A 288,358-nucleotide genomic window follows, 5' to 3' on the forward strand; every position below is an offset into this window, starting at 1 on the left:
GCTTCCTACTAATTATTCTCTGATCAACATCTTTATGTATAACTCTTTTTCTATATCTCAGGTGAATTTTTTTAGAATAAATTACTGGAGATGGAGCTACTGGTCCAAAAGGAATAGATGTTTTAAGGTGCTGTTTGCAAAAGTGCTTCCCAAAATGACTGTACCAATCTACATTCTCAAGATATCCCTTTGACCACACTGTCACCAGCATGGAGTAAGCATTTTAAGAAACATTTGCTTATTTATAGGTAAAAGTCATATTTTATTATTATATTAATGTGCATAGCTTTATCTCTGAGTTTGAACACCTTTCCAGAAATGTATTAACCAGCTATAATTTGGTTTTTTGTAAAGGATGTGGTCCTAGAGCAGAAACAAACCTCATTTTACTGCCGAGGAAACAAAACCTGGAGGAATTTAAGCCATTTCCCCAAGGTTACACAATTACTAAACTGGCTAAGTGAGGAATCCAACTCAGGCTTTTTGAAGCTGACCTAAGTAATTTACCCTCCCCACCACCATCATACGGATTTTTTTATTCTTCAAGCCTATCTGCAAGATTTAACAAAATAAGTACTTTTTAAAGTACACACTTCCAAGTCACAGCTTCTCTGCCAGTTTAGAACTCAGTAAACAAAGACCCAAGAACGCACATGGGCATCTGCTACAGACCTAGAGTCAGTGTCTAATTACAAAGATGACCTCTTTCTTTTTCCTTTTTTTTGGGGGGGTGGGGGGGTGCGGAGTTTCGCCCTTGTTGCCCATGCTGGAATGCAATGGTGCGATCTCAGCTCACTGCAACCTCCGCCTCCCAAGCTCAAATGATTCTCCTGCCTCAGCCTCCTGAGTCGCTGGAAGTACAGGCGCCCGCCACCACACCTGGCTAATTTTTGTATTTTTAGTAGAGACAGGGTTTTGCCATGTTGGTCAGGCTGGTCTCTATGTCCTAACCTCAGGTGATCCGCCCGCCTCGGCCTCCCAAAGTGCTGGGATTACAGGCATGAGCCACCGTGCCTGGCAAAAGATGACCTCTTTCTAATCACGTGCTGCCTGACTGCTCTTAGGCTTAAGACTTTAGATGCTTGCACAGTGGAGATTCATACCATGTTGAAATACAATGGGCAAGCTAGGAGCAAAATGGAAAAGAATTAGTTTCTAAACAGAACCGTTGGGAGTCAAGGGTTTCAAAGTCAGGCAGAATTACGATTTGCAATCAGCAAAAATAGATCAATCTTATCCATTACATATAGATCAAGGGGAAAGAAATTAGTGAATTATCTGTGAAAGTAAATACATTTAAGAAAGACCCAGATAGAGAAATAACCTACACTTCTAACGTTTAAAAGATGGATTACTTAAAAATGGAATACTGGGTCCGGGCGTGGGGGCTCACGCCTGTAATCCCAACATCTTGGGAGGTTGAGACAGGAGGATTGCTTGAGCCCAGGATTTCAAGACCAGCCTGGGCAACATAGTGAGATCCTGTATCTACAAAAAACTTTAGGCCAGGTGTGGTGGCACACACCTCTTATCCCAGCACTTTGGGAGGCTGAGGCAGGTGGGTCACCTGAGGTCAGGAGTTTGTGACCAGGCTGACTAACATGGAGAAATCCCGTCTCTACTAAATAAAAAAAAAAAAAATTAGCTGGGTGTGGTGGCACATGCCTGTAATCCGAGCTACTTGGGAGGCTGAGACAGGAGAATGGCTTGTACCTGGGAGGCGGAGGTTGCAGTGAGCCAAGATTGTGCCATTGCATTCCAGCCTGGGCAACAAGAGTGAAACTCCATCTCAAAAAAAAAAAAATTTAAAAACTAGCCAGGTGTGGTGGTGCACCCCTGTAGTCCCAGCTGCTCAGTACACAGTCTGAGGTGGGAGGATCACTCGAGCCCAGGAGATGAGGGTCGAAGCAGCTATGATCGTGCCATTGCACTCCAGCCTGGGCAATACAGCAAGATTCTATCTCTAAAAAAAGAGAGAGAGAGAGAGAGGAAGAGAATACTGAATAAATGGTGCTGTTAACCATTTAAAAAAGAATAAATTACATTCTCCCATTTCACGTAGTATGCCAAAATCAGTTCTGGAGAGATTTACGTTAAATATAAAAATGAACTATAAAAAAACAAATTTAAGAAAAGTGGAAATCGATAAGCTGAGAAAGCTTAAAAACTGAAAAGGACTCCATAAAGGAAAGGGTTGCAGAGAGAAGTTTAAGACTTCTGAAGAGTGTCAGAAGGAGAGAGAGAAAAAAATCTGGCAAAACAAATAAAATTTTCCAGCTCATCGTCCAAGTTAAGAGGCAAGTATCAAGCTAAGGAGACAATGGCAATTAATAGGGCAGGAAGAGGATGAATATCTTTACTATGGAACTGTTCCTAATGAGAGGACCTAGCACCTGCAGGAAAACAGGATGCTCACACTCTCGTTGTGGGAGGGCATGACATATCCCATTACACTCTCGGAGAAGCACATTTGGGACAGTGCATACTAAAACAGACTTAAAAATAAGAGCTCATGCCCTTTGATCCAGTAATTCTACTTTTAAGAACAAATCAGAGGTCTACAAAAAGATTTTCACATAAAGGTATTTATCACAGACTATGGTAGTGAAAATGTCTGAAAATTTTAAATGTCCCCAAATAAGAAAGTGGTTCAATAAAAATTAATCCATCCAGACTCATACCTTAAGGGAATATTTTATAAAAGGAAAAAGGTTTCTGGTATTTGAAGTGATAAAAGCAAGCGACAAAGCAATATAGGAAGCATGGCTAAAATTCTATAAAATGAAAAGTACATAAGTAAACAGTGGTTATAACTGAATAGAATTCCATAGGATTTTTAAAATTTTCTTTTTTGTACTTTTTTCCTAACTTTCTAAAAATATATATGGATATCTATACATGTCCTCATGCCCATGCACACTTTTCTCTGTGTGTGTGTGTGTGTGTGTGTAGGAGGAGGAGAGTTGTGCAATAGTAGCCCCATGGACAGTGTTCTAGGCATCTCCCATGCCCCTGCTTTCCTACACACACATGTTAAAAACATCTTGTTGGAAACCTACAAAGGACTATAAAAATAGAGACTACACAGGTGGGTTACCAGCTAAGCTTTCTTAATGAGAAACTGGGAAGAAGTGAATAGCAAGTTTGATTAAATCATATCTTCAGAAAGCTATAAATATTACAGAAGACAGATAAGAACATAAACAACGGCAAGATCAAAGACTCTGTGGAACAAATTCACTAGGAGAGAAGGGAAAATTTATATAACGAATTCTTTTTTTTTAAGCCAGTTCCCTGTGAGTGTCCAGTTTAATGACTGTTTAAATTATATCTGCAATTTTCTGAGTGGTTCCCTTACTTTTCAAGTTTATAAACCAACACATCAACAATTCTCAGTCAATGGAAGAGCGTTTCTCTGGGGAGCTATGAAAATATACCTTGCATTTTAAATGCAATAAAAAGCATGGCTAAACATGCCTCTGTTCTTTATAACACAGAAGTACCACATCTGGTCATTAAAAAAATGCATTATACAGAGTTGTACGGATGCCAGATACTTATTACAGAGAACTGTTTTATCCATTTAGCCCAATTTTCCAGATGTTTTATTACTTGGAGACAGGAGAATTGTTGAAACTGATGATTGAAGCCCATTTATTTCAAGGGGCTCGACTGCAAACCATAGAAAGCATTTGAGGAACAAGTAATTTATGACAGGCCACAAGGCAATGCTTGAGGAAGGCTGTCATCTTCAATGGGTCACAAATAATACCAACAAAGGACAAAACACCCTATTTTAGTAACCCCAGGCTTCATTTACAAAAATTGCCTCTTAGGCAAGCACTTAGTTGTCATTTCACATGCAAATGTGTATGCACGTAATTGGAGCAATTTTCATAATAGTAGGTCAAGTTGGCAGTGACATTGAAAATGGCCCAGGTTGGCTCTGATTGGAGGCCTGGTTGTCATTGTCTGCAAGCTGGCAAAATTCTCACCTGGATCAGTTGGAAGTCTTGTCCTCATAAAGCAACAGGATCAGGTTCAGCAGGGGCAGGTGCCGCTTCCCCACCCCTTCCCAAACTCCCGCACTCCCTGCTACCCCCAAAGTCACAGCCCTAAGGGGCCCTGCCTGCACTGCAGAGCAGCAGCCTTGGGGCATTAGCAGAGCTGGCCTTGGCAGCCACAGTCATTGCTGCTAATTAGAAGGCACCTCACCATGGTCAATTCTCTCCCTCTGTCAGTCAACCTGCTCAGAGCAGAAATAGGGACTAGAAAGGGGAGCAGAATCTTTTTTAGCTTCACTCGTCTGAAGTTAGCATCTCTGTGTTTGCTTCATACACACACACACACACACATATATATATAGGGAAAAGCTCTCAGGACATAATGGAGACGTGTTCTTAGGCCACACTGAAAACTCATCTAAGTCAATGTGTCTAGCAGCAAGTGTTGGGGAATTTAGTTTTTCTATGTTGTTATTTTTGTAAATGCTGGTAGCCCCTGGCATTAGAGACAGTAGGGTCTATAGATCCTCTCCCTGACAACCTTGCTACCAGGTTGCGTATATTACAGTGAAAGGGAATCTGACACCACATTCTGCCAATATTTATTAACAAGCAGGTATTAATTTAAAAATTATCGGCCGGGCACGGTGGCTCACGTCTGTAATCCCAGCACTTTGGGAGGCTGAGGCAGGCAGATCACCTGAGGTCGGGAGTTCGAGACCAGCCTGACCAACATGGAGAAACCCTGCTCTACTGAAATTACAAAAAAAAATTATCCAGGCATGGTGGTACATGCCTGTAACCCCAGCTATTCAGGAGGCTGAGGCAGGAGAATCACTTGAACCCGGGAGGCAGAGGTTGTGGTAAGCCGAAATCACGCCATTGCACTCCAGCCTGGATGAGAAGAGCAAAACTCTCCCCCCAAAAAAAAAAAAAAAAAAAAAAAAAAAAAAAAAAATACCATGCAGTCCATTCTTGTGAGTTTGGGAAAGGTCTCATCTCTCTTCAGGCATTACAACAATTCTTTGCCTGAGAGCTTCACTCCAAGGAGGAACAAAATACTCTAATCACAGTATTAGTCAGTTTTCAAGTTCAGTCAGGAGACAGAGTCCGCAGGGAAGTGGGAGAAGACAGGGTCAAGTGAGTGTCCAGAAGTCAAGTGCTGCTGCAAAGGTTCGGGCTGGGCTTGCTGGGTTTGCTTGTGTGAGGGCAGCAGGGCTGGTACAGTCTTTGTAGTCAGCCACAGATTTCAACTTGCATTTCACTAACTGATCCAATCATTCCCTAACCCCGTGTCGTTAGATTTCAACAACAGTATTCAAATCTGTACTTCTGGAGTGCGTCTTCTTGATTAGGGCACTTCAGAGTCACTAATCATCCCTAAGTGTGGATTCCTGATTAAGGGGTCCTCAAATACTAGCCGCCATCGCCCCATCACACTGTCTATAATAGATTAGTATTAACATAAATTACCACACAGGTTATATAACATCCACTGTCCACAAGGGGTAAGACTGGGAAGAGATAAATCGTTCTCAGGGGAGAGACAACCTGTCCTATTGCTCCATAAAGTGGTAGAGCCTGGCTCTTCAATATCCAGCCATAAAATGCCTTAATTGTGATCCATTTGGAGACTGGATTATCTGATGGGGACAAGAAGCATTTACCTGGGAGAGGGCTTCAGGAGAGTTGCAGCCATACGCCTCTTCCAGCAGCTAGGTTTTTTATTTTGTTTTGTTTTTTTGTTTTTGTTTTGTTTTTTTTTGTGTGTGTGTGTGCATGTGTGTGTGTTTCTCAGCACCTTTGTTCTTTGATTTTGAATTCTGCTTTTCTCTTTTCAGTTCTGTTTTTTTATAACTTGTTCATATATCTTCAGGACTGACAGTGGAGGGGGAAAGAGCAGTGCAGATTCAGGCTGCAACAGCAGAAGCTAACTTTTTCTTTGCTATGTAAGAGAATTTCAGAGAGGTAGCCTGGCCCCCATGGCAAGAGAATAGGATGTGTAGTTAGGCCAAGTGGAGTTCAAATCCTGACTCTCAGACTTCTAGTAGTGCCTCTCTGAGCCTCATGTTCCTCATGTGTGAAACAAGACCAGTGCTATGTACCCTGCAGGGTTGTTATAAGGGTTTGAGATACTGTGTGTAAAGAATCTGCTATATAGCAAGGCTGTAAAAATAGTGGCTTTTATTAGCCCCCAGGGACCTCCTGCTATAAGCAGTGGACACATCAAGATACAAAGAAACACAAGTCATGATCAAGAATAGGTAACTATAGTGTAATTCATTAAATGTTCTGATGGTCTCCAATCTTGAGTGATTTAGTCTATGAAGGATTGTGTCTCCTTTTTTAAACTGTACGCATATTCAAGTGCAGAAACTGAGACTAAACATTCATCTCTATGTTCATTAAACAATTGCATTTCCTTATTTGGATGCAAGTCCTCTGTCCATTTTTCTACAGAATGTTTATTGGTTTGTGCGGGCATTTTTTTTTTCTTTTCCTTTTTCTGAGACAGAGTTTCGCTCTTGTTGCCCAGGCTGGAGTGCAATGGCGCAATCTCAGCTCACCACAATCTCTGCCTCCCGGGTTCAAGCAAGTCTCCTCCCTAGTAGCTGGGATTACAGGAGTGCACCACCACGCCCTATTAATTTTTTGTATTTTTAGTAGAAATGGGATTTCACCATGTTAGCCAGGCTGGTTCCAAAGTGTGAGCACTTTATATGGTAAATATACTGTGCCATTACTAGCTGTGTTTGCCATGGTATTTTTTAAAGTTCAAAGAGTACCTTTAAATTTGGGTTACTTTTTTGACATACAAAATTTAATTTAACTATTGATTTTTTTTCAGTTATAAGCATTATTCAAATCTAAGCTAAAAGGGAGAGAGTCCTCCTTCTACCACAGATTTGATAAATATGCACTTTCAATTTCTTCTAGGTTTTAAGTAACTTACCTCATCAATAAATCTGGAATTAATTTTTGGAGGACTGAGATAATTATCTAAATTGATTTTTCCCTAAGGAACTCATCAATTCTTCCTTTGCTATTTATTGAAAATCCTTCTCTTTCTCCCTGATCTGTCATGTCTCCTCCAGCATAAATTAAATTTTTACACGGAATAGGATCTATATCAGGATATCAATCCTACATCATCGATCTGTTTGCCTCTACAGTCAGCACCATGCTGACTATAGAATGTTGATAAGCAGAGCTGGGGATACAGGGTGCCAAGTGGCTGGCAGAGGAGAGAGGGAGGATTTCCAGGGAAGACAGTGTGGTCTTGGCATAAAGACAGCAAAGGGGAAGTTCAGGGCCTCATAAGACAGTGAAAAGTCATATCTCAATTTGGCTGAACACTGGGGGAAATAAGTAAGAGACTGGGGAGAAAAAGAACTGGAAGGTAGTGGGTGATGCCAGTGGACAGGCCAGGAGCCCCAGGTTAACAAGAACTTCCGGAGGAGCCAAGATGGCTGAATAGGAACAGCTCCGGTCTACAGCTCCCAGCGCGAGCGACGCAGAAGACGGGTGATTTCTGCATTTCCATCTGAGGTACCGTGTTCATCTCACTAGGGAGTGCCAGACAGTGGGCGCAGGTCAGTGGGTGAGTGCACCGTGCGCCAGCCGAAGCAGGGGCGAGGCATTGCCTCACTCGGGAAGTGCAAGGGGTCAGGGAGTTCCCTTTCCAGGGGTGACAGACGGCACCTGGAAAATCGGGCTACTCCCACCCGAATACTGTGCTTTTCCGACGGGCTTAGGAAACGGTGCCCCAGGAGAGTATAGCCCGCACCTGGCTCAGAGGGTCCTACGCCCACGGAGTCTCGCTGATTGCTAGCACAGCAGTCTGAGATCAAACAGCAAGTCGGCAGCGAGGCTGGGGGAGGGGCGCCCGCCATTGCCCAGGCTCGCTTAGGTAAACAAAGCAGCCTGGAAGCTTGAACTGGGTGGAGCCCACCAGAGCTCAAGGAGGCCTGCCTGCCTCTGTAGGCTCCACCTCTGGGGGCAGGGCACAGACAAACAAAAAGACAGCAGTAACCTCTGCAGACTTAAATGTCCCTGTCTGACAGCTTTGAGGAGAGCAGTGGTTCTTCCAGCACACAGCTGGAGATCTGAGAACGGGCTGACTGCCTCCTCAAGTGGGTCCCTGACCCCTGACCCCTGACCCCCAAGCAGCCTAACTGGGAGGCACCCCCCAGCAGGGGCAGACTGACACCTCACACGGCCGGCCAGGTACTCCAACAGACCTGTAGCTGAGGGTCCTGTCTGTTAGAAGGAAAACTAACAGAAAGGACATCCACACCAAAAACCCATCTGTACATCACCATCATCAAAGACCAAAAGTAGATAAAACCACAAAGATGGGGAAAAAACAGAGCAGAAAAACTGGAAACTCTAAAAAGCAGAGTGCCTCTCCTCCTCCAAAGGAATGCAGTTCCTCACCAGCAACGGAACAAAGCTGGACGGAGAATGACTTTGACGAGATAAGAGAAGAAGGCTTCAGACGATCAAATTACTCCGAGCTACGGGAGGATATTCAAACCAAAGGCAAAGAAGTTGAAAACTTTGAAAAAAATTTAGAAGAATGTATAACTAGAATAACCAATACAGAGAAGTGCTTAAAGGAGCTGATGGAGCTGAAAACCAAGGCTCGAGAATTACGTGAAGAATGCAGAAGCCTCAGGAGCCGATGCGATCAAATGGAAGAAAGGGTATCAGCCCTGGAAGATGAAATGAATGAAATGAAGCGAGAAGGGAAGTTTAGAGAAAAAAGAACAAAAAGAAACGAGCAAAGCCTCCAAGAAATGTGGGACTATGTGAAAAGACCAAATCTACGTCTGATTGGTGTACCTGAAAGTGACGGGGAGAATGGAAACAAGTTGGAAAACACTCTGCAGGATATTATCCAGGAGAACTTCCCCAATCTAGCAAGGCAGGCCAACATTCAGATTCAGGAAATACAGAGAACGCCACAAAGATACTCCTCGAGAAGAGCAACTCCAAGACACATAATTGTCAGATTCACCAAAGTTGAAATGAAGGAAAAAATGTTAAGGGCAGCCAGAGAGAAAGGTCGGGTTACCATCAAAGGGAAGCCCATCAGACTAACAGCGGATCTCTCAGCAGAAACCCTACAAGCCAGAAGAGAGTGGGGGCCAATATTCAACATTCTTAAAGAAAAGAATTTTCAACCCAGAATTTCATATCCTGCCAAACTAAGCTTCATAAGTGAAGGAGAAATAAAATACTTTACAGACAAGCAAATGCTGAGAGATTTTGTCACCACCAGGCCTGCCCTAAAAGAGCTCCTGAAGGAAGCGCTAAACATGGAAAGGCACAACCAGTACCAGCCACTGCAAAATCACACCGAAATGTAAAGACCATCGAGACTAGGAAGAGACTGCATCAACTAACGAGCAAAATAACCAGCTAACATCATAATGACAGGATCAGATTCACACATAACAATATTAACTTTAAATGTAAATGGACTAAATGCTCCAATTAAAAGACACAGACTGGCAAATTGGATAAAGACTCAAGACCCATCAGTGTGCTGTATTCAGGAAACCCATCTCATGTGCAGAGACACACATAGGCTCAGAATAAAAGGATGGAGGAAGATCTACCAAGCAAATGGAAAACAAAAAAAGGCAGGGGTTGCAATCCTAGTCTCTGATAAAACAGACTTTAAACCAACAAAGATCAAAAGAGACAAAGAAGGCCATTACATAATGGTAAAGGGATTAATTCAACAAGAAGAGCTAACTATCCTAAATATATATGCACCCAATACAGGAGCACCCAGATTCATAAAGCAAGTCCTGAGTGACCTACAAAGAGACTTAGACTCCCACACATTAATAATGGGAGACTTTAACACCCCACTGTCAACATTAGACAGATCAACGAGACAGAAAGTCAACAAGGATATCCAGGAATTGAACTCAGCTCTGCACCAAGCAGACCTAATAGACATCTACAGAACTCTCCACCCCAAATCAACAGAATATACATTTTTTTCAGCACCACACCACACCTATTCCAAAATTGACCATATACTTGGAAGTAAAGCTCTCCTCAATAAATGTAAAAGAACAGAAATTATAACAAACTATCTCTCAGATCACAGTGCAATCAAGTTAGAACTCAGGATTAAGAATCTCACTCAAAACCGCTCAACTACGTGGAAACTGAACAACCTGCTCCTGAATGACTACTGGGTACATAACGAAATGAAGGCAGAAATAAAGATGTTCTTTGAAACCAACGAGAACCAAGACACAACATACCAGAATCTCTGGGATGCATTCAAAGCAGTGTGTAGAGGGAAATTTATAGCACTAAATGCCCACAAGAGAAAGCAGGAAAGATCCAAAATTGACACCCTAACATCACAATTAAAAGAACTAGAAAAGTAAGAGCAAACACATTCAAAAGCTAGCAGAAGGCAAGAAATAACTAAAATCAGAGCAGAACTGAAGGAAATAGAGACATAAAAAACCCTTCAAAAAATAAATGAATCCAGGAGCTGGTTTTTTGAAAGGATCAACAAAATTGATAGACCGCTAGCAAGATTAATAAAGAAAAAAAGAGAGAAGAATCAAATAGATGCAATAAAAAATGATAAAGGGGATATCACCACTGATCCCACAGAAATACAAACTACCATCAGAGAATATTACAAACACCTCTACGCAAATAAACTAGAAAATCTAGAAGAAATGGATAAATTCCTTGACACATACACCCTCCCAAGACTAAACCAGGAAGAAGTTGAATCTCTGAATAGACCAATAACAGGAGCTGAAATTGTGGCAATAATCAATAGCTTACCAACCAAAAAAAGTCCAGGACCAGATGGGTTCACAGCCGAATTCTACCAGAGGTACAAGGAGGAGCTGGTACCATTCCTTCTGAAACTATTCCAATCAATAGAAAAAGAGGGAATCCTCCCTAACTCATTTTATGAGGCCAGCATCATCCTGATACCAAAGCCTGGCAGAGACACAACAAAAAAAGAGAATTTTAGACCAATATCCTTGATGAACATTGATGCAAAAATGCTCAATAAAATACTGGCAAACAGAATCCAGCAGCACATCAAAAAGCTTATCCACCATGATCAAGTGGGCTTCATCCCTGGGATGCAAGGCTGGTTCAATATACGCAAATCAATCAATGTAATCCAGCATATAAACAGAACCAAAGACAAAAACCACATGATTATCTCAATAGATGCAGAAAAGGCCTTTGACAAAATTCAACAACCTTCATGCTAAAAACTCTCAATAAATTAGGTATTGATGGGACATATCTCAAAATAATAAGAGCTATTTATGACAAACCCACAGCCAATATCATACTGAATGGGCAAAAACTGGAAGCATTCCCTTTGAAAACTGGCACAAGACAGGGATGCCCTCTCTCACCACTTCTATTCAACATAGTGTTGGAAGTTCTGGCCAGGGCAATTAGGCAGGAGAAGGAAATCAAGGGTATTCAAGTAGGAAAAGAGGAAGTCAAATTGTCCCTGTTTGCAGATGACATGATAGTATATCTAGAAAACCCCATTGTCTCAGCCCAAAATCTCCTTAAGCTGATAAGCAACTTCAGCAAAGTCTCAGGATACAAAATCAATGTACAAAAATCACAAGCATTCTTATACATCAATAACAGACAAACAGAGAGCCAAATCATGAGTGAACTCCCATTCACAATTGCTTCAAAGAGAATAAAATACCTAGGAATCCAACTTACTAGGGATGTGAAGGACCTCTTCAAGGAGAACTACAAACCACTGCTCAAGGAAATAAAAGAGGATACAAACAAGTGGAAGAACATTCCATGCTCATGGGTAGGAAGAATCAATATCATGAAAATGGCCATCCTTCCCAAGGTAATTTACAGATTCAATGCCATCCCCATCAAGTTACCAATGACTTTCTTCACAGAATTGGAAAAAACTACTTTAAAGTTCATATGGAACCAAAAAAGAGCCCGCATCGCCAAGTCAATCCTAAGCCAAAAGAACAAAGCTGGAGGCATCACACTACCTGACTTCAAACTATACTACAAGGCTACAGTAACCAAAACAGCATGGTACTGGTACCAAAACAGAGATATAGATCAATGGAACAGAACAGAGCCGTCAGAAATAATGCCACATATCTACAACTATCTGATCTTTGACAAACCTGACAAAAACAAGAAATGGGGAAAGGATTCCCTATTTAATAAATGGTGCTAGGAAAACTGGCTAGCCATATGCAGAAAGCTGAAACTGGATCCCTTCCTTACACCTTATACAAAAATCAATTCAAGATGGATTAAGGACTTAAATGTTAGACCTAAAACCATAAAAACCCTAGAAGAAAACCTAGGCATTACCATTCAGGACATAGGCATGGGCAAGGACTTCATGTCTAAAACACCAAAAGCAATGGCAACAAAAGCCAAAATTGACAAATGGGATCTAATTAAACTAAAGAGCTTCTGCACAGCAAAGGAAACTACCATCAGAGTGAACAGGCAACCTACAAAATGGGAGAAAATTTTTGCAACCTACTCATCTGACAAAGGGCTAATATCCAGAATCTACAATGAAATCCAACAAATCTACAAGAAAAAAACAAACAACCCCATCAAAAAGTGGGCGAAGGACATGAACAGACACTTCTCAAAAGAAGACATTTATGCAGCCAAAAGACACATGAAAAAATGCTCACCATCACTGGCCATCAGAGAAATGCAAATCAAAACCACAATGAGATACCATCTCACACCAGTTAGAATGGCGATCATTAAAAAGTCAGGAAACAACAGGTGCTGGAGAGGATGTGGAGAAATAGGAACACTTTTACACTGTTGGTGGGACTGTAAACTAGTTCAACCCTTGTGGAAGTCAGTGTGGCGATTCCTCAGGGATCTAGAACTAGAAATTCCATTTGACCCAGCCATCCCATTACTGGGTATATACCCAAAGGACTATAAATCATGCTGCTATAAAGACACATGCACACGTATGTTTATTGCAGCATTATTCACAATAGCACAGACTTGGAACCAACCCAAATGTCAAACAATGATAGACTGGATTAAGAAAATGTGGCACATATACACCATGGAATACTATGCAGCCATAAAAAATGATGAGTTCATGTCCTTTGTAGGGACATGGATGAAATCGGAAATCATCATTCTCAGTAAACTATCGCAAGAACAAAAAACCAAACACCGCATATTCTCACTCATAGGTGGGAATTGAACAATGAGAACACATGGACACAGGAAGGGGAACATCACACTTTGGGGACTGTTGTGGGGTGGGGGGAGGGGGGAGGGATAGCATTGGGAGATATACCTAATGCTAGATGACAAGTTGGTGGGTGCAGCGCACCAGCATGGCAAATGTATACATATGTAACTTACCTGCACGTTGTGCACATGTACCATAGAGCCTAAAGTATAATAATAATAATAATAATAATAATAATAATAATGAAAAAAAAAAAAAAAAAGAACTTCCCATGTGCAATATCATAAGTGATATAAAACTGTGGAAGACATGTTGATAGCAGCAGGAGGCAGACCAATCCTAGGCAGACAGGGGCGGGTCCCCAATGAAACCCGACCTTCAAACCAAAGAGAGTTTGAAGCCTGAAAGCCAAGCTACTAGTCTTGGATAAATCCACAGACTGATTGAGAACCTCTCTTCCTGTTTGGTGCACTTTCCTTTGATTGATCCCCACCCTTCACCTATTTTACATATACCTACCCTTCCCTAATTGGTTTTTTTTTTACACTCTCATGCCCACCTGTGAGTGGTGCCTTTGTTTTAGCCTCTATTTTTTTTTTCTTTTGCCTACTCACAAACCAGTCAGTACACACTCCTTATTCTGAGCCCATAAAAGCCCTGGACTCAGCCATGCTGAGAGAAACCATCAACTTCAGGTGGGGGACCACCTTCACGTCCCCTCTCTGCTGAGAGCTGTTTTATTGCTCAATAAAATTATTCTCCACCCTCCTCACCCTTCAATTGTCAGCCCAATTTCATTCTTCTCAGAGGCAGAACAAGAACTCAAGACCCACCAAATGCGAATACACAGAAGGCTGCACTACCGTGGCCCTCTGCCCTCTGCTAGTGAAGGGCAGCTGCCTCATGCAACAGGAAGCAGCAGCAGGGCCAAGCCAGCCCCTAGAGCTGCCAGCCAGGGTGGGGCAAGATGCTAGCAGAACTGTTAACATGCTGTCAGTCAGGCTGTGGATGGCAAGACTAAAAGAGCTAATTAGCACTCTGTAACACCCCCTCTGGGACTTTGGGGTCATGGGTGCACCTGCCTGGTCGCCACTGCGTTCCTCTTGTTTAGATGCTGGAGTCCACTGTGGGAGTGGCTTGCAACACGCCTGGTCCAGCCACAAGACCCACACAGAGCCTGCTCCTGTGCTGCTTGGAACAACTGGCTGGACCCCGCACTTGCTCGCTCACACACCCCCTCCCACCAGGGGCCAAGCACACAGTCATGGTGGCTGCAGGATCTGAACTGGAGTGCAGGTCAGGTGCAGCACAGGAGGCCAAGTGGACAGAGCATCTCTGTAGCAATCCCAGGTCCCAGCAAGGCTGGCAGGAAGTCTCCTGACAGGAAGTCTCCAGCCAGCAAAGTGACCGAGAAAATCCTATATCAATATTATTGTTATCCTCAAGGGATAGGGTGGTACACAGAAAGACTGACGGTAAAAAAAAACAACTACAGTAAGGGACAACAATGCCACAAGAGTACTAGCAACAAAATGTTCCAAGACCCATAAAAATAATAATCGTCTCCTCATTAATCTTATATATTCATCAGACCTTACGTCCACTGAACCCTGGAGTACTGGAAACAACCCAAACGTCCATCAGCTAGTAAATGGATAAACAAATTCCACACGCTGAGTACTACTCAGCAATAATAGGAATAAACTGTGGATACACACTACAACCTGGATGAATCTCAAAATAATTATGCTGAGTAAAAGAAACCAGACAAAAAAAAAAGCCATATGATACATTTGTATACAATTCTACAAAACGCAAACTAACCTGTAGTGACAGAAAGCAGATCAGTACTTGTCTGGATAGAGGCTAGGGCTGGGGGCAGGAAGGGGAGAGAAGGGTGAAGCAGAGAGATTGCAAAAGGGCCTGAAGAAACAATGGGAGTGATGGGTATGTCCAACATCTGACTGTGGCAATGGTTCCACTGCCATGTATCTAAAACTTACCAAATTGTATACTTTAAATATATGCAATTTATTGTATGTCAATCACACTCAATAAAACTGTAAAAATAAATTTTATCTTGTACTTGCTGACTCTTTTCTAATAGATCTGGGCCAGAACTCAAGCACTGATATTTTTTCATAGCTCTCAAGATGAGCCTGATGCACAGTGAGGTTAAAAATCCCAGGTCCCATGATACCTGAGATGCTTCCTGGGTGTCCGATTCTGTCTGACTGCAATGGGAGGACTCCTTGGTGAGTGCTAGGAAGGTATTCTCCTCAAATGGAGACTGGCGCCTTGGTGAGAATAGGCGGTGGCCACTCCTTTGCTGTTGGTTATTCCTGCTTCTGTGCCTCACACTGGAATTTGGGCTGATGAGGTTTGTGTGGTTTGTTCCTGCAAAGCTTGCAGTCTGATCCAGGCTTCTGCTATCCCAATATATGTGATGCTTGTTCTCAGGCAATATCCCCCACCCTGACCCCTCTCTAGCATCATGACATTGTGAACTGTCCAAGTGGTCACCACATGCCCCTCATCCATCTCCCTGCCTGTGGTACACATGGTGAGCCCTTCAGGGAATGTACTCCTTGCTCCGACAGGGCAGCCCTCCAGGGAAGCCCACTGTCCCCTCAGCTAACCAGCATATCTTCAACAAAAAAGCAGTTATTTTTCCACTTGCTTCTGGAGGCTTCCAGCTGAGCTTTCTGGTCCTTTGCACACTGCACAGCTCTTCATGCCAATGTTGCCCAGAGCACTTCCACCAGTGCCAGCTGCCTGCCTGTAAGTCCTGGTGAGAAGTGAGCCCTCACTCCATGCCCCAGAGTCAGGTCCACAGCCTCTGAAGCTATAGACCACACTGAATGCCTCTAACAGAGAGCAGAACCAAATTCCAATCCCTAGCCCCCAAGAACATTCTCTCTCACAAAGACAAACTCCCCACGTCTCTCTAGACTTCTTTAAAAGGGAGGAGAGGGCAGGCTGACATGCCAACTGATAGCAATGCTCTCTTAGCAAACCCTGCACTGGGTAGCTAGTGCCATTTCTGCTTCCCTGAGAGATGTCCTGTCACACCTGCTCGTTCATATCCACACGTCAAATTAAGTCCCTTGTTTATTACATTTCCCAGTCCCCTCCTGGTTCAGCTTCCTCCATCATCTCATACACAAGACAAATTGTGGAGGGTGAAAGGAAGGTTAAGAAGGAATATTTTTAAGAGGGGTAGGAGACATGCAGTTGCCAACATGAACTTTGCCCCCAGTCTGGAGACTTTGGATTTAGAAACCTTAGAAGGTTCGCTTCTTGTGGCATCAGAGCAGCCTTTGGTCACCAAAATGTTTCCAGATGGATTCAGATTTTTTTTCTTAGCATCTTGGTACTTGGTCTGCATTAACAGATCAAATGAATACCCAAATTATATAAATAGTATTCATTAATAGAAAAGATAGAGAATTAGGGAACAAGATAGAGTGTGGATTCCCACCAGATGGCACTGTTTAATAGATAAGGAAGAGAAAGTTGTTTTTGTGGCTAATTTTAGCAAAGCAGGAAGAAATGCTTGCCAGTTGCCAGAGCAGATTTAACTGCAAGCCCTCTTCTTGCCCTTCTGGACAGGCCAGTTTAGCTCCCCCTTGCCAAATGGCACTCAACCTCAGTTTTCATAATTGCAGTGACAGAATTCACAAATATTTCGGGTTGCTTATGGATATGTCATGAGAGTAGAAAAATGTGATCATCCCCCTCCCCCTCCCCCTCCCCCTCCCCCTCCCCCTCCCCCTCCCCCTCCCCCTCCCCCTCCCCCTCCCCCTCCCTCTCCCCTTTCTTCGGTCTCCCTCTCCTTCTTTTTTCGGTCTCCCGCTGTTATCGAAGCTGGACTGTACTGCCATGATCTCGGCTCGCTGCAACCTCCCTGCCTCGGGCTCCTGTGACTCTCCTGCCTCGGCCTGCCGAGTGCCTGGGATTGCAGCCGCGCGCCGCCACGCCTGAATGGTTTTTGTATTTTTGGTGGAGACGGGGTTTCGCCGTGTTGACCGGGCTGGTCTCCAGCTCCTGGCCTCGAGTGATCTGCTTGCCTCGGCCTCCCGAGGTGCTGGGATTGCAGACGGAGTCTCGCTAACTCAATGCTCAGTGGTGCTCAGGCTGGAGTGCAGTGGTGTGATCTCGGCTCGCTGCAACCTCCACCTACCAGCCTCCTGCCTTGGCCTCTTAAAGTGCTAAGATTACAGCCTCTGCCCCGCCGCCACCCCGTCTAGGAAGTGAGGAGCATCTCTGCCTGGCCGCCCATCGTCTGGGATGTGAGGAGCCCCTCTGCCCAGCCGCCCCGTCTGGGAAGTAAGGAGCGCCTCTGCCCGGCCGCCCATCGTCTGGGAGGTGAGGAGCGCCTCTGCCCGGCTGCCACCCCGTCTGGGAGGAAGTGAGGAGCGCCTCTGCCCGGCTGCCCCGTCTGGGAGATGAGGAGCACCTCTGCCCGGCCGCCCCGTCTGGGAGGTGAGGAGCGCCTCTGCCTGGCCGCCACCCCGTCTGGGAGGAAGTGAGGAGCGCCTCTGCCCGGTTGCCCCATCTGGGAAGTGAGGAGCGCCTCTGCCTGGCCGCCACCCCGTCTGGGAAGTGAGGAGCGCCTCTGCCCGGCTGCCACCCCATATGGGAAGTGAGGAGCGCCTCTGCCCAGCCGCCCCGTCTGGGAGATGAGGAGTGCCTCTGCCCGGTCGCCCCGTCTGGGAGGTGAGGAGCGCCTCTGCCTGGCCGCCACCCCGTCTGGGAGGAAGTGAGGAGCGCCTCTGCCCAGCTGCCCCATCTGGGAAGTGAGGAGCGCCTCTGCCCAGCTGCCACCCCCTATGGGAAGTGAGGAGCGCCTCTGCCCGGCCGCCCACTCTGGGAAGTGAGGAGCGCCTCTACCCGGCCGCCCACTCTGGGAGGTGAGGAGTGCCTCTGCCTGGCCACTCCGTCTGGGAAGTGAGGAGCGCCTCTGCCTGGCCGCCACCCCGTCTGGGAGGAAGTGAGGAGCACCTCTGCCCGGCCGCGCCGTCTGGGAAGTGAGGAGCGCCTCTGCCTGGCCGCCACCCCGTCTGGGAGGAAGTGAGGAGCGCCTCTGCCCGGCTGCCCCATCTGGGAAGTGAGGAGCACCTCTGCCCGGCTGCCACCCTGTATGGGAAGTGAGGAGCCCCTCTGCCCGGCCGCCCCGTCTGGGAGGTGAGGAGTGCCTCTGCCTGGCCACCCCGTCTGGGAATTGAGGAGCGCCTCTGCCCGGCCACCCCGTCTGGGAAGTGAGGAGCACCTCTGTCTGGCCGCCACCCCGTCTGGGAGGAAGTGAGGAGCGCCTCTGCCCGGCCGCCACCCCGTATGGGAAGTGAGGAGCGCCTCTGCCCAGCCGCCCCGTCTGGGAGGTGAGGAGTGCCTCTGCCCGGCTGCCACCCCATCTGGGAGGAAGTGAGGAGCACCTATGCCCGGCTGCCCCGTCTGGGAGATGAGGAGCACCTCTGCCCGGCCGCCCCGTCTGGGAGGTGAGGAGCGCCTCTGCCTGACCGCCACCCCGTCTGGGAGGAAGTGAGGAGCGTCTCTGCCCGGCCGCCCCGTCTGGGAAGTGAGGAGCGCCTCTGCCCGGCCGCCCGGTCTGGGAAGTGAGGAGCGCCTCTGCCCGGCCGCCCCGTCTGGGAGGTGAGGAGCGCCTCTGCCCGGCTGCCCTGTCTGGGAGGTGTACCCAACAGCTCCGAAGAGACAGCGACCATCGGGAGCGGGCCATGAGGACGATGGCGGTTTTGTTGAAGAGAAGAGGAGGAAGTGTGGGGAAAGGAAGGAGAGATCAGATTGTTGCTGTGTCTGTGTAGAAAGAGGTGGGCATAGGAGACTCCATTTTGTTCTGACTAGGAGAAATTCTTCTGCCTTGGGATGCTGTTGATCTATGGCCTTTCCCCCAGCCCCCTGCTCTCTGAAACATATGCTGTGTCAACTCAGGGTTAAATGGATTAAGGGCGGTGCAAGATGTGCTTTGTTAAACAGATGCTTGAAGGCAGCATGCTCTTTAAGAGTCATCACCACTCCCTAATCTCAAGTACTCAGGGGCACAAACACTGCAGAAGGCCGCAGGGACCTCTGCCTAGGAAAACCAGAGACCTTTGTTCATGTGTTTATCTCCTGACCTTCTCTCCACTATTATCCTATGACCCTGCCATATCCCCCTCTCCCAGAAACACCCAAGAATCATCAATAAATTCTTCATAAATTAAAAAAAAAAAAAAAAAAAAAATAGAATTCAGAAGGCCATGGTTCTGTTATACTGTATTGTGACCACAGCTTATACCCAGGCATATCAGCTCTTTCAGTGACTTGTTCAGCCTATACTTGGTTTCCGTGACTCTACCCTCCAGTGGTTCTCAGATTCGATAAATCCCCAACTCTTAGGCAGTAGAGCATTAATGCAAATCCACCACTTGACATTTTTATAGTTTGAATTTGTTCATTTATGCATGCAACAAGAACTTAATTACCTATAGGATGCTAGGTACTGCTCTAGCAGTGAACAAAATAGATACTCTCCCTGTCTTCATCACCCTTCCAGCCTAACATAGGTGCTGGATTCATTCATAGAATGAATTGAGGTTATAAAAAGATATTTTCCTTCATCTGAGTGGTTCCATCACACTGGTTTCCTCGGATTCCTGGAACACACCAAGCATCGCCTCACCTCCAGGATTTATATACACTGGGTCCTCCTCTAGAACGCTTCCCTGCACTCTGCCTGGTCACCTACAACTTAAACCTGTGGGTCTTAGCTTCAATGACCTTTTCATGAAAATGCCTTTAACTGACTCCTCAACTTAAAGCAATTCCTGGCCAGATGCAGTGGCCCGCCCCTGTAATTCCAGCACTTTGGGAGCTTAAGGTGGGCAGATTGCTTGAGCCCAGGAGTTCAAGACCAGGTTGGGCAACAAGGCGAAACCCTGTCTTTACAGGAAATACAAAAATTACCTGGGCATGGTGGCACTTGCCTGTACTCCCAGCTACTCGGAGGCTGAGGTGGGAGGATCACCTGAGCCCCAGGAGGTCAAGGCTGCAGTGAGCCATGATCAAGCCAGTGCACTACAGCTTGGGCAACAGAGGGAAACCATATCTCAAAAAATGAATAATAATAAAATAAAGCAGTTCCTCCTGTTACCCTCTCAGATACCTTAAACTTTTCCACCATGGCATTTATCACAGTTTTTAATGGTATATTTGTGTGATGATTATTAAATTTCACTTAAAAAAAGTAATTCATAAAATACCCACACATAAAATACAGACAGTAATAATAGCATACTAGGAAAAGAAAATTAGCTTCTGCTCCTGGCCCTCTGATTCTCAGTTCTCCTTCCCAGAGGCAAATACTCTTATCACTCTTGCATCGCTGCAAAGATCTTCTAGGTATTGTTGAGGGTCTGTGTGATTATTTATTAAGTAGCTTCTCCTCTATTAGACTGAGGGTGGATACCGTATCTACTCATTTATTGCTTTATCCCTAATACTTGACACGCAATCAGCCATTTATAGGTGTTGGTGGAATACAGGAAAGGGTGTCAAAAGAACAGAGATTGGGTTAATATCTAAACTGCCAGCTCTTGTACATCTCCCATGCTCCCACTCAGCACTGAGCACGTAGTAAACTTTATAGATGTTCCTGGACTCCCCTAGCATCGGTTCATGAATTGTTTTCTTCAGTGAGAACTTCTTACAGTGTATTGAAACTACCGTGTCTTGTCTGTGTGTCTCCCCCGTGGACTGTTAGCTCCTTGAGGATGGAGACAGGGCTTTGCTCTTCTGGAATGCTGGGCTGGGCATCCGGGAAGTCCTTGATGAGCACTTTCTGATGCTCGACTAACCTGACTCACCTGACTGTTGGCTCCCTTGCAATTCCGTTCTCAAACTCTACCAGTCTGAAGCCTGCCAGTGCCATTTCAAGTTGTTACTCTTCCAATAAAGACTAGCATTTTATTCAAAAAAAAAAAAAAAGAAAAAAAAGAAAAATGTGATCATCTAATTTCAGGAGCTCCGTCCCTGCCACAGAATGTTCCCACTTCTTCAGGAGTTAGGCAGCTTTGCTTGCTTGGCTGCCCAGGTCCTAGGCTGTCCACCCACCTCAACAAATTGTATCACTGTCCATGGGGATGCTGAAGTGGCTCACTAGGCATCCATCCATCTCCCCTCCTCCCAGTGTGTCCTCCTGAAGAACAGAGGCTGGCAACTACACTTCCCAGACTCCCTTGCTGCTGGGGTTCCACGTTCTTTAGTTTCTGCTCATTAGATGTGATTGCATGAGCTTGAACTCAGAAGTGAGTTAGGTGCAGACTGAGACAGGGCATGAGGTATCCCTTTGCTGTGTAGACTGGAGCTGAAATGGTGTAATTCTAGAGTTAGCACCTATAGCAGAGGCTTCTCCATCCGGCATGCAGCTTCCTGGTCATGACAAGAGCAGTTACTTGAGGAATTTCAGCCAAGAGCCAAGTTCTTCAGCTCTCACAGGGATTCTGTGAGCCACTTGATACTCTGTAGTTAGTTAATTCCTCCGAAAGCTAGCTGGAGTGGATTCTGTTCTGTCAATCTAAAATAATCAAAAGGGTCAGAATTTAGTTACACTCAAAGTGTGAGGATGAACCACCCAGAAACACCAACTCCAAAGGAATGGAGTTGGCATTCAGAAGTAGGGAAGTAAATATTTCATTTGTGTAGGTGGGAACAGAGGAATTTTTAGCAGAATTACAACATTATTATTCATATGAGTCTGGCACATTCTTATAGCAATTTAATTGGCTACAGGCCATGTTTCTTTTTGAGAAGGGTACATTTGACATTTTTTAACAGAGGGTGTAATCATCATTGGTTGTTTGTCATTTGGTCTAAACAAACTAGAACAAAGGGGAAGTTAAATCTATAACAAGAGTCCAAGGTCATCAATTAAGAAGAAAGGAGGTTTTCATCCAGGCGTGGTGGCTCAAGCCTGTAATCCCAGCACTTTGGGAGGCCGAGGCAGGCAGATCACGAGGTCAGGAGATCGAGACCATCCTGGCTAACATGGGGAAACCCCGTCTCTACTAAAAATACGAAAAAAATTAGCCAGGTGTGGTGGTGGGCGCCTGTAGTCCCAGCTGCTCAGGAGGCTGAGGCAGGAGAATGGCGTGAACCAGGGAGTCAGAGCTTGCAGTGAGCCGAGATCATGCCACTGCACTCCAGTCTGGGAGACAGAGCAAGACTCCATCTCAGAAAAAAAAAAAAAAAAAGAAGAAGAAGAAAGGAGGTTTTTATCTCAGATGCCATTTATTTATCTCTAGTCATTATACAGAATGAGAAAAATAAGAAAGCAAGCTAATCTATAATCTGAGAAAAGAAGTTGTAAGCATATGTGATGCAGATCACAGTCACATCTCTGTCAAGGCTTAAGGCATTTTTGGAGGTTCCAAAAACGTCTAAATTTTATTTATTTTCTCAGTTCTCTGTAACTGAGCATTGAATGACTGATAGATTATCTACCTATAAGTCTGAACTAGAAATCTGATAAATTTCCTAAATTCCTCTTTTCCTCATTTCCCATAGCTAGCTGATCCACAGATATTGTGAGGCTATTATCTAAATAAGTTGTGTTAAAGAAAAAATCATTTGGACACTTGTTAAAATGATAAGGAAGCCTTTATTCAGGACTATTCCAATAGGTGTCAAGACTATTGCAACATGGGAGTCAGATCAGGCTGAACTCTGAATATTGCAAAGACAGCTGGAGATTTATAAGCAACCAGCAGAGTGAGGGGGTCAGTGGATGGAAATTTGTTAAAAGGAACCATCAAAGGTAAGAGGATTCTTGCTGAAGGCAGGCCGGGGTGATCAGACATCAAGGATGGGGATGAGAAATTTAATCAGGTTTTGAGAGCAATTAAATATCAAGGGTGGGGGATTCTTACTAAACTAATTATCTGGATTCTTGCTATAACTGGACTATGGAGGCCCAGGGAGAATGGGGGCCAAAGTCGAAGTCTAGTCCAGAAGAGGCTTAGTCAGGTCTCAGAGCCTGACTAAAGTTTGGTCAAGAGAGGGTCTTTGTCAGTTGATATATAAAAAAGTGCTCAGCACAGAGCAACAACAGGCTCCGCTAGTTCTCTTTCTCCTCCTCATTTTGCTATTATGTGAGGCCATTCTGTGAGGGAGGAGAAAGCTCAGTGGATTTAAGTAAATGAAGGTCACTGCCCCTGGAGCACACAATTAAGGGTGCAAGTGATGTGGTCAGAGAGGTGGCAGATGCCAAATTCTGCCACACTGTGCAGGCCATATTAAGGATCCCGTATTTTATTCTAAAGACAATGGGGAACGAGCCATTGAAATGTTTTAAGCAAGGAAGTGATATGACTGACTTTACATTTTACAAAGATGATTTTGTTAGCTGTGTTTCCACAGCTGACTGGGGTCAGGGAGTGAGGTGGTGGTATAAGCAGAAAGATCTCTCCAGGCCAACACCTAAAGTTCTACTTCATTCTTGTATAATCTCTCGGAGGAAATTGAGTGGGGAGGGAATCTTATGAATAGCAGCAACAAAAAGAATGAAGCATGCCTAACAGGAAATGTGAAAGACCTATGTAGAATATAAGACTTTGGTGACAAGCATAAAATAACTTTATAAATTAACAGAAAGTATTTCTAAATGGAAAGCCCCAATATGGCAAAGATGTCAGTTTTCTCTGAATTGATCTATAATGTGAATGCAATTCCTACCAATAGCAGTTTTTGTTTTTTGTTTTGGATCTTGTCAATCAAGTCTTTAATTTCATATGTAAGGAAAAAATTATTATTGTTATTATTATTATTAATACAAGTAGAGGAGTTTATTTGGGCCCAGCTTGAGGAGTGCAACCCAGGAGCATAGATTCAAATTGCCCTGAATATACACTCTGATTACCAACAGTTACAAGTGCACTTATTTTTTGTAAAGACAGTGTCTCACTATGTTGCCCAGGCTGGTCTCAAACTCCTGGCCTCAAGCAATTGATCTTCCCACCTCAGCCTCTGGACTGAAGTCTCAGTCCAAAGTGCTGGGACTTTAGGCATGAGCCACCATGCCCACGTGCGAATTTTTAAAGGGCAAGAAGGGGCTGGGTGCAGTGGCTCACTCCTGTAATCCCAGCACTTTGGGAGCTAAGGTGGGCGGATCACTTCAGCCAGGAGTTCAAGACCAGCCTGGCCAACATTGTGAAACCCTGACTGTAGTAAAAATACAAAAATTAGCTGGGTGTGGTGGCACACGCCTGTGATTCCAGCTACTCGGGAGGCTGAGGCAGGGGTAGTGCCTGAACCTGGGAGGCGGAGGTTGCAGTGAGCTGAGATTGCATCACTGCACTCCAGCCTTCATGACAGATGAGATTCTCTCAAAAAAAAAGGGGAGCAGTGCAGGAAGGTGGAAGAAGGGGCAGTTCCTAGTTGTTTATCCAGAATTTACATTAAAATAACATAAGCTATTGATTGGCTATACATTGTTCTCTGGTTTTTTGTGTTTTGTTTTGTTTGAGACAGAGTCTCACTCTCCTGCCCAGGCTGGAGTGCAGTGGCGGGATCTTGGCTCACTGCAAGCTCCACCTCCTGGGTTCATGCCATTCTCCTGCCTCAGCCTCCCGAGTAACTGGGATTACAGGTGCCTGCCACCACACTCGGTTAATTTTTGTATTTTTAGTAGAGACGGGGTTTCACCATGTTGGCCAGGATGGTCTTGATCTCCTGACCTCGTGATGTACCCGCCTCAGCCTCCCAAAGTGCTGGGATTACGTGAGCCACTGCGCCCAGCATACGTTGTTCTTTGCATCACAAATTCCAGAAACATGAAGACAATGAAAGAAGCAGCTAGAAAAAACAAAATAACTTTAAACAATTGCCCCCAAGCGTAAAGGGAGGCCAGTTACACATTTGCATGACTAAGTTGCAAACTCTTGCCTCTCTGGGCCTGCAGATTTCACATAGGTCAGACTGCTCTGAGATATTTTCATTTTCTTTGGTGGTAAAGGAGAGATATGGTAAATATCAATTTTACTTTCAGATTCTATTGGGGCAGGACAGCTGTATTGCATTCTATTAAACTGTTTGCATTTATTTTTTTCTTTTTTTTTTTTTTTTTTGGTACTACTCTCAGAGGTCCCTGCCAAATTCAGCTCTCTTTGCCAACACCAGCAATTCAACAGTGCACCTTCATAACAGGTCTTTATTTAATCTTCTTCCTTTCCTGTCTCGCTCTCCCCACTGTCACTGCTTCTTTTTGGAATTATTTTCCAAAGAAACTACCTCAAATTAAGTCTTTTTTAATTATTATTTTTTATGCTTTATTCCAGTAGCTTTTGGGGTACAAGTGGTTTTTTTGTTAAAAGGACTAATTATATAGCAGTGAATTCTGAGATTTTAGTGCACTGGTCACCTGAGTAGTGCACAATGTACCTAATGTGTAGTTTTTTTAGTTCCTTTCCCACCCTCCCCTTTCTGAGTCTCCACAGTCCATTATATTGCTCTGTATGTGGAAGGAAAAATTATTTAAAATAGGAAGAAATTTTAGAAATAAAACAATGTTTGTGCATGCTCTTCAAGATATCAAAGCATAACTCAAAATTATAATGATTTAAATAGTGCAGCCAGGAACATGGCTCACGCCTGTAATCCCAGCACTTTGGGAGGCGAAGGCGGGTGGATCACCTGAGGTCAGGAGTTTGAGACCAGCCTGGCCAACACGGTGAAACCCCGTCTCTACTAAAAATACAAAAAATTAGCTGGGCATGGTGGCAGACACCTGTAATCCCAGCTCCTTGGGAGGCTGAGGGCAGGAGAATCACTTGAACCTGGAAGGCGGACGTTGCAGGGAGCTGAGATCGTGCCATTGCACTCCAGCCTGGGCAACAAGAGTGAAACTCCATCTCATAAATAAATAAGTAAATAAATAAATAAATACCATGCAATATTGACTGCATAGCAAGTGGCCCAGAAAGAAATATGCAGACCAACAGAACAGAATAAAGAGCCTCATCAGAACTATACAGCTTTATGAAAATTTAGAAGAAACTATACAACATGTTTTAAATCAGTGAGGAATAGCCTATTCAATATATGACATTTTCATGATTGGCTAGCCATTGGGAAAAAAAAAGTTAGAGCCTTACCTTAACTATGTACAAAAATAAACATCAGCTAGAGTAAAGCATACAATTAAAAAAAAAAAAAACAAAAAAAACTATAAAAGCCTTGGGGGAAAAGAGGGAATTTTTATCATCGTTGAATGATCATGAATCCTAATCAGGACAAATCCCAAAACCATAAAAGGAAGATTGACAAATTTGATCTAAAAAAAGTTAAAAGCTACCATAAGACAACATACCACATAAATAAAGGTAAAAGAAAATTAACAGAAAGGGAGAAAATAGTTGTAATATACAGCACAGATTGATACTCAATTTAAAAATCACCCATACAAATCACTAGAGAAAAGAAAACAACACAAAGGACATAAAAAGGTTCTTAGTAGAAGTTATAAAATGGTTATTTTATGCAATTTCATAAGTAATCAAAGAAGTGCAAATTAAAACAACTTACAAAATTGAAAAAGATTAACAATGTGGAATGAGGTTGTAGAGAAATGGATACTCATACACTGTTACCGGTTTTGGAGGAAAATTTGGCACTATCTATTAACATCGAATTGTACATATCTTAAGCTTTGGTAATTTGCTACACAGCAATAGATAAATAATCCTTGGGATATATAAACTGATACTTGGAAGTAGGATGATGCAGCCATAACAAGCACCTAAAATATGGGAGTGATTTTGGAATCAGGCAGCGGACAGAAACTGGAATGATATTGAAGATAGGGTTAGTGAAAGCATGAGGTACCTTGAAAAGACTTTTAGTAGAGGTATAGGCTTGAAGAGACTCACTTTAAAGGAGTGAGGACAATATTATTGGAAACTGGAGAAATAGATCCTTGTTATGCCATGGCAGAAAGATTAGCAACACAGTAGCCAGCAGTAATGTGGAAAGTAGATGTGTCCACCTAATCGAATTTGTTATCTAATTAAGGAGATTGCCAGCTAGTGTTCAGAGTGACTTCTAGCATGTGAGCGGTGCAAAATAAGCTAAAGGGAGGACTGTTGGACAGGCGCAGTGGCTCATGCCTATAATTCCAGCACTTCGGGAGGCCGAGGTGGTGGATCACTTGGTGTCAGGAGTTTGAGACCAGCCTGGCCAACATGGTGAAGCCCTGTCTCTACTAAAAGTACAAAAATTAGCCGGGAGTGGTGTCCCACACCTGTAATCCTAGCTATCTGGGAGGCTGAGGCAGAAGAATCACTTACTTGAACCTGGGAGGCGGAGGTTGCAGTGAGCTGAGATTGCACTACTGCACTCCAGCCTGGCAACAGCGCGAGACTCCGTCTCAAAAAAAAAAAAAAAAAAAAAGTATGGCTTTCAGGCAGAAATCAAGTCCAGGCAACCCCAGGAAAACAAGGTCTAAATAGAAAACCCAAGTTGCAATTATAAAATCCCTTAAGACCTCAGAAAGATCTATTGTGGTGTCTTAGAGTACCTTTCAATCAGGCAAAAGGTCCTCTAAATATTTTAACAGCATGACTGACAAATCCTCTCAAACAATAGAGCGTATCTTGAAGAGATGTGTGGATGTGGCTTTTGTCTAATGGCATGAACTTCAGTAAGATTCACAGGGAACCGACGTAGTCTTTAACAGCAGAAACACTGCCAGCATGAACTGAAAGGGATACTATCTTTCATGAAAAAGGAAGGATGACTCGCAAATCAGAACTGCTCACAAGGTGACATCAAGAGCCATAGGGAATTATTTTCAGTCTTTGAATCCGGCCGGATCAAGGAACTTCAACATTTGCCTGGCTGGATTTTGGAATTGCTACAGACTCGTTGTTGCCTCTCATTTTTCCCTTTTTGAACAGGCATGTTTACAGTGGTTATTTTATGTCTGTCCACCACTGTAATTTTGTGTCGGGGAGGAGTGGGACGCAGATAACTTGCCTTTAGTTCACAGGTCTTCACACTGAGAGGAACTGTACTTGAAGAACTTTAAGGAACTGCATCCAAGTAATCTCATCCACACCTGGATGTAATTTATATGTTAACATTCTGGATTTCAAGCTGCTTTTCTAAAGGGATGAGACTTTTGGGGTTCTTGGGAGAAAGGGAATGTGTTTTGCATAGAAGAAATAGAAATAATTTGTGTTCAGAAAGTATACTCCTCCCTTCAAAAGGTGGAAGCTAATTCCCCTCCCCTTGAATGTGGGAAAAATAAAAGCAAGGGAAAAATAACAGCAGGTACACATGTTAGGATTCCATTTTGGGGATATTTAGCACACAGTGCACCCAGGTGGAGAAACTTGATTCAGATTCTGATTAGACTAGTAGGTTGATGGTCTTTAATTAAAGGTTTGATTTTACCCTATAGAAAGTAAAAATCCAGTGATGCATTTTAAGCAATGGTGTTACATGTTTAGAAAGGTCCTCAGGGAAACCAGATACCATACAGATGAATTCAGTGGTAACACATTTGCCGTAAATCCATAGTGGTCCACTTTTTCATATTTCAGTCATCTGGGGAAACTTCGTTTCGGCTCCATGTTGTTTCAATTCCATGCGTTAGCTTTAATTAGCTGTGGTATCGTGAGCAAATCGTTTAGTTCTTCGGGGCCCTGGAGCCTCAACATAGTCCTCTAAAATGGGGACAATAAAACCTATCTCTTAAGTTGTTTGGGGATAAAATAAGAGGATGATAATAATATGTCTGGCACCTTGTTGATGAATAAGTTGTAGTGATTATTGCTTAGACTAATGGTGCTCAACAAGGTGATATTTGGCAGTATCTGGAGACATTTATGTTTTTTACCACTGAGGCTCGGGGGTTGGGGGTGGTGCTACTGATGACTACTGAGTAGAGCCCAGATGCTACTAAACATCATATAATGCACAGGACAGCTCCCCAGAACAAAAAACTATCTAGCCAAAAATGTCACTAGTGCTGAGGTTGAGAAACCCTGATTTAAAATACAACCCAAGCTGGGTGTAGTGGTATAGGCCTGTAGTCCTAACTATTTGGGAGGCCGAGACATGATTGCTTGAGCCCAAGCCCAAGTCCACCCTGAGTAACATAGTGAGACCCCATTTCTAAAAAATAAAATATAACCCAACCATGAGTATGTTAATATTGTTCCCGTGTTATAGCACCCTTTTAAATAATGAGTCAGAGTTAATAATGGGGTGCAATAAAAAAGAGATCTGATACTTTCACAAGATCTCAGGGCTTGGTGAATATAACTCCAAATCTTCCTGAAACCACCCTCCATCACCCTAATTCCTAAATGCCCACAGTCATTCCCACCGATAATTTATCTCTTCCTAGTCTTCTAGCCTTCAATTTCCTTGCATCTGAGATCCACTCTTACACTCTTCGGTGACTTACTTCTAAGGAATATAATGTGGTGGCAGTGATGCATGTCACTTACAAGATTACACTATATAAAGGCATTGTGGCTTCCTCTTCGCTGTCTTTCTCAGATCATTTGGTCGGGAGAAGCCAGCTGCTATACTGTGGGTATGGCAAGTAACTCAGGCTTTCAGCCAGTAGCCAGCAAGAAACTGAGATCTGTTGCCAACAGCCATGTAAGTTAACTTAGTAGATCCTCCGGGGCCGGGTGTGGTGGCTCACGCCTGTAATCCTAGCACTTTGGGAGGCCGAGACGGGCAGATCACGAGGTCAGGAGATCGAGACCATCCTGGCTAACACGGTGAAACCCCGTCTCTACTAAAAATACAAAAAAATTAGCCAGGCGTGGTGGCGGGCGCCTGTAGTCCGAGCTACTCCGGAGGCTGAGGCAGGAGAATGGCGTGAACCCGGGAGGTGGAGCTTGCAGTGAGCTGAGATGGCGCCACTGCACTCCAGCCTGGGTGATAGAGCGAGACTCTGTCTCAAAAAAAACAAAACAAAACAAAAAAAAGAAGTAGATCCTCCGGCACTAGCCAAGCCTAAAGAAAAAAACCTTCAGACAACTGCAACTTCATGAGATAATCTAACCCAGAATCACCCAGCTAAGACTCCTAAATTCCTGAACCACAAGAACTGTGAGATATTTATCTTATTAGTTATCTGTTGTTGTTTTAAGCTCCTAAATCTTGGAGTAATTTGTGACACAGCAATAGATAGCTGGTATGCAATGTGAAGTTGTAATTAAGTATATAGTAATTGCAACAACATAAATTGAAGATTGAATCTTGGAAACATTATGCCGTGCTTCCATTGACAGTAAAAAGTGGCAGTAAAGATGGATACGGCAAATTATATTTGTCTTAATTATAAAAATAGGGGAGAATAGTGTGCCACTGAAGTTTTCTTTTATGGAAGAATTTTAAACATGCACCATGTAGGGGTGGAAAGGTGTGATACCTTTCCTCATCCATCATGAGTTATGGCTGACACTCTTATAACAAAAGAGCAGATTAACACAAGGAAAGCATAACAGATTTATTTAATCAGTTTTACATGACATGGGAGCCTTCAGAATGAAGGCTCAAAGACCCAGGAAAAGCTGCCTATTTTGATGTTTAGGTTTGATGCAGAGCAGACAGCCAGGCAGAAATGCGATTGGGCAAAAAGGATATCACCACCCTAATGGTAATAGAGAGGAGAAACCTGGCAAGACGTGTCTGTTCAAATTCTTCTTGGCCTCTCTGCGTGGTATTCCTTCCTCCAGGATATGGTGCAGGGCCACTCCGGAACAAAAGTCTTGAGAGCCACTATCCGACAACGTAGGTCAGAGAACTTCTTTATGGCCGGCTCCTACAGAAAGGCACTGCAAGATTAGAGTAATATTTCTAGATTTTATGACTGGCTTTGGGGGGAAAAGGGGCTCTGGTTTCTTTTTTCTTTCTTTTTTTTTTCCTGTCTGAGACAGAGTCTTGCTCTGTGGCTCAGGCTGGAGTGCAGTGGTGTGATCTCAGCTCACTGCAACCTCTGCCTCCCAGGTTCAAGTGATTCTTGTGCCTCAGCCACCCAAGTAGCTGGGATTGCGGGCATGTGCCACCACATCCAGCTAATTTTTGTATTTTTAGTAGAGATGAGGTTTCGCCATGTTGGCCAGGCTGGTCTCGAACTCCTGGCCTTAAGTGATCCACCTGTCTTGGCCTCCCAAAGTGCTGGGATTACAGGCGTGAGACACAGTGCCCAGCAGTGGCTCTAGTTTCTCTGACCCATTTTGAAAAAGAGGAATTCTAGTTTCTATGGCTTGCTTTGGGGAAGAAAGGGGAACAGGAGAAAGAAAGGCAGGAGAAGGTCAGAAAGATCTTCTGACCCTCTTTTCTTCAGTTCCAAGTATTCAACATGCCAAAGTGCCACACTTTGGGGTCTCATTTTCTGGGGCCCAATAATCATTACTTTTTTTTTTTTTTTTTTAGATGGAGTCTTCCTCTTGTCGCCCAGGCTGGAGTGCAGTGGCTTCATCTCGGCTCACTGAAACCTCCAGCTTCCGGTTTCAAGCGATTCTCCTGCCTCAGGCTCCTGAATAGCTGGGATTACAGGCGCCCGCCACCACGCCCGGCTAATTTTTGTATTTTTAATAGAGACGGGGTTTCACCATGTTGGCCAGGCTGGTCTCGAACTCCTGAACTTGTGATCCACCCGCCTTCGCCTCCCAAAGTGCTGGGATTTCAGGCGTGAGCCGCCGCGCCCCGCCTAATCATTACATTTCTTTGAAGTCTTTCCTTGAAGCTCTTCCACCCTCATTTTCAGAATACTCACTATAGCAGATCTGTGGTTTTGGTCTGCCTTGCTGTTTTTCCTTCTGGTAAGAGAACACCTCTTCTCCATTTGGCATCTCCAGTCCGTGTTGGTCCACTCGTGTTGGCCTCCCAGGTTCAAGAGATTATCCTGCCTCAGCCTCCAGAGTAGCTGGGACTATAGGCACCCGCCATCATGCTCGGCTAATTTTTGTATTTTTGTAGAGTCAGGGTTTCACCATGTTGGCCAGGCTGGTCTTGAACTCCTGACCTCAGGTGATCCGCCCGCCTCGGCCTCCCAAAGTGCTGGGGCTACAGGCGTGAGCTACCACGTATGGCCAGCACCGGGCATTTTCACTGGCTCTTCCTTAGGGATGGGTTATGAAATCAAACTTGTCAGTTGGGATCCTTTATCGGAACCGACACAGATGAGCCAAGACGTTCTCGCTCAGGATTTCTTGGGCAGGCTCTGCCCCAGGGAGTTCTGATAGGAAGGCTTTATTGACTGCAGCTGAAGTGCCGTTACAGAAAAGCCTGGACTTAGGAGCAAATAAACTCAGCTCTCGTCTCGCTTATCTGGTGGGTGGGCTGAGAGGAGAAAGGTGCTCCCCAAGCTTGGCTTCTCCAGCTTCCCCGAAGCCAGGGACCCAAAGGAGAGCGCCAGCGTTGCCAGCGTGAGCGGCGACCCGGTGCCGGCCTGGCGTCCCAAGCCTGTGCACTGGGCTCTTTTCTTTTTTTTTTTTTTTGAGACGGAGTCTTGCTGTCACCCAGGCTGGAGTGCAGTGGCGCGATCTCGGCTCACTGCAACCTCCGCCTCCCGGGTTCAAGAGATTATCCTGCCTCAGCCTCCAGAGTAGCTGGGACTACAGGCACCCGCCATCATGCTCGGCTAATTTTTGTATTTTTGTAGAGTCGGGGTTTCACCATGTTGGCCAGGCTCGTCTTGAACTCCTGACCTCAGGTGATCCGCCCGCCTCGGCCTCCCAAAGTGCTGGGGCTACAGGCGTGAGCCACCACGTACGGCCAGCACCGGGCATTTTTCTTACTTTAGCCATCCCGTGATTGAGGTTGCTGTCTGGGCTCTGCTCCTACCCTAGGGCACCCCTGGAGGAAATTCTCGAGGTGGCCTGGACAGGGCGGGCTGGGCGAGGGCGCGCCCGGGGCCTGGAGGCGGAGTCGGGGGCGGGGCGCGCAGTCATCTGACTCGGTGACTCACTCGCTGCCGCTCTTCCTCCGACCCGGGCCGGGCGGGAAGTCGGGTCCCGAGGCTCCGGCTCGGCAGACCGGGCGGAAAGCAGCCGAGCGGCCATGGAGCTGTGCGGGCTGGGGCTGCCCCGGCCGCCCATGCTGCTGGCGCTGCTGTTGGCGACACTGCTGGCGGCGATGTTGGCGCTGCTGACTCAGGTGGCTCTGGTGGTGCAGGTGGCGGAGGCGGCTCGGGCCCCGGGCGTCTGGGCCAAGCCGAGGCCGGCGCTGTGGCCCCTGCCGCTCTCGGTGAAGATGACCCCGAACCTGCTGCATCTCTCCCCGGAGAACTTCTACATCAGCCACAGCCCCAATTCCACGGCGGGCCCCTCCTGCACCCTGCTGGAGGAAGCGTTTCGGAGGTGAGCGCTCCGGGCTCGGCCGGGAGGTGTCCTGGGGGAGGGGAGAGGCGGACCACCCCGGGGAGCTGTGCAGACGAGGAAACCGCCCCGGAGCGGGCAGGCGATCTGCCCAGCGCCACATGGACTGAACCCAGGTTCTTGCCCCCACCCTCCTACTGCTTCTTAAGGGACACCTTGGGTGCTCAGGAGCCCTGATTTGAGAGCCGGATACTAAGTGGAAGAGGGAGTTTGCTCTGAGGCCTTGTTGGGCAAATGACATGGATGGAGGGAACACCGGTTCCCCAGCTCCAGAGCTGGGGAGGAAAGTGACAGCTCCTTATTTGAAGGACGTTCAAATGGGATAAGTTACCCGAAGGGCTTAGACAAGCTCTCTTGAGGGACCAGGAATTCCCCAAAGCTGACTGTCATTTATAGGCCAGTTTCGCCCCCTTACCTCTCCTCACATCTCCTGGTAACAGCTCAAATGGCAGAAGTCCTCAGTTTCGAGCACTGCCTAAAACTCCCCTCTCTCCTAAAATCTCTTCCATATAAAATGTGACATGTTTGCATCTAACTACGTTTCTGCGGTCAGTGGTTAGGCAGTATCCAACTTTGTTTCTCAACACCAATCATGTGCCTGCTCTCCCTGCTTCCTCTTTTACAGACCCCTAGATAGCGCCTCTGTCTCTGTCACCCTTTGGCTGCAGACAGGGTGAGTTTTGTCATGGGAGTCAGCCAATCACACCATAGACAAGGCAGGTTCCCCTGGGGAGATGTTTGAAGAAGCCACACACTGTCCCCTCAGTATGAGACCTGTGTAGGTGGGACTGTCCTGAAGGCATATCGTGCCCTGCAGAATTGTAATTTGGTGCTGACTGTACTGCCTCCGGGCATTCCCCAAGCCTGTCGCTGTACCCAGCGGGTACTATAGAGCTTAAGTGTGTTTACAGGACACTGAACAGGTGGGGAGGGAATGCAAAACTAACTGAATAATGTGTTCTGACCCCAGATAGGACAGGTGCCTAGGCTCAAGCTGCAGAGGCCCAAGATGCTGATGGCAGAAATGGTTCATTCTCTACAATCAGAAGGCTCATGGTTTCCTTCTGTTTTGTACAACTAAATGGGTATTGTCAGTCTCTATTTTAGACACACACACTAAAGAGACTTTGGTATCCAGTCTGCTAAGGCCAGAGTGGGGTTAAGATGTAGAACCAAAGTGTTTGGTTGCATTGGGATATTCAGAAAGATTGCATGGAAAATACATGAAGATTGTCTCAGAAGATCATGACTAGGGTTGGAAATCTTTTAAAAACAAACACCCTTATTATGTTTGCCTTGGAGTTCAGCTTGTAGAATTGGATTTTCCTTCTGTGTCATACTGCTAAGTAAAACAAGGACTTGGTAATATGCTGAACTGACTGTGACAAGAAAGCATGGGTGATGTAAGTTAACAATAGGTAGATAACCAGGACTTGAATCAGCTGAGATGGTTTGAAGGCAGGGCTTGGTATTTCAAGGCAGGTGCAGGTGATTACCTGAAGAGTTTGTCTAATTCATGGCCTCTGAGTGAAGCAGCCATTAATTATGCCTGGCATTATTGGGAAGCAGGTCATAAAATGTGTTGGCCCTTATGGCTAAGACTTGAAGGCATGCATGCGAGCATTCTAGGAACTCAGGAGGGGCAGCAGGTATCTCAGAGTAAAAGCACAGTGGAGTTGGAAAGATTTGGAAATATCGGAGTGTTCAGAAAGTGCGACGTGGTCAGGAACACACAGTCTAGGCCCCAGATTGTTCAGAATCACATAGCCCCTGTCTCTGAAGAGCCCAGGTTGTATCACAAACCGTGCTTTGAAACAGTATGCTTTTTGCAGGCAGAGTTTGGCTGTTAGATGCATAGCTGCTTCTTTAGCTTCTAGAACAGCGTTCATCACATGCTAGTCACTCATTTTTAAAAATAAACAAATAGCTTCACTCCTTCATTTCCTGGAAGGCTAAACTAACCCACATACCTTTGACATACTGCCTCACAGCCCTTTGAGTTTTCTGTTAGAATTTTACTACCTAGGGTCAAGGTTCTAAGCCAGCTTCCAACTCTGATCTCAAAGCTGCCGGCAGCTTTAATTTCTTTTTTAAAAAAATTTTAATTATGGAAAAAATACACATAACATAAAATTTACCATCTTAACCTTTTGTAAGTATGTATTTCGGTGGTCTTCATTTCCTTTCTAATCTGTCAAGGTTTTCCTATGAGAAGGGCCCTCAACACCTACATCCATTCCATTCTCTCATTGGTTAACTTCCATACACTTCCAAACATGTCAGAATTTTCCGACCTCTTCTGCGAAAAAGCATAAAACGTTCTTACACATAAGTAGCATGTATAACCTTCTGGCTTACCAAAATCTGTAAAATATTATTTAAACAATTGCCCTGAAGCCTATCTGATCTTTTTTATTAAGTGCCTTTACATTTTTATTTAATATTCTGATTTTTGGATACCAAAAACAGTTGCTCTGAAGCCTATCTGATCTTTTTTATTTAATGCCTTTACATTTTTATTTAATATTCTCTGATTTTTGGATACCAACAAAAGGTACTTTTTTTTTTTTTTTTTTGAGATGGAGTCTCATTCTGTCACCCAGGCTGGAGTGCAGTGGTGTGATCTTGGCTCACTGCTGCAACCTCCGCCTCCTGGGTTCAAGCGATTCTCCTGCCTCAGCCTCCTGAGTAGCTGGGATTACAGGTGCCTGCCACCATACCCAGCTGATTGTTTGTATTTGTAGTAGAGACTGTGTATTTTTAGTTTCACTATGTTGGCTGGGCTGGTCTTGAACTACTGACCTCATGATCCTCCCGCCTCGGCCTCCCAAAGTGCTGGGATTACAGGCATGAGCCACTGCGCCTGGCCAACAAAAAGTAAATTTTAAAGGCTCTGGTGAGAATTCTGGACCTTCTTTTGGGGCTTTATATGTAAGCTAGGATACTTTTGTAGGAAGGTAACAGGAACCCTCACTCGATCTGGCTCAAACAATAGGAAAACTTATTTCACATATTAGGATGTCCAAAAGTAGGGATGAATTTAGGGCAAGTTGACTAAGTGGCTCAACAGTGTTACCAGGGATCCATATTCTTTCCGTCTCTGCTCTGTCCACTTTAGTGTAGTGGCAACTAGTCCAGCTCTCACATACAGAGAAACAAAGTTTTCTTGTGATTTGCTCAGAACTCCCCCTAACCCCCACATCCTATCACTGGTCAGAATTGGTTTTTCATTCCCAAGAGTGATGGATTACCATGATGGTTTCATTATTGGTTCTTAACAGGGGCTTCATATGTCACGTCAGAGTGTGGGGAAGCCTTTAAAATTCCCGTGCCTGAATCCCATTCTCATAGATTCTGATTCTGAAGGCATGGACGTTGGGATTTTCAAAAAAACTTCCCAAGTGATTCTAATGTACAGCTTGGGGTGAGAATCTCTAGTTGGACTTACAATGGGGAGCATGGATTTGAGGAGTTAACTACAATGTTACTAGCACATCTGTTTTAAAAATTTGGCTAAAATACTTTTAAAATGTGTTTATATTTATTTGTCAAACAGATATCATGGCTATATTTTTGGTTTCTACAAGTGGCATCATGAACCTGCTGAATTCCAGGCTAGAACCCAGCTTCAGCAACTTCTTGTCTCAATCACCCTTCAGTCAGAGTGTGATGCTTTCCCCAACATATCTTCAGATGAGTCTTGTAAGTACCTATGCAATGTGAGTGTATTATATCCCAGGTGCTCGCTGACGGACTTAAGTGCCAAAAACTGGCTCCATGCTAGGAACCACTGTGAGTTCTCAACCAGTGAGTTTATGATTCCTATTTTTAAAATAACCTTTAAAGTCTGATTATAAAAGTAGTACATAGTCTTTGTGGAAAATTTGTAAGTACAGTAAGTGCAGAAGAAGAAATAAATCACTCACAATCCCAGCAGACAGAATTAATCACTGTCATTTTAGGTGTATTTTTTTGCAGAGTAAAACATGTAAACATTTTACATAGACATAAATACAAACATGATAAGTATTGACATGAAAATGGCAGTAATTCTGTACATGTGCTTCTTGTATTTCTGTTGTGTTTTTATATCATGCTTTTTTGCAAAATACATTATAAATTAAACATGAATTTCACTAGTTTTCTGTGATATCATTTTCAATGGCTGAATAATGTTCTGTCACTATATGGATGAGCTGACTTGGCTAATCTCTTTTGGACATCTAGGTAATTTCTTAACTTTTGTGTTTGAAAACATCTGGATCCATGATCTCTATTTATAATCTAATTTTACACAAAGATAATGCAGAGCTGGGGGAGAGGGTGGGTACAGCAGTTTCATTTGATTGACAATATAATCAACATTTAACTGTATGATTTTGTCCTCGTTGTTGCCTAAAATGTTATTTTCTAGGGCTTTTCCCAAATTATTTTAGAACAAATAAGTGGACATGCCTTTTCTATAGGGTATACTGCCTGAGAATAATGTGGAATTGCACCAAGGAATCAAAGAAGGGCAGTATAAGGACATGTGTAATATAAGATTCGTGCAAGAAAGAGCAGACAGGGGAACTGAGTGTAAAGATAGAGGCTGGATGCTGTAGCTCACACCTGTAATCCCAGCACTTTGGGAGGCCGAGGTGGGTGGATCACTTGAGGCCAGGAGTTCAAGACCAGCCTGGCCAATATGGTGAAACGGCATCTCTATGAAAAAATACAAAAAGTTAGCCAAGAGTGTTGGTGCGTACCTGTAATCCCAGCTACTTGGGAGGCTGAGGCAGGAGAATCAGTTGAACCCAGGAGGCAGAGGTTGCAGTGAGCTGGGATCATGCCGCTGCACTCCAGCCTGGGGGACAGAGTGAGACTGTCTCAAAAAAAAAAAAAAAAAAGATGCCACAAATTTAGAGAAAAGAGCAACTCCATTACCCCCAGACTGCCTCACAGTTAAGTACATGTCTTCATCCTGCTGGTTTAGATGAGATTTCTCAATAATACATCTCTTTGAAAGAAAGCTTGCTTTCTCTTCAATTCTGTAGCTGTTCTTAGAAGAGAAATAGGAAAATTCACCAACATCAGGTATCATTTCAATTGATACTCAGCACTCAGACACCATGTGAAGCAGGTTTTGCAACCTGAATTGAGTTGGAAATGGTCATTACGTTGCCAAGGAATCTTTGCTGTCCATTGGCAATACAGATAACAGATTGTAAATTTTGCAAAATGAAATGTATCGAGACTAGAGAGTCATAGCTTATCTTTCAGTCAGTTCTACAAACCCTTTTTATTCTGAAAGGGAAGTTTCTTGAGACAAGGTGATTGTGAAATTTTCAGCTGAAGAATAAACTAGTTTTTAGTCTTTAAACTAGATGATGATGATGATAAAAATGACACATATGAATGGAAATAACAAGATATCAAATGTCCAGAGTGGGAGGACATGTTGAAAGAGGTGACACATGTTAAAGCATTACTCTTTATTAAAAATAAAAATACGCATGCCCTGAGAAGTGGACTAGTTTTTACTGCAGATAAATGGACACATAAATCAAGGATGTTTGATGCAGTTTGCCTGTAATGTGAAGAATTGTCAATAAAACTCAATGTCCATCAATAGAGGAATGGCTAAATACATCTTGTCAATCTATACTAAACAGTATGATCACAACAGTTAAGAATAAAGAAGCAGTATTACTGAGAACACACATGGAGAACTGACAAGATAAACTGCTGAGTTGAACAAAGGAAGCTGTATAATTATGTGTAGAGGTGGACCCTGTTTATATGTCAACACACATGCAGGAACACACGCGTAAAGCAATACTATATTTTCTCCTTCCATGTACATCTATGTTAAGCCTAAGAAAATGCCCGATAAGTGTTTCCTCTGAGGAAGGTAGAGGGAGTTGGGTGAGTATCTCAAAGGAGATTTTAGCCTTATCTATATTGTACTGCTTTTAAACAGAATATATAGATATGTCATTTGTATATTCACCCTCCAAAAGTATTTATGGTGCAAAAAGATACAGAATGGGCTAACTGAAAAGTCAATGATATAATTCCTTTCACACTTCAGGGAAGTGATCATTGTTAACACTAATAACTTGGTTGTGAAGTAAAAATGGAAATTCTGTAGCTATGTGTCCATATATTTAGAAAACCAAATTTCTAATTGTTATATGTATTTTCCACTGAGTTGAATTACAGTCCTTTTTAATATCAGCCAGTTGTCAGCTATTAGAAAATAATTGGTATCAAGTAGATGCAATATATTAATGTTTTTTAGGTGACTCTGTGCTATTTCTGGAAGATCTCAAAACTAGAATGTGGCAAAAAAAATGTTTTTAAACAGTGACCAATGGAGCAGTGAGCTCTAGGTAGCTGATTAAGAATTTGATACAGGCTGGGTACAGTAGCTGACACCTGTAATCCCAACACTTTGGGAGGCTGAGGCTGGTAGATGGCTTGAGCCCAGGAGTTCAAGACCAGCCTGGGCAACATGGCAACACCCTGTCTCTACAAAAAAAAAAAAAAAGAAAGAAAAATTAGCCAGGCGTGGTGGCACATGCCTACAGTCCCAGCTACTTGGGAGCTCGAGGCTGCAGTGAACCATGATCATGCCACTCCACTCCAGCCTGGGCAGCACAGTGAGACTCTGTCTCAACAACAACACAAGAATTTGCTATAGATGTAGAGGAAACATAATTAGACTATGCTCATAAATAGCAATATGGTTCTTAGCCTGGCATTGGCTAACTCATCTAATGGAATGTGGTTATCTAATGGAAAAGGCTATCTTGTCAGAAGACTATCACCTGAGATGCTCACACTACTGATAGAGCACTTTTGCCTACCTGCAGCTAACTATTCTGTGAGCACCTGAATTGTGGTGGTGGTAGAAGGTGATAAATCACCCAGAGGACACAGTATTAAACCATTAACCTCCAGCCCGTCAGTGTCTTTGCTGTGGCAAAGTCCAAAGCTGTTACACCCTTTAGCTTTCAATCTCTTTACCATCTGTGGGTTTACTATGTGGTTGATTCCACTCCAGACCTCTCTAAAAGACTAAATGACTATTGGGCCAACCTTAGAGTATGCTTCAAAGATTCAAAGATTAGTCTCTCACCAGAAGCAGCTAACTGGAGTCTCATTCTGGATAATGTGAACTTTTAATTGAGTGGGACAAAGCTGAATTATTTTTATTGAGTGGGACAAAGCTGAACTAAGCTAAAGGGATTTGGAGAGTAAGTCTTAAGGCAGATTTGGATGATACTGAAGAAAGGTGGGTACAGGGCAAGTAGAAAATTCTGAAGGCAAAAGAGTGTAGATACTCGCTGGCCTTAAGGGGAATAGATTTGACTGACACCTAGGGCGTTACCAAGGATTAGTAGGAACTGAGGAATGTTTGCACTTTCAACTAAACTCTTAGCTTAACTAGGACCCTACTTTGTTGAGGAGAAGTTGGAGAGACTAACTCTTGGGCAAATGAGGAAACATGGAGATGACACCCAAATTCCCGTTCTGAGTGACTCAAGTGACTGGATGGTGGTGCTGTGACTCACTGAAATGAGGAACACAGAAGACCAGCAGGTTGAAGTGTGCAGAGGAGGGAGGGAAGAGTTCTGTTGGGGCATGTGGAGTCGAAGGAATCTGCAGGACATCCAAATGGAGATGTAGAGGAGGCAGTTAGAGAAATAGGTCATGTGCTTAGGAGAAAATAATAGTCCAGAAATATCAATGACATGTTTAGGAAACTTATTGTGTGTCATTGAGGGATTAACAAAAGTATGTGTGTGATTTTAAATCCTCAATACAGATACTTTACTTGTGAAAGAACCAGTGGCTGTCCTTAAGGCCAACAGAGTTTGGGGAGCATTACGAGGTAAGTTCCATGCAGTTTCATTGTTACTTTCCAGTAAAGGAAAATTTTCAGTTGGTGCTTTGTGACATCAAGCACAGCAAAACTTTGCCGCCTTGGATCCTTTACAGAATGCTTTGTTATGTAGTTCCAAAATTATTTCCATTGAACATGTACTACATAAAGCATGGGAGAGGTCAGCACAGTGGCTCATGCCTGTAATCCCAGCACTTCGAGAGGCTGAGGTAGGTGATGATTGCCTGAGCTCAGAAGTCTGAGACCAGCCTGGGCAACATGATGCAACTCCATCTCTACAAAAAGTACACAGATTAGCCAGGCATAGTGGCATGGACCTATAGTCCCAGCTACTCTGAAGGCTGAGGTGGGAGGATTGCTTGAGTCCAGGACGTTGAGGCTGCAGGGAGCCTAGATCACACCACTGCATTCCAGGCTGGGCAACAGAGCAAGACCCCTGTCTCAAAAAAATACAAATAAATAAATACAGCATGGGAGAAAACTCATTTGACCTCTCAAAAAATGTTTGAAGGTTATTACATTCCTACAGTGCTGTAATTCATTGATGCTCTTGGGTCTGTAATGTTTATAGCACGACACATGGCCACAACCTGTCCTGATTAGGGAATTTTGTTTCAGCTATCGCTTCTGTTCACTTCAGAAGCAAACATCTCTCTTCCCTAATTTTAAATTCCTGTGGATTTAGAAACATAACTAAGTTTGTATAAGGAACAGTATCAAAAGGCAAATATGCTATAGAGTTGGTTAGAGGCAGTGGGCAGGGAGTAACTTGAAAAGCTTTTCCTGAGAATTTCAGGGTTTGAACTTCAACGTTTGACATCAGGACATTTGCTGTTCAAAAGTTTCTTTTACCTTTTTTTCTAGGCAGATAAGATGCTGTACTGACTTCCAAACAGCAGAGTTTTTAGAAAGGGAATTTAAAAAAATACGAACTAACCAAATTTAGTCATTAAAATAAAGGCTTGGGGTTGGTCATAGTCACTCACACCTGTAATCCCACCACTTTGGGAGGTCGAGGCAGGCAGATCACTTGAGGTCAGGAGTTAGAGACCAGACTGGCCAACATGGTGAAACCCCATCTCTACTAAAAATACAAAAAAAAAAAAAAAAAAAAAAAAATTAGCCAGGCATGGTGGTGCATGCCTGTAATCCCAACTACTTGGGAGGGTGAGGCAGGAGAATTGCTTGAACCTTGGAGAGGGAGGTTGCAGTGAGCTGAGCTGGCACCACTGCATTCCAGCCTGGGCGACAGAGCAAGACACCATCCCAAAAAACAAAATAAATAAAGATTTGGAATTTGTCTCAGATAGAGTGTTACCTAAAATAATTATTGTTATGCTATATATTTTTATACCATAAGATTATAATGTTATTCAAAATAGAATATGAAAATATCTAGATATTGACTACAAATGTAATTTTATTTATGTATAATATTAGTGATTTTAAGCTTTTATTAGTCCAATCTGCCTGTCTCGTCTGCGTCTGCTAAGGAGAAGAGACGCTATTTTATTTTTATTTTTTTTTTGAGACAGAGTCTTGCTGTGTTGCCCAGGCTGGAGTGCAGTGGTGAAATCTCAGCTCACTGCAAGCTCCGCCTCCCGGGTTCATGCCATTTTCCTGCCTCAGCCTCCCGAGTAGCTGGTACTACAGGCGCCTGCCACCACGCTTGGCTGATTTTTTGTACTTTTAGTAGAGACAGGGTTTCACCGTGTTAGCCAGGATGGTCTCAATCTCATGACCTCGTGATCCGCCTGCCTCAGCCTCCCAAAGTGCTGGGATTACAGGCGTGAGCCACCGCACCCAGCCAAGAGATGCTTATTGATGTTTGTTCTGATCCATACCAAAATAAAGAACTCTAGCAAGGCTGGGCACGGTGGCTCACGCCTCTAATCCCAGCACTTTGGGAGGCTGAGGCGGGTGGATCACTTGAGGTCAGGAGTTGGAGACCAGCCTGGTCAACACAGTGAAACCCCATCTCTACTAAAAATACAAAAATTAGCCAGGCATGGTGGTGCATGCTTGTAGTCCCAGCTACTTGGGAGGCTGAGGCAGGAGAAGTACTTGAACCCGGGAGGCGGAGGTTACAATGAGCCGAGATCACGCCACTGCACTCCATCCTGGGTGACAGAGCAAGACTCAGTCTCAAAAAAAAAAAAAGAAAGAAAAAAGAAAAAAGCCACTCTTGCAAGTATGCGGTGACTAGATTTCTAGTCCAAGAAGTCCGTATTTTCTGTTTACCATCAGACTTTCAGAGTAATGTACTCTAAACTGATCATTATTGAATGTAATGTCACTTAACAGAAACTTTCAGTTATTCTTCCCAGCATGAACCTGTACTTGACGAGGTTGGGGAGAGAGGAAGGTGTAGCAAAGATGACTGAACTGTTCTTAGGTTAAAAATTCCCTGGCTATATAGCTGTCAGCTAGAATGAGGAATCTGAATAAAGTCAAGGCCGATTGGAAGAATTAGCCTGTCAACTAGTATATTAAGGGAATAATCCACTTGAGTAAAAAAGTCAGAAGGTAGTCTTTGCAGCTATAAGTAAAATGCTGTATATTGTAAATTGGTCTTTATTTATAGTTTCATGGTTTTTCCAGCCATTTTTCTCTGTTACGTTTAGGTACCTTCTAAAAGTGACTGTATTTGATTATGAAAATTCTTTCTCATGATGCTATAAATTTATTAAGGAACTGGTATTTTATTAAATTACTATTCTTCTTTTGTGTATATTGAAACAACCCCCAGGGTATGGGCACAATGAAGTAAAGCACTTTTATTAGATGAGTAGAGATGTGCAATGGATTTTTTTTTTTATTTGGCTTTGATTTTAGAAATTATGGTAGAGGGTGTAGGTATAACAATATATTTTAGAGGATAGAGGTATAACACTATATTCAATTATATTTGCCTTACCTGGTTATGAGTCCGTTTGAATAATATAACTTTTATCATCTCAATTTGTTGATTTATAAATTAATGCAATAAATTTTACTTTCCTCAGGTTTAGAGACCTTTAGCCAGTTAGTTTATCAAGATTCTTATGGAACTGTAAGTATGATTATTATATGTTACTAACAATTGTTAGACAAATTACTAATAGAAAAAAATGTAACCTGTTTAGCTATTGCTTCCTGAAGGTTTCATTTCCCCAGATATTTATCTTAGCCGGTAAATGTAAATTTCATACATTTTTGTTGTTCTAAATTAATATTTTATGAAATGCTTGTATAAATAGATGTAGTCTTCATTGAGTTCAAGACAACAGAAAATTCTAAAACTAAATCAAAATTTTATTTTGTCATAGTTCACCATCAATGAATCCACCATTATTGATTCTCCAAGGTTTCCTCACAGAGGAATTTTGATTGATACATCCAGACATTATCTGCCAGTTAAGATTATTCTTAAAACTCTGGTAAGTAATTACTTCATTCTAATCCATTGTCTATTCTGAAGATGTCTCCTTTATGTTGTAACTTTATGTTGGTTACTATTGTGTAGGTTGGAACAGGGGAATCTGTATAAGCACTGGGCATTCTTTCCTCAGTCCCTAGAGAAGTGTATTTCCTCAGCTGTGACGTGGAGGTCCCCTTGAGAATCACCCTCCTGTTTTCAGTGTGAGAGCCACGTATAACATGTATATAGCCAAGACTGTTAAGAGAAAGACAGTTTAAACACTGCCCATTGGCCCTTTACATACACTCCCATTTGTCAAATCATGTGTCTAGACTTTTGGTTAGGAATAATACATGGCCACCCGGGTGCGGTGGCTTACACTTGTAATCCCAACACTTTGGGAGGCCGAGGCAGGTGGATCACCTGAGGTCAGGAGTTCGAGACCAGCCTGGCCAACATGGCCAAACCCCGTCTCTACTAAAAATACAAAAATTAGCCAGGCGTGGTAGCGTGCGCCTGTAATCCCAGCTACTAGAGAGGCTGAGACAGGAGAATTGCTTGAAACCTCTCCGGGTGGAGGTTGCAGTGAGCTGAGTTCGCACCGCTGCACTCCAGCCTGGGCGACAGAGCAAGACTCCGTCTCAAAAATAAAACAAAACAAGACAAAACAAAACGAATACATGGCCACCACACCATACTTCTAGTTAGTGCCCTTTAAATTTTGTGACCTCCTCTTACTTTTTTTATAAGTGGCATTAGAAAGGAGTCCGGGAGCTCCTTTATACCCAGGGAACTATTCCAAAGGAATATGGAACCTCAGGGGTGGTATGGGTTAGGAAGAAGGTTGACAATAACTGTTTTCTCCTATGAGCTTTTTTTAAATTGGTTAATCCCCACCATCACCTGCCAATTTGTAGGGGTGGGGAGGTTTCCTCCCATGTTTTTTTGCACCTTCACTTGATCATTATGATGACACTATGCTATTTAAAAATTATTATTATTATTATTATTATTATTATTTTTTTTTTGAAACGGAGTTTCGCTCTTGTTGCCCAGGCTGGAGTGCAATGGCGCAATCTCGGCTCACCGCAACCTCCGCCTCCCAGGTTCAAGCAATTCTCCTGCCTCAGCCCCCCGAGTAGCTGGGATTACAGGCATGCACCACCACGCCCGGCTAATTTTGCATTTTTAGTAGAGATGGGGTTTCTCCATGTTGAGGCTGGTCTTGAACTCCTGACCTCAGGTGATCTGCCTTCCTCGGCCTCCCAAAGTGCTGGGATTACAGGTGTGAGCCACCACGCCCAGCCAAAAATTATTATTATTATTATTATTATTATTATTTTTAGTTGAAGTCTTGCTCTGTCACCAGGCTGGAGGGCAGTGGGGCAATCTTGGCTGACTGCAACCTCTGCCTCCCAGATTCAAGCAATTCTCCTGCCTTGGCCTCCCGAGTAGCTGGGATTACAGGTGCACACCACCACATCCAGCTAATTTTTGTATTTTTAGTAGAGACAGGGTTTCACCATGTTGGTCAGGATGTTCTCGATCTCTTGACCTTGTGATCCGCCTGCCTCAGCCTCCCAAAGTGCTGGGATTACAGGCGTGAGCCACCACGCCTGGCCTAAAAATTATTTTTACATTTACATTAATACTCTGAATTTTTTCTCCAAAAGACACTCTTGTCACTTTTAAGAAATAGATGCTTAGTGTAAAAAGTTTAAACAATATAAATATGCATAAAATAGGCAGTCATCCCATAATTTCATTTGCCAAAGATTGACATACACTTTTATGTCCTACTTGTCTCATTTTAGACTTAAAAAATGAATATACTAGGCGGGTTACGGTGGCTCACGCCTGTAATCTCAGCACTTTGAGAGGTGGAGGCAGGTGGATCATTCAAGGTCAGGAGTTCAAGACCAGCCTGACCACCATGGTGAAACCTGTCTCTACTGAAAATACAAAAAATTAGCCAGGCGTGGTGGTGCACGCCTGTAATTCCAGCTACTTGGGAGGCTGAGGCACAAAATCGCTTGAACCTGGGAGAGGGAGGTTGGAGTGAGCCAAGATTATGCCACTGCGCTCCAGCCTGGGCAACAGAGCGAGACTCCATCTCAAAACAAACAAACAAAATGAATATATTAACATATACAATGTGACTTTTTAAAAAACTTAAATGAGACCGTACTTTTGCTACCCCCCACCCCTCCTTTTTTTTTGTGAGACGGAGTCTCGCTGTGTTACCCAGGCTGAAGTGCAGTTGGCACAATCTCAGCTCACTGCTACCTCCGCCTCCTGAGTTCAAGCAATTCTCTTGCCTCTGTCTCTTGAGTAGCTGGGATTACAGTTGCCCACCACCACACCCAGCTAATTTTTGTATTTTTAGTAGAGATGGAGTTTCACCATGTTGGTCAGGCTCATCTTGAACTCCTGACCTCAAGTGATTTGCCTGCCTTGGCCTCCCAAAATGATGGGATTACAGATGTGAGCCACCACACATGGCCTTTGCTACCCTTTTAACAGTTGAATATTTCATTTTATTTAGTCTCATGCTGATGGACATCTAAGTTAATTAACTATTATCATAAATACTACTGCAGTGTTCTTTGATACATATATATTTGTACACTTGATAAGATTATTTCTGGAGGATAAATTCTTAGAAGTGAATTTCTGGGCTTAAGATGTATATATTTTATTTTTTGATACATTTTAACTTTTGGTATATACTATCAGGCTGCCTTCTAGACAGGTTGGTCATAGCCACCTATGCTTGGCCAACAGTGTGGTACATCTTTGCCATGTTTGTTGCTGATCTAATGATAAAATATATCTCCTTGTTTTAATGTGCACTTCCTTGCTTTTTAGTGAATATAAGCCTTTTTTTTTTTTTTTTACATATTGGTTATTTGTATATTTTATATTATAAACTGTAAGTTTTTTTTTTTTTTTGAGACAGTTTTGCTCTGTCGCCCAGACTGGAGTGCAGTGGCATGATCTTGGCTCACTGTAATCTCTGCCTCCTGGGTTCAAGCGATTCTTGAACCTCAGCCTCTTGAGTAGCTGGGATTACAGGCATGCACCACCACACCCAGCTAATTTTTTGTATTTTTAGTACAGACAGGGTTTTGCCATGTTGCCCAGGCTGGTCTCAAACTCCTGAGCTCAAGCAATCTGCCCACCTCGGCCTCTCAAAGTGCTAGGATTACAGGCATGAGCCACTGCGCCCAGCTGTAAGTTTATTTTCTATGTTTATTTTGTCGTCTAGAATGTGAATACCTTCTTTATTGGTTTAATGTTTTAATGTTATATTTGTCTATAGATTGTGCCACTGATACTTTTATATTTGCTTATATGTATCTTATTTTTAAAATTTAATTAATTTAAATTTTTTATATTTTAAAAAAATTTGTGTAGAGATAGAGTCTCACCATAATGCCCAGGCTAGCCTCAAACTCCTGGTGTCAAGTGATCCTTCCAGCTTGGCCTCCCAAAGCGTTGGGATTATAGGCATGAGCCACCACACTCCACCTTATATTTATATTATATACTTACCCATCATATGTTGTTGTGAATTTTTTCTAAATTTCTAAATTTGTTTTAATAACTATAATGCCTGTAGACATTTACATTTTATTTATTTATTTATTTATTGAGACAGAGTTTTGCTCTTGTTGCACAGGTTGGAGTGCAATGGTGCGGTCTCAGCTCACTGCAACCTCTGCCTCTCGGATTCAAGTGATTCTCCTGCCTCAGCCTCCTAAGTAGCTGGGATTACAGGTGCCCGCCATCACGCCTGGCTAATTTTTATATTTTTAGTAGAGGCAGGGTTTTACCATGTTGGCCAGGCTGATCTTAAACTCCTGACCTCAGGTGATCTAACTTCCTCAGCTTCCCGAAGTGCTGAGATTACAGGCATGAGCCCCATGCCTGGCAAAATTTTTTTATTTTTATTTTTTAGCAAAGAACCCTGCTAACATTTTTTTTTTTTTTTTTTTTTAAAGAGATGGGGTTTTGCCACATTTCCCAGGTTGGTCTTAAACTCCTGAGCTCAGGCGATCCACCTGCCTTGGCCTCTCAAAGTGCTGGGATTACAGGCATGAGCCACCCATGCCCAGCCACAAGTTTTTTAAAGGAGTAGTATATTTCAATGTTATCCTTTCTATCATTTTTGGCTTTGGGAAGTATGCTGAGAATCCTTCTCTACAATAAGGATATAAATATAAAAATAACCTCTTAAATTTTATTTTAGTATTATACTTTTTCTTATTAAATTCTTGATTCTATTAGAATTTACTTTAGTGTATCAAACCTATTAGGCATTTTAATTTTACTTTCCAAATGGTTAGCCAGTAATCCCCTCATTTCTGAGCAATCTACAGTTCCCTATTGCTTTCCGTGACAATTACTAAATACTAAATTCAGTTATAATTATTAAATACCAAATTCCAGTAAATACGGAAGTTACTTTCTGAAGTCATAATCTTTACTAGTTTATCTTCTTGGGCCAGTACATGTGGTTTTAATTTCTATAGCTTTAGCAGTTTTTATTTTTGTTTTTGTTTGTATTTTGAAGTCTTAAACTTAGGGAAAAGTTGTAAATAGTGTGCAAAGAACTCCTATATACTCTTTACCCAGATACTCCAATTTAAAATTTTTATTGTATTTATTAAATATTAAATTTATTTAAGCTCTATATTTGCTTTATTCTCCCTCTCTAAAAATATGTTTTCTAAACCACATGGGCACATATGATGCATCAATACCCCCTTAATATTTCAGGATGAATTTCTTAAACAAAAGGACGTTTAGTAACTTCAGTACAACCATCAAAATCAGGAAATTGACACAATACTGCATCTAATACGCAGACCCCATTCAAATTTCTATTGTTCCAACAATGTTTTTTTATAGGTTCCATGTCCCATCCAAAATCAGGTGTTCCATTTACTTGTATGTCTCTTTGGCCACCATTAATCTGCAACTGACTATCTTTCCTTGTCTTTTAAGACCATGACATTTTTGAAGAGTATAGGCCAGTTGCTTTGTAGAGCATGCCTTAGCTTATCCATTTTCCAGAAGATAAGATTCAGTTATGCCTTTTTGGCAGGAATAAAGCAGAAATGATGCTGTGTTCTTCTCAGTGCTTATCAGGTGACACAATGTCTTATTTATTTCATTTCTGGTATTGTTCACTTATAACTTGCCTAAGATGTCATCTGCCAGGTTTCTCCACTGTGATGCTAATTAAAAAGCATTTTGTACTTAGCAAGTAATTAAGTATCTTGTGGGAAGAAATCTTGAGACCGTGTAAAATCCCATTCTTCACCCAGCGTTCACTCACTAGTTTTAGCATCCACAGATGGTTCTTGCCTAAATCAGTTATTACTAAGGTGGCTACCAAATGGTGATGCTTCTAATTCCATCATTCCTTCTATCGTTTATTACTAGGCATTTCAGTGTAAGGTAGAGCAATCCCTTCTCTTTTATTTAAGTATTCGTTATTTTTATCAGTGTGGACTCATGGGTTACTATGTTATTCAGGATTGTAATCTGTTACTTTCCCTGTTTGTTTGTTTGTTTGAGACGGAGTTTCGCTCTTGTTGCCCAGGCTGGGGTGCAATGGTGCGGTCTCAGCTCACTGCAACCTCTGCCTCCCAGGTTCAAGCGATTCTCCTGCCTCAGCCTCCTGAGTAGCTGTGATTACAGGCTTGTGCCACCACGCCCAGCTAATTTTTGTATTTTTAGTAGAGACGGGGTTTCGCCATGTTGGCAAGGCTGGTCCCAAGCTCCTAGCCTCAGGTGGTCCACCCGCCTTGGCCTCCCAAAGTGCTGGGATTACAGGCGTGAGCCACTGTGCCCAGCCACTTTTCTTGTTTAATAGTCAAATTATCCCAGCTTTGGTCACTGGAAGTCCTTAAGTTGCCTCTTACATCCCTTGCAGGTTCCCTTTAATTTTGGAGCACTTTCTTACTTTTTGGCACATGATGTTCCAGGCCCGTCTTCCCTGTCCCAGTCTTTTCTGTGTCCTCAGACTTTTCTTCAAGGAACCCTTTTAGTGGTGAACAACATTTTGAAACCAATATCTAGGCTCTAGGTGTGCTCATTGCTACTAGGATGTCATTGCTTATAGACCCTCTGAGCAGAGAGAGCTAGAAAACATGTGTGTACCTATGTATGTATACGTTTGTATGAATACACACACATCTCTCCCTATTTCTGTATCTGTTTATATCAGGAGTTGGCAAACTATACCCCAAAGGCCAAATCCAGTTCACCATCTGTTTTCACAAACATGGGGTTTTGGTCTCGCTGTCACCCCCAGGCTGGAGTGCAGAGGTATGAGCTCAGCTTACTGCAGTCTCAACCTCCCAGGCTCAAGCATTCCTCCCACCTCAGCCTCCAGAATGGGTGGGACTATAGGCATATGTCACGATGCCCAGCTAATTTCTTAAAAATTTTTTAGTAGAGATAGGGTCTCACTATGTCATGCAGGCTGGTCGCAAACTCCTGGGCCCAAGCGATCTTCCTGCCTCAGCCTCCCAAAGTACTGGGGTTACAGGTGTGAGCCATCATGTCTGGCCTCACAAATAAAGTTTACAGGAATATAGCCACATACGTTTGTTTACATATTGTCTCACTCTACAATTGCAGAGTGGAGTAGGTGTAACAGACTCTATGGCTTGCAAAGCCAAAATATCTACTGTCTAGCCCTTTATGTAAAACGTTTGCCAACTCCTGGTCTATGTTAAAAACCATGAGTTTGTATTAATAAGCTCAATTCCAATTAACACCTATATTTATGGCTCCCTTTTCTGAGAGTGAAAACCCTCCTTTTATCCTCAATATATTTATCTGCACAATCTTCTTGTATGTAAAAGATTTCCTAACTCCATCAGCCAAATCCCTTCAGCCTTGATGAAGAGGGAGTCTTTAAGTTTTGATGATCTTGTTGGACAAATCTTCTCCCTTATTGTTTTTCATCTTTTAAAAATAGTGTTCATATTTTACATAAATATTGGTTATTCCTCTAGAGTATATATAAAATTAATAACTCAGTTTGCCCAAAAATTTCTCAGGGAGAATTGTATTGAGTTTGCAATGTAATTCTTGGTTGGGACTCAAATTTTAGAACTGTGGGAATTATAAGTCCTGGTACTTAAATGAATGCTCCATTTTTTCTTTGCTCTATTCCCAAACACAGTGGCAGCCAAGAACGATTTTGCATTCTTGGCAGACCACTACATATTGGGAATCTTGCTCTCCTCCCATAGAGCAAAGTTACAACTCACCGTCTAGAATAAATACAACATCTCCAGAGGCTTTTTGTATACTGACGTGTCATGTGAAGTATATATGATGAAGAATTTCTATTTCTTCTCATTCTTTCTTTGCTGAAAAATAAATTTTAGCCAGGTGTGGTGGCTCATGCCTGTAATCCCAGCACTTTGGGAGGCCGAGGCGGGTGGTTGGCTTGAGCCCAGGAGTTCCAGACCAGCCGGGGCAACATGGCAAAACCCTGTTTCGACAAAAAATACAAAAATTACCTGGGCATGGTGGTGGGCGCCTGTAGTCCCAGCTACTCATGAGGCTGAAGTGGAAGGATCACTTGAGACTGGGAGGTCAAGGCTGCAGTGAGCCAAGATCATGCCACTGTACTCCAGCCTGGGCAATGGAGTGAGACCCTGTCTCAAAAGAAAAAAATTAGTTTTAAAGGAAGCAGACATATTGGAAGCAATTCCAAATGTAGATAAGTAATATGGATTGTATATGATATTTGCAGTATATAATTTTTAAATATGTTTGCTTGCAGGATGCCATGGCTTTTAATAAGTTTAATGTTCTTCACTGGCACATAGTTGATGACCAGTCTTTCCCGTATCAGAGCATCGCTTTTCCTGAGTTAAGCAATAAAGTGAGTAAATTGTATTGTACTCTGTCTACAAAAACGTTGGGTATAGTTTCATTACAAGTTTGTAGCTTAAATGTTTGTTCTTATGGATAGAATCAAAGTGTAAAGATCAGATGTTTATGGTTTTTAATTTTTTTTGGCTGTGACTTAGCATTTTACATCCATAAAACTGTTTTTTGTTATTGTTATAACGGTTACTGTAATTGTTATTGTGAATATAAACAATCTCTGGGGAAGCATAAATCGAAATTTAACAAGGTAGAAGCCCTGAATAATTCTCAAATTACATATGGTTAAGATAATATATTTATCAAGTTGTCCAACAGTGTATTTGTTTTAAACATAATTGTTTGGAAATCCATAAATGACTGTTTTTCTCTCTGAGAAACTATATGAAGTAGGGAATTTTAGAGGTGAGAGTGTTTTCTTAGGAAATAATGGTAGTCTCAGTTAACAGTGTTCAAATTGACTGTATCATGGACCAGTGGAGCTGGGAGGGACCCTCAGTGTCCCCTAGTTTAATACCCCTGTAATAATACAAAGAAGGTACCTGACATCCAGAGAAATGATGCACCTTGTGTAAAGTTGTGGTTAGGAAGGGACAGAGCCAGGACTCTAAATTCTGTCCTCCGGCCGTAATTCCAAAACTTTCTCCAATGTTAGGTATGTAGGCTAAAATGTGCTGATAGCACTTGTGTTTTTGTTTCCTTTTGTTTTACTTTTTATTATGGCAAATTTCAAATATATACAGATACAGAATAGTTTAATGAACTCCCATGTTCTCATCATGCAGGTTCAAACATGAATACATGGTCAACCTTGTATCACTTAAACTCCTGCAGACAAGCCCTGCCCCATCCTGTTGCTTTGAATAAAATCCATCATTGTATCTCACTGTAAAAAGGCCTGTTCTTTGAGAAAAAGTAACCATAATACATGATTGCAGCTAAAAAATTAACAGTAATCTGGACAGCCAATCCATATTCACATTTCTCCAAGAGTCTTTTCCTCTTATTTAAAAAAATTATTTTTAAAAATTTGCAGTGGGATACAAATAAGCCCCATAATTGTGGTGAGTTAATATGTCTAGTAATTCTCTTTTGATCTACAGGTCCCCTCTTCCCACCTTTTTCTCCTGTAATTGTTGTTGAAGAAACTGAGTCATGTGTCCTACAGTTTCCCACAGGCTGGGTTTTGCTGATTGCACCCCATAGTGTCAATTAACATGTCCCTGTATTTACTATAAACTGGTAGTTAAATCTAGTGTTGATAGAAATTTGATTTGCAGTGCTGGGAGACAAGACTGCTTTTCCGCAATTGAGCACTTTTATAGGCCATAGTTTGAGAAATGTGCTAAGGAACAGCTCACAACTTTAGTTACAAACAGTATTGAGTTCTAATTTTTCAAGTGACCTATAAAGGGACTGAGGTAATCATTAAAAAAAGCCAAGTCACTATTCTATAGTCTGTATGGGAATTTTTCAAGCTGATAGTAATTCAAGCTGATAGTCCTTTGAAGGACAACAGCTATGCTTTGTAATAAGGTGTACATTTTGACTCTAAAATTGACAAGAGCAGTGTTTTCAGAAGTTTCACTTTGGAGACATTTGTTTTGTTGTATGCTTACATGGAAGTTGAAACAGCATGATAGTAGACACTCTTGAAACAGGAGGCACTGATGGAGACAGATATTTCTACCAGTAAATCTGGGGTTAGCTCAAAGTATACTGAGAATTTATTGCTAAAATATGGTAAACAAATGATTTGACAAAAGCCCCAAAATGGCTATCATCCTTTGAGTATGTGTGACTTAGTAGAAATTTTCTTTCTGAAATTTTCTACTCCTGAAACTATGGCACTATATTACTTTTAAATGAGTCATCTAATATCACATGAAACTAATACATTGTCATAGTGAAAAAATTAGCTGTCAAATATCAAATGCAAACACAATTGTTAACAATTTCCAGGATCAGATCTACGTTGTACATTTTAACTTGAATAAATATGGCTTTTACAGGGAAGCTATTCTTTGTCTCATGTTTATACACCAAATGATGTCCGTATGGTGATTGAATATGCCAGATTACGAGGAATTCGAGTCCTGCCAGAATTTGATACCCCTGGGCATACACTATCTTGGGGAAAAGGTAAGGAGTTGTATTTTATTTCATTTTATCTTATTTTTTATTTTTTGAGATGGAGTCTTGCTCTGTTACCCAGGCTGGAGTGCAGTGGTACAATCTCGGCTCACTGCAACCCACCTCCCAGGATCAAGCGATTCTCCTGCCTCAGCCTCCCGAGTAGCTGAGACTACAGGCATGCGCCACCATGCCCAGCTAATTTTTGTTTTTGTTTTGTTTTGTTTTTTGAGATGGAGTCTCACTCCGTTGCCCAGGCTGGAGTGCGGTGGCATGATTTTGGCTCACTGCAACCTCTGCCTCCCAGGTTCAAGCGATTCTCCTGCCTCAGCCTACTGAGTGGGACTACAGGCGCCCACCACCACGCTAATATTTTGTATTTTTAGTAGAGATGGGGTTTCACCGTGTTAGCCAGGATGGTCTTGATCTCCCCTCCTCATGATCGGCCCGCCTTGGCCTCCCAAAGTGTTGGGATTATAGGTGTGAGCCACTGCGCCTGGCCAGGAGTTGTATTTTATAAGTTGCAAAAGTGAATATTTGAGGTATTGCATTTCTTATTTTATGACCTAGTGTTTGCTCATTTTGTTCTTAATTGTGATTGGCCTATCAGTAACACTATTGACAGATACAATTCAATAGCTACTCTGTGTCTATTGTGAGCAAGTCATTGTGATTAGGTACTGCCTAAAGTATAAAAAAGGGAATAAAAGAAAACAAAAAGTGATTACAAAAAGTAGAACATGATAAGTGAATTCAAGAAATGGTTTCATAGATGAGGTAACACTTAAAATGCTTTTGAGTGATCACAGAATATATTCATGTTTCTGGTAGAGGAAATGGCATAAGGAAATGTGTGCAAAAAGTGTAAGATATGCTTGACAAGTATGTAGCTGGAGTAGAGCGTAGCAGAGTAGGAGGCATTATAGGGTGGTGATTAAGAACTTTGGCTTTGGAGCCAGACAGCTTGGGTTTGAATCTTGCTTCTGCCATTATAAACTAGGTGACCTTGGGCAAGTTACAATAGCCCATCTTCAGTTTCTCCATCTCTAAAATGAGAATTAGTAGTAGCTATCATGTAATTTTTTTGAGAATTAAATAATGTAAAGCACATAGCACAGTACCAAGCATTTATAATTGCTCAATATTATTAGAGTAGACATGGGGAATAGTAAGAGGTAAATCTGGAAAAGCACATTAGCGGGCCTTTGGTGAGGAATGTGAACTTCATTAGGACACACTGGAAACCAGTGAAAATTTCTGAGCAGAGGAGTAACATGATGGGAACCACACTTTGGGAAAACCTTTGGGAAAGTGACAGATTGGAGTTCTGGACCAGGAGGGTGATAGTGGGAATGTAAAATAATGGACAGAACTGAGAGACATTCTGGAAATATCCATAGAATTTGGCAACTGATGGACTCCAGGAGAGAGGAAGTATATACTCTAGGATGATGATGGTACCCTTATTAGAATACGAAAATCAGGAGAAGCTAGAGAAGGGAGGTTAGGGACTGCAGATGTTGTTTTTTTGTTAGCTTATATTTGAAGTACAGCTAGGATATCCAGTTGTGTCCAGCAGGGAATTTGAAATACGAATTGAAGCTCAAGAAAAAGGGTTGAGGCAAGCTGAAGATTTGGGAGTTACTAACATTTGACGTAGATAAAATCTCAGATATAATGGGAAACAAAGAGGCAAAGAGACAGGATTCAGGAAACAATTCCTTCTTATTTGGAAGAAATTACTAGCTCTTAGTAAACATGTTCATCTTTTGTGTATAAAATCTTGTAGCTTCAATAAAATGACATAGTAAAATCATGTGGAAAACCAGATCTTTATAATGAGTACACTTCTTTTAAAAAGAATCTTAATATTTTCTTCTAGGTCAGAAAGACCTCCTGACTCCGTGTTACAGTAGACAAAACAAGTTGGACTCTTTTGGACCTATAAACCCTACTCTGAATACAACATACAGCTTCCTTACTAGATTTTTCAAAGAAATTAGTGAGGTGTTTCCAGATCAATTCATTCATTTGGGAGGAGATGAAGTGGAATTTAAATGTTGGTAAGATGATTCCTTAAAACCCCTTTAAAAAAAAAAAAAGAGAGGCTGGGTGTGGTGGCAGAGGCAGGCAGATCACCTGAAGTCAGGAGTTCAAGACCAGCCTGGCCAACATGGTGAAACCCCATCTCTACTAAAAATACAAAATTTAGCTGGGCATGGTAGCAGGTACCTGTAATCCCAGCTACTCGGGAGGCTTAGGCAGGAGAATCTCTTGAACCTGGGAGGAAGAGATTGCAGTGAGCTGAGATCATGCCACTGTACTCCAGACTGAGTGACAGTGTGAGACTCCATCTCAAAAAAAATATATATATATGGAATAAAAAACCTGTTGCATTGAAGTAGCTGTAGAGGGCTCCACACCATAAGGAAGACTTAAGAGTAACATGCCTGCTTGTAAGGGTTTAAACTGGGCAACATGACTCCTGAGATGGTAGATTTTTGTAGAATATACATTTTGGTATGGCAAAGTAAAGCTTGAGGAAAAACAAGATGCAGAAGAAAATGGAGATTCAAAAAAAGACTACTGTGAAATGAGAACACCTTTAGTGAAAGAGGGCAATCAATGATTAAATAGGAAAGATTTTTCAAATAAAAATTCTCTCTGCAAATAGCTTTAGATGGAGGAGAAAGGTGGTAAGGTAAAGAAAGCCATTTTTACAGGAAATCAGCTTCTTGAAAAAATTGTTTGCAATGGATAATTAAGATAACTTATAATTAAGTTTTTAGGCTTCTTTTTACTACCTACAAACTTTAATAGTTTTAAGTCTGCACAACTGATGTTAGGCATATATACTGCTCTAAATAATAAACTGAGCATATCAAACTTTAATGAAATTTTAATCACTTTTTGCTTTAGGGAATCAAATCCAAAAATTCAAGATTTCATGAGGCAAAAAGGCTTTGGCACAGATTTTAAAAAACTAGAATCTTTCTACATTCAAAAGTAAGTTGTTTGAAAGCCTATTTCTGTATTAATGCTTTTTGTAAAAGTTTATTTAGTAATGTGCTTTATTTTTACATTTTCTCTACATCCTTTGCCTAAGTGTAGATGTGAAAAATCACTAAAGGAAGCAATACCCACTGCTTGCTTTAAATCAGTAACATGGTGACTCCAAGTATTTTCCAATAGCTGTTGAAATATAGGAAGGGCAGTCATCTGTTCTAAAAACTCAGCTTGGGCTGGGCATGGTGGCTCACGCCTGTAATCCCAGCACTTTGGGAGGCCGAGGCAGGTGGATGACCGGAGGCCAGGAGTTCGAGACCAGCCTAGCCAACATGGTGAAACCCCATCTCTACTAAAAATACAAAAATTAGCCAGGCGTGGTGGCAGGTGCCTGTAATCCCAGCTACTTGGGAGGCTGAGGGAGAATCTCCTGGGAGGTGGAGGTTGCAGTGAGCCAAGATCGCACCACTGCACTCCAGCCTAGGCAACAGAGTGAGACTGTCTCAATCAATCAATCAATCCATCAGTAAGTAAATAAATAAAACTAGCTTGAAGCCCTGGCTACCCTGTGATGTCTTCACTACCATCCAGCCCCTGGAATTCATTTCATTTTTTCAATTCCAGGAGCATTTATTTTACTATTATACCTGTGCTACCCAATACAGTAGCCATAGCCACAGGTGTCTGTCCATATGTAAATTAATTAAAATTAATGAAAGTTAAAAATTCAGCTACTCAGTTGCATTAGCCACATGTCAAGTGTTCAGTAGCCAGCTGAGGCTAGTGACTGCCTTACTGAAAAGTGCATATATATACACATTTCCATCCCAGGAAGTTCTACTAGACCGTGCTGCTCTAGAGGGATTGGCAAGCTTTCTCTGTAAAGGGTCAGAGAGTAAAGATTTTAGGCTTCATGGGCCACATACAATTGCCCATGGGCCACATACAATTTTTTTTTAACTTAAAAAAACTCAAATTTTAAAACTTAAAAAAAAAATGCTTTACAAATATAAAAACCATTCTTAGCCCATGAGACATACAAAAACAGCTTGCAAGCTGTAGTTGCCAACCCTTATGCTGTACCATTTATTTGGCAAGCCCAGGTTCCAGCCTTTGCCTATTCAGCTTTTTGTGTGATGCATTTATTTATCTGCAGAGCACCTGGCATTGTGTAAATATCTGTAAATATTTGTGGACTGATTGTCAGTAACTGTTACATGTAATTTATGTGATATGACAGGCTAGATAATGGTCCCTACCATTTTAAGACAGCCATAAAATTATAAGATTGCTGTTTGTACAATTTCCTGAGTTGCCTACCAACTCAATTTGAGGCCACTTCTTCCTATCTTAGGGGCATGTTTAACTCATTCATTCAGCAAATGATTATTAAACCCCCATACTATGTTACGTTCTGTATCAAGTGCTAAAAAGGAGGAACTACTTGTGACACTTCCCAACTTGAGCTGCTTCTGCTATAAAGCTGTACTATACTAAAAGGCACCTCTCAAAACGCAAGAAATCCTTGGTAGAAAATGTACATGTTTTAAATATATTGTTAAGCTTGTGATCTAAAATAACTATAATTTTTTTGTAATACTAGAGTTTTGGATATTATTGCAACCATAAACAAGGGATCCATTGTCTGGCAGGAGGTTTTCGATGATAAAGCAAAGGTGAGCATTGTGAAGACTGCATCTGATCAATATAAGAGACTTAATTTTTCTTGGGGCAACTGGGAATTTGCAAGTCTAACTACTAGTATTACCTTTCCAGTGTGGTTAGTGACCACTTTGGACCTCATAATTCCAAGGTAAGTTTGGTAGAAATAAGACTAAAATGCAAGTCTTAGCCTTAGTTAACTGAACCTATGTGATATCCATATATAAGCAAAAGTTAAATATTCAAACCTAAGGTTGATGAAACTTTTAAGTCCCTAAAATGAGTATCACATGGCACTAACTCTGAAGAAAAGGGGAAAAAGAAAATGCAGATTTTTCTTAAGGATCTTAGAAAAATATGTTCCTAGTAATAATGCCTTAAACTTTCAATTTCATCTACTGTTCTAGGCCTAATAATATGTATTGCAATTTGTAACATTAATAGCTTGCGCCGGGCACAATAGTTGAAGTATGGAAAGACAGCGCGTATCCTGAGGAACTCAGTAGAGTCACGGCGTCTGGCTTCCCTGTAATCCTTTCTGCTCCTTGGTACTTAGATTTGATTAGTTATGGACAAGATTGGAGGAAATACTATAAAGTGGAACCTCTTGATTTTGGTGGTAAGTGAAGCAGCTGGTCCAAGTGTTGTGGGTTACTGTGAGGCTGATGGTAAGTGAAGCAACCATTGTTACCTTTGTTTTATGAGTTTTCTTGCCTAACCTCCCACCCCAGAAATCCTTACCTAGATATTACCTACCAACTCTCTTTTATGTTTGATCCTTGATTTTATGTACTTTTTTTAAAGCTCAGTATCATTTTAAACTCTCAAGAAACCATACAGTTGCCTAAATTCAAGAACTTCAAAAGTATTATAGATCCCCTTAGATTTTGTGTCCATTTTCAATGATGGCTCCTCACTCTCTACATTCTAAAGCTATTTGATTGCATTAACCGCATATGCCCTCTTCTGAACTGCTTCTCCAATGTAAGACACTAAGCAAAGCTATAGTTTTAGTTCAATGAATTTCAGGCTGTGTTGTCTTAGGATTCTGAGGAGCAGAATCCTGGGTGGATGGGACAGGAGGGGACATCTGAAGGGTGGAGCTTCAGGCTCTCAGATCCCCTTCATGTAAAACATTCTAGTTTGTCCAATTTTGTACATTAGCCTTTAGTGCAAAATCATTGAAAAAGGATTTTGCTATTTAAAAAAGTTTCAAAACCATAGGTCTATTAAGAATTGATAATTTTATATACAATGCATTTTATGAGGACCAAAAAGCGATAATTACTGATTTTTAAAAAGCATTAAGTGGCTGGGCACGGTGGCTCACGCCTGTAATCCCAGCACTTTGGGAGGCTGAGGCAGGTGGATCATGAGGTCAGGAGTTCAAGACCAGCCTGGCCAAGATGGTGAAATTCTGTCTCTACTAAAAATACAAAAATTAACCGGACGTGGTGGTGGGTACCTGTAATCCCAGCTATTCGGGAGGCTGAGGCAGAGAACTGTTTGAACCCAGGAGGTGGAGGTTGCAGTGAGCCAAGATCACGCCACTGCATTTCAGCCTGGGTGACCAAGCAAGACTCCGTCTCAAAAAAAAAAAAAAAAAAAATTCAATTTCTGTTTTAAATGCCAAGAGGTAGAAATTAAGGCAGGCATGGTGGTCACAGTCCAGTAAAAAACTATTCCAACTTATATTCCCTGGCACACTACTAAGTAGGCAACCAGGGATTTGAAAAATGGTTTCTGGTGTCCAGATAAGTCTGCATAAAACCAAAATAAAATTGTTTAATACTGGCCCACTACATTAATCTATGGTGCTAACACGTGCTGTGAACCGTGGGTCAGGGCTGGGGATAAAGTTTGCAACCATTTTTGGGGGGGCGGTGAAGAGAGGGGCCATCTTTTTTGTGCCACAAACCATTAGCATCTCCCAAGGTCCTGCTAACCACAGGCGAGAAATGTTGCCCTAGGATAAAGACCGAGGAAACAAATCTTGAAGTTAATATTGCCTCTGTGTACAAGCTTTGAACTTCTGAACTTATATCAATTCAGTGATTTTAATTTAGGTACTCAGGAACAGAAACAACTTTTCATTGGTGGAGAAGCTTGTCTATGGGGAGAATATGTGGATGCAACTAACCTCACTCCAAGATTATGGTATGGGATTTACATGATAACATTTAAGAATTAAGGTGCCTTAGCTTTCCTTCTCCGTCTAAACACAAAAGTACTAAACATAAATTTAAACTGCTTTGGGGGATGTGTGATTTAAATTTTAGGCCTCGGGCAAGTGCTGTTGGTGAGAGACTCTGGAGTTCCAAAGATGTCAGAGATATGGATGACGCCTATGAGAGACTGACAAGGCACCGCTGCAGGATGGTCGAGTAAGAAATACTTATTTCTCAAGCTAGGATACTATTAAGTCCAGTGTGATTTTTAACTTTCTTATTCAGTGTTAGTTTCTTTTGCTATAAACAGAAATGTATGTTACCTAACAAATAGTAATTAGAAGAAACCAGGAATTATGTTTTTGTAAGTAATAATACCTGTAGGTAATAATACCTGTAAAGAAGATATATTCAGACTTGTGACTGTTTTATAGGTACAAAAAATTTTGGTGTAACTTAGAACTCCAATTTTCTTCTCTTATTTTCAGTAATGCTGTGATTTAGTGATTCTAATTTAAGTTTCTAAGATGACATGAATGATATCAATCATATCAATCTAAAATATCTTTATTCATGTTATCTACAGACGTGGAATAGCTGCACAACCTCTTTATGCTGGATATTGTAACCATGAGAACATGTAAAAAATGGAGAGGAAAAAGGCCACAGCAATCTGTACTACAATCAACTTTATTTTGAAATCATGTAAAATAAGATATTAGACTGTTTTTTAAATAAAATATTTTTATTGATTGAACCTTTGACCCTCTATCTTATTACATATAGAGGCCTGGCATCTTTCTCGTGAGACAAGCTTAAAGACACAAAAGAAACACGACTTCGTGATACCACTCTTCCGAAGGCTACTTATAGTAATAACTTCATAGATGAACAGCATGATTCAGGTACAGTGGCTTTAAACAACAAAGCACATTTCTCATTATATAAATTAAAACGGGTGGCTCCAGTGCCACTATCAAAGCTTAAGTTATATCTTTTATCTAGTTCTCTGAATGTACTGAAACAGTACTTTATTCGTCCAATAAATAAAGCAATAAAAATTGTTCTTACTGAAAATGAAGTAGCTAGGTGCTCCTGAATTTCTCTCCAAAAACTAAAACATTTAAGTCAAACCACTTCTCCGGTTGAGCAGTGTATTTTGATCTTGAGGATTCATGGCTTGATAAGTAGATAGTTCTAAGGCAAAAGTAGCTGAGCCTGATGTTAGCGTTCGAAGCACAGTTGAATAACCCTAATCAAAATAATTTAAGTCATTTATATTATCAAATTTAAGCCTCAAGTTTCTCTTCCTGCTGATTATCTTTTGACTGTTAGGGAAAAGTGATGTTGCCACCTTTGTGGCTTAGCCATATCACTTCCTTCAAACAGATCATTTAACATTTTTCAGGGTAAGGTGGATATAAAAATATTGAGGACAGAAAGCAGAGTAGTGCAAGTGCGCTACAGATGTATTTGTTAGATGGCTCTGCCCTTCCTACTACTGTGCTGGCAACCCAGGTGCCTGTCCTGTCCTGTCCTGGAGCAGAAGAGGCTGACTGACAGGGGAGAAGAATGATAACTTGCCTTAAAACTGGCAATGGTGGAAGTAAGATAAATGCTTGGCAGGGAAAAAATGGTCATATAGGCTGGTACCACATTTTGGGACTGTAAATACCCCCTTATAGTGCTATAATCCCTGGATTTTGCCAACAATTTAAATTCAACCACCATTCCTGCTGGTTGAAACTTAACATGTATTCTCTAAATCAAAGCCTTAATGTTTCTTTCAGGTTATTGATTGTCTATTCATTGGCATATTATATCCCCTGAATTAAGAAGAATATGTACTTTTCAGTTACAAAGTACCTACCATAATTTCTGCTAAGGGAACAAATCCAATAACAACTTTGTTGTCCTGGCGAGTCTGAATTTCCTGAATGTTTCCTCTTCTTTGTGCCAGATCTGCCAGGACAGGGCTGAGATAATCTCTAGCTACTGTAACCTCAAGATTCATCAGAGGCTCCAAAACTTGCTTATCAGCTTTCTTCAGAGCCTAAAGAAATTAAAGAATGTTAACTTATCTTTCATAAATAAAAACTTAAAATAAATACAGCCTAGAGCTCATACAAAAAGACATAAGCTTGCTTTAACTCTCTCTTTAAAGGTAACGTTTTATAAGATGTCAACAACTATAATATTTGCTTGTATAATAAGCATGATAACAGAATTTATAGATCTTTTGTATGGTATGATGCAAGGGGATGTTTATAAAAAATGCCTGTGAACATGTGGTCAGAGTCACAGAAAGTCCTTCCCTTTCAAAGATTCATTTGTTCTTATTTAAACCTCATGTTTTTGTTCCTGATGTCTATAATTACAGTCCATGCCATGCCACATGCCAGAGACAGCAATAAAGGGGAGAGCTTAAAAAAAAGGAAAAATTTAGTGCAATAAGGTAGTAGAAACATTATGTAAAATCTTTTCTTATTTAGAATCTTAGATTTCAAAGGCCAAGAAGAACATGCATATATAAAGAATGTGGAAACTGAAAATGTCTTTCAGAATAAAATAATGGAATTGAAAAGGATGTAAAAATTAAGAGAAAAAAATCCTAAAACAAAGAAAGATTGAATTCTGCATATCTAACTAGGGCATACCATGCTCACAGAACTGTTCTTAGTTCTCTTTTCACTATCTTTTCCTGTCAATATTACCTATCTGGAGGGCTTCAAAAACGCCTTCAACATGGCTTCCTCAAAAACTTTAAATCTTCTGCAGCCCATAGTTTGAGTGCTCCAGTCCTGTACTACATTGGCCTGCTTTGGGATAGTGTCTGAATATCAGGCAGCTCTCCAACATGTCCCACACTGAGCTCATCATTTTCTTTTCCACACACTTCTACGCACATCCCTTTTTCTGATGATGACATCAGTAGTCTTCAGTTCACCTTTGACTTCCTTTTCCCCAAGTAAGCTGTAAGATTTTTTTGTTTTTCCCATTCCTATTGCTGGTATCCTAGGTCAAACTTAGTCCATTTCCTGTCCTCTACTATCTCTTCCCTATTCAAATCCCTTCTGTACTTTGATACTTCTCTCTTCAAAACCTTTAAATTATGCTCCACCATTCTCAGAACAAAGTTCAAACTCTTTAATGTAGTTTTTGAAGTTTTCTCTACAGTCTGACACCATTTTACTTTTTCAACACACAACTCCCCTGCCTTCATCTGATACTACAGTTAAAAGGACTCTTATCTGTGTCTGGAATGTCCCCTACCATGCTCACGTCCTCCAAAATCATCTCAGCTCAAATATAAACCTTTCCAAGAATCCTCCCCAATTCCCTGCTTCCTACTTTCATGGCATTCACCCATTTTATCTAATACTTTGGCTCTATTTAATTCCCTTATGAAATCACAAGCTCCTTTAGGTAGAGTAAAATATAATCCTATTTGTGTCCTTCTCAATGCCTGGTGAACTACAAGCACAACACAGATGACTCAATAAATACATGAAGCACTTACAAGCAGAAAGAAGGAGATTCCCCATTAGAAGAAGCTTAACAAGGGTAGCAGTACTTCTATTAGGAGTGTTTTGTTTGAAGTAATGAATTAAAACTAATGACTAAATGTAAGCCCCCATAAAGTTAATTCTTGTTCTCTGACATAATCTTATTAAAAAGGCAAATGAACATGGAAATGCAGACTTTATTTTTAGAAGGCATATTACATTTTGAAGGACAGGCCAATATATTGAGGGCTTGGGGTCAATTTAGAAACTGCATTATTTTTCAGATTACCTTAGTTTCAATATTAAAACCAATTTCCAGAGAAACTTTAAAAATTACTTGGGGATGGGCATGGTGGCTTACACCTGTAATCCTAGCACTTTGGGTTTGGGAGGCTGAGGTGGGCAGACTGCTTGAGCCCAGGAGTTCAAGACCAGCCTGGGCAACATAGTGAGACCTTGTCTCTTAAAAAAAAAAAAAAAAAAATTAAAAATTACTTGAGAGTGAATTTTCTCAACAATATCGTCATAACTACTTTGCAGGTAACATTTCTAACATACTCTTAGGTGAACAATATTTAAACTTTTTTCAAAGCTTTGTTTTAATCAAAAAAGCTTTTTAAGAAGTATAAATTTAGACTCATGTCAAAGAGATATTAAGTTTGGCTTTCTTAGGTTAGGGGTTTGGAATACTTAAATTAACTTTGTAATTATGGATTCAAATAAAACTACAGAAAACTGGGTCTCAAACACAGTCCAAGTATTAAAAAATGGCTATAAAACCAAGTATAAATAATGCAAAAGCAATCACCTAAAAAATTAGGGTAGTTCAATGCTGAGAAGAATGCATGGAATCAGCATTCAGCATACCACATTCCTCGGAGTTAATCCAGTTCTGGTAGGTTAATGAGGCAGGAAGCAGAGGGTCCACGACACTTAAGGACAAACTCCCCAGATAACCACACCAAGAAGACCACATTGCTTGATGCTTTGAGAAGAGAAGGTGCTTAGCCTGAATCTGTTATTCACTGGGACTTAACTGGTTTCAATGGTCCTTGATTAAAGCAATCTTGTAATTTAATATAAATAGAGAAATATATGGAACTCTGCACGAATTTGCATGTCATCCTTGTGCAAGGCCATGCTAATCTTCTCTGTATCGTTCCAATTTTAGTGTATGTGCTGCTGAAGCAAGCACTAAAGCAATCTTATTTGAATAACAATCTCCAAAACTGGAACCAATATTGGATCTTCAATGTTCTTTAGATTACAGTCCATTTTGGGCCAAGCTAATCTCAAATCTGACTCAAACCCAGCATGCTTGCCTCTAATAGCTGTCTGTCAGGGATGGGGAAAGCAGAAATGTCGCTTAAGGAAGCTTGCCTCTTTATCAGAGTATATTCCAATAACAATCCATGTTACATAGTAATTTCTAAGATCCTCTTTGAAATAAAAACCTGGTGATTAAGAAATCAGAGATTCTCTATGATAAGAACTCTTGTTGACCACAAGGCTGAGGAGGCAAAGACACAAGATAAGGCTCTGTAAACACAGCTGTCTGCAAGATCAGTGGTACTATACTCAGAAGAGTCACCTTAAAGCCATAAGGATTAGAATAGTTCTATACCTTTTGCACGCATCTTGAGACACAGGCAGAAATCATAGTTGTGGAGGTGCCAGGATGAATTGTCAGGGAATGTAAAGTAATTGCTACATCCTGAATTGGGGATCCAAGCAATGGTCCTAGACAAGGGAAAAAAATTGTATCATACTATGCTACATGTGAAGTGAGAAGTAACTAAGAAGTGCAAAGGAATAGGGAGAAAACACTAACAAAGTTAGGAAAAAGACTGAAATAATCTGTAATATAAGGAGTGATTAAATGGTTGAGTGTGATACTAATGCTTACTCTCATTTGAGTGCCTTACCTTGGAGGCATGCGCTGTGAATTCCATTTTCAATGGCCTCTTGGGAGACCTTCAAAAGGCCTTCATGGATACTTTCAGCATACTCAATCACTGGCATAACAGATGTTGTTTCAATTGGCCTTGCTTCCACTTCTACAGTCACAAGATGCCTTTTGTCTCCTAAAGTTCTATCTAAGGTATCTGTAAACAAATTGAATATGGCACCTCAGAGATTAATTCTGGAAAGGTATCAAGGTACTATAAACAGCAAAATTATCATCAACAAGCTCAGGGTCTCATACAAGATAAAGTGGGAGAGAATATTAACAATGGCACTAAATACAGTATAAAAATCAGAGTAAAGAGCTCTACCAACAAAGCATCTGCTTCTATGTTGATCAATGTTAAAAACCTGCTCTGTATCACCTATTGTTTTAACATTAAGATATGTTGAGGCACATGTTATGAAGATTATACTTTTAAACTTTTCAAAATGTCTTGTAGGTGATTGAAATCCTTTTAGTTACAAACTTTTAAATTAAAAAAATATATTAAATGATAAAACCTTTAGAAGTATAAATTATAGGTAAGCTAATAAAAATTAAACGACTTCAAAACCTGACAACCCACAAAATGTTTTATATTGCATATTTTTCCAGCAATACTTTATGCACTTACTGTTTACTATTTCTTTCCCAAAAAACTAGTAAAGTGTTTTTGGTAAGATTGATAACAGCATCTCTTATTTGCTAAAAACCAACAATCTCCAATATTTTACTGTGTCTGTTACCAATCTCCAATATTTTACTAAAACAAAACTGCCATATTTATGTGAGGGACCATGTAATGCAGTGACTCATGGCCCAAATTCAAAACTAAGAATTAATTATAGTCTATAATTCTTCATAATTCCTTTTTATGCTCAGGTTTATACTGTGAAACATTTTCTATTTAAAATTATACAGGCTGGGTGTGGTGGGCTCACACCTGTAATCCCACCCAGCACTTTGGGAAGCCAAAGTGGGAGGATTACTTGAGGCCAGGAATTTGAGACTAGCCTGGGCAATATAGCAAGACTCCGTCTCTGTAAAAAATAATAAAAATTAGCTGGTGTGGTAGTGCACACCTGTAGTCCTAGCTACTTGGGAGACTGAGGCGGGAGGATTGCTGGAGCCCAGGAGTTCAAGGCTACAGTCAGCTAAGATCTTGCCATTGTATGCCAGCCTGCTCAACAGAGCAAGACATTGTCTCAATATATACATGTTTATATATAAATATACATGTTTATGTATGAGTATACATATAAAATATGTACAAGCTAAAAATGAGCATTCATGAAACCTAAAACTACTAAAGAAACAGAGTATTACCAATATCTAGATGCCTTCTGAAGCAACCACTATCATATATTATCCTCATTATTTTCTTTAGTGTTATATGACATATGCATGTATTCCTAAGCAATAGTTTACTTCTGCTTCATTTTGAATTTGTTATGCCATATGTATACGGCAACTTTTTTGTTCCATGTATTTGTGAGAGTCGTCTGCACTATTTTCCGACTCCAGCCCTACTCCCCAACATCTAACAGTCAGCACTTGGCATTCCACTATAAGGAAGACCCCTCCCTCTTCTTCCCTATTTACCTATGTATTATTGTAAGTATGAACTTAGAAATTATTTTTTCCCAATGGTCTATACTTGGTATTCAAATTAATCCAGATTTGGCCAGCAGAGTCTCTTCAAGCTGGTTCCTGTGTCCTTATATACCCCCTCACCATCTTTTGACCATTTCCTCTCTCACACATAGCATGATATTCCATTATCCTTTTTTATGTTTTATTTCATTTTTAATAAATAATTGTATATATTTATGGGGTATGTGATGTTTCAATACATGTATACATCGTGGAATGATAAAAATCAGGCAAATTAACATATCTATCATGTCAAAAAACTTATTTCTTTGTACTAAGATTTATAAATTATTAACTATAGTCACTGTGCTGTGTAACAGATCATGAGAACCTATTTCTCCTGTCCAACTGAAACTCCGTACCCCACTTCATCAACATCTCTCCTTTCCCCAGCTTTCTAATCCTCAGCCTCTGGTAGCCATCATTCTACTCTTCTACAAGTTTGACTTTTAAAAATTCCACATATGTGAGATCATGCCCATTGCACCTATTTTTGATAGTTTCTTGTTCCTTCCTAACACAAGTGGCCCTTGAATAATGTGGAGGCTAGGCGTGCTAAACCCCCATGCAGTAAAAAATCCATGCATAAATTTTGACTCCCCCGAAACTTAACTACTATAGAATACTGTTAACAGGAAGCCTTACCAACAAACAGTCAATTAACACATTATATGTATTTTATATTGTATTTTTACAATAAACTAGAAAAAAAAAACTTACCAAAAAAATCATAAGCGAAAATATAGTTACTATTTATTAAGTAAAAGTAGAATATCATAAAGGTCCTTATCCTCGTCATCTTTGCACTGAGTAGCCTGAGGAGTAAGAAAAGGAGGGGTTTGGCTTGCTGTCTGAGGGATGGCAGAGGCAGGACAATAATCCATGTATAAGTGGACTTGCATACATACTTTAAACCCTTGTTGTTCAAGGGTCAACTGTACTTTCTATCCCCTCTCTTATTTCTTCAAAGATAGTATTTTATATTCTACATCTCATAATTCCAATAACTGAAGCCTTTGCTGGTATGACTACCCATTGTTTCTATTGCCTTTTTGCTCATTGTACTTTTTCTCATGGTTTTGTGATTTAATTTTATTGTGAGTTAATATTCTTTTATGTGTGGAGTATTTTTTTGTTTGTTTGTTTGTTTGAGATGGAGTCTCACTCTGTTGGCTGGGTTGGAGTGCAATGGCACGATCTCAGCTCACTGCAACTTCGCCTCCGGGATTCAAGCAGTTCTCCTGCCTCATCCTCCTGAGTAGCTGAGATTACAGGCACTCGCCACCATGCCCAGCTAGTTTTTGTATTTTTAGTAGAAATGGGGTCACCATATTGGCCAGGCTGGTCTCGAACTCCTGATCTGCCCACCTCAGCTTCCCAAAGTGCTGGGATTACAGGCGTGAGCCACCACACCTGGCCATTTGTGTGGCATTTCTTTGAGGCCTGGGTTGATTGACATCTTTGGAGAAGCCCTTTTTTCCAGGTTCCTTGGGATACTACCAAGCCATGAGCACTTTACACTAAAGAACTAAGTGCTTCTTGGTCTGGAGTTTTTCAGGACACACTGGTTCTATGAACTTAGACTAAAGACCTGTATCAGAAGCCTATGATTACAAATTCTCAGAAATCTTGTCCCCTTACCATACAGCCAGACAAGCAAGTTTCCTTGCCCTTTGCTTTTGTGGAAAGGACTTTTCCTAGTTAATTCTTTCCATAAGGATATGGCTCTCAAGCACTAGGTTAGAGACAATTACAGATTCTTCCAGAATAACTATAGCCTATAGTGCTGACTTACTTTCCCAGATTACTACTCCTGCTTCCTTTTTGACTTCTGGAAAATTCTATTACATTCTAGTCAGCTCAGACATTAAAAGTTGTTATTTAGAGTTCTCTAGCATTTTTAGTTTTTCCAGATAAACAGTCCAGAAAGAGAACTCCTCATGCTATTTGCTCCTGTATTCTGCTTAATTTTTCAAGTTTCAGTGAAATGTAACCATCAGTACTTTTCACAAACTAATGAGGAGCTTGAAAGTACCTGGTTATCCTAAACGTCTTTTTTTTTTTAAAAAAAAAAAAAACAATTTCCCACAAACCTGTCCACATTTTCTTCTTGGGGGTGAGCAGCAATAATTGTTGTCATGTTTTTTGGCTTAAGGGAACCAAGTTAAAATCACATGTAGAAAAATTATGAGTTTTTACATTTGGGAATAGAAGTATAAAAACTATACTTTCTCAAGATTACTATCAGCATAGAATAATCATATTTATTAAGTACTGAAACTGACTTTCTACTTTTACTTTATAGAGTAAAAATAACACATCGACTTCAAATTCTTAGACTAGTTCTGATAGTGAGGGCTGGGACAAGCCATCGACTTCAATGGCTTACTCTATTCCATGACCACTGAAAAGGGCACTTGGTTGATGAGTGGTCATCCAGGAGATGTTATGGCTGATAATGAAATAGGGCTTTCTGTATTCAAAACAAAATCCTAAAAAACAAACCCCACATACATAAAAACTGTCTCCTCTGATAGAAGACATTAGTGACTGTGAACACTGCTTTCAGCAACTAAATAGAGAAAGAAAGACAGAAAGAGAGAAAAAGCAAATCCTAAATGTTTTACTTTTTACCTGTGGCACGAACTGAGTTTAGGATGGTCTCTCGATACGCCACCTGGAGAGGCCCGAGATAGGTCTCCAGTCCATATTCCCTCTTGATTCGATCATGAATAATCTCTATATGTAACTCCCCCATACCACACAGAACAGTCTGGTTACCAGAGGAATGAAATAAAAGATTAAGGGTAAATTATATTTATTGCAGAATACTATATAAAAGTATGATGTTAATACATATTTATTTTTCATTAATTACAGTTTACTTTGTAATTCTTTTTGGCTCGGGGCTCTTACATCAAAATATTGCTTTTGACTTTTCTGACTGGAATAATGAATCAATAAAAAGTGAATTACCTGGCCATTCTCTCCTTCTTTGACAGTTGAATTATCTGCTGGGCAAGTGGCATCTGGCTAAGACTAATGATGCCAACACTCAGCTAGATACCAACACTTCCCAACCACAAAGCCAAATTTCTGGCCAATGGAAGATGAATATAATTGATGTGGACAGCTTCTGGGTGGTGCCTATAAGAGGAGGGTAAAGCCCCTTTCTTAATGAAAATGTAGGCAACTGTCATGACACATCAGAATGAGGGCTATACCTTGTAAATGGGGGGAATAACCTTTCTCAAAAACCTTTCCCAACAACATGGGCATTTCCCAATCATCCAGGGCACTTTACAGCTTTGTAAGCAGTCAAAACCTTCAGACTAGCTTGAACCTTCAAATGAGGGAGAAACTGACTTTTATCTTTTTTGAACCAATGAAGACTAAAGGTATTAGCGTATTAGCTTGGATCTATGGAAGGGACTGGAGACTAAAGGTCAACTACATGGACAGTATGATCAAGCCCCAATAATAATTCTGGCCACCAAAGGCTCCGGTGAGCTTCCCTGGTTGGCAGTACTCTGCCAAGAGGGTAACATGTCCCTGAGGATAAAGGAAGCACTGCAAATGTTTAAAACCCTCCCAGACTTTGCTTTATGTGTCTCTTTGGCTGATCCTAATTTAAATCCTTTGGCTGTAATAAAACTGTAATCACAAATTTAAAAAAAAAAAACACTTGGTATAGGACTGCTATACTTTAAGTTAAAAAGTGAACTATTTGGGGAAAATAGTTGTAAAATAATACAAATAAAATGACTTGTTTATAGGTATCTGTACATATATACTTGCAAAACTATATTATGCTGCATAACACATATGCAGAAGAACATATGTTTGGTAAAAAGTGTGAAAGGCTATTCACCAAGTTTTCAGTGGTTATCCTGCAGAATGAGATGGAGGAACAGAGAAAGGGACTTAATTCTTGGTAGATTTGTGTATTATTTGCTTTTTTTTTTAATGTGCCAGTTTTTATTTTATTTCATTATTTTTATTTATTTTTTTCAAGACAGGGTCCCGCTCTGTCACCCAGACTAGAATGCAGTGGTATGATCACAGCTCACTGTGGCCTTAACCTCCTTGACCTCCCAGGTTTAAGCAACCTTCCCACCTCAGTATCCTGAGTCGCTAGGACCACAGGTGCATGCCATCACGCCTGGCTAATTTTTAATTTTTTTTTTTTTTTTGTAGAGACAGGGTTTCCTTATGTTGCCCAGGCTGGTCTTGAACTCCTGGGCTCAAGCAATCCTCCCAAAGTGCTGGGATTACATTTCGATTATTTAAATAATAGTTTTTTTAAAATAAAACATTTCTGTTTTAATTACTGTTAATCATACTCTTCAGTATCAATTAAACTAAATTACTACCTCATTTGGCTGGCATTTTGGGAAAACAAAGTACTCCATGCTTTTCCAGGTTAACTAAATCAGTTTATCGTTTTTAAAGACAAATTTATAACCTTTTTAAGAAACTCCTTCTAAAATCTTATATAAACATTACCCTGTCCTCCTAAAAAGAGGATGCAGAATATAATTTAATCTTTTCTTGATTAATCAAAACATCTGTTCTACTGTGCTATATTATACAGTACAGTTCTGCACCTACTTTAAAACTCCACTTCCTCTCACATTGTTACACTGTAGTCTATCACTTCTCTCCCATTTTAGGTGTTTTACTGTCTTCAAAAGCACCTTCCAATCCTCCTTCTAGTATGCTTCTTTTATAAGCCTTAGCATAAAAGGCTCAAGGCTTTGTCTTGATTAAACCTTATTTCAAAATTTCACAAAAAGCTGTCTTCGGGAAGGGCAAAAAATGTTGGGAAATAGTTTATAAATGTGAAATGTAATTATATAGGGAATTAAGGAAAATTTGCTTATTTAGCTTGATAGTCAACATAAAAGCAGAAATTTGTATTATGAGAGAATTACAAAAGAAAGGTTTTTCTTTCAGGGCACAGACTTAATGTTTTAGACACGCACGCACGCACGCACACACACTCTTATAGAAAGGCTTCTGGAGTTAAGCAATAGTATACCTACTTGTCCAGAGTCAGGATCTAGCCTCACTTTCAAACTTGGATCTTCACGCTGAAGACATTTCAATGCATGTTCCAAATCTATGGGATAAACAACTGTTATCTTTACATTTCATTTTTTAAATAATTTATTATATGTTCTAGTGGGTAAAACAGATGGATAAGCAAACAAATTTTGAAAAAGAAATTTCGACCAGGTGTGGTGACTCATGTCTGTAATCCCAGCACTTTGGGAAGCCAAGACAGAAGCTTGAGCCTAGGAGTTCACGACCAGCCTGGGCAACATGGCGAAACCCCATCTTTACAGAAAAAGAAAAAAAAAAAAAAGACAATTTCAAACAGCCATACATACTGCAGAGACAAAAACAAGCTGATATAGTAATAATAATGGGAGGCTACTTGAGAATGAGTGGTCTAGGAAGGCCTCTCCAGGATGACTTAAGTAAAGACAGAAATGAAAAAACTATAAGCAAAATCCTGAAGAAAAGGAATCCCAGATAGAGGGAATGGCTATACAAGGAACAATCTGCTGTTGGGAAAAAGAGCAAGAAGACTAGCAGCTAGAGATTAGTGGGCAAAAGGAAGAATAGCATCAGGTGAGGAAGGTGATGTGAGGCAGGGATCATATCATGTAAGGTCTTGCAGGCCATGGTGAAAAGTTTGGGTTTGCACTGCGAAGCCACTGAAAGGTTTTAAGAGGAACAGTAACATCATCTGATTTTATTTTCCAAATATCAATTTAGGAGCTGACAAAAAAGTAAAATGCCTTCAGAAAAACTGGCAATAATGAAGTGCCAAAAGGAGGCTAAAATTACATCATGAATAAACAGGTACTAGTATAACTCTATGATGAATTATCACAACTATTGAGAAAATAATGTATATTTTAGATGGCATTAAGTATGCCATCTACAGTGATATTTTAATACACTCAATTAACTGATAAGTATACTCTCCCTCTTTTTATAAAAGAAATATGTTAGAAGTTCCACAGACAAAGTATAGCTAAAGAAAAGAGCTGAGCACTGGATTAATGAGCTAACCTATCAGTCACACATTCAAAATATCTTAGGTATACAAACCAGGCCTTTTAGACCCACACTATCCAAATGGTAACCACTAGCCATTTGGGGGTATTAATGTTATGAACTGCCAGGTGCTGTAAATGTAAAATAAACACCAGGTTTCCAAGACTTACTGTGAAAAAAAGAATGTAAACTATCTCAGTAATATTAATAATTTTAATATTATAAATATTCATTTTAATATTGATTATGTATTGAAATATTTCAATACATATTCAATATAATATTGATTATATATTGAAATAATATTTTGATATATTATGAAAATTTATTTCACCAGTTTGTTTGATGTGGCTATAAGAAAATTTTATATTACATATGTAGATCACATTATATTTCTACTGGACAATACTGTTCTAGACCCTTGACATCCCAAAGTGGGCTCCAAGGACCAGCAACACTGGTAACGCCTGGAGTCTGACAGAAATGCAGAATCTTAGGTTCTGGACCTACTGAGTCAGAGTCTACATTTTAACAAGAATCCCAAGAGATATGTATGCACATTCAAGGTTAAGAGGCATTATTGTAGATAATATTTTATTTTAAGCACATACAGATACTCAAGCAGAGTACATGCGTATGACACTAAGTGACTTTTGGAATAAAAATAACTTTTACTGTAAAATAAATTCATTTTAAAATATTTGCAGTGTTAGCATTGTAACAGATATCAAGGGTTATAACTGGACCATGGGGTAAGTACAATGAAAGCACAAAAAAGAAACATGTAGATCGGCTTGAAAGAAATCTAAGTAAGGGAGCTTTGGTAAATCCCTTCCTCTTGGGGGCTTAGGACCCCTAAGCTAATGCCCATTAATGAGACTTTGGATACCAAACTTTTTCTCCTAAAGCAGTTAAAGGCTTGAGTTCTTAGATGCAAAACTGGCTGGTGCAATATAACTGCAAGCCCACAATTTGAATTTAGGTGCTCATGCTGCATCTGAAATATAAAATGACTCTCAAATATATTTCAAAGAATCCATGGGTTACTTTGTTTGGGCAGCCCCTGCTCTTAAGTGCCTGGCCACTCCTGATACAACCAGCTTGGTTAACTTTGATATACTTAGGCAGCCAGATTCATCATCACCTGATCCTTTTCCACTAGAATAAAAACTATATCTAACTGGCCTCAGGGCATTTAAAGTAACAGAAAAATTGCTGTTAGGCCCATTTTAACTTAAATGCTATTCCTTCAGCAACTGGACACAAAAAGATTCAGTTTCAGTTTCCTTCGGTACTGGGGGCTGTCTTACATGTATACTCAGATTTCTTTCATGTGAACTCCATCTGGGGAGGTGAGCAACTGTAACCTCTACTGGGCTACGGATCTTCCTTCTTTCTCCCCACAGGGTCCTCAGGAAGACAAGGGAAGGCAATAGAGATTGCTTTTGTTCTCCCATAATCTGTGAGTCCAACTTGTTTTCAAAGGAAAGAGGGCTTCTAATGCCACCTCTAGAACCAGAAGGTCTGTCCTTAAACAGTCTAATATAGGAATTCAGTGAGAGCCTCATAAAGTGTGATGCTTGAGGTGAGACCTAAAGAAAGGATAAACATTTTCCAGGCAGGTTAAGTTCATGGGCTACTATTATAATGCAAGAGAGAACAGAAGAAAAGAAATAGCAATGCAAAAAAGAGCACGGTACCTTCAGGAAATCACAATTATTTTACTGTGGGAGCATAAGGTGTGGCTAAGTACTATAGTTTTATTTTAATTTGGGTTAAAGAAGAGGGTCAAAATGAAGGCGGAAGTTTCAACAAATTAAGCCAGGCAAGAAGGCTGTGGCAGAGACTACTAGCAGCCTTCCACTCTACTCTGCTGCTGCCTACTTAAAAGTCTGCTTTTACCAGACTTCCTTGCAACAGGCTGCCATATGTCTCAGTGCTGGCCAATGACATAGAAGAAATCTTAAGAGAAAAGGGGTATGTTTTCTTCCTTCCCCTTACTCCTTTCTGTTGTCAGGAACTCCAAGGTGATGCCCGAGGCTCCAGGAGCTATGCACTCAGAAAGGCAAGACAAAAAGATTAGAGCCTGGATCCCCAATAACATGTGGAGCCACTCTAATCCCTGACTACCAATTCAAGGCTTCTGTTATGAGATAGAGAGAAATAAATTTTTGTCCTATTAAAGCAATTGTTATTTGGGGGTTTTCTGCTATATGTAACCAAATCTAATTGGAAATTATAATTGGAATCATGGGTTTTACATACCACACTAAAGTCTGGATGTGTGCTAGAAGTAATGAGAAGCCACTGAAAAAAATCTGAGCTAAAATGCTAAAGAACAAAGTAACTAACAAAAGGTCAAACAAGATTATCCACAGTATATAAATATCTTCACTGAGTTCTAGAGGTTGAGGTAGAAAACAAGGTAAAACAGCATTTTTATACATGATGATGAGAAACTGAATCAGTTATGAATCAGTTACTGTCTAATCTAATATACTAGAAGGGCAGTTCTAAAGCCATTACTTAGAATCCCATAGATAGCACTACAAGAGTAAGGAAGAATATAATATGAGAAGAATGGCCAAGAAATAAGAGAAAAAAATGAAGGCATTTGTAAAAATCAAAACATCTTAAATAAAAAACAAGACCAACCACAAGAAATATTTACGAATATATTCAGATAAAATTTACCTCAATCACATAAGAAATCTCTTGAGGGTATATTTTAACTATTTTATATAAATTATCAGCACACTAATTAGTTGACACACTAAGACCATTTATACCTGGCTGCTTAGACACTGACGGGGGTTCTATGGTACAGAAGAAAACAGGTTCTGGAATCTCCACTCCAGCCAATACAAGTCTCTCTGCTTCACTGTTTTGTCTGTGCTTCTTTTCTCCCTCCCTTTCGGCTCTACGAGCTGCAGCTAATGCGCTGGACTTGGATGAGACAATGGTGTCTCCAGTGGCAGTCTGCAAGCAAACAAGATGTCTTGGAACAAAAGTGGCATTTAGCAAGCACTCATCTTCCACCAAGAACCACAATATAAGAAAATTTTTTTGTGGCCCTTTCTTTTCATCAGAACTTAAAAGAGAAATAAAATTCAAAAAGCTCATTAATAACTTTGCATAAGTAAAGCTAATTTAACTTGCATAAGAATTCTATCCAAAATACTATTGTAATAAATTCTAACAAACAATAAAACACACACACATACACATCCAAAATCATTTGGCAAAACAAATGTACCTTCCTAAATTTTCAATCATGACAAGACAGGTTAGGGAGAAGTCCGTTAGAGTGTTGTACTATCCATAAGAATTTATTTTTTTTTTTTACAGAAAATCTCCTATTAACTAAAATATATAATTAACCAGAATACCCTTAACTGTGCAGATTGCTGGCTTCCATGTAAAGCCCAGTTATCTTTTAAAAACTGTAATTTCACATTTAAACTTTTATATTGTGAAGTTCTGTGCCAGTTTCCTTCTCTGTAAAAACAATCCTACTGAAGCAATAGTCCCAATGTATTTGTAGAGCTTCTTCAAATACATACAAGGAGCTCCTGCCTTCAGGGAGACAGAGGGGACATTCCAATGCCAGAAGTCCAATAACAAACCTATAGGAATTTTCTACTGAAGGATCTTCAAAGTTGAAACTAATCATGAAGAGTTAAAATGTTTAAAATAACAATGTTTACTACATAAAGGTCAATGAGAAAATATTCTATTTAATCCATATAAATGAAATATCCTTAGTTTTAACCCATGAAAAATAAATACAGCATCAAGTATTTTCATCGATTCATCCTACAATTATCTATGGAGTGTCTACTATATGCAAGCACTGATCTATGGACTGTAGAGCAGTGAACAAAAAAGACAAAAAACCTTGCTCTCATGGAACCTTTACTAACAAAACATAACCTGATCAGTTATAAGTCTAGGTTAAATTATTTGCAATGCTCAAGATAGGAATAAACCCAATGGGAACAAAACAATATTTTATATAAACTTAAAACACACATATATGTATATACATATATATCCATAAACAGTATGTTATTTTACTTCGATTTGAACTATATGAATACAATCCGTCCTGTCTGTGGTTTTCTGTAATTTACTTTTCTTCCTAGTAAATGTATGAGATTCAGCCATGTTGATAAATATGCCACAATATTCTTTATTCTACTACTGATGGACATTTGGATTGTTTATGGGTTTTTGATATTACAAGTTGCTTACTTGTAATTAAACATTTAAGCTGTTATTTCCTAGAGAAATCATTTGGTCACTTACATGTTTAAGCCCAACGGTCAAAGCAATGTTACCAGCAGTCAATGAAGGGATTTCTACATGTTGGTCAGCAAACGGCAAAAGCAGACGACTTATTCTCTCCCTGTAAAATCACAATTTTATATTAGTAAAAGTATTTTTAAAGAAGTGAGTACAGTTTTATAAAATAACCTAAGCTTCTACTTACGTGCAGTTTCCATTAATATTATGAATGGCCAACTGGGGTTTTATTGTGCCTGAGTAAATGCGCATAAAAACCAGTGGTCCTCGCTGCTTGTCATGGAGAACTTTAAATGCCAATGCGCATAAGTCATCCTTATACCACTGCCTATAAAATAAGCATTCCAAAAAGGCCTATAAAATACACTTCCCATAACTGCAGAAACTTAACCTTAATGTCCCCAAAGATCTCTTTTATCTTCTAGTAGAGCTACTTAGAGCCACTAAATAATGTCTTTGTTACATAACTCTCTTCTTCCACTGACTAAATTACTCAATGGAGATCTTACCATTAATTCCTCAAAACTAAAAATAACGGATTCTCTTCCAAATATTACTTCTATTTGTGAATAATTTCATTGCCAAGAGCTCTCTCCATGAAGGCTATACCTGGGAATATCACACCACTTATCAAGAAATCTGCACAGGGTAAATAGGTACTTTCCAATTATTGCTTTTATGCTCTCCTTCCACTTTCTGTTCATTACATAATCATAAAAATCTATACTATAAACTTGAAATTGTTCACATAACCAACACTCTTAACAGAATGATGTTCTTAAACTGGTAATCACTGATAAGTTTTAGAATTGAGTTCTCCTGCAATTGCCAAATTTTGTGCATCTAAGGAGAGCTCCACATTTTCATTAGTTTCAAAGGAGTTCCTGACTTAAAGTAGTTTAAACACTTCTATGACAGAACTTCTCCAATCTTATTCCCATTCCCTCCAGTTTTTAACTTTACTGTTCTTTGTGCTTTACAAATCATTTAATTCTTATAAGAACACCATGAGATAGGTCCTATTCTTTGCATTTTATAGATAAGATGTTAAGCAACTTGGAAAAGCTAGGATTTAAATCCAATAGTACAAAGCCTGTGCTCTTCACCATCATGCCTCTCCAATTTAGAGATATGAAAAGTTATTAATGTCAGGATTAAGATAATTAAAGTCCATTTCTCTGCCATTTTACACATTGCTTACTCAGATTTTAAAGGACTTATTACTTAAGTACAAAGCTTTTAGTGACAATAGGAGTAAAACAATGACCTTTCTTTATAGCCACAAAATATTTTGAGCTTATGAAAAATCCTGAAATCTAGATGAATATAAATATAACTATAGAATATTTAACAAACATCCCCAGGATATCACTTTTCTAAGACTAAGATGGCAGGGTCAACACTTATACTTTTACACAGTGAAAAGACATACCTCTTAGCTCTATCTGTAAGACATCTCTTTTTACGAGATGAAAAATATTCCTTTCAAGCAAAAATTACTATGGTTCCTTAATACATCATTTGCAATAACACTCACCATTATTATTCAAAAATGGTGATTTAACTACTTTTCATAAAAGTATTTGCCTACTTGTTTCTTCAACGCCATAGAATTTTAATATATGTGATTGCATACTTACAGAAATTCACAGTTACACTCTTCAGGTGAAGGCAAGTACATAGTAACAGCATCTAACAAGGGCTGTATCCCTTTGTTTTTCAGGGCACTTCCACAAAGCACAGGCACTGCTGTCTGAGCTAGCGTCACTCTATGTATTGCAGTCTGTAGCTACAAAGCAGAGATACAAATAAGCATTTATTTTGTGTACTGGTCTTGGCCAGAAGCTCAAAATTAGAGGTTTTCTCTAACCAGCCATATAAACAGCACTCCTCATCAAACCTTCGTCATTTTGTTGGCTTAGTTTTTAACGCTAATCACTACCTGGATGTTAGATATTTATTAGTCTGTCTCCTATTCGCTAGAATGTAAAATCCATATGAGCATTACCCCTGGAAATACTGCTAAATTCCCAGCAACAAGAAAAGTGGTTAAAATAGGTGCTCAAAAATATTTCTTGAATAAATGAATATACTTGTGATTTAACCTTGATAGTCTAACAGAGGAACTGATCATAAATAAAATATGTAAATCTGAGTTACCATTTCTTCAAATAAATTAAATCCATATTAAACAAAATCCAAGGGAAAAATGAGAAATCCAAGTAGGAAAATTTTTAGAAAGATTTCAAAAAAACAAGAAAAGCTTGAGTGTGTTTGCAAGCTATTATTGGTGGGTCAATTCTACTTTAGATTGTGAGCTCTTTAAAAACATAAATCATGTTATGTGAAGATAGGGTACAATAAATATCACATTTAAACACTCAAAAATAAAGTTTCAAAATTGACATTTCATTCAAAAGAAAAAATCACTTTTTTTCATTCTAACTTATGAGTGGCTCAAAAATATGTTTCAGCTCTTGTGTTTTTAATTATTTTAATGAATACTAAGTGAATTTGCTAGGCTCATCTTTGGCTCATTTTACAGGTTATTACTTAGAAACACTTTGCTTGGCAACTCTTATGTTTCATAAAGAAAAATAAACAGTAAATTTGCCAAATTCATGGGGAAAGTCCCTGGCAGAACAAAACACAGTTTCCTTCAAGAAATCTGTCATAATTCAATTACTATCAATATTTTAATTGCCTCTTCTCTGGCTTACTGTATGTCAAAAGACAAAAACAAAGAACTGTAATGAGTTTCCATGAAAAATTTAAAAAGATTCAGAAAATAATGTTCTCAGAAAAATGGTAATTGTAGTAGCCTGAAACAACAGTAAATTTTAATGTAAACTTTCTGTGATTTCCCTGAACATCCTTAGAGGAATTATCAGGATGAAAAGACTGCAGAGAATGAGTAGTTAACTGATGCGGACTCAATAGAAGTTAAACAGATTCAATTTTTAATCTTGTAAAGTATGTATGAAAGTAATAAATCACTGCCATTAAGTATTGTATTAGTAGTGACTTTAACTTAATGTTCTCCTAACTTTAAATTTACCACTTTCTAATAATATGCACGGTTTAAAAAAAAATACACACACATCAAAGGCAGAGAAATCAAACTACATCCAATTAGTAAAATTTTGCCAAAGCTACCGAATAATAAAATTTACCTTTTCAGCTGGTAACAAATCAAAATTCTCACTAAATTCTTCTAAAACCAAGTCAGCAAATTCATCATCCAAATCTGCAACCTATAAAGAAAGGTTTTAGAGTTCTATAACTTGCATTTACTTTTATTAACTTGTCCAAACACCATAAACAGACAATATTCAAATATTTCAAGACAGCTACCTTACCTAGGCCAAGCAACTCTTCACTTCTGCTAAAGAGATAAAGAAAAATGTTTTTCTTTGAAAGGAAAAGAAATGGAAAACTAAAGATACTATTAGGAGTTTCCTAAATTCACAGAAAGCCAGAGTCTGATAAAGCATCTTAATTAAGTGCTGTCAGTGTGCTCAAAAGAAATCAAAGAAAATATGCAACTTACAATGATAGCACATACAATGGATTCGCCTTTCTTAGATAAATTTGGAGGTTTTAGTTTATAAAAAAGTTTCATCTGGTTTTCCTCTAATATTCTGAATGTTCACCAGATCTCCCAAGACAGTCAAACTAAGAGAATTAGTGTTGCTGTAATCCCGCACTGAAGAAATACATTTATGTTAGGGAAGGGAGGCGTAGGCAATATTTCAATAATATAAATGCAATTGTCTATTTCACATTCTTTTTATAACCATCCGCCTATACGAAATGGAATCATTCAGCTGACAAATTAATAAAACAGCTTCAAAAGCGTATAACAGTACAAGGGAGCAAAACATTCAAACTTGGTAAAAAAAAAAAAAAAACCACACTGTTAACAGGATTAAGTATAGCAGAAATGTACCTAACCATCTTTCTGGAAAGCATTATATGTGATGGTTAAGCTCAGCTTCTGGAATCAGACTACCTAGAAATGGTTCCACCACTTACCAGCTTGTTCAAATTTTGGTCAAGTTATTTCACCTCTCTGCCTTAGTAACTCACAGAGATGATAGTAGTATCTACTTCTTGAGGCTGTTATAAAGATTAAATAACCAATTCAAATTATGCTTTAAGAATATATGCTAGTGTATAATAAGTATTAGCTATTATTACTGTGCACCTTCAATATTGGAAGTTGATTCTATTCCACACTAATCTTATCCACTAATTTAAAGGAAAATTTTAAATTATGGCAAAATATACACAACATAAAATTTACCATTGTACTCTTTTTTTTTTGATACGGAGTCTGGCTCTCACCTAGGCTGGAGTGCAATGGTGCAATCTCGGCTCACTGCAACCTCTGCCTCCTGGGTTCAAGCGATTCTCCTGCTTCAGCCTCCTGAGTAGCTAGGATTACAGGCGCACGCCACCACGCCCAGCTAATTTTTTTGTATTTTTAGTAGACACAGAGTTTCACCATGTTGGTCAGGCTGGTCTTGAACTCCTGACCTCGTGATCTGCCCACCTCAGCCTCCCAAAGTGCTGGGATTACAGGCATGAGCCATCGCGCCCAGCCCACTGTACTCTTGTACAGTTCAGTAATGTTAAGTACTTTCACATTATTGCACAATAAATCTCCAGAACTCTTTTCAACTTGCAAAACAAACTCCATACACATTAATTAAACAACACTCTATTCTCTCTGCCCTTCCCCAGCCCATAGCAACTACCATTTTACTTTCTGTCTCTGAATCTGATTACTCTGGATCCATGGATTTGGGTTGCTTCTACCTTTTGGCTATTGTGAAGAATGCTGCTAAGAACATGTGTGTGCAAATATCTCTTTGAGACTCTGTTTTCAATTCTTTTGAGTTATATACCCAAAAAGTGGAACTGTTGGGTAATATAGTAACTCCATATTTAATTTTTTGAGGAATCGCCATATTGTTTTCCATAGTGGCTGCAACATTTACATTCCTACCAACAGTGTGCAAAGTTATAATTCTCCACACCTTTGCCAACACCTATTTTCTGTATTTGACAGTAGGCATCCTAATGGGTGTGAAGTAGTCTTATTCTGTAAATTTTATACATACTTATGTGTTTCTTATAATTAGCATATTATTAGCTACTGACAGTCTCAGATTCTTTCTAAGATTTCTGTCACATACTATCACATCCTAGAAGACCACAAGACATGGGCAAGTGTGTGTTGGCTCCTCAACTAGATTACAAGATCCTTCCTAAGTTTATTCTTATAGCTCTTCTGTATTAAAACAACACAAAAAAAACTCAAAGAGGAATGAATTATTAATAAACGTCAATTCCACTTTTATATCTTCTATGCTCCCCAAATTAAAAAAGCAGTATAACAAAGCGGGTAAGAGCTTTAGCTCTAAACTGAGATTAACCTGGGTTCAGATTCTAGCTCAGCCACTTTATTAGCTGTGTGACAACTTTTTTAAGCATTTGAGCTGCTGTTTCCCCATCTGTAAAATGGGGACAGTATAAGGTTCTTGTGAGGGTTTAATTAAAAAGTATACGTAAAGCACTTAACCTAGCACACAGTAGGCCCTCATTAACTCAATAACAAAAATAACAATTATTATGTTAATGATAAAGTTGCAATGATTACTACATACAGTCAGGCATCAGTTAGTGACAGGGATAAGTTCTGAGAAATGTGGTGTTAGGTGATTTCGTCATTCTACCAACATCATAGAGTGTACTTACATAAACCTAGATGGCATAGCCTGCTTTTACACCAAGGCTATGGCCTATTACTCCTAGGCTACAAATCCGTACAGCATGTTACTGTACTGAATACTGTAGGCAGTTGTAACACAATGGTAAGTATTTGTGTATCTCAACATAGAAAAGGTACAGGAAAAATATAGTATTATAATCTTATGGCACTGTCAACATTCATGTCGTCTGTTGTTGACTAAAATGTCATCATGAAGTACATGACTATACTTCAAAAAAAAAAAAAAAAAACTACGTAAAAAAGATGGGTGAAAAAAAATTAATGCTGACAAAATTTATTTGGACCAATTCAATTTAGAAGTGAAAAACCAAGGGCTCTGATTCAAATGTTTTTCTCTACCAAAATATTCAAGAAATTAAGATATGTTTTACTTATTGCCGTTTATACTAACAATATAAAATTACAAATATTAACAATCTTGCTATTTTGAAGATTATAATTTTGAAGGTGGATGAGGCCAAGAGCTATATACCAACTATAAAACTGACGGTTTTAAAATTTTCTAAATAATTTGACATCTGGTGAAAGGTAAAGTAAAAGACATGCATATCCTTTGACCTAGCAATGCTACTCCTTAGTTTAATCCTAAAGAAACTACTGCCCATGTGCACAAGTAGATACAGAAATGTTCATAGCCACATTGTTTGTAACAGCAAAAAAGAGAAACAACCTCAAAGCCCATCCACAGGAGAATACCCAATAAAGTGTGGTAAAATCATATATTATAACAATATACAAGATTGAAATGAATAGACTATAACTACACATATTTGCAACATGGATAAAGTTCCAACAATGTTGAGCAATGTCATAAAATACAAACAATATCATTTCATTTATGTAAAGTTCAAAACATGTAAACCTAGGTTCTTTAAGGATTTATGGTAAACTAAAGAAAAGCAAATGAGGCCCAGCGCAGTGGTTCACGCTGGTAATCCTAGCACTTTGGGAGGCTGAGGTGGGCGGAACCCCTGACCACCTGAGGTCAGGGGTTCGAGACCAGCCTGGCCAACATGATGAAACCCCATCTCTACCAAAAAAAAAAAAAAAAATTAGCTTGGAGTGGTGGTGTGTGCCTGTAATCCCAGCTACCCAGGAGGCTGAGGCAGGAGAATCGCTGGAACCTGGGAGATAGAGGCTGCAGTGAGCTGAGATCGTGCCATTGCACTCCAGCCTAGGCCACAGAGCAAGACTCCGTCTCAACGAAAAGCAAATGAAAGAGAAATACTGAAATAATAATTTGGGGGACAGGTAGATGATTCGTGGGACAAAAAGATGAACACAAAATGGCACATAGCGTTTACATTGTATTAGGTATTATAAGTAATTTAGAAATGATTTAAGTATAGAGGAAGACATGAATAGGTTATATGCAAATACTACATCATTTTATATCAGGGACTTGAGCATCTGCAGATTTTGGTATCCACAGGAGGTCCTGCAACCAATCCCCCAGAGATGCTGAAGTATGACTATATTCTATTTCTTAAGATGAGTGGTGCACACATTGGTGTTCATTTTATCATTCATTATACTTTACTTGTTCAATTAAGGCATTCCTTGCTTCAGTTGTTTCCTTCAGCAATTCAGGATCATTCATTTCCAAGAGGGGCTTTCTCTCAAAGTCTTTTCCATCATTTGAATTGCAATTCCAAAGAAGTTTTTCTTTCGTTACTACATCCACCACTCCTTTGAAAGTTTTGGCTTCACCAATTGGTAACTGTAAGTCAGAGTGAGATTAACATTATTAAATGATCACTCACTGAAAACTATATTGATGACAAGTCTTTTCTAATTGTACCATTTTCCCCAAAATGTCTATTATCACCATTACTATAATCTGTGGCTATTTCTATTTATACCCCAACTTCTTCAAAAATGATTTGAGACAGCTTTAGAAATGTATATATTGTCACAAAATAAATTAATGAGGAAACTGAGAAGAAGCTGATGCTATTAACCAATTTACCTGTAAAAGCAAAGGCTTTGCCTTTAACTTCTCTCTGATGCTTTCAACTGCATACTTAAAGCTGTAGAAAGCAAAATAATTATAGTTAAAAACATGGTTAAAAATTATTTACCAAAGGTATCAAAAGAGGAAAAAAAACTCTTTCAGGTTTTAAGAACGTTTTCTAAAATTTTAACCTACTTTATTCTCCTTAACACTCACTATTTAACAGTTTTCCATAGGAAAATGTCTGGAATAAACTTTTATGTCAATTTCAGATATCAGTAATTACCCTAATCCAGCCACAGAGCTGTTTAGGGTATTATTATTGTGAGCTTCGCATAACTATACTTTGCAATTAATATTAAAGGAATTGATCAAGGTAACATGGATAATAAATTGCAGTTGGGATTCCAATGCAAGATTTGTGATAAGCCAAGGATTCTTTCCTCTACAACTAGGTTTGCTACCATACAAGGCTACCAGCTTTCCTCCAAAAGCCTGCCTAGTCTTTGGCATTCTTCATATCGTATGCTATGCTATTCATTTCTATGCTAACACTGCAGCTGGCTACCTATAGAACACATGCCATCTTTGGCACACAACCTGATTTATACATACATGCAGGTCATTCCAGTCCCATTGTTTTTTCAGAACCAGCCTATTTTCCAGTCATCTCCCTCCCCATTGCCAAAGGCACTGTCTGACAATAAATAAGTACTTCCATCTACCACAAGGAACTCCAAGCAGAAAAGGGTCAGAACTTGAGGCTAGTACATTTTAAAGGTTGCTGGGCTATTACTAATCAAGACAAGGTTCTTTAAACAAACAACCTCAGAATTACTATAGAGAAGGAGATAAACACAAAGCATATTAATTACTGTGTAGTTTTAGGGGAGGTATAGTTTATGTTTCATTTTTGCCATTCTCCCATCACAGGCCACAATCTCTCCCTATCACATTTGTTCTAGAATTTTTAATATTCTTGATTCTCTCCCTTTCACATTCTCTCCAAATCTTTCAAATATTCTTGATTCTCTGAATTATGTTCTCAGAACAATGCATCCACCATTCTATAAGTCTCTGACCATGACCAATACATCTCAGCATTAACTCTCTTCTGCCCTACATGCAGGTCTTACAGCATCTACATTCTCCTCTTCCAGTTCTTTATTGACAGTATCTTACCCAGTAACTAAGAAAATCAGAGAATATGGAAGAACACCTTCAAATGCAGGAAACAATTCTCTATTCTCTATCTTTAGCGATGATGGGAAGCGCCATACCTTCAGCAATATAGGGACTATACCACAGTTCTAAAGAGAATCAGTGGAATCATCAAGAAGCCACTTTGATCCAGAAATATGATTCAGTCTCTCTATACTAGAAACAGGATGATTCACCATCTATCAGCTATTAGTCCCAAATTGTTATATAATCTATGGCTGTTATATAATTGTTATATAATCTATTAGCTGCTTTGAATTTTTTTATGGGAATAAACTGGGATTCCATGGAATATTTATACCCTATAATACAATAGGAAAAAAAATAGCTATTTCTAAATTTAAGTTACATTTCATTAAAAGCTCAAATTGTAGTTTCACCCTAATAAGCCAATAAAACACATTTCAAATACCTTGCTCCAGTTTTGTCCATCTTGTTTAAAAAACAGATTCGAGGTATATTGTGTTTATCAGCTTGCCTCCATACTGTGAGAGTCTGGGCCTAAAGCAAAGATGAGGGAAAAAATACATACTGAACAAAAGTAACTATGTTACCAGACCTGGAATGAAGAGATCCAAAAATCTACTGTCAGATAAATTGGGCCCTATTCTAGCAGAGAATTAGTACAACTGCACTTATATTTCTAGGGTCACTCTTTAGCTATCAAGTTAACACAGCCGGGAATGTGATGAAGTGTGAAGGGGAGTGTGCTTCAAACCACTTGAGAATACTCTGGGTGAACTAGGTGGCCACACAAAGAGAATTAACACCTAGGAGATACTGAGAATCATGGAAAGTGAACTTAACTGAGAATCAGGAGACCTACTTTTTGTTTGGCTTCACTTTTCCTAGTAAATGTCATATGACACTGAACTCATTTAATGTCAGGTTTCTGATCTATGAAATAAGAATTTTGCCTTAATTATTTCAGACACTTGTTTTGAGGTAAAAGAAATATAGGAGTGTACTATAAAGAAGCCAGTTTATTTTTTAGGTAAAATTTATATACAATAAAATACAGATATTAAGTGTATAGCTCAATGCGTTTTGATAAAAGTACGTTTGTGTAACTACTACCCCACTTAGGACATAGAACATTAAATTACTCCTGAAATTTTTCTCACCCCTGTCTCCTATAAGCAACCTGTCCTGATTTCTGTCACCATAGCTTCAGTGTCTTATTCTTGAACCTCATACAAAATAGCATGGCTTCTTTGGCTTAACATGTTTTTAACATTCATCCACATTGTTAGGTATATCAGTTCTTTTTAATTATATATACATACCAGTTGGTTTTCCTATCCACCTGTGGATGTGTACTTGGATTGTTTCTAGTTTGGAGCTCTTATGAATTTAGCTGCTATAAACATTCTGAACATGTCTTTGGTGGACAAATGTCTTCATTCTCTTGGATAAAGATATACGAGAACTGCTTGAGTATATTTAAACTTTATAAGAAAATTCCACCAGGTGCGGTGGCTCACGCCTGTAATCCCAGCACTGTGGGAGGCTGAGGCAGGTGGATCACTTGAGGTCAGAAGTTCAAGACCAGCCTGGCCAACATGGTGAAACTCTGTCTCTACTAAAAATACAAAACTTAGCCAGGTGTGGTGGTGCACACCTGTAGTCCCAGATACTCAGGAAGCTGAGGCACAAGAATCGCTTGAACCCGGGAGACAGAGGTTATAGTGAGCCAAGACTGCACCACTGCATTCCAGCCTGGGCAACAGAGTGAGACTCCTGTCTCAAAATAAATAAATAAAATAAAATAAAAAAACTTCCAAATAGTCTTCCAAAGTAGTTGCATTATTTTGCAGTCATTTTAATTTTTTTTGAGACAGGGTCTCACTCTGTTGCCCAGGCTGGAATGCAGTGGTGCGATCAAGGCTCACTGCAGCCCCAACCTCCCCGCTGGGCTCAAGCAATTCTCCCATCTCAGCCTCTGGAGTAGCTGGAACGACAAGTGCACGCCACCACACCCAGCTAATATTTTTTTGTATTTTATAAAGATGGGGTTTCGCCATGTTGCTCAGGCTGGTCTCTAACTCCTGGGCTCAAGCGAACCCACCTGCCTCAGCCTCCCAAAGTGATGGGATTACAGGTGTGAGCCACCATGCCTGGCCTCTATTTTGCAGTCTTATCAACAATGTGTAAGATTTCTAGTTGTTTCACATCCTCACCAACATTTGCTATCACTCTTTTTAATTATAAACATTCTTTTAGGTGTGAAATTGAATCTGTGATTTTAATTTGCATTTTCCTGAGGACTAATGAGATTATACATCTTTTCATGTGCTTACTAGTCATTCACATGTGTTCTTTTGTGAAGTGTCCATTCAAGTTTTTTGTCCATTTTTTTCTGGGTTATTACTGATTTATAGTTCTTCATATAGTCTGGATACAAATCCATGGTTATAGATATGTACTATAAATACTTCAGTATTTATTTCCCAAGAACAATCATATTCTCTTATATAACCAGTACTATTATTGCATTCAGGAAATTTAATATTTGTATAATATGTTTATCTAACATTACAAGTATTTTCTCATATTCCTTGTGTTTTTAATTTTTTTGTTTTAATGAACAGCTGTAATTTTGATAAAGTTCCAGGAATCAACTTTTGTTATTTATGTTTCGTGTTTCTTATGTCCTCTAAGAAATTTTTACCTACCCCAAGGCTGTAAAGATATTTTTCTTCTAGAAGCTATGTATACATAACTTAACACTGTGATCCACTCCAAATTAATTTTTGTGTATGATGAGGTATGTGTGTGAGGCGTGGGGGGTGAATATCATAAATTTTCAAAGAACAAAAACATATTGCAAGTCAAAACAAAAAACTCCCACCATCCCACTTGCCAGCTAAAAGCCCATCCATTGTTTAAAACAAGTGCCTTCTCCTTCATGAATTCAGAAACTTCCTGTTCAAGCATATTTCAGTCTTGTAAGTAATGCAATCTGTTTGAATGATTAAGCGTCAAATTTATCTAAAGTTATAACAACCGAAAAATGGAACTATTAGGAAATAAAGTGACCCAGAAAGAAACAGAAATAACAGTGTATAATCAATCTCACACCACAGTGTCTTCTGCCAGAATCCATGAAACTATGGCAGGCTAACTTGCTAGCTCGAAAGTAAGGTAGAATCTCTGATCCCTCAAAGTTCTTGACACTAGCTTTCATATTTCTCCTTTTACTATGAAATATCTGAGATTACATATAGATTACATCTCAATATAAATTGATTTCCTTTTACCATTATTTGATTTATGTGAACTTACCAAATAGATGGTTACAGTTAACTAAATTTGATATATTCTACTTTTTAAAAAATCATGCTGTTCTAATTCCCTTTACTCTGGCAATATTATTTACCTCTACACCAGCAGAGGCATCAAATACAGCCACTGCACCATCCAACACTCTTAGGCACCGCTCAACCTCCAAGGTAAAGTCCACATGACCTAAGAAAAAGATAAGACGTATAATGCCTTCTTTTTAACAAAACCATCATATGAACCAGCAATCTCACATCTCACTCCTAGCGGGGGTGTGTGTGTGTGTGTGTGTGTGTGTGTGTGTGTGTGTATCTAAAGGTATTGAAAGCAGAGTCTCAAAGAGCTATTTGCACACCCTCCATAGCAGCAACTGGTAGACAAAAGGTGGAAACAACCCAAATGTCCACTGATGTATGAATGGATAAACAAAATGTGATATATACAAACAATGGAATACTACACAGAATAAAAAAGAAAATATTGTAGCACATTGTCACATGCTACAATATGAGAAAATTTGAGGGCTTTATGCTAATGAGATAAGCCAATCACAAGAGGACAAATACTGTATGAGTCCACTTACATAAGGCATCTAAGCTAGTCAAATTCATAGGTATACAAAGTAGACAGTGGTTAGCAGGGGTGGAGGGAGGGGGCAAAAGGGAATTGTTGTCCAATGAATATAGTTTCATTTCTGCAAGATAAAAAAGTTCTGGACATCTGTTTCACAGCAATGTGATTATACTTAACACTATTAAACTGCACACTTAAAAATGGTTGAGATGGTAAATTTTGCAACACGTTTTTTTACCACAATAAAAAGCAAAACAAAAACCCCATAAAAACAAAAAAACTCCAAATGACGCAGCATCTCTGTATTACTGGAATAGTACCATACCTGGTGTATCAATTAGATTGACTCTATAACCTTTCCAATCAAATGTAACAGCAGCTGATTGAATAGTAATGCCTCTTTCTCGCTCTTGGGCCATGAAATCTGTCACTGTGTCTCCATCATCAACATCTAGCCAGGAAAAAAGACGATACAGTTTAGTCTTAATAGCAAGTGTATTTTATTCGTGCTCAGTATCTACCTGACACAGTTTAATCTGCCTTAAGAAAAATCTTTCCTAAAATATTTGGTTTAATAGAGCCTTTACTCTTTCACTAAGTAAATCCTCATGGTAGAAAAAGTTTTTCAGCTAGATTAGTAATTTTGCCATAAAAGGAATTTTTCATCAAGACGAAAATCTTTTAAGTTTACTGAACCATATACTTCTTTTATTTCTTAATAGCTTAACTATCATTACCCCCTTTTTATCTGATGTCCCTCCCTCCTGATCCCTAACTCACCTAACACATAAAGACTCACATAAACTTAAGGTAAAGGGGGGAAAAAGATATTCCATGCTAATGGACACCAAAAGTGAGCAGGAATAACTGTTCTTATATCAGACAAAACAATCTTTAAAGAAGCAGCAGTTAAAAAACACAAAGAGGGATATTATACAATGATAAAAAGACTAGTCCAACAGGAAAATATTGCGATCCTAAATATATATGCACATAACATTGCAGCTCCCAAATTTATAAAATAATTACTACTAGACCTAAGAAATGAGATAGACAGCAACACAATAATAGTGGGGGACTTTAATACTCTACTGACAGCACTAGACAGGTCATCAAGACAAAAGGTCAACAAAGAAACAATGGACTGGCCAGGCGCAGTGGCTCATGCATGTCATCCCAGCACTTTGGAAGGCTGAGGCAGGCGGATTACCTGAGGTCAGGAGTTCAAGACCAGCCAGGCCAACATAAAAATACAAAAATTAGCCAGGCATGATGGCGAGCACCTATAATCCCAGCTACTTGGGAGGCTGAGGTAGGGGAATCACTTGAACCCGGGAGGTGGAGGTTGCAATCAGCCAAGATCGTGCCATTTCACTCCAGGCTGGATGACACAGCCAGACTCCATCTCAAAAAAGAGACAATGGACTTAAACTATATCCTAGAACAAAAAGACTTAATAAATCTTTACAGAACATTCTTCCCAAAAACTGAAGAATATATATTCTATTCATCAGCATGTAGAACATTCTCCAAGACAAACCACATGACAGGCTACAAAACAAGTCTCAATAAAGTTAAGAAAATCAAAATTATATCAAGTACTCTCTCATATCATAGTGGAATAAAACTGGAAATCAACTCCAAAAGGAACCCTCAAAACCATGCAAATACATGGAAATTAAATAACCTGCTCCTGAATGATCATTGGGTCAACAATGAAATCAAGATGGAAATTTAAAAAGTGAAATGAAAAGCTGGTTCTTTGAAAAGATAAATAAAATTGATAGACCATTAGTAAGATTAACCAAGAACAGAAAATATCCAAATAAGCTCAATTGGAAACAAAACAGGAGATACTATAACTGATACCACAGAAATACAAAAGATCATTCAAAGCTACTATGAACACCTTTACACGCATAAACTAGAAAACCTAGAGGAGATGGATAAATTCCTGGAAATATACAATCCTCCTAGATTAAACCAGGAAGAAATAGAAACTGAACAGACCAATAACAGTGAGAAGGAAATGGTAATTAACAAGTTGCCAACAAAAAAAGTCTAGGACCAGATGGATTCACAGCTGAATTCTAGCAGACATTCAAAGAATTGGCACCAATTCTATTGATGCTATTCCACAGATAGAGGGAATCCTCCCTAAATCATTCTATGAAGCCAGTATCACCGTAATACCAAAAGCAGGAAAAGACACAACAAAAAAAGGAAAACTACAGACCAATATCCCTGATAAACACAGAAGCAAAAATCCTCAACAGAATACTAGCTAACTGAATCCAACAGCATACCAAAAATATAATCCACCATGATCAAGTAGGTTTCATACCAGGAATGCAGGGATAGTTTAACATCTGCAAGTCAATAAATGTGATATATCACATAAACAAAATTTAAAACAAAAATCACATGATCATCTCAATAGACTCAGAAAAAGCATTTGACAAAATCCAGCATCCCTCTATGATTAAAACCCTCCTCAAAATTGGCATAGAAGGGACATACCTTAAAGTAATGAAAGCTAACTATGACAAACCCACAGCCAACATTATACATATATGTGTATACAAATATACATATATGTGTATATACATCTACACATACATACACACCACATTTTCTTTGAAAATGCATATCAAAAGCACAATGCAATACCACCTTACTCCTGCGAGAATGGCCACAATCAAAAAATAACAGATGTTGGAGTGGATGTGGAGTGGACATATACACCACATTTTGTTTATCCACTCATTGATTGGCATTTGAGCCGGTTCCATATTTTTGCGAATTGTGATGTTATAAACATGCGTGGTCAAGTTATCTTTTTCGTATAATTATTTCTTTTCCTCTGGGTAGATACCAAATAGTGGGATTGCTGGATCAAATGGTAGTTCTACTTTTAGTTTTTAAAGGAATCTCCACACTGTTTTGCACAGTGGTTGTACTAGCTTACATTCCCACTAACAGTGTAAAGTCTATATATATATATACATACACACAAATATACACACCATGGAATACTACTCAGTCATAAAAAAGAACGAAATAATGGCATTCACAGCAACCTGGATGGAACTGGAGACCACTATTCTTGGATGGAATTGGAGGCCAGGATTCTAAGTGTAGTAACTCAGAAATGGAAAACTGACATCATTTGTTCTCACTCATAAGTGGGATCTAAGCTATGAGGATGCAAAGGCATTAGAACGATACAATGAACTTCGGGGACTCAGGGGAAAGGGCGGGAGGGGAGTGAGGGATAAAAGACTACACATTGGGTACAGTGTACACAACTTGAGTAATGGGTGCACCAAAATCTCAGAAACCACCCCTAAAGAACTTATGTAACCAACCACCTGTTCTCCAAAAGCCTATTGAAATAAAAAATAAAATAAAATAAGCCTTAGGGGAGAAAACGGTTAACCTAGTTGCTTTTTAGAATATAAAGTCTAAGATTATCTTTAATTATAAATATAATAAACGAGTTATGATAAAGACATAAAATTAAGGGCAATCACAGAGAAAATGTGTGTGTATATAAAACAGAAAGAACATTCTATGTGGGTTCTATTTTTATATATTCAGTTTCTTGGCATCATAAGATTGTGTACATGTCTAGTTTACCTTACTATGAGAGCAAGGTCTTGATATTCTCCTTTTTAACTGTAAATAAGTTATTGCCATGACTTTTGTAGATGATTTTTCAGCTTAGTGACTATAATTACTGTAAAGCTTGATTTCTTCTTGTTATAATAAACTGCATTAGTTTGAAATAAATAAATAAAAACACATGGAATATTATTCAGCCTTATAAAAGGAATCTTCACTAGAGGCCACTTTGAGACCAGCCTGAGCAACATACTGAGGCCCTGTCTCTACCAAAAATACAAAAGTTAGCCAAGTGTGGTGGCACCTGCCTGTAGTTCCAGCTACTCAGGAGGCTGAGGCAGGAGGATCTCTTGTGCCCAAGAGTTCAAGGCTGCAATGAGCTGTGACTGGGCCACTGCACTCCAGCCTGGGCAACAGAGCAAGATCCTATGTCTCTAAAAAAAAAAAAAAAATTAAAAAATTAAAAAGGAATCTTGACACATGCTACAACATGGATGAACCTTGAGGACATTGTGCTATGTGAAATAAACCAGTCATAGAAAGACAAATACTTACGATTCCATTTATATGAGGTACCTAGAGTAGTCAAAGTCATGAAGAAAAAAAAATAGAAGGGTGGTTGCAAGGGACTGGGGAGAGGGGAAAATGGGAGTTGTTTAATGGGTATAGAATTTCAATTTTGTAAGATGAAAACGTTTTGAAGATTGGTTGCACAATAATGTGAATATACTTAACACTACTGAAATAGTTAACACTTAGAAATAGTTAAGATGGTAAATTTTATGTTTTCTTAACTACAATTTAAAAGACAAAAGATAACTTGGTTAAGGATTCACAAAATCCTCTTTGACATGAGAATTTAACTTCTGGTTACTTTTTTTGGTTCTTTTCTTCTAGAAGCCAGATAACAGAGGTATGTCAACTACGTTCCTAGGCAATGTAACTTATGGAAAAAATAACTTCTGATTGGTAAACTAAATCTGAATTGCGAAGAACTATAAATGAATTATATAAGTACCTTATGGAGATACCGAACTCTGGGCTTCCCTGGGTAGCCAGGTGTACCTTAGGTGACACCTGGAAGCTATGCCTATGAAGTTATAACAAGAGATATTCATTCCTATGGGGCATGAATCTTCTAAGCTAGGGTGGCTCCTGTGAATCTTGTCACCTTGCATCTAATCTATTACTCTGGGGCAGCCAAAGAAGATAGCTCCCAGATAGCTATGGGAACTGCTATAAGAACTCTTCTAGAAAGAAACACTTAATGCTGGTCTGTTGGTAAGCTGTGGTTTCTGTCCTGTAGCATTCTGAGTAGACGAGTGTCCAATGGGGCCTATGATAGTCTTATAAGTCTGAATATTTAGTTGAATCTAAGAAGACCCTTTGGTGGGTACTGCAACTATCTTATCTTTAAATTGTGGTTTAGACATCAGTAGCTCTATGCCATATTCGAGGTGTGTAGGTTGACTTGTTAACCAAAATATTTTCCAATGATGCTTTTGCTAATGGGGGGTGGGAAGAGGAGGAATCTATTCTAACCTCCCAGTGATCTTGTATATCCAGAATAGTACAATATTCTTTCTGTGGTGGTAGTTTTGCCTGCATCAATATGAGCCATAATTCCAATATTACGGATTCTGTTTAAAAGGAAAAAATAAGATAAACTTTACTAAAATTGTAAAACCAAAGTATATATGCTATCCAAATTTCAAAGCTGGTATTTCTATAATTTATAAAACTGTGTAAAAACTAGAAAAATGGAAAACATTTAGAGTATATCCACATTACTCTGATAAGATAGCTAAGTAACAAAAGGGCTAACTACAACCTACAATTTTGAGACTATCTTATATTCATTCTATGAAGTGTGCTGTTGCTACATTAAAAATTTTTAGCATTAAATTGAGAAAAAATAGCTAAGATACATTATCAACATCTATTTAAAATTGGCTAGGACAGAAAGTCATAGAAATTACAGCATTCACTATTGTCCATCAGAGAAAACCTGTAAATTTTCGTGACAGTCTATGGAAAAGCATGATATAATGATAGTACTTACTTAGCTATGGGAGGATTGATGATGGAATGAAGGGATTTGATATCATTTCCTATTAAGCCTAATGAAAAGAAAGTTAAAATTGAACTGTTACATTTATGAAATTTTCCTTTAATTTATAAATGAAAGACTTTAAAATAACTTTAAGCAAATACTGTAATTCCAAATAAAGTAAAATTCAAGCTAAATAAATCTAAAATAAACTAAAATTTATTTCCTTGCAATGTATAAGGAAAGCTATGGATGACAATAAAACAAGGTAAAAGTTTTAAACATCAAGTTCTAGATCATATCCTCAGAAAAATACAGATTCACCCCAATCTGTGCCACCTACTTCACTTCCATTTACAAAATTGTGGAATTAGAATAAATGCTAATAATAATCTTAAGGCAATGATCCTGAATCAAAGAAAAATTTTTAAATGCACAGTCCTATAAACCTGCCTTTTCCAGGGTTTGAAGAGCTAAGAGTGATCCTCATGTCAGTTGATAATGAATTATTATACAATTTGGAACTTGCCTTCCTCAGCAATCCCAGGACACATACCTTTAAAGACAGCCTGGGAAGTTTCATTGAATAGAAGCTATAACAATTTAATACTTTTGAAAGGCCAAGCAGTATTTCTTAAATAAAAAAGTCCATATGGCTTATTCTATACTTAATATACAATTTACTAATATTAAGAAGTAATTTATAAAGAAACAAGGCAGTTACATTTGTATATTTAATTAAAACCTTCCTGTTATTTAAACCATTTCTCCCATGTTTCTATAATACAAAAAGGAGAATTTTATATTATTTTGAAACTTCATGGTGGTTTGAAGATCAAAAGATAATCTATACTACTACAGTTAAATTCACATTAGCAAAATTCAGAGACCTAGATACACACCAATAACGTAGCCCATTAAATTAATCTGCCCTTGTAAGTCAATAGCCAATCAGTATTTTTATTCTATTATTCTCACATGACAAACACAGTAATGAGAACAGCAACAGAATTAAACTAGTTTCATAGAGTCTACCATACACTTGCTTGTTTCAAACACAGAAAGGACACTCAGAAGTAAGTCAGCTCCTCCACCTTCCAGCTTCTGATGCCATGTATCTAACCTAAACAATCCCAAATACTTAACCAAACTACTTATAACAATCCTCAAAATAAATTATTCTAGTAAATCTCTCTTGACAGAAAACACTTGCATAAAAAACAGAAATAAACTAGAAAAAAAAATTCACAAGAGCAGTCTACAATTACACTCACATGTTAAACTTCCAAACTAGCTACTAAAGCCACCAACCTTTCCTTTGCTCAGTTCATCGGCATGTTCCTCAGATGAGGAGCACAACTCTACTAGTATTTCCTTCTGGCACCTATCTGAACACTCCCACCCCTAATAATCTCAAGGAAATAGCCAAGAAGTAAAAAATGGTTACAGAGCCCTAATAAGAGAGATTCTTGCAAACAAGAGAGAGAAAAGAGATAAAGCAAACAGCTTAGATAAAATTAGAAGACTCTAACATTTGTACCTGGTAGAGAACTGCAATTTCTTCCAAGTGGCACATGTGGCTTTAATCTTTTTAAACTTGCTCTTATTTTATAGCAGCATATATTCTAGTAAACAGAAAAAGAAACTTGACATTAATCTGATTTTAGCATCACTTATTACAGTGTTAATATTGTAATTATGCTTTGTCAGAAGATAAAATATTTCGTACAGCTTTAAAGTAGTCCTAATTTATTAACTCCAATTCTTTTAAAAAATGACAATCCAAATATATCCTAGGGGAAAGAATAAGGATAAAATTAATACTGATTTGCTATTTTGAGCTGACCTTAAAACAACGGTTTTCCTCAACCTGCAGCATTATAGCATGGGCTGAGGGCTTGTTTGAAACACATGCTTAGGCTCCACTCCAGACAAGAGAATCAGAAACTCTTGGGGATGGAGCCAAACAATCTGTTTAAACTAGCTCTCCAGGTGATTCTATTAGCTATAGATTGAGAACCACAACCCTAAAGTTCCGAAAGTCAGAAGCTGAGAGAGTCAGAAAAGTTAAATAAGGTATCTCACCCAGGATACACCTTGGTTTTCCTCTACATCTGCTGAAAGGTCAGTAGGGGGCAATGAACTCTAAAACCATTAGTTGTTTTCAGGATTTATTATGGTTACACATTAGAATCATCTGGAAAGCTTCTTGAAGACACGGGGGTGGGGAGAGAAAACGAGAACTGGAGGAACTGGGCAGTGGCATTTAAAAAAAATTCCCAGGGTGTCTCCAACGTAGCATTCAACTGAGAATCACTGAGTTAGAGCAGGTCTGCTTAAGGCCAAACCTATCTCCTCTACCTTAGCTGCTTACCTAACCTTCTCATGTTCTCATGTAAAGGCTGAATATTCTCCACCTCAGTTTATGCCCAGACCACTAGATACACATTTAATAGCTGCCAACGTAGTTGGAATTGTTAGTGTATGTAATGATTTAGGGCCACCACAATCTGCTTTTTGTCTCACGAACTGCATATCTGTGCGATCTATATTATTTCTACATTAGTTACGAAGTTTCTGGCAATAATATGCTACTATCCTCAGAAAATAATTCCACCGCATAATGACTAGGATAAGATCCAGTGTCTATCACAGCGTGCATAGTCTGAAAGTGTCAGCAATAAAAGCACTGAAGAAAAACTGGGTAACTCCTTGGGCCACTTAATGAGATCACAAATGGAATATAGAAATATATCTTCTTCAAAATGCTGCTCAGGTGATTTTTAAAGTAGCAACAAAAAAAAAATTGTAGATGAATGGTAAGGCTTCTTAAGGGTTACAGGTTCTCCCATACAGCAGTCATACCCTATCCACAGGGGTTACATTCCAAGACCCCCAGTGGATGCCTGAAACCTCAGATAGTAATGAACCTAATTACTGTCAATCAGAACATGTTTCTGTTCATGTCTTCTGCCCACAAATTGAAAACCTTTTCCATCTTAACTAAGCTCTTATCATGTTATGTGACCATAATTTTTGCAGTTTGAAGTGCAACAGTAAAACTAGCAAAAATGTCTTTTTCTTTCTTCACAATTTCATGGATAGAAGATTCATTCCTACCATAGATCTTAGCAACCTCAGCATATGATTTGTTTTTTTTCCTTATTAGGCCAAGAATTTTCACCTTTTCACTTAAAGGGAGCACTTTATGGCTTCTCTTTGGCACATCCAAATTGCCAGCATCACTACTCTTGTGCTCTGGGACCATGATTAAGTAAAATAAAGGTTACTTGAACACAAGCACTGCAGTAGCACAACAGTGAATCTGATAACCCAAATGGCTACTGACTCATGGGTGGGGAGTGTATACAGTGTGGACATGCTGGGCAAAGGGATGACTCACCTCCCAGGTGGGATTAAGTGGGATGGCATGCGATTTCATCACAGTACTCAGAATGGCACACAATTTAAAACTTATGAATTATTTCTGGAATTTCCAATTTTCAGACCACAGTTGACTCTGAGCAACTGAAACAGCTAACAGCAAAATCATGAATAAGGGGAAACTATTGTACTCCCTGTTAAGTCACTGAAGATAAAAAGAAACAACCCAAACAAGCTTTAAAGTAATCTCTCACTTAGCTATAGATAAAAAGGGTATTATTATGTTTGAGGTTTAATATCTTTAAGTATACTGAAGACGCGATAGTTTAGAAAATAATTTATAGTGTTTCGAAGAGGATTCAGGAGTCAGACCAGAGCTAAAGACTAAAACAATGTTCCTGAGACAAATATCAGACTGCCGAAGAAGTTGGCTTCCAACAGCTCTGCAGAAGACAGCCAAAAGTAGTTGTATCAACCATTGTATAATTATGTTGTACTCTGATATTAAGAGAAACTTTATTTCATAAGTCTCAATCCGTGGATACTTAACATTACAAAGCACATTATTTGTTAGTAGTTTAAAGATGTGCATTAAGTGATGACATTCTTAGATATAAACCCCTACCCCTCCTTCAAAAACAACTGGCATTTTAGTACTCCATGAGACCCGTATTTAGCTATAGCTGTTCTTTTACGTTTAAATTAAGGTAATTTCCTCTTATATTTCTTAATAAATTAAGGTAATTACTTTCAAATTAGTTTGGCTTGAAGATTTCCAAAGGTTATGACTCAACTAAGTTTGGAATCACAGCTGATGAGATATACTGGGCATTTTAGGCAGTAAAGTAGCTGAGGTTGTTAAAGGACATTTTATAAGAAATGCTTACATTAATACACACACTGGGTATTGTCTGATGACTCATTGCAAATATCCTCAAGTTGGTCAACATCTTGATCCTCCAAACTGTTACTGTCTGAAAAAATAAATATACAAAATTATAAAACTAAATTTATGTATTACATGTCAGCAAGGCATATGTAGGTTAGACATATGTAATATGTATGGTAAAATGTATTACTTTTAAAAAGTCAGAACAATATTTTTAGCTACCAAAAATTCAATGCATCATTCAGAAAATGAAAATTCTGATGAAACATGAGAAATATGGTTTTTAGGCTTAAAATGTCCCTTATTTGTGAATGTAACGTTTAAAGAAAGATATGGCGATACAGCAGAAATCAACTTATTGAAATTACAAAATATTGTATCAACCAAAATGCATTGTTATGTAAATGTATAGAATTAAGCATAAAATAAGCATCCACATATTAACTTGGTAATTTCTAATTGGCAGTAAAATTTATTGATTCATTTGTATACTCTGATTTTCCTACCATACCACGTAAAAACTAAATCATGTAAAAAATATATAAAAGCAAGTCCTCTTCCTCTCTGATTATAGAAACTAAGCATCTTTAGTTTAAAAACATTTGGTAAATATTCACTGTGTTTCAAGTACAATATCAAAGCTATTAGAAATATAAGGACACAGCTGAGACTGGGGATGCCGGGGAGACAAACAGACCATGTTAAACCAAGCTTGTCCAACCTGTGGCCTGCAGGCCACACGCGGCCCACGATAGCTTTATATGCAGCCCAACACAAATTCGTAAACTTTCTTAAAATATTATGAGTTGTTTTTTTTTTTTTTAGCTCATCAGCTATTGTTAGTTATCATCAGTGTATTTTATGTGTGGCCCAAGACAATTCTTCCAGTGTGGCCCAGGGAAACCAAAAGATTAGACACCCCTGTGTTAAACCATTGTGATCCATGTTAAGATATGTGAAACCTCATTACTACTCCTAAGTCTGTTCTTTTCTGGATCTTAGCTAAGAAACATTCACTACTCTTATTTATTAAGTCATCTAATACTTACATTTGATTTCCTAAATATATTTGAATCTGTTCCCTTTTTTTTTTTTTTTTTTTTTGAGACAGGGTCTTTCCCTGTCACCAAGGCTGGAGTGCAGTGGCTTGATCTCAGCTCCCTGAAACCTCTGCCTCCTGGGTTCAAGCGATTCTCTTGCCTCAGCCTCCCGAGTAGCTGAAAGTACAGGCATGTGCCACCACGCCTGGCTAATTTTTGTATTTTTAGTAGAGATGGGGTTTCGCCATGTTGGACAGACTGGTTGTAAACTCCTGACCTCAAGTGATCTGCCCACCTCGGCCTCCCAAAGTGCTGGGATTACAGGCATGAGCCACCATGCCCCGCCTTGAATCCATTCTGTCTTCATTGGTAATGCCAAAGTTCTCAGGGCCTCATTCATAGTCTCTCCACAGTTATGACTGTAATAGACATTTAATAGACATTTTCCTCTTCTTACTTTAACTCAGTGGTTGCCAATAAAAAGATAATTTGCACAACCCAGCCCGCCCCCGCCCAAGCCTATTCGTTCCCATTTATTCAACAAGAATTTACTGTGTGTCTGCCTACCCACTGCTTTCTAGATATCGGCCTTAATGCAGTGAACAAAAGACAACAATCTCTGCCCTCATACTGCCTCTAGTCAGGGGATAGAGACAACAAACAAAAGTAACGAATACAATACATAGTCTCTCCTAAGATGATAGGGTGCTGTAGAGAAGAATTAAGCAGGAAAGAGGAATTGGGACAGTTAGAACTGTAAGTAAAGAGATCAAGGAAGGCCTCATTCAAACAGTGACATTTAAGCAAAGACCTTAAGTAGATAAAGGAGGAAATTCTGGGAATTGAGGGACTGTGGGGAGGGGTGCATTACAGGCAAAGAGATTATATAACGTACTGTACCTAAAATATACAAATGCTAGTTACTATTTCTGGTTTTAAAGAGAATGATGAGATCACCTTAGAAAATGGAGCCTTAAAAAACTGCTTCAAAGGCCGGGCTCCATGGCTCACGCCTGTAATTCCAGCACTTTGGGAGGCCGAGGCGGGTGGATCACCTGAAGTCAGGAGTTCGAAACCAGCCCGACCAACATGGTGAAACCCCGTCTCTACTAAAAATACAAAAATATTAGCCGGGTGTGGTGGCGAGCACCTATAATCTCAGCTACTTGGGAGGCTGAACCAGGAGAATCGCTTGAACCCAGGAGGCAGAGGTTGCAGTGAGACGAGATGGCGCAATTGCACTCCAGCCTGGGCGACAAGCGACAAGAGCGACACTCCGTCTCAAAACAAAACAAAAACTGCCTCAAAGCCGGGCGCTGTGGCTCAAGCCTGTCATCTCAACACTTCGGGAGGCCGAGGCGGGTGGATCGCTTGTACCCGGGAGTTCGAGACCAGCCTGGGCAACACGGTGAAACCTCATCTCTACAAAAAATACAAAAATTAGCCAGGCTTGGCGCGAGCCTGTAGCTCGCTACTTTTGAGGCTGAGGTCGGAGGATCGCTTGAGCCCGGGAGGTCGAGGCTGCGGTGAGCCGAGCTCGCGCCCCTGCACTCCAGCCTGGGCGACTGGGCGAGATGCCGTCTCAAAATATCCACAAAAACAAGAACAAAAGCAAAATTCTGCCTCAAATACAAGCACTAAGAATTAATGAAAGTATTCTTTTGGTACAGTTCTTTTTGTTCATCAACTGAATCACGCTGCAAGCTGTGAAGTAATTAAGGGAACTTCTACAACTGTGCAGTAAAAGGGTAAAACTGGCAGTGTATTTAAGTAGACGTACTTTCTTGTAGTGAATTACTTCTTGACACTAGGGGGCCACTAAATACAAGTCCACTCAGCATTTGATTCAGTGCACCAAAATGCCTCAGAAATTTCTGGAATCAGTCCTGTACCTCCAAAAAACCAGAATGTTATCTTCTTCTTTTCTAACAGCTGCAAAGGCCCAGTATTTCCATTTTTCTGTACACTAAGTTTTCATTCCTCAGTATCCTTCACAATCATGCACATATTACACAGAGTGACCGGAACAAAGATGAGTCGCCTTCGCCGAATGATAGAGAAAAACTTCCATACTGAGCGAACACCCAGGGGAGTCCGGAGGCCCTGTTCTCCTCCTTCGTGGCTGGCTGTGTCCGTCTCAGCCTGGAAGGTCAGCGGTACCCAGCGCGGGACAGGGTCACAGGCGCGCGATGTCTCACAGCTCGGAGCAGTACTCACCTGGCATTAGGCCGCGTGCCGCAGGCCAGCTAGTCACCGCTGGGCTGTTGAAGCGAGCCGCGCCAAAGTCTGCAACAGCCTCAAGTCTCGACGCCAGCCTAGGCAAAGGGCAATGTACCTAAACGAAAAGAAGATAGGCTGTCTCCGCTCTACCGCCTCAAGCAGCCACACCTCCACACTTCCGGCGGTGTACTGGCCAAATGCCGCCGGCCAGCAACTTCCGTCCTCCTAGCTAAAAGCAGAAAACAGAGGCTCGGAACCGCTGCGTGGTTCTTGCTCTTCACTCGGCCGTTTTAAAGGGTGACCCTTTCCTGTCCCGGCCTGCGTTGCGTGGGCTTGTGGGTCTTTGAGACCCGAAAATTGAGAGCGTTTTCGCACTCCAGGGGCTGCTGCTGGCGGCTCTGCGGCCGTCACCATGGTAAGGAGGATGCCTCGGACGCTCGCGACACACAGCGTCTGAGTTAGTGGGACCTGAAGGCTCTGGGGCGCTGGGGTAGGGGGTGAGCGGTGGTAGGCCGAAATGAGAACTGCCAAGAGAAAAGGATGGTAGACCTGTGGGGTGGGCTCTGAGGAGTGGAAACAACTTCACATTCGAGACACAGACGGTATTTGCCAGAACACAAGCTTTGGAGCAAGATTTTACTCTGTCCTGTTTTTTTTTTCTTTTTGATCCACCGCTAAGAGTCCTAAAAATTCCTGATTTCACCACAAGCGTGGTTATCAGCACCAGAGCCTAATGGGAATATGGTTGTGCCTTGTACAATCTTAGATGTTAATCCTGCCCCCTTCATTTTACTGCTGAGGAAACTGAAGGCGTCCTTGCCAAAGACCAGACAGCTAATGAATTGCGAAGCCGGGCTTAAAGGCCCAGATCTAACTGCCAGGTCCTTTCTCTTTCTGTTACGTCTCTATAATCTGCGTTTCTTTGCAAAATGGCATTCCATACACCCTTCATGTGATTGCTGCAAAGTTTATGTGATAGCAGTTGGTAGCAGCACACCTTGTTGGTTGTTACTTAACATTGTTCTCCGTGCTGGACTTGGCTTTGTATCATTTTTATTTTTGCAGCCTTAAAATATGAATAGACTCACGCCTGGCCGCGTGTTTAAAATAAAACGTGTCTAAAATGCAAAAAGCATCCCATACATTGCTGGTGAAAAGAAAAATAATGCACTTTTGGAAAACGGTCTGGCAGTAAACACACGTCCACATGAAGACTTGCATGCAGTTGCTTATTGCAGATGTATTCGTAATCACCCAAAACTGGGAACAACCCTGATACCTATCATCTGGTCAATGGGTAAACAGTGGTGTATCCATACAATAGCATACTACTCAACAATAAAAAGGATTGAAGTACCTATACCTGCAGCAAATTGGGTGAATCCCAAAAGCAAGGAACCAGATTCAAAAGGCTATGTACTACTGTTGATCCCTGTTTCATTCTGGGAAAGGCAAAACTGTAGGGATAGGTATCAAACTGAGGGTTGGGAAAGAGGATTGACTTCAAAGTGACATAGGGAATTTTAGGGGGAAATGGAAATTCTCTGTATTTTGATTGTGGTGGTTACAGAACTGTGTAGTTAGGAAAAACTTAGAACTGTATGCCTAAAAAGGACAGGTTTTACTGTGTGTAAATTATGCTTCAATAAAACTGACTTAAATTTTTTAAATGTGAAATGAAGATGTTACTAAAAAAGCAAATTATGTCAAGGAAAAAAGATACTGTATCAGTTCATCCCTTTTGTGGTCCAGTAGATTTTGGACCATTCCCTTATGAGATTATTAGAGATGTAAGCCCTGATGCCTCATATCATTCAAGACCAAAATTTAACTTACATCATGTGAGTAGACTTAATGGTGCAAGAATCATTTAAGTAAGTGAACATTTGGATGAAACAGGGTCTTTGTGCTGCGTAAAAGAAAGCATTTTAGAATAATTGACAGTACTTTAAAAAAATAATATTTCTTCCATCATTATAGCCACAGAACGAATATATTGAATTACACCGTAAACGCTATGGATACCGTCTGGATTACCATGAGAAAAAGAGAAAGAAGGAAAGTCGAGAGGCTCATGAACGTTCAAAGAAGGCAAAGAAAATGATTGGTCTGAAGGCTAAGCTTTACCATAAACAGCGTCATGCTGAGAAAATACAAATGAAAAAGACGTAAGTGGTCTCATTTATTTGTCATAAGAAGTTAACATCTTTTGAGTAATCATTATTAAAACAGATAATCTTGAATCTTTTTTCCTTCTTGGTAGTATCAAGATGCACGAAAAGAGAAACACCAAACAAAAGAATGATGAAAAGACTCCACAGGGAGCAGTACCTGCCTATCTGCTGGACAGAGAGGGACAATCTCGAGCTAAAGTACTTTCCAATATGATTAAACAGAAACGAAAAGAGAAGGCGGTAAGCAATAACAATTGAAGTCTTTGTTTTGTTTAGGAGAATTACTTAAATTCAAATTTGAGGTTCTTGTTTCTTGGTTTAATTTCAAACATGAAGTACAGCTATTATTCCCATTATTTAGATGTTGAAGTCTTTGTAAATTTAATAATAAAAAACTTGCTTTCTCATCATAAGGTTTTAAAATTTAAGTTTAAAAAAAATTTATTAGAATGCCATATGAAATTAAAAAGCTGGTAAGGAGTGAATTTCAAATTCAATATTTGTCTTCCTGTTTGAAAACCCACAATGCTATGCAGTCATAAAGAAAAATACAAATGCTTCTTATTTGTGCTGCCCTGTAGGGCCAAACTTGGTTAAAAAGTAGAATGGTGGAAAACTCCCTGAGTTGTCACAAAAAATGTGGCTTTTTAAAACACCTGTAAATAGATTAGCAGAAATCCAGATAAAAGAATATGCAGTATCTATATTTAAAGAATTATTTTTACAGCCTTACACTACTTAGTTTTTTCATAGAATTTGCACTCAAGGGAAGCATAAAACATCTGGTGAGGACTTTGTCTTACTAGTAATCTACAGACCCATCTCGGGAAGAAATACAGAGACATATTAAGAGGTGAAAACACTCTTCCAATGTTATGCTATTAAACATTAGTAAACACATATACTGCTTATAGAAGTCACCATCGGCTGGGCACGGTGGCTCACGCCTGTAATCCCAGCACTTTGGGAAGCCAAGGCAGGTGAATCACCTGAGGTCAGGAGTTCAAGACCAGCCTGACCAGTGTGGTGAAACCCCACCTCTACTAAAAATACAAAAATTAGCTGGGCGTGGTGGCGTGTGTCTGTAGTCCCAGCTACTCAGGAGGCTAAGACAGGAGAATTGCTTGTACCCAGGAGGTGGAGGCTGCAGTGAGCCAAGATTGTACCACTGCACTCCAGCCTGAGCAACAGAGCGAGACTCCGTCTAAAAAAAAAAAAAAATCACCACCACATTACAGGTGGTATTTTCTCACCCATAACACAGCATTAAGATTTTTAGCTTAAGCCAACCATTTATTTAACGTACCCATGATATATAAACTTGTTCTGTTTAATTTGCAGCTTATGAGGCAATATAGACCTCTAGAAAACAGTTGAGCCAAAAATGTGTTGATGGTTAAGCAAAAAAAATAGATCTACTGCTTTGTACAGCTAAAACATATTTGACTTATTCTCATTGTCCTTTAATAACAATATAAACTTTTAACTGTGGCATATTTTTAGGGAAAATGGGAAGTCCCTCTGCCTAAAGTACGTGCCCAGGGAGAAACAGAAGTATTAAAAGTTATTCGAACAGGAAAAAGAAAGAAGAAGGCATGGAAGAGGATGGTTACTAAAGTGTGCTTTGTTGGAGATGGCTTTACAAGAAAACCACCTAAATATGAAAGATTCATCAGGCCAATGGTAAGTCCTTGGAAAAGTGTAATGACTGAAATATTAGTTCACTTTGTTAAATCGGATAAAGAACATTATCATTTCCTGAAATTCTTTAAATTGATGTGGAACAGGTCGAAAGATATTTTTATGCTATTTTTGTTATTTTAAATTAGTGATAGAAGTTATTTAGTACTTTTTCCACTAGTCAAAAATCTTTAGCCCAGTGCGGTGGCTCACACCTGTAATCCCAGCACTTTGGGAGGTTGAGGTGGGTGGATCACCTGAAGTTAGGAGTTCAAGACCAGCCTGGCCAATGTAGTGAAACCCTATCTGTACTAAAAAATACAAAAAATAAGCTGGGCGTGGTGGCGGGCGCCTGTAATCCCAGCTACTAGGGAGGCTGAGGCAGGAGAATCGCTTGAACCTGGGAGGCAGAGGTTGCAGTGAGCCGAGGTCACGCCATCGTACTCCAGTCTGGGCAAGAAGAGCAAAAATCCGTCTCAAAAAAAAAAAAATCTTTTCAGCTTCGTGAGAGATTTGAAAAAGTAGTATCATAAGACATTGTCAGTGAATTCTGACTTTTAAACATGACATAGAATCTTCATTTTCCACAGTCATATTTTCCTCATTGAACTAGTAATCTACTGTATCCCTGATATTGTCTAGGTCTCAAAACACTTCTTGTTTTTGACAGCAGTTCGAAAACTTGAGTAGGACTGTTTTGTAAGAGTCAATTCCAGTTTGATAAGTATCTAAATGCTCTGAAAATCATTGAAAAGCCGGGCGCGGTGGCTCACGCCTGTAATCCCAGCACTTTGGGAGGCCGAGGCAGGCAGATCATGAGGTCATGAGATCAAGACCATCCTGGCTAACACTGTGAAACTCCATCTCTACTAAAAAAAAAAAATATAAGAAATTAGCCAGGCATGGTGGCGGGCGCCTGTAGTCCCAGCTACCTGGGGAGGCTGAGGCAGGAGAATGGCGTGAACCTGGGAGGCAGAGCTTGCAGTGAGCGGAGATCATGCCACTGCACTCCAGCCTGGGGGACACAGCAAGATTCTGTCTCAAAAAAAAAAAAAAGAAAAAGAACATCTTTGAAAAAAGGAAGATAATATAGCTTAATTTCTGTTGAAGGCAGCAATAGTAATGTGACCCCAAACTTCCCCACCCCTGGGGAGAAACATAGTTGAAGATATATTTTTGCAAAATCCCTTCAAAGAGACTGAACTATTCTCCCAGTTAGATACACAGCCTCAAAAAAACAAGTATCAGAGAGAGGAAAGTTGCAACATGCCAAAATCCTAGTGTTCAACCTGAGTAATTTTTTTTTTTTTTTTTTTTTTTTGAGACGGAGTCTCCCTCTGTAGCCCAGGCAGGAGTGCAGTGGCACGATCTGGGCTCACTGCAAGCTCCGCCTCCTGGGTTCTCGCCATTCTCCTGCCTCAGCCTCCCGAGTAGCTGAGACTACAGGCGCCCGCTACCATACCCGGCTAATTTTTTGTATTTTTTGTAGAGACGGGGTTTCACTGTGTTAGCCAGGATGGTCTCGATCTCTGTGATCCGCCCGCCTTAGCCTCCCAAAGTGTTGGAATTACAGGCATGAGCCACCGCGCCCAGCCAACGTGAGTAATTTTTAATAGATTAAAATATTGGCAAATAGCCTGTTTCTGTAAATAAAGTTTTAATGGAACACAATCATGCCTGTTCATTTACATATTGCATAACCCCTACCCCCAGAATTGAGCAGTTGCAACAGAGGCCATATGGCCTGGCAAAGCCTAAAATGTTTACCTATTCGGTTCTTTACACAAAATGTTTGCCCACCCCTGGATTATATCATGGACTCGACTTGTTTTGGTTTCATATTCATATTCTGAATATATTTTGGTAGCCTTATCAGTTCTACAGGGAGAGAATATACAAGTCAGGCTATTCTAGGTTTTCTGTAGTTTCACAGATTTGTCATTATAAATTAATCAGATGGCATCCTGAATAGTGTCAGATTCTTACAAGCTTGATTAATGAGTCTGTTACTAAGAAACTGATTTAGTGTTGTTTTCCCCCTATCCCCATGCACACAAAAATCAAGACTGCAAAATGTTTTGACGTTTAAAGTACTACACCCTAAAAGACCTTATTAGGTGACTGGGTGACTCCATAACCAGTTTCTGTAACAAAGACTTCTCTGGGCCTTCTCCAGTCTCATATTACCATCAACCTAAAGAAAGCTGACAATCCACTTCTTTTTTCATCATGGAAGGTAGCTGAGGTATATAAAGACTTGGAATCAGGATATTTAGGTTTGAGTCTGTTTACCACTCACCATTTAATCTGGAAACAAGTCATTTAACCTGCTGATCCTTCTTACATCATTCGAAAACAGAGGAGAGGGGATGTGTTTGTTGTGAGGTTATTGTGTTTAAGTGAGCCAGTTGTGAGCTAGCATAGTGGCCTGGTATATATAAAGTCCTTAGTAAGTCTAAGTGTAGATGACTAGACAGTAAAAATCTGAGTATGTTGCTAGGTAGCTATTACAGGGTGAAAAAAAAACTTTTCAGAGGCTAGCTGTGGTGGCCTGTAATCCCAGCACTTTGGGAGGCTGAGGTGGGTGGATAGGTTGAGAGCCCAGGAGTCCAAGACCAGCCGGCAACATGGCAAAACCCCATCTCTACAAAAAAAAAAAAAAATTAGCTAGGCATGGTGGCACGTGCCTGTAGTCCCAGCTACTCGGGAGCCTGAGGTGGGAGGATGTCTTGAGTCCAAGAAGTCCAGGCTGCAGTGAGCCAAGATCACGCCACTGCACTCTGGCATGGGCAACTGGGCAAGACCCTGTCTCAAAAGAAAAAGAAATTCTTAAGTATTTGTGTGGGTGTTTTCCCCACATATTTATAATGTAACCATCAGGTTTTTACTCTGTAGAACATATTTTGTTAACTGCTTTAAGATGACATTATTCAACCATAGTTTTTTGGAGATGGTTGAAAAAGATAAGCGAAAACGACCACTACTCATCACTGTTAACATTTTGGACGTAAATATTCTTATGTTGTGTTTGACTTACTAGGGCTTGCGTTTCAAGAAAGCCCACGTAACACATCCTGAACTGAAAGCCACCTTTTGCCTACCAATACTTGGTGTAAAGAAGAATCCCTCATCCCCACTGTATACAACTTTGGGTGTTATTACCAAAGGTACTGTCATTGAAGTAAATGTGAGCGAATTGGGCCTTGTGACGCAAGGAGGCAAAGTTATTTGGGGTAAGTGAATTTCTGAATACAGGGCTGCTGCTGTTCTGCAGTACTAATAGAAATACTCTTCAAGTTGATGTATTAATGAAATATACAGCAAATTTTTTTAATGCAGTAGAGCTAAAACAATGTAAATCAGATGTAAATATTTAGTAAAAAATACTTTATAGAAAAAGTAGTTATAAATACAATTGTTGTAAAATTTAGCTTACTGGTTTTAGTTACATAAGGTGTAATACATTCTGTTAGATTTATTTTGATCCTTTTTGGCCAGGCACAGCAGCTCACGCATGTAATCCTAGCACTTTGGGAGGCTGAGGCGGGTGGATCACCTGAAATCAGGAGTTTGAGACCAGCCTGGCCAACATGGCAAAACCCCATCTCTACTAAAAATACAAAAAAATCAGCCGGGTGTGGTGGCAAACACCTCTAATCCCAGCCACTTGGGAGGCTGAGGCAGGAGAATCACTTGAACTCAGGAGGCGGAGCTTGCACTGAGCTGAGATTGTGCCACTGCACTCCAGACTGGGAGATAGAGCAAGACTCCATCTCAAAAAAAAATTTTTTTAACCTTTTTAATAAAAATTATTATAAGGGAAGCAGATGCAAAGTTATAACTAAGAAATATTGTAAGAAAATAGAATAAATTAACCATGAGCAGAGGAAGGGAGGCATATATCAAACATGTTTTAAAAGTGAGGTCAGCTTACATGAAGTATTAGCCAATGACTAAAGATGTCTTCTGTAAGAAAAAATTTTTTTTGCCATAACTTTATATTATGTAACTACTTCTGTTTACATGCTAACATTAAGAGAAAATACCTATTAAATTTAAAGAAATAAAACTATCTGTCCCACGTAGGTAAACTGATAACTAATCGAAACTGCCAGGAGCGGTGGCTCAGCCTGTAATCCCAGCACTTTGGGAGGCTGAGGCGGACAGATCATCTGCGGTCAGGAGTTCAAGACCAGCCTGGCCAACATGGTGAAACCCCATGTCTACTAAAAATACAAAAATTAGCCAGGTGTGGTGGCCCACGCCTGTAATCCCAGCTGCTCCAGTGGCTGAGGCAGGAGAATCGTTTGAACCTGGGAGGTGGAGCTTGCAGTGAGCCGAGATCGTGCCATTGCACTCCAGCCTGGATGACAGAGCGAGACTCCGTCTCAAAAAGTAATAATAATAATTGAAAGTGATTTAACACAGTTTAGTTCGTTCTGTTAATTCCCATTAACAGGTCTCAGAAATCATGTAGAAGCTTCCAGGCTTTAAAAAGCCCCCTTGCTATCCCGGCGCAGTGGCTGACACCTATAATCCCAGCACTTGGGGAGGCTGAGGCAGGTGGTTCACTTGAGACTGGAGTTGGAGACCAGCCTGGCCAACATGACAAAACCCCGTCTCTACTAAAAATACAAAAAAAAATTAGCCAGGTGTGGTTGCGGGTGCCTGTAATTCCAGCTACTCAGGAGGCTGAGGCAGGAGAATCACATGAACCTGGAGCTTGCAGTGAGCTGAGATCATGCCACTGCACTCCGGCCTGGGAGACAGAGCAAGCCTCCATCTCAAAAATAAGTAAAATAAAAATATTTTGATCCTTTTTAATAAAAATTCTTTATTACAAGGGAAGCAGATGCAAAGTTATAACTAAAAAAAATTGTAAAAAAAATAGAATAAATTAACCATGAGCAGAGGAAGGGAGGCATACAACAAACATATAATCATACTAGATCAGTAATAATTAAAACAGAAATGTGTCATGCAGTAATTTTAAACGCCCTCATTTGCTTAGTTTTCTACCTTTAGTACCCAGATCCAATTTCTTTGAAAGGGAAGAATACACGCTACAGCTTCTTCAGTCATTGGCTTATACTTCATGTCAGCTGACCTCAGTTTTAAAATATGTTGTTACTTTGACTTGGAACTCATTTGAAACTTGATACATTTTCCAGGAAGAATTATGTGAAAAAGTGACAATGCTCAGGTCAATCCACAAAAGCCTGTTAATGCAATGTACTAGTAACATGGAGCTGACCATTATTTGCAAAAACACTATTTGTATGAAAATTGTATTCAGAACTCAAATTTGTCCTTAAATGATTGAATTTTGTAAAATCTCATTTATCCTTTATGGTTCATTTCTTATTTATTAAAAGTGGTAATTAGAAATATTTTAGGCATGGCTGAGCGCAGTGGCTCACACCTATAATCACAGCACTTTGGGAGGCCAAGGCAGGCGGATCATTTGAGCTCGGGAGTTCGAGCCCAGCCTGGGCAACATGGCAAAACTGCATCTCTCCAAAATACAAGAACAAAAAAATTAGCCAGGCAGTGGCGTGTGCCTGTGGTCCCAGCTACTCAGAAGGCTGAGTCAGGAGAATCGCTTGAGTCCAGGAGGCAGAGGTTGCAGTGAGCCAAGATGACGCCACCACACTGCAGCCTGGGGAATAAGAGTGAAACCCTGTATTAAGACAAAAAGAAAAAAAAGGGCAAAAGTTATATTCTTTAAAATTAATTTTTATTAGCTAACAACCCTCTCTTTTCCCTTTTTTGGTTTTGTTTTCCTTAGGAAAATATGCTCAGGTTACCAACAATCCTGAAAATGATGGATGTATAAATGCAGTCTTACTGGTTTGACAGCAATTTCATATATAATTATTGAGGACTACACACCAATTGAAGAAACTGCCATTACTGTGATGTTTCTGAATACTACCAAACAGCCATACATGTCTGCAATGAAGAGATTTATTAAATTGTAAACATTAAAGTGGTCCAGTTTTATAAATGGTCTTTATTTTGAAATATGCTTTGACCCCCATGTTCATAAAACTGAATGATTGAAAAAAAGCAAATATACAAATATCCTACTTCATCAATATCTGCATTTGTGAGTGGGTATTCAATTTCCTGAAAAAACCACCAGTGTTCATTGAAAATGCCTTTCAAAAAGGTTAATACACATTTATGTGTCTGAGAATTTAACTGAAGTATCTTCTGCCTCGTTAATCAATCATTAATCCTAAAAAAGGTAGCATTAATACAGATGTTAGGTTTATAGTGTTTACACTAGAAGTATGTGAGAAGACACTAAAAGTTCAGAAATCTTAGAGAAATCTTTTTACCTGTGAAATCCAGTACAGCAAAGGTCTAGTGAATTCACATTCTATATGTTTTTTTCATCTCATTTACCATGTATAATAATAATACCTACTTGGCACTATTTTCTACTTGAATCATGAAAATGAAAAAAATATACTAAAGTCTTTGTACTTTCTTAGCATTTTCTGTATTCTAAACAATATATTTATACTTTCAGAATAGTATTAAGAATTAGTTTAAGTAACTCCAGCTAAGAAGTTTTAAAGGAAAAAGAAGACTGCACTGATTCCCTGAGGAGAAATTTATTTGCAGTTACTTAGATGATGTAAAAAGGTAAGTTTTTAGGGTTGTAACTTGGTGAAAGCACTTGTGATGTGTTTTATGTTGTGGCTTTAAGGACGGCAGTATATTACATTAATCTATAATCACATTGTTTTAAATTGTTTATTTTTTTTTTAAGAAGTCTGTCTTCAGAGTACAACCAATGTGATTAATTGTGCCTTTAACAAAGTCATTCAATGTCTAAACAAATTCAGTATCTGAAACATCTTCATGAGGAAAACTGAAGGAAAAGAATTTAAAAACACAGACCAGGAAACAATCACAAAGTACAGGTTTAATTACTACTTTTAAACTTAAAAAAAAGAAAAACCAAGAAAACAAACATAAGTACTCCAGTAAGACTTGCTACTCTGAATAATGTAACATTTTTTCTAAGTTCTATAAATATACTGGAAGTTTTAGAACACATACAGACGCTTAGGAAAAGAAAGGCTAGTTCCTTGGAAATGATGATACAATCACTTGATGACAGAAGGTAAGCCTTTCTTACAATTAGATTTTAGCAGATAATTTTGCCACTAATATAAATAGGTGATGTGTGGATCACAAGTTCTAGAAGGCGAATAAAAATATTGACTCCAGGTAATTTCTGGATACTACAAAAATGAAGTTTGCTTGTTTTTTCAGAACCAAAAATACTATCTTGTAAGGTACAAAGAAAGCTTGATATTAAGTATGAAAACACAAGCATAACGTTTGTAACTAATCACACCCATGAAAGACTAGATGACACCTGAAACATTTTTCAAAATACTGTAACACAGATGAGTAATATTAGTATAAATTCTTTATTTACATTAAGATCTGTTTCAGTTTGCTGGTGTGACCAAACCTTAGAAGGTAATTGCAAGGGATAAAGCAGAACATAAGAGCAGATATTTAGATATTAGTACAGGCTCAATTTGATGCAATCATAAACCTTCAAGATTTCTAGTCACTGAAACCCCACTGTAGGTAGTGTTCTGGAGTCTGCTAAAAGTAAATCTTTAATGACTAGATGTTTTCCTTACCATCTACACTGAATGGAAATACCATGAATATAGACACATTTTAAGTAGAAGACTGACGTTCTAAATCATGCTGTTTGATTTTATAAAAAATCATAATAGACCCTCTCACCTTTAAAAGTTGTAGAGGAGCTTTATAATAAATTCTTAAATATACTAATTTCTGTGATGTCTAGCAATTGAATAATTTAAACTTGAAAGAACTAAAATACTGCTAATAACCATCTGCTTTATATTACACAAGGAAATATACACGTATGTACACAAAAAGTGAACTCCCTTCACAAGTTCACAAAGGACTATGTGTAATGTGACTGGACATTCAACAACTAGACTAGCCGGCTGAAATCACATTTTCAGTCCTCTGTAATTGTGAAATTTTTTCTAATGCTTTGCAAAAACTACAGATAACTGATTAAGTTCATGTAGGTTCCTTATTGAAGATAAATTGTGGTACAAATAATATACTCAAGTTACTGAACATGAGAGTTAGGTTTTTCCAAGTGATCTAACTTTTCCCTCTATAATCTATAAACCCCAAAATAATTTCTGTCAGAGATAATCTGTAACACAAGTGTTCGTGTGTGCTGAACAAAAAACTTCTAAATTGTTTACAATTCACTTACTATTTAACCCAAACAAGTTTAACAAGAATAAGTTTATACTGTTAGCCCCCAGTGGTCATATATGATTAAACATTTTTTGTAAACTTAACTATATTCACACATCAAGAGTTGAGCCAGTGAGCTCAATCTTTAAAAAACTACACTTGTCTAAAGAAAGTCTTTTAGTGCTCACTTCAGCAGCACATATACTAAAATTAGAACAATACAGGGAAAATTAGCATGGCCCCTGTGCAAGGATGACACAAATTCATGAAGCGTTTCCATGTTTAAAATAATTTGAAAAGAAAGTATTTTCAACAAACCCAAGTAAAAATAAAATATCTACAAGTGTTTTCAAATCTAAGAAATGAAAAATGTAAAGGTTAAGAAATTACTGAATCTTAACAGAATATTTCCCTTTGTGATATTGACAGAAGTTTCTCATAAAATGTATAAAACAGCATAAATGTTTGGTAGATTCACTAATAGTAGTCATACTTTTTTTTTTTTTTTTACTTAGTATTAGCATTTGTTGAAAAAATAAATGGCCAAAGTGCTTTAATTTTCATTTAGAATGAAATAATCTGGCTTACCTCTGACTAATTAAAAATATAGGGTAATACAAGTGTTCAAAATCTAACACAAATAGGAGGGTTTACTATTTTTGTCTGCTTAAAGATTTTAACTTAACTAATTAGATCGAAAATACCAACATCCCCAAACAAAATTTACTGACCTGACATCAGCTTACTATAGACTGAATAAACTTTCAACATCAGTCCTTAGCTACCTCAAATAATGACACAAAGTCTTAATGTTTCTTTTGCATAAGGATCAAGATCAAGCTATTTTTAAAACAATCTAAATGGTCTCAAACCATTCTCCAACTTAAGTGCAAATTTGAGTACACATAATATTTCCAAAGAGTAGAATTGTTTTTAGATTATCTTTAGATTCTAATAACCATTTTGTCCATTTTTAAATAAATTACAAAAATTAACAGTTCAGTGTTTTTTTTTCTTCAAATTTTCCTAGGCCTTTGCTATGGCAACACAATATACACTTAACAGGCCAGCATGCAACCAGTACTCACAGTACAAATCAAAGGATGACTGAAGCCTCCAATATGATTGAAGCCGTTGTAACCATAGCTCTCCCAAAGGCAGTTTTACCCCTGCCATATAGGTCTAACATTGGGGGCAGTTTTACCCCTGCCATATAGGTCTAACATTGTGGGGTGCACCTCCAAACCTACCCAAAAATGGACATCAAGGGCATAAGCCTGCAGGCAGGAAGATCTGTTGGTTGGAGAATCACTCCATGAGTTAGAGAAGTAGATGAAAGCTGTGGGGGAATATAAATAAGACTACAGAATTAGGGAGGTGGCAAGATTTAAGGAGATGCCTTAGGAAGGAGCCTCATACTTCTGAAATATAGATGTTAACTGGGTTGGGATAAAAGTAAAATCTCCAGCTTAATTTATCTATCTGATCAGGACCAGAAGTCCAAATTAAACTATGTCTCTAAAGTATAGTTGTGATTTTTACCTGATTAAAGGTGAAAGTGAAGTCTAAACTTCTAGGCATCTGCACATATGCAGACAAAAAAAATTACAGCAAACTAATACTTCAAATGAAATTTTAAATAGTCCCCACATGCCACAGTTAAACCCCTGACAGTACTGTTAACATCAGATGATAGAATGAATCAGAAACAGATTTTATGTGTACCTTTCCATAGATAGTGAAGTCAAAGGAAAAAACTGCATCTATATCTAGGATTTAGAGGCCAAAACCAAAATATCTTCATGAACCTTTGACCGTAAGTTTCTGTTTTTGTGCTCTCATTTACTTGAAGTTATTTTTCTAATTTATTGACACTTATTTTTGTTTAGGCATGCCTACATTTTAAAAAATTGGTGATTAGTTTTGAAATTTAAAACTTCTAGAACCCTCACCAAGTTTTACTATTAAAACCCTTAGTATAAAAGATTTCTGTGATCCTTATAAGTAATGGAAATCCTACTACTTTCACAGTTTTTTAATTATATTTTTGAAACAATGGTCAGATGTACCACCTGATAAAGAAAATATAATATGATCTGGTTTCCCAAAATTGAAACATGGTTAATAAAAATAAAAAATTGCATTTACCAAAAATAGCCTGAAAAATTAAAAAGAATGGTGAATTCTACGTTCTAAAGGGAGGCAAAAAACTGCATAGTAAATACGTTCAAATTGAAATTTTGAAATTTTTGTCCTGTGCCCCATGCTGTTTATTAATTACCATATTTTAAAAACAACAACTATGTTACAAAGAAGAGGATTTATCATCCACTTTTCTTCTTCCTTCAAGTCAGCTTAGCTTTCTTCTTAGCAGGTCCTTTATGCCCTTTGGCCTTTCTTCTTAAATTCCGCCTGTCTACCACAGGCACTTCCACTTCTATTTCCTCTGAGCTGCTATCCACAGCTTTTTCTGCCGATTGTGTAAACTGATCCAGTTGCTCAGAAGATGCTTCAGACTGCTCCTCTGACTGATTCTTCTGTCCTGCATTCTGTGAAAATGGCACGTCTTCAAGTTCAACCTCTATCAAAGAACTCTGAGGAAGAGCAGTAGATGTTTCCTGGGGCTCAGATACCCCCTCCTCACCCTGGTCTTCCAATGAGGAAGTAGTATTAGGAGACAAATTCTCAGAGACCGGTTCTTCAGAAAATTCAGCTATCACAGAGTTTGGAAAACCACCATCAGATCGTTCTTCATTTGACATAGTAGCAACATTGTCTGAACTCCCAAGATGTGCTTTCTTTCTTGGAAGTAGGGACAGTTTCTCTTCCGTGTGCCCCTTTTCATCAGATGTGCCTTCATCCATCAACATTTCTGAGTCAGATATACGTGGGGTCTGAAAATTAAAAACCTGGTCAACAAATAAACTTGTACTACAGTTCTAAAAATAAATTCTCAGGCTCTAATATGCAGTCACACTGAACTACAATTTAATTCGGTATTCATTACTCAAAATTGTGTATTTTTTTTGAATTTCTGTTCTGCTAAATGTGTATATATTCTGAATACAACTCAATTTCTTCAAAATTGTGTCACATGGTAATTTTAATGCACTAAGTTCTTTGAGGATATAATGAAATAATTATTTCATAATTAAGACACATTAAGCTTCATATCAAGATTCTTCAAAACCATGAATCAACTTCAGTTTTTTTAGTTTCCTGGTGTTACTGGAGCCAGAACCAAAAATACCTTGGGACTTCACTGTGCTACCACACTAAGTTTGACTACAATTTCATTAGATAAATTAGGGCAATGGAAGTTTTATTCTTTTACTTAGGTGAATTATTATTATTATTATTATTACTAATAATGCCATGCAACAGTTTTTTAGCCATAAACTTGTAATATTCAAAAGTAACAAAATTAAATTTCTTTTAAAATACTCCAACAAGTTTTTTTCCCCCACTAACCTAATCTGTCTGCCTAATTAAAACATAAATTACTATTTTGGTCATAGTCTGTGTAACCAATGTAGGTACTCAAATATTTGGTAAATAATGCTTTATCCAATTTTCTAAGCATTTCCTAACTACAAAGTATTAAAAGTAATAAAACTCATTTTGTTATCACATATCAGATATGAATAAGGTTATAATTATTTGAATTTATAGAATATTACTGATTTTCTTATAATATCAAATCTAATATAAAAGTTAATCTTCCTAAAGCACTGTACATGTTAAGGTGGAAGCAAATATGTATACCATGCACTCTCCTTGCTAATGTCACCAACATTGGTACACTTTATTAAAAAATAGCTCATTGCCCCCTTACCTTATCTGGTGCATCTGCCTCAGGGGGTTTTGAAGATTCTACCACCAGTGGAACAAGATTTGTAGAGTCTTCACTGGAATTAAAAGGCTGCAATTTTAATTCTTCATCTAAAACTTCACTAGTGGAGTCTTCCTCTTCCGTTATAAGTGAGGTCTTAAGAGAGTCGTCCATTATCTCACCATTCATAGGCTCTAATTCAGATTCCTACACCATGAGGAGAGGGGGAAAAAGTAAGGACATGATTACAATCTAACTTATTTGTCATGCATGACGGGTCCCTTCTCAGTGCCTACCTATCCTACACCAAGACTCAAATTTACATTATAGGACATGGGTTAAAGAACAGTCTTACTGGGGGAAGGAGGAAACTCATAAGGCAGTATCAGCAAAATAAAATAATCCTGAGTATTCCATACTCCCACTGCTCTTAAGGAAAGATGGGGCAGGACCAGGATGCTCTGTGGACACATAGTGTGGGTCGGAGATTCAATGAAAAGACCCTACCCCCTTCTTGTTCTTCCTTCTTATAGGGCAATCATGGAAAGAACCTTTTCAGGAGAAAGGCACCAGACAGAGTATAGACTTGATGCTAGCTCTTTACGTAACACCAGCTGTTCAGCATCTGGAATCTTTGGGGCCTATGAGAAATTACAGTTTTCTGTGCCAAAGGTAGGAAGCACTACCAGTCTTATGGGAGGTTCAGTTTGGGTGCTGCTGCTTGCTGGGAGGAGAGAGCCCCAGTCTCAGTCAACACCAGGGTCATTTCTGAACAGTCCTGCTCCTTGCATATCATTAAAGTATGGAAATGCTATTTGATAACATGAACTCTCCAATTTCTAAAATTCTTCCAATGTTTATCCATTTACTTCTATTTAATATCAAGTATTTCTAATCCTGACATTCTAATAATTAAGGGGAATTTTATTACCATTATTAAAATTATAAAACTGATGCACTCAAGTGTTCACAAATAGATTTGACTTTGTGTAGGACCCCTAAAAGCATATCAAGGAAATTTTTCCAAAAGGGAAATCACGGATTTTAATTTTTCTATAGTAAAAAATTTATTAAATTGTTCTAAAATAAAAATTGTCTATAAAATATCTATTTTATTATACCAGATGATACACAGAATAGAGTTCACACAGAAGGTAATATAAAGCTCATAAAAATGACCAGAGTGGGAGAGAGAGATAAATCTAGAGTTACTGGTCATTCCCATAGATAAAACAGTTGAAGTCATGAGATTGGATGTATTTTCAAAAAAGAGAAAATGAACCAAAGTTCAGAAAATCAAGGACGTTTTCCAGAGTGTCCACAATAAGGGGGAAAAGGCAAGTAGGAGGAGAGTCAAAAAATAAAAATAATACTTCAGAGACAGAAAAACCAAGAAACCAGCCTGGCCAATATGGTGAAACCCCCTCTCTACTAAAAATATAAAAATTAGCCAGGCATGGCGGCACTCGCCTGTAGTCCCAGCTACTTGGGAGGCTGAGGCAGAAGAATAGCTTGAACCCAGGATGCAGAGGTAGCAGTGAGCCAGAGAGATCGTGCCACTGCAGTCCAGCCAAGAGAGACAGAGCAAGACTCCATCTCAAAAACAAACAAACAAACAAAATAAGAAACCAAAGTGCAATAGTGTTATAAAGTCAGGAGACTAGAGAACTTCAGGAAGAGAGGGTAATCAACCCAGGTTAAAAAAAAAAAAAATTGGGCCAGGCCACGGTGGCTCACACCTGTAATCCCAGCACTTTGGGAGGCCGAGGCGGGCAGATCACAAGCTCAGGAGATCGAGACCATCCTGGCTAACACAGTGAAACCCCATCTCTACCAAAAAATACAAAAAATTAGCCGGGCGTGGTGGCGGGCACCTGTAGTCCCAGCTACTCGGGAGGCTGAGGCAGGAGAATGGCATGAACCCGGGAGGCGGAGCTTGCAGTGAGCCGAGATCACACCACTGCACTCCAGCCTGGGCAACAGAGCAAGACTCCGTCTCAAAAAAAAAAAAAAAAAAAAAAACGAAAATGAAAGTTGTCACTGTCACTGGTATATGTATTATTGGATGAAACAGGTTACATGAAGTATGTACAATATAATCTTAACTTTTTCAAAGTGAAAAAAAGGCCAGGCACCGTGTCTCATGCCTGTAATCCCAGCACTTTGGAAGCCAAGGCAGGTGGATCACGAGGTCAGGAGTTCAAGACCAGCCTGGCCAAGATGGTGAAACCCCATCTCTACTAAAAATACAAAAATTAGCTGGGCATGGTGGCAGGCACCTGTAATCCCAGGTACTCGGGAGGCTGAAGCAGAGAATTGCTTGAACCTGGGAGGTGGAGGTTGCAGTTAAGCCAAGATTGCGCCACTGCATTCCACCCTGGGCAACAGAGCGAGACTCCGTCTCAAAAGAAAAAAAAGAAAAAAAACCCCACAAATACGTATTTCTGTAAACATCTAGATGCATACAAATCCTGTTTTTAAAAAATATGTGCTTTTCTTTAACTTCCTATATGTGCTTTTTTTCATTTTCCCAATTTTCTACAATAAAAGTACCATTTAAAAATATAGTTTCCAGCCAGGCGCAGTGGTTTATGCCTGTAATCCCAGCACATTGGGGGGCGGAGGGGAGAGGATCACTTGAGGTCCAGAGTTCAAGACCAGACTGGCCAACATTGGCAAAAACCCCGTCTCTACTGAAAATACAAAAATTAGCCTGGCATGGTGGCACATGCCTAATTCACGCTACTTGGGAGGCTAAGGCATGAGAATCGCTTAAACTCAGGAGGTGGAGTTTGTAGTGAGCTGAGATCGTGCCACTGTACTCCAGCCTGCGTGACAAGAGAATCTGTCTCAAGACACACACACACACGTATGTATATATATAGTTTCCTATCAAAAAGTGGGATAAGGACATGAATAGATAATTCTCAAAAGAAGATATACAAATGGCCAACAAACATGGAACAATGCTCAACATCACTAATTGTGATGGCTAATACTGTCAACTTGATTGGATTGAAGGATGCAAGGTATTGTTCCTGGGTGTGTCTATAAGGAGATAAACATTTGAGTCAGTGGACTGGGAGAGGCAGACCCACCCTCAATCCAGGTGGGCACCATCTAATCAGCTGCCAGCATGGCCAGAATAAAAAGCAGGCAGAAGAACGTGGAGAGATTAGACCAACTTAGCCTCCCAGCCTACATCTTTCTGCTGTGCTGGATGCTTCCTGCCCTCAAACATCAGACTCCAGGTTCTTCAGCTTCAGGACTCAGACTGGCTTCCTTGCTCCTCAGCTTGCAGACAGCCTATTGTGGGACCTTGTGATTGTGCAAGCTAATATTCCTTAATAAACTCCCCTTTATATATACATCTATCCTATTAGTTCCATCCCTCTAGAGAACCCTAACAGGCTTTGGTACCAGGAGTGGTTCTAGAGGAACAGAATATTAAGGATGGAGTTCTTTCGTAGGTTTTGGGGTTTCTGAAGTTGGCTCCTTAATATGATCAGACACCAAAATGCTAAGGACTCTACTTCTAACAGTATGGAGAACACTGATAGTCCTTGGCATGAACTGTTTAGAGTTATGCAAAATAAATGCATTTGACACTCCTGATTCACCGCTCATGAGAAGGAAGAAGTCTGGTGACTCTAAACATAATACCTTTGACCATATGGAGGACCAAGGAACATAATGAAGTTGGTTGGCTGCTCCTAAGTTCACTGGACAAAGTGATGAAAGACAATGATGAACTCAGGGATTCTAACTCCTTGCTTCAAAAGCAGATACTCGCTTTAAAAGCCCCGAGTGAGAGTCTTATCTCCTGTAGACAAAGAGCTGAAATTGTGGAAAATCAGACACAACCTCTTATCATGTGAGTGGCTGACCTGCAACAAAAGGTGCATGCACAGCCTCGCCAGGTGTCTACTGTTAAAGTGAGGGCCCTGATTGGAAAAGAATGGGACCCTGCAACTTGGAATGGGGACATGTGGGAGGACCCTGATGATGCTGGGGACACAGAGCTTGTAAACTCTGATAAGCCTTTTTGCCAGAAGAAACAGCTTCACCATCCCCAGTAGTGGTAACATCACCTCAGGAGAGGAAAACCAGCCCTGTTTGCTTCTAGACCTATAACTGGACTAAAGTCCTGGTGGCCTCTTAGAGGTGAAGTTGAGTGTGACCCACAAGGTGTGCTACATTTGAAAAGAACTGCTTGAGTTTTCTAATTTATATAAGCAGGAATCTGGAGAACAGGTGTGGGAATGGATGTTAAGGGTGTGGGATGATGGTGGAAGGAACATAGAGTTGGATCAGGCTGAATTTATTGATTTGGGCCCACTAAGTAGGGACTCTGCATTTAATGTTGGTGCTCAGGGAGTTTAAAAAGGTTCTAATAGCTTGATTGCTTGGTTAGCTGAAATATGGATTAAAAGATGGCTCACTCTGAGCGAGCTGGAAATGCCTGATCTCCCTTGGTTTAATGTAGAGGAAGAGATCCAAAGGCTTAGGGAGATTGGGATGGTGGAGTGGATTAGTCACTTTAGACCTACTCATCCCAGCTGGGAGGGTCCAGAAGATATACCCTTGACCGATGCTTTGCGAAAGAGATTTGTGAGGGCAGCACGTGAATCTTCAAAGAGCTCTATGATTACTCTTCTCTGTATGCCAGATCTAACAGTGGGAACTGCAGTCACTCAACTACAAAATTTAAAAAGGGAATAATTGGATCCTGAGGTGGCAGAGGCCAAGTGGGAGCACTCAACCATCAAATGCAAGGTGGGCGAGCTACCACAATGGACCGCAGAGGCAAAGCAGCAATCAGAATAATCTGACTTGTGTACAGCTTTTGCACTGGCTAATTAATCACAGTGTTCCCAGAAGTGGAATTGATAGGAAGCCTACTGAATTCCTACTTAATTCATATAAGTGGAAAACTTCCAGGTCGAGTGGACAAAAGACTAATCTGAATTATAAAAAAAAAAAAAGAGAATCACAGCCCCTCAATTTCCAGACTTGAGCCACTTTATAGACCCAAAACCCCTCGAATGAAGCCCCTTGAGGAAGGACCCCACTACAGTAGCAACAATTTATGCTGTGAATCTTTCTCCCATCCTTACCCAAGGAGAACCTCTGGCCTTTTACCAGGGTAACTGTGCACTGGGGAAAGGGAAATGATCAGACATTTTGGGGACTACTGGACACTGGCTCTGAGCTGACGTTGATTCCGGGGGACCCAAAACGTCACTGTGGTCCTCCAGTTAAAGTAGGGACTTATGAAGATCAGGTAATCTAATGGAGTTTTAGCTCAGGTCTGACTTAAAGTGGGTCCAGTGGGTCCCCGGACTCCTCCTGTGGTCATTTCCCCAGTTCCAGAATGGATTAATTGGCAGAGACATACTTAGCAGCTGGCAGAGCCCCCAGAATGGCTCCCTGACTGGTGGGGTGAGGGCTATTATGGTGGGAAAGGCCAAATGGAAACCATTAGAGTTGCCTCTACCTAGAAAAATAGTCAATCAGACCAGGCATGGTGGCTCATGCCTGTAATCCCAGCACTTTGGGAGGCCGAGGCAGGCGGATCACCTGAGGTCGGGAGTTCGAGACCAGCCTGACCAACATGGAGAAACCCCGTCTCTACTAAAAATACAAAATTAGCCGGGCATGATGGCACATGCCTGTAATCCCAGCTACTAGGGAGGCTGAGACAGAAGAATCGCTTGAACCTGGGAGGCAGAGGTTGCGGTAAGCCGAGATCATGCCACTGCACTCCAGCCTGGGCAACAAGAGCGAAACTTCATCTCAAAAAAAAAAAAGAAAGAAAAATAGTCAATCAAACACAATATTGCATCCCTGGAGGCACTGCGGAGATTAGTGCCACCATCAAGGACGGTGCAGGGGTGGTGATTCCCATCACATCCCGGTTCAAACTCTCTCATTTGGTCTGTGCAGAAGACAGACGGATCTTGGAGAATTACAGTGGATTATCATAAACTTAACCAAGTGGTGACTCCAACTGCAGCTGCTGCACCAGATGTGGTTTCACTGCTTGAGCAAATTAACATATCTCCTGGTACCTGGTATGCAGCCACTGATTTGCCAAATGCCTTTTTCTCCATTCCTGTCCATAAGGCCCACCAGAAGCAATTTGCATTCGGCTGGCAAGGCCAGCAATACACCTTTACTGTCCTACCTTAGGGGTATATCAACTCTCCAGATTTGTGTCATAACTTTGTTCAAAGAGACCTTGATCGCTTTTCACTTCCACAAGTTATCACACTGGCCCATAACATTGATGACATTATGCTGATTGGATCCAGTGAGCAAGAAGTAGCAAACGCACTGGACTTATTGATGAGACATTTGCATGCCAGAGGATGGGAAATAAATCCGACTACAATTCAGGGAACTGCTACCTCAGTGAAGTTTCTAGGGGTCCAGTGGTGTGGGGCCTGTCGAGATATTCCTTCTAAGGTAAAGGACAGGATGCTGCATTTGGCCCCTACTACAACCAAGAAAGAGGCACAGCACAAGTTGGCCTATTTGGATTTTGGAGGCAACAAATTCCTCATTTGGTTGTGTTACTCCAGCCCATTTATCGAGTGACCTGAAAGGCTGCCAGTTTTGAGTGGGCTCCAGAACAGGAGAAGGCTCTGCGACAGGTCCAGGCTGCTGTGCAAGCTGCTCTGCCACTTGGGCCATATGATCCAGCAGATCCAATGGTGCTTGAGGTGTCAGTGGCAGGCAGGGATGCTGTGAGGAGCCTTTGGCAGGCCCCCATAGGTGAATCACAGTTGAGGCCTCTAGGATTTTGGAGCAAGGCCCTGCCGTCTTCTTCAGATAACTACTCTCCTTCTGAGAGACAAGTGCTGTTTGGAGCCTTTGGCAGTCCCCCATAGGTGAATCGCAGTGGAGGCCTCTAAGATTTTGGAGCAAGACCCTGCCATCTTCTGCAGATAACTGCTCTCCTTTTGAGAGACAGTTCTTGGCCTATTACTGGGCTTTGGTAGAAACTGAATGTTCGATTATGGGTCATCAAGTCACCATGTGACCTGAACTGCCTATCATGAACTGGGTGCTTTCTGACCCATCTAGTCATAAAGTGGGTCGTGCACTGCAGCATTCCATCATCAAATTGAAGTGGTATATATGTGATCGGGCTTGAGCAGGTCTTGAAGACACAAGTAAGTTACATGAGGAAGTGGCTCAAACGCCCATGGTCTCCACTGCTGCCACCCTGGCCTTCTTTTCCCTAGCCTGCACCAATGGCCTCATGGGGAGTTCCCTATGATCAGTTGACAGAGGAAGAGAAGACTACGGCCTGGTTCACAGATGGTTCTGCATGATATGCAGGCACCACCCAAAAGTGGACAGCTACAGCCCTATAACCCCTTTCCTGAAGGACACTGGTGAAGGAAAATCTTCCCAGTGGGCAGAACTTTGAGCAGTGCACCTGGTTGTGCACTTTCCAAGAAGGATAAATAGACAGATGTGTGATAATACTGATTCATGGACTGTAGCCAATGGTTTGGATGACGGTCAGGGACTTGAAAGAAGCATGATTGGAAAATTGGTGACAAATTTGGGGAAGAGGTATGTGGATGGACCTCTCTGAGTGGTGAAAAACTGAAGGTATTTGTATCCCATGTGAGTGCTCACCAAAGGGTGACCTCAGCAGAGGAGGATTTTAATAATCGAGTGGATAGGATGACTTGTTCTGTGGACACCACACAGCCTCCTTCCCCAGCCACCCGTCATCACCCAATGGGTCCATGAACAAAGTGGCCATGGTGACAGGGATGGAGGTTACGCATGGGCTCAGCAACATGGACTTCCACTCACCAAGGCTGACCTGGCTAAGGCCACTGCTGAGTGCCCAACTTGCCAGCAGCACAGACCAACACTAAGCCCTTAATATGACACTAGTCCTTGGGGTGATCAGACAGCTAACTGGTGGCAGGCTGATTACACTGGACCTCTTCCATCATGGAAAGAGCAGAGGTTTGTCCTCACTGGAATAGACACCTACTCTGGATATGAGTTTGCCTCTCCTGCACGCAATGCTTCTGCCAAGACTACCATCCATGGACTCACGGAACACCTTATCCATCATCATGCTACTCCACACAGCATTGCCTCTGAACAAGGCACTCACTTTATGGCTAAAGCAGTGCGGCAGTGGGCTCATGCTCATGGAATCCACTATTCTTACCATGTTCCCCATCATCCTGAAGCAGTTGGATTGACAGAATGGTGGAATGTCCTTTAGAAGTCACAATTACAACGCCAACTAGGTGATATTACTTTGCAGGGCTGCGGCAAAGGTCTCCAGCAGGCTGTGTATGCTCTGAATAAGCATCCAGTATATGGTACTGTTTCTCCCATAGCCAGGATTCACAGGTCCAGGAATCCAGGGGTAAAAGTGGAAATGGCATCGCTCACCATCACCCCTAGTGATCCACTAGAAAAATTTTTGCTTCCTGTCCCCATGACATTACGTTCTGCTGGCCTAGTGGTATTAGTTCCAGAGAGACGAACGCTGCCACCAGGAGACACAACAACGATTCCATTAAACTGGAAGTTAAGATTGCCACTTGGACACTTTGGGCTCCTCCTACCTTTAAGTAAACAGGCTAAGGACAGAGTTACAGTGTTGGCTGGTGTGACTCACCCAGACTATCAAGATGAAATCAGTCTACTACTCCACAATGGAGGTAAGAAAGAGTATGCATGGAATATAGGAGATCCCTTGGGGTGTCTCTTAGTATTACGATGCCCTGTGATTAAGGTCAATGGGAAACTACAACAGCCCAATCCAGGCAAGACTACAAATGGCCCAGACCCTTCAGGAATGAAGGTTTGGTTTACTCCACTAGGAAAAAAAAACCATGACCTGCTAAGGTGCTTGCTGAAGGCAAAGGGAATACAGAATGGGTAGCAGAAGAAGGTAGTCATCAACACCAGCTTCGACCACGTGACCAGCTGCAGAAACGAGGACTGTAATTGTCATGAGTATTTCTTCCTTATTTTGTTAAGAACATGTTTGTGTATGTATACATTTGTACTAAGAAAATATCTTCATTTTATTTCCCTTTTTATCATGTGACATAAGATTTATTGACTTCATATCAGCAATTAAGTGTTTATGTAATATTATTTGGGTTGGGGGTTTCCACTTGTACGAATGACAGTTGCATTACGTTAGGCATAATTATTACCTTATTATTGTCTTTATTTGAAGATTATGTATGATCTCAGGAAGTGTGTATGGGTTCAAGCTGACAAGGGGTAGACTTGTAATGGTTAATACTGAGTGTCAACTTGATTGGAATGAAGGATGCAAAGTATTGATCCTGGGTGTGGCTGTAAGGGTGGTGTTATCAAAAGAAATTAACATTTGAGTCAGTGGACTGGAAGAGGCAAATCCACCCTCAATCCAGGTGGGCACCATCTAATCAGCTGCCAGCATGGCCAGAATAAAAAGCAGGCAGAAGAACATGGAGAGATTAGACTGGCTTAGCCTCCCAGCCTACATCTTTCTCCTGTGCTGGATGCTTCCTGCCCTCAAACATCAGACTCCAGGTTCTTTAGCTTTGGGACTCGGACTGGCTTCCTTGCTTCCTTGCTCCCCACCTTGCAGATGGCCTACTGTGGGACTCTGTGATCATGTGAGTTAATACTCCTTAATAAATTCCCCTTTATATACATCTATCCTATTAGTTCTGTCCCTCTAGAGAACCCTAATACACTAATTATCAAGGAAATGCAAATCAAAACCACAATTTGATACCACCTTACTCCTGTAAGTATGGCCACAATAAAAAATAGATGCTGGAGTGGATATGGTGAAAAGGGAACACTTTTACATGACTGGTGGGAACATAAACTAGTACAACCACTATGGAAAACAGTGTGGAGATTCCTTAAAGTACTAAAAGTAGAACTACCATTTGATCCAGCAATCCCACTATTGGCTATCTACCCAGAAAAAAAGAAGTCATATGAAAAAGACACTTGCACATGCATGTTTATAGCAGCACAATTTGCAACTGCAAAAAATATGGAACCAAGCTAAATGCCCATCAACCAATGAGTGGATAAAGAAAATGTGGTATATATAGGCCGGGCACGGTGGCTCACGCCTGTAATCCCAGCACTTTGGGAGGCCGAGGTGGGCAGATCATGAAGTCAGGAGATCAAGACCATCCTGGCCAACATGGTGAAACCCCGTCTCTACTACAAATACAAAAATTAACTGGGTGTGGTGGCGTGCGCCTGTAATCCCAGCTACTCAGGAGGCTGAGGCAAGAGAATCACTTGAACCAGGGAGTTGGAGGTCACAGTAAGCTGAGATCGTGCCACTACACTCCAGCCTGGTGACAGACCAAGAGTCAAAAAAAAAAAAAAAAAAAGTGGTATATATAGACCATAGAATACTACTCAGCCACAAAAATGAATGAAATAATGGCATTCACAGCAACTTGCATGGAGTTGGAGACCATTATTCTAAGTGGATTAACTCAGGAATGGAAAACCAAACATCGTATGTTCTCACTTATAAGTGGGAGCTAAGCTATGAAGATGCAAAGGCCTATGAGTGTTATCATGGACTCTGGGGACTTGGGGGAAAGGGCAGGAGGCGGGTGAGGGATAAAAGACTACACATTGGGTACAGTATACACTTCTTGGGTGATGGGTGCACCAAAATCTCAGAAATCACCACTAATGAATTTATCCATGTAAACAAACACCCATCTGCTGCCCAAAAACTACTGAAATATTACAAAAATAGGCTGGGCACAGTGGCTCAAGCCTATAATCCCAGCACTTTGGAAGGCCAAGGCGGGCGGATCACACGGTCAGGAGATCAAGACGATACTGGCTAATATGGTGAAACCCCGTCCCTACTAAAAACAGAAAAAATTAGCGGGGCGTGGTGGCGGGCGCCTGTAGTCCCAGCTACTCAGGAGGCTGAGGCAGGAGAATGGCGTGAACCCAGGAGGCAGAGCTTGCAGTGAGCCGAGATTGTGCCACTGCACTCCAGGCTGGGCGACAGAGCAAGATTCTGTCTCAAAAAAAAAAAAAAAAGAAATATTACAAAAATAAACACAAAAATATCATTTCATGAGGCCGGGTACGGTGGGTCATGCCTGTAATCTCAGCACTTTGGGAGGCCAAGAGGAGTGGATCAGGAGTTCAAGACCATCCTGGCTAACACGGTGAAACCGCGTCTCTACAAAAAATACAAAAAAATTAGCCGGGCGTTATGGTGTGCGCCTGTAGTCCCAGCTACTTGGGAGGCTGAGGCAGGAGAATGGCGTGAACCCGGGAGGTAGAGCTTGTAGTGAGCCGAGATCGCGCCACTGCACTCCAGCCTGGGCGACAGAGCGAGACTCCGTCTCAAAAAAAAAAAAAAAAACAAACACAAAAATTAGCCGGGCATGTTGGTGTACCTGTAATCCTACCTACTCGGGAGGCAGAGGCAGGAGAATTGCTTAAACCCAGGAGGTGGAGGCTGCAGTGAGCTGACATAACATATGTCATTTCATGAAACAGAGGAAGCAGGAGCTAAATCAGAGTAACTTAAGAAAACAAAATTAGCTGGGCACGGTGGCTCACGCCTGTAATCCCGGCACTTTGGGAGGCTGAGGTGGGCAGATCACCTGAGGTAAGGAGTTTGAGACCAGCCTAGCCAAAGTGGTGAAACCCCGTCTCTATTAAAAATACAAAAATTAGCTGGGCGTGGTGGGGGGAACCTGTAATCCCAGCTACTTGGAACACTGAGTGAGGCAGGAGAATCACTTGAACCCAGGAAGCAGAGGTTGCAGTGAGCCAAGATCATGCCACTGCACTCCAGCCTGGGTGCAAAGAGCAAAACTCCGTCTCAAAAAGAAAAAGAAAACAAAATTGGTAATATAATTTCACTTATTCACCTGCCTGCTAGACTTGGCAAACAGCTGAAAGATTTTTTCAAGAAACTTATGAACATATGAAAGAAGAAATAGGGAATCTGTAGAAAGGAAAAGATTGAAGAAACTAAAGAGAAAAATGGAAATGGATAGAGGAAAGAAAAAAGAAGCTGGGGATAAATACTTTAAAGCTGCAGAAATCAACCCAGATGAAGTTTACTTAGTTACACCAAGAGTTTATATATTTTTTTCTAGTGTTTAAAAAACATGAGTTTAGCTATTTTTCCAGAACTTTGTGAGATCAATAGTCATCAAATTTTTTTTTTCTGGATTAGTAATTCCTATCCCTCTAACTAAAATGGGGGTGCCACTGAAGGTTTATTGCACCTGAAAGCATTTTAACTGGTTCTATAAGGTAGATCTTATATCATTTGTGTATGTAAGTGTGTTTAATTCCACAAATTAACTTATATTTTAAATGCACCGAAAGATCTTACTAAACATCCCTATTTTATCTTCTATATAATTCAAACTTTTATAAGCTCAAACTTTTATAAACACAATCATACTTGTAATTTTATCCTCTCCCCAACTCTAGTACCTGACCTTGCTTTATATGATTTTTAACACTAAACGCAATTTCTAACACTCTAAAATATATCACTATACTTTTCTAACAATATGTGATTAAGAAAGGTAAAATTTAGTTTACTTATTTTCATTTTACTGAATAAGTGATCTCACACCTTTTCACCATCTTGCTTCTCTTGCTGTGGCTGGGTTTCCAGTGCTGGCCGTGCATCTTTATCACTGCTTTCATCCTCAAATTCAATCCCTCTCTGTTCAGGTTCTTCTTCCAGGAATTCTTCTGAGCTCTCTGATGGGCGAGCAGTAGACTCCAATCTAAAAAACAAAAGAAAACCATTCTGACTTGTTTTATTAAGGATAAATATAAAATCTCAGAAGTCCTTTCTTAAAGTAACATTTTAGAGAATCAACTATGTTGTCAGCAACTTCAGATTTTACAAGTCTAAAACCAATCTCTTCATCCTCTTATAATATTACCATCTTCTCAATTATGTAAACTAGACCCTTCTTCTTTTCTTCTTTTATTCTATCCATATCTTAATGGATCTTTTTTTTTTTTTTTTTTTTGAGACAAAGTCTCGCTCTGTTGCCCAGGCTGGAATGCAGTGGCGCAATCTCGGCTCACTGCAACCTCTACCACCTCCCAGGTTCAAGCGATTCTCCTGCCTCAGCCCCCGAGCAGCTGAGACTACAGGCACCCGCCACCACGCCCAGCTAATTTTTTGTATTTTTAGTAGAGACAGGGTTTCACCATGTTAGCCAGGATGGTCTCAACCTCGTGACCTCGTGATCCACCCGCCTCGGCCTCCCAAAGTGCTGGGATTACAGGCGTGAGCCACAGCGCCCAGCCTGAATCTTTTTTTTTTTTTTAACCTCATTTATACTGAAGGACCATGGATCTTATTCTATTAGAATGAGCATATATCCCAGTTTACCTGGAGCAGTCCCAGTTTACAGACTTTTGTTCATAATTATGGATACTGGCATAATTATTAATAATGCTCCTTTCATTCTCAAAAATGTCACCTTGGACAACACATTATATGGTTTAGTTCTTACTCCAAAACTGCCTTTCAAATATATTCCTGACTTTCTATGCCCATTTTCACAGCTCTGCTTCAGGCCCCAGTTCTCTCTGGACCACTGTACTTCTTCCCAATTCAGCTTCAGACTTGCAGTACACTTCATCGAGGCTTTCAAAGAGCTGGCTTTCTAATGCACATTATCTACACCTGTGATAGCCCAGCTCAGAAATGTCTGGTGGTTCTCTATAAGCTCAGTGAATAAAGTGTACCTTCTTTGAAAGCCTAACATATTTGTTTGTTTTTGAGACAGGGTCTCCCTCTGTCACCTACACTGGAGTGCAGTGGCGTAATCTTGACTCACTGCAACCTCTGCCTCCTGGGTTCAAACGATTCTCTTGCCTCAGCCTCCTGAGTAGCTGGGATTACAGAAGTGTGCCACCACGCCCGGCTAATTTTTGTATTTTTAGTAGTGACAGGGTTTTGCCATGTTGTCCAGGCTGGTTTCGAACTCCTGACCTCAGGTGATCCACCCGCCTCGGCCTCCCAAAGTGCTGGGATTACAGGCATGAGCCACCGTGCCCAGCCTAGACCCTTATAATTTTATTTACCTTATTCATCAGTTATCCTTAGTAACATTCCTCCTAGCTTTGTGCCTTTGCTCATGTTAGTGCTTTAGTCGAAATCTGTAGATACAATAGCCACGAGACACACTTGACTATTTTACATTTAAATTAAAATTAAATGAAACAATTCAGTTCTTTAAGTTGCACTAGCCATACTTCAAGTGTTCAATGGGCACACTGGCTAATGGCTATCATACTGGGCAGTGTAAATACAAAATATTTCCATCACTGCAGAAAGTTCTATTTCCCAGCCTTGGTGTAGATAAGGGGTCAGCAAACCTTTCCTTTAGGCATCGTGGGCCATGTGGTCTCTGTTCCAACCACTCAACTCTGCCGTTCCAATGCAAACATAACTAAAAATATATAAGCTTAATAATATATAAAAATATATATGCTTAATAAACAATAAAAATATATAAACTTAATGAGCATGGGTGTCTTACAATAAAATTTTATTCACAAAAACAGGTGGCAGGCCAGATTTGGCCCACAGGCCATAGTCAGTGGACCTTTACACTAAAAAGTCTTCTCTCCCAGCTCTGCTTGTTGAGTTTCTACTTATCTTTGAAGCCCAGGCCCAAATGCCAAATCTCTCCATTCCCTCAATTAGAATCCAACACTCTTTCCTCTGTATCCACAGCATTCTGCACTTTCCATTATTTTTCTATCACAATCCACCTTACGGTGCTCTTAATTAACTGTGTACATATCTCTCTTTACCCCTAGGCAGTCAATCCTTTGAGGGCAAAGATGATGTTTTGTTCTTCATATGTTTCAGCAAACAGTCAAGCGTAAACTCCTACTGTTCTGTTTATGAAAAGCAAACAAAATTCCACAATAATTCTGGGAGGTTCAATTTAAAATATATTGTTACCCTTCTAAAAAGGGTACTATATCAAAATATTGCTCAGTGAGAAAACCAGTTTTCTAAACTCATATTTTAATTACTAGATTTAAATATTTCCTTATATCTATCTGTAACATTACAAATTTTCACCAAAACATTTACATACTTTATTACCCAAATTTAAAATTATTTGCATAAGGATTAGCACAGCTACAGAATTCTCTACTTGACTAAAATAATTTGACAGTTAAAATGGCAAAGTTATGAATTAACTAAATGGTTGAGTCAGGAACAGTTGGCAGAACTGTTAGGGTAGAAATCTTATTTTATTATAAAAGTTAGAGTCTTGCTTTAAGATTCAAAGAAAGAGGATAAAGCTGAGACTCAAGTGTTCTGTTGATTCAGTTGGCAACTAAATTCCTGAAGGAATTCACTGTACTATTTATGGTTATCACTAATTTATATCCAATAGCCCAGTAAAATGAATCAATAAAGTAAAATTGAGGGTATTTTAAAACTGACTAGAGCCTATTCACGTCGACTGCCCAGAGTCCGCAAATCCTCTGCTCTGAGACCATCCGGACTGCCCTGACCCCAGCTTTCTCTCCTTTGAAAACACTAAGAATAATGTCACTGCATCAGTTTTTACTAGAGCCAATCAACTGTCGTGCCTAAAACAGGGATCGTACCCAGATTGCCCTCAGTGTCAATAATCACGAAGTGCACATCTATAAGAAGAATGGGCGCCAGTGGGTGAAAGCTCATGAACTCAAGGAGCACAATGGACACATCACAGATATTGACTGGGCTCCCAAGAGCGACCACATCGTCACTTGTGGGGCAGACCACAATGCCTATGTCTGGAGTCAGAAAGATGGTGTCTGGAAGCCAACACTGATGATCCTGAGAATTAATCGCACAGCTACTTTTGTGAAGTGGTCCGCCCTAGAGAACAAATTTGCTGTGGGAAGTGAAGCACGACTCATTTCAGTTTGTTACTTTGAGTCTGAAAATGACTGGTGGGTGAGCAAGCACAGTAAAAAGCTGATTCGCTCCACCGTCCTCAATTTGGATTGGCATCCCAACAACGTTTTGCTGGCAGCAGGATCATGTGACTTCAAACACAGAGTGTTTTCTTTCTACTTTAAAGAAGTGGATGAAAAGCTAGCCAGCATGCCCTGAGACAGCAAGATGCTTTTTGGGCAGCTGATGTCAGAGTTTGGTGGCAGTGGCACTGGTGGCTGGGTCCACGGGGTCAGCTTCTCTGCCAGTGGGAGCCACCTGGCCTGGGCCAGCCACGACAGCACCGTGTCTGTTGCTGATGCCTCAAAAAGCGTGCATGTCTCAATCTGAAGACGGAGTTCCAGCTGCTCCTGAGTGTGTCATCTGTCCCAGACAACAGCACCGTGGGTGCTGGCCATGACTGATGACCAATGCTCTTTAACTACGATGACCGTGGCTGCCTGACCTTTGTCTCCAAGTTAGACGTTCCAAAACAGAGAGTATCCAACGCAACATGTCTGCCATGGAATGCTTCTGCAACATGGACAAGAGGGCCACGACTGAGGGCTGCAACATGGCTTTGAAGATGCTACACCAGAATAGCATCACTCAAGTCTCTATTATGAGTGGGACAAGAAAGACTGTCACAAATATTGCAGTACTGGCATCGATGGAGAGCCATGACAATTTGGGATTTCAAGGATAATTTGAAGCTAAGTGAGCCTCCGCCATCCAGCATGACAAACTGTGGCTGACCACAACTGTGCCGTGGCACGATGGCTAGGAAGCCAGCCCCAAGGAAACACTGAAAACACATATCACGCCAATACCGTGTGGTTTTGTTTGAACATAAAATTGGTGAAAGTGTTGGTTTTTTAAAAGCAATGTTTTCTTTTTGTTTTTGTTTTTTTTGCAATTTCATTCCATTCTTGACCAAAGCTTCTCTTTAAGTAGTTTATTATGGAAAACTGTCACACTAACTTAAAACACAGGGAGATATGTAAACTGTCCACTAGAAAATTAAATAAAAGAATTGAATGTGGGGGGAAGAAAAAACTGACTAAATCTCAGCATTACTTAAAACTACACCATCAAATTCAGCGTGGTGATAATGACTAATTTGGGATAATATAATCACTAGAATAGTCTCTTGGATTTTCACACATGAAGTGAGTTTATGCCAGTCTCTTATTAGCAGTTTCTCCCAATAGCATTGTCAAGGTAACACTTAGCACTGATAAACAACTAATAATCTTGTACAATAATTCACATATAAATAATTCAAATACAAACTCCTACACCAAAGTCATCTGCTACATAAACAATGTAATCGCCTCTACCTTAAATGCTAAATACTAAAAGTATAATAAATATAAAATATAAAATATTATATATTATATGTAAATTATTATTTATAATATAAAAGTATAAATAAACAAAAAATAAAAGTACAAATAAAAAATGAGAGTAAAATAAACAATTATTTACTTGTTTATTGAAGCTGTAAGTGAAGTCTGGGAGGTCTTTTCATCTTCACCTTGAGAACTGCTAAATTCAGAATCCTGAAACCGTTTTCCAATCTTTGGCCGCTTTAGATTACTACTTCGAGTACGAGTGGAAACAGATGTTTTATCATGACCTGAGGAGAAAAACAGCAAAACTGCACTTAATTGATTATATATTAAAAGGACTACCTATTAAAATACACAGAAATGCAAGAACTACACTAGTTTACACATATCCTCCACATTACACAGGTTCACCCTCCCCTCACTTATGTCAGGCTAAGAAAATTATTTTACAATTTACATCTTTTTCTAAATTACATAACTTTGTCAAGTTATATGAACTGTGTAAGTCATTCCTCACATTTCCATGTTACCTTGGGCTTTGCAAAGTGTTTTTGTATTTCACTTGCATTCTCTCCCGACAATCTTGGAAAATAAACAACGTACACATTACCATCCCTATTTTATAGCTAAGGAAACAAGGAAGAGAGAGGTACAATAGCTTACTCAGTGTTCACATAGCAAAATCAGTGGCAGTGGTGGCATGAGAACCCAGATCTAGATTTTAGAGCTGGTTAAATCTTCACTTACTCAGGGTGACACCACACACACATGCATGCACAACACACACACACACAGCCCTAATTTGAAGTGTCTCAAATACTTACTATCTGTTGAATTTCTTACCTTCAGAAGTGCTTGCAAAGGCATCTTTTAGAGAATCAATCTAAAAAAGAGAGAGATTCAAACCCAAAGTTTTAGACTATTTTTTCTCCCTATGGATCTATTTCATTTATAGTTTCAAAGAAAAACTTGTAAAATGTTTTCCAAATAGCACTTTTTGTTAACAACATTTACTTTAAAAATAAAAAGGTTATATAGTTCAGCTTCAGTTTAAAAGACTGAGAACATATGCAAGTCATCTAATATGTCATAGTGTGTCCACTAGTGTCTCCTAGTTCTGTCCTCAGCCACCTTCTCTGCTCAGTCCACATGCTCTCCCTTCACTATGCTTACTTCAGTATCTGCTTATTGATGAATTCAAATATGCAACTTAAGCCTCCAAACTTTCTTCCTGATTTCCAAAGCTTTATTTCCAATGAAGTATCTCCCAGTGGATGTCCCATCCAATTTCACACTCAATCATTCCCAAAATGAACTTTATCTTTCCCCATTATTCCCTATCTTGCTTAATGACAATTCAGTCAGTCATTCTAGCCAGAAAACAGTGAGTCAGTAATGACTTCTTCCTAACTCACATTTAATCAATCACAAAGCCTTTCAATTTTAACTGAAGAATCTCTCAAAACTGTCCTGTCCTTTGTATTAACATTGCTTTAGTTTATGCCTTTAGTCTCTTGAACCAAGTATTCCAACAGCCTCCTCACTCATATCCCTCGTTCTAATCATATCCCATCTACACCCCTCCACCCTGATGACAAAGTGATACTTTCGAATCACAAATTGTACCATTTTTTTGCTTAAAAAAAAGAGGAAAAAACTTTTAATGGCCAACCACTGCTTAGAACACAAATTCTCAACCTATTCAATACCAAATACCTCTTTCATATCAAACATGCCATTTCCTTTACACCTCTGTAACTTTTTTACATGCTATCCTCTGGAATGCCCTAAGAAAATTCCCACCCACCCTTTAAAAGTCATCCTCTCCTATGTACCTCCAATTACTTGCTATAATAAAGCAATTATTATGCTATAGTATATTATATATTTCCAACAATGGACCATCTAATTCTCCCATGTCTAAGAACCATATCTTTATATGTCCAATGCTTGCCATAGTAACTACTTTATTCATCCATCCATTATATGCTTACTAAAACTCCACCATATAGTGGGCACACAGCCTTCAATTTATAGAACAAAACAAGGGAGCAATTGTGATAAATCATATGACAAAAATCTTGCTTCAAGAAACTTGTAGTCCAACAAGAAAAGGTTAAAATGTAGATAAAGATGAATAAATAAAAGGTGCAAAAAGTATGAGATAAATAATAGGAAAAAGCAGATAACAATACCATCATCGCCTAAAGAATAAATCATGTAGTTGAAATAAACTAAACTATTTGTGGCTACTAACAAAAAGAGATATAACATAAATAGTTTAATATGATAAACATTTCCTTCAACTATTTAAAACATTAAAGTAATATGAAGAATTTGAATTTCTACAATCTTAAATAGGTTAGATTCTAAAATCTAATTTATGCTGTCAACTATACGATACAGTACCCCTGTCATATATTCTCACTCAAATGACACATCTAAAATTATTTGGCTTAGTATTAAAGCAAATCATTGCTCTCGTTACATTTATAGGAAGAGTAGATTTTCTACTTTCCTTGATTTTATAACTGGCCAATACTAAATGAATCTGTGTATCTCTCAGGAATTTGGACTGCAATAGAACAGGAGCTTATTCTCAAGTCTGAATTTCCAAAAGTAGGAAAAAAAAAATCCCAAGAATCTAACTCCTTACATATATTGTTATGCTTAAAAATGTTTACAAATTTTCCACTCAAATAGTCAACTCTCATGTTAATTAAGACAGAAAATAAGCACAAATAATTCCCTAAAGCAGTTGTTTCTAACACTCACCAAAAATAAACTTAGATACACACGTACAAAATATGTAGTGTTTCTAACACTCACCAAAAATAAACTTAGATACACACATACAAAAATATGACTGTAATAAAAGCCATCCCCCAAAACCCTAAACTTCTAGAGTCCCATCAATGGGCCTGTATTTAAAGCAATATCAAGTACCACAAAACATCAGTTCTAGAAAAGGACCTGGTAAGTCCTGTGGAGTTTGGTAATGGGACCCGTCCTTCTACTTTCAGGATACCTAATATTTGCAAAGTGCATTACATTCTACAAAGACCTAGCATATACAGCCTCAAACTTTACAACATAACAACTTTATAGTCTTTCACCTACTAATTCCACTTCTGGAAATTTGTATGTTAAGATAAGTAATTACATATACACAAGGATTCATATATAAATGTGTTTGCTCCTGGGTCATTTAAAAATGTTAAAAATTTAAGGATCCTATGTTAAGGAAACAAATAATAATAGTTACATAAAATAGATAATAGAATAGTGTGCTGCTATTTAACAATCACATTTTAATGATTTAATGCCATAGAAAATGCTTCCAATATTACATTAATGGAGAACAGCAGTTAGAAGCAATCCAAGAGAATAAAAATAAAAATACAATATATACAGACACATGCTTTATAATATGCAATATTAAATACATATGCAAAAATTTTAACAGTGGCTATATCTGAATAGTGGGATTACAGATTTTTATTTTCTTCTATATTATGTTTATTCTAAATTACCTTTAATTAGCTCATACTTTTAACATCATTAAAATTATTTTTCAAAGAAAATTAAAGTCCTTAGTAATGTTAACAGAAGATGCCAGGAAAACTAACACAGTAGAAATTACATACTTTGTTGAATGAACTATGACATTTAAAACTCAAATATAAACAATCTATTTTTTAAAAACACAAAAATTATTATTTACAACAATAAACATATAGACAGTGTACCTACAGTTAGCTGCATCTCACTAGACTGATTGTCTTCAGTTCTTGCTTCATATTCTGGAACAGATGCAGGACCATATTCTCCAGACAAAGGTCTTTTAGGTTCATTTTGAGAAACTGCTGTGTATAGAAGAATTTTAAAAACTGTAACCGAATCAGTATTTGGTTTTAACTCTAACATTGTACTGATTTTCCTAAAAGCTCTGAAGAGCAGCCTGGACAGAAGGGTCACAAAAATCTAAGTGTGAGATGTTCTCCTCACCAATATCTTAAAATGCAACATTGCATTATATACAATGTTAAATAGTTATTTTAAGTATTCAGTAGCTTTGGGGAGAAGTGCATGAGATTAAGTACTTTGGACCCCCTGGTGCCTATTCTATGCCGTTTGAGTAATCTATGTTTATTTCTTACCCACCAATTCCTACTGGGCTGTTCTAGGTCTCCTTGTTACTAAGGACTCAAAAGTTAATACATCACGAAAATTCAAACCTTAGACAAGAGAATCTGTTACTAGAACAATCACATTATAATACACCACTACTCTGGACTCTAAGACACAACCATTATTAGCCTCTCCTTTTTAAACTGGACTTATGGGCCAGCAAGGACAGGCTACCAAAAATAAATAAACTGAACTTATGTTCAAACTGAAGACACTCTTACCTGGAATTTTAAGTGCTTCTCTTTGTAATGCTCTGGTGACTGGTATTCGCTGGTACCAGTGTCCAACACCTTCGACTTCCCAAAGGAGTTCATGGTCTCCTGGATACTTCTCAAAGTATTGCTTGCAAGCTGAAAAACACATTTAGAATTTTCTAGAAATCCCAAATATCCACTGTTTTGAAAAACAGGAGATGAAAAGTAAGCTTCCCAACTCACTTAATGGGGCTAGCATAACCTTGATACCAAAACACCACCAACACAACTCAAGTATACAGTAGTTTCATTTATAAATAAAAATTCTAAATAAAAATCCCAAATAAAATTTTTAACATGATTGAACAATAAAAATCCTTTAAAAATGTGCTTCGCTTTTTTTTTTTTTTTTTTTTGGAGACGGAGTCTTGCTACGTCGCCCAGGCTGGAGTGCAGTGGTGCGATCTCGGCTCACTGCAACCTCCGCCTCCTAGGTTCAAGCAATTCTCCTGCCTCAGTCTCCCGAGTAGCTGGGATTACAGGCACCCACCACCATGCTGGCCAATTTTTGTAAAAAATGTGCTTTGCTTTTAAAGCAAAAAATGATTAAATGTTACGGAGGGACATAGAAAAACTGAATAAAAAGACTGTCAGACTCAATAGTATAAAAATACCAGTTCTCATCAAATTGATCTATAAATTCCATGCAATTCCAAACAAATCCCAACAGAACTTATTTTTTAATGAAACTTAACAATACTTGATCCCAAATTCAAAAATGAAAGAACAAAGGATAAGAAAATATTCAGTATGTACAACTATTATACATCGATTTAAAAGCTCCAAAAAAAAAAAAAAAAAAGAAATAATATTCAGGTCAATTCTGAAGAAGAAAAATAAGGACAGAGACTTGTCCAAGTAGATACCAAGTATTTGAAACAAGTACCAAGTATTTGAAACCAAGCATTTAAAACCATAGTAATTGAAACAACCGAGTACTGACAGAAGGATATATAAACGGACTGGGAGTGGGAGGGAGAAGGAGAAGAAAAATACCAAAAAACAAACAAAAAATCCACAAATAAGTAACAAAGAAACTCCACTAGGAAAGAACCACACATACACTACAATTTGCCAAATGACAGAAAAGGCATTACATTTCAGCAAAGAATGGATAAACTACTAAAATAATGGTGCTGAAATAAAAATCCATATAAAACAGCAATAAAGTCAGATCCTGACCTCACATCAACATAAATTCTAAACAAATTCTAAGACCTAATGTGAAAAACAAAATGTTTAAAAGAAAACATAGGAGAATAGCTCTAGGACATTAGGGTTCAGATGGATTCCTTACAAAAGACACAAAAATCACAGTCCATGATGAAAAATTATGATCTATTAAGATTTAAAACCTAGTATATCAGGACTGTGCAACAGAACTTTCTGTGATGATAGACATGTCCTATTACCAGCACTGTCCAATACAGTAGCCACTAGCCACATGTGACTACTGAGGAACTGAACTTAAACTTATATTTAAATTAGTGACTACTGTATTGAACTGCACCATTCTACATGAAAATGATACCAGGAAGACACAGATTAGGAGATATTTAGAGTAAAACAAATGATTAGTACTCAGAATATATAAAGAATTTCTGAAATTGAATTCAAAAGACAAAGTTATCCCAAAGAAAAACTGACAGAGACTATGAACAGGAATTTCACACCTAATGAAATCTGAGTGGTCAATAAACAAAGATAAAGATGATAAACCTCACTAGCTGCCAAGGAAATATGATTTTCACACCTGCAGGATAATGACAAGCACCAAGAAGAATAAGGGAAATGGAAACACACACTCTGCTGGTGGGATAATAATTTTGCAACAGTAAAGTTGAAGAGACTTTTATGATCCAATTCTACTTCTAGGTATAAACCCTAATTCCTTATACAGATGCTCCCTGACTTACACTGGGGTTATATACTGATAAACCCATCATAAATTGAAAATACCACTAAGTCAAATATGCATTCACTACACCTAACCTACCAAACATCATAGCTTAGCCTCACTTACTTTAAATGTGTTCTGAACACTTACAGTTCAGAACACAGCCTTCAGCCTACAGCCGGGCAAAATCATCTAACACAAAGCCTACTTTATGATAAATTGTTGAATATTTCACATACTTTATTGAATACAGTACTCTGTAGAGTATTGGTTGGTTGCCCTTGTGAATCACCTGGCTGACTGGGAGCTGTGATTGGCAGCCACTGCCCAGCTTCATGAGAGAGTATCATACCACATATCATTAGCAAAGGAAAAGATCAAAATTCAAATGACTGTTTCTACTGAATGAGTATCACTTTTGTACCATCATAAAATCAAAAGCCAAACCATCATAAGTCGAGGGCCATCTGTACATATGCAAAAAACATTTATAACATTCATTACAGGACTACTTTTAAACTAGGATGACCGGACACAACCTAAGTGCCCAACAGTAGGGAAATATATGAATAAACTGTAATATGTATGTAATAAAAATACTGTGTAGTATTTAAAACAAATGAATTATGGCTACCTAAATCAACATTGATAACTCTTTTAAAAATGCTCAGTAAAAATGTGGGCCAGTAAATGAACAAAATGATGCCACGTATAAAAAGTTTAAAAACACACTAAACAAGGCTAGGCACAGTGGCTCACGCCTGTAATCCCAGCATTTTGGGAGTCCAAGGTAGGCAGATCATGAGGTTAGGAGTTCAAGACCAGCCTGACCAACATGGTGAAACCCCATCTCTGTACACCAACGTTCACTGAAGCATTATTCACAATAGCCAAAAGGTAGAAACAACCTAAGTGTCCATCAATAGATGAATGGCAAAACAAAACACTGTATATTCAAACAAAAGAATACTATCCAGCCATAAAAAGGAATGGAATTTTGATACTATATATGCTACAACATGATGGACCTCAAAAACATTATGTTTAGTGAAGTAAGCCAGACACAGAAAAACAAATATTGTATGATTCCATTTAGATGAGGTAGCTAGCATGGGCAAATTCATAGGGACAGAAAGCAGAAAACAGGTTACCTACCAGAAGATGGGGGTAGGGGAAAAGGGGAGTTATTTGTTTAATGGGGAGAAAGTTGATGTTGCGGATGATTGAAAAGCTTTGGATACAGACAGTGGTGATGGGTACAAAACACTGTGCATAAGAGCCACTGAACTGTTCACCTACAAATAAGGTATTATGTATAATTTTTTACAACAAAAATGGTTTAGAAACTAAGAAAGCACACTAAATAATATTTTATAATGTTTACAGACATAAATATGAAACCATAAGTAGGAAAATAAATGCAAACTTCAGGAGTGCAATTATCTCTGGGGAGGAAAGGAGAAAGGAGAGTGGTATTAGGGAAGGGTTCAAAGAGAACATCAATTTTATCTTTTATTACAATCAATAAACATTGTATTTAGTTCTCTCTTAAACTAAAACGAATATGGCAAAATCTTCACATTTGTTCAATCTATACTTGGTACAGAAATTAGGACACTAGTCTATCATTTTTTTCCCTGTATATTTGAAAATATTTCTCATATGTTCTGGGTTTAGTTTCCAAAACTAAAAGGAAGGAAGAAGCTGGAGAAAACCAACACAACAGGCCACAAAACAAAACAAAAAGGCATGGCTAATAAACCAACTGTTGAGATAAAATAGAACACTGATAAATACTTCCAAAAGGAAAGAAAAAAGGAGAAAGAACAAATGGGACAAATAAAGAATAAATAGTAGGATGGGAGATGTAAACTAAATCATTTCAAAACTTACTTGCAAAAAATGCACATGGACTAAAGAAAATGAAAAGGCCATGAGAAAGAATTAACAATACACACATATAACAACTCATATCCAGGATATATAAAGAACTCATAACTCGGCCGGGTGTGGTGGCTCATGCCTGTAATCTCAGCACTTTGGGAGGCCGAGGCAGGCGGATCACAAGGTCAGGAGATCGAGACCATCCTGGCTAACACAGTGAAACCCCATCTCTACTAAAAAAATACAAAAAATTAGCCAGGCGTGGTGGCAGGCGCCTGTAGTCCGAAATACTTGGGAGGCTGAGACAGGAGAATGGCGTGAACGTGGGAGGTGGAGCTTGCAGTGAGCCGAGATTGCGCCACTGCACTTCAGCCTGGGTGACAGAGCGAGACTCTGTCTCAAAAAGAGAAACAGAACTCATAATTCAATAAGAAGGCAAGCAATTCAATACAACATAAGCAAAAGATGTGAACAAACACCTTACTTGTTCCGCCCTTTTTTAGGGTAGATGATTATCCAGTAATTACATAAAGAGATACTCAAAAATCTTTAGTCTGCAGGAAAACATAAATTGAAACCACATAATGGGTGGTTTCCACTTACTACTAGGAATGATTAAAATTAAAGAGACTGACAAAACCAAGTGTTGGTGAGTACACAGAGCAACCACAACTTCCACATACTTATACTAATGGGAATGCAAAATGACATAACTACTTAGAAAATAGTTTTCCAACTTCTCAAAGTTAAACACAATCATAAAACCCAGTAATGACACTCTTAGGTATTCGCTACAAAGAAATGAAAACAAATGTCCATCATACAAAGACATTTTCATGCAGCTTTATTCATAATAGCCAAGAAAGGAAAAAACCCAAATGTCTATCAACAGGCAAATAAATTGTGATATAATCAAAGGGAGGAATACTCAGCAAAATAATAAAAAATTTAAAAAAGAATGAAGTACTGAGACATGCAACATCAATGAGCCTCAAAAATAAGATGCCAGACATAGAAGTATAGATACCATATATTTCCATTTTTCATGAAACTCTAGAAAAATCTAAGTGGTACTAACAGAAAGCGTATCAGTGCTTGCCTGGAGTAAGAGTTTGGAAGGGAAGGAAGCTGGGGGACTGGTGCACAAAGGGAACTTTTGGAAACAAAATTATTATCTATCTAGATTGTGTCTACAGTAGCAAGGGTCCATATGTTTGTCAGAAGTCATCAAAAATGTGCACTTAAAAACCAGTACAGTAGGCTGGGCGTGGTGGCTCACACTTGTAATCCTAGCACTTTGGGAGGCTGAGGCAGGAGGATCACGAGGTCAGGAGATCGAGACCATCCTGGCTAACACAGTGAAACCCTGTCTCTACTAAAAATACAAAAAAATTAGCCGGGCGTGGTGGCGGGCACCTGTAGTCCCAGCTACTTGGGAGGCTGAGGCAGGAGAATGGCGTGAACCCGGGAGGCAGAGCTTTCAGTGAGCCGAGTTTGCGCCACTGCACTCCAGAGCCTGGGCGACAGAGCGAGACTCCGTCTCAAAAAAAAAAAAAAAAAAAAAAGTACATGTTATTATATATAAATTATAACTTAATAGATATTTGCCTTTTTTTTTTTGAAACAGCATCTAGCTCTTTCCCTGAGTCTGGAGTGCAGTGGCTCACTGCAGCCTTGAACTCCTGTACTCAAGTGATCCTCCTGCCTCAGCCTCTCGAGTAACTGGGACTACAGGCGCACACCACTAGGCCTGGCTTTTTTTTTTTTCTTTTTTTTCTTGAGACAGAGTCTCACTCTGTCACCCAGGTTGAAGTGCAGTGGCACAATTTCGGCTCACCACAAATTCTGCCTCCCAGGCTCAAGCAAAATCTGGTGACTCAGCCTTCTGAGTAGCTGGGATTGCAGACATGTGCCACCATGCCCAGTTAGTTTTCGCATTTTTAATGGAGATGGAATTTCGCCATGTTGGCCAGGCTGGTCTTGAACTCCTGGCCTCAAGTGATCTGCTCTCCTTGGCCTCCCAAAATGCTAAGGCTTTATAGGAAGACAGAAATTAGCTGATAATCATCTGTAAATCATTTGGTATCCAATTTATTTATCATTAGAATCACAGAAGAGAGTACGTACTAAGGGATTCTACCTGCAGTGGATGTCTTTGCAACTCTCCTCAAATTCAGTAAAGCAGTAATTAGGGAGTAATGCATTTTAGGACTATCCAAGGGCACACAATGCCCATCCCACTCTCACGTATGGATTTAGAGAGAAAATATGATTCAAGATGGGCATCTAATTCTGGACTTGGTTCCTGTTTTCTGGATTGCTTTTGGTATTAAAGAAGGTGCAGAAGATTTGGAATACAAATATATTTTCAGTGGAAATAAATGTCTACTGTTAGACTGAAATCAACAGTAAATTATACTTTATAAGAGTTTCTAGGTTAATTACTATCCAGCATTAAATCGTACTTCATTGAGTAGTTGTATACCTTTACACAAATGCAAAAACAAACCCACTAATGGTTTTAAATCACCGCCAAGTGATATGTCCATAAAATGGAATACAGCATTGAAAATAAATGGAACTATACGAATCCACATGGATGAATCTCACAAATATAAAGATGAGTAAAGAAAGCAAACTGTAGAATTCATACAGTACGTATTTATAGTTTTTAAATATATAAAGCAACCTGATATATTGTTTGAGAATACACACGTATGTATTACAAGTCTAAGAAATGTATGAGAAAAATGAAGCCAAGTTACAGTACTCATCCTAGGGAAGGAGAGTGAGTCTAATTGGGTAGAAGCACATAGAAGGCTTCGACCATATTGGCAACAAGCCATTTCTCATGGATGGTACATGCTGACATAGTACATGAGTATTTGATATCTTATTTTTATTTCTTTTTATTTTTTTGAGGTAAGCTCTCAATTTGTCACCCAGGCTGAAGTGCAGTGGTGCAATCTCGGCTCACTGCAGCTTCGACCTCCTGGGCCCAAGCAATTCTCCCACTTCAGCCCCTCAAGTAACCAGGACTACAGGCACAACCCACCACATCCAGCTAATTTTTTGTAATTTTTGTAGGGATGGGGTTTTACCATGTTGTCCAGGCTGGTCTTGAATTCCTGAGCTCAAGTGATCCACCCACCTCGGGCTCCTAAAGTGCTAGGATTACAGGCGTAAGCCACTATGCCCAGCCAATGCCTTACTTTTTAAACTATTTTTTTTTTTAATTTAGGTGAGGTCTCACTATGTTGCCCAGACTGGTCTCAAACTCCTGGACTCAAGCAGTTCTCCCATCTCAGCTTTTGGAGTAACTGAGATAACAGGCATATGCCACCATTCCCAGCTTCTTTATTCCTTTTTGTATGTCTGAGATTTATTTTTTGTTAATTTTAAAAGCTACCATAAACAAATAACCCCCGCAAAATGGTCAAAGAATCTGAACAGATTTCTCCAAAGAAGATATACGAATGACCATTAAGCACATGAAAAGATCAAAGCAAAGCAAAACTATGAGATGCCCCTGCACATCCACTAGGATGCCTGTAATAAAATATACAGATAACAAATGTTGGTGAGGATGTGGAGGGCTGTAATAAAATACACAGATAATAACAAATGTTGGTGAGGATGAAGATGTGGAGAAATTGTAACCCTCATATAATATTGCTTATGGGAATGTAAAATGGAGCAATCACTTTAGAACAAGTTGTGACACAGCCATACAATGGAATATTATTCAGTCATAAAAAGAAATGAAGTACTAATTTATGCTACAACATGAATGAACCTTAAAAAAAACATGCTAAGTGAAAGAAGCCAGACACAAAAAGCCACATGCTGTATGATTCCATTTATATGAAAAATGTCCAGAATGAGTAAATCTACAGAGACAGAAAACGGATTAGTGGTTGCTACAGGATGAAGGGGAAATGGACGGTGACTGCGAATTGGTACAGGGTTTCTTTTTGGAGTGATAAGAATGCTCTGGAACTGCTGGCTATGATTGAACAACTATGAATATACTAAAAACCACTAAATTGTACACTTTTAACAGGGCAAATATCATGGTATATGTTGTTTTTTTTGGTTTTGGATTTTTTTTTAGATGGAGTCCTGCTCTGTCACCCAGGCTGGAATGCAGTGACATGATCTTGGCTCACTGCAACCTCCGCCTCCCGGATTCAAGCAGTTCTCCTGCCTCAGCCTCCCGAGTAGCTGGGATCACAGGCACGTGCCACCACACCTGGCTAATTGTTTATTTTTAGTAAAGATGGAGTTTCATCATGTTGGCCAGGCTGGTCTCGAACTCCTGACCTCAGGTGATCCACCCGCCTCAGCCTCCCAAAGTGCTGGGATTACAAGTGTGAGCCACTGTGCCTGGCAATTGTATGGCATATGAATTACATTTAAAGTTTTTTAAGACTGCCAAGCCCCCAGAAAACAAATACATAAGGGCACATTTGCCAAAGTAAGTTCTAGAGAGCCTAAGGTTCCAAATTTATGTGATACTGATATATACACATTTACCGTATTCTGAAGAAACAAGTCGGAAGTGACATAAAGACAAGTTTATTATTTTTTAACTTAGTCCATTTACCTGTGTACATGAGAGAAGACAGTGGATACCGCAAGCCAAGTGCATCTTCTGTAAAGGAATCAACAAAGTCCTCCAGCATGTGAAGCCCAAAATCTTTACCTCTGTATTTCTTTCTTAGAAACATTGTATCAAGAACTGGCAATTGGTAACTTTGGGTAAGAAAAGAGGCACATATGCTTCCTGCAGTAACAAGAACAGAAACCCAATAATTTCTCACATTAAAAAATATATATACATTTAGTGACATGAGTTAACAGTCTTTCTAAAAAAAGTTTTTTTCCCATACCAAAAAATGTTAAATATATAAATGTTATAATATAAAGTGTTTTTCAGCTACTATTAGACATTATAATGTATAATGTGATAATGAAAGGAGCTATGTATTTTATGTTTGCTAGTCGTATCATCAAATATAGGACAAATAGCTCAGTACCATATTCTAAAATATATACTTCACTATATGTATTATATATACACCATCACTGTCTATAGACTTATGCAACTTTAAAACTCATCAACTATTAAAATTTCAAATTTGAAGAGTATTTGAAGACTATCATTCCAACCTTAGTACCTGAATATCCTTTTTCTTTCTTTGAGGATGTCTCTGATCTGTATTTTTTTAAACATTCATATTTTCCCTCTACATTTTTCCTAATGAGCACCATTTCATTTTTATCTACTTGATGATAGTAAAGAAGTGAATTAGTTCTCCAAATTTTTAAGGACTATAAATTGGGGCGAATTGGAAACATGTCTTAGACACAGATATAATTTCCTGTAGATACAATGCTAAATACATTTTGTATGTTTAAAGTTAAACAGGAGAAAAAAATTGTAGTGCCTATATATCTCTCTCCTTATTATACAGCTATGCTGATTTGTCTTTTAGGAACCCTGCTCTATATCTGGGTTTTGACCATTCCAATAGATGTATTAAGTCCTTTAATATATCAAGGTAGTTTACAAGTTGAGGGAACGCAGTGGTGTGTCATACTTCCTGTTAATTTTAGAATTCATAGTTATCAGTCATTATTCTATAATTTTTGCCTCAAATAAAATAATCTATTATTCTCAGATTATTCATATGATTTTGGATAACTCCAATAATGTAGTTCAAACAAGAAACAAAATGTCAAACATCTCACAAATTGTCTTACCAATCATATCATTTAATGAGTTGATCAATAGAACAACTTTTTTCAGTTCAACCAAGTAATATGAACTATTTATGACTGAATTGGATTACTTACATAACTTTCTGGAACAATCTCCAAGACTACCAACTAATTTAAATTTAGAATAGGTAATGCATATGGTAATATACTTAGATATTTTTATTTTTTTTCTTTTTTCTTTTTTTTTTTTTTTGAGATGGAATTTCACTCTTGTTGCCCAGGCTGGAGGGCAATGGCGCGATTTCGGCTCACTGCAACCTCCACCTCCTGAGTTCAAGCAATTCTCCTGCCTCAGCCTCCCAAGTAGCTGGGATTACAGGCACCCGCCACCACACCTGGCTAATTTTTGTATTTTTAGTAGAGACAGGGGTTTCACCACGTTGACTAGGCTGGTCTTGAACTCCTGACCTCAGGTGATCTGCCCCACCTCAGCCTCCCAAAGTGCTAGCGTGAGCCACTGCACCCAGCCAATATACTTAGATCTTAATTGCTGACATTTAGTTAGGCTATTTCTAAGGGTCTAGATTTCTTGTACAAATCTAACAAGTAATCTTGTCAGAGGCGTTTGAACTAGCACAACTCCATCTTAAATAGGAACTGGGTAAAATGAGGCTGAGACCTACTGGGTTGCATTCCCAGACAGTTAAGGCATTCTAAGTCACAGGATGAGACAGGAGGTTGGCACAAGATGCAGGTCATAAACACCCTACTGATAAAACAGGTTGCAGTAAAGAAGCCGGGTAAAATCCACCAAAACCAAGATGGCAATGAGAGTGACCTCTGGTGGTCCTCACTGCTACACTCCCATTAGCACCATGACAGTTTACAAATGCCATGGCAACATCAGGAAGTTACCCAATATGGTCTGAAAAGGGGAGGCATGAATAATCCACCCCTTGTTTAGCATATCATCAAGAAATAATCATAAAAATGGGCAACCAGCAGCCCTTGGGGCTGCTCTGTCTGTGAAGTAGCCATTCTTTTATTCCTTTACTTTCCTAATAAACTTGCTTTCACTTTATAGACTCGCCCTGAATTCTTTCTTGTGCAAAACCCAAAAACCCTCTCTTGGACCCCTTTCCGGTAACAGTCTCATCAACAAGCTAACGCAACCATTATGTTTTTAATGCCTTGAAATTGAAGGGTTTTCGTAGTAACAACAGCAGTGATCATGAAATTAACACACATTACTTTATAAGCAGTGGTAGTCAAGTTTGAAGTACAAAGCAAAAATGAATGAGAAGAGAAAGCACTGTCTAGTTCTAGTTCTCAATACAAAGTCTGAGGAGCTATGGTTGTTCATTGCTCTGCGTGCTTCAGGCTCCTTACAAAAGAATACTACTTAAATGCAGAAAGTTTCTCATAAATTGATTTTTTTTTCTATTTTCACAGAAACATTCCTTCTAGTAGAGAAAAGGGAAATTCCAGCATCTCAGACTAGTGTTAAAATGGCCAGTTTATGGAACAAGCAGTGTGTTCACAACATTTAAATTTCTTCTACTATTTACTTGCCATGTACATGTTCCTTTCAGAAAATCAGAAAATCATGCTGGTTCTCTTCCTTCACCTACACTTTACATATTAATACTTCTGCTCTCCAGGGTCTGACTCATACAAATGTAATCAAATAAAGAGCAGAAAAACTTTCCATATTATCAGGGACTTTTAAGATCCACCAAAAGCTGTGGATTTACCTAGTAAAGCAAAAACTATAACCTGCTGTCTTAGGTAAAGTTTTCATTAAATTCACTAGCTCAGATTACATTTAATTTAGCATTGCACACGTTAGATTGTTTATATTCCTCAAAATTCCACATTTAGCCTTCTCTTTTCTATGTGCTCTGAGTATTGTTATTCACCCCCCAAGACTTCTGCCATTTATCCAAATGCTGATGACTACTAATGTCTATCTTTAACCTCTGTAAAGCATGAGACTTCAAAATCAAGAATGAAAGAGCTCATTTGAATGTAAATAAAACAAAAGCTACTTGATTATCTCAATAGCTGGAGAAAAAGCATTTGACAAAACCCAACCTTTCATGATAAAAATACTCAACTTCCTCAACCTAATACAGGGCATCTACAAAAAAGCCACAATTAACATGATAATGGTGAACCACTGGATATTTCCTCCTAAGATCAGGAAAAAGACAAGGATATTTACTCTCACCACTGGCATTCGACATTGTACTAGACGATCTGGCTAGAATAATTAGGCAAGAAAAAGAAAGAAAAGGCATTCAAGATCAGGAAGCTAAATGCAAAACAGCCTCTATTTGCAGGTAACATAATTAGGCAAGAAAAAGAAAGAAAAGGCATTCAAGATCAGGAAGCTAAATGCAAAACAGTCTCTATTTGCAGGTAACATGATCTTACATATAGAAAATCCTAAGGAATCCACTTAAAAAACAAAACTATTAAATCTAATAAGTTCAGCAAGGTTGCAGGATACAAGATCAATATATAAAAATCATTTGTATTTCCATACATTAGCAATGAACAATCCAAAAAATGGAATTAAGAAAACAATTCATTCATAATAGCATAAAAAAAATAAATTTAACAAAAGACATACAAAACTTGTACAATAGAGATTACAAACATTGTTAAAAGAAATTAGAGAACACCTAAAATAAATGGAAAGACATCTCATGTTCATGGATCTAAAAACTTAATATGCTAAGATGTCAGTATTTCCCAATACAACCTACAGACTCAAAATCCTAGCGAATTGTTTTGCAAAAATTGTCAAGTTCATCCCAAACACATAGGAAAATAAGGAGCCCAAATAGCCAAAATAATCTTGACAAAGAACTTGTCAAGACTGATTCACGCTTCCAAATTTCAACTTACTACAAAGTTAGAGTAATCAGGACAGTATGTTACTGGCATGGGAACACATACACAGATCAAAGAAATAGAACTGAGGGTCCAGAAATAAACTCTCGTATTTATGATCAATTGATTTTCAACAGGGTGCCAAGACAATTCTATGGGGGAAAATTATATATTTAACGAATGATGCTAGTACAACTAGATATCCAAATGCAAAATAATGATGTCAGGCACCTTCCTTGAACCATATACAAATTTTAACTACAAATGGATTCTAAACCTAAATATAAGATCTGAAACTACTCAAATTCTTAGAAGAAAACATAGGTGCAAGCCTTTGTCACCTTGGGTTAGGCAGAGCCTTCTTAGATATAACACCAAAAGTACAAGTGACAGAAGAAAAGGTAGATAAATCAGACCTCATCAAAATTAAGAACTTCTGGGCTTCAAAGAACACCATCAAGAAAGTAAGACAACTCACAAAATGGGAGAAAACATTTCCAAAGTATATATCTGACAAGGGTCTTGTATCTAACACATATGAAGAAGGGCTCTTACAACTCAAAAAGAAAAAGACAACCCAGGCTGAAACTAGATTAGTGGTTTCAAGGGACTGTGGGGTAAAGGAAATGGGAAGTGATTGCCAATTAGTACAGGGATTCTTTCTGAGGTGATGAAAATGTTCAGGAATTAGATAGTGGTGATAGCTGTATAAATATATGAATATACTAAAAGTTACTGACTTCTACACTGCAAAAAAGTTAATTCTATGGTCTATGAATTGTAACTGGATGAATCTCAAAATGTGCTGAAAGAACCCAGACCCTGCCCCCCAACCCAACTGCCAAAAAGAGTATATACTGTATGTCCTTATTTATATAAATCCTAGAAAAAGCAAACTCATCTACACTAACAGGCAGCAAAGTGTTTCCTCAGGAACAAACGGGAGGGAGGAACAGATTACGAAAGGGCAAAGACAAGATTACAGATATGTTTATTATCTTGATTGTGGTGACGGTTTCACAGCTATATATATATGTCAAAGCACAATTTTAAACTTTAAATATGGGCAGGTTTTCATATGTCAGTTATACCACAATAAGGCTGGGAAAAATGTTTTTAAAACAACCCAATTAAAAATGGCAAACGATGGCTAGGCGCGGAGGCTCACGCCTGTAATCTCAACACTTTGGGAGGCCAAGGTGGGTGGATCACCTGTGGTCAGGAGTTCAAGACCAGCCTGGCCAACATGGCAAAACCCATCTCCACCAAAAATACAACAATTAGCTGGGCGTGGTGGCGCGCACCTATAACCCCAGCTACTCAAGAGGCTGAGGCAGGAGAATCACTTGAACCCAGGAGGCAGAGGTTGCAGTGAGCTGACATTGCGCCACTGCACTCCAGCCTGGGTGACAGAGCAAGACTCATCTCAAAGAAAAAAAAAAAAAGGCAAATTATTTGAAATATTTCTGTTCAAAGAAGATACACAAATGGCCAATAAGCACGCGAAAAGATGCTCAACATTCTTAGCCACTAGGAAAATGCAAATCAAAATTACAATGGCACGGCTACTTCACATCTGCTGGGTGAACTATAATCAACACGACAAATAGCAAGAGTTGGCTAAGATGTGGAGAAACTGCAAACCTCACACATTGCTGGTGGGAATGTAACATGGTACAATCTCTATGGAAGACAGTTTGGCAGTTTCTCAAAAGGCGAAACAGAGTTACCATATGACCCGGCAATTCCACAACTACATACACACTCTAGGAGACTTGAAGACATGTCCAAACAACAACTTGTCTACAACTGTTCATATCAGCATTATTCAAAATAGCAACAATGACAAAAAAGAGAAACAACCCCAAACTGTTATTCATCAACTGATAACAGAACTGGTATATCTATACAAGGTAATACTATTTGGTCATAAAAAGGAATGAAGTGCTGATACATGCTACAATATGAATAAAACTTAAAAATGTTATGCTAAACAAAAGACGCCAGACACAAAAAGTCACATATTATTTATATAAAATAGATTAGTGGTTGTTGAGGGCGGGGGCATAGGAGTGAGGAGGAAATGGGGAGAGACTGCTAATGAATAGAGTTTCTTTAGCGGAGGGATGAAAATTATCTAAAATTAGCTGTGGTAACAGTTTCATAATTCTGTAAATGTATTTTTAAAAACTAAATTGTATCCTTTTTTTTTTTTTTTTTTTTTTTTTTTTTTTGAGGCAGAGTCTCATTCTGTTACCCAGGCTGGAGTGCAGTGGGCTGTCTTGGCTCAATGCAACCTCCGCCTCCTGGGTTCAAGCAATTCTCATGCCTCAGCCTCCCTAGTAGCTGGGATTACAGGTGTGCAGCACCACACACAGCTAATTTTTTTGTATTTTTAGTAGAGATGGGGTTTCACTGTGTTGGCCAGGCTGGCCTCAAACTCCTGACCTCAGGTGATCCACCCACCTCAGCCTCCCAAAGTGCTGGGATTACAGGCATTTGCCACCGCACCCAGCCTGAATTGTATACTTTAAATGGGTGAATTGTACGGTATATGAATATCTCAGTTGTTAAAAATGTAAAAACAAAATATCAACTTACAAGTGACTCCAATAAACCATTTATAATCAGATTTTGCAGACAGCCCCAAAACTTACTCCACCTAGTTTACCAATTTTTTAGTAAACCTCGCCCCCATTCACCCACTCTAGGAACTCATGTTTGACTCTTCCTTCACAGCCCACATACAATCCATCAGAAATCCTGCAGGAATAACTTCATAACTAATCTCAAACATGATCACTTCTTACCACCTCTACCCCACCTCCCTTGTCTAAACTACTGTCACCTCTCACCAGGGCTTCTACAACAGCCTCTTAGCTAGCTGAACTCAACTCTGCCATCTCTGCAGCACCCAGAACCCCTGCACCGAGTTTCCCACAGAGCAGCCAGAGGTGCCTTTTTAAAAGACAAACCAGATGTTACTTCTATACCCAAAACCCTTCAATAGTTTCCCATCACCTCCAGAAAAAAATTCAAATTCTTTCTTTGGCCTAAAAAACCTTTCAGGATACAGTCCCTGCCTCTCTCCTAACCCATATCAATCACTATACTCTGGCCACACTGCTCTTACTATTATCCCAGACTTGTTATCCCACTGCTCTTACAAGTATCCCAAACTTGTTTCTGCCTCAGGGCTTCTGCATTTTCAGCTCTTTGCCTGAAAATTTCTTCTCCTGATCTCATTATTCCATCACTTCATTCAGACAGACTTCCCCTAACTATTCCATTTAAAATAGTACCTGTTGTCCCACACGTTCTATTCTTTTAATTTACTTTGGTTGTCTTCACAGCATCTGACAGCATACCATCTACTTGTCCATTCATTGCTATGTCTCCTTCTAAAACCTAAGTTCTAAGAGGACAGAGCTTACAAAATATCTATGACTATCTCTCAATTTCTTCCTCTTGCTCTTTCTCACACTTCCCCCGCCTCTCTTTCCCTATCTATATGCCACTTAAGATCAACTTTTTAATAAATGAATAAATTTCTGCGACACCATTCAGGGTCTATGTATTGAATTCAAGAAGAGATATTCTGCCACAACTGAGTAGCTGCTGCTTCTCACAAAATTACCATTCATTCTTTGTCCACCCAGGAATATGCCTTCTCTCCCCTTAAAACTTAACACCTCAAGAAGCCATCAGTGTGTGACTGTCTCCATTGAAGACATACATAAAGTGAATTTCAGATTCAGATTATCAGATTCAGATTATTCAGAAATTCAGATTATCCTCAGATGAGCGACCCTGTCATATACCACTAGGTAGGTATTCTCATTACAGTCTTCATGCTCTATAAATTAGTTAAGGCAATGCTAGCTGCCGTAACAAACCAAACCTGGAATGTTTAACATAATAAAAGTTCCTTTTTTGCTCAAATTAACAGTTACACGTTCCTGGGAAGTGGATGGTTTCCTCCTCACAATCATGCAGGAACTGTTTCAGTTACCTACTGCTGCCTAAAAACCAGCCCAAAACATATTGGCTTAGAACTAAAATTTACTTCCTATTTATCACAACTCTCATATGGCATCAGCTAGGGCACTGGGATGGCAGAAGATCCAACAGCCTCACTCCTACAGTGGGACAGTCTGTACTGGCTGCAGGTGGAAGAACAGCTGGGCTTGTCAGCTAGAGCCTCAGTTCTCTTCAATGGAGCTGCTGGGGTCTCTTTATCTCAGAGTAGTCTCCAGGTCGTTCTATTTCTTACATGGTGACTAGCTTCTAAGAGTGCCAAAGTGGAACCTGCCAGCCTTCTTAAGGCTGAGCACAGTGTTATGCATTCTCCTGGTTAAAGCAAGTTATAGGGCCAGCCCAGATTCAAACAGGCTACACAAGGATGTAAATACTGGGAGTGTGGTCCACTAGGGCCACCAAGTTCCTTTTATCCTGTGGCTTCCTCATCCCTTACATCTTCAAAGTCCTCTGTATAGATGAGGAAAAGGAATGCATCTTAACCACCTTAACGCAAAGTCACATGCATCGTCTTTTTCATTATTTTGTACAGAACTAGTCACACAGCCCCATGTAGTTGTAACAGTGACTGGAAAATAGAATCCCTGACTGGGCAGCTCTGGCCAATGACTAGAATATAGAAAATGAACCACAAATATTCTATGGACAGCTAGCAGCCTCAGCTAACTTTCCTCTTATCTCTCAGCAGATCGACATTTCCTTGTTAACTCTCAGGTCATCAGTGGTCACATCTCAGGAGAGACTACCTTTTGCCAGGATACTACCTCCAGTAATGTTTGGTTACTTCAGGCTGTTTTCAGTGTCATTTCCTCATACCAATATTCACAAATACACTCACTTTATACAACAGTTTTGACTGATCTCATCCACGCTGTAAAATTACTTTAAGTATTCTGGGGCCCACATAAATATCCATACCTCTTCCATGTGCTCCAACTTACATTTCTAACTATGTTATGTCTACTTATATATGCCTTAGGGACACATATGCTCATGTCAAAATTGAACTAAAGTATTATCAAACTACTACTCTTCTATTCCCAATCTTAATTAACAGCCTCCCACCAATACCTAAGCACCCAAGCCAACGCCATTCAGATTCATCACTAGTTCCTCCACTCCCTCCCTACACACTATGGAGTTATCACACTCTGTCCACCTGAAACTCTCCCTCAGATGTTCCCTTCTCCACTCCCACTGGTGCTTTCCTAGTTCTGGTCCTTCATTCACCTCAACTACTAAAACAGCTCTTTTAATTGACTTCCCTGACTTTAAAATACAATTTTCCAAGTGCTCCAAATAATATGTCCCTAAAATATTTAATCATGTTACTTCTACATAAAATTATTTGATAGCTTTCTGGCGAATAAAATGCCACATTTCTTAGTAGGACATTTAAGATCCTTTGCAATGGGACCTCCATCTTCACTTCTCCTACTTGTTAGTCCCACCACCTTATTCAGGATGTAGTTCCAAATATGCCCTAAACTTTCATGACTCTATGCCTTCTGCATATATTTATATTCCATTCATGTTTACCAAGAATGTTCTTTCCCTTCCCCCTTCTCTTACTGACAACCTACTTACCCTTCAAAGCTACTTTTAAATATCACTTTCCCAGTCACATCTTCCTCCAGGCAAAATTAACTACTCACTTTCAAAGACTGCTATTGTTGATACCTCAAATATATTACTTACGAAACTGAATTATGATTATGTAATAATATAGCTTATCAACTATGATGTTGTGGGTTTTACTGTCTCATCCACTAGATTTCTGGTGCTTTGAGAGCTGAACCCATGACAAATCATCTTTGTGTTTCCACTAAAGTCAACTCTATCTCTCGAATAAACAGAACCCTTATTGGCAAGCATGTGGTTTTTCAGATAGCTAGAACTTCACCTAAACAAAGCAGCCATCTCGTTTCCCAATGATACATTTCAGGTAGCCACAGAGTAGTACAGGACTCTCACATGCCTTTGCACATTTCCCAAAGACAAGAATCACACCTAGACAGACTCAAGTCCTTAAAATATAATCCCACTCTACCAACAAAAAATTCAGCTGGGTTTCACTTTTAGCTATACTATCAATCCTTATAATTTTACATCACAATGTTTGTTATTCCTTAAAATAACCTTAAAAGGCCCAGAAATCTGAATTTTAGTGAACAGGAAGTGAGTAATCTGTCCAAAAAGGTAGAGAAGATCATGGATATAGCCCCTAGTAAAAGGTCTGGAAGCCACAAGCAAAGCTGACTAGTAAATGTGGACAAGAAAAAATGCTTCCATTACAAATCATCTCAAATGAAGATTACAAAAACCAGAAATACACTTCCTGGTATTGGTCATAAATCCCTTCAGTAGTGAGCTAAACTGACTTATAGTAGTTGTTGACGAGATTGTTCTTCCCCAAAATATTAAGTCTTCAAATTGGATCAAGGCAATTGACAGTTGAAGCCAAATAACAATGAGTACTTCAAAAATAGCGGCTAATGATAGTGACCTCAATTGTGTTTTTTCTCTGAGCTTACCTACACTAAAATATGGTATGCTATTTACACAAATTTGCATCTTTATATACTTCTTGATATAGGCCAAAAGTCACAAAACTTCCACTGAATTAACCAGTGATTTGTTTTGTATTTAGTAACTGTATGAGACTTTTTCATTAATTTTCTAGTTAGCATAGCCCTTTAACAGATAGTCCTGATCATTCCAGGCTGAGAAGGATTTATAAAGTTCAGCTAGTTCTGTGGTAGATAGTGACTACACTTTGGACATGGCCTCATTTTTTTAAATGTATACTTCTCGTTTTTAATCAAAGTTATCCATAACATTGTTTAGAATACAATAGTCATATAAGACTTAAGAAAAAAAAAAAGCAGCTCTGTGACCACTTTCCTGATACACACACACACACACACACAAACACACTTTCTACACCCCAAAAGCAACCATTTTGAAGTCATTTAGCTGATATTTTTGGTATTTACTTCTACTTCTCTAAGTAACTTACTATACTTCTTGATTTCTATTTCTTGATTTTTCCATTTTAGGCATAGATAGCTAGAACTTGGAAGGTGAGAATTTAGCTCTTAGATACATTCACACACTCCAATCTCAACTCCCACATAAACACACTTCCCATACAAAAAACCCCAACACCCCTAAATAGTAATTTGTAATTTGTTAGATCAATTTTCAGTATTTACATTATGACTATATAAATGCTTTTGACAACTGAGCCATATAGTATACCATGAGTTTATTTTTATCTTTATTCTTGCACTTTTTGATTTCCCTTAATAATATTTATTACTATCTCTCTTATCCTCCAAAGTCTCCAGTAACTATGTAAATCTTATCCCAATAAGTTCAAATACATCAGGTATTCCATGAACTCTATCTTCTTAAATCAACGTCCCAGAGCTTTGTGATCTGCTCCAATCTAGATCAGTCAATCTTTAGAAAAAGAAATGTCCAAAAGATCATTCTGCAATGATGGAAAAGTTCTGTATCTACTCTATCCAATGCAGTAGCCACTAGTCACGTGTAGCCATTGAGCTCTTAAAATGTGGCTAGCATGACTGAGAAACCGAATTTTAAAATTTAACTTCAACAGCCACAGTTTTAACAAAGGGCAGCTCCACAACTGACATAGCTGTGATGTTGGATCTCCTTTCTTTTCTGAGTTTCCTGATCCCATCTTTCCTTCTTGATTTTCTTTATCTTAGGAGAGCACAAACTCTACTCACTTCGGGAAAAGAGGTATATAAAAGGTAAATTGTTTAAAGACTGACAATCTAGAAATTTCCTTCTTTCACTCTCACTCTTGATTAATTTGACGGGGCACAGAATACATTGGAAATCACTTTACCCTTGGTATCTTAAAGGCATTATTCCACTTCTAGTATTCACGTTGCTGTTGAGAACTCTAGTAACGTTTTGATTCTTGATCTTTTGTCTAAATCATTCTCTCACTTTATGGAGGCTTTCAAAATCTTTTCTCTATTCCAGATGCTCTGAAATTTCACAATAATCTTGGTATGAGTGTATTTTAATTCACTGTGATGGATGGTCAATAGGCCCTTTTAATCTGGAAATGTGTGTTCTACAGTTTTGAGAAATGTTCGTGAATTATTTTATTGGTGATTTTTTCTCCTCCAACTTGTTCTCTCCTCCTGAAACATGTATTATTTAAAAAATCCCTCTAATTTTATCATCTCTTCCTATTACCATCATTTAGGTTTGTTTTTTGTTGTTTCTGCACTCCTTTCTGATCAACCTCCTCAACTCTATCTTCCTTGTATTGGATTTTTTTTTTCATTTCTAAGAGCTCTATGAACATTCTTGTTCTTATTTCATGAATGCAATGACTAACTTCTCCAAAAATTTTAAGGGCCACATTTTTTGCATTGTCTTCTCCTCCAAATCTCTTTTATTCTCTTTTGCTTTAATTGCCATTTTTCACATCAGTGGCCTTCCTTACCTATGACTATCTGTTCATAATTAAGAATGAGATATTAAAAAGCTAATTAGAAGCTCTGTATGTATGGTGGGGCTTGATGGCAACGGACCTCACAGCAGGATGATATTGCTGGAGCCTTTCCTAGGGGAACCATTTATATTGGTATTTTTAGTTTCTTTTTTCTTTTGGCCTAGTCAAACTCCTCAAAGGAGACATTTTTGCTCATGTAGCCGTTAAAACAATTTTGAAATACCATATATTCACACATCCTTGTGATATCTAAAAATTTTCATCTAAGTGTCAACCAATAATTACAGAAGATGTGATTTCTGACATATTGTTGACTTTTAAAAAACTATTTTAAAAACAATTGTAGACTTATAGAAAAGTTGCAAAAACATTACAAAGAGCTCCCATATACCCTTCACCCTAAGGTTAACATCCTACATAGCCAAAATACTATTATTGAAACCAGGAAATTAACATTGCTATAATACTGTTAGCTAAACTACAGACTTTATTCAAATTTCACACATTATTCCACTAATGTTCTTTTCTGTTTCAGAATCCAATCCAGAATTCCTTCCTGCATTTAGTTTAATATATCCCTAAACTCTGGTCTTTGATAATTCCTCCATCTCCCCTTGTCACTCATAACCTTGACACTATGGGAGATTATTAGTTACTTTATAGAATAACTCTCCTAATTTGGCTTTGTCTAATGTTTTCTCATGAATGAACTGAGATCATAAATTTTGGGCAAAAATGCTGCAGAATGACATTGTGTCCTTCTCAGTACATCATATATCATGGGGTACATGATGTTGATATGTCTTATCACTAGTGATGTTAACCATAATCTATTGGTTAACATGGTACCTACCAGGTTTCTCTGTGTAAATTTACCATTTTTCCCTTTGCAGTTAATAAATAACATTGACTTAAAGAAAAACAAAACTATTACATCCGTCTTTTATATGTATCAAATGGACTCTAGAAACCATAATCAATGTGACAACTGTTACCATCCATTGAACAAACTATTCCTTAACAGTTTTACACTGTTCCTTCTTCTCCTTGCACTAATATTTCTATGATATTTATTCCACAGAATGTTATCCTGATGTAATATTTTTATGTATGGAAGTTTATTGATTATCCAATCATTTTTCTCTATAAGAATATATCTGCATATAAATTCTAAAAATATCTTGTGATCCTAATGTTCTAAGTATTGATCCAAAAGAAATTTGGAATTACTATAATTATTATATTACTATACAACAAATCGAACCACAAATATATATCAGGAAAACTAATTACTAAGCAAAAAAAAACCAAAATATTATTTTAAATACACCTGTTAATGAAATAGATGGAGCTTATCTTTTTTATTTTGAGATGGAGTCTCTGTCACCCAGGCTGGAGTGCAATGGTGCAATCTCGGTTCACTGCAACTTCCACCTCCCAGGTTGAAGCGATTCTCCCACCTCAGCCTCCTGAGTAGCTGGAATTACAGGAACCCGCCATCATGCCCAGCTAATTTTTGTATTTTTTTTTTTGTACAGATGGAGTTTCACCATGTTGTCCAGGCTCATCTTGAACTCCTGACCTCAGGTGATCTGCCCGCCTTGGCCTCCCAAACTGCTGGAATTACAGATGTAAGCCACCACGCCTGGCCTGGAGTGTATAATTTTTTAATTGGTTTATGAGTTCATGAATTACTTAATACCAGAATGAGACAAAGTTCAGCATTAATCCTATTCCTTTTTATTTTTATAGATATAAGTGCTTAAGAACCTTGTTCAAATAAGAAGGAACCAGAAAATCCTTCGTTATAGCAATGTAAGAGTCCTTAGTTATGTGCCACATTATCACACAGTGATCTATTATAAAAAATTATCTTTAATAATCTGGCATTATTAAACACAACTCAATTAAATCCTCTTTCATTTTTGTTGAAAACAAAGAAATAGAAACCACCTGACTTACAAAAGAATATCATCTAATTATATCCAGTCACTTTTACACTACTACAAAACTATTTAGAGCCCTCTCCCTGCCTTCTTTTTTCTTTTTTTAAAGTGGAACTTCCAGACCTTTTTACAACTCCAGATTAGAAGATAAAGGTTAGATGAAAGATACACCTTCATTTTGTAAAATGGGAGAAGGAAGATAATTTATTCCCTAACACAAATGTTGCCACCATACCTGAAAGTCTTCATGTGCCCCCAGGAGCATTCCTTTTCCCAGAGCAAGGCTGGGGCAACTGTCAAGCTGTGCTGCATTAGGGAAGGAACCTTCAGCCAATCCTTTTCTAAAGCTCCACCTCCCAGAAGTAGCTAGTGTTATAATGACTGAACCTTTTGAAGGTTCTAAAATATAAATGTGGTGCTTCTTGCCTTGGGCAATGGCATCTTAGGATTCAGTTACTACATAATCTACCCTTTTCCCAGATTATAAAGTTTTGTTGCTGTTACACTCCCCTCTTATTCACTTCATCATGTGGGATTTATGCTGTTTAAAAATGTCTTTGGTGTCATTCTGGTGGTGTTGCAAGAGAGTGTAGAGGCTGAGACACGTGTTCAACCCACCCTCTTTAACCAAAGCATTAGCACTATAGCCATACCCTGCCTACCACTAGCAATATAAACTCAACATGCCATCCAAATTTTCACTATAAAATTCTGAGAAAAGTTTTGCAAGAGTACATGTATGACTTATGCAGACTTTGAATACAAAGTTCTATGCCTGAGGTCAATGAATTCTGAATGGTGTCCTGAATAAACTAAAAATATTACATAACACTTAGTATAGCAATTATTGTAAAACTCAGTACAGAACAATTTTTTCTTCTTTTATGCTCTCTTCTGTGTCATAAAAAGGCTTTCTCTGCAGTTTTCATCCTTTTATAAACTATTTTTGCAGGTAAGTTTTTGTTACATGTGACGTACTCATATGGAACGACTATAAAATACCTGATTTTGCAACCATGAACATTTTCTATTATCTTTCATCAAGTGCTTTCCTTTAAGTCTTTAGTGTCATGCCATAAGACAAAGGTATTTGTGGATTTAGCATCTATGGTTTCTTGCGAATGCAAGGCACCACACAGGTCCAAGATAGGCAATAATTTGTCATTTTCCTATGACACAGATATAATCTCTATTTGTTGCTAAGCCTGTGTTTTAGGAATTAAGTTATATAAACACAGGTACAAAGAAAAGTAATAGCAAGATTTCCTTCCTTAAATAGAAAACTAAAATACTTGGGAGGCTGAGGCAGGTGGATCAATTGAGCCTAGGAGGTTGAGGATGTAGTGAGCCATGATTGCACAACTGCACTCCAGCCTGGGCAACAGAACAAGACCCTGGCTCAAAAAAATAATTAAACGACCCTCTAAAAGAAGCCCGGCAGGCGTGATGACTCACGCCTATAATCCCAGCACTTTGGGAGCCCAAGGCAGGCGGATCATCTGAGGTCAGGAGATCGAGACCAGCTTGACCAACATGGTGAAACCCCATCTCTATGAAAAATACAAAATTAGCCAGGCGTAATAGCACATGCCTGTAACCCCAGCTACTCAGAAGGCTGAGGCAAGAGAATCGTTTGAACCCAGGCGACAGAGGTTGAAGTTAGCCAAGATCGCACCACTGTACTCCAGCCAGCCTGGTGACAGAGTGAGACTCCATCTCAAAAAAAAAAAAAAGAAATATGGAGAATAAAATACAGATCATTTAATCATTTATTCCTTAAGGTGGTAGCATTTTGAATCTTCTACCAAAAGTAATTACTCTATCAACTTTGTTAATCTAATGTTCATTAGGAAAAAGTAAACAGCACAGTATTAGAAAAATTAAATAATTCCATTTACCTAGATAAGAATCCCCCTCACAGAACAATGTAAAAAGAGCGGAAAGAGAAGCCCTTGATGATGGGAAACTTGCAACTTGACTTTAAGATTACAGATTACTATAAAACTACCTATAATACAGGAAAAGAGAGAAGTAAACTATAACTCTTCAATGTCTAACATGATGTGCTCAATAAATACCTTTTATTACTAGTCATGATCTGTTGCTACAAGTCTAAAAAACTGACAAGGATAATGAAAACCAAACTTGATAAGTAGAGGGACTGTTAACTATGGATCCTGTGAAGATGTGCTCTAATCCCACTAAGCAATAATGACAACCACAGAAAAAAATACTAACTAACCCAATGGACTGTGGGGAAGGTGCCAATAGACACAGGAGATTATGAGAAATACAATGCAACAGGTGTTTATTATTAGGAACTATTATTAAATAATTCCTAGCCTTAGAAATGTTATTCAAAAAAACTGCATATATCCCAGTTCACTATAGACCATGTACCTGTCACCATGACTATATATCACATATCTATTTTTTTTTAAACAGGGAATACATAATTTTTACAGTCTGTATGTAAGGAATAACAAGAAGATAATGCCCAAATTTGAAACTATAATGTCTGAAAATTAACCTACTAAAAATAAATAATAAAAGCATTTGACCCAAAATATTAATATATAAATGAGTAGCTGAAGAGTTTTACATTTTAATAATTTTGCCTATTGAGAAATAATCTTTATTCCTATATAGCATAATGTCTCAGGGTCATACATTGGGGCTTTGATGACAAAACACTACCTGCATTTACTCTTATTGAACCTTCTCTTCTCAAGACTCCAAGAAATAAATCTTCCTTTACTACCTATCATAGTCTTTCAACTTAACAATCTTTCTCTTAAATTCAACTTTTCTTTTGAAAGCCACACCTGAGACCAAGGATTTCTGCCCACAGACAGTCCCCACTTCTAACCACAGAATTCAGAAAACTTTAGAGCCAAAAGAAGTCTCTGTGGTCAAGCCTAATTCCCTTATTTAAAGGAGAAAAGTAAAAGCCAAAAAAAGACTGCTACACAACTTAAAAGTTAATGGCAATACTATAACAAAATCTAAAATCTCTTTGATACTAATATTTGATTTTGTCTTAAGATAATTTCTGAGTTGTACAGTAGACTAAATAGTGAAGTTTCTAAAGAATAGACTGACTTGTCTGAAAAAGCTGTCCCAATTATTTCATTAATAATTTCTTCAAACTCAAACTCATCAGCAGTCTTGAGGTATGCAAATGAAAAAGAATAGAGAGTAACTAAGGTACAGATTGAATAACCCTTACCCAAAATGCTGAGAGCCAGAAGTGACTGGATTTCAGATTTTGGGGGGAATTTTGGAATATTTGCATTTTCCTTACTTGTTGGGCAACCCTAATCCAAACATCCAAAATCTGAAATGCCCCAACAAGCATTTCCTTTGAGGGTCTTGTTGGCGCTCAAAATGTTTCAAATTTTGGAGCATTTTGGATTTCAAATTTTCAGATTAGAGATATTCAATCTGTGTATTTTCAAATTTCTTATGAATCCTTTCACTGTCCTCGATTTGTGAGGAGTGTGGTATATGTTAAGTTATAAATCATTTTGCTTCTCTTTGTTCTGCTTCCTCCCTAGAGCTTAAGCACAGATTTGAACCAGCCATCATAACCAAAAACATTATGAGACATGGACAGATCTCAAGAATTAACCATGACTTGAAAGCAGTGACAATACCTTCAATCTCACTCTATGTTCTTTTACAAAAATATTTGATGAAAGAATCAATTATGTTAAGTAAACAACCGTTGGTCAAGGAAGTAAAAACTTATTTTACCAATAAATTAAGATAAATTCAGGAATCACAAGCAACTATTTTCTGAAGCTTTCCTTCAACTGAAAAATAAACACTAATTTAAATTTTTTTTTACTTCATTTGAAAGACTAGGTTTGAAACATTTTGTGCTTTTGGAGAATCGTTTGAAAATATAAAACATCATATAAATAATGAGAAAAAATGAAATATACCTCAAAGGAATGAGCTCACTACATTAAAATAACAGTAGAAAAAACAACCAAAAAAACGCAAATATCTTTATAAGAAAACTATCTACCTAACCCAAAAAAACAAATAAACTGTAAGTGTCTCACAGTGATCTATTTCAGGCAAAGAAGAATTTATATAGTTTCTTGAATTTCATTGTACTGTAACAGAATTTGACCTCATAAACAAAGTCTCCTTTTTCTATCAAGGCTATTCTATGTCCTAATAGCCCCATAAACTTATTTGCTATTTTAAAAATCATAAATAATAAATGATTTCACAAGACTTTCATTCAACTACAAATCTTCTTAATAAAGATTTTATCTTTTTGCTACTGGTGTAGAAAAATGTATTATATATATATCAGTATATATATGAAATATATGTTTATATAAATACACACTTTGTATGTTTATATACTTTGTATATATAACACATATACACACACACACACACACACAACAGAAATACTTCCATCACAAGGTGTTTAGTATTTGTTCTGGACAATTTCTCTCAAATACTTAAATTATGTTTAGGTTTCCTTTGTAGAAAAAACACTTCCAGCCTGAATTAAATGGCTACTGATTCAAAGGCTAGTATAAGCCCACTTAACACTGTTATCTGGTACAACGGGGAAAGAACTAAAATAGCAAAGATGTAAGACAATTAGAGATATATGGAAGGTACTAAAAGTGGCAGATACACTAGCACCTGGAAACTCGATGCTATAAAATAGTTAACTACCAGAACAAGCAGAAATAGAGGCCAGGTGCCAGAGAAGGAGCCTCAACATGCATAATAAGAAGAGCACACTCCTGCAGTTAAATACTGATCAGAAATACTAAATAGGAAGGCTGTGCCTTTGTGTGTCTTTCATAGAAAGAAGCCCTCAATACAAAAGTATAAACTAGTTGTGCTCCAAATGTCTATCAGGTAGGAAACTCCCCTGGAGCCAGTACTAGAAACAAAAAGCCTCCAATTCCCACGGGAATTGCCTTATATGAAATAAAGCACAAAGCAATTAATTCACACCCCAAATGCAAACATTAAAACATTTAAAAACAACAAAGTGATGTCTTTTCTGCAATGCACACTAAATTTCCATTGAACACTCTTTCTCCTCATGTATAATCAGTATTTTTCTGAAGTTACAAAAGTTACTGGTTCTATTTCAAATTTATGTAAGAACAGAGACAATAAAGGGCACCCAAAGTATTTACCTAAAGAAAAACCATTTTAAACTGCACATCAGTTTTTTATTCTTGGGAAAAAATGACCTTCCTTTTATGGACTATACGCACTAATTCTCATCACAAATGTGTACTAATTATGCGATCAAGGTATCAGTCACAACTGTTCATTAGATTAGCAGTGAATTTGGTAGGATCTTTAGACTGGATGTGACCAGAAGAACTAAGTTTGGAAAATCTGAAATGGAAATAAAAAGAAACTAAGTGTATTCTCTGTGAAAGGTCTTTTGGTCAAGGTACAAAACAAGGCAGACTTTGTTCTTTGATGGTAACAAGGTGTGGGTTGTATGTGCACACAGAGTAAGTAGGTTAGAGCTTCCTGGCTCCAGCTGCTCTAGGGAGCTGAACGAATGGGAGTACAGGTAAAGCAGGTATAAGGTTGCACTATTTTTTAAGGATAGGGTATAGTTGGCTCTTACGATCAGAAACCCAAACTTTAGAGTAACAATTTCAAAGCTGTTTGTATTTACTAAATATATTAAAGCATTTTGTTTTTCTTGGTAATTGGCCAAGTTGCTCTTTCACATGTCAGGCTGAATGAGGTGTGCTACGCACAAACAGGCTATGCATTTGGGCCACAGGTAGACTGGGGTTTTAGAAGGAACCTGTAACAGTAACAGCAATAGGAATCAAAGTAAACAACAACTTTTGGAAATGTGAGGGCAAGAAGATAGACAAATATGAGGTTCAACGTACAACTGTGTCTCCATATATGTGGAGAAATCTTCTTCGGGATCAAATGTTTATTTTTATTTTGTTTTTTCAAAACACTTTCCCAACATTCCTCACTGTCATAGGATGGTAGAATCAAAGTACTCCCAAGAAATACTAATTAAAATCACCTCAATTTGCATGCTAGAGATTAATTTAACAGAGATATTGATACAGTTGGAGGGGTCTAAAATGGAGATTTCCATAATACACAGTTTAAATAACTTTTAAAGACTCACCTGTAGGCTTAACTGAATAAAACCCAATGGCCTCTCCTTTCTTCCACAGAATCTTAGCATAATCAGTACTGCTATGACACAGGAATGGGATCTCATTTCTCTCCATTTCCTGTTTTCTATAAATAATTCGATTCAGAACATACAGAACCACTCTCTCCCCAAGAGTGCTCACCTACAAAGAGAGTCAAACACCAGGCACAGCAGTTATAATATGCATCAATCACAAGATGCTATTTACTTTGCTCCCTGCTCCCATACCTCATACTGGAATTCAAAGCACTTCAAATGCATTCAAAACAATTTGCAAAACATTTTATTACCACAGAGATGAGACTAATCATTCACATAGATTACAATCCATTTCCACACACACATATTATGCATAGAATACTGCCTTTCAACAAAATTCTAAATCGGGCAAAACAGGTCCCCAATGTACCAATCCCTAGCATGTCTTTCAGCACTCACCATCTTCTTTCTGCTTCCAGCTGCCCAGATCCAGGGTCTTACCAACCCTAATCACAGCCCTCACTATAGTAAACTATTTCAACTGCTTTTCAGTCGCCACATTTAAAAAAAAAAAAAAAAAAAAAAAAGGCAGCCTTGTGTTATCCCCTGAACACTTTAAGAACAATTATATCACTTGGTGAGGGAAGCCATAATTACACTCTTGGGAAAGAAATGTGTCTCATCTTTTCTGGTAAAATGTTCATTTAATAGCCCTATCTTTGCTGTCAACAAAGACAGGGACACCAAAGAAGTCTAATAAAAACATACTTAGGGCAGTAATAGAACAGAAACGGAGCCTCACTTCCTACACACAGGGCTACATGGTCACAGGCACCCCACCAACACTCAGAACTTTCTGATATCAAATAGTGAGGTGTTCCTCATACACAGGCCAGTACAGGGACTCATGCCTGTAATCCCAGCACTTTGGGAAGCTGAGATGGGTGGATCGCTTGAGCTCAGGAGTTTGAGACCGCCTGGGCAACATGGCAAAACCCACCCGTCTCTACAAAAAATACAAACATTAGCCGGGTATGGCTGAGCACACCTGTAGTCCCAGCTACTCGGGAGGCTAAAGGGGGAAGATCACTTGAGCGCAAGAGGTTGAGGTTGCAGTGAGCTGTGACTGCACCACTGCACTCCAGCCTGGGCGACAGAGTGAGACTGTGTCTCAATTAAAAAAAAAAAAAAATCTGTACATAAGCCTATTTTCCCCAGGTCTCTTAAAACAAGTTCAGGCTCTAATTAGTTTAGTGGATAGAGAAAAGATTGACCATATACATACACTACTCTCAAAAATACCCCTGGCAGGGGATCTCACATACCAAACATAGGAAATAGCAGCTGACTGGCAATAGCTTCCAAGGCAACCCATTCCTTCCTTGAACCCACAGTTCTGACCAATAACAATTCTTCCTTATTCAGAGCTGAAATCTATTTCTCAAAGACTATATTTTGATATTCTGCAGCCACACAGCCTATAAATATTTGAAGATAGAGCCATGATGTTCCCCTAAATTTCACAGCAACGTTAAACATGGTTATAAATGAAGGAAAAGGCTAATCTAACACAATCTGGGGTACTCTTGCCATTTCAGTCCTCTCTCTTGAAATTGCTCCAGATCCGTAACATCTCTCTTCACGTTTGGGATGTGGATTTCATGAAGATATTTTGAAGGTGCTGCTGAGACAATGGGGCTTTTCTATATAAACAAAGTTTTTATTAGCTTTTTTGCTTCTCTGGATTTTACTGCTAATTAACTAAAGCCCAATACTTTTTCATATGTACTGTTGTTTCGGTTTGGTGTTCATGGTGTACAGTTAATTTTTTGAACCTATAGGTATTACATTTCTCCCTATTTAATTTTATTATGTTAGATCTTTCTCTTTGTTTTTTAATTCTGCCCTTCACAGATTAGCTCCTCCATTCAGCACCGTGACATGCAGAATTGATAAGCATGCCTCTAAGTCACTGACAAAATGAAGGACACAATGGACAAAGTTTTGCAGCATACTATTGAGGACCTCCCGTCCATATAATTGAGCATCAGGTTCCAGGTACAGAGAGGTTTATAAAAATAAAGTCAACTTGCTCCAAGTCAAGTATTTGATAAGTACAAAAATGGTTACACCCTTCTGTAACTTTACCAACCAATTTTTCCTTACTGGCCAGGATTTGACTGGAATAGCAGTCCCCCTTCGCTGATTTCTCTATTTAAGAGGGAACGTAGGCCAGGAGTGGTGGCTCACACCTGTAATCCCAGCACTGTGGGAGGCCAAGGCGGGTGGACCACTTGTCAGGAGTTCGAAACCAGCCTGACCAACATGGCAAAACCGCATCTCTACTAAAAATACAACAATTAGCTGGGCAAGGTGGCACACGCCTGTAGTCCCAGCTACTCGGGAGGCTAAGGCAGGAGAATTGCTCGAACCTGGGAGGCAGAGGTTGCAGTGAGCCGAGATCACGCCACTACACTCCAGCTTGGGCGTCAGTAAGCCTGTGTCGAAAAAAAAAAAAGAGGGAATGTTGTCCCTAAGGTAACTAAGGCTGAAAGAGTCCAAATAGTTGTAGTCTTATTTTTGGTTTTGACTCCTCCTCTTTTCCCAGTCCATATCTGGAGGTTTCATAGTTTCTCCACTTGAACAGCAAAAGCTACAATATACCATCATATTAAGATTTTCCCTTCTCCTTCTCCATCCTTTAGCCTTCATATCTATAATGTGCCAAACCTCAGTCATGTTAAAACACATCAGAATGTTTATTTTCTTGACATACATACTTCCTTTCACTATCAGAACTGTTCCTGAGAACATATTATACTCCTTTATTGCTATCTACTCCACCAACTTTACAGCTTTATGCAGGGATTTAATTCCCTCCTCCCCTTCAGTTTTTGTTCAAAGTTTCTTATCAGACTGGCAGATAACCAGGTATTCTCCTAGCCTTCAGCGGATGGGCCTACCACTTTGGGAATCTTAAGGCACACTGAAGAATTAATGCAATATCCAAAAGTTACTAATACTTAATAATACTAAGTGCATTATTCTCATATCCTCCCATCTCTTTCAAAGTTCCCAACTCAAAGGGAAGAAATAAAAACACCCTAGTAACCTGCAAGTTTCTTCAGTTTCTTTTTTTCCTGCTGCCACTGCCCCTTTAAGCAAGCATCAAGTTTTGCTTTTCTGTGAACTGGAGCAACAGGATCAAAGTTTCTTGATATGCTTTCCTTGTTTCTTCTGACTGGTTCAACTGCCCACAAAAAAATGAACAGTAGCTGGCACCCTGCGAATCTGACAAGTTTTTACAGAGTTGGCCTATCCTAGAAGTGTTCTAAAGGAAGAATATCAAGACACATATATATTTCTATTAAATTCATTCTCCTGTTGGCTGGGCGTGGTGGCTCATGTCTGTAATCCCAGCACTTTGGGAGGCTGAGGCAGGTGGATCACTTGAAGTCGGGAGTTCGAGACCAGCCTGACCAACATGGAGAAACGCCATCACTACTAAAAATACAAAATTAGCCGGGCATGGTGGCACATGTCTGTAATCCCAGCTACTCAGGAGACAGAGGCAGGCGAATCGCTTGAACCCAGGAGGCGAAGGTTGTGGTGAGCAGAGATCGCACCCCACTCCAGCCTAGGCGACAAGAGCGAAACTCCATCCCCAAAAAAAAAAAAATCATGATCCTCATCAAGGGTCTCTTTTAGGATTAATTAACAAGAAACTCTATACTTAATTAATGAATAGTACTGCTTCTCCAAGAAGTCAGTATTCTTTTTAAGTAAGCAAAGTCTAATGCCCTTCTGCCAAGTCAGTTTCCTATTTCTCCAATAATTATTATAAATCTGACTCTTCCAGCCACCAAAGATTTCATCTTTTTTTTTATTATGCCCTGCCTCCTCAAATATGTTACATCTTGGTTTCTACAGATTTTCCATATCCTGTCCTATTTATCCTCCAATAACTAGAGCACCAGAGATGTCTCTTAAACCCTTTCATCTCTAGCATGAAAACCAACTTCCTTCCTGCAACACTCTTCAGCTGGCTGCCTTCTACTATAACCCTGCCGAGGCTGGAAGCTTGCTCTCTCCTGAACCTGGTCATTCCACTGTTAGGAACACTATATAGACCACCTGAAGAGGCCCTACTAATAAACAAGTTTCCTGGTCAGTCTCTCCTAGAGACAGAAGCTAAACAATCACACAAAGGGAACTAGCTTTTCCTCTATCAAATAAGAAAATCAGAAGCTAAAGTGGTTAAAGGTAGCCAAAGCTCACCTAACCCATAGGTATTCATTCTTCCTCACCCAATCTCAGATACTTATAGAATCACATAAAAATGGAGGAAGCCCAACCTGAATGCTGGCTTCATCGTAAGAATGAAATTCTAGGGTTTAATATAACCTGATATTTTTTAAATGGGGAAGAGCTCAAAAACCATCACTGTTTACAGGAAACACTGTGAAATGGCCTCAAAAGAAACACTCAAAATTAAAGGATCTTGTTACCTGCATAAGCCCCTCTCTTGAAGGAACAGATGTTTTCACAATATCATCAATAGCCCACCACTGATCAGCAAGGTAAAGTGCCACAGCTAAAACAGAATAAATAATCATTAACACTTGAGTTTTAAAGTACACTTTTAGACTTAATAAGGCCATATTGTACTATAAAGTATCCATATACTTTACATTTCAGAGTATCTATATAAACCTTACCAAATAGTAATATTGTACTTTGTAGCCTCATTTATACCATTTTTATTTCATTGATATGGTTTGGCTGCATCCCCACCCAAATCTCATCTTGAACTGTAATCCCCACAATTCCTACATGTAGAGGGAGGGACCTGGTGGGAGGTGATTCGATCACGGGTCGGGGGGTGGGGGGGGTCCCATTATCACAAGATCTGATGGTTTCACAATGTTTGACTGTTCCTCCTTCACACACGTGCGCACACAGTCTCTCTTGCCTGCAACCATGTAAGACGTGCCTGCTTCCCCTTCTGCCATGATTGCAAGTTTCCTGTGGCCTCCCAGCCATTTGGAACTGTGAGTCAATTTTTAATATTTTTTTTTTGGAGATGGAGTTTCACTCTTATTGCCCAGGCTAGAGTGCAATGGTGTCATCTCAGCTGACTACAACCTCCACCTCCTGGGTTCAAGCAATTCTCCTGCCTCAACCTCCAAAGTAGCTGGGATTACAGGCATGTGCCACCACGCCCAGCTAATTCTGTATTTTTAGTAGAGATGGGGTTTCACCATGTTGGTCAGGCTGTTCTCAAACTTCTGACCTCAGGTGATCCACCTGCCTCGACCTCCCAAAGTGCTAGGATTACAGGCATGAGCCACCGCGCCTGGCTCTGAGAGTCAATTAAATCTCTTTTTGTTATAAATTACCCAGTCTCAAGAAGTTCTTTTTAGCAGTGTGATAACAGACATTCATCCATCAAACATGTAGCTATAAGCAATTAATAATTACATTTTCATAAAATTACAATTTGAAACACTTTTTAAAAAAACAAATTCCTTCATGTAGCTACGTTTTAAATAAATTTCTAACAAATTTAAATAAATTTGGAGAAAAATTCCTTAATTTATAAAAATTAAGCAAAAAGAGACCTGTCAGTGAATCTTCAGGTGCAAAGAGAGCAAGAATTTTCTGGGTCTGATCTCCACCATAAAGAGGTACAAAGCCTACATTTGACAGGCTAATAGGAATCTGAAATGACAAATTAATAAAGATTAGTGAACAGTCTGTTAAGAAAATACATTAAAAAATCAATCTTTTATCAAAGTAGTAAACTTTTCCTACATTAATTTTAATTTATTTTATAGGAGACATTATTTCTAGTCTCTAAAAAAAGAGTAAATCAGATAGACTTCCCTTTTGGAATAATTTTATTGTCTTAGGGAAAATATGAAAAGTTGTTTCAATAAATATTATGTATCTAGCCACACATCTGAATAAAAACCAAAGCTATAATATGGCCCATAAAGTCATTAAAAAACAACTATAATTTATCATCTGTTATTTAGACTACTTGAGGTAGACATTCCATTATCTAGTTAAAAAAAAAAAAAAAGCAGGCCAGGCACAGTGGCTCATGCCTGTTATCCAGCACTCTGGGGAGGCCAAGGTGGGCAGATCACAAGGTCAGGAGATTGAGACCATCCTGGCTAACATAGTGAAACCCCATCTTTACTAAAAATATCAAAAATTAGCTGGGCATGGTGGTGGGCGCCTGTAGTCCTAGCTACTCGGGAGGCTGAGGCAGGAGAATGGCGTGAACCCAGGAGGCAGAGGTTGCAGTAAGCCAAGATCGCGCCACTGCACTCCAGCCTGGGCAACAGAGCGAGACTCCATCTCAAAAAAAAAAAAAAAGCAGTCAAGTAAATTAATTTTTCTGGGAAGATACATGCTACTAATATGCTTTAACATTTTTTTGCCTTCATTTAATCCAACACTTATTCCCTAATTAGAGATAGCATTACAATTCAGAGAATTATAAACATATTGGTGCTGGGGAAGACTTTAAAAAATTCTTTAAGTCATGTCCAGAAGAAAAATCCAAGGCCTAGAGAAGTTAAGGAATTTGTCCACCACAGTTCACAGTGAAACTCTAATGGTTCCAAGTCTAATGATGTTTCTATCACAAAATATTATAATTTACTGACTAGAAAATTTGATTTTACTTTTTCAGAAAAAGGAAGAAAAGATTCACAGCACAAAAAATATGTAATTTAGTGTTTTGCTGATTTTTTAATTAAAAAAATTTCTAAACTCACAAATCCCAAATCTAAAGTAAATCTGAAGCAGCTCAAATATAGTAAACAGTCTTAAGCAAAACTGGTGGTATTCTCACATATAATTTTAAAGACATAAAATCAAATAGCAATAACCTGTGGAGTTTGTCTTTTTAAAAACTGATCAACCAATATTTATCCATTTTACTGAATAGATTTCTGTAAAGATTTCAAAAATTAATGATTAACACTTAAAATGATTTTTTTTAAAAAAGGATATTTATTTCATGTATAAACTGGACTGAAAAGATTGATGACAATCACTGCAGAACACCTTACCGTAATATTGAGAAGAGAAAAACACTCTGGATTTTCAGGGTCCCCACACCTTAAATCTGACATGTAATCTTCAGCAGAATTTTCCAATTCCTCATGGCTGCAATTTTCCAGCATATCCACAGGGAATGCCATCCTCTTTAACAAACAACATGGAACAAACAATTCAGAATATGAAATGCCATCTTCCTTTACTCACAGAAAATAAATTTTACTACAATGTTGCCATATTTTGTTATAACAAGATTTTTCTGTTTCACTATGCCCACAGAATACAACTTGAACCTGCTGATTTAACCATGCATGTCAAAAAAGAAAACTTTCAAACATTATTCATTTGTATTAAAAACAGGCAATGAAATAAATTAACAGATACTTCCTTAAATAATAAATATGGTCACATACACATAAGACATTTATATGTACATACACACAAAAATACACATATAAATATACTCTCATAAACCACTCAACATAAAAGTCACTGTAAAAGGACACGAGAACTTTTTGGAATAATGAAAACGTTCTACAATTGGATTGTGATGATAGCTGCACAACCCTATAAATTTCAAAAAAAAAAAAAACTAAAAAAAATCACTGCGGGCGCAGTGGCTCACGCCTGTAATCCCAGCACTTTGGGGGGCCAAGGCAGGTGGATCATGAGGTCAGGAGTTCAAAACCAGCCTGGCCAAGATGGTGAAACCCCGTCTCTACTAAAAATACAAAAATTAGCCAGGCATGGTGACAGGTGCCTGTAATCCCAGCTACTGGGGAGGCTGAGGCAGAAGAATTGCTTGAACCCGGGAGGCAGAGGTTGCAGTGAGCCAAGATCGCACCACTGCGCTCCAGCCTGGGTGAAAGAGTGAGACTCTGTCACACACACACAAAAAGAAATCACTGAACTGTACAGCTGCAACAGATGAATATTATGGAATATTATAAATTATAATTCTCATATGTATAGCTTTTTTCTTTTTTTTTTTTTGAGATAGGGTTTCGCTCTGTCACCCAGGCTTAAGTGCATTGGTGCAATCGTTCTATGTAACCTTTAACTCTTGGGCTCAAGCAATTCTTTTACCTTGACCTCCCAAAGTGCTGGGATTACAGACACTAAGCCACTGTGCCAGGCCTATCTTGTGGGGTTTTTTGTTGTTGTTATTTGTTTTTTAAGCCAGATTTTAATGGGGAAACACTAAAAGTTTTAACACTAAAGATTAGAAAAACAAGGATTCCACTACTATATAACATTATGTAGGCAATGATCAATCCAATTAGACAAGAGAAAGCAATTAGAGGCATAATAACTGGGGTGGGAGTAGGGTAGAAGCGAAACCATTGCTATATCTATTATTTGCAAATAATATACTTAACTGAAAAATTCAAAAGAATCCATGAAAAAACTATTCCAAGCAACAAGAAAATTTAGTAAAATAGGACATAAAATTAGCATACAGAAAGACACCAGTCTTCACACATACAACAAAACAGTAAGAAATAAAGGGGCGGGGGGGGCGGCAAAGTAAAAATAGAAAAAAAAGTATAAATAGAGATGAAGACCTCATTTACAACAGCAAAAATCAAAATAGGCTTAAATTCAACAACAGAAACAGTACAAAATCTATATAAGGAAAACTACAAAACATTCCTGAAAGTGAACAAGACAAAAGAAAAACCATGTTCTTGAAAAGAAAGCTTCAGCATCATAAAGGTACCGGATCTCCCTAAGATAATCTATTAATTTAATGCAATCCTAATGAAATACCTTTAAGGTTTTATTTTTTCCTGAGGCAAGAAAAGTTGATTATAAAATTAATTTGAAAGAACAGACAAGCAAAAATAGCTAGAAGAATGCACCCTGTCAGAGACAAACATCTTATAAAACTTCTATAATTAAAACAATGTGATACAGGCATGTGAATCAACAAATGGAACAAGATATAGAAATACACCTAACTATGGAAATTGAGTATGTAATAATGGAGACATCTCATTTGGCGGGGAAAAGACTTTTTTAATAGGTAGTATTATTTCATTGGTCTATCTTATTTTTAAATGAGACATTAATTTTGCTCATTTTGAACTTATATTTGAAATCATTCAGTATGCTCTTTACTGTGTTAACTCTTCACTCAACATTACTTCTGTGAGAAACATGAACGCTGTTGCATCTATCAGTTAATTTATTTACCCATTCTAATGCTGATGAACGTTTGGCTATTTCCAATATTTGCAATTATGAATAAAGCTGCTATAAGCACTCCTGCATGAGTTTTCTGGTAGACTTACGTGGTCATTGTTGTTAGGTCTATATACCCAGGCTAACCAATGTTACTAAAAGTGAGACAACCCTACTGCATCCTGATGTGATGCAACAAGAAAATCAGACCTAAATCTCACCAAGCCATTAGAGAAATATGTTAAGTGATGCCTTAAGTATGCAGTCAACCAAGTTTAGAATAACTCGGTTTCTTCCAAATATATGACATGGAGTTTATAGAAGAAAAGTAAGATGGAAAGAAAATATAAATTAAAAGTAACTTAAGAGACATGTCAGTGCACTGCGGAGAGTATCCTGATTTGTTTACTCTTGAAAATTTCCATGACAAGGCCGGGCACAGTGGCTCATGCCTGTAATCCCAGCACCTTGGGAGGCCAAGGAGGGTAGATGTAGATCACTTGAGTTCAGAAGATCGAGACCAGCCTGGGCCACACAGTGAGACCTTGGCTCTACAAAAATATGAAAATTAGCCGGGTATGGTGGTATGCACCTGTAGTCCCAGCTACTCAGGAGGCTGAGGTGAGAGAATTACCTGAGCCCAGGAGTTCAATGACGCAGTGAGGTATGATCGTGCCAGCCTGGGTGACACAGTGGGACCTTGTCTCAAAAAAAAAAAAAAAAAAAAAGAAAGAAAGAAAGAAAAGAAAAATTTCCATGATAAAAAGTTAAAAAGTTAAACAAAAAATAAACTTACGGGCCAGGCGCGGTGGCTCACGCCTGTAATCCCGACACTTTGGGAGGCTGAGGCAGGCGGATCACAAGGTCAGGAGATGGAGACCATCCTGGCTAACACAGTGAAACCCCGTCTCTACTAAAAGTACAAAAAGTTAGCTGGCCGTGGTGGTACACGCCTATAGTCCCAGCTATTCGGGAGGCTGAGGCAGGAGAATCGCTTGAGGTGGAGTGTACGGTGAGCCAAGATCGCACCACTGTATTCCAGGCCGGGTGACAGAGTGAGACTCCATCTCAAAAAAATAAAAATAAAAAATAAACTTATGATCTAAATCAAATACTAAGCTATTAGTTCTTAAAGGAAGTATAAAGTTAGTATAGAATATCTTGTTTTAAAAGTTACCTAGTTTGCATTTACCCAATAACCTCTTCAATTTTTATTTAAAACAGTTTTATAAAGGGGAAGGCAGAAGATCAACTAAAAGTTACTTTCCTCTTTGAAATGACCTTCAAACTTATTTTATCACAAAAGTATTAGAAGGCAAGAAACTGAAAATCTAATGGAAATACCAGAGAAACACCAAAAAAAGAGATAAGATTGACATACACTGTAACAGTTAATAACTGAGTATGTTTTTCTGAATTTTCAAGATATGATGATGATAAGAGGAACTATTTTTACCCTAATCTGAAATTTAGGTCCTAAGGACTTTAAAACTTAATGTACATGCCGGGCGCGGTGGTTCACGCCTGTAATCCCAGCACTTTGGGAGGCTAAGGTGGTTGGATCACGAGGTCAGGAGATCGAGACCATCCTGGCTAACACAGTGAAACCCCATCTCTACTAAAAACACAAAAAATTAGCCGGGCGTGGTAGTGCGTGTCTGTAGTCCCAGCTACTCAGGAGGCTGAGGCAGGAGAATTGCTTGAACCTGTGAGGCGGAGGTTGCAGTGAGCTGAGATTGTGCCACTGCACTCCAGTCTGGGCGACAGAGCAAGACTCTGTCTCAAAAAATATAAATAAATAAATAAATAAAATTAAACTTGATGTACATATGGTTGGGAGCCTAATTTTATATAAATATGTACATTTCTAAATCAAATTGATTTTTAAAAATCAAAACTTAAAAACAGAAAGCACAAATTCATTTCAACTGTTAGTAAATGTAAACGTCTAAATTAAAGAGAAGGTAAGAAAAACTTGTGAAATGATTTGGGAATAATACCACAAGATTTGCAGCCAACTTTTCAAAAGCCTATGAATTTCAAGAGAGATCAACCAGGAGCTTATGCAAGTAAGATGTTATAGGTAGAAAAGGATCACAAAATAAAACAGTAGCTCTACTGTGAAGGAAGCTTCTTTGTTAGCTTGGGCAAATCTTTGTATTTCTATCAAATTCAATACGTAAAAGCAAACTAAGGAAATATTATGTTCTACAGTCAGATCTAACAATTTCAAATAAGATTAAAATTGTAGATGAAATTATAAACACGAAACAAATGGTCAATAGTCGATAAAAGTAGTATGACTAGGAAAACAGAACATAATAACTGTTTTTCTTCTCTTATAGACAAGACCCCTAATATCAAATATCCAAATTGTATCAAAGACTCAAACATCCAAGTAAAGCACTAAGACATTTATTATACCATATCATTGACTAGATGAGGCTCAAGAGGATTAATGTTATAGTATTCTCCCTAAATCAATTCAAAAGATTCACTTGAATATTAGCTACCAAAACAAAGTATGGATGAAACACATTTAAATTTTCATTTACTAAGAGCAATTGTAATCTAAAGAATGAAATGCAAATTTGTATTTGAAGACTGCTGCCAGAAACTTTGTCTATAAAAGCATAATCACAACCACATAAAAATAATATGGCAGCATAAAGAATACAAAATGGATGTAAGAGTTTGATAGAACGGCAAGTTCAAGTTCACAAGTGATTTCTTTTTCACTTACTGTTACTATGATACTATGGTTCTTAGAAGATTTTAAATGCTAATTTCATATTTAAAATTCTAAATACGCATTTTATTTTAGCTTGATCACTGAAAAGGAGAAAATTCTATTAAATAAGCAAACTAGGTCATCTAAATAAAGAACCCAAAGTCATAACACAGAATCACAGAACTTTAGGGTAGCAACAGTCTTAGAAGTCTTGGCCTCAGCCTCCCAAGTAGCTAAGACCACAAGCACACACCATCACACCCAGCTAGTCTGTATTTTCTATGGAGATGAGGTCTCCCCAGGTTGCCCAGGCTGGTCTCAAACTCCGGGGTTCAAGCGATCCTTCCGCCTAAACCTCCAGTGTGATTACAGGTGTGAGCCACTGTGCATGGCCCTAAGAGGCTTTAGATAAGAGTGGTATACAGGCCCACCCTACTACGTCATGGCACGGGTGAGACTGGAACACAGGACAGGTGTCCCTAAGTCCACTGATCTTTCCTCTATCCCAGTGTTGTCCAAACCTCAGTAATTTGCATACCACCATCAACATTTTTCTGAGTGTCAAGTGCCTGTATCACTATCTAATATTTTTCTCAATTCACTTAAAAAAACAAAAAACCAAAACGCATTCTTCTCATCCCATCCCTGCTCCCCTTTTATAATTGTGATAAAATATACATAACAAAATTTACCGTTTTAACCATTTTTAAGTATACAGTTCAGTAGACTCACAATGTTGTGCAACCAGCACCACTATCCATTTCCAGAACTTTTTCATCACCCCAAACATGGTCTGTACCCATTAAACAATAACTGTCCATTCCTTCCTCCCACTACCCCCTGGTAACCTCTATTTTACTTCCTGTCTATGAATTGGACTATTCTAGGAACATTTTAAGTGAAATTATAGAATAACTGTCCTTTTGTGTCACATTTATGTCACTGTACATAATGGTCACAAAGTTCATCCACGTTGCAGCATGTATCAGAATCTCAACTCATTTTTTTAGAAACATTTTATTAACCCTAAACTATTAAGACTTGCCTGTGGGTACAACAATAAAGGGAAAAATATTAAGACCTATGAAACCACCAATTTGATATATTAGATTACACATTTTCCTAATCAGCATTAAATTTCCTATAATTTAAATGTTCACCTGAATATAATCTAAAAATATCTACCAAATCGCCAGTAGTATGTCAGCACATTAGAAAACACAGCACTATACAAAAACACACTACTACAGATCAAAGGCAAGTAGAACATCACTAAAGTGTGAAAACAAATTAGTGATTCTTCATTCTCTTTTTCAAGTAAGGTTTTTTAACAGAAAAAATAACTTCTGGGCTTACTTTTATTATTGTCAAAGATTTTTTTTCATATACAAATGTTACTTAAATACAAAACAACCCTGTGTCCCGGAGTCTGACAATTTAGATACCCTCAAATTTGCATACACAAGAGCACCAGGGGAGAAACCCCTTAGTTAGATGTTGTGATTTCTGAACACGGTTTAAAAACAACTGTATCCATCATAGCTTTTAATATGAAAAAAACTGGAAAATACTTCCCTAATTCCAAAGGCCCAGACACACACACAACTATACCTCTCTTCTAAAATATTTTTATGTTTGCAAATCTGTTCTTAAATCCATTACTTTTGTTTCCAGTCATTCTCAGTGCTAAATTTTATTCGAATTTAAAGGAAGATGAAAGAATTAGAAATTATTATTATAAATCAGTAACAGCAGCAGGTAACATTTACTGAGAAATATTCCTTTATCAGGCTTTAGAGAGACTGTCACATTTACTATATAACAAGGAACTCCTATCTGCCCCATTTGATAGATGAAGAAACAGTTTTGGAGTTCAAGAGACTTGACTAACATCATACCACTAGTAAGGCTACAGAAATACGAACCTAGGCAATCAGATATACTTTTAAATATAATTATTTTTATTAAATATGCAAAATCAAATATAGTATTTGTCATGGTTACATAACATTTTCTTTTGTAAAATATAATGATATTATTAAATATTCTATTCACATATTACACCAGAAAGAGCACTAGAATTGGAATTCTGTGACCTTGGCTCTGGGGTCGGCTCTGCCACTAACTAGCTTTATGACCATAGGCAAGTTACTTACCCTCTTTAGGCTTCTGTACTCTCATTGGTAACGTGATGCAACTGGACAGGATAATCCTAAAGACCTTTTCACCTCTAAATGCTTGGGATTGTTTTTTGTTTGTTTTTGAGTCTTGGTTAATTTAAGACTATGTAAATTGCTAGCCTAACAGTGGTTCTGCTACTACAGTTTAGAGAGGCAGCGGAAGGGTGGTAAAGTTCCAGAGAGAAATATAGGTTGCTATGATAAATCCCTTGCTTCTCTCTCTTTTTTGTTGTTTTTAAGCTTCTGTTCTATGTTACGTAACTGTAAAGCTGTCAGATCAAATTCTGTCAAGTACTTTACACTCTGTCCATGAGATAAACCAAAAGGCCTAACTAGATTCTACATGAATGAGAAAGCTTAATGTAGCCTTAAGTGAACTCATCAAAAAACTGACACAGAATGGACAGCGAAGTGTAAAAAGTGTCCAAACTAATTTACAAATTAAATGAATAGTATGCTCATTAATCCTGGGTAAGCTGTATAAAAACATAATACGAAGACCTCTTATATAAGAGATCTAAGATCATGAGCATCTACTATATTGTATCTACCTTTTAATAATTCCTTTTTCCAAAAAAAATTATGTATTTGACAGACTGAATAACCTTAAGAAAAGCATGAAAAGAGTTAGAAAACAAATTTATATTATTGTGATTTTTTTCCCTATTTATTGTTGATTACTGGATGCCAACTATATTCTGAAAAGAGGGGAACATATTCTACATGTTCAGCTCGTAAGTTATTTCATGATTCTTACAGGTTACTATTATTTGGGGACTTTGTGGGGAGAGGCAGATCCAAAAAGAAATATGTACACTATAGAGCTGAAAGAATTCTCAGGGAAAAAAATAATTATCTCAACCAATCCAATTCATGATCCTACCTCTCACAATTGTCTCTCCAACACCGAGAATAGGTTAGGTATCCAGGCAACATAATCAGCAATGCTCTCAACCTTATTTCTGAACCTTTTTATGATTCCTCTCTTGATTCCTCCCTTTTCTGTTTTCTAACATCATTTCCTTCCCTAATTAACTTGGGCCCTGTACTACATCAGCTCAACTAATCCCTTTACCTTACTTACTTTTTCTTCTATCGCTCCTGCCCTACACAAGGTCCTAAATGCTAGATTCCTCTAACCACTCACCTTTTTCTACTATGAGAGCCGAGTTTTTGAATATGACAAAATAACTGCTACAACTATCAAAATCTCAGATGAGCCTCAACACTGTTCAGCAATCCTTTTCTGTTTTCTGGGAAAGTAAAAACATTTAATTATGTATGGGTTAGGACTGCCTATAAATTAGGTAATGGAGCAGGAAGTTGAATGGGATTCATACCTGTTGGCTCTTCTTATTTCAAGTAGGAAGCAAAACCATCTTTTGAAGTTATAACCACTAATCCGATAGTGGACTATGTGCCAGGTTCTATTCTGAACACTTCACGTGTATTACCTGATATAACTTTTATCTAAAACCCATGAGGTGGGTGTTTTAATTCTCTTCACTTGGCCGAAAAGGAAACAAAGACACAAAGTGGCTGAGTAACTTGTTCAAGGCCACACTACTAGTAAGCAGCAGAGCTAGTATTTGAACCCGGCAGTCTGACTCCGATGTCTGTTTTTTCCATCACATTGGTATGTCTGAAAGCACAGCATCTCAGGCAGCCCTAATATGGTTAAAGATTGCTTAATATATGTCAGGGGAAGTGTTCCAAGTATTCTTTCCAACTCAAGGTTTAATTCTCTCTTTATGTACAGGAAAATGCTCCTAGATAAGAAATCATTTAAGCATGAAGGTACTGAGTATTTGGTATGTTTTAGGCCTTCAAAAGCAAAATCCAGCTATACTGCAAAGGATTTTGAGAGTGTGTGAAAGCTGGTATAAAATACTGGTTAAGGGAATGTGTTCTTGAGCCAAACTAACAGGATTACTAGCTGTGTAACCATGGGCAAATTACCTGAACATACAGAACACATAGAGGAAAATTCCTTCTGGTTGAGAAAGGAATAAACTGCTGCAACTAATAACTAGAAATCAATCAAAACTTTCGCATCTAAAAAGAAAAAACTCAGAGGCAAATTATAACCAGTATGACTTATACAATCTAATACCTTAATACAGACAAATAATGCAGTGTTTTTTTTTAAAGCTAAGATGCGAATAAATAAGCAAAGGGCATGAATAGAAAATTCATAAAACAGGAAAAACAAACATCGCTTTTTTTTTTGAAAAAATGCCTACTTGCATTAGTTTTTTGCTTTGTTTTTGTTTGTTGTTAGAGAGAGAATCTCACTCTGTCACCCAGGCTGGAGTGCAGTGGCATGAACATAGCTCACTATAGCCTCAAACTTCTGGGCTCAACAATCCTCCTACATCAGCCTCCTGAATGGCTAAGTATACAGGCACATGCCACCACACCCAGCTAAGTTTTTTAAAAGATTAATATGTCTGTACAGCAAAGTCTGGAAGGATACATTATAGTGTTAACAGTAATTACTCCTGGTAAGGTGAAGGAAGGAGAGAGAGGGCCCCAAGGGAGGAAACACAAGAGAAGAAAGTCAATTCCCCTTAAGGCCTCCTTCCTCCAGTAGCTCACTTTGTAGTGCAGTCTCTCTTGGATACGTGTGATAGGCAAAATTTGGGTTACATGCCTCCATCCTAATTCCAAGGGAGACAGAATACCAATTTTTAGTGTTCTACCCTGGGGAGCCAAAGCAGGACTCATAAGGCTGAAATGAAACTCATAAAGATTATTTCAAAGGTGCTCAACAGTTGGAACACAAAATACATACTGAATTACCACACCCAGGAATGGATGATAAATCATTGTCTTACTATCTATATTCTATGAACAGGAAATAGAGAATGCTACTTACTTGCCTCGAAACATTTGCAAAAGCCTAAGAATAAATTAATAGATATTTAAGAGAGAAAGAAATAGAAATGGGCTTGTAATTGAAGCTTCCACATGATCCTACTACATACTGTAGTACAGTAAAGTAATACATTTGCCTGTGGAATGTGTCAGCAACTCTGGTACTTCACAACCCAGACTACTAAATACTCTTTATAAATCAGCAGTGTGCAAAGCTCAGGAAAGAAAAAATAAGTACTTAAATTAATAAATCATAAAACTGTGTCCATTTCAACATTGACAATATAAAATTTCTTACATTATACCTGGCTTCTCTACCACGTATCTGACTATACAGGGACTTTATTAAAGTTAACAGGGATTGGACATAGTAAACCTCCAGGATACAACCAATTTTTAAAAACAGGAGTCTAACTATATGTTCACTGTTGTAGATATTTTTAACATAAAATATCACAGAGATTTCTCTCATTTAGAACAATGAAGACTGATGTTTTCATTTTAAAGGAAACATGTCTAACTCACAACAAAAGCAAAAAGAAACCAAAACCTGGCACTTAATTTTGGCACACCATTTGTGAAATATTCTGCTGAGTCACAATCCCCACCACTACCCGACCAAACTCCCTAGTATTTTCACTAGACAACTAAGAAATATAACCGTGGGCTGCCATTATATAGCAGAGTATCTCAGCAATTTGGAAAAATGGCAGCCCCTGAACCACAGGCTCTCCAATTCTGTGCTTTTGGGCCTCTCCAACTCTGCACTTGGAGCTATGGCCTCATTAACCTGCTCGTGCTACTCTCTTGCAAACTCAGGTGGGCTTATTTACCCAGATTCAGTACAATTCTTACCTCTCATTGGCAGCAGGCCCATGGGAAGAAGGGACAAGAGATAGTAGTCTTATCTAACTTCAAAGCGTATTTACTAAATAAATGAATGACTGAATAAAAGTTTATATAAATAAACCACACACTGGTGCTAGGAGGAAGAGCTGCCACAGATGAACAAGAACATGCTGCTAGATAAAAAGTAACAGATGTCCTTTCAACAGGCAGATAGTGGGGAAGACCCTCAAAAAGAATATGCTGAAGGGATGACTGAAAGTACACCGAGAATGGCAAGTAGTTGGATTTACCAAGAGAGTTAAGGTATATAAAGGCAAATGGTGGTGGAAGTACTAGGAAAATAAATTAAGGACAGAACATAGCAGGCCAAGAATCCCAGATTAAAGAATTTAGACTTCACTTGGTATACAAGCAGCAGGCCATTAAGGGACCTCGGGCAGGGAAGAGACATTCAAGGCTATTCTTTAAGACAAATTACCTGACAACAACCTACCAATAGGTTGGATTGGTAGGAAGAACTGAAGGGAGACAAGTTGAGGTATTGTTATGGTAAGTACCTTGTGCATAAATCTTTTAATATACTTATCACATAACAATACATAATACATAATAACGTTGTTCATTTTTCTTCATCTGTCTCTCCTATCAGGCTCAGACCTCCAGAGAGAAAGAATCTACTTTTTCAGCACATGTAAAAAGTGAGGATGAGCCAAATGATCACTGATAGCCCTTCTAATTAATAACATACAGGTCTACAATGGATTACTTTCCTTCCAAGCACTTATAGCTTACCTGGAGATGGAAGCTAGGAAGAAAGGTCTTAATTTACAAAAGGATAATAACCTCAAAACGTCATTTACAATCATTTTTTTAAACTCAGAATGTATTTTCTGATGGTAATAACAAGAACCACCATCTAGTGATTGCTTATCTTGCACCTTGCATTGTGCTGAAACACTCTACACATCTCATTCCTCAAAATGATCCTATGAATCAGGTATTCCTATACACACTTTCTGAATGAGGAGCCTCAGATGTGGAGAGGTTAAGTAAGCTGTCCAAGTTCACACAGCTAGGAAGTGGCCAAGTCCAGCTCTGAGCCTAGGCAATCTGTCTCCAGAGGGGTTTAACCTGGTGGCCAGGTTTAAAGGTCAAGACAACAGGCCAACATAATCCATGATGTATCTAAGTGTAATAGAATTACAGAATATAACAACCAGATTATTCAGTCTCTGCTTAGGAGTTAAATGTTTTTAAACCTTGCAGTATAGTTTCTTCGGACTTTCTATATCTAATCACTGTGACCCATCTTCTTCAGAATTTTTTTTTTTTTTTTGAGACAGAGTCTCGCTCTGCTGCCCAGGCTGGAGTTCAGTGGCGCCATCTCAGCTCACTGCAAGCTCCGCCACCCGGGTTCACGCCATTCTCCTGCCTCAGCCTCCCGAGTAGCTAGGACTACAGGCACCTGCCACCACACCCGGCTAATCTTCTTCAGAATTTTTAAATGGTTACTACACAATAAAAAACGAAGCCAAGTGTTTTAAAGCTGAAGTTAAAAAAAAAATAGGAAACATAAAAACTGACGAAGTAAAATGCCTACCCAATATATCTTTTATTTTTAATTTTTGTGGGTACATAGCAGTATATATATTTATGGGATACATGAGATATTTCAATCCAGGAAACAATGCATAATAATCACACCAGGGTAAATAATCATATATAGGTCAGGCGCACTGGCTCACACCTGTAATCCCAGCACTTTGGGAGGCCAAGATGGGCGGATCACCTGAGGTTAGGAGTTCAAAACCAGCTTGGCTAACATGGTGAAACCTCGTCTCTACTAAAAATACAAAAAATTAGCCAGGTATAGTGGCGGATGCCTGTAGTCTTAACTACTGAAGAGGCTGAGGCAGGAGAACTGCTTGAACCTGGGAGGCAGAGGTTGCAGTGAGCCAAGACTGCACCACTGCACTCCTGCCTGGGTGACACAGCAAGACTCCATCTCAAAAATAATAATAATAATCACATCCATCACCTGAAGCATTTATCCTTTGTGTTACAAACAATCCAATCACACTTTGTTATTTTTAAATGTAGAATAAATTGTTGACTATCATCACACTGTTGAGCTATCAAGTGCTAGATCTTCTTCATTCAATCTAACTGTTTTTGTACCCACTGACCAGACTCACTTCCTCCCACCACCCACTACCCTTCCCAGCCTCTGGTGACCATCACTCTACTCTCTATCTCCATGAATTTAATTGTTTTAATTGTTTTAGCTCCCATAAATGAGAGCATGCAAAGTTCGTCTTTCTGTGCCTGGCTTATTTTACTTAACATAATGATCTCAAGTTCCATCCATGTTGTTGCAAATAATAGGATCTCATTCCTTTTTATGTCTGAATAGTACTCCATTGTGTATATATACCATACTTTCTTTATCCATTCATTCGATGATTGACAACTCAAGTTGCTTTCAACTCTTAGCTATTATGAATTGTGCTGCAATAAACATGGGAGTGCAGAAATCTCTTTGATATACTGATTTCTTTCTTTCTTTTGGGTATATACCAAGCAGTGGGATTGGTGGATTATATGGTAGCTCTATTTTTAAATTGTGAGGAACCTTTAAACTGTTCTCCATAGAGGTTATTACTAATTTACATTCCCACCAACAGTGTATGAGGGTTCCATTTTCTCCACATCCTCACCAGCATTCGTTACTGCCTGTCTTTTGGACGAAAGCCATTTTAACTGGGGTGAGATATCTGACTGTAGTTTGTTTTTGTTGGCTTTTGCTTTTGTTTTTGAGACAGGGTCTGCTCTGTTGTCCAGGCTGGAATGCGGTGGCATAATCCCAGCTCACTGCAGCCTCCACCTCCTAGGCTCAAGAGATCCTCCCACCTCAGCCTCCCCAGTAGCTGGGACCACAGGAATGCACCACCATGTTCAGCCAATTTTTTGGTATTTTTTGTAGAGATGGGGTTTCACCATGTTGCCCAGGCTGGTCTCGAATTCCTGAGCTCAAGCAATCTGCCCACCTTGGCCACACAAAGCACTGGGATTATAGGCATGAGCCACCGTGCCTGGCCTTATTGTAGTTTTGATTTCCATTCTGCTGATGATCAATGATGTTGAGTACCTTTTCATATACCAGTTTGCCATTTGTATGTCTTTTTTTAGGAAATATCTACTCAAATCTTTGGCTCATTTTTTAATCAGATTATTACATGTTTTCAACTATTGAGTTGTCTGAGTTCCTTATATATTCTGGTTATTAATTCCTTGTCAGATAGACAGTTTGCAGATATTTTCTCCCATTCTGTGGGTTGTCTCTTCACTTTGTTGTTTCCTTTGCTATGCAGAAGCTTTTTAACTTGACATGATCCCATTTATCCATTTCTGCTTTGATTGCCTGTCTTGTGGGGTATTGCTCATGCAATCTTTGCCCACGCCTATGCCCTGGAGAGTTTTCCCAATGTTTTATGTTAATAGTTTCATAGTTTGAGGTCTTAGATTTCAGTTTTTAATCCATTTTGATTTGGTTTTTGTATATGGCAAGAGATACGGGTCTAGTTTCATTCTTCTGCATATGGATATTCAGTATTCCCAGCACCATTTATTAAAGAGATTTTCCTTTCCCCAATGTATGTTCATGTTACCTTTGTCAAAAATGAGTTCACTGTAGATGCACAGATTTATTTCTGGGTTCTCTATGCTGGTCTATTGGTCTACATGTCTGTTTTTATGCTGGTACCATGCTGTTTTGATTATTACAGCTCTGTAGTGTAATCTGAGGTCAGATAATGTGATTTCTCCAGTTGTGTTCTTTTTACTCAGGATAGCTTTGGCTATTCTGGGGTCTTTTGTGGTTCCATATACATTTTAGGATTTTTTTTTTTTCTATTTCTGTGAAGAATGTCATTGGTATTTTAATAGAAATTGCATTGAATCTGTAGATTGCTTTAGGTAATATGAACATGTTGACAATATTGATTCTTCCAATATATGGACATGAAATATCTTTCCATTTTTTATGTCCTCTTCAATTTCTTGCATCAATGTTTTATAGTTTTCATTGTAGACATCTTTTACTTCCTTGGTTAAGTTTATTCCTAGGTATTTTATTTTATTTGTCCAAATATTTCTTTAATAAGTTACTCCAAAATACCGCTAGGAGAAAAATAAAATTCACTACATTGCACTATAGTTTTTTAATTATCCATTGCTGAAGGACAGAGACAAATAAGAAGACCTTGAGATTTAGATGATACTAGATTAAATATGAACCATAACCAAGTTTTTTTTTTAAGATTAAATAAATTTTCCACCTAGGGAGGGAAAAACATCCCTACATTTTTCATGGATCAGACAGTATGTGCAGTGTTTTATTCCCTTCCAAGGGGCACATTTTAAGAAAAAAAAAAAGGCCGGGCGCGGTGGCTCACGCCTATAATCCCAGCACTTTTGGAGGCCAAGGCGGGCGGATCACAGGGTCAGGAGATCGAGACCATCCTGACTAACACGGTGAAACCCCATCTCTACTAAAAATACAAAAAATCAGCCAGGTGTGGTGGTGGGCGCCTGTAGTCCCAGCTACTCGGGAGGCTGAGGCAGGAGAATGGTGTGAACCCTGGAGGCGGAGGTTGCAGTGAGCCGAGATAGTGCCACTGCACTCCAGCCTGGGCGATAGAGCAAGACTCCATCTCAAAAAAAAAAATCACACTGCAAAACTGGAATGCCTCCAACAGAGAAGGCCAAGAGGACAAAGGATCTCGAAACCATGGTACACCAGATAAGGAACTGAAATTGGGAGAAATAATTCTCACTGGGGAAGGGAAGCAAGAAAGCTACCCTTGGCTGGGCATGGTGGCTCACACCTGTAATCCCAGCACTTTGGGAGGCCAAGGTGGGCAGAGCCAATGAACTCACAAGTTCAAGACCAGCCTAGGCAATGCGGCGAAACCTCATCTGTACAAAAAATACAAAAAATTACCAGCCGTGGTGGTACGCACCTGTAGTCCCAGCTACTCAGGGGGCTGAGGGAGAATGGCTTGAGTCCAGGAGGCAGAGGTTACAGGGAGGTAGAGGCTGCAGTGAGTCAAGACTAGACTGCACCACTGCACTCCAGCCTGGATGATAGAGCCAGACCTTGTCACACACACACACACACACACACACACACACAAAAACTACCCTTAAAATATCTGAAGAATCAATATGCCGATGAAAAGTTTAGACGTTTAGACTTATTCTGCATACCTTTAAAGGGTAAAAGAACTGAGACTTTCCAACAATAAATTCTACCCAAAAATGAATTAATTACAGTGCATGAAAACATGACCAGCCAACAAACTAGTCAAAGAATACTGTTAGTTACAGTTGGTATGTTTCTAACTAGAGACAGGAGAAACTTCTCTCTGCCCATTGTAAGTACTGCCACAGGCACAAGAACTTCCCTTAAGTCTATCCAAGCCAGTATGCCATTTTTTCCATCCACAGACGCTACTCAGATACAAAAAAATTAGTATTCTCCAAACAAAATTTATTCAGAATCACTTCTATTTCCTCTTTCATGGTTTGAAATTAATTTCAAGTATTTTTAGATACGTATTATATTCTAAAGCCAAATATCAAGATGTCTACAATGTGGGTACTTGATGGAATACTACACAGTCAAAAAAAAAAAAAAAAAAGAACAAGGCCAGGTGCGGTGGCTCACGCCTATCATCCCAGTACTTTGGGAGGCCAAGGCGGGCAGATCACGAGATCAGGAGTTTGAGACCAGCCTGACCAACATAGTGAAACTCCGTCTCTACTAAAAATACAAAAAAATTAGCTGGGCGTGGTGGTAGGTGCCTGTAATCTCAGCTACTTGGGAGGCTGAGGCAGGAGAATCGCTTGAAGCTGAGAGGCCGAGGTTGCAGTGAGCCCAGATCACGCCACTGCACTCCAGCCTGGGTGACAGTGCGAGACTCCGTCTCAAAAAAACAAACAAACAAACAAACAAAAACATCGTGTCCTTTGCAGCAACATGGATGCATGCAGATGGAGGCTATTATCCCAAAGGAATTAACAAAGTAAGAAAAACCGAATACCACATGTTCTCACTTATAAATGGGAGCTAAATGCTAAGTACACATGGACACATTGAGGGGAACAACAGACACCAGGGCTTACTTGAACGTAGAGGGTGGGAGGAGCGTAAGGGCCAAAAAGCTACCTATCAGATACTATGCACACTACCTCAGTGACTAAATCATTTGTACACCAAACCCCAGCAACACGCAATTCACCCATTTAACAAATCTGCACATGTCCTCCCGAACCTAAAATCAAAGTTGAAAAATTAAAAAGTAAAAAAAAAATTGGGTACTTTTTTGCTAAATTTAGCTATATTTTCCACTCATGAGTATAAATAATTAATACAGAACAACGCCATATCTAAAATTAGAAGACAGCCTCTTAGTTTGGGATCCATAAAAGCTATAGAGCGGGCTAACATTAATTATTTTCAATTTTTAAAAACAAAACAAGGCTGTGCATGGTGGCTCACACCTGTAATCCCAACACTTTGGGAGGCCAAAGCTTGTGGATCATCTGAGATCAGGAGTTCAAGATCGGCCTGGCCAACATGGCGAAACCCGTCTCTACTAAAAATATAAAAAATTAGCCAGGCATGGTAGCACATGCCTGTAGTCTCAGCTACTCAAGAGGCTGAGGTAGGAGAATTGCTTGAACCCGGGAGGCGAAGGGTGCAGTGAGGTGAGCCAGTGCCATTGCACTCCAGCCTGGGCGACAGAGTAAGACTCCATCTCAAAAAAACAAAAAACAAAAAACATACATTTCCCCTACATTAATACACAAACTAACAAAAAATGAAGATTTTCTGTTTTTTTTGAGACAGAGTCTGGCTCTGTCACCCAGGCTGGAGTGCCGTGGCACAATCTCAGCTGACTGCAACCTCCACCTCCCAGATTCAAGCAATTCTCCTGCCTCAGCCTCCTGAGTAGCTGGGATTACAGGCACATGCCACCAAGCCTGGCTAATTTTTGTATTTTTAGTAGAGACGGTGTTTCACCATGTTGGTCAGGCTGGTCTCAAACTCCTGACCTTGTGATCCACCCGCCTTGGCCTCCCATAGTGCTGGGATTACAGGCGTGAGCCACCACGCCCGGCAAAGGTTTTCTTATTTTTTAACATTTCTATCAACTCAACTTGTGGTTATACTATATCTCATGTAAATCAAAAGCTCTGATTGATGAGTGATAGATACATCACGATTTTTTTAAATAAGGAAGTAAATAACTGCTTTGAAATGTACCTCAGCTGAGCATGGTAGCTCATGCCTATAATCCCAGCACTTTGGGAGGCTCAGGTAGAAGGACTGCTTGAGGCCAGGAGATCAAGACCAGCCTGGGCAACAAAGCGAGACCCCATCGCTATTAGAAAAGAAAAGAAAAGAACGTCAACGAAGTGTCATACATGGTACATGGGCTGGGTGTAGAGAGATAATAAAAGGGAGAAAAGGTTAAGAAGATGAGGATCACTGAACTAGATACTAAAAGCTATACTAATTCCACTGATAATAATATTAGTAGCTCACCATTAATACATTATCACATTGAGGTAATTCTGTCAACAACATTTTGAGATAAATTCTGTAATAACTACTCTTTTACAGATGAGGAAACTGAGGCCAGGAGAGATTCAGTATCTTAATAAAAGTCAGGCAGCTAGAAACAGCAAAGTCAGGATTCAAACCTATGCCTATGGGCTTAAACTGTAGAACTGCACTGAGTAGTAACTACTGTTGATGGAAGTATCAGAATAAATTAATCAGGTATATCACAAGCCAATCCAAACTTGAAAACACTGGAATACATGTAATAAAAGCTTTTAGACTACAAAATTCTTTATTAATATGGTTTAGTACTTTATCTTTCATTGCATAACAATAAGTCAAACTCACTTTTTCTCCACTTCTATGAATTACTAAATTGGCTTCTGTCCTTATCACTATATTAATACTACTACTCATAAGATCTCCAATAACCCTCCAAGTCCCAAATTCAATTGATTATTTTCATTCTTACTCCTCTTGACCTTATGACAGACTAAACCAAACTGACCACCTTCTGTCACTTAAAAGTTTCTGTCTTTCCTTGACACTCAGGAAAATCTGACTTTCTGGAGAGGGATCTAGGCAGATAATACAGATTTGGGAGCTACCAGTGTATATATTTGGTAAATGGAGCCACTAGACAGGATAAGATTTCTAAGTAAGAGCAAGTGGAATAGCCAAGGCTTATAGTTAGGTGAAATATTCTTCTTCTCTCTTCTTCTTAGTTTCTTTCAGCAACTGCCTCTCCTCTGCACAATCCATAAATGCAGGGATCCCTCCAAATGCAATGTAGCACTAAAAAAAAAAAAAAAAAAAAAAAAATAGTCTCGGCCGGACGCAGTGGCTCATGCCTGTAATCCCAGAACTTTAGGAGGCCGAGGCAGGCGGATCACGAGGTCAGGAGTTTGAGACCAGCCTGCCCAACATGGTGAAACCCCGTATCTACTAAAAAGTACAAAAATTAGCCAGGCGTAGCGGCGTGCATCTGTAATCCCAGCTACTCAGGGGGCTGAGACAGGAGAATCCCTTGAACCCAGGAGGCGGAGGTTGCGGTGAGCTGAGATTGCACCACTCACTCCATCCTGGGTGACAAAGTGAGGCTCCTTTTCAAAAATAAAAAGTCTAATAAATGGATTTGTTTCCAATTCATATTTTCAAAAATTGTGTGCATTTAGACTTCAAGGAACCTTTTAACATTTTAATTCACAATATTTCACCTAACTATAAGCCTCGGTTATTCCACTTGCTCTTACTTAGAAATCTTACCCTGCCTACTGGCTCCATTTACCAAATACATACACTGGTAGCTCCCAAATCTCTATTATCTGCCTAGATCTCTGATTCATATTTGCAACAGTTCACGCAATACCTCTACCTGGATTCTCCCTCAGGAAACCCAAAACTAAATAAAGTATATACAAAGTTTACCAGACATAGTGGCTCCCAGCACTTTGGGAGACCAAGGCAGGCAGATCACTTGAGGTCAGGAGTGCGAGACCAACCTGGTAAAACCCCATTTCTACTAAAAATACAAAAATCAGCCAGGCTTGGTGATGGGCACCTGTAATCCCAGCTACTCGGGAAGCTGAGGAAGGAGAATCACTTGAACCTAGAAGGCAGAAGTTGCAGTGAGCCAAAAAAAAAGTTAACTTCTCTCCCTCTACAATCCTCTCTTCTTCCTCTCCTCACATTGTATGTTAACAAAGCAACCATCTACCCAGTTGTATGCTAAAACTTATTGAAGTCATCCTTTCCCTTAACACAACTCTTCATTGACATCATTAACAAAATTGGGTGATATTATCATTATGCACATGTCAGCCAATGAGCTTTATATACTACTTCTGGTCATTTCAATAAGCTTGCAAGGCATGTCTCATACTCATTTTACAGCTAAAGAGGCCAAGCCTAAGTAACTATCCCTCATTTACACAACCATGGCAACAGAGCCCTGGTGCCCTGACTTAAATCCAGTCTGTGTGACACCAAAGCACATCTCTTTCCACCTCAAATACTGCCTTTCTACTTCAGCAGATGTGTCTCAACTCTAGCCCCTCCTCTGTCACCTCCATAGCCACAGCTTTGCTTCAAGGCTTTGCCAAGATTATCACAAGGGCTCGTATCTTTTCTCCACTCCAATCCAGCGTTTAAACTGTTATTGGAATGCTCTTCCTAAAAAGAGAGAGAGAACCCCATTCTGTTCATTCCTTCCTTGGAAAACCCATTATTGGTTCCCCATCACCATGGAGCAAAACTCATACACATCCGTTCACAATCAGTCCCCAACCCACCATGGGACCTGGGCCAGATCAACTGACTTCCCTGTTTTCAGAACAGGACCGGTTATAACTCTATGCTTTAGCATTTGCTGGGACTGTCTCTTGTCATATTCCACATCCCCAAAAGCTTCTGACAAGTTCTCACTCATCCATTGTTCAAGACCAAGTTCAACTGTCACTGCCTCTGTAAAGCCCTTCCAGAGTCACTCAGAAAGAATTAATGCAGCCCTCCTCTGCGTGCCCCATATCACTCTGTTCAGTTCACTCACAGGACAGAATTATCTGCTTAATGTTTGTCTCATCTTTAAGACTGAATTTCTAGATTACTTTGCACATTCATGTTTTTGTACCCAGCCAAACAGTACACATTACAAGGACTACTGGAATGAATTTTCCAAATTAAACTAATTCTACACCTGAGAAGTTACAAATGAAGTGTGACAACATGCAACTTGGCACTTTTTTAAAAATGCAATTTGCTAAATTTGTTCCCAACTCGTATTTTCAAAAATCTTTGTATAGTTAGACCTTAAGGAATTGTTAACATTGTAATCCACAATACTTCATTAAACTATAGACTCCGTGACAGTAGGGCCTGTTTGTGACCTACAACACACAACAGACACTCAATGTTTGTGGAATAAATGAAAGCTATCTTTGTTTAGTCTAAAACTAGCATCTTATTGGAACAGCTAGTAACCAAAACTGTATTCATTAAAAAAAAAAAAAAAAAAAAAAGGCGGGGGTGGGAGGAATCTAGGTACGTCACAAACTTTCTAGCCTAAAAAATAGGTTAGCATAGATGAGTAGTCGCCTATACAGAGCATGTAAACGTTAAGGTATCATATACCAACTCTAAAACTCCATGAGTCTAATAAGTATTCTAGGATATCTCTGATAAATTATTAGTTTTTCCCTTAATATCTTTAAATCATCACACCTTTTCCTTAATAAATTCTACCTTGAGTGATTTTATTGTTATCATTGAAACAACTGTGAAATATTCCTACTACCACTGAGGCATACCAAATTTAGAACTTAAATTTCAGAGCTAAATATACAAAAAATAATGGCATGTGAAGAGACTATCGTCTTAAATACGATAATCACACAATTCCTTTTTTCACTCAGAATCATAAAATCTTAGAGGAAGGAACACACAAGTTTTGTTTAACTTCCTACCCAAACAACAATCCTTTATACAGAATCCTTGACAGATATTATGGGAATCACTACATTAATACTCAACTCTCTTATGTTGTACTTACCTTTAAAAAGTAAATCTTACTGAATTTTTAGGCAGATGACTGAACATAATACGCTTAAGGCTTAAAACGGAGTATTTAGGTAGGAGCTAATAGAGAAAAATATTCGGTTTTTCTTTTCAATTTCTCAACCATTGGTAAAATAATGCTCAAAATCTCAAACAACTTCAAAGACAAAAGCACACCAAGATCACTTCCAAACTAGAGTCAATTAAATACAATCTTACCAATTCAGTGAACTTCTCTGACTTGTATAATAACAGAAGTTAAGTTTAAGAGCTGTGTTTGACTCAGCACTGTTATTTGCTAGAAAAAAAAAAAAAACTCATTCCCCATAGGCCTAGGATAGGTCCAGACAGGTCACCTGCAATCTCTAGCAGGCAATCTTTGCTTAAATTCCCTAAACCAAGACTCATATCTAAATGTCCAAGGTTCTTCTCACCTCCATAATTCTCCCTATAGAATAAACATATCTTTAATGGGAAGCACGATATTTTTGCCAGGGATGGTACACGATATAGAATCACTTGTTTGAAGACAAAATTAGTGGGAGAGTCTTCAACAAAACAGAAAATAAAAAGTTTAATTTAATAAGGAGGATGGCATGGAAACTTTACCTCAAAAGCACTTAATTATTTCGTTTTCTCCAAATCAAAATCCTTTGTTGGATATCTATTCCATCTTGGTGTTTCACTGTTGTTGCCCAGGCTGCAGTGCAAGGACACGATCTCGGCTCACCGCAACCTCTGCCTCCTGGGTTCAAGTGATTCTCGTGCCTCAGCCTCCTCAGTTGCTGGGATTACAGGCATGTGCCACCACACCCGGCTAATTTTGTATTTTTAGTAGAGACGGGGTTTCACCATGTTGGCCAGGCTGGTCTTGAACTCCTGACCTCGTGATCCACCCGCTCTGGCCTCCCAAAGTGTTGGGATTACAGGTGTGAGCCACCGCACCGGGCCTATATCCCATTTTTATTACATAAATACCACTCGTAATGACATGAATACTATCTCAAAGGTCAGACTAATTTGAAGCCTTTTAGAACCTAAAATCCACAGGTAAAACACCTTAATTTATGGTCACTCATGTGGAAGGTCAATGTTGCTACTCACATAAGCTATTTCTAAGTTCCCCAAACGGATCCTCATCATTAACTTAGAGAAAAGTCCACTATAATAGCAACAAAATTTCTGTGAAAGACGATCATGTTTTATCTTTGTTTGCGCTTCAAGCGTTAGGACAAACGGACTTTTCCCAGGTGCCTCTCGCCATCTCATTCCTTGCCTTTCCTCCAAAACAAGCAAAACTAAAACACTAAAAATTTTAGTCTGGTCCATACTAGTCACTAAAAATCTTTCCTCTTGTAAACACTTTATAGTACGATAAGGGACGCAGTTTGCAAAGATCATCTGTACATCCTATGTAAAAAATAAAAACGCATGGCACACCAAACCCAGATCCACTTCGGTGAATTCCCTCCAGGGCCCAAATGTGTGCATTATGCAACAGCCAGCACTCCCGATTGTAATCCCTGTCTGTGATGCAATGACAAAATACAAATGGCTTGGGTATAATCTGCTCAGTTCGTAAGTAGTAATTCGCGAGGAGCCAACGAATTAAAAGAATTCCCAAATTCTCAGCAACCTTGAAAATGACAAATTGTGTCACAGTACTGTGAGAATCACAATGAAAACTTTCCCTTCCGGAAATTTTTTAGAAATATGTCCCTCCGGTCCCAATCCCCCAAAAAACCCGTACACACGTTTTAATTCACGTTAGGAACGGTTCTCCCAGTGGGGGAAGATGACCTGCATCAGGTGGTTATCTTCGAATCCACCCGATACGATACCCACGCCGCTTCCCAGACGCTGAAAAGCCAGGGAGATGCTTCATCTTTTCTCCCCAAGGACAGTCACGGGAGTCAGTGTAATCCAGACCCCCGAGCCATAAACCACCCAGGGTTCAAGGCTTCACCTCCCGAAGCATAGGCCTCTTGAAAAATGGCATAATGGAGAACTGAGAACACAATTAGGACAAAACTGCAACGACCTGCATTCTAGAGGAGGGAGAATCATACAATATCTATTCCAAAAGTAGTCACAGGTAAAGAAAGGCGGTCAGAGCATCTCTGGAGGCCACCTGGTCGGGTGAACCGAGTCTAAACGCTGAAGTTCCACACCTCCCCGAGTCCGCGTCTCCCCAAGCCAAAGCAATCAGCTCGCACGCCAAGCATCCAGGTGGGGAGAGGGCTAGGGGAGGGGGCGGCAAGTCGCAGCTGCGAACCGGCCCGCGGCGGAGGCGAGCGGAGAACGGCATTCCCTCACACAAAATGGTGGCGCCGAGGCGGAGGCCCGCGCACCTGGGGGCGCCACATGCCCCGCAGACCGCCGCCAGCTGGACGCGAGCCCCAGGTCCAGGCGGCCCGCACTGGTCTGCGCCAGGCCCAGCCCGCGGGGGCCGCCCACAGCCGGTGGCCCGCGTCGCCGCTCGGTGTCCGTGGGTCTGGTGCCGGCGGGGGCGCGGGGCTCGGTGCGGCCGCCTCGGCCTCACCCCACGGTCCGCACCGGGGATAGGGAGCGCACTCACCTCAGACGCGCCCCGGGAGCCGCTGGAAGAGTCCGGGAAAGGAGGCGGAGCCGCGCGAATGAATGGAGCCAGCGGCTGCTCGCTGGCGACCTCCGGCCGGTCCCGGGCCGCACAGCTCGCCGCTGCCAGGGCGGGTGCGGCCGCCTCCCGCTCGCAGCGGACGCCCGGCTCCTCGTCGCGGGTCGGCCGCGGCCCACCGTGCCCTCCGACGACGTGACGCACTAGCGCCGCAGCGCCTCCAGCCTTCGCTTCCGCTCCGCGCCCGCGCCCACCGCGAATCCCCCCGCCCGCCCGCCCGCCGGCGCGGAGCGGCCCCTCCTCGGAGCCTGGGACGCCGCCCTGCCTCCCTCCAGCCCCGGCTCTCAGGCGCCGGCCCGGCAGGTGCCGGCTTGGCCAGCCCGGGGGCGTCACGCGGCCCCCGCCTCGCCACCCGCGCCCCCTCTCTCCGCCCCGGCCGCCGTCACCCGGCAGCGCGACGCCCAGCTCAGGGCGATGGCTTGGTATTAAAGAGTGACCTTGGCTTAGATATAAAAATAGATGCGGTTAAGCCGCGGGGGCTACAACGCTGATTTTGCGTATTCCTTTAATGCCGACCTTCGCAGGATTCTGTTCGCAGAGCCCGGTGGAGTTCTCCAGCCACGCGTAGGCCCTCCTGAAATTTACCCAGAGTGGACGCGGCCATCCCGGCCTCGGGACAGGGGTGCAGAGGGCACGGGCGAGGACCGCCGGCCTCTGCCCCGCCACTTTCATCCTAAACCTACTGCCACTTAGGTGCATGCAAGGAAGAATCGTGGGCTGCTTTCACAGTCTAGAGAAGTCCTAGAGCCCGGACTTTCATCTGGAGATGTCAGGGAAATACCAAATTCCTGCGCTGACCTTTTCTCTTTCACCGTTTAACCGGTACAGGCTAACCCTGACCCAGAAAGACAACAGGGTTCCATCCGGCTTTCCTCCCCTGCCTCTCCCAGCTCTATTCTACCGTCTTATGGCCTCTGGCGCCTTTGCTAATTACACACTCCTACTGAAAAAATTAGCCCTCCAGCATTTAAAACATGATAAATTGTCTTTAAGGTAATGCGTATTGTAGTCTAAATATATTTAATAAATGTATTGAGAAACAATATTGTATCTAAGTATTAACGTCAAGACTTTCTTTTACTCATCATCCAAGAACCATAGCATTATGTTCGGCTCATCCAGAAAAGTTGGAAATTGCGTCTTTCATTCCTGGGAAATATTTAGCAATCACAATACCAACTTTCACGAATTTACTAATGATTAGCAAAATTAGCAAGATCAAAAAATACTTCAAAGAATGTTTGTTGATATAGTTATATTTGACCCTGATTTAAAAAAAAAAAAAGGCTTTCCTGCCATATAAGAATCTATTCTTTCATTTGTATAATATTTAATTAGCCAAAATCCTGACTATTACACATCATTTACCATTTTAATGAAACAATGAATTAGATTTAATAGAGCAGGAATTTTGGGTAGTTGGGTTCTACCTATAGCCAGTGATGAATGAAATTATATGACTTGTATTCACATTTCTAGAGCTATGTGTAAGTAGGAGTCCCCAGGGTAATCCCAAACAATTGCCATTTGGGGAAGCTTTGGCTACCAGACTATGCCCTACAGATGTTGAAGCCTCAGGCCTTAGTGTAAAGCTAACCAATACAACTTGTTGATAATATTTGAAATGCCTGGGTGTGATTGACTCTTAGCTATTGTTTAAGAAGTGTGCGGGTATTTGTGCCTGGGTCACGGACGCCTGGCTCCCAGATGTCTGGCTATTCTGGTAGGAGACAGAACTACATTCACCCAGACCTATAAAAGAAAAGGTCCAATTTTTTGTTGTTGTTGTTTGTTTTTGAGACAGGGTTTCACTCCCACAGCCTAGGCAGGCTGGAATGCAATGGCGCGATCTCGACTCACTGCAACCTCCGCCTCCCAAGCTCAAGCGATTCTCTGGCGTCAGCCTCCGGAGGAGCTGGGAGTGGAGGTGCACACCAACGCATCCCGCTAATTTTTGTAGAGACGGAGTTTCGCCATGCTGCCCAGGCTGGTCCTGAACTTCTGAGCTCAAGCGATCCGCCCGCCTCGGCCTCCCAAAGTGCTGGGATTACAGGCGTGAGCCACTGCGCCAGGCCTGATTCTGTTTCCCCTACTTGCAACATGACACTATTTTTGAGAGTTTTTGTTTTTTTCTTTTTAAATCACCATTGACTTCCCTCTTTGGCTGAGATAAATTTTGCTTATCTTAGTGGGCGAAGAACAACAACTGAAAAAATGAGCCTTTATCAGATTAGTATATGCTGAAAATTGTTACCACAATATTTTGAAATATGCTTTGAGGCTTTTTTCTGAACGGTTTTTAGAGTAAAAGGATTATTGCTTTGGTTTTTGTTGTTGCAATGCTTGCTTTAATTATTACTTTGTTATTAGCAAAGGAAACATGTTAAGAGTTCGTTCTGATTGTATTTTTCCTCTATGTTTAAAGGGGAGTGGAACCATCTTAAGTAAAAGAAGCTTGCGACAACCCTGGATTTTGGAGGTTACTAATACACATGACCCAGAAAAGAGCTCTTTAGTTGCACTGGGGAAGAGGAATTCTTAATAGCTAAAATCATAACTGATGTTTTTGACAGCTAACAAATTGCCAGGCACTCTACAGACTTCTTTATGGAAATTAATTCACTTAATCCTCTTGCCATCCTTCCAGGTATACACTGTTACCCCCAGTTTACCTAAGAGGAGTCTTGAGGCACACAGAGAAGCTAAGCAATTTGCCCATGGTCACACAGATAGTAATCCTAGCATGTTGGCTCAAGAGCACACTCCCTTAACCAGAATTCCATACTGCCTTAGATGTGCACAAAATCCTATACCATATGGATAGATTTTGCTTTTGAAGCCCTAAAACATACTAAATGTCCTATACTTTCAAGTTTAAATAATTTCTTAGATCTAGTATTTTCCCAGACAGGAAGGAAGAATTAAACCCTTAGTTAGAAAGAAAACTTGTAAAAACTTCCTCTGGTATATACTAAGCAAAATTTTATAATCTGTTAGTTTTTGAAAAGCACATTTTTCATTTTTACATCATTTAAGTGTAATTGCTCTCCAAGTCCCGCCCCCCAGTTCCAGGGCATAATTACAAGTTTTCGTTCTGTTTATTTAGTGCATGGAAAAGACACATTTCCTCAGAAAGATTCATCATCATCTTTGACCCTCCAATAAGACATAAATGTGTTGGGAACAGGCCCCCCCAAAATCTCGCCATAAACTGGCCCCAAAACTGGCCATAAACAAAATCTTTGCACCACTGTGACATGTTCGTGATGGCCGTGACGCCCACGCTGGAAGGTTGTGGGTTTACCAGAATGGGGGCAAGGAACACCTGGCCCACCCAGGGCAGAAAACTGCTTAAAGGCGTTCTTAAACCACAAACGATAGCAGGAGTGACCTGTGCCTGTACATGCACCTCCTACAGATAACTAGCCAGAGCCCATCCCTTTATTTCGGCCCATCCCTTTGTTTCCTGTAAGGAATACTTTTAGTTAATCTAGAATATATAGAAACAATGCTTATCACTGGCTTGCTGTCAATAAATACGTGGGTAAATCTGTTTGAGGCTCTCAGCTCTGAAGGCTGTGAGACCCCTGATTTACCAATCCACACCTCTGTATTTCTGTGTGTGTGTCTTTAATTCCTCTAGCGCCCCTGGGCCAGGGTCTCCCCAACTGAGCTGGTCTCGGCATAAATGGATAGATTTAGAATCCATCATATGTTTTAAATACATAAAATCACAGGGAGAATTTTTTTTTTTTTTTTGAGATGGAGTCTCACTCTGTCACCCAGGCTGGAGTGCAGTGGCGTGATCTCTGCTCACTGCAATCTCCGCCTCTTAGGTTCAAGGAATTCTCCTGCCTAGGCCTCCTGACTAGCTGGGACTACAGACGCGTGCCACCACACCCAGTTAATTTTTTGTATTTTTAGTAGGAAATGGGATTTCACTATGTTAGCCAGGATGGTCTTGATCTCCTGACCTCGTGATCTCCCCGCCCCGGAATTCTCCTGCCTCAGCCTCCTGAGTAGCTGGGATTACAGGCATGCACCACTATGCCCGGCTAATTTTTTGTATTTTTAGTAAAGACGGTGTTTCACCATGTTGGTCAGGCTGGTCTCAAACTCCTGACCTTGTGATCCACCCACCTCGGCCTCCCAAAGTGCTGGGATTACAAGCGTGAGCCACAGGAGAACATTTTAATAACTGAGGTAGCCCGGGGATTTCTAGATTGAAACTATTAGCCAATCAGCTAACTAGTTAGCTAATAACATCAGCCATGGCAATGTAGAAAGACAATCTTCCCTGCAGGCACTAAAAGACGAAAAGGGACACCTAACTTAGAATGCTTGATTTCTTCCTTTGGTATGTAAGAAAACACGTCACAGGAATGCTTTCAGAATTAAAAGCAGTGTTTTGACTGAGTTTTATTGGTCAAACACTACTATAACTGCAGATTTCAAATTCCTGAGTGATACTGTGCCCTGGGGGGGAGAAAAGAACCTGAAGAAAAGAGAAATAAGTTTGAGAAGCCCAGTTGCATTTGTTTTGCTGCTTGATTTGCTTTAATATGTGGTAGAACGACAGAGAATTTGGTAAGTTTAGTTTGGGCTTAAAAGAAATAAAATGTACAATTTTTCATATTATTAATGAAAAATCACATACATATTTACATCCGTGGTAGGTACTGCTAGTTGCTTAATTAATATCCATTCTCTCCTTTCTTTAGGACAAACCCAATTTTGTTCATGGTGGCAATGTGCCCACTAAAACTGTTTTTCTCCCTCAGACTCCTCTAGTAGCTGGGATAGCCATATGGTCATTTTGGCCAACGAGTTGTAAGCAGAAGATTATTAGATATGGCTTCCAAGAAAGCTTTTATTCTCTGATAAAAGAGGGCGGACTCAATCGGCATATACCTTTATCTTTTGTCAAACATTTGTACTTTTTCCTTCTTCCTGTTTGGAAGGAAGACTTAGGTCTGGGAGCAGAGCAGCCATCTTAGAACCATGAGCTGATGATGAGAATGAAATCCATGTATTAATATGCTAGAGCCAAGAAACGGGAACCTGGGACAATGGTGATGTTATATGGCTGCTACACCAATTCCAGGCTGCTCACCTCCAGTCTTCTCTGTTACTTACCAACAATCCTAACTAATTCTCAAAGTTAAACACTGTCACTTTTATATAGCTAAAAAAAAAGAATACTTCTAGAGTATGTTTACTATACCATATATATTTACCATCCTTTGGCCGGCCATGGTGACTCATGCCTGTAATCCCAGTACTTTGGGCGGCTGAGGCAGGCGGATCATTAGAGGTCAGGAGTTCGAGACCAGCCTGGCCAATATGTTGAAACCCTGTCTCTACTAAAAATACAAAAATTAACTGGGCGTGGTGGCAGGCACCTGTAATCCCAGCTCCTTGGGAGGCTGAGGGAGGATAATTGCTTGAACCTGGGAGGCGGAGGTTGCAGTGAGCCGAGACTGCACCACTGCACTCCAGCCTGGGTGATAGAGCAAGACTCAGTCTCAAAAAAAAAAGAAAAAAAGAAAACCAAATACCATATATTCTCACTTATAAGTGGAAGCTAACCATTAGGTACTCATGGACATAAAAATGGCAACAATAGAAACTGGGGACTTATGGGGAGAGAGAGAGAGGGAGCAAGGGTTGAAAAACTAACTATTGGGTACAATACTCAGTATCTGAGTGACAGAATCATTTGTACCCCATACTTCAGTATCATGCAATTTACCCATGTAATGAACCTGCACATATACCCTCTGAATCTAAAATAAAATTTGAAAAAGAAAAACAAATACACAGAAAAGTGTAATTAAATTTCGCATTTTTAGTTAAAACAAGTAGAAGAATCAGGATGTAGAGAGGGATTTTTTTTTTTTTTTTTTTTTTTGAGACCGCGTTTCGCTCCTGTTGCCCAGGCTGGAATGCAATGACACGATCTCTGCTCACCGCAACCTCCGCCTCTCAGGTTCAAGTGATTCTCGTGCCTCAACCTCTCAAGTAGCTGGGATTACAGGCATGTACCACCACGCTCAGCTAATTTTGTATTTTTAGTAGAGACGGGGTTTCTCCATGTTGGTCAGTCTGATCTCGCACTCCTGACCTTAGGTGATCCGCCTGCCCAAAGTGCTGGGATTACAGGTGTGAGCCACCGTGCCCCGCCCGTAGAGAGGGATTCTAAAATTAAAATATTTAGTCCGTGTTTTATAGGCAGGCAGCAACCTGGCATATATATCAAAAGTAATGAAAATATGGATATATTTCCCATAATACCACTCCTGGAAACTTATCCAGAGAAATACTTAAGAAAAAAAAGTTATGTGCATGTCACTGAATGATGTCACTGAGACTTTTTTTTTTAAAAAAGCCAAAATGTACAAATACAAAAATGTCTAGGCTCGGTGTGGCGGCTTACACCTGTAATCCCAGCACTTTAGGAGGCCAAGGAGGGCAGATCACTTGAGGTCAGGAGTTTGAGACCATCCTGGCCAACAGGGTGAAACCCCGCCTCTACTAAAAATACAAAAATTAGCTGGGTGTGGTGGCGGGCACCTGTAATCCCAGATACTCAGGAGGCTGAGGCAGGAGAATCACTTGTGCCCGGTAGGCAGAGGTTGCAGTGAGCCAAGATCACACCACTGCACTCCAGCCTGGTCAACAGAGTGAGACTCTCTCAAAAAAAAAAAAAAGATATTTAATAATAGGTATATTGCTATTCATCAAAGAAATACAAAATTTTCACCTATATTATTGCAGACAACAGGGGGCATTTTATAAAATTACTAATAGCAACTTGCAAAGCATATTGGAATATCTATACACTGTAACAGTTTGGCAGAAAGTGGAACACCTGTCTGGATGCAATGTATCATGATCATCATTGTCATTGTTGCTGGATTTCATTTATCAAATGTTTATATGCTAGACATTGTACTAAATATCATACTTAAGTTATCTTATTTAATGCCCACAATATCTGCTTGATGTGGATACTATGATCCTCATTTAACACATGAGGAAACTGAAGCTTAGAGAAGTGAAGAAATTAATCCAAGGCTATGGAACAGGAATTGGACTCTTCTTCTGAAATACTCTAGATTTTGGAGACTAGACTCTAGACTTAACTATACTGTTTTTCAATCAGTATATATCTAGCTTCTAGAAAATATTTATATTAACAGTCTCTCACCCAATATTTATGCATTTATTAATTCAACACGTCCTTTGAAATGTCTGTTATGCCAGGCACCATACTAGATACACCCTGTGATGTGATCATGTAACAATAGAACAGGCAGAGCCAACAAGAAGTTGACCTATGAAACAATGGCTTGTAGCAGAGTGTTGGGTACCAAGAAATGAAGCTGCAGAAATAGGCAGGACCTTTTATTCTTAAAAAAATCCTGTTCAACCATGGTAAGGAGTATGGACCCAGGCCCAAAGGTAATGGGAATCCATTTGTATTAGTTTGTTTTCACACTGCCGATAAAGACATACCCAAGACCCGGCATTTTACAAAAGAAAGAAGTTTAATGGACTTACAGTTCCACGTGGCTGGGGAGGCCTCACAGTCATGGTAGAAGGCAAGGAGGAGCATGTCATGTCTTACATGGATGGCAGCAGGCAAAAAGAGAGCTTTTGCAGAGAAACTCCCCTTTTTAAAACCATCAGATCTCGTGAGACGCATTCACTATCACAAGAACAGCACAGGAAAGACCTGTGCTGTTAATCACTAATTTAATCACTTCTCACCTGGTTTCTCCCACAACATGTGGGAATTGTGGGAGTTACAATTCAAGATCAGATTTGGGTGGGGACACAGCGAAACCATATCACCATTTAAGGAGTTTAAATTTCAGAGTGACAGGACCATATTTGCATTAGCAAAGAGATGACAGTCTGATCTAGAGGTGACAGTGAGGATGAAGAGAAGTAAATAGATTCTAGAGCTCAAAGGTGGAAAGTAGAATCAACAGGGTCTGGCAAAACAAGTAATATAATTGAGAAGGCAAGCAAAACCATCAGGTTCCTGACTTGAGCCACTGGATAAATAATGGTGTTATTTACTCAAATAGCAATCACTGCAGATAAGGATTTGGGGAGTAAAATTATGAGTTCCATTTTGTCTATGTTGAGTTTTTATGTGCTTGTAAGACATCCAAGTGGGGACATCTAAAATAGATCTTCAGGACTTCAGGGGAAATATGTAGACTTAAGGTATACAGATCAGGAGATATCAGCATAGGCATGGTAATTGAAGCCTTGGAATGAGTGAGCTTGCTCAGAGAGAATGGCAGGGAAAAGCACAGGTCCAGTCAAAATCTTATAGGGACCACAGAAGATCCTGCAGGAGAAACAGCATGGTCAGAGAGACAAGGGAGAGTGTGATAGCACAGAAGCCAAGAGACAGAGGTGAGTCGTCGGTGGAGTTAAATGCTCCCTTCAGAATTCATCCAAAGAAATAACTAAGGATAAGCCCAAAGACTTGCCTACAAGACTATTTCAGTACTGTCTGTAATGAGAAAATATTGGTAGTGGGGAAAGGAAGGGGGAATCCAACAGTAAGATTGTTGTTAAATAAATATTGGTACATCCATGCAATGGAATGTTGTGTAATCTTTAAATCGCATTTCTGAAGAATATTTAATGACATGGGAAAATGTTAAGTAGAAAAAGCATCTGTTTAAAAATTATGATCCCACTTTTGCTTTTAAAATTATGCTTAATCATACAGATATATTCACAGAATATTTAGACCATAATGATATGCAATATATAAAAATGTTAACACCAAAAGTTGGAAATGGATTAGAAACAGGCAAGACTGGGTAGTGGAATTATTGGATGGATGGTTTGTATTTTGTTGATTATATTTTTCTCATTTTCCACGCTGAACATATAGTCCTTTTACACTAAGAAAAATCTTAATAGGTTTTTGGTTAAGAAACTTATAACACATAACACATAATATGCAGTGATTAAATTTTTGTTTTGTTTTGTTTTTTTGAGACAGAGTCTTACTCTGTCACCCAGGCTAGAGTACAGTGGCACGATCATAGCCCACTGCAGCCTTGACCTCCCGGGCTCAAGCTATCCTCCCACCTCAGCCTCCTGAGCAGCTGGGACCACAGGCATGCACCACCATGCCCGGCTAATTTTTTTTTATTTTTTGTAGAGACATGGTCTCCCTGTGCTGCCCGGGCTAGTCTGAAACTTCTAGGCTCAAGGGATCCTCCTACCTTGACATCCCAAAGTTCTGGGATTACAGGTGTGAGCCACCATGCCCAGCCCAGTGATCAAATATTATACTTGGAGAAACTAGGTACCAACATGGTACAATATGTGTGCTGTAACATTAAGTTATAGCAGGTTATATTACTTTATAGAAAGATGCAGGATAAGGACTTGGTAGAAGAACTGTCAAAGATAAAGCTGGGGCCGGGTGTGGTGGCTCACGCCTGTAATCCCAGAACTTTGGCCGGCCTAGGTGGGTGGATCACTGAGGTCAGGAATTCGAGACCAGCCTGGCCAACATGGTGAAACCCTGTCTCTACTAAAAATACAAAAAGTTAGCTGGGCATGGTGGCTCATGCCTATAATCCCAGCTACTCAGGAGGCTGAGGCAGGAGAATCACTTGAACCTGGGAGGCAGAGGTTGCAGTAAGCCGAGATTGCACCATTGCACTCCAGCCTGGGCAACAAGAACGAAACTCCATCTTAAAAAAAAAAAAAAGATAAAGCTGGACACTAGTTGAAGACAGCAAAGACAGATTTTATTCAGTAATTAACTGTGGTAGGGGAAACAGCTGAGTTCAACTGTGAGTTGCACAGAGGTGTCTTGGAAGATGGGGGAGTAGGAAAGAGGAGCGGGCCTGGCCCCTGTAGTGTCACAGAAGTAAAACATTACAAAAAGTGGGGAAGTGAGGTAGGGTCAATATCCATGTAATTAGGCCATCTGGTTCTGCCAACTGGCATTTATCCAAGTTAGGCTTCTACCCTCCCTCAGAGTCTGGGAGACAAAGGCCTTATCCTTCTTCATAACATTCAAAGGAATGGGTTTTCAGGGCCTTGACAGAGACACTCCTGAGCTGTAGAAGATACACATCCATCTCAAAGGGACAAAGGGAGTTTTTTCAAATAAATGCTCTGAGAAAGGGATGTGAAGGGCCCATGACTGGGTGTTGCTGGAACAAATGGTAAATTCTTTTGGCAACCTTGAGCTTTGCTAGACTGGAACTCAAGGCGGGCCAGGTCATCCCAGGCACATGGCCTTAGGATGCTAAAGCAATGTCAGCGTTTGATCAAGTCTCTTAGAGCAGTGGTTTAGATGGAGATGTTTGTGCCAAATATGCAGTTCTCAAGAGTTAAGGTATCCGTGATCAAAGGGTGGGACAGATCCAAGACAGGCAGAGCAGGTCCTTTTCCTGCCCAGCTGGGTAAAGGCCTCTGCCCTGTTAATCATGGAATAAATGAGTCCCTGGACTTTAATGCTTACCCAGTGCCCCCCACAGAGTCAGTTCATGGATGAAGGGACATCCTGGGAACACATGCCATATTGTCCTTGTTCTGAGGCCTCCACACACAGCAGGGCCTCACACAACGTCACGCACACACCAGAGAGGGCACAAGAAAAGGCTGAAAACCTGCCCAGGTTCTGCATGCCAAGCCAAGTGCCCTAACTCTAGGCTTCATCACCCGGAGGAAGAGGTGCCATTTTCTAATCTGCCTGCCCAGAGGAAGTACCTTTCTTTTATATATATATATATAAAAGAAATATATACCTTTTCTTTTATATATATATTTTTTATTATATTTTAAGTTCTAGGGTACATGTATACAACGTGCAGGTTTGTTACATATGTATACATGTGCCATGTTGGTGTGATGCACCCATTAACTCGTCATTCACATTAGGTATATCTCCTAATGCTGTCCCTCCCTGCTCCCCCTACCCCACAACAGGCCCCGGTGTGTGATGTTCCCCTCAGAGCAAGTACCTTTTCTAAGCAGAACAAAGCGTCCTTCTATGCTAATGTGACCCTAACTGCATTAGGTTTGACACCGGCAGGCAGATTCAAGATAATTTGGGATCATCTTTTATAGGGCCCTATAACAAGACATAATTCATTATAATTGAAAATTAATTTCAGTACATTATTTTGGTTTTTGGTGGCATAGTCTATACTTTGAGGACTTGTTATACACTCAGTTAGTCAAAACATACGTAGTATTTATACCTGTGTTTGCTAAAGGTAGAGAGCCATTATCATCCCACCTCCCTACCTCCATTCATCTTCCTGCCCCTCCCATTCCCCCACCCCTCTACCACCAGCTTCATTTACTAATTTAGAAAAATATTGCAAAGCAGAAAGCAACAATGTTACTGCTTGTCTTTCTTTATGTCAGTTTAGTTGCCCAATTGAGGAATTTGATTAACAGCTAAATTCTGTACTGTAGATAATGCTGGAACTAAAAATGCTTTCAAAGTAAAAATTTGCATATGGAAGCAATCGATGTTGTAATAAAAAAAATATAAAGCAAAGACTACTCCAACTTCAAAAATCAAAAATCAATCAAACAAACAAAACCTGTGAAACTGAATACTCCAACTTGACAAGGATGACTTAAGAAAAGATCAGGCAAAACATTTGAATTCTTTTATGTTGGAAAGGAGCCAAAATGAGAGACAGGAACAAAGATGAACTTTCAGCTCAAACAAAGACACAACCCACTGGGAAAGGCATGTTCTGCCAAGGCTTAGAGAAGGGACTCTCTTTTTCTTCCCCATATCAAGGCTGACACAATACACAAAGTCTCTCAATTTTTCATCCTGGCCTTGATCTGAAAATGCTACAGCAAAATGAATTAGTGCTGGGGTGGGGATGGAGTGGAACTAGGCCTTCAGTGTGGGGCAGGCTTCCTTGGGCTCTCCAGTTTGCCCTGGTTCTCAAGCTTCAGTATCAAAAATGCAGAGACCTGGGTCTTCTCTCTCACTGCCTGGGCAACACAGGGAGACCCTGTCTCTACAAAAAATAAAAAAAAAATTAGCCGGGCATGGTGGTGCATGCCTGTGGTCCCAGCTGCTCAGGAGGCCGAGGTGGGAGGTTAGCTTGAGCCTGGGAGGTCAAGCAAGGCTGCAGTGGGCTGTGATCGTGCCACTGCACTTCTAGCCTGGGTGACAGAGTAAGACTCTGTCTCAAAAAACAAACAAAACAAACCAAAACAAAAATGTATTCACTGCATATTATGTGGTATGTGTCATAAGTTTCTTAACCAAAAACCTATTAAGATTTTTCTTAGTGTAAAAGGACTATATGTTCAGCATGGAAAATGAGAAAAATATAATCAACAAAATATAAACCACCCATCCAATAATTCCACTACCCAGTCTTGCCTGTTTCTAATCCATTTCCAACTTTTGGTGTTAACATTTTTATATATTGCATATCATTATTGGTAGTGAGATTCCAATCCAGGAAATCAGGAATGGGACCAAAGAATTTTAAAATAAGCAATACAGGTCTATCTTTATCAAAACTCTTTATAGCTGGTGAGAAACTGAGACAACAAAATGTAGTATGTCTATGGTGTAGAGAGAAAATGTTGATTAAATTGTTCATCAACTCTCCTAGTTCGTTTGCAGATTTTTTAGAGTTTTCTATGTACAAGATCATGACACCTCAAATAGAAATTTACTTTCTCCTTTCCAATCTTGATTGCTTTATTTCTTTTGCTTGCCTAATTGTCCTGGCTAGAACATCCAGTACAATGTTGAATAGAAATGATGAGAGAAAACATCCTTGTTTTGTTCCTGATCTTAGAGGAAAAGCTTTCGGTCTTTAATCATTAAGTATGATGTTGGATGTGGGTTTTTCACAGATGCCCTTTATTGGTTTTTGTCAAATTTTTTTTCTGTGTCAATTAAGATTATCTTGTGATTTTCTTTTACTCTGTTAATTTGGTGCCTTCCATTGATTCACTTTATTTATTTATTTATTTATTTATTTTTTGAGACCAAGTCTCACTCTGTTGCCCAGGCTGGGGTGCAGTGGCACAATCTCTGCCTCCCGGGTTCAAGCTATTCTCATGCCTTAGACTACCTAGTAGCTGGGACTACAGGCGTGAGGCACCATGCCCGGCTAATTTTTGGATTTTTAGTAGAGACAGTGTTTCACCATGTTTGCCAGGCTGGTCTCGAACTCCTGACCTCAGGTGATCCACCCTCCTTGGCCTCCCAAAGTGCTGGGATTACAAGTGTGAGCCACCATGCCCAGCCTGATTCACTTTCATATGATGAACAAACCTTGCATTTGTGGGATAAATTGATTGGTCATGGCATGTCATCCTTTTCATATAATGCTGGCTTTGATTTTCCAGTATTGAGGAATTTTGCACCCATGTTCATAACGGATACTGGTCTGTAGTTTTCTTTCCTTGTGATATCTTTGGCTTTGTTATCAGAGCAATACTGACCTCACAGAATAATTTAGGAAGTATCCCCTCTTCTATTTTTTGACAGCATTTAAGAAGTACTAGTGTTAATTCCTCTTTAAAGGTTTGGCAGAATCCAGCAGTAAAGCCATCTGTGCCTGGGCTTCCTTTGTGGGTAGTTTTGGATTACTAATTCTTTTTACTAGTTATAGGTCTACTTAGATTTATTTTCTTGAGCCCATTTTTACAGTTTGTGTATTTTTAGGAATTTATCTATTTCATCTCAGTTATCTAATTTTTTGGCATACTAATCATAGTATTCTCTTATATCCTTGCTATTTCTGTAAGATCAACAGTAATGTCTCCTCTTCCACTCCTGATTTGAGAAATGTGAGTCTTCTCTCTTTTTGTTTTATCAGTCTATCTAAAGACTTGTCATATTTTGTTGATCTTTTCAAAGAACGAATTTTTGGCTTAGTTGACCGTCTCTATTGTTTTTCTATTATCTATTTATTTCCATTCTTTTCTTTTTTTTTTTTTTTGAGACGGAGTCTTGCTCTGTCACCCAGGCTGGAGTGCAGTGGCGCGATCTCAGCTCACTGCAAGCTCCTCCTCCCAGGTTCACGCCATTCTCCTGCCTCAGCCTCCCGAGCAGTTGGGACCACAGGCGCCTGCCACCACGCCCGGCTAATTTTTTGTATTTTTAGTAGAGACAGGGTTTCACTGTGTTAGCCAGGATGGTCTTGATCTCCTGACCTCGTGATCCGCCCGCCTCGGCCTCCCAAAGTGCTGGGATTACAGGCTTGAGCCACCACGCCCGGCCTTATTTCCATTCTTTATTTGCTTCCTTCTTCATGCTTTGGATTTAGTTGGCTCTTCTTTTTCTAGTTTCTTAAGGTAAAAGGTTAGGTTACTGATTTGAGATCTTTCTTCTTTTCCAATGAAGGTGTTTACAGGTATACATTTCCCTCTGGGCACTAGTTTTGCTGCATCCTGTAAGTTTTGGTATGTTGTGTGCTTGTTTTCATTCACTTCAAAGTATTTTTGAATTGCTGTTGGGATTTCTTCTTTGATCCACCATTTACTTAGGAGCATGTTGTTTAATTTTTACAAATTTGTTAATTTTTCAAATTTTCTTATGTTATTATTTCTAATTTCATTCCATTGACAAAGACATACCTTATATAATTTTCATTTTTTAAAATTCATTGAGACTTGTTTTATGGCCTAAAATATGGTCTATCCTGGAGAGTGTTCCATGTGCCCTTGAGAGCAACGTGTATTTTGCTGCTTTGCAATGGAGTGTCCTATATATGTCTGTCAGGTCTGGTTGATAAATAGTATTGTTCAAGTCATCTATTTCCTCACTAATTTTCTGTCTAGTTGTTTCACTCATTATTGAAAGTGTGGTATTTAAGTTTGACTATCATTGAATTGTCCATTTCTACATTCAGTTCCGTCAGGTTTTGCTTCATGTATTTTGGGGCTCCGTTTTAGGTAATTATGTGTGTATAATTGTTATATCTTCCTGATGGATTGACCCTTCTATCATAAAAAATGCCCTATATCTAGTAATTTTTTTCATTAATGTCCATTTTGATCCTACTATAGCTACTGTAATTCTCTTTTGCTGTGTGCATGGTATCATTTTCCATCTTTTTAATTTCAACTTATTTCTTTGATGAATAACTTTTTATATGCTTATTGACCACTTGAATATCCTCTTTTGTAAAGTGCCTCTTCATGTCTTTGCCCGTTTTTTATTTTCATTTTTGTCTCTATCTTATTGATTTGTTGCAGTTCTTCACATGTTATAGATACAAGGCCTTTGTAGAATGTACTATTGCAAATGTTTTTTCTGCTTTGTAGAGTCTCTTTTCACTTTTTTTTTTATTTAAAGTTAATAATTTTTATTCAAGGAATTCCATGTTGTGATTTCTTCCACTGTCCATCAAGGTCACTTTAGATCCTCTAAAGAGCTGGAGTCAAAAGATTTATCTTCAAGTTAGCCCTTTTTATAAAACTGATGCTTATTTTAATCCAGTTGTCCTGTCAGCCCATAATTCTTTTATTTTGGCTTCTGTTATCTCCTTTTAATATGGATATACTGATGAAGACTTCAAAATTCACCAAGAATCTTTGGGATCTAATTTCTTCAACCAATTTACTTTAGGGTCCTTTTTACTGTAGGTGGTGGATCTGCCTGGTTCTCAATTTGACACCCCTCTATTAACATGAATGAGTTCAAATCATATTCATTCCTAAGTGATCACACTTAAGAATAGTACAGATGTGTGGAATATGCCAATACCTTTAACTCCAGACATCATCAAGATAAAAGCCTTTAAAACAAAAAGCCATCGTATGTATCAAGTCAATATGAAATTGGAATGCAAAATTAATACTGCTGAGGATTTCCCCATATCCCATGCTGTTTAACTGCCTCTTCTACAGTCCTAGAATCAATTTTTTTTATTAAGAGACAGGGTCTGGGCCGGGCGCGGTGGCTCACGCCTGTAATCCCAGCACTTTGGGAGGCCGAGGCAGGTGGATCATGAGGTCAGGAGATCGAAACCATCCTGGCTAACACGGTGAAACCCCCGTCTCTACTAAAAAATACAAAAAATTAGGCAGGCGTGGTGGTGGGCGCCTGTAGTCCCAGTTACTCAGGAGGCTGAGGCAGGAGAATGGCGTGACCCCGGGAGACGGAGCTTGCAGTGAGCTGAGATCGTGCCACTGCACTCCAGCCTGGGTGACAGAGCGAGACTCCGTCTCAAAAAAAAAAAAAAAAAAAGAGACAGGGTCTGTCTTAATAAAACAAAGCCTGTTACCCAGGCTGGAGTACAGTGGTGCCATCAAAGCTCAGTGCAGCCTCCAACTCCCAGGCTCAATCCTCTTGCCTCAGCCACCCCTTCCTGAGTAGCTGCAACCACAGACACATGCCCCAATACTCAGCTAATTTTTAAATTTTTGTAGAGATGAGGTATTTGTTACTTTCTTGCCCGGGCTGGTCTTGAACTGCTGGCTTTAAGCAATACTCCCACCTCGCTGTGGGGATTGCAAGCTTGAGCCGCTGTGCCTGGCCTGGAACCAACCTTTATGGCTATCAATACTCCTATCAGTTAACTGTCTCAGGTATCATATCTTATATGTATCAAAACTCATACTGAACAATGAGTTCTGGGTTGCAAAAGAGGATGTATTTTTGCACCTATCCATACGTCTTTGTCCACAAGTTAAACAAAAACATACATGTCACACACGTCCATTTAAAGAGACCACCAAACAGGCTTTGTGTGTGCAACAAGGCTGTTTACTTCACCTGGGTGCAGGCGGGCTGAGTCGGAAAAGAAAGTCAGGGAAGGGAGATAGGGGTGGGGCCGTTTTATAGGATTTGGGTAGGTAGTGGAAAATTACAATCAAAGGGGGTTGTTCTCTGGCGGGCTGGGCTGGGCGGGGGGGTCACAAGGTGCTCAGTGCGGGAGCATCTGAGCCAGGAGAAGGAATTTCACAAGGTAATGTCATCAGTTAAGGCAGGAACGGGCCATTTTCACTTCTTTTGTGATTCTTCAGTTACTTCAAGCCATCTGGATATACGTGCATCATATCCCCTGTCACAGGGGATATGATGGCTTAGCTTGGGCTCAGAGGCCTGACATTCCTGTCTTCTTATATTAATAAGAAAAATAAAACAAAAGTGTTGGGGTGGCGAAAATTTTTGGGGGGTGGTATGGAGAGATAATGGGTGATGTTTCTCAGGGCTGCTTCTAGTGGGATTAGGGGCGGCGTGGGAACCTAGAGTGGGAGAGATTAAGCTGAAGGAAGATTTTGTGGCAAGGGGCGATACAGTGGGGTTGTTAAAAGGAGGATTTGTCAAATAGAATTAGTGATGGCCTGGATGTGGTTTTGTATGAATTGAGAAACTAAACAGAAGACACAAGGTCTGAATTAAGAGAAAGAGAAAAACAGGTATTAAAGGACTAAGAATTGGGAGGACACAGGACATCAAATTAGAGAGTGCCCAAGGGGGTTCAGCGTAATTACTTGCTTCATTGGTGAGTTTTTGGGCTCTATCCTTGACAGAGTTTTTTTATGTTGTCATACACAAGGCCAGATTGATTTAGGTGAAAACAACACTCTTCATTTAAAAATATACAGAATCCTTTTTTTTTTTTTTTTTTTTTTAGCAGTGAGTAAGTCGAGGCCTCGGTGATTTTGGAGGAAAGAGAAACGCAAAGCCAGCAGTTGTTTGTTAAAGAAGGATTAGAAACAGCTAGGAAAGAGTGAGTGAGATTGATAGTGTGGTGGAGACAGCTGGGGGAGGTATTGAATTTTTAATAGAAATAGGGTTTCACCATGTTGGCCAGGTAGGTCTCAAACTCCTGACCTCAAGTGATCTGCCCACCTCGGCCTCCCAAAGTGCTGGGATTACAGGCATGAGCCACCATGCCCAGCCAAATCTTTGCTTATTTGGGCTGGTTTTTTTTTTTTTTTTTTTTTTAACATAGCATTATGGCAATGACTGACTAATACATTAGATATTGCCTACTTCTTTTCCAAAGTGGTTGTCCTAACTTTTACTCAAATCAGCACTATGTTAACATTCCCTTTGCTTTACATCCTCCCTTTGTCAGACTTTTAAACTTTTGAGTCAGATAGATGTACAGTATCTTCTTAGTGTGGTTTGAATGTGCATTTTCATAATTACAATAAAATTGAGAATATTTTCATGTTTATCGACCGTTTTAGTTTATGTTCCTATTTATTGACTGTTGATTTCTTATATATATTCTTCCGTACGTCTGAAAGATTCAAGAACAAGTTTAAGAAAGAAAGAAAAGCAAAATGCAGAATAATAGATATAAGGACATACGTGTGTGTGTGCTCATGTATATTCAATACATATATATCAATATGTGTTTTTATATGAATAGTTTGTTTTTGTTTTTTAGGCAAAGTCTCACCCTGTCACCCAGGTTGGAGTGCAGGTAATATTTATTTTTTGAGACAGAGTCTCACTCTGTCGCCCAGGCTGGAGTGAAGTGGCATGATCTCGGCTCACTGCAACCTCCACCTCCCGGGTTCAAGCAATTCTCCTGCCTCAGCCTCCTCAGTTGCTGGGATTACAGGCACACATTACCACGCCCAGCTAATTTTTGTATTTTTAGTAGAGATGGGGTTTCACCATGTTGGCCAGGCTGGTCTCGAACTCCTGGCCTCAAGTGATCCACCCACCTCGGCCTCCCAAAGTGCTGAGATTACAGGCATGAGCCTGTATAGTGTGTGTGTGTATATATATATTTTTTGTTTTGTTTTGTTTTGTTTTTTGAGACAGAGTTTCGCTGTTGTTGCCCAGGCTGGAGTGCAATGGCGCGATCTCGGCTCATTGCAGCCTCCACCTCCCGGGTTCCTGCGATTCTCCTGCCTCAGCCTCCCAGGTAGCTGGTACAGGCATGTGCCATCATGCCCAGTTAATTTTGTATTTTTAGTAGAGATGAGGTTTCTCCATGTTGGTCAGGCTGGTATCAAACTCCCGGCCTCAGGTGATCCGCCCGTCTCAGCCTTCCAAATTGCTGGGATTACAGGCATGAGCCACCGTGCCCGGCCCATAGTATATATTTTTTAAATTAAACAATAAAGTTGAAGAATTATTAAAGGACGTTTGTAGTAAACTGTAAAAGCAAACTGACAAAACTTGTAATTTGTTAAAAAAAAAAAAAAAGGTAAAAAAGTAAGGTAAGGATAATGTTCCTGATGTGGGTGTGGGGAGATGCTTAACATTGCTAGAATTTTGGTGGAAATGAGTAGGAACCAGAGAGTCAGCCAGATGGCCAGGTGAGATTGGATCTCAAGTGAACTCCTGCAAAGTCTTTGATCTCCCTGTGGTAAAGGATTAATGGCCCATGAAGCATAAGTTAATGAACTAGATCAGTAAAACTTCAACCCTGCTGCATGCTAATATTACCTGAGAAACTTCTAAAGTAAGGATCTAGGGCAGGGTGCAGTTCTGCATGCCTGTAACCCCAACACTTTGGGAGGCCAAGGCAGAAAGATTGTTTGAGCCAAGGAGTTCGAGACCATCCTTGGCAACACAGTGAGACCTCCCGGTCTCCACCAGAAAAAAAAAAAAAAAAAAAATTATCCAGGTTTGGTGGCACGCGCCTGTAGTCCCAGCATTCAGGAAGCTGAGGCAGGAAGATGGCATGACCCCAAGACTTTGAGGCTGCAGTGAGCTATGATCGCACCACTGCACTCCAGTCTGGGTGACAGAGGGATACCCTATCTCAAATAAATAAATAAATAAATAAATAAATAAATATCCTGGCTAGACGCCGTGCCTCACTCCTGTAATCCCAGCACTTTGGGAGGCTGAGGCAGGCATATCACCTGAGGTCGGGAGTTCAAGACCAGCCTGATTAACATGGTGAAAGCCATCTCCACTAAAAATAAATAAAATTGGCCTGGTGCGGTGGCTCATGCCTGTAATCCTAGCACTTTGGGAGGCTGAAGCGGGTGGATCACCTTAGGTCAGGAGTTTGAGTGCAGAATGGCCAACACGGCGAAACCCTGTCTCTACCAAAAATACAAAAATTAGCCGAGCGTGGTGGTGGGCACTTATAATCCCAGCTAGTCAGGAGGTTTAGCAGGAGAATCGCTTGAACCCGGTGTGGCAGGGCAGAGGTTGCAGTGAGCGGAGATCGCACCACTGCACTCCAGCCTGGGCGACAGATTGAGATTCCATCTCAAAAAAAAATTAGCTGAGCGTGGTGGCAGGCGCCTATAATCTCAGCTACTCAGGAGGCTAAGTCAGGAGAATCACTTGAACCCCGGAGGCAGAGGTTGCAGTAAGCCAAGACCGTGCCATTGGCCGGGTGCGGTGGCTCACACCTGTAATCCCAGCACTTTGGGAGGCCGAGGCGGGCAGATCACCAGGTCAGGAGATCAAGACCATCTTGGCTAACATGGTGAAACCCTGTCTCTACTAAAAATACAAAAAATTAGCCGGGCATGGTGGCGGGCGCCTGTAGTCCCAGCTACTCCGGAGGCTGAGGCAGGAGAATGGTGTGAACCCGGGAGGCGGAGGTTGCAGTGAGCCGAGATGGTGCCGCTGCACTCCAGCCTGGGCGACAGAGTGAGACTCCGTCTCAAAGCAAAAAAAAGATCGCGCCATTGTACTCCAGCCTGGGCGATAAAAGTGAGACTCTGTTTCAGAAAAAAAGCCTAGGATGTACCTCAGAATAATTGATCCAAAAATCTTTCTTTCTTTTTTTTTTTTTTTTTTTTTGAGACGGAGTTTCACTCTTGTTGCCCAGGCTGGAATGCAATGGCGCGATGTCGGCTCACTCTAACCTCCACCTCTCAGGTTGAAGCAATTCTCCTGCCTCAGCCCCCCGAGTAGCTGGGGTTACAGGCGTGTGCCACCATGCCCGGCTAATTTTTTTTTTCCCCCAAGATGGAGTCTTGCTCTGTCCCCCAGGCTGGAGTGCAGTGTTGAGATCTCAGCTCACTGCAACCTCTGCCTCCGGGTTCAAGCAATTCTCCTGCCTCAGCCTCCTGAGTAGCTGGGACTACAGACGCCCGCCACCATGCTCAGCTAATTTTTGTATTTTTAGTAGAGATGGGGTTTCACCATGTTGGCCAGGCTGGTCTTGAACTCTTGACCTTGTGATCCTCCCGCCTCGACCTCTCAAAGTGCTGGGATTACAGGCGTGAGCCCCCGCACTCAGCCCTAATTTTGTATTTTTAGTAGAGACAGGATTTCACCATGTTGGCCAGTCTGGTCTCAAACTCATGACCTTAGGTGATGCCTCGGCTTCCCAAAGAGCTGGGATTATAGGCGTGAGCCACCACACCCGGAGTGATCCAAAATCTTAATTGAGATTTTGCAGAAGTCGTGGCTCTGGAAACAGTATTTAAAAAAAAAATTGTCCAGGTGATTACTATGAGCAGACAAGGTTGAAATTCCACAATATAGATGCCAATATGTAAGACATCAAACAACACTGTTTGGGAAAATAAGATTTTTTTTGGCATGCAGTTATTATGAGGTTTTTAAACTTTAAGTGTAATGAAATTAGGACAAAGTTGTAGATTTCTGTTAGGTAACATCAACAGAGGGTAAAAGGAAATTATAACTTAAAAAATATTTCTATCTCAAAATAAAGTTTCTTTGAATGACTTTCATTCAATGATTATTTATTGAGAATCAATGACATGCAAAGCCTTTTGCTAGAGCTATGGGATTTTTTTTTAAATGGCTGAGAAATGGCTCTTACCCTCAAAGTAGTTTCATTCTAGTTAAGAGATACAAAGAGTTAGAGATAAAACAGGGCAGAAAGAAATGCCAAAGTGGAAGAAACGAAGTGTATGGGAACACTGAGGAGATTAACACTGGTGAAGAGGATGGGAATGGGGAGGCTTCATGGAGAAACCAGGATTTGAACGCAGTTTGAAGAATGAGCAGCATTTCAGAAGGTGGAGAAGTTGGGAAGGGGCAGAGTCCCAGTCTGGGGAACAGTAGGAGCCACTGTTGATACTTGGGGAGGTATCCATCCAATCTATCCATCTCTCTGTCTCTGTCTGTCTGTCTCTCTCTGTTCCTCTCTCTATATAGTGTGTATGTAAATTATATACATACATATATAATACATGTTACATATATGTATACATAAAATAAAATCTTGAGATCCCCAACTCACCATGCCAAAGGGAAAGTTAAGCTTGGGACCTGAGTCACACAAAAACTGCTTTCCTTTAGTTCACAGATAGCTGTAATTTCACATGCTTACTTTGTCTTATGTATACTGTAGATGTGAGCACAAGTCAAATGTGTAATTGCCTTTTCCCTGACTCCTTTTTTTCACATGTAAAATGTAGAGTCACTGGGCACTAAAAAAAAAAAGCCTCACAAGAATATGACCGCTTGCCTCATTACCTACCCTCTGCCGCTTCTTCCCCTTTCCTCCTTCCCTTCCTGTTCACTATTTCCCCTTTAAATATTGAAGTCCTCCAAACCCTCTTTTGAGGGTTTTCTCTTCTTTTCATATCCTTTGCCCATTTTTCTATTGGGTTATTTTTATTTATCGTTTTGCAAGACAAAGCACAGGACACAGATCCTACTGTGACTTGTGTTTCTTCTTCCTGGGTGTGTCCCCAACCTTGACAAAATAAACCTCTAAATCGATTATTTGCCTCAGTCACTTTTTGGTTTACACATATACGTATGGGTTATATACATATACATATGTAAATGTATATACACATCACATAGGAATAAACTAAGCAATTGTTTGGGTATATAATTACATATATATTTGATATACTTATGGAGGACCTATCTAATGTCTCTAATATACTGTGTCTATTTATTTATACATTCACGTATATGTTTGTGTGTTGGGGGGGTGTGGGGTATATTTACTCTTTTTTCCCCACTTTTTGAGACAGTCTCACTCTGTTATCCAGGCTGGAGTGCAGTGGCTCCATTGCAGCTCACTGCAGCCTCAACCTTCCCAAGTTCAGGTGATCCTCCTGCCTCAGCCTCCCAAGTTGCTGGGACTACAGGCGTGCACCACTACATCTGGCTAATTTTGCTATTTTTCTTCTTCTTCTTTTTTTTTTTTTTTTTTTTTTTTTTTTTAGAGAGATGGGGTTTTGCCATATTGCCCAGCCTGGTCTCAAACTCCTGAGCTCAAGTGATCGTCTCCTCCCACCTCGGCCTCCCAAAGTGCTGAAATTACAAGCAAGAGCTGCACCCAGCCATGTTTACTCTCTAATGTGTGTTGTTTTTATTCAAAAACTGCAGTGCTCCCTTGCCTGAAACTTTTTGCAGACTTCCCATCACTTACCAGGTTAAGTGCAAGCTCTTTGCCTGTTGCGCCAAGCCTATGTGCTCAGGTCTCTGTTTGCCTCTGTCTCCAGTCTTCTCTTGAGCCACTCTGGCCACTTTTCAGAGGGATCTACAGTGGGGGAATGAAAGAAAGAATGCTCCTCCTGAGCACCTTCTTCCAAAGTGGAGTCCTTTCAGCAGTTGTTTTCAAGATTAATATGTCAACATGACTATTGTTACAGGGATAATGAAAAGACCTTAGGGGAAGCAGCCTGAAAGCAAGACTATGACCATGCAGAGAGGGAGCCAAAAGGCAATGCCTGCTTTATGGGCTCCCTCCCACACTACCCAGAGACAGAGCCACCTCCTCCCAGACTGACTTCCCCGTATTTGGACTTGGCTTTCATGCTGCTGTAGTCATACTGAGAACTTTAGAAACTGCCCCTAGGTCCTTGAACAAGCCCAGCTGTTTCACATCTCTGTGACTGTACTCATTTTCATCCCTCAAGCTTGAATGCCCTTACCTACCATGGTCTGCTAGGCAAACTCTAATCATCTTTCAAAACTCAGCTCATGCAACATTGTTTTTTTCCATGTGGAGACCACAGTGAGGTATTCCCCACCCAGTGATTTAGAAATAAGATTGCCACAAAATAACACAAGCAAACCACAAATATCATAAACGTGATTAGCCCTCTGGAGGAGAAAACCAAGCAATTGTGTATAAATATGTAAAGAATTTAGAAATTCTCTAATTTCAAAAAGAAAAAAATGAGAAAGTGGTGTTGGATACTCTCAAGGACAGAATATGGAAAGAACTCCAATGTAATAAACAGAAAACCATTAATTAATTGTATTTGCCTTGATTACAGCAATATCATGTGAAGAAAAGGGTCTGGTAAACCCAGGAAACACAGAGTTACGGTGGGGATGAGGGTAGATGGGTACACATCATTAATTTCCACTGCTATATATTAGCCTAGAATATGAAATCAATTATAATTTATCTTCTACTGGTAGAAATTAAGATGGTTTTCAATAGTTAGCCATAATAAACAATGCCCAATGAGCATTTCATTCATGTCTCCTTGTGCGCATGAGCTCATATTTTCTTTCTTGAGACGGAGTTTCACTGTTGTCACCCAGGCTGGAGTACAATGGCGCGATCTCGGCTCACTGCAACTTCCACCTCCCCGATTCAAGAGACTGTCCTATCTCAGCCTCCCAAGTAGCTGGGATTACAGGCGCGTCATCACACCCAGCTAAGTTTTGTATTTTTAGTAGGGACGGAGTTTCACCATATTGGCCAGGTTAGTCTCAAACTCCTGACCTCAGGTGATCCGTCTGCCTCAGCCTCCTAAAGTGCTGGGATTCGAGGCGTGAGCCACTGTGCCCAGCCTCATATTTTCTTTTTTTTTCTCTTATTTAAAATCAAGACAGGGTCTTGCTCTGTCTCTCAGGCTGAAGTACAGTGGGGTGATCATGGCTCACTGCAGCCTTAACCTCCTGGGCTCAGGTGATCTTCCCACCTTGGCCTCCCAAAGTGGAGATTATAAGCGTGGGATTATAAGTGTGAGCCACTGTGTCTGGCCTAGCTCATATTTTCCCAGGGTATGTGTTCAGGAGTGGGATTACTGAATAATAAAGTGTGAGCCTATTCATCTTTATTAGATAAGGTCAAATTGTTCTTTAAAGTGGTTGCACCAGTTTATGCCGCCACCAACAGTGTAATAGTGTTCTTGTTACAGAAATGAAAGATGTCTGAGGAAAATCTAAGCAGAGAGGCTTTTTGTGGTTGACCTAGAGTGATGCATGAAGTAGGTGTTCAGAGTAACATTTTGCATTATAGTGAGAAACAATCTGAATTTTAGTAGTAAATTGTTTTACTAATTGTACATTTATGTAATAAATAAAATGCTGTAAGTTTAAAAAACAAACAAAAACAACAACAACAAAAAAATAGCATTCTTGTTGTTCTGTATTCTTACCAACACTTGGTATTGTCAGACTTAAATGTTTGATAATTGGATGCAATGGAAATGCTATCTCATTATGGTTCTACTTTGCATTTCTTTGGTTAGTACTGAGATTTCACATCTTTTTATATGGCTATGGCCACTTGAATTTCCTCTTATTTTCATATCCTTTGCCCACTTTTGTACTGGGTTATTTTTATTCTATTTATTGTTTTGTGGGAATTCCATATGTCTATGTATTGTGAGTGTGTGTGTGTGTGTGTGTGTGTGTGTTGGGTTTATTCTCCTGGTTCATAGCTTGCTTATTCATTTAAAAAAAAACCTCTCTGTTCCTCAGTTTTCTCATCTGTAAATGTGTATGTAAATTATATACATTATTAAACAATATATGTAATGTCCTATAACAGTACCTAGCATATTAGAAAACACAATATAAACATTTGTTTGTATTATTATCAGCGTCTTTGGATGAAGTTTTAATTATTTTTAAAGTATCTTTTAATAAATAGACAAATTAAAATTTTAATGCCTACATTTATAAATATTTTCCTCTATAGCTTATGCTTTTTATATCTAACACTGGCTTTTTATATTTACTCTATGCTTTGCCCATTCTCTTTTTTTTTTTTTTTTGAGATGAAGTCTCGCTTTTTTTCCCCCAGGCTGGAGTGCAATGGCATGATCTCGGCTCACTGCAACCTCCGCCTCCCAGGTTCAAGCGATTCTCCTGCCTCAGCCTCCCGAGTAGCTGGGATTACAGACACCTGCCACCACGCCTGACTAATTTTTAGTAGAGACGGAGTTTCACCATGTTGGCCAGGCTGGTCTCAAACTCCTGACCTCAGGTGATCCGCTAGCCTCAACCTCCCAAAGTGCTGGGATTACAAGCATGAGCCACCACGCCTGGCCAATGCTTTGCACATTCACGAAGTGTTTTCACTAATTAAAAACTTTCCCATCAAACACTCTAGAACCTATTATAATTGGGAGAATATGGAGAATACCTAAATCATTTCCTAAGTGTTTTAAAGGATGATGATTGCTTTTCTAGATATCATCATGAATACCAAAGCCATGCTTTTGTTCACTGAGTTTAACTCCCTAAAACAAGGGTTTTTAAAATTATGATGTCTTGTTGAACACATACGGGTGGTTCTTGCATGGTATTCAAATTTTAAATTTCTATTTCTGTATGTGCTTTTTTTCTTAGAGACAGGGTCTTGCTCTGTCACCCAGACTGGAGTGCAGTGGTGCAGTTATAGCTCACAGCAGCCTCAAACTCTTTGGCTCAGGTAATCTCCCTGCCTTAGCCTTCTGCATAGGTAGGACTACAGGCACACACCATCACACTTGGCTAATTAAAAAAAAATGTTTTTATAGAGACAGGGTCTTGCTCTGCTCCCCAGGCTGGGCTTGAACCCTTGGGCTCACGTGATACCCCCTGCCTTGACCTCCTGAGTAGCTGGGCCACCATGCCCCACCTTTTTGTTTCTGTTATTTTCTTCTCCCATTTTTTCCCAGCATTGCAAATGCCCCCATCTTTTCAAATGCTGATATTTTACATATATACCAGAATTATTCTTCTTTTACTCTTGTAAATCTTACTAGACTTCAACAAATATATAAATCCTTTAACAAAGACCACGTCTGTTCAGTGAGCTGAGTTGATTTGCTGTTCTGTGAAATAAAACCTTACACATGACATTAGCTATGTATTGTAGTCATCTTGCAATGTCACTGTTAGTGATGAAAATCACTTCCAGAACCCTCAGTGGTGGATTATTTCCTTCTGTTCTATTGAAGACATTATAATACTTGTTGGGAAAATTTCATGGCTACAAAAGTGGTAGCAGTCACTATTCAGTGGAATTGTTGGCAGATACAGAGCAACCCTGTTGAAACACAGAGAGATCAAGATGGGCTATAAGCCACAAAACTTCACAGGACGACTTTGATACCTGAAATAAATGCTGTGCAAGTTCCAAAGTTCCTTCCTGAAGAGAAGTCCTGCTTTGCCTAGATACCTCAGGGATTTGTCTCCAGAGCTCCAGTGGTTTCTGCTCAGCCATAAATGTTAAGAATTTTAGCTTTCATGATTAGTTGTCTACTTTGCCACCTTCTTGGGATTTACAAAGAAAAATGCTTGCATGCCAAACCCTCCTCAGAGAATATATATGGAATTTTCTGTCATTCAATTTATATCAGAAATCTAGCCCAAATAATTTATATTCCAGGAAGATTACTGTATTAGTCCATTCTCGCATTGCTATAAAGAAAATCTGAGACTGGGGAATTTATAAAGAAAAGAGGTTTAATTGGCTCATGGTTCTGCAGGCTGTGCAAGAAGCATGCAGTATCTACTTCTGGAGAGGCCTCAGGGAGCTTTTACTCCTGGCAGAAGGCAAAACAAGAGCAGGCGTCTTACATGGCAGAAGCAGAAGCAAGAGAGTAAAGGCGGAGGTGCTACACACTTTTAAACAACTACATCTCATAAGAACTCACTCACTGTTGCAAGGACAGTACCAAGGGAATGGTGCTAAGCTATTCATGCAAAACTCCCTCCCCATGATCCAATCACCTCCCAACAGGCCCCACCTCCAACATTGGGGATCACCTCTCCCACCAGGCCCCACCTCAGATATTGGGGATTACAATTTTTTTTTTTTTTTTTTTTTTTGAGATGGAGTCTTGCTCTGTCATCCAGGCTGGAGTGCAGTGGTGCAATCCCAGCTCACTGCAACCTCCGCCTCCTGGGTTCAAGCAATTCTCCTGCCTCAGCCTCCCAAGTAGCTGGAATTACAGGCACCTGCCACCAAGCCCAGCTAATTTTTGTATTTTTAGTAGAGATAGGGTTTCACCATGCTGGCCAGGCTGGTCTTGAACTCCTGACCTCAGGTGATCCACCCACCTCAGCCTCCCAAAATGCTGGGATTACAGGTGTGAGCCACCACACCCAGCCAAGAATTCTTAGTCATCCTTAATCCTTCTCTTTTTCTCACGATCTGTGTCTGTCAGGATTTGCTAGGTTATGCTGCAGTAACAAACAGCCCCAATTCTCAATGGCTTAGCACAACAGAAGTTTATTTCTCATCCTAACTACTGAGTTAGAGCAGATGCTCTGCTCCACTCTCAAACCAACTCTAGGATCCAGGATGATGGAGCAGCCACAAACTACAACATTTTTGTTTACCACAAGAGTCAGAAAAGAGTTCCAAAGGGTTTCATGTTGGCAATTTGATGCTTAGCCTAGAAGTGACACAATTTACCTCTGCTAGAGCTGTTAATAACTGGCTCAACCACCCAACCACAGGAGGTCAGAAAGTATAACACTATCAGGTGCCCAACAGAAAAATTAATAAGCAGCATTATTGACTACTACACTCAGGATGGACTCTCCAGAAGCAGACCGTAAGATAAAGATTTGTGTGAGAGCAATTTATTAGGAAATGTTTTGAGGAAAAAACAATAAGGAATCAAGGAAGAGAGACAGGGAAGGAAGGAAGCCAAGCAAGTGTTCAATAGCAAACAAAATCCCATAGAGGGTAAGGTAGGCTGAATCCCACAGAGCAATTCTGGAGACAGTCATACCTCAGAGCAGTCTGGATTGGGGCAAGGAAGCTGGAGACTTTAAACTTCTGTACCAGGAGTCATTTGTAGGGCCCTTGCCAGGGAGATGTAAACCCTAGGCATTTCTGGATCTCCTTGCAGATATTGGCTGTTGGAAGTGAAAACATGGCATGAAATTGGTAAAGGGATCCAAAAGCATAAAAGTGGAGCATTAATACACTTCTGTTACACAAGCCCCAGTCCTATAAATCACATTATCCTACTAGCTCTATATCCCATACGTTTCCTAAATCATCCATTTTTCTCTATTCTCTAATTGTCCCTCCCTCAAGTACCCCTTGAGCCCGTCATCCTTGGTCTTCTGCCCTATTGCAACCAGGATACTGAACTGCACTTTTGATATCTCTAATCTACTCTTCACACTGTAGTCAGATTGTTCTTTCTGATCCAAGTGGCTTTTCCCTGGTGATATCTCAAATTCATCATGCCTGCTTTCTATTCAGTATTCAATCCCCATTATGTAGATGAGAAAACTGAGGCACAGAGAAGTTAAGTAACTTGCCAATAGTCATTCAGTTAGTAACTGGCAGAGCCAGACTATGAATCTAGTATCCATTAACCCCAAAGCCTTTCCTATTGTATTTCACTGATCCTGGATTGTGATTAATTTGCCCACTTTGTCCTGATTACTACCAGTTCTATAAGCTTCACATACAATTTGTTTAAAACCAAATTTATCATCTTACTTACCTCCCTCACCAAATGCCTCTGCTCCTGAGATTCCAATGTCAATAATGGCCCTGCCATCCTTTGGTGTTACACTTGACTCTTCCTTCTTCTTTCTCTATTGTTTGAAGTTTTTTCCACAGTTATTGCACTTTTGACTCCTAATGCCCATTGCTGCAGGTAGGGCTGGCTTTATATGCCCTAAGCTGTGGTATACAGAGTACCCAACAAGTACCTATATGTGGGAGGTCCTGGAGCTGTTCCCAAAGAGGGCTCATTAGCAGTAGATAGCATTCCAACAATACTCTGCGCCAAGAAATGAGATCAGAATCCAGGGAGTGAAGCCAAACTTGGCTAGTCAGTTGCCAAGCTGGAAGTTCTTGGACACAGTTATAAGCAAAGGGAAAGAAGCCAGTAGAGAGGGAGAGATTGACTGATGATGAAACTGAAAGAAGCAGTAACGGGTGGGGCAGGCTCCTGGGGGAGGCGATCGAAAGGATCACCATATGTCTGCTTGGGAGAGGGCTGGTTCTGATGATTGGGGTCTTGGGGAGAGGGAGTTATATGCATGGCATATACTAGGTGCTCAAAATAGTACTGAGAGGCCTTAATGAAAATATCTGTCCTCGAAGATTCAGACCGTCCTGGCCAACATGTTGAAACTCTGTCTCTACTAAAAATACAAAAAATAGCTGGATGTGGTGATGGGCGCCTGTAATCCCAGCTACTCGGGAGTCAGAGCCAGGAGAATGGCTTGAACCCAGGAGGCAGAGGTTACAGTGAGCCAAGATCATGCCACTGCACTTCAGCCTGGTGACGGAGGAAGACTGTCTCAAAAAAAAAAAAGAAAGAAAAAGAAATATCTGTCTTCTATTCCTGGAGGCAACTATTTTGAACTAACTTAGCTTAAAAACAAAACAAAACAAAACAAAACAAAAAACCCTGACATTTACTTTCATATTTCTAGGTAGTATACTTATATTATTTCTTGACTTATCAACTTGAAACTACTAATTTCCTATTAGGTGGATGGATCACTTTGTCTGTTATATTACTACCCTCTACTTCTCCTCCTCTTTTCCCACAGTTTAAAAAAATCTTGGATAAATCAGTAGTCCGTGTAATATGTAAATATGTAATGTTAGTGTAACTATGGTTTGGTGATGATCCTATTCGTTGTATATTTTATCTTGTACAAATTTTTATTTTTTCTGGAATTAATAGTTTAAGACATTATGTATTCCGTGTACCTATCTTTAATATTTCCTGAAGTGGTCCATCTGCTCTGTCAATTTTTGAGGGTTTTTTTTCCCCCACCATGCTGAAGTATATTAGGTAATTGATCGTTTCCATATTTTCTTGGAGTCCTCTCTCCCACAATGCCTTTCCCACTGCTGCAGCCTGGACGGGGTCCTGCAAAGCCCTAGTGCACAAACTGTCACCCTGAGATCTCCTTCTCTACCACACTGTTTCTCTTCTGTTGGGGCTCCTTTTTCTAGATCCAGTGAATTCTTTTCCTTGGTTTGGTCCACCCACATACTTGATTCATGGTTTGGCTGGGTAATTTTAAGGGCAGTACTCCACTATCTTCCACTATCCAGTTGTGTTGAGAAGTCTGATGGCACTCTGCTTCTCGTTATTTTGTTATTTTAGAGGTGAGAGCGCTTTCTTAGAAAATAATGGTAGTCTCTCTGGTCACGGTGACTCACGCCTGTAATCCCAGCACTTTGGGAGGCCGAGGTGGGTGATCACGAGGTCAGGAGATCGAGACTATCCTGGCTAACACGATGAAACCCCGTCTCTACTAAAAACACAAAAAATTAGCCGGGCGTGGTCACGGGCGCCTGTAGTCCCAGCTACTCCAGAGGCTGAGGCAAGAGAACGGCGTGAACCCGGGAGGCACAGCTTGCAGTCAGCTAAGATCGCGCCACTGCACTCCAGCCTGGGTGACAGAGCGAAACTCCGTCTCAAAAAAAAAAAAAAAAAAGAAAAAGAAAAGAAAATAATGGTAGTTTCAGTTGACAGTGTTCAAATTGACTGTATTATGGACCAGTGGAGCTGGGAGGGACCCTCAGTGTCCCCTAGTTTAATAACCCTGTAATACGAAGAAGGTACCTGACATCCAGAGAAATGATGTGCCTTGTGTAAAGTTGTGGTTAGGAAGGGACAGAGCCCAGACTGTAAATTCTGTCCTCCGGCCATAATTCCAAAACTTTCTCCAATGTTATGTATGTAGGCTAAAATGCTAAAAAAAAGCATTTGTGTTTTTGTTTCCTTTTGTTTTATTTTTTATTATGACAAATTTCAAACATAAACAGATACAGAATAGTTTAACGAATTCCCATGTTCTCATCACACAGGTTCAAACATGAATACGTGGCCAATTTTGTATCAAACGCTTGCAGACAAGTCCTGCCCCATCCTGTTGTTTTGAATAAAATCCATCATGATATCTCACTGTAAAAAGGCCTGTTCTTTGTGAAAAAGTAACCATAATATGACTGGTGGCTCTGCAGAGTTTTACAATTGCCTTTTTATTCCTGATGTCCTGAAATATTCACGATGTTAGACACTTAGAAGGGCCTTTCAATGTGGAGAGTCTGCATCCTTCTGGGAAATTTTCTTGTATTTTGCCTTGAAAATATTTCTGTCCTTCCTTTTTTTCTTTTCTCTTTCTATAATTCTTGATCTTCTGGATTGATCCTCTACATCCATCTCCTTTCTGTTCTGTTTTTTATTTTTTATTCTTTGGATACAGAGTCTTGCTCTGTCGCCCAGGCCAGAGTGCAGTGGCATGCTCTCAGCTTACTGCAACCTCCGCCTCCCAGGTTCAAGTGATTCTCCTGCCTCAGCTTACCGAGTAGCTGGGATTACATATGTGTGCAACCACGCCCGGCTAATTTTTGGATTTTTAGTAGAGACGGGGCTTCACCATGCTGGCCAGGCTGGTCTCGAACTCTTGAACCCAAGCGATCTGCCCATCTCGGCCTCCCAAAGTGCTGGGATTACAGGCATGAGCCACTGCGCCCAGCCCTGTTCTGTTTCTTTATCTCTATTTTTTCCCCATTTACTGGAAGATAAATGGCTTCCCAGCTCTTTGACTAAAATGTTCAATTTCAGCTTCCCTAAGTTTAAATTTCCAAGTGTTCTTTCTTGGCTTTATTTTCTTTTTAATTTTTAGACTGAGTCTCACTCTGTTGCCCAGGCTGGAGTGCAGTGGTGTGATCTCAGGTCACTGCAACCTCTGCCTCCTGCGTTCAAGTGATTCTCCTGCCTTAGACTCCTGAGTAGCTGGGACTACAGGCACCCGCCACTATGCCCAGCTAATTTTTGTATTTTCAGTAGAGACAGGGTTTCACCATGATGGCCAGACTGCTCTCGAACTCCTGACCTCAGGTGATCTGCCCGCCTCGGCCTCCTAAAGTTCTGGGATTACAGGCATGAGGCACCATATCCTTGGTTTATGGATGCAAAAACTTCTGTTATTTTCCCAATGGTATTATTTGCTTATAGGTTTTGTGTTCTTTTGTTCTTATTTGCTTCCATCAAATTAATTTTTCTGCTTGTTTTGTTCTCTCTCTTCGTGTTGGGATTTTATCAATTTTTTTTTTGTTTCTAATATGCAATATGCAGCATCCAGATGCCATTTAAATATCAATATGAATTGTGACGTAAAAAATAGGAAGAAAAAAAGAAAAGATACTGAATGATCAAGTTTAAAGAGGTGTAATAAGAATAATATACATGTGGGAAGAATCCTATGCAATATCATTAAAATAACTTTTGAGCCACGCAGAAAGACAATTACAATATCTTAAGAAAGCCACAAAGGTAACATCTAAACAAGGAGCAAATAATAAGTTATAACCTATGTGAAGTAAAGTTAAGATGAAATAGCAGATTCAAATCAGACAGAAGAAGAGCTAATGTGTGACTTCAATCCAGAGAATGTGTAAGCCCACGACCAGCCCTTTTAAGGCAGAAAGCCCTATTTATAGGGCTCATAATGTCTCAGTAGTGATTTATGAAAAAATCAAATTCTGAGTCTCAGCTAAAAAAATCTCTCTGGTTGATGTATAACTTCAGTAGGCTGAGATAAGGACCTCAATGTCCTTAGTATAATTGTGTTTTTTTATTTTTTTAATTAAAAAAATTTATTATTATTATTTGAGATGGACTCTCACTCTGTCACCCATGCTGGAGTGCAGTGGCGTGATCTTGGCTCACTGCAAACTCCGCTTCCCAGATTCAAGCCATTCTCCTGTCTCAGCCTCCTGAGTAGCTGGGACTACCAGCATGTGCCTCCATGCCTGGCTAATTTTTGTATTTTTAGTAGAGACAGGGTTTTGCCATATTGGTCAGACTGGTCTTGAACTCCTGACTTCAGGTGATCCACCTATCTCAGCCTCCCAAACTGCCAGGATTACAGGCATGAGCTACTGTGCCCGGCCAGGTATAATTGTTTTATGGATATCATTTGACTCTGGAAAAATTAGAATTTAGCACTAAAAATAAAGTATATGGCCAGGCATGGTGGCTCATACCTGTAATCCCAGCACTTTGGGAGGCTGAGGCGGGCGGATCACCTGAAGTCAGGAGTTCAAGACCAGTCTGACCAATATGGCGAAACCCTGTCTTTACTGAATATACAAAAATTAGCCAGGCGTGGTGGCACATGCTGGTAGTCCCAGCTACTCAGGAGGCTGAGACAGGAGAATGGCTTGAATCTGGGAAGCGGAGTTTGCAGTGAGCCAAGATCATGCCACTGCACTCCAGCATGGGTGACAGAGTGAGAGTCCATCTCAAATACAAAAATACAAAAATTAGCCGGGTATGGTGGCACATGCCTGTAATCCCAGCTACTTGGGAGGCTAAGGCAGGAGAATAGCTTGAACCTGAGAGGCAGAGATTGCAGTGAGCCAAGATCCTGCCACTGCACTCCAGCCTGGGACAGAGCTAGACTTCGCCTCAAAAAAAAAAAAGTATATTACATCTATAATATTAATATTCTTATGTTAAGATTAAAAATACATTATTAGGCTGGGCGCAGTGACTCATGCCTGTAATCCCAGCACTTTTGGAGGCCGAGGCGGGCGGATCTTGAGGTCAGGAGATCGAGACCATCCTGGTTAACACAGTAAAACCCTGTCTCTATTAAAAATACAAAAATTAGCCACACGTGGTGGCGGGAGCCTGTAGTCCCAGCTACTCCGGAGTCTGAGGCAGGAGAATGGCACGAACCTGGGAGGCGGAGCATGCAGTGAGCTGAGATTGCGCCACTGCACTCCAGCCTGGGTGACAGGGTGAAACTCTGTCTCAAAAAAACAAAAAACAAAAACAAAAACATTAGTTTTTTATTGTTGTATAACTAATTACCACAAACCCAGTGGCGTAAGTGTATTATTGCATAGTTTCTGTGGATGAGGAGTCTAGTCTGGGTCTTCTGCTCAGGCCCTTATAAAGCTGTGCTCCAGTTACTGGTTGTATTTTGATCTAGAGGTTCAACTGAGGGAAAATCCACTTCCCAGCTCATTCAGGTTGTTAGCAGAAATCAATTCCTTGCTGTTTTGCAGCTGAGGACCCTGGCTTTTTGCTGGCTGTTGGCTGGAGGCCTGTATCAGGTTGTAGAGGCATTCACAAGTTCCTAGAAGAGTCCACAGTTCCTTACCACACGGGCTTCTGCAACATGCCTGCTTATTCTATCAGGCCCACAAGGAGCATTTCACTTCTGTCTGCTGAAACAGAGTCTCATATGACATAACATAACATAACATAACATAACATAACATAACATAATCACAGGAGTGACATCCCATCATCTTTTCCATGTAATACAACCTGATCAAGGGACTGACATCCCATCACCAGTCCTGCCAACACTCAAGGGCAGGGAGTGTGGCAAAGCATGAATACCAAGAGATGAGGAATCACGGGCACTTACCTTACAGTCTGTCTGCTAAAAAGAATGATCTGTATATGTTTGGTACTTAAAGTCCCTGTAGTGTTTAAGAAAATTTGGCAAATTGGAGAATCTAAGAGACCAGCTTTGTGGTTCCAATTTAGAATGAATGAGTAATTGATTTAGATTTGGAATTTTGAGTTGAGTTGTAAGAGAGTTTTAATAAGTTTAGAAATTATATTGGACCATTTAAAACAACTTAACATCCACCATACTTATATGTTTACTGTCTTACAAATATTAGAATTTCTAGGTACTTGAAAGGGTAGCAGCAGCCAGTCTCCAAAGACGGCCACCATCAATGCATGTTCTTCGTGTATGTGCATTCTGCTCCTGATAACAAGAAGAGGAGTTTCCTTCTCCTCTCTCCTCTGGGCTGACCTTGTAACTGGCCCTGATCGAGAGAATGTGGCAGAAGGGACATTCTGGTCATTAAGCCCAGGCCCTGCAAGGACTGATAGCTTCTACTTTCTGCCTCTTACAATGCTCTTTCTTGGAACCTAGCTGTTATGCCATGAGAAAATAAATGATACACCTGATTGCAGAATATATAATGAACTCTTTTTATTTATTTATTTTTTTTTTTTGAGACAGAGTCTTGCTCTGTCACCCAAGCTGGAGTGCAGTGGTGTGATCTTGGGCTCCCCACAACCGCTGCCTCCCAGGTTCAAGTGACTCTCCTGCCTCCGCCTCGCCAGTAGCAGGAACTACAGGCCCACGCCAGAATGCCTGGCTAATTTTTGTGCTTTTAGTAGAGACAGGGTTTCACCATGTTGGCCAGACTGGTCTTGAACTCCTAACCTCAAGTAATCTGCCCGCCTTCACCTCTTAAGTGTTGGGATTATAGGCGTGAGCCACCACACTCGGCCATATAATGAATTCTTAAAACTCAATAACAAGAAGACAAACAAGCTGGTTAAAATAAATGGGCAAATTTTTCAACAGACACTACTAAAGAAGATATAGGAATGGATAAAAAGCATATGAAAAGATGCTTGGCCAGGCATGGTGGTGCACGTCTGTAAACCCAGCTACTCAGGAGGCTGAGGCAGAATTGCTTGAACCCAGGAGATCGCAGTGAGCTAAGATCGCACTGCTGCACTCCAGCCTGGGCAACAGAGTGAGACTTCATCTAAAAAAAAAAAAAAAAAGAAGAAAAGAAAAGATGCTTAACATCATCAGTTATTAGGGAAATGCAAATTTGCAAATTAAAACCACAATGAGCTACCTACCACTTCACACCTACTAGAATGGCTTTAGTTGAAAAGACAGACAATAACTAGTGTTCGTGAAGATGTAGAGAAAATGGAACCTTCCTTCACGGCTGAGACAAAGTAAAATGTTGTAGCTACTTTGGATAACAGTTTGCCAGTTTCTTAAAAAGTTAAACATGTGTACTAAGCATGGCTTTTTATTCTGATGTTTTGACATCAGGGGCCTTACAGATCCTGTGGAGACTGCAACTCCCAGGGCTAGCCAACACCTAGAAATAGCAAACAACTCATCTTCCACGTGCAAACCAACAAATCCTAAGCCTATTTCCTAATTACCTCCTCAGTTGAGCTCTCACACATCTTGCCACTATTCCCCTGCCCTAATCACCTCAGGGCTGGGTGCCAGATAATTACAAATATTCTCTATGCCCCAGAGTTCAGTTCAAATTGGCCAATCCTAAACCTGCTTACCTGGCCTCACCTGTTCCTTGGGAAACCAGAATAAGGGCTCTTGCTCCCGCTGTCCCGACTGACCCTGCTGCTCCCCCATGTGGCCTGGCATGGTGGAACACACACTCTCCTGTCCTGGGAACTGTCTCAGTCTGTCTTTTCAAGAGCAGTCATCTCCTGATCTGTCGGCCTCTCCATACCTGGATAAAAATAAAATCAACATTTTAAAGCAATATGTTTACCATATGATCCAGCAATTTCATTCTTAGGTATTTACCCCAGTGAAATAAAAACATTTCTATACAAAAATCTGTACATGAATGTTCATAGCAGCATTATATGTAATAACTACAAAGTGGAAACCACCCACATATCCATCCAATGATGAATAGAGAAACAAAATGTGTTCTATCCATACAATGGAATACTTATTCAGAAATGAAAGGACTGAACTATATATAAATGCTAAAACATAGATGAACCTGAAAATAATTATGAGTGAAAGGAACCAGGCACAAAAGACCACACACTGTATGATCACTTTTATAGAAATGTTCACAAAAGACAAATCTATGGAGAAAAAAGAGTACATTTGTGATGGCCTTGGAGCTGCAGTGGGAACAGGGGTTGACTGCTAACGGGCATGATGGTTTTCTTTAGGATTATACAAATATTCATAAATATTCTAAAACTGGATTGCAGTGATGAACAGTCTGTAAGTTTGTTAACCATCATTGAATTGTACACTTAAAACAGGTGAGTTTCTTTTTTTTTTTTTTAATTTTCTTTTTAATTATACTTTAAGTTCTGGGGTACATGTGCAGAATGTGCAGGTTTGTTACATAGCTATATGTGTGCCATGGTGGTTTGCTGCACCCATCAACCTGTAATCTTTTTTTTTTTTTTTGAGATGGAGTCTCACTCTGTTGCCCAGGCTGGAGTGCAGTGGCACAACCTCGGCTCCCTGCAACCTCCGCCTCCTGGGTTCAAGTGATTCTCCTGCCTCGGCCTCCCAAGTAGCTGGGATTACAGGCACGCACCACCACACCCAGCTAATTCTTGTATTTTTAGTAGAGATGGTGTTTCACCATATTGGTCAGGCTGGTCTTCAACTCCTGACCTCATGATTTGCCCGCCTCGGCCTTCCAAAGTGCTGGGATTACAGGCATGAGCCACCACGCCTGGCCAACCTGTAATCTACATTAGGCATTTCTCCTAACGCTATCCACCCCTAGCCTCCCACCTCCCAGCAGGCCCTGGTGTGTGATGCCCACCCCTGTGTCCATGTGTTCTCATTGTTCAACTCCCACTTATGACTGAAAACCTGTGGTGTTTGGTTTTCTGTTCCTGTTAGTTTGCTGAGAATGATGGTTTCCACCTTCATCCATGTCCCTGCAAAGGACATGAACTCATCCTTTTTTATGGCTGCATAGTATTCCATGGTGTATATGTGCCACATTTTCTTTATCCAGTCTATCATTGATAGGCATTTGAGTTGATTCCAAGTCTTTGCTATTGTGAACAGTGCCACAATAAACATATGTGTGCATGTGTCTTTATAGTAGAACAATTTATAATCCTTTGGGTATATACCCAGTAATGGGATGGCTGGGTCAAATGGTATTTCTAGTTCTAGATCCTTGAGTAATCACCACACTGTCTTCCACAATGGTTGAACTGATTTATACTCCCACCAACAGTGTAAAAGCATTCCTATTTCTCCACATCCTCTCCAGCATCTGTTGTTTCCTGACTTTTTAATGATTGCCATTCTAATTGGAGTGAGATGGTATCTCATTGTGGTTTTGATTTGCATTTCTCTAATGACCAGTGATGATGAGGTTTTTTCATGTTTGTTGGCTGCATAAATGTCTTCTTTAGAGAAGTGTCTGTACATATCCTTCGCTCACTTTTTGATGGTGTTGTTTGTTTTCTTCTTGTAAATTTGTTTAAGTTACTTGTAGATTCTGGATATTAGCCCTTTGTCAGATGGATAGATTGTAAAAATTTTCTCCCATTCTGTAGGTTGCCTGTTCCCTCTGATGATAGTTTCTTTTGCTGTGCAGAAGCTCTTAAATTAGATCCCCTTTGTCAATTTTGGCTTTTGTTGCTATTGCTTTTGGTGTTTTAGCCATGAAGTCTTTGCCCATGCCTATGTCCTGAATGGTATTGCCCAGGTTTTCTTCTAGGATTTTCTTTTTTTTTTTTTGGAGACCGAGTTTCGCTCTGTTGCCCAGGCTGGAGTGCAATGGCATGATCTTGGCTCACTGCAACCTCCACCTCCGGGGTTGAAGTGATTCTCCTGCCTCAGCCTCCTGCCTCCTGAGTAGCTGGGATTACAGGCATGTGCCACCATGCCCGGCTAATTTTTTTGTATTTTTAGTAGAGACAGCGTTTCTCCATGTTGGTCAGGCTGATCTCGAACTCCTGACCTCAGGTGATCCGCCTGCCTTGGCCTCCCAAAGTGCTGGGATTATAGGCATGAGCCACTGTGCCCAGCCCCTCTTCTGGGGTTTTCATGGTTTTAGGCCTTACGCTTAAGTCTTTAATCCATCTTGAGTTAATTTTTGTATAAGATGTAAGGAAGGGATTCAGTTTCAGATTTCTGCATATGGCTAGCCAGTTTTCCCAACACCATTTATTAAATAGGGAATCCTTTCCCTATTGGTTGTTCCTGTCAGGTTTGTGAAAGATCAGATGGTTGTAGATGTGTGATGCTTTTTCTGAGGCCTCTGTTCTATTCCATTGGTCTATATATCTGTTTTGGTACCAGTACCATGCTATTTTTGTTACTGTAGCCATTTTTTTTTTTTTTTTTTTTTGAGACAGAGTCTTGCTCTGTCACCCAGGCTGGAGTGTAGTGGCACGATCTCGGCTCACTGCAAGCTCCACCTCCCGGGTTCACACCATTCTCCTGCCTCAGCCTCCGGAGTAGCTGGGACTACAGGCGCCCGCCACCATGCCCTGCTAATTTTTTTGTATTTTTAGTAGAGACAGGGTTTTACCGTGTTAGCCAGGATGGTCTTGATCTTCTGACCTCGTTATCCGCCCACCTTGGCCTCCCAAAGTGCTGGGATTACAGGTTTGAGCCACCGCACCCGGCCTTACTGTAGCCTTATAGTATAGTTTGAAGTCAGGTAGCATGATGCCTCCAGCTTTGTTCGTTTTGCTTAGGATTTTCTTGGCTATGCAGGCTCTTTTTTGGTTCTATATGAAATTTAAAGTAGTTTTCTCTAATTCTGTGAAGAAAGTCAGTGGTAGCTTGATGGGGATGGCATTGAATCTATAAATTACTTTGGGCAGTATGGCCATTTTCATGATATTGATTCTTCCTATCCATGAGCATGGAATGTTTTTCCATTTGTTTGTGTCCTCTCTTATTTCCTTGAGGAGTGGTTTGTAATTCTCCTTGAAGAGTTCCTTCACATCTTACAAGGGAAGAGTTACATCCTTTGTAAGTTGTATTCCTAGGTATTTTATTCTCTTTGTAGCAATTGTGAATGGGAGTTCACTCATAATTTGGCTCTCTGTTTGTCTGTTATTGGGGTATAGGAATTCTTGTGGTTTTTGCACATTGATTTTGTATCCTGAGACTTTGCTGAATTTGCTTATCAGCTTAAGGAGATTTTGGGCTGAGATGATGGCGTTTCCTAAATATACAATCATGTCATCTGCAAACAGAGACAATTTGACTTCCTCTTTCCTAATTGAATCCCCTTTATTTCTTTCTCTTGCCTGATTGCCCTGGCCAGAACTTCCAACACTATGTTGAATAGGAGTGGTGAGAGAGGGCATCCCTGTCTTGTGCCAGTTTTCAAAGGGAATGCTTCCAGCTTTTGCCCATTCAGTATGATATTGGCTGTGGGTTTGTCATAAATAGCTCTTACTATTTTGAGATACATTCCATCAATACCTAGTTTATTGAGAGTTTTTAGCATGAAGGGCTGTTGAATTTTGTCAAAGGCCTTTTCTGCATCTATTGAGATAATCATGTGGTTTTTGTCATTGGTTCTGTTTATGTGATGGATTACATTTATTGATTTGTGTATGTTGAACCAGCCTTGCATCCCAGGGATGAAGCCCACTTGATCATGGTGGATAAGCTTTTTGATGTGCTGCTGGATTTGGTTTGCTAGTTTTTTTTTTTTGAAAATTTTTGCGTCGATGTTCATCAGGGATATTGGCCTGAAATTTTCTTTTTTTGTTATGTCTCTGCCAGGTTTCGGTATCAGGATGATGCTGGCCTCATAAAATGAGTTCAGGAGGATTCCCTCTTTTTGTATTGTTTGGAATAGTCTCAAAAGGAATGGTACCAGCTCCTCTTTGTATCTCTGATAGAATTCGCACTGTGAATCTGTCTTGTCCTGGACTTTTTTTGGTTGGTAGGCTATTAATTACTGCCTCAATTTCAGAACTTGTTATTAGTGTATTCAGGGATTCGATTTCTTCCTGGTTCAGATTTGAGAGGGTGTATGTGTCCAGGAATGTATCTATTTTTTCCTAGATTTTCTAGTTTATTTGCATAGAGGTGTTTATAGTATTCTCTGATGGTAGTTTGTATTTCTGTGGGATCAGTGGTAATATCCCCTTTATCATTTTTTTATTGCATCTATTTGATTCTTCTCTCTTTTCTTCTTTATTAGTCTGACTGCCGAGACCAGCTCAGTCAGGGAGACCCTAACCCCACGGCGCTAGAGGAATTAAAGACACACACACAGAAATATAGAGGTGTGAAGTGGGAAATCAGGGGTCTCACAGCCTTCAGAGCTGACAGCCCCGAACAGAGATTTACCCACATATTTATTAACAGCAAGCCAGTCATTAGCATTGTTTCTATAGATCTTAAATTAACTAAAAGTATCCCTTACGGGAAACGGAGGGATGGCCGAATTAAAGGAATAGGTTGGGCTGGGTAACTGCAGCAGGAGCATGTCCTTAAAGCACAGATCGCTCATGCTATTGTTTGTGGCTTAAGAATGCCTTTAAGCGGTTTTCCGCCCTGGGTGGGCCAAGTGTTCCTTGCCCTCATTCCAGTAAACCCACAACTTTACAGCGTAGGCATTATGGCCATCATGAACACGTTACAGTGCTGCAGAGATTTTGTTTATGGCCAGTTTTGGGGCCAGTTTATGGCCAGATTTTGGGGGCTTGTTCCCAACATCTGACTAGTGATCTATCTATTTTGTTGATCTTTTTGAAAAACCAGCTCCTGGATTCATTGATTTTTTGAAGGATTTTTCATGTCTCTATCTCCTTCAGTTCTGCTCTGATCTTAGTTATTTCTTGCCTTCTGCTAGTTTTTGAATGTGTTTGCTCTTGCTTCTCTAGTTCTTTTAATTGCAATGTTAGGGTGTCAATTTTAGATGTTTCCTGCTTTCTCTTGTGGGCATTTAGTGTTATAAATTTCCTTCTACACACTGCTTCAAATGTGTCCCAGAGATTCTGGTAAATGTGTCCCAGAGATTCTGGTATGTTGTGTCTTTGTTCTCATTGATTTCAAGAACATCTTTATTTCTGCTTTAATTTCATTACTTACCCAGTAGTCATTCAGGAGCAGGTTGTTCAATTTGCATGTAGTTGTGTGGTTTTGAGTGAGTTTCCTAATCCTGAGTTCTAATTTGATTACACTGTGGTCTGAGAGACAGTTTGTTATGATTTCCTTTCTTTTGCATTTGCTGAGGAGTGTTTTACTTCCAGTTATGTGGTTAATTTTAGAATAAGTGTGATGTGTTGCTCAGAAGAATGTATATTCTGTTGATATGGGGTGGAGAGTTCTGTAGATGTCTATTAGGTCTGCTTGGTCCAGAGCTGAGTTCAAGTCCTGGAAATCTTTGTTAATTTTCTGTCTCACTGATCTGTCTAATATTGATAGTGGGGTGTTAAAATCTCCCACTATTACTGTGTGGGAGTCCAAGTCTCTTTGTACATCTCTAAGAACTTGCTTTATGAATCTGGGTGCTCCTGCATTGGGTGCATATATATTTAGGATAGTTAGCTCTTCTTGTTGAATTGATCCCTTTACCATTATGTAATGCCCTTCTTTGTCTCTTTTGATCTTTGTTGGTTTAAAGTCTGTTTTATCAGAGACTAGGATTGTAATCCCTGCCTTTTTTGCTTTCCATTTGCTTGGTAAATATTCCTCCATCCCTTTATTTTGAGCCATGTGTGTCTTTGCATGTGAGATGAGTCTCCTGAATACAGCACACCGATGGGTCTTGACTCTTTATCCAATTTGCCAGTCTGTGTCTTTTAATTGGGGCATTTAGCCCATTTACATTTAAGGTTAATATTGTTATGTGTGAATTTGATCCTGCCATTATGATGCTAACTGGTTATTTTGCCCGTTAGTTGATGAAGTTTCTTCATAGCATCGATGATCTTTACAATTTGGTATGTTTTTGCAGTAGCTGGTACCGGTTGTGCCTTTCCATGTTTAGTGCTTCCTTCAGGAGCTCTTGTGAGGCAGGCCTGGTGGTGACAAAATCCCTCAGCATTTGCTTGTCTGTAAAGGATTTTATTTCTCCTTTGCTTATGAAGGTTAGTTTGGCTGGTTGAAAATTCTTCTCTTTAAGAATGTTGAATATTGGCCCCCACTCTCTTCTGGCTTTGTAGGGTTTCTGCTGACAGATCCACTGTTAGTCTGACGGGCTTTCCTTTCTGGGTAACATGACCCTTATCTCTGGCTGCCCTTAACATTTTTTCCTTCATTTCAACCTCAGTGAATCTGATGATTATTTGTCTTGGGGTTGCTCTTCTCGAGGAGTATCTTTGTGGTGTTTTCTGTATTTCCTGAATTTGAATGTTGGCCTGCCTTGCTAGGTTGGGGAAGTTCTTCTGGATAATATCCTGAAGCATGTTTTCCAACTTGTTTCCATTCTCCTTGTCACTTTCAGGTACACCAATCAAATGTAGATTTGGTCTTTTCACATAGTCCCATATTTCTTGGAGGCTTTGTGTGTTTCTTTTCACTCTTTCTTCTCTAATCTTGTCTTCTTGCTTTATTTCATTGAGTTGATCTTCAATATCTGATATCCTTTCTTCCACTTGATCGATTTGGCTATTGATACTTGTGTATGCTTCACGAAGTTCTTGTGCTGTGTTTTTCAGCTCTATCAGGTCATTTATGTTCTTCTCTAAACTGGTTATTGTAGTTAGCAATTCCTCTAACCTTTTTTCAAGGTTCTTAACTTCCTTGCATTGGGTTAGAACATGCTCCTTTAGCTTGGAGGAGTTTGTTATTACCCACCTTCTGAAGCCTACTTCTGTCAATTCGTCAGACTCATTCTCCATCCAGTTTTGTTCCCTTGCTACAAGGAGTTGTGATTCTTTGGAGGAGAAGAGGTGTTCTGGTTTTTGGAATTTTCACCTTTTTGTGCTGGTTTCTCCTCATCTTCGTGGATTTATCTACCTTTGGTCTTTGATGTTGGTGACCTTCAGATGGGGTCTCTGAGTGGATGTTCTTTTTGTTGATGTTGATACTATTCCTTTTGTTAGTTTTCCTTCTAACAGTCAGGCCTCTCTGCTTCAGGTCTGCTGGAGTTTGCTGGAGGTCCTCTTCAGACCCTGTTTGCCTTGGTATCACCATCAGAGGCTGCAGAACAGCAAAGATTGCTGCCTGCTCTTTCCTCTGGAAGCTTCGTCCCAGAGGGGCACCTGCCAGATGCCAGCCAGAGCTCTCCTGTATGAGGTGTCTGTAGGCCCCTACTGGGAGGTGATTCCAAGTCAGGATACATGGGGGTCAGGGACCCACTTGAGGAGGAAGTCTGTCCCTTATCAGAGCTCAAACGCTGTGCTGGGAGATCTGCTGCTCTCTTCAGAGCTGTCAGGCAGGGATGTTTAAGTCTGCTGAAGCTGTGCCCACAGCTGCTCCTTCCCCCAGGTGCTCTGTCCGAGGGAGTTGGGAGTTTTATCTATAAGCCCCTGACTGGGGCTGCTGCCTTTTTTTCAGAGATGCCCTGCCCAGAGAGGAGGAATCTAGAGAGGCAGCCTGGCTGCAGCAGGCTTGCTGAGCTGTGGTGGGCTCCACCCAGTTCAAACTTCCCAGTGGCTTTGTTTACACTGTGAGGGTAAAGCCACCCACTCAATTCTCAGCAATGGTGGACGCCCCTCCCCCAGCCAAACTCAAGTGTCCCAGGTCGACCTCAGACTGCTGTGCTAGCAGCAAGAATTTCAAGCCAGTGGATCTTAGCTTGCTGGGCTCCGTTGGGGTGAAACCCGCCATGCCAGACCACTTGGCTCTCTGGCTTCTGCCCCCTTTCCAGGGGAGTGAATGGTTCTGTCTCACTGGCATTCCAGGTTGCACTAGGGTATGAAAAAAAAACAACTCCTGTAGCTAGCTTGGTGTCTGCCCAAATGGCCACCCAGTTTTGTGCTTGTAACCCAGGGCCTTGGTGGCGTAGGCACCAGAGGGAATCTCCTGGTCTGCCAGTTGCGATGACCATGGGAAAAGCGCATTATCTGGGCCGGAGTGCACCATTCCTCCCAGTACAGTCTCTCACGGCTTCCCTTGGCTGGGGGAGGGAAATCCTCCGACCCCTTGCACTTCCCAGGTAAGGCGATGCCCCACCCTGCTTCAGCTCGCCCTCTCTGGGCTGCACCCACTGTCCAACCAGTCCCAGTGAGATGAACTGGGTACCTCAGTTGGAAATGCAGAAATCACCTGCCTTCTGTGTCGATCTCACTGGGAGATGCAGACTGGAGCTGTTCCTATTCAGTCATCTTGCCAGCAAATCAAAACAAGTGAGTTTTATGGTATGTAAATTATACCCCCAGCAAAGCTGTTTAAAAAAATAAATAAGTCCAGAACAAAGAAGTTAGTGCCTTGCTGCTGCCCAGGGAGTAAATACAATGCTCTAGCAGAAATGTCAGGGCACTGTTCAATTTTCCTACGTCTATCAGATCATAACAGATAGAAGTTCTGAGGCACGCCCAAGAAACCATCCTGATTAGACTACACAAAGTCTGTGCAGACACAGTGAATTCTCCTTACCTTGGGGCCATCCAGCCTTAATGCTTTGTTTTACGTATGTGTAGAGGAAGATGTGTGCTTCAGTGGCAAATTATAGCATACTTTTCTACATGGCAGATTCTAATTCCTTGGGAGTTATTGTACAACACTGTATCTTATAGGTAGCAGATACAAATGCAAAATGGTTTTTGTCTATAGACATGCAAATTCTGTCCTGTCCGGCAGAAGTGCAACTGACTTCTTTCACCCACTGTGGAGGAAGTGAGTGTTGCCTGTATTTACACATTCATTGCAATATTCTGGCTAAATAAATGTGTCTGCTCTTTGACTTTTCCTCTTTTTAAGTTTATTTTTTATTTATTTTTTTTAAGACAGAGTCTCACTCTGTTGCCCAGGCTGGAGTGTAGTGGTGCAATCTTGGCTTACTGCAACCTCCACCTCCCAGGTTCAAGCGATTCTCCCTCCTCAGCCTCCCGAGTAGCTAGCTGGGACTACAGGCATCCGCCACCATGCCTGGCTAATTTTTGTATTTTTAATAGAGATGGGGGTTTCACCATATTGGCCAGGCTGGTCTCAAACTCCTGACCTTGTGATCTGCCCACTCAGCCTCCTAAAGTGCTGGGATTACAGGTGCGAGCCACTGTGCCTGGCCTTTTTATTTTTTATTAGAAGAGATAGGGTCTCACTATGTTGCCCAGGCTGGACTCAAACTGCTGGCCTCAAGTGATTCTCCTACTGCTGCATCCTAAAGTGCTGGGTCTACAGGTGTGAGCCACAGCACCCAGCCTGACTTCTCCTTTGAACCGATTTTAATTTTAGTATATGTGCTGCTGAAGTGAGTACATGAACCAGTTTTAATACTAGACTGATTCCCGAATTCTGAGTAAAGCAAAATCTTCAACATGTTCATTTTTTTTCTGAATAAGAGTAATGATTTTACCTTTTTATGTAAATTATTTTTAACACATTGGTTTTTAATTTTTTTTTAAAGAGCAGTTTTAGGTTCACAGCAAAATTGAGCAAAAAAGAGAAAGAGCCCCTATAACCCCCTGCAACCCCTCTTCAGCTATCCCCACTACTGACATCTGGCACCAGAGTTTTACAATTTGTTGTAATTTATTAGAATTGATGTGCTTACACTGACACATCATTATTACCCAAAGTCCATTTGATGTTTTTAAATATCAATAAGTTTTTTGTCATCTTCATAAAATCTCAAGGTAACCTTTCTAGGAATCATTCTATCTATCTGTGATCTAGAGTAAGTCCCCTAAATAAGCAAATTCAGGCTCTGCCCTTTCAGAATTCTGCCTTGACAGTTTATTTCTGCCTGGGTGTGCTGCATGTTATAATAGAATGGCAATTTCCATCCACAGAGAAGCCAGTGGGAATCCTTAGAGAGCCAGAGGGGAATGTACCTCTTTCAACTCTTTGTATCAAGCATGGACATATTCTTGTGCTTTATTTCATAAAAGAATTAAAATGAATTGAACTGAATCTAATTTCACAGTTCACCTGGTTGCTTGCACCAGAAGCCTGTAACCATTTTAGACTCTCTCTTTGCCTTCTCTTATTTTTTCGTATTCAACAAATCTCCATCAGGGACTTACTGCCCAGGTACCTAACCTGGGCAGTAAAGTCTGCACTACCAGACCCTGGAGAGAAAATGCGTGCAGTCCTACTCATGTGGAGCTTATGATAGATAGATAGGGGATACAACAATCACATAATCACACAAAGATATCATGAAAACATACTGTGAAAGATGCCCATAGATCCGGTTTGGTGGTTCATGCCTGTAATCCTAACACATTGGGAGGCCAAGGCAGGTGGATTGCTTGAGCCCAGGAGTTTGAGATCAGCCTAGGCATAAAGGCAAAACCCCTTTACAAAAAATACAAAAATTAGCCAGGCATGGTGGTGTGTGCCTATAGTCCCAGCTACTTGGGAGGCTGAGGTGGGAGGATTGCTTGAGCCCAGGAGGTTGAGGTTGCATTGAGCTGTGATTGTGCTGTTGTACTCCAGCCTGGGCAACAAAGTGAGACCTTGACTCAAAAAAAAAAAAAAAGAAAGAAAGAAAAAGAAACCCGTGACTTAAAGCACGGTCCCTGATTTAGGGGAGTAGGGTGTGGGGTCAGGGAAGGCTTCTCTAAAGAAATGACATTTGGGCTGGAACCTGAAGAATGAATGAAGGTGGCCAAGGTGTGTGTGTGTGTGTTGGGGGGGGGGAGCTATATGCACAGAAGGGGTGTGGCAGTTAAGTAGATCTGACCAGAGGGCAGCTAGGGGAAGTTCTGTGAGGAGGGAAAGAGCATTCCAGTTGCTGCAAGGTCACCATGGCTGGAGTTGGGGCAGAGAATAGAGAAGTGAGGCTGGCGAACTAGACAGAGGTCAGTCACTGGAGGACATGTTAAGCACTTTGGTCTATGTTTTTTTTTTGGTTTTTTTTTTTTTTAAGACGGAGTCTTGCTCTGTCTCCCAGGCTGGAGTGCAATGGCACAATCTCAGCTCACTGCAACCTCCACCTCCTGGGTTCAAGTGATTCTCCTGCCTCAGCCTCACGAGTAGCTGGAACTACAGGCATGTGCCACCACGCCTGGCTAATTTTTGTATTTTTTAGTACAGATAGGGTTTTGCCATGTTGGCCAGGCTGGTCTTGAACTCTTGACCACAGGTGATCCACCTGCCTTGGCCTCCCAAAGTGCTGGGATTACAGGCATGAGCCACACTTTGGTCTATTTTAAGAGCAAAATGAGGCCATTCAAAATATTTGTATACTTTATAAAATACTCCAAATTTGAAAAGATCATTTTATGAAGTATGGTTGGGTGATTGTGGCAGTGGAGTTTGAAAGAAATGGAGGGACACAGGAGATATTCAGAGAATAAAATAGAAGGGAGTAGGTGATGGGCTAAATGTGGGAGGAAATACTGGAGAGGGGAGAGTGAAGGTGAGTCCTAGGTTAGCAGCTTGAACCACCGGGTGGGGCCTCTCACTGAAGCTGGGAACACCAGAGGAGGCTACATTCCCTCATTCCCTGTTTTAGTCTCAGCAAATCCCTCTAGCTTCTCTCATTGTGTTTGGTTCCTTGCTTGAAGGCAGTGAGTGGTCAGTCTCCTGTCCCTAGAAAATGACCAGCATGCTCCCAAAACAAATAAAGATTTTTCAAAATAAAAGCCAGGAGAGGGGGCTGTCTTGTGCAATATCTCTTTTAGGTCCAACTACACAAATACCCCTGAACAAAGACACATTAAATACTGGCCAGCTTCTTGAAATGGGGAATGGAAAATGCTGGGAGAAAGAAAAAACATTGAGTTGGAAAAAATAAGTAAGAGGACAGTGGAATTTGTAGTTCAGGAACTTAGAAGGCAAGAAAAGTCATCTCTTGATGATAATTCCCAATAGGTCACATCCAATTAATCACCAAATCCTATTGATTCTGCTTTCTTAATAATCTGTGAGTTTCTTAATAATTTGTGAATTGACCCTGTCACCTCTAGTTTCACTGCATGAAGTTATACAGACAAGACAGGAAGTTTCCTGACTTCTAGCTGTGAAGATTTCATTTCCAGAGTGGGTGATCACATTCTCACAGCTTCTTTACCTGAATTTCTGTAAAACCAGTCATATCAGAATTGTGTTTGGCTGCAGGTAACAGAAAAACCCAAACACAGTAGCTTAACCAAAGAGAAATGAACAGTACAGAGCAGGAAGCAGCAGCTTGAAGAAGTTACCAAGGATCCAGGTACACCCCCAAAGCTGCATTCCAGGTAGGAAGATAAAGTGAGAAGGGAAGATGGTTTCTGATCAGGAAAGTAGAACATTCCTAGAAATTCCCAGTAGACTTGCACTTTTGCCAGAACTGTTGTCACAGCTACCTTAACAGCAAGGGAACACAGGGAATATAAATACTAAGCAGTGGATTTTTTTTCCAGTGGTTGTTTTGTTTTTTACTATAAGGAAGATGGGGAGAATGAATAAGGGCTAGGTCAATGATAATATCTACACACAAGGCCCTTCAGGATTTGGCCCCTGACTCTTTCTAAAACTATCCCCCTTCTCTTTCCTTCAGGCCCCATTGCTCCAGGCATACCTGCAAGTCTCTAAATTTATCATGTTGTCACAAGTCCACACAGCTCTGCACATGTTTGTTTGTTTGTTTGTTTTTTCCTGGATTGCTGTTTTTCTTTCCTTCCAAACTAGATCCTAGTTTTCTTTCAGACTTCAACAGCAGTGTAATTTCTTCTCACAAGTCTTTCTGATCTCCTCTTCTCTTCTCCTATAGTTTCTCCAGTTTATCTCTATCTTAGGTGGCACTTCTCATGCCACACTGTGATAATTGGTTTGCTGGGTCACAAGCTGCTCAAGAGTAGAGACTACATTTCACTCAATGCTACTCACAACAGTGTGAGTCATTAGGAAATGTTTTCTGAACGAAGAAATCCAGCCCTATGTTCACTTTCCTTAGCGGCTGCTGTGATAGGAATGTGTCCCACAAAGTCCATGTGTTGAGAACATCATCTCTAATGCAACAGTGTTGGGAGGTGGGCCTTCCTAAGGGGTGATTAGATCTTGAGGCCTTCTGGCCTCATGGATGGATTAATGTGGCCATCTCAGGAGTGGGTGAGTCATGATGAGAGGGGGTTTGTTATATAAGCGAGTTCAGCTCTCTTGTTTGCTTGCTCTCTCTAGCACATGCTCTCTTGCCCTTCCACTTCCTGCCAATCGGATGATGCAGTATGAAGGCCCTCACCAAATGCAGCCCCTTGATCTTGGACTTCCCAGCCCTTAGGATCATGAACCAAATAAAGTTCTACTGTTTATAAACTATGCAGTTTGTGGTATTCTGTCACAGCAAAAATGGACTAAGACAGTGACCTAGTCACATCCATCTTTCTCACCTTTATTTTCACTCACTGCAAATTAGACATGAAGTTACACAGATGAGAAAGGAAGGTTTTTGACTCCACACTATGGCTTGGTGCATTGGTTTTCTAGAGCTGCCATAACAAAGTACCACAGACTGGGTGGCCTAAACAACAGAAATTCATTTTCTCATAGTTCTGGAGACTGGAAGTCTGATGTCAAAGTGTCAGCAGGGTTGGTTTCTTCTGTCTCTCTCCTTGGCTTGCAGATGACTGCCTTCTTGCTGTGTTCTCATGTGGCCTTTCCTCTGAATGCACACATCCTTGGTGTCTCCTTGCGTGTCCAGATGTCCTCTTCTTATAAGGACACACGCACTTTGGATTAGGGCCCACCCATATGACCGCATCCTAACTTAATCACCTTGTTTTAATTTAATCATCATATCTTCAGTACAGTCCTATCCTGAGACAATGTGAGTTCAGACTCTAACATGATATTTTTGGGGGAGGGGCACAATTCAGTCCATAAAACTTAGTCTTCTCCATTGTGCTGATTCCACAAAGGACCCAGTGAGTGGCAGCCTCCATTGGGAAACTCATTCTAAGTCCTGGCCTTGCCCTAAAGTAGGGGAATTTGGAATTATTGCTCCTTTCTAGAGTAAATCAGTGTAAAGAGGGGCCCATGATATGTACTGAACAACCCCAACCCTTGTGGGAAGCCCCAGAGGACAGCCAGGACACTGGAGAAGGAGACATGGCAAATGCTTCACCTTTATCTTTTAAGGATCTTTGGAGTAGCTGAGAGCATCAACCTCCTTTTCTAGAGAATATTTTCCAAACCTAGAGGAAAGTAAAATTTTCTTGATTCTCCCTTCCTTTCCTAACCTTGTCTATCTGGCACTGGTGGAAACTGCGAAAGATAATAAGGTAAACAAAACACAAAGAGGCAGAAATATAGTTTGCACCATGGACTCTTGCATAAGTGAGAAGCGGGCAAAGATTGTGCCTTGTTCATTTGCAGAGACTTTGCAGCCTGTTATGAACTGAATGTTTGTGTCCCCCTACCCCCAAATTCGTATATTGAAGCCCTAACCTTCAGGATTTAGAGTAAGAAAGTAATTTAGGTTAAATGAGGTCTTAAGGGAGGGCTCTGATTCAATAGGATTAGTGTCTTTATAAAAAGAGACACTAAGAAGAGCTTTTTCTCTGGCTCTCTCCATTCACATACTGAGGAAAGGCCGTATGAGGACATAGTGAGAAGGTGGCAGAAAGAGACCCATCACCAGAAGCCAAATTGACCAGAATCTTGATCTTGGACTTCTAGCCGCAGAATGATGAGAAAATAACCTGCTACTGTTTTAGCCACCCAGCCTATGATTTTTGTTATTGGCAACCTAAGTAAAATAAAACACAGCTTTGGGATATGCCTTCTACATAGTGAGTAGTCAACACATGTCAAATGTGTAGATATATAATGATTTGTTTATAAAAAAGAGTTCTGTTAAAAATAACTATCTCTGAAGATTGTGACTATGGGTGATTTTCACTTGGTTACTTTTCCATATAATCTGAACTCTTTACAGGGTAGGTATATTACACTGTAAAGTTTTTTAGAAAGCAATTTTAAAAGCCTTATATCATCCATAGCTAGATGGCTTAATACTCACGACACAGTAGGATGTAGTCGTGGGACACAGAGACAATGTTCTGGATCTTAGAGCAGCAGACACATCACTTGTGGGCTGCGCATGATGTCTCCTAACAAGGCAAAGCCATTTGTTAGGGTGAATTTTCTGAAAGTCTGCTTATATATGCCAGGATGGATGTCACAGGTGTGAGCTCTGCAAGGCTGGGGACAGTGTCTGGTTTTGCTCACCATTATATTCTCAGTACCTAGGACAGTGGCACATAGCAGCTAATTTTTTCTGTTAAAAGAAAATAAAAACCATCATTCAATGATTAACTATGCAGAGTAATAAACATTCAATGAACAATCAAATGAATGACTGAAGGGTATCCCAGACATGAAGTGATTATTTCTTTTGAAATGTCAGAGTGAATATATCCGAGAAGAATCAAGTTGCAGGAGGTCGTGGTGGGGAAATGAACGAGGGCCCGGGTGGCGTGCAGAGGAATAAACCACTGCTTGAACCTCACTTTCTGAATTGCTGAGCTACTGTCCCTTGTTCTCTTCAGTACACTGTTGCCAATTGTTGGGAGCCCCTAAAATTCGGAATTAATGAACCTATCCGGTTACGGAGATCATGGCTTGTTGGGAATTAAGTTCAAGAAGGCTTAAGATTTCAATATAATTTGTGTGCTAGGGGACCTCTTGTGGTAACTCCGTGTACTTTATCTTTCAGCACCTAGAAATAGACACTCATGCGTGCGCATGCACACACACTACACACACACACACACACAAACTTCAAAGTGAAAGAATTATTATTATTTGGAAATATTTTTAACATGTTATTTTTAACATATTAAATGTTAAAAATGTAAAAATACAAATATTCAATAAGTGTCTAAAATTTTTCAATATCTCTTGTAAAGAGATTTAGGCGGGGCATGATGGCTGTAATCCCAGTACTTAGGGAGGCCAAAGCAGGAAGATCAAGACCAGGAATTTAACACCAGCCTGGGCAACAAAGTGAGACGCTGTCTGTACAAACAAACAAATGAACAAAACACAAAACAAACCTGGTGTGGTGGTGGTGGCATGCATCTGCGGTCTCAGCTACTTTGGAGGATGAGGCAGGAGGATTGCTCAAGCCCAGGAGTTTGAGGCTGCAGTGAGCTATGATCATGCCACTGTACTCCAGCCTGGGCAAAGGGGCAATACCTCAACTCTCTCTAAAAGAAAAATAAATTTAAATTAAAGGGTGTGTTTGTGTTAAAGAATTTTAAGGAGGACTAGTCCCAGTGTCAAGATGAAGAAAACAGGCATTCCTGTATGTTTGGTAGGCGTGTATATGGACACAACAATTAGTACAACCACTTTTTGGGAAAAAAATTAGGCCTTACAGTTTCCTTAAAATGTTCACATTTCCTGACCCAGTAATTCCACTTCTAGGAAATTTTCCAGTAGGAAAGATAGAAAATACAGATAGGTTTCGCATATTAGGATTTTCATCAAGTTATATAGTAGAAAAAACAAGCAAAAAAAAGAAGATAGTTCAGTAAATTACATATTAATATAAAGTGATATTACTTACTTAAAATTGTGGTTTCAATTAATATTTATTGACATGGAAGAATACTTTTTTTGAGATGGAGATTCACTCTTGTCGCCATGGCTGGAGTGCAACAGAGCCATCTTGGCTCACTGCAACCTCCGCCTCTCGGGTTCAAGTGATTCTCTGCCTCAGCCTCCCGAGTAGCTGGAATTACAGGTGCCCGCCACCATGCCTGGCTAATTTTTTGTATTTTTAGTAGAGATGGGGTTTCACTATGTTGGCCAGGCTGGTCTCGAACTCCTGACCTCGTGATCTGCCTGCCTTGGCCTCTCAAAGTGCTGGAATTATTACAGGAGTAAGCCACCGTGCCCGGCCGACATGGCAGAATACTTATATGTGAAGGGAGTAAAGCAGAACATAGATCAATTACAACTGTAATTTATATATATACATGACAGATGGAAGAAAGGAAAGAGAAGGAAGCAAGGTTGGAAGGCAGAGAGGGAAGGAAGGAGGAAAGATATGAAAGAAGAAAGAAAGATGAAGCTGGAATGCTAACAGTTATTATTTTTGTGGGGAAGTGTATTGAGCCATTTTCTATTTCCTTTCTTAAACTTTTCTGCATTTACCAAAATTTAGACAATAAACATTCCATCAAAAAAATTAAACAAGTAATATATAGTCTTATTATAAAACATTAGTTTGGATTTTACATTTTTAAACTTAGAGCCATATTATTTAAAGATATTGTTCTAAAACTAGTTTTTCTCATTGTATCTTTTGGAGATAGTTCTATCTCAGGCTTTACAGTTCAGACTCACTCAAATAAATATATATTTTTTTATTCTGAGAAACTTTTAGTTGTTTTTGTTTTGTTTTAAGACAGGGTCTCACTCTGTTGCCCAGGCTGGAATGCAGTGGAAGAATCTGGGCTCACTGCAACCTCCGGCCTCCTGGGCTCAAGCAAACCTCCCGCCTCAGCCTCCCAAGTAGCTGGGACTACAGGCTCGAGCCACCAATGCCTGGCTAATTTTTTTATTTTTATTTTTGTAGAGACTGGGTTTTGCCATGTTGCCCAGGCTGGTCTCCAACTCCTGAGTTCAAAGCAATACACCCGCCTTGGCCTCCCAAAATGCTGAGATTACAGGCATAAGCCACCGTGCCTGGCATATTAATTTTTATTTAGAAAAAAAGATCATTATTTTAAACTGAAAATGTATTTGTTGCTATCAGTTTACTTTTGGATACATCCTTTCAGGGGAAATATCTTATTTCCACCAGAGAGGATAAGAGAAGTGTGATGAGGTCAGCCATTTCCTCTCTCACAAGAATACAAGCTTATCTCTTAGAAAAAGCTGCCCTGCTGAGGGAGAAATGGAGATGAAGGCCTGCAGTGCTGGGTGCTCATGGCCACCTTTGCCCATGATTTGGTAACCCTCGTTCAGGCTCACCTCCCTGAGGATTGCGGGTAAGAATTCAGCAGGTAAATGAGTTCCTTAAAGGAGAAAGTTGTATAAACCTAAAGCAGCATGGTTGTAACAAAATGTACATTTTTGTTGTAACTTGTAACAACAACATGGTTGCAACAAAATGTACATTTTTTCTCTTTTTCAAAAGCAATCTCAAAAGCTCACATAAAATGTACATTATTTAATGTATTTTCTTTTTTTCTTTTTTCTTTTTTTTTTTTTTTGAGACAGAGTCTTGCTCTGTTGCCCAGGCTGGAGTGCAGTGGTGTGATCTCGGCTCACTGCAAACTCCACCTCCCGGGTTCACGCCATTCTCCTGCCTCGGCCTCCCAAGTAGCTGGGACTACAGGCGCCTGCCACCACACCCGGCTAATATTTTGTATTTAATGTATTTTCTGTGGAAAACTGGAAGTTGGAGTCCCTTTCAAAAAATTAGTTGTTTTTTTTTTGAGACAGAGTCTCACTCTGTTGCCTAGGCTGGAGTGCAATGGCGTGATCTCTGCTTACTGCAACCTCTGCCTCCTGGTTTCAAGTGATTCACCTGCCTCAGCCTCCTGAGTAGCTTAGCAGAGGCTCACCACCATGCCCAGCTAATTTTTGTATTTTTAGTAGAGCTGGAGTTTCACCATGTTGGTCAGGCTGGTCTTGAACTCCTGACCTCAGGTGATCCGCCCAGCTCAGCCTCCCAAAGTTCTGGGATTACAGGCGTGAACCACTGCGCCTGGCCAAAATTAATCAGTTTTTTTTTTTTTTAAGTGAAAACTACACACACACACACACACACACACACATACACACACACACGGTAAAATATGAAAGCAGTCCAAAAACCACTGTTCCTCTTACATCAAATCCCTAGGGCTCTTTTCTCTCTCTCCAGAAGAAACTGTTAGCAGTTACAGATGTACTCCACTAGCATATTATTTGCGTAAAAATAGTGAGTCCAAATCCATCTCTGACCCCCTTTACTAAAACACAAGTGGGAATGTACTATATACATACTCTCCAATGCCATGGGATTTTAACAAAATATAACAGTATATCTAGTAGACTTTAAAAAAATACATAATGGGACTTCAGAAGAATTAAAAAAATAAGTTGGGAATATTTACATTTCTGGCAATATGATAAATATTTTGAAAACTATTTCTGCTATAAAAATATAAATGCTACATAAAATACAGTTTTTAAAAACACGTGGCTGAGTTAGTAAAAAGTGAGGGACCAGCTCTTTGGGAGGCGGAGGCGGGCTGATCACGAGGTCAGAAGATGGAGACCATCCTGGCTAACACGGTGAAACCCCGTCTCCACTAAAAATACAAAAAATTAGCCGGGCGCAGTGGCAGGCGCCTGTAGTCCCACGTACTCGGGAGGCTGAGGCAGGAGAATGGCGTGAACCCGGGAGGCAGAGCTTGCAGTGAGCCGAGATTGCGCCACTGCACTCCAGCCTGGGCGACAGAGCGAGACTCCGTCTCAAAAAAAAAAAAAAAAAAAAAAAAGAAAAAAAAAGTGAGGGAAATGAATCAAGGGTAGGAGCCCAGAGAACTGTGGAGTGAGGGCTGAAGATGTCAGTTCTTCCGAGGGCATCAGCTCCTCCCTGAGCCATCTTGAGTTCCTGCTGTCTTGTTAAAATTGTGGTAAATTGGCTGGGCCCGATGGTTCACATCTGTAATCCCAGCGCTTTGGGAAGCCGAGGCAGGAGGATCAGGAGGTCAGGAGTTTGAGACCAGCCTGACCAACATGGTGAAACCTCGTTTCTACTAAAAATACAAAAATTAACCGGGCAGGATGGCATGCACCTGTAATCCCAGCTACTCGGGAGGCTGAGGCAGGAGAATCGCTTGAATCCGGGAGGCGGAGGTTGCCGTGAGCGGAGATCAAGCTACTGCACTCCAGCCTGGGTGACAGGGCGAGACTCCGTCTAAAAATGAATGAATAAATAAATAAATAATATTAAAAAATAAAAAAAAAATTGTGGTAAATTATACAGAACATGAGGCTTACCATTTTAACCATTTTTAAGTGTCCAATTCAGTGGCGTTAAGTACATTCACCATGTTGTGTAACTATCACCACTATTTCTGAAACTTTATTTCCTGAAACAGAAACTGTCACCATTAAGCAATAATCCCCATCTCCCTGTCCCCACCCCGCCCCTGGAAACTACTATTCTATTTTCTTTTTCTATGAATTTACTTGTTCTAGATACCTTACAGAAGTGGAATCGTACAATCCTTGCCATTTTGTCTGGCTTACTATACTTAACATAATGTTTTCTTTTCTTTTTTTTTTTTGTTTTGAGACGGAGTCTCGCTCTTTCGCCCAAGCTGGAGTGCAGTGGCGCGATCTCGGCTGATTGCAAGCTCTGCCTCCCGGGTTCTCGCCATTCTCCTGCCTCAGCCTCCCGAGTAGCTGGGACTACAGGCGCCCGCCACCTCGCCCGGCTAATTTTTTTTGTATTTTTAGTAGAGACGGGGTTTCACCGTGGTCTCGATCTCCTGACCTCATGATCCGCCCGCCTCGGCCTCCCAAAGTGCTGGGATTACAGGCATGAGCCACCGCGCCCGGTTTAACATAATGTTTTCAAGGTTCATCCATGTTGTAGTGTGTATCACAACGTCAATCTCGATACGGCTAAACAATATTTTATTGTATGAATATACCACATGTTGCTTATCTGTTCATCTGTCTATGGATACTTTTGTTATTACTTAATTTTAGAGATGAGCCTTGCTCTGTCACCCAGGCTGGAGTGCAGATCATAGCACACTGCAACCTTAAACTCCTGGGCTCAAGTGATCCCCCTGTCTCAGCCTCCCAAGTGGCTGGCACTATAGGCATGAGCCACTGTGCCTGGCTCAGTAATTACTTTAATAGATTAAACATGCCAATTAAAAGACATAGATTGGCTGAATGGATTTTTTTTAAAGGGTGGATAAAGATACCCCATGGGAATTGGCAAGTTTTTGTTGTAAAGTCTATTTAGTCTGATTTAATTATGGTTACCCTACTCTCTTTAGGTTCTTGTTTGCATGAAATATCATTTTTTACCCTTTCACTTTTAGCCTATGTGTGCCCCTTAGGTCCAAAACGATTCTGTTGTAGACAGCACACAGTTAGATCTTGTACAAAATAACTTAGAGAATGCATATATAGGTTATAATTAAAGCCCTACAATGGCTGGGTGCAGTGGCTCACGCCTGTAATCCCAGCACTTTGGGAGGCTGAGGGGGGTGGATCACCTGAGGTCAGGAGTTTGAGACCAGCCTGGCCAACATGGTGAAACCCCATCTCTACTAAAAATACAATAAAATTAGCTGGGCATAGTGGTGGGCCCTGTAATCCCAGTTACTTGGGAGGCTGAGGCGGGAGAATCACTTGAACACAGGAGGTGGAGGTTGCAGTGAGCCAAGATTGTGCCATTGCACTCCAGCCTGGGCGACAAGAGCGAGACTCCATCTCAAAAAAACAAACCAACAAAAAAACTCCTACAGTGAAAACTTTACCTGCAATAAGGGTGCTTGCTTAGACAAGGATGTTCAAACACATATACACAAGAATGCTCAAAATGTATCAGCTTCAATTCTTTCAGAGTGAGCCAAAATAATTTAGGGGAAAAATTATTTTGACTAAAAATTACATAATAAAATAATGACTAATAATGACAGAAGCATTACAATCTAAGCACCATGAGGACCATGCTAGATTTTTTTTTTTTTTTTTTTGAGACAGGCTCTCACTTTGTTGCCCAGGCTGGAGTGCAGTGGTGTGATCATGGCTCACTGCAAACTTGAACTTGTGGGCACAGGCAATTCTCCTATCTCAGCCTCCCAAGTGGCTAGGATTACAGGAGTGTGCCACCATGCTCAGCTAATTTTGTAATTTTTGTATAGGTGAGGTCTTTCTGTTAGCCAGGCTAGTCTCCAGCTCCTGGCCTCAGCAATCCTCCCACCTCAGCCTCCCAAAGTGCTGCTGGGATTCTAGGCATGAGCCACCACTCGCAGCCAAAAAATCCTTCTAATCAGAAGTTCATTTTGAGGTATTTACGTTGATGGTAGTGTTTTGTTGTCACTGAGCGCAACTTTGTCCCTAATCCTTTTTAACAGACACAAAGTAGACGTCAAGTGGCTAAGGTGGTATACTGAATTTCTACTCTTCTAAGATTTTAAAAAATAATCAAATATTTGTAAGACAGCTAGCAATCTCATGAGCAAAAAAAAAAAAAAAAAAAAAAAAGCAAGCTCTGAAAGCTTTGTAGGATAAATTCAGATTTCTTTTTTTCACCTCTAGATGGTGCAAGCTAAAAGTAATTTCTGTTTGTCAGGGTTTAGCTATGATAGATGAGTCCTAATACCTTTAGGTTTACTTTTCCTGTGTAACTATATAAAAGGCATTCCTGGCCTCATTTATCACAGTTTGCTTAGTTTATTTCTGAATACACTTACTTATGACTTATAGAAGTCTTAATAAATATGGAAGATCAATTTTACTAAATGCTCCTAATTGTCACCTTTTTTTTTTTGTGAGATGGAGTGGGGCTCTCGCCCAGGCTGGAGGGCAGTAGTGCAATCTCGGCTCACTGCAGCCTGTGCAGTAAAGACAGGGTTTCACCATGTTGGTCAGACTGATCTTGAGCTCCTAACCTGGTGATCCGCCTGCCTCGGCCTCTCAAAGTGCTGGGATTATAGGCGTTGAACCACCGCACCTGGCCCAGTCTCAAGCATTTCTAACAATGCAAGAATGGCCTAATGCAGCCAGTACCTCTCATCCATGGAGTAGTCGCTGCTTTCCTGAGGGCAATGTTTGTCCTTCAGTGGCAACTTAATAACTGCTGACTGAGCTTGAACTCTCTCTCAGAGCATATGGAATGCCATCAGTTTATCTTCTACATAATTCAGAGTAGTACTTCTAAATGTGAAGAAGTAATGGGCCATATTTTGCACTTTGAGCATATGTTGTAAAATGATGAGATAGCTCAGAGTTTGAAATCTTAACTAACTAATGCCTACTATAAGCATTTCCCTAGGAAATTTATATCTGTATAACACTGGTCTGTAGGACAAAAATTAAGGAGCAATTGATGTGATTTTGACAAGAAGCTGTTCGACAAATTCTATTTTTTAGTTGTCAGCCAACTGAAATAAGGTCTTAAAAACAATATTCTGGGGACAAGCCCTAAAGACCCTCAAAGTACATTGGGATCATATTGTCTGGGCCAACCAAGACAATAATATCTATGCCATCCCAACTGAGTAAGTTTATATATGTGAACCACAGACCTGACTGAAGACAATTCCAAGAGGTTGAGCATTTTACAAAATATTTTATCTCTCTGGAATCAGAAGGTTTCAACATTTAAAAAATTTCATGTTAGATACTCATATATGCCAGTAAATTTGCATTTGTATATGATTTGAACTATGAGGTTTTGAACAGATTATTTCAACAAAGCAATGTACTTGTTCTGAAACTATTCTGATTTTAAATATCATTTGCATTTCTGTAAATGGAAAATTATATAACAAATTCTAGCTCTTTTGACTATCATTAGTATTTGACTAACACTGACTCCCCAAAGCCCTAAAAGAAAATAGCAGGAGTTAAAATTTCAGTTGCATTGGAGAAAATATGTACTTTGTTCCCTTAGAAATAAAGGAGAGCATGTTAGATGACCAGCCATGAAGAAGCTTGTCTCAATATGTTTTCTTTTGAAGCTCTAAGATAAAATAAGAGCTGTGCATATTACTGGGGATGAAAACCATCATGAATAAAAATCCAACACTGAGTGTTGCTGAAATGATACCAGTGTTGGTACAGAATTATATGGACAGGATAGGGGGCATTCATTATCCCAGATACTTCACTTTCCATGCTCAGCAGTGTGAACATGTAAGTAAATTGTAACTTATTACTTGCAGGTCAATTGATTTCCCACTGGCACATCTCTGGATTCATTTCTATTGGGTCTCCTCTTAGCCAGTTTTTACAGAGCCTCAAAATGCGTATAGCCTGGAGGAGGCCATCAGTGTCTTAATTCACAACCTGGCGTGTGTGTGTGTGTGTGTGTGTGTGTGTGTGTGTGTGTGTAGAGAGAGAGAGAGAGAAAAAAAAAGAGGAGGAGGAGAGAGAGAGAGACAGAGAAAGGGATGGAGAGGAAATTGTTCTCTTTCTCCTACTCCCTCAGAAGAGGGGGCATGGGGCTGTGGGAAAGGTGGGGCCCTCCAGTAGGCTAGAACCGTGCACCACCTGAAAGAGTCAGGAGGGCCCAAGTGTCTCATCTCCTGAGGGTGTGTGTGTGTACACTACCATTGTGTGTCCAGGAGGAGATTCCTGTCCTAGAAGGCATTTCTCCTCCAACATTCTTTCTCCCTTGGGTAACCAAGTGAGGTGCTGAAACCCATCCTCTTAATTAACAGAGGTGCTCTGGGAGGCCTGAAGTCTCTTCAGACTGCTGGCTCAAACAGACCTGAGAGTGGCTGCATTTGTTTTTTTTTTTTATTATACTTTAGGTTTTAGGGTACATGTGCACAATGTGCAGGTTAGTTACATATGTATACATGTGCCATGCTGGTGCACTGCACCCACTAACTTGTCATCTAGCATTAGGTATATCTCCCAATGCCATCCCTCCCCCCTCCCCCCACCCCACAACAGTCCCCAGAGTGTGATGTTCCCCTTCCTGTGTCCATGTGTTCTCATTGTTCAATTCCCACCTATGAGTGAGAATATGCGGTGTTTGGTTTTTTGTTCTTGGGATAGTTTACTGAGAATGATGATGATTTGTCATGGATGAAATTGGAAATCATCATTCTCTGCATTTGTTTTTATAAAGCCCTACATGTGATCAGAGCTGCTCTGGGCAGCCCCAGACTATAGGCCTAAATAGAAAAATATCCTCTCTGTGAGCCAGGATCCACTTGCGAAATGAGCAAGGGTTTTGTTTTTTCCTCTGGTGAAGGGAGGAACTCATCAAGTAGTTAATATGCACTACTTGACTTGATGCAGGGAAATACAGGAAACCATGAAATTTACATTTATATGACTTTATGAGAAAAGGCAGATAAACACTGCACTCGCATCCACTGAAATGGTTGGCGCACTGGAAGGTCTAACTCGTGGAAATTACCTCTCCAACTGTCATTCCTAACATTGTGAGGCTTGAGAATTCATAAACAAAATGTGATGGCATCTTCCTGAACCACAGTACCCAAGTTGTTTTGCTGTGCATACAAATTCTGGAGGAATTAGATGAAATACAGTGTAGCTTTTGCTAAAGAAGCTAGAGCATGCTTCTATATGAAGCAACATAACTTTTCCAAGTTTTGAAAGATAGACTTGTGACATCCCAGATTGGTTGTTATTATTGGTTCTACAGCAATTGTCTTCCTTCTTTGGTAGAAACATGTGGAAGATGAGATCATGTATTTAAGCCATTTGTTGATGTTTTCCAGTCTAATCACCCTTTGTTTGCTTGACAGCATTGTTGGTATGTTGGTAATATGGCAATATATAAACTCCATCTGCAGCTATCAAAGCTTTAGTACCTCATCCTCCCATCTGAGCTAATGGATGACATTCTTACTAACCAACAATGGCACTTTGTGGCTGGCTCAAAGTCAGATCGTTTTCCAAAGATGATGTTAGGAACATTTGTTTAGCATGTAGCATATAATCAGGAGCTATTTTTCTTAACTGTCTATTTTCTCTTGTTTGTTTTCTTTCCTTTCTGGATATTCTGTTTTGTCTTTGCCTATTTCTCTCATTCACAAAGGGTCCCTTCAGTTATAATGTTAGGAGGCCTTCAGAGTTGTGGCTTCTTTTTCTCCTTCTTCCCCTTCTCCTCCTCCTCTTTTTCTTTCTTTCATTCTCTTCCTCCTTTCCTTCTTCATTTTTCCTTCCTTCCTTCCTTTCCTTCCTCCCTCCCTCCCTTTCTCCCTCCCTTCCCTTTTCTTTTTCTTTCTCTTCTCTTCTCTTCCTCTTCCTCTTCTCTTCTTTCTTGATAGGGTCTAGCTCTGTCTCCCAGGTTAGAGTGCAGTGGTGCAATCATGGCTCACTGCAGCCTTGACCTCCTGGGCTCATATGATCCTCCCACCTCAGCCTCCCCAGTAGCTGGGACTACAGGTGCATGCTACCACATCAGGCTAATTTCTTTTTTTTTTTTTTTTTTTTTTTAGATTTGGGATTTTGCCATGTAGCACAGGCTGATCTCAAACTTCTGGGCTCAAGCAATCCTCCTGTCTCCGTCTCCCAAAGTGCTGGGATTACAGACATGAGCCATCTCACTGAGCCCAGCATCTTTCTTGATGCCAGGTTCATTGTCATTGCTGTTTGTTTTTTGTTTCAGGGTTTAGACCTTCAACATTATATGGACATTTGCTATCAGTTTTCTTGAAGATGATGGGTTAACTGCCCAAACAACTGACACACAAAAACCCAAATAATAAGAATCAGCATAATTTATTATTATTATTTCTACTCTTTGAGTTTTCACCTTTAGGATTTAAGGTACTACGGTCCTACAGGAGTCAGAGCTTATCCTAAATTCCTCACTTTCAGTCTGGGTGCGGTGGCTCACGCCTGTAATCCCAGCACTTTTGGAGGCCAAGGTGGGCAGATCGCTTGAGGTCAGGAGATCAAGATCAGCCTGGCCAACATGGCAAAACCCCAACTCTCTACTAAAAACGCAAAAATTAGCTGGCCATGATGGCACATGCCCGTAGTCTCAGCTACTCGAGAGGTCGAGGCACAAGAATCGCTTACGGTGGAGGTTGCAGTGAGTAGAGATCACACCACTGCACTCCAGCCTGGGCGACAGAGTGAGACTCCGTCTCAAAAAAAAAAAAAAAAAAAAATTCCTCACTTTCTTCATTAAAAATATAAAGCATGTAAAGATTAAAGTTAAATTGGATCAGGAAGTGGATCCCATGGAGTGAAGGTCAGACCGCGGTGGATTGACTTCTAAAGACTCTTGGTATGCAAGGAAGAAACCTGGAAGAGGAAGAGGAAAGCAAAGGGGTCAGGGATGGCTCTTCCTCAGGGTCTATTGACATTCAGGGACGTGGCCATAGAATTCTCTCTGGAGAAGTGGAAATGCCTGAACCCTGCCCAGAGGACTTTATACAGAGACATGATGTTGGAGAATTAGAGGAACCTGATCTCCCCGGATATCTCTTCCAAATGCATGATGAAGAAGTTGTCATCAACAGGGCAAGGCAATACAGAAGTGTTCCACATAGGCACATTGTAAAGACATGCAAGTCATCACATTGGAGATTTTTGCTTCCAGGAAATTGAGAAAGATATTCATGACTTTGTGTTTCAGTGGCAAGAAGATGAAAGAAATGGCCATGAAGCACCCATGACAGAAATCAAACAGTTGATGGGTAGTACAGACCAATATGATCAAAGGCATGCTGGAAACAAGCCTATTAAAGATCAGCTTGGATCAAGCTTTCATTCGCATCTGACTGAAATGCACACATTTCAGCCTGAAAGGAAAATTGGTAATCAAGTTGAGAAGTCTATCAATGATGCTTTCTCAGTTTCAGCATCCCAAAGAATTTCTTGTAGGCCCCAAACCCATATTTCTAATAAATATGGGAATAATTTCCTCCATTCTTCATTACTCACACAAAAACGGGAAGTACACATGAGAGAAAAATCTTTCCAATGTAAAGAGAGTGGCAAAGCCTTTAATTGTAGCTCACTCTTTTTTTTTTTTTTTTTGAGACAGAGTCTCACTCTGTCACCCAGGCTGGAGTGCAGTGGCGCGATCTTGGCTCACTGCAAGCTCTGCCTCCCGGGTTCATGCCATTCTCCTGCCTCAGCCTCCCAAGTAGCTGGGACTAGAGGCGCTCTCCCACCATGCTTGGCTAATTTTTTGTATTTTAGTAGAGACAGGGTTTCACCGTGTTAGCCAGGATGGTCTCGATCTCCTGACCTTGTGATCTGCCTGCCTTGGCCTCCCAAAGTGCTGGGATTACAGGTGTGAGCCACTGCGCTCGGCCAATTATAGCTCACTCTGAAAAAAAATCAGCAAATCCATTTAGGAGAGAAACAATATAAATATGATGTATGTGGCAAGGTCTTTAATCAGAAGCGATACCTTGCATGCCATAGATGTCACACTGGTGAGAAACCTTACAAGTGTAATGAGTGTGGCAACACCTTCGGTCACAATTCAGCCCTCTTAGTTCACAAGGCAATTCATACTGGAGAGAAACCTTACAAGTGTAATGAATGTGGCAAGGTTTTTAATCAACAAACAAACCTTGCACGTCATCATAGACTTCATACTGGAGAGAAACCTTACAAATGTGAAGAAAGTGACAAAGTTTTCATTCACAAATCACATCTTGGAAGACATAGGAGAATTCATACTGGAGAGAAACCATACAAATGTAAGGTTTGTGACAAGGCTTATTGGATGTGATTCACACTTGGCACAACATACTGTAATTCACACTGGAGAGGAACCTTACAAGTGTAATGAGTATGACAAGACCTTCGTTCAAAATTCATCTCTTGTAATGCATAAGGCCATTCATACTGGAAAGAAACGTTACAAGTGTAATGAATGTGGCGAGGTTTTTAATCACAAAATTAGCTGGGCATGGTGGCACATGCCTGCAGGGCCAGCCATTGTGGAGTCTGCAGTGGGAGGATGGCTTGAGCCTGGGAGATCGAGGCTGCAGTGAGCTGTGATCATGCCACTGCACTCCAGTATGGGTGATGGAGCAAGATACTGTCTCAAAAAAAGAATACTTATGGTAAAGTTTGGGTAGAGGAATAATGAAATCTTTGATTAATCACAAATCAAACCTTGCATGTCATCGTAGACTTCATACTGGAGAGCAATCTTACAAGTGTAATGAACGTGGCAAGGTTTTTAATCGAAAATCAAACCTTGAATATCATCATAGACTTCATACTGGAGAGAAACCTTACAAATGTGGCAAGGTTTTTGGCAAATGTGGCAAGGTTTTTGGCAACAATCAAACCTTGCATGTCATCATAGACTTATACTGGAGAGAAACCTTACAAATGTGAAGAATGTGACAAAGTTTTCAATTTCAAATCACCCCCTTGAAATACACAGGAGAGTTCATGCTGGAGAGGAACCATAGAAATGTAAGGTTTGTGACAAGGATTTTGGGTGTGATTCATACCTGGCACAATGTACTGGAATTCACACTGGAGAGGAACTGTACAAGTGTAATAAGTGTGACAAAGCCTTTAGTGGGCAGTCAACACTTACTCACCATCAAGCAATCCATGGTACAGGGAAACTTTACTAATGATTGTCACAAAGTCTTCAGTAACACTACAACCATTGCAAAACACTGGAGAATCCATAATGAAGAGAGGTCTTACAAGTGTAATAAATGTGGCAGATTTTTCAGACATCGTTCATACGTTGCAGTTCATTGGTGATCTCACACAGGAGAGAAACCTTACAAATGCGATGATTGTGGCAAGGTCTTCAGTGAAGCTTCATCTTAAGCAAAACATAGGAGAATTCATACAAGAGAGAAATCTCACAAATGTGATGATTGTGGCAAAGCCTTTACTTCGCGTTCACACCACATTAGCTATCAGAGAATCCATAATGGACAGAAATCTTACAAATGTCATAGGTGTGGCAAGGTCTTCAGTCTGAAGTCACTCCTTGCAGAATATCAGAGAATTCATTTTTGAGGTAATAGTTCCAAATGCAATGAGTATAGCAAACCATCAAGGATTAATTGACATTAGAGTCAATTCAGCATTGACTTGAGTTTGAGTTGACTTAAAACATTGAGTTCAAGCATTAATTGACAATAAAGTGTTTATGTTAAGAGAATTGGGCCAGGCGCAGTGGCTCACGCCTGTAATCCCAGCACTTTGGGAGGCCAAGGTGGGTAGACCACTTGAGGTCAGGACTTTGAGACCAGCCCGGCTAACAGACGTGAGCCACTTTTCCCAGCCTGTTTTATGTTTCTTTAACAAAAACTGATAGGGATTTTTATAGGGATTGTGTTGAATCTAAATCACATTGGGTTATATAATCATTTAACAATATTAATTTTTCCAAACCATCAATATGGGTTGTATTTCTATATATGTTTTTAATCATTTTGATCAACGTTTGTAGATTTCAAGGTAGGAAATTCTCAGGTAGGCATAAATTTTACGTTTATGCCTAAGTATTTCTTTAAGTTCTCTAGCAAATGGAAGTGTTTTTAAATTTTTGTTTAAAATTGTTTATTGTTAATATATGGAAATTCAACTAATTTTTGGTGCTGATAATTTATTCTGCAAACACACTGAATGTGTTTATTAGTTCCAGTAGTATTTTGGCTGTTATTTTCTACATAGAATATCATGTCATCTACAAACAACTATAATTTTACTTCTTTCTTTCTGATTTGGATGAGTTTTATTTCTTTTGCTATTTAATTACTCTCGCTAGGACAGCCAGTACTTATTGAATAGAAAAGGTGAAAGCATTGTTGCATCATGTGAGATCCTACAGGAAAAGCGTTCCATTTTCCCTGTTTGGTTATTTCTATTGTTGAGGTAAATTTCCTTCTCTATCTATTTTGTTTAGGATTTCTATGATGACTGTAAGTTGAATTTTGTGAAATGCTTCTTCTCCATCTATTGAGATGATTTGTTTTCATCTTCCATTCTCTTCAAGTGGTATATCACATTGATTTGCTTGAATATGTTGAATCATCCTTGCATCCCAGAAGTAAGTGGCACTTGCATATCTACAATCCTTTTATATATCCTTTTGAATACTGTTTTCTAGTACAAGGGGTCTTCAAGAAGCTCATGGAAAAATACATATTATGAGAAAATTGTGCATGAATTCCACCCTTTTTGCACCAAAATAAACTGGTACAAATCTGTTATAACATGTCTCAACAGGCTCTAGTTTGAGGCACTCAGAAGGATAAGACATGAGTTTGAAAAGAGACTCTATCTAAGCAATATAAATTCTGCTAAAATTGAAACAAGAGGAAACGTCAAATTTACAATGAGACCAGATGCAGTGTCTCAGGCCTGTAATCCCACCACTTTCTTTTCTTTTCTTTGTTTTTTTTTTTTGAGACGGAGTCTGGCTCTGTCACCCAGGCTGGAGTGCAGTGGCGCAATCTCGGCTCACTGCAAGCTCCACCTCCCGGGTTCACGCCATTCTCCTGCCTCAGCCTCCTGAGTAGCTGGGACTACAGGCGCCTGCCACTACGCCCGGCTAATTTTTTGTATTTTTAGTAGAGACTGGGTTTCACCGTGTTAGCCAGGATGGTCTCAATCTCCTGGCCTCGTGATCCGCCCGCCTCGGCCTCCCAAAGTGCTGGGATTATAGGCGTGAGCCATCGTGCCTGGCATCCCAGCACTTTCAGAGGCCGAGGCAGTTGAGTCACGTGAGCCCAAGTATTCAAGATCAGCCTGGGCAACGTGGTGAAACCCCTTTCTCTATAAAGAATACAAAAATTAGCTGAGCATGGTGGCACATGCCTGTAGGGCCAGCTATTATGGAGTCTGCAGTGGGAGGATGGCTTGAGCCTGGGAGGTAGAGGCTGCAGTGAGCTGTGATCATGCCACTGCACTCCAGTATGGGTGACGGAGCAAGATACTGTCTCAAAAAAGGAACGCTTATGGTAAGGTTTGGGTAGAGGAATAATGAAATCATTGATGTTTTATGAAAAGGTTATGGAGATGATGCCCAAAAGAAATCAACAGTTTGTAAATGAAGAACTCATTTTGAGTTGGGACAAGACAGTGTTGAAAGTGATGCACGGAGCAGCAGGCAGACCATCCATATCAGTTTCACACACAAAAAAATAATCTTGTTCATACCACAATGAAGAGGACTGATAGCTAATAGCAGAAACAATAGTCAGGAGTTTGAGAACAGGCTGGTTAACACGGTGAAATCTCGTCTTTACCAAAAATACAAGACTTAGCTGGGTTTGGTGGCAGGCACCTGTAATCCCAGTTCTTCGGAAGTCTGAGGCCGGAGAATTGCTTGAATCCAGGAGGCACAGGTTGCAGTGAACCGAGATGGCGCCATTGCACTCCAGCCTGGGCAACAAGAGCAAAACTTTGTCTCAAAAGAAAAAAAAAAGGTGTCAAGCCCCTTCTCTTTTTTTCTCCGCCATCGTGGTGAATACTTGACTGTGCTTCTCACCAGATCTTCTCATAAGACTTTCAGGATTAAGTGATTCATGGCCAAGAAACAAAAGCAAAATAGTTCCATTCCCCAGTGGATTAGGATGAAAACTGGTAATAAAATTAGGTACAACTCCAAAAGGAGACACTGGAGAAGAACTAAGCTGGGTCTATTAGTAATTGCACATGAGATGGCACGCATATTTATGTTGTCTGAGCATCACAATCACATTACCATATCAAGCTGAAAATGTCACCATTATCTGGAGAGTTGGACACGTTTTATTGGGCATACATTTTTTTCTCTCTGAATCTGTTATGAATGCATTGGTTGCCTGGGTTCAGTAATAAATATGTGAGACTTTTCATTAAAAAAAATTAAATTGCCATGCCATTAATGGAGAAAAGGAGCATTTTAACAAAAACAGTTTCCCCCCACCCCATTTCCATTTGATGCCAATCAAAACATACCACTGGCCATTCAGTAAAAATAATTTAATAAACCCGAGAACAAAAGCAGTGTACTTGTACACAGACATATAAATTAAAGAAAATGAAAGAATAAAGAAAGCTAAACTCTACTTGTTAGGGTATCCTGGAACCAAATTGTAGTTTTCTAATTGAGAATGTGTCTTTGTCTGTAGAACACAGTTCTGGGTTCAAGTAGCAGGTACTCTTTTTTTTGTTTGAGGTGGAGTTTTGTTCCTGTTGCCCAGGCTGGAGTGCAATGGCACGATCTCAGCTCACTGCAATCTCTACCTCCTGGGTTCAAGTGATTCTCCTGCCTCAGCCTCCCGAGTAGGTGGGATTACAGGATGCGCCACCATGCCTGGCTAGCAAGTACTCTTTTTTTAATAGATGCCTCCTTTTTTGCTGCCCAACACATCAATTATATCTTCTCCCTCCACTTTCAGCTGTGCAGGTATCTACTTCATTGATTTGCTGCTTGTCAAATGCAGATCTGATCTGCCTGACAAACCCCGTCCCTCACAATAGGCTCTGGCATTTGAAGGCTTGGCTGGGACTAGGATCTGTTTCCAAAGTGGCTCACACATATGACTGGCAAGCTAGTGCTGGTTGTTAGCAGGAGGCTGCAATTCCTTACTACAAGGACCTTTCCATAGGGTTTCTTGAGAATCTCATGACATGGCAGCTGGCTTCCCCCATTGTGAGTGATCCTGGACTCAGGTTTTGATAGAAAGGAATTCATGCTATCATAACTTTCCTAGCCTATTCCATCACCTCCACACATTCTTGCCCTTGGGAGGAAGGGGAGTTTCTGGTTGGTAAATTTAGTGGAAGGAATTAAGTATGGTCAGTTAGCTTCCTTGGGCTTATTTTAGAGCAGGTTAATCCTCAGGAGGCAGACATTCTACTCTAATCTACTTTTTTTTTTTTTTTTTTTTTTTTTTTGCCAGACGAAAGGGCCCACTCTTTAGGGGAGTCTTTGACTTGTCCAGCTATGCCAGGAACTGAGTGGGCTGGGTTGAAGGTAAGCCCATGTGGCTGTAGATCTAAAGTCATGACCTCCCATCGGCATTGCCAGTGACATTTTGAGCTCCGCCAATATGATTCTATATCAGTTAGTTCTCAACAGTGGAAGAACAGATGGGACCTCTTCCAACCTGAAAATTTGATGGAAGGGAATAAAATTAGATTAATTCAGCAAATAATTTGAAGAATGAAATTGTTTCCCACTGGGTAAATCTGAACATCTTCAAGGCTGAGGATATTACTGTGTTCAATTCTTTTCCTTACAGCCTAAGAAGGTACTATCAAGACTTCTTCCAGAGGAGTGTTTGGATAGGGAGAGCACAGGAAATCGGGGGTGGAAGTATAGAGAGAGAGAGTCATTTTTGTTTATCATCCTTGCCCTCACGTTTTCTCACCTGCTTTGGTCAAATGCCTAGTGGCGGTACTAATGTGAGAAATATCAACCAGTTAAAATTTCCCTGGCAGACTTTTGACTCCAATCTCTACTTCCTGTTGTAACAACAGATCCTCAACAATGATGACGACTACTACTATAATAATAGTACTTACTATTTTTGAGCACCTACCATAAGCCCAACAGCATCCTTTGAACTTTACATACATTGTTTCTGATATAAATATCAGATACCTAAGAGGTAGATATTATTTTCATTTTACAGGTGAGGACAATAAGGCCCACAGAGATTAAGAAACATGCTGCAGGTCACACAGAGATTGGAATGCCTTTCTGTCTGACTCCAAAGCTGGTGCTCTTTTCATTCTGTCACATCTCAACTTTTCAGGGTGGAGAGGGCAGTTAAAGAAGAGGGTGTTCTTGCTTTTTGAGGCTCCTTGACTTCTCCTAGGAGGGTTTTCCAGATAACCCAGAAACTCAGGGCACATTAAGGCAGAGGATTCAATTCAGAGACCATCTTACCCTTCCAACAGCCCCATCTCTTGCCCACTTGCTTCCCAGCCATGAAACTGTTATCACATCTAACTCGGAACTGTGCTAAGAGGCCATCTGTTCAGCCAGGAGGTGCCATTATCTTTTATGGTCCTTTAAAATGGCCGTTGCCTGAGTAATTGAAACTGCATTTGACAATGGAAGATGAGATTCTGTGTCTCTGAGGGACCATATCTACATTGCTATTTTGTCTTCCCATGGCGAAAGGAACTTGAAAGAACTCGAACGTTGAGAGGGAAGAACAGCAATTACCTTAATAGATGTGGTAGGCAGAATGATGGCTTTCCACAGCTGTCCATGTTTTTTTCCCTGGGACCTGGGAATATGGTTCCTTACATGGCAAAAGGGACTTTGCAGATGTGATTAAATTAACAGATTTGCATTGGAGGAGATTATTTTGGATTATCTGGTGGGCCCAATATTATCACAAGGGTCCTTAGGAGGGAAGGAAGGAGGCAGGAGAGTCAGAGAAGATGTGACTACAGCAGCAGAGGATTGCTAACTGGGGGTCATAAGCCCAGGAATGCAGGAAGCCTCTAGAAGCTGGAAAAGGCAAGGAAACAGATGTCCCCTAGACCCCTAGAAGCAACACAGCCATGCTGACCCCTTTTAGTCCGGTGAGACCCAGTCAGATTTCTGACTTCTAGAACCGTATGTTAATTTGTATTGCTTTAAGGCACTAAATTTGTGGTAATTTGTTACAATGGCAGCAGGAAATGAATACACTAAGATACTCTCTACTCTTCCTCACTTAATTATTTATACAATTGGCCATTAAAAATCCTGGCCAGAACCTCTGTGTCTGCTAGGGACCTCGCCATCTAGTCTTTTCTCGCAAAGCAAGAGGCATCGGCATATCACGTCTGGCGTACCATGTTGTTATTGCCTCTTTTCATAATGGCCTTTTGGAGCAATGAGCTTACACAATATTGTTTCATACTGATAAGTAAAGAAACTTTGACAGATCAACACCATTTCTGTGGAGTCAAACACTAGAGGGCTCTGCATAGCCTGTTTCTTACTCTGAGATGTAATAAATACAAATCAGCAATAGTACAACTAGTAGATGGCATATGTCCATTTGCGGCTTGTGCTTCTGGAAAACAAGGCATGGCTATCACCACTAGGCAGCTCCCCGGGTTTCCTGAGTCAGCTATTACCAACGGAACTGCTTCAGTCAATGACTCCCAGTCAAGCTCCAAAGGAAATGGCACAGCTAATGTAAGTTCCTCTGAAGCTGACCCGGTATCTGTCGGTGTTGACAGTTAATGACCCTGGTTGGGGCCCCATTAGAGAGTGGGGTTAAGAGCATCTTTGTTTTCAGCTGAACACTTCAGAAACTGCCTTGTGGATTAAAGGCGTCCACTGACTAAATGCCAGCCAGCAGGGTAATGATTTAATTAACCCTCCTGCTGAAGATGGTGGAAACCCAGAGCAGTCATTTCCTGGTAGAAACTCTTACCACAAAACAAATTCAATTGATTTCTGCCCACTCCTCTCATCCTCTGTGGAAATCAGAAAGAGCAAAACAGTTCGAGCTGGTTAAACCAAAGATGCCTTCCGGAGGGCTTCAATTTGCCAACACTGCAGGGAGCCGGGATGAACTGGGGTCCAATAAACCCCATGCGGCTTTGGCGCAGTGTCAGGTCACTTCTAGATTCTTACACTCCTCTGTGCTCTGGGCTGTCTCCTCTATGCACTCTCAGGGGAAAGTTCCCCTCATTGATTAAATGCTGCATTACCCCTTAATGAGTGTTTATGCACTGGTCATATTACTGCTAAAGCAGAAATAAGGTATTACTGCCTTAAGCATTGGAAATCATCCCAGTAACTGGCTAACGCTAAGCTTGTCAAGATACCAGAATCTAACATCGAATTAGTCAATCAAATTACCAGAAGGAGATAAAGTGACATTTTGGCATTTCCATTTTACTGACAGGGTTAGAAATCTATGTCCCTTACAACGTATTCCCTGAGCACCTCTGATGTGCTGGCACACTTAGAAAAAGCTAACTAATCCTGTGTTAATGTGTACAATCAGGACCCGAGACCTAAATCTAGGTAGTGTCTCAGATCATTCACTGTTTGGGATTATTTGCATTTCTATTATTTTGTCGCTAGGAAGATGGCAAAAAGAACTTATACAAAATTTAATTCTTTTTCTTTATTATTATTATTATACTTTAGGTTTTATGGTACATGTGCGCAATGTGCAGGTAATTTACGTATGTATACATGTGCCATGCTGGTGCGCTGCACCCACTAACTCGTCATCTAGCATTAGGTATATCTCCCAATGCTATCCCTCCCTCCTCCCCCCACCCCACAACAGTCCCCAGAGTGTGATGTTCCCCTTCCTGTGTCCATGTGTTCTCATTGTTCAATTCCCACCTATGAGTGAGAATATGCGGTGTTTGGTTTTTTGTTCTTGTGATAGTTTACTGAGAATGATGATTTCCAATTTCATCCATGTCCCTACAAAGGACATGAACTCATCATTTTTTATGGCTGCATAGTATTCCATGGTGTATATGTGCCACATTTTCTTAATCCAGTCTATCGTTGTTGGACATTTGGGTTGGTTCCAAGTCTTTGCTATTGTGAATAATGCCGCAACAAACATATGTGTGCATGTGTCTTTATAGCAGCATGATTTATAGTCCTTTCGGTATATACCCAGTAATGGAATGGCTGGGTCAAATGGAATTTCTAGTTCTAGATCCCTGAGGAATTGCCACACTGACTTCCACAAGGGTTGAACTAGTTTACAGTCCCACCAACAGTGTAAAAGTGTTTCTATTTCTCCACATCCTCTCCAGCACCTGTTGTTTCCTGACTTTTTAATGATTGCCATTCTAACTGGTGTGAGATGGTATCTCATTGTGGTTTTGATTTGCATTTCTCTGATGGCCAGTGATGGTGAGCATTTTTTCATGTGTTTTTTGGCTGCATAAATGTCTTCTTTTGAGAAGTGTCTGTTCATGTCCTTCACCCACTTTTTGATGGGGTTGTTTGTTTTTTTCTTGTAAATTTGTTGGAGTTTATTGTAGATTCTGGATATTAGCCCTTTGTCAGATGAGTAGGTTGCGAAAATTTTCTCCCATTTTGTAGGTTGCCTGTTCACTCTGATGGTAGTTTCTTTTGCTGTGCAGAAGCTCTTTAGTTTAATTAGATCCCATTTGTCAATTTTGGCTTTTGTGGCCATTGCTTTTGGTGTTTTCGACATGAAGTCCTTGCCCATGCCTATGTCCTGAATGGTAATGCCTAGGTTTTCTTCTAGGGTTTTTATGGTTTTAGGTCTAACGTTTAAGTCTTTAATCCGTCTTGAATTAATTTTTGTATAAGGTGTAAGGAAGGGATCCAGTTTCAGCTTTCTACATATGGCTAGCCAGTTTTCCCAGCACCATTTATTAAATAGGGAATCCTTTCCCCATTGCTTGTTTTTCTCAGGTTTGTCAAAGATCAGATAGTTGTAGACATGCAGCGTTATTTCTGAGGGCTCTGTTCTGTTCCATTGGTCTATATCTCTGTTTTGGTACCTGTACCATGCTGTTTTGGTTACTGTAGCCTTGTAGTATAGTTTGAAGTCAGGTAGCATCATGCCTCCAGCTTTGTTCTTTTGGCTTAGGATTGACTTGGCGATGCGGGCTCTTTTTTGGTTCCATATGAACTTTAAAGTAGTTTTTTCCAATTCTGTGAAGAAAGTCATTGGTAGCTTGATGGGGATGGCATTGAATCTATAAATTACATTGGGCAGTATGGCCATTTTCACAATACTGATTCTTCCTACCCATGAGCATGGAATGTTCTTCCATTTGTTTGTATCCTCTTTTAGTTCATTGAGCAGTGGTTTGTTGTTCTCCTTGAAGAGGTCCTTCACGTCCCTTGTAAGTTGGATTCCTAGGTATTTTATTCTCTTTGAAGCAATTGTCAATGGGAGTTCACTCATGATTTGGCTCTCTGTTTGTCTGTTATTGGTGTATAAGAATGCTTGTGATTTTTGTACATTGATTTTGTATCCTGAGACTTTGCTGAAGTTGCTCATCAGCTTAAGGAGATTTTGGGCTGAGACAATGGGGTTTTCTAGATATACAATCATGTCGTCTGCAAACAGGGACAATTTGACTTCCTCTTTTCCTAATTGAATACCGTTTATTTCCTTCTCCTGCCTAATTGCCCTGGCCAGAACTTCCAACACTATGTTGAATAGGAGTGGTGAGAGAGGGCATCCCTGTCTTGTGCCAGTTTTCAAAGGGAATGCTTCCAGTTTTTGCCCATTCAGTTGATATTGGCTGTGGGTTTGTCATAGATAGCTCTTATTATTTTGAGATACGTCCCATCAATATCTAATTTATTGAGAGTTTTTAGCATGAAGGTTGTTGAATTTTGTCAAAGGCCTTTTCTGCATCTATTGAGATAATCATGTGGTTTTTGTCTTTGGTTCTGTTTATATGCTGGGTTACATTTATTGATTTGCGTATATTGAACCAGCCTTCCATCCCAGGGATGAAGCCCACTTGATCATGGTGGATAAGCTTTTTGATGTGCTGCTGGATTCGGTTTGCCAGTATTTTATTGAGGATTTTTGCATCAATGTTCATCAGGGATATTGGTCTAAAATTCTCTTTTTTGGTTGTGTCGCTGCCCGGCTTTGGTATCAGGATGATGCTGGCCTCATAAAATGAGTTAGGGAGGATTCCCTCTTTTTCTATTGATTGGAATAGTTTCAGAAGGAATGGTACCAGTTCCTCCTTATACCTCTGGTAGAATTCGGCTGTGAATCCATCTGGTCCTGGACTCTTTTTGGTTGGTAAGCTATTGATTATTGCCACAATTTCAGAGCCTATTATTGGTCTATTCAGAGATTCAACTTCTTCCTGGTTTAGTCTTGGGAGAGTGTATGTGTCAAGGAATTTATCCATTTCTTCTAGATTTTCTAGTTTATTTGCGTAGAGGTGTTTGTAGTATTCTCTGATGGTAGTTTGTATTTCTGTGGGATTGGTGGTGATATCCCCTTTATCATTTTTTATTGCATCTATTTGATTCTTCTCTTTTTTTCTTCATTAGTCTTGCTAGTGGTCTATCAATTTTGTTGATCTTTTCAAAAAACCAGCTCCTGGATTCATTAATTTTTTGAAGGGTTTTTTCTGTCTCTATTTCCTTCAGTTCTGCTCTGATTTTAGTTATTTCTTGCCTTCTGCTAGCTTTTGAATGTGTTTGCTCTTGCTTTTCTAGTTCTTTTAATTGTGATGCTAGGGTGTCAATTTTGGATCTTTCCTGCTTTCTCTTGTGGGCATTTAGTGCTATAAATTTCCCTCTACACACTGCTTTGAATGTGTCCCAGAGATTCTGGTATGTTGTGTCTTTGTTCTCGTTGGTTTCAAAGAACATCTTTATTTCTGCCTTCATTTTGTTATGTACCCAGTAGTCATTCAGGAGCAGGTTGTTCAGTTTCCATGTAGTTGAGTGGTTTTGAGTGAGTTTCTTAATCCTGAGGTCTAGTTTGATTGCACTGTGGTCTGAGAGACAGTTTGTTATAATTTCTGATCTTTTACATTTGCTGAGGAGAGCTTTACTTCCAACTATGTGGTCAATTTTGGAATAGGTGTGGTGTGGTGCTGAAAAAAATGTATATTCTGTTGATTTGGGGTGGAGAGTTCTGTAGATGTCTATTATGTCCACTTGGTGCACAGCTGAGTTCAATTCCTGGGTATCCTTGTTAACTTTCTGTCTCATTGATCTGTCTGACGTTGATAGTGGGGTGTTAAAATCTCCCATTATTATTGTGTGGGAGTCTAAGTCTCTTTGTAGGTCACTCAGGACTTGCTTTATGAATCTGGGTGCTCCTGTATTGGGTGCATATATATTTAGGACAGTTAGCTCTTCTTGTTGAATTAATCCCTTTACCATTATGTAATGGCCTTCTTTGTCTCTTTTGATCTTTGTTGGTTTAAAGTCTGTTTTATCAGAGACTAGGATTGCAACCCCTGCCTTTTTTTGTTTTCCATTTGCTTGGTAGATCTTCCTCCATCCTTTCATTTTGAGCCTATGTGTGTCTCTGCATGTGAGATGGGTTTCCTGAATACAGCACACTGATGGGTCTTGAATCTTTATCCAATTTGCCAGTCTGTGTCTTTTAATTGGAGCATTTAGTCCATTTACATTTAAAGTTAATATGATTATGTGTGAATTTGATCCTGTCATTATGATGTTAGCTGGTTATTTTGCTCGTTAGTTGATGCAGTTTCTTCCTAGTCTCAATGGTCTTTACATTTTGGCATGATTTTGCAGCAGCTGGTACTGGTTGTGCCTTTCCATGTTTAGTGCTTCCTTCAGGAGCTCTTTTAGGGCAGGCCTGGTGGTGACAAAATCTCTCAGCATTTGCTTGTCTGTAAAGGATTTTATTTCTCCACTTATGAAGCTTAGTTTGGCTGGATATGAAATTCTGGGTTGAAAATTCTTTTCTTTAAGAATGTTGAACATTGGCCCCCACTCTCTTCTGGCTTGTAGAGTTTCTGCCGAGAGATCCGCTGTTAGTGTGATGGGCTTCCCTTTGTGGGTAACCCGACATTTCTCTCTGGCTGCCCTTAACATTTTTTCCTTCATTTCAACTTTGGTGAATCTGACAATTATGTTTCTTGGAGTTGCTCTTCTCGAGGAGTATCTTTGTGGTGTTCTCTGTATTTCCTGAATCTGAATGTTGGCCTGCCTTGCTAGATTGGGGAAGTTCTCCTGGATAATATCCTGCAGAGTGTTTTCCAACTTGGTTCCATTCTCCTCGTCACTTTCAGGTACACCAATCAGACGTAGATTTGGTCTTTTCACATAGTCCCATATTTCTTGGAGGCTTTGTTTGTTTCTTTTTATTCTTTTTTCTCTAAACTTCCCTTCTCACTTCATTTCATTCATTTCATCTTCCATCACTGATACCCTTTCTTCCAGTTGGTCGCATTGGCTCCTGAGGCTTCTACATTCTTCACGTAGTTCTCGAGCCTTGGCTTTCAGCTCCGTCAGCTCCTTTAAGCACTTCTCTGTATTGGTTATTCTAGTTACACATTCGTCTAAAGTTTTTCAAAGTTTTCAGCTTCTTTGCCTTTGGTTTGAATTTCCTTCTGTAGCTCAGAGTAGTTTGATTGTCTGAAGCCTTCTTCTCTCAACTTGTCAAAGTCATTCTCTGTCCAGCCTTGTTCCGTTGCTGGTGAGGAACTGCATTCCTTTGGAGGAGGAGAGGCGCTCTGCTTTTTAGAGTTTCCAGTTTTTCTGCTCTGTTTTTTCCCCATCTTTGTGGTTTTAACTACTTTTGGTCTTTGATGATGGTGTTGTACAGATGGGTTTTTGGTGTGGATGTCCTTTCTGTTTGTTAGTTCTCCTTCTAACAGACAGGACCCTCAGCTGCAGGTCTGTTGGAGTTTGCTAGAGGTCCACTCCAGACCCTGTTTGCCTGGGTATCAGCAGTGGTGGCTGCAGAACAGCGGATATTGGTGAACCGCAAATGCTGCTGCCTGATCATTCCTCTGGAAGTTTTGTCTCAGAGGAGTACCCAGCCGTGTGAGGTGTCAGTCTGCCCCTGCTGGGGGGTGCCTCCCAGTTAGGCTGCTCGGGGGTCAGGGGTCAGGGACCCACTTGAGGAGGCAGTCTGCCCGTTCTCAGATCTCCAGCTGTGTGCTGGGAGAACCACTGCTCTCCTCAAAGCTGTCAGACAGGGACATTTAAGTCTGCAGAGGTTACTGCTGTCTTTTTGTTTGCCTGTGCCCTGCCCCCAGAGGTGGAGCCTACAGAGGCAGGCAGGCCTCCTTGAGCTGTGGTGGGCTCCACCCAGTTCAAGCTTCCCGGCTGCTTTGTTTACCTAAGCGAGCCTGGGCAATGGCGGGCGCCCCTCCCCCAGCCTCGCTGCGGACTTGCTGTTTGATCTCAGACTGCTGTGCTAGCAATCAGCGAGACTCCGTGGGCATAGGACCCTCTGAGCCAGGTTTGGGCTATAATCTCCTGGGGCACCGTTTCCTAAGCCTGTCGGAAAAGCACAGTATTTGGGTGGGAGTGGTCCGATTTTCCAGGTGCCGTCTGTCACCCCTGGAAAGGGAACTCCCTGACCCCTTGCGCTTCCCGAGTGAGGCAATGCCTTGCCCCTGCTTCGGGTGGAGCACGGTGCACTCACCCACTGACCTGCGCCCACTGTCTGGCACTCCCTAGTGAGATGAACACGGTACCTCAGATGGAAATGCAGAAATCACCCGTCTTCTGCGTCACTCACGCTGGGAGCTGTAGACCGGAGCTGTTCCTATTTGGCCATCTTGGCTCCTCCCCCACAAAATTTAATTCTTGGGTGGGCACTCTGCCAGATGTATCATTTAATCTACAGACTAACTTGGTGTCAGTTTGGGTCTTCCAATAAGCAAATGCTGAGATAGAGTCAGGGTTATCGGGGAATAACACTAGTGTCTCTATTTCATTTACTTCGGCTCTGATCTTTGTGATTTCTTTTCTACTGGCAAATTTGGGTTTGGTTTGTTGTTGTTTTTCTGGTTCCTTGAGATGCAACATGAAGTTGTTAATTTTTGATCTTTCTATTTTTTTGATGTAGGCATTTAATGCTATAAAATTCCCTCTTAGCATTGTTTTTGCTGTACCCCAGAGGTTTTAGTATGTTGTGTTTCTGTTTTAATTCATTTCAAAAAAGTTTTAAATTTGCATCTTAATTTATTCATTGACCCAGTGATCATTCAGGAACATGTTGTTTAATTTCCATGTGTTTGTATAGTTTCAAAAATTCCTCTTGTTATTGATTTATAGTTTTATTCTGCTGTAGTTTGAGAAGATACTTGATATGATTTTGATTTTTAAAAATTTGTTGAGACTTGTTTTGTGGTCTAAAATATGGTCTGTCTTGGAGAATGTTCCACGTGCTGATAAGAACATATATTCTACAGTTGGTGTGCAGATTAGTCTATAACATTCTAAGTCCATTTGGTCAAAAGAACAATTAAGTCCTTTTTTTTGTTATTTTTCAGTCTCGATGACCTGTCTAGTGCTATAACTGTGGTATTGAAGTCCCCCCCTACTCTATTGCTGTCTATCTCTTTCTGTGGGTCTGCTAATATTTGTTTTATGACCCTGGGTGCTTTGGTGTTGAGTGCATATATATTTAGGATTGTTATATCCTCTTGATGAATTCATTCCTTTATCGTTATATAATGACCTTCGTGTATTTTTATTAAATTGTTTTTGATTTAAAGTGTGTGTGTGTGCGTGTTGTTTTGTTTTGTTTTGAGATACAGTCTTGCTCCGTCACCCAGGCTGGAGTGCAGTGGTGCAATCTTGGCTCACTGCAACCTCCGCCTTCTAGGTTTAAGTGATTCTCCTGCCTCAGCTTCCCGAGGAGCTGGGATTACAGGTGCCTGCCACCATGCCCAGCTAATTTTTTATATGTTTAATAGAGACAGGGTTTCACCAGGTTGGCCAGGCTGGTCTTGAACTCCTGACCTCACGTGATTCATCTGCCTTGGCCTCCCAAAGTGCTGGGATTACAAGTGTGAGCCACCACGCCTGGCACTAAAGTCTGTTTTTTTTTTGTTTTTTTTTAGACGGAGTCTCACTCTGTTGCCCAGGCTAGAGTGCAGTGGCGTGATCTCAGCTCACTGCAAATTCCACCTCCCGGGTTCACGCCATTCTTCTGCCTCAGCCTCCCTAGTAGCTGGGACTACAGGCGCCCACCACCAAGCCCGGCTAATTTTTTTTGTACTTTTAGTAGAGATGGGGTTTTACTGTGTTAGCCAGGATGGTCTTGATCTCCTGATCTCGTGATCCACCTGCCTCGGCCTCCCAAAGTGCTGGGATTACAGGTGTGAGCCACTGCGCCCAGCTAAAGTCTGTTCTATGTGATGTAAGTATAGCTATTCCTGCTTGCTTTTGGTGTTTTTTTTTTTTTTTTTTTGACTGAGTCTCGCTCTGTCACCCAGGCTGGAGTGCTCACTGCAACCTCTGTCTCCCAGGTTCAAGCAATTCTCCTGCCTCAGCCTCCTGAGTAGCAGGGATTACAGGCGCATGCCACCACTCCCAGCTAATTTTTGTAATTTAGTAGAGATGGAGTTTCACCATGTTGGTCAGGCTGGTCTCGAACTTCTGACCTCTTGATCCGCCTGCCTCAGCCTGGGATTACAGGCTGGGATTACAGGCGTGAGCCACTGTGCGCAGCCTCTGCTTGCTTTTGGTTTTAAAAAAATCTAAGAGGAAATTTTTCCTAACTCATTCTATGAGTCAAATACCAGAACTAGACAAGGTCACAAGAAAAAAAAAAACAAAAAAACTAAAGACCAATATCTCTGGTAAATATAGATGCAAAAATCCCCAACAAAATACTAGCAAACTAAATCCAACAGCACATCAAAAAGATAATATACCATGATCAAGTGGTTTTGTACTAGGGAGGCAAGGTTGTTTCAACATATGCACATCAATAAATGTGACTCATCACATAAAAAGAAGGACAAAAACCACACATGATCATCTCAATAGATGCAGAAAAAGCATTTGCTGAAATTCCTTCATGATAAAAGCCTTCAAACTAAGCACAGAAGGAACATACCTCAAAATAATAGAGGCTGTATATGACAAACCCACAGCCAACATCATACTGAATGGGAAAAAGTTGAATGCATTCCCTCTAAGAGCTGGAACAAGAAAATAATGCCCACTTTCACCATTCCTGTATTCAACATACTACTCAAAGCCAGAGAAATCAGGCAAGAGAAAAAAATAAAAGTCATACAAGTTAGAAAATAGGAAGTCAAATTATTCCTGTTCATTGATGATATGATCTTATTTCTAGAAAACCCCAAAGACTCCACCAAAAAACTCTTAGATTTTATAAATAAATTCAGTGAAGTTTTATGATACAAAATCAACCTGCAAAAATCAGTAGCATTTCTATATACCAGTAAGGATCAAGCTGATAACCAAATCAAGAAGGCAATGCCTTTTACAATAGCTAAAACAAAACAAAACAAACAAAACAAACAACAACAGCAAAAAAAAACCACCCTAGGAATGTATTTAACCAAGGAGGTGAAATACCTCTACAAAAAAACCCAAAAAACACTGAGGAAAGAAATTTTAGATGACACAAACAAATGGAAAAACCTCCCATGTTCATGGATTGGAAGAATTAATATCATTAAAATGAGTATACAGCCCAAAGCAATCTATAGATTCAATGTAATTCCAATCAAAATACTGTCATTTTTCATAAAATTAAAAAAATCCTGATTCATAATGAATAATTAAAAAAAAAAAGAGCCCAAATAACCAGAGCAATCCTAAGTAAAAAGAACAAAGCTGGAGGCTCACATTACCTGACCTCAAGTTATATTGCAAGGCTCAGTAACCAAACCAGCATGGTACTGGTATAAAAATAGACACATAGATCAATGGAACAAAATAGAACTAAGAAATAAAGCCATATATCTAAAGCCAAGTGATCTTTGACAAAGTTTGACGAAAGAATACCCTCGGGAAAGGGCAACCTTTTCAAAAAATGTTGTTGGGAAAATTGGATAGCCATATACAGAAGAATGAAATGGGATCCCTATCTCTCACTATATTAAAAAGTCAATTCCAGATGGCTCAAAGGCTCATGTAAGACCTAAAACTATAAAAATGCTAGAAGAAAACCTAGGGAAAATTCTTCTGGGCATTGATCTAGGCAAAGAATTCATGACTAAGATTTCAAAAGCACAAGCAACAAAACCAAAAATAGACAAATGGGACTTAAACAAAAAACTTGTGCACAGCAAAAGAAATAATCAACAGAATGAACATACAACCTGCAGAATGAGATAAAATATTTTCAAACTATGCATCCAACAAAGGATGAATGTCCAGAATTTACAAGGTACTCAACTCAACAACAATGACCACAAAACAAATAGCCTTATTAAAAAGTGGACAAAGGACATGAAAGGACATTTTTCAAAAGAAGATATACAAATGGCTAATAACATATGAAAAAATGCTCAATATCACTCATATAATTAGAGACATGCAAATTAAAACCACAATGAGATACCATGTTGCATCAGTCAGAATGTCTATTAATAAAGACAAAAACAACCATGTTGGTGAGGATGGGGAGAAAAGGGAACACTTATACACTGTTGGTAGAAATCCAAATTATTACAACCTCTACGGAAAACAATATGGAAATTTCTCAAAGAACTAAA

General features: G+C 40.0%; 4 protein-coding genes, 1 long non-coding RNA gene, 3 other non-coding genes and 3 pseudogenes across 15 annotated transcripts; 7 read left to right on the top strand and 4 right to left on the bottom strand.

The window, feature by feature from the left end:
- Positions 1–33,194: 33,194 nt before the first annotated feature.
- HEXB (hexosaminidase subunit beta) lies at positions 33,195–62,590 on the top strand. Its single transcript, XM_009240805.4, has 14 exons — positions 33,195–33,635; positions 37,210–37,355; positions 41,467–41,532; positions 44,550–44,596; positions 44,853–44,963; positions 52,758–52,859; positions 54,877–55,006; positions 56,880–57,060; positions 57,917–58,003; positions 59,607–59,679; positions 60,110–60,284; positions 61,732–61,822; positions 61,945–62,049; positions 62,420–62,590. Exons 1-14 carry the CDS (start codon positions 33,337–33,339, stop codon positions 62,475–62,477), a joined length of 1,671 nt encoding a protein of 556 aa, XP_009239080.4. The 5' UTR covers positions 33,195–33,336; the 3' UTR covers positions 62,478–62,590.
- Positions 62,506–105,374, bottom strand: GFM2 (GTP dependent ribosome recycling factor mitochondrial 2; the record flags this gene model as incomplete). The annotated part of the gene is given in 21 exon segments (NM_001133172.1): positions 62,506–63,085; positions 63,704–63,886; positions 66,964–67,079; positions 67,265–67,444; positions 71,575–71,713; positions 73,986–74,062; positions 77,799–77,988; positions 79,318–79,417; positions 79,502–79,642; positions 80,955–81,103; positions 82,488–82,568; positions 86,652–86,831; positions 87,081–87,141; positions 88,699–88,787; positions 91,666–91,754; positions 92,467–92,592; positions 97,308–97,405; positions 97,828–97,885; positions 99,356–99,440; positions 102,087–102,173; positions 105,346–105,374. Coding segments are annotated over 20 exon segments (2,334 nt in total). The 3' UTR covers positions 62,506–62,956.
- LOC112133529 (U6 spliceosomal RNA) lies at positions 66,429–66,534 on the bottom strand. The gene has a single exon (XR_002915176.1). It is a non-coding gene; the product is annotated as a U6 spliceosomal RNA (small nuclear RNA).
- A 194-nt stretch (positions 105,375–105,568) lies between the features above and the next one.
- NSA2 (NSA2 ribosome biogenesis factor) lies at positions 105,569–117,260 on the top strand. The gene is made up of 6 exons (XM_024247657.3): positions 105,569–105,763; positions 107,329–107,516; positions 107,612–107,762; positions 109,026–109,205; positions 112,243–112,435; positions 114,991–117,260. The coding sequence occupies exons 1-6, from the start codon at positions 105,761–105,763 to the stop codon at positions 115,056–115,058; spliced, it is 783 nt and encodes a 260-aa protein (XP_024103425.1). The 5' UTR covers positions 105,569–105,760; the 3' UTR covers positions 115,059–117,260.
- Positions 115,944–204,774, bottom strand: FAM169A (family with sequence similarity 169 member A). Of its 8 annotated transcripts, none has more exons than XM_054555626.2 (13): positions 204,409–204,774; positions 179,245–179,379; positions 177,781–177,880; positions 176,668–176,753; positions 172,151–172,322; positions 151,487–151,666; positions 143,067–143,195; positions 142,408–142,517; positions 139,498–139,537; positions 138,791–138,941; positions 133,964–134,120; positions 121,318–121,521; positions 115,944–120,376 (listed from the first exon to the last, which is right to left on the bottom strand). In XM_054555626.2, the coding sequence occupies exons 1-13, from the start codon at positions 204,589–204,591 to the stop codon at positions 119,828–119,830; spliced, it is 2,196 nt and encodes a 731-aa protein (XP_054411601.2). In that variant the 5' UTR covers positions 204,592–204,774; the 3' UTR covers positions 115,944–119,827. The 8 variants fall into 8 exon arrangements, with proteins under 8 accessions (XP_054411601.2, XP_054411600.2, XP_024103428.3 ...); XM_054555625.2 differs by having other exon boundaries at positions 142,408–142,520; XM_024247660.3 differs by lacking the exon at positions 204,409–204,774 and adding an exon at positions 203,815–204,049 and having other exon boundaries at positions 142,408–142,520.
- On the top strand, positions 117,663–117,767 carry LOC112133541 (U6 spliceosomal RNA). Its single transcript, XR_002915187.1, has one exon. It is a non-coding gene; the product is annotated as a U6 spliceosomal RNA (small nuclear RNA).
- Positions 136,577–138,057, top strand: LOC103890656 (actin-related protein 2/3 complex subunit 1A-like; annotated as a pseudogene).
- On the top strand, positions 203,292–204,935 carry LOC129059430 (uncharacterized). Its single transcript, XR_008525310.2, has 2 exons — positions 203,292–203,465; positions 204,417–204,935. It is a non-coding gene; the product is annotated as an uncharacterized LOC129059430 (long non-coding RNA).
- A 15,543-nt stretch (positions 204,936–220,478) lies between these two features.
- On the bottom strand, positions 220,479–220,603 carry LOC112133627 (small nucleolar RNA SNORA40). Its single transcript, XR_002915258.2, has one exon. It is a non-coding gene; the product is annotated as a small nucleolar RNA SNORA40 (small nucleolar RNA).
- Positions 220,604–268,530: 47,927 nt separating this feature from the next.
- LOC100440552 (zinc finger protein 468-like) lies at positions 268,531–271,243 on the top strand (annotated as a pseudogene).
- Positions 271,244–273,189: 1,946 nt separating this feature from the next.
- LOC134761501 (large ribosomal subunit protein eL39-like) lies at positions 273,190–275,755 on the top strand (annotated as a pseudogene).
- Positions 275,756–288,358: the final 12,603 nt, after the last annotated feature.

This window comes from Pongo abelii, chromosome 4 (assembly GCF_028885655.2).
Source record: "Pongo abelii isolate AG06213 chromosome 4, NHGRI_mPonAbe1-v2.0_pri, whole genome shotgun sequence".
Lineage (NCBI taxonomy): Eukaryota > Metazoa > Chordata > Mammalia > Primates > Hominidae > Pongo > Pongo abelii.

What these genes read in the sequence shown, in the direction of transcription:
- NSA2 (XM_024247657.3), top strand. An exon ending in AAAATACAAATGAAAAAGAC is followed by an intron (nt 107,517 to 107,611) that starts GTAAGTGGTCTC and finishes CCTTCTTGGTAG; the next exon opens with TATCAAGATGCACGAAAAGA. An exon ending in AAAGATTCATCAGGCCAATG is followed by an intron (nt 109,206 to 112,242) that starts GTAAGTCCTTGG and finishes TTGACTTACTAG; the next exon opens with GGCTTGCGTTTCAAGAAAGC.
- FAM169A (XM_054555625.2), bottom strand. Translation starts at nt 204,591, where the DNA reads ATGCACCTAAGTGGCAGTAGGTTTAGGATGAAAGTGGCGGGGCAGAGG. An exon ending in GTCTTCTCTCATGTACACAG is followed by an intron (nt 143,196 to 151,486) that starts GTAAATGGACTA and finishes TGTGTTTTTCAG; the next exon opens with CTTGCAAGCAATACTTTGAG. An exon ending in CTTACAGCTTCAATAAACAA is followed by an intron (nt 134,121 to 138,790) that starts GTAAATAATTGT and finishes TTTGTTTTTTAG; the next exon opens with ATTGGAGTCTACTGCTCGCC.
- HEXB (XM_009240805.4), top strand. Translation starts at nt 33,337, where the DNA reads ATGGAGCTGTGCGGGCTGGGGCTGCCCCGGCCGCCCATGCTGCTGGCG. An exon ending in ATCAAGATTCTTATGGAACT is followed by an intron (nt 44,597 to 44,852) that starts GTAAGTATGATT and finishes ATTTTGTCATAG; the next exon opens with TTCACCATCAATGAATCCAC. An exon ending in GAATCTTTCTACATTCAAAA is followed by an intron (nt 58,004 to 59,606) that starts GTAAGTTGTTTG and finishes TTGTAATACTAG; the next exon opens with AGTTTTGGATATTATTGCAA.